Source organism: Corvus moneduloides, chromosome 27 (assembly GCF_009650955.1).
Source record: "Corvus moneduloides isolate bCorMon1 chromosome 27, bCorMon1.pri, whole genome shotgun sequence".
Taxonomy (NCBI): Eukaryota; Metazoa; Chordata; class Aves; order Passeriformes; family Corvidae; genus Corvus; species Corvus moneduloides.
This window is the reverse complement of record NC_045502.1, coordinates 4,370,848-4,635,608: the sequence shown is the minus strand read 5'-3', so window position 1 is coordinate 4,635,608 and position 264,761 is coordinate 4,370,848. Positions and strand designations below refer to the sequence as shown.

At 56.5% G+C, this 264,761-nt stretch overlaps 19 protein-coding genes and 2 long non-coding RNA genes across 52 annotated transcripts; 11 read left to right on the top strand and 10 right to left on the bottom strand.

Moving 5' to 3' along the window:
• The first annotated feature begins 32,290 nt into the window (after nt 1-32,290).
• On the top strand, nt 32,291-58,931 carry FGFR1 (fibroblast growth factor receptor 1). Of its 8 annotated transcripts, none has more exons than XM_032091887.1 (19): nt 32,291-32,517; nt 37,119-37,232; nt 38,512-38,719; nt 46,814-47,077; nt 47,783-47,866; nt 48,302-48,477; nt 49,661-49,784; nt 50,576-50,766; nt 52,329-52,473; nt 53,795-53,991; nt 54,530-54,675; nt 54,774-54,895; nt 55,005-55,115; nt 55,238-55,428; nt 55,574-55,696; nt 55,847-55,917; nt 56,173-56,310; nt 56,768-56,873; nt 56,960-58,931. In XM_032091887.1, exons 2-19 carry the CDS (start codon nt 37,191-37,193, stop codon nt 57,134-57,136), a joined length of 2,616 nt encoding a protein of 871 aa, XP_031947778.1. In that variant the 5' UTR covers nt 32,291-32,517; nt 37,119-37,190; the 3' UTR covers nt 57,137-58,931. The 8 variants fall into 8 exon arrangements, with proteins under 8 accessions (XP_031947778.1, XP_031947776.1, XP_031947777.1 ...); XM_032091885.1 differs by having other exon boundaries at nt 53,795-53,997; XM_032091886.1 differs by lacking the exon at nt 52,329-52,473 and adding an exon at nt 51,458-51,608.
• A 3,151-nt stretch (nt 58,932-62,082) lies between these two features.
• On the bottom strand, nt 62,083-68,290 carry LETM2 (leucine zipper and EF-hand containing transmembrane protein 2). 3 transcript variants are annotated; one of them, XR_004236808.1, is made up of 10 exons: nt 67,104-67,835; nt 66,835-66,978; nt 66,448-66,582; nt 65,863-66,066; nt 65,156-65,275; nt 64,660-64,770; nt 64,440-64,526; nt 63,656-63,730; nt 62,609-63,398; nt 62,083-62,334 (listed from the first exon to the last, which is right to left on the bottom strand). XR_004236808.1 is itself a non-coding variant. In XM_032092146.1 (10 exons), the coding sequence occupies exons 1-10, from the start codon at nt 67,899-67,901 to the stop codon at nt 63,348-63,350; spliced, it is 1,410 nt and encodes a 469-aa protein (XP_031948037.1). In that variant the 5' UTR covers nt 67,902-68,290; the 3' UTR covers nt 62,083-63,347. The 3 variants fall into 3 exon arrangements, 2 of the variants coding, with proteins under 2 accessions (XP_031948037.1, XP_031948036.1); XM_032092146.1 differs by adding an exon at nt 67,855-68,290 and having other exon boundaries at nt 62,083-63,398; nt 67,104-67,539; XM_032092145.1 differs by having other exon boundaries at nt 62,083-63,398.
• A 1,602-nt stretch (nt 68,291-69,892) lies between these two features.
• On the top strand, nt 69,893-103,741 carry NSD3 (nuclear receptor binding SET domain protein 3). Of its 4 annotated transcripts, XM_032092255.1 has the most exons (24): nt 69,894-70,060; nt 75,698-76,425; nt 79,352-79,420; nt 79,877-80,036; nt 80,449-80,603; nt 80,869-81,375; nt 82,155-82,281; nt 85,520-85,620; nt 88,004-88,049; nt 88,577-88,707; nt 89,254-89,382; nt 90,011-90,137; nt 90,530-90,727; nt 91,360-91,530; nt 94,056-94,205; nt 96,399-96,555; nt 97,113-97,315; nt 97,773-97,885; nt 98,336-98,605; nt 99,168-99,284; nt 99,383-99,524; nt 99,788-99,894; nt 100,210-100,414; nt 101,176-103,741. In XM_032092255.1, the coding sequence occupies exons 2-24, from the start codon at nt 75,742-75,744 to the stop codon at nt 101,415-101,417; spliced, it is 4,311 nt and encodes a 1,436-aa protein (XP_031948146.1). In that variant the 5' UTR covers nt 69,894-70,060; nt 75,698-75,741; the 3' UTR covers nt 101,418-103,741. The 4 variants fall into 4 exon arrangements, with proteins under 4 accessions (XP_031948147.1, XP_031948146.1, XP_031948148.1 ...); XM_032092256.1 differs by lacking the exon at nt 79,352-79,420 and having other exon boundaries at nt 69,893-70,060; XM_032092257.1 differs by lacking the exon at nt 94,056-94,205.
• PLPP5 (phospholipid phosphatase 5) lies at nt 101,888-111,353 on the top strand. Of its 2 annotated transcripts, none has more exons than XM_032092265.1 (7): nt 101,888-101,975; nt 107,047-107,155; nt 108,684-108,774; nt 108,885-108,948; nt 109,259-109,383; nt 110,235-110,405; nt 110,732-111,353. In XM_032092265.1, exons 2-7 carry the CDS (start codon nt 107,051-107,053, stop codon nt 110,899-110,901), a joined length of 726 nt encoding a protein of 241 aa, XP_031948156.1. In that variant the 5' UTR covers nt 101,888-101,975; nt 107,047-107,050; the 3' UTR covers nt 110,902-111,353. The 2 variants fall into 2 exon arrangements, with proteins under 2 accessions (XP_031948156.1, XP_031948155.1); XM_032092264.1 differs by lacking the exon at nt 101,888-101,975 and adding an exon at nt 106,633-106,972.
• A 521-nt stretch (nt 111,354-111,874) lies between these two features.
• Nucleotides 111,875-121,602, bottom strand: DDHD2 (DDHD domain containing 2). 4 transcript variants are annotated; one of them, XM_032092262.1, is made up of 17 exons: nt 121,404-121,602; nt 120,034-120,224; nt 119,375-119,464; nt 118,971-119,109; nt 117,919-118,008; nt 117,260-117,395; nt 116,495-116,703; nt 116,059-116,129; nt 115,822-115,941; nt 115,538-115,633; nt 115,330-115,449; nt 115,081-115,236; nt 114,900-115,002; nt 114,650-114,814; nt 114,098-114,260; nt 113,701-113,812; nt 111,875-113,430 (listed from the first exon to the last, which is right to left on the bottom strand). In XM_032092262.1, the coding sequence occupies exons 1-16, from the start codon at nt 121,585-121,587 to the stop codon at nt 113,722-113,724; spliced, it is 2,124 nt and encodes a 707-aa protein (XP_031948153.1). In that variant the 5' UTR covers nt 121,588-121,602; the 3' UTR covers nt 111,875-113,430; nt 113,701-113,721. The 4 variants fall into 4 exon arrangements, with proteins under 4 accessions (XP_031948153.1, XP_031948154.1, XP_031948150.1 ...); XM_032092263.1 differs by having other exon boundaries at nt 118,971-119,091; XM_032092259.1 differs by having other exon boundaries at nt 115,822-116,129.
• A 1,770-nt stretch (nt 121,603-123,372) lies between these two features.
• On the bottom strand, nt 123,373-144,201 carry ASH2L (ASH2 like, histone lysine methyltransferase complex subunit). 3 transcript variants are annotated; one of them, XR_004236793.1, is made up of 18 exons: nt 144,108-144,201; nt 143,802-143,871; nt 143,376-143,521; nt 143,028-143,116; nt 142,618-142,712; nt 142,435-142,530; nt 142,119-142,214; nt 141,833-141,908; nt 141,167-141,184; nt 139,745-139,838; nt 139,201-139,418; nt 138,837-139,004; nt 138,562-138,755; nt 138,119-138,211; nt 137,899-137,997; nt 137,536-137,595; nt 136,899-137,150; nt 123,373-123,384 (listed from the first exon to the last, which is right to left on the bottom strand). XR_004236793.1 is itself a non-coding variant. In XM_032091948.1 (17 exons), exons 2-17 carry the CDS (start codon nt 143,856-143,858, stop codon nt 137,043-137,045), a joined length of 1,707 nt encoding a protein of 568 aa, XP_031947839.1. In that variant the 5' UTR covers nt 143,859-143,871; nt 144,108-144,201; the 3' UTR covers nt 136,582-137,042. The 3 variants fall into 3 exon arrangements, 2 of the variants coding, with proteins under 2 accessions (XP_031947839.1, XP_031947840.1); XM_032091948.1 differs by lacking the exon at nt 123,373-123,384 and having other exon boundaries at nt 136,582-137,150; XM_032091949.1 differs by lacking the exons at nt 123,373-123,384; nt 141,167-141,184 and having other exon boundaries at nt 136,582-137,150; nt 144,108-144,200.
• BAG4 (BAG cochaperone 4) lies at nt 124,209-128,268 on the bottom strand. Of its 2 annotated transcripts, none has more exons than XM_032091950.1 (4): nt 128,188-128,268; nt 126,830-127,069; nt 125,952-126,200; nt 124,209-125,452 (listed from the first exon to the last, which is right to left on the bottom strand). In XM_032091950.1, exons 1-4 carry the CDS (start codon nt 128,260-128,262, stop codon nt 124,964-124,966), a joined length of 1,053 nt encoding a protein of 350 aa, XP_031947841.1. In that variant the 5' UTR covers nt 128,263-128,268; the 3' UTR covers nt 124,209-124,963. The 2 variants fall into 2 exon arrangements, with proteins under 2 accessions (XP_031947841.1, XP_031947842.1); XM_032091951.1 differs by lacking the exon at nt 128,188-128,268 and adding an exon at nt 127,683-128,111.
• Nucleotides 128,395-130,115, top strand: LSM1 (LSM1 homolog, mRNA degradation associated). The gene is made up of 4 exons (XM_032091956.1): nt 128,395-128,516; nt 128,770-128,838; nt 129,392-129,507; nt 129,639-130,115. The coding sequence occupies exons 1-4, from the start codon at nt 128,471-128,473 to the stop codon at nt 129,807-129,809; spliced, it is 402 nt and encodes a 133-aa protein (XP_031947847.1). The 5' UTR covers nt 128,395-128,470; the 3' UTR covers nt 129,810-130,115.
• Nucleotides 133,372-136,605, top strand: STAR (steroidogenic acute regulatory protein). Of its 2 annotated transcripts, XM_032091953.1 has the most exons (8): nt 133,372-133,431; nt 133,493-133,634; nt 134,121-134,234; nt 134,482-134,609; nt 134,690-134,848; nt 135,275-135,459; nt 135,655-135,748; nt 135,836-136,605. In XM_032091953.1, the coding sequence occupies exons 2-8, from the start codon at nt 133,571-133,573 to the stop codon at nt 135,941-135,943; spliced, it is 852 nt and encodes a 283-aa protein (XP_031947844.1). In that variant the 5' UTR covers nt 133,372-133,431; nt 133,493-133,570; the 3' UTR covers nt 135,944-136,605. The 2 variants fall into 2 exon arrangements, with proteins under 2 accessions (XP_031947844.1, XP_031947843.1); XM_032091952.1 differs by lacking the exon at nt 133,372-133,431 and having other exon boundaries at nt 133,459-133,634.
• An 828-nt stretch (nt 144,202-145,029) lies between the features above and the next one.
• Nucleotides 145,030-147,615, top strand: NODAL (nodal growth differentiation factor). The gene is made up of 3 exons (XM_032092116.1): nt 145,030-145,335; nt 145,868-146,640; nt 146,740-147,615. The coding sequence occupies exons 1-3, from the start codon at nt 145,089-145,091 to the stop codon at nt 146,890-146,892; spliced, it is 1,173 nt and encodes a 390-aa protein (XP_031948007.1). The 5' UTR covers nt 145,030-145,088; the 3' UTR covers nt 146,893-147,615.
• A 4,491-nt stretch (nt 147,616-152,106) lies between these two features.
• On the bottom strand, nt 152,107-156,689 carry EIF4EBP1 (eukaryotic translation initiation factor 4E binding protein 1). 2 transcript variants are annotated; one of them, XM_032092220.1, is made up of 3 exons: nt 156,471-156,689; nt 153,607-153,777; nt 152,107-152,460 (listed from the first exon to the last, which is right to left on the bottom strand). In XM_032092220.1, the coding sequence occupies exons 1-3, from the start codon at nt 156,616-156,618 to the stop codon at nt 152,429-152,431; spliced, it is 351 nt and encodes a 116-aa protein (XP_031948111.1). In that variant the 5' UTR covers nt 156,619-156,689; the 3' UTR covers nt 152,107-152,428. The 2 variants fall into 2 exon arrangements, with proteins under 2 accessions (XP_031948111.1, XP_031948110.1); XM_032092219.1 differs by having other exon boundaries at nt 152,107-152,463; nt 156,471-156,688.
• Nucleotides 156,690-164,175: 7,486 nt separating this feature from the next.
• On the top strand, nt 164,176-167,687 carry ADRB3 (adrenoceptor beta 3). 4 transcript variants are annotated; one of them, XR_004236830.1, is made up of 3 exons: nt 164,176-165,623; nt 166,524-166,707; nt 166,930-167,687. XR_004236830.1 is itself a non-coding variant. In XM_032092272.1 (2 exons), exons 1-2 carry the CDS (start codon nt 164,368-164,370, stop codon nt 166,561-166,563), a joined length of 1,296 nt encoding a protein of 431 aa, XP_031948163.1. In that variant the 5' UTR covers nt 164,176-164,367; the 3' UTR covers nt 166,564-167,687. The 4 variants fall into 4 exon arrangements, 2 of the variants coding, with proteins under 2 accessions (XP_031948163.1, XP_031948165.1); XR_004236831.1 differs by having other exon boundaries at nt 164,176-165,627; XM_032092272.1 differs by having other exon boundaries at nt 166,524-167,687.
• A 760-nt stretch (nt 167,688-168,447) lies between these two features.
• On the top strand, nt 168,448-169,873 carry LOC116435722 (nucleoplasmin-like). The gene is made up of 5 exons (XM_032092271.1): nt 168,448-168,511; nt 168,726-168,808; nt 168,891-169,010; nt 169,102-169,195; nt 169,505-169,873. Exons 1-5 carry the CDS (start codon nt 168,448-168,450, stop codon nt 169,588-169,590), a joined length of 447 nt encoding a protein of 148 aa, XP_031948162.1. The 3' UTR covers nt 169,591-169,873.
• Nucleotides 169,874-171,367: 1,494 nt separating this feature from the next.
• Nucleotides 171,368-184,354, top strand: RAB11FIP1 (RAB11 family interacting protein 1). 3 transcript variants are annotated; one of them, XM_032091790.1, is made up of 6 exons: nt 171,368-171,705; nt 174,620-175,062; nt 175,253-176,045; nt 176,993-179,275; nt 180,366-180,471; nt 181,361-184,354. In XM_032091790.1, the coding sequence occupies exons 1-6, from the start codon at nt 171,383-171,385 to the stop codon at nt 181,577-181,579; spliced, it is 4,167 nt and encodes a 1,388-aa protein (XP_031947681.1). In that variant the 5' UTR covers nt 171,368-171,382; the 3' UTR covers nt 181,580-184,354. The 3 variants fall into 3 exon arrangements, with proteins under 3 accessions (XP_031947681.1, XP_031947683.1, XP_031947682.1); XM_032091791.1 differs by lacking the exon at nt 171,368-171,705 and adding an exon at nt 172,076-173,923; XM_032091792.1 differs by lacking the exon at nt 176,993-179,275.
• A 676-nt stretch (nt 184,355-185,030) lies between these two features.
• Nucleotides 185,031-188,045, top strand: BRF2 (BRF2 RNA polymerase III transcription initiation factor subunit). Its single transcript, XM_032091789.1, has 4 exons — nt 185,031-185,210; nt 185,790-185,849; nt 186,132-186,453; nt 186,994-188,045. The coding sequence occupies exons 1-4, from the start codon at nt 185,057-185,059 to the stop codon at nt 187,778-187,780; spliced, it is 1,323 nt and encodes a 440-aa protein (XP_031947680.1). The 5' UTR covers nt 185,031-185,056; the 3' UTR covers nt 187,781-188,045.
• An 86-nt stretch (nt 188,046-188,131) lies between these two features.
• Nucleotides 188,132-206,730, bottom strand: ADGRA2 (adhesion G protein-coupled receptor A2). The gene is made up of 19 exons (XM_032091788.1): nt 206,510-206,730; nt 199,290-199,361; nt 196,314-196,385; nt 196,136-196,207; nt 195,912-195,983; nt 195,640-195,803; nt 195,359-195,572; nt 194,862-195,026; nt 194,107-194,308; nt 193,872-194,021; nt 193,580-193,741; nt 193,223-193,432; nt 192,953-193,154; nt 192,554-192,762; nt 192,292-192,419; nt 191,767-191,890; nt 191,515-191,660; nt 191,281-191,370; nt 188,132-191,027 (listed from the first exon to the last, which is right to left on the bottom strand). The coding sequence occupies exons 1-19, from the start codon at nt 206,728-206,730 to the stop codon at nt 189,827-189,829; spliced, it is 3,876 nt and encodes a 1,291-aa protein (XP_031947679.1). The 3' UTR covers nt 188,132-189,826.
• A 3,788-nt stretch (nt 206,731-210,518) lies between these two features.
• PLPBP (pyridoxal phosphate binding protein) lies at nt 210,519-215,409 on the bottom strand. Its single transcript, XM_032092289.1, has 8 exons — nt 215,294-215,409; nt 214,804-214,911; nt 214,323-214,358; nt 213,702-213,777; nt 213,187-213,321; nt 212,931-213,073; nt 212,363-212,461; nt 210,519-212,082 (listed from the first exon to the last, which is right to left on the bottom strand). The coding sequence occupies exons 1-8, from the start codon at nt 215,387-215,389 to the stop codon at nt 211,945-211,947; spliced, it is 831 nt and encodes a 276-aa protein (XP_031948180.1). The 5' UTR covers nt 215,390-215,409; the 3' UTR covers nt 210,519-211,944.
• A 996-nt stretch (nt 215,410-216,405) lies between these two features.
• ERLIN2 (ER lipid raft associated 2) lies at nt 216,406-226,896 on the bottom strand. Its single transcript, XM_032092288.1, has 11 exons — nt 226,751-226,896; nt 226,557-226,638; nt 226,245-226,291; nt 225,932-225,993; nt 225,203-225,328; nt 223,432-223,505; nt 222,990-223,048; nt 221,919-222,010; nt 221,528-221,617; nt 219,998-220,077; nt 216,406-218,990 (listed from the first exon to the last, which is right to left on the bottom strand). The coding sequence occupies exons 1-11, from the start codon at nt 226,855-226,857 to the stop codon at nt 218,781-218,783; spliced, it is 1,029 nt and encodes a 342-aa protein (XP_031948179.1). The 5' UTR covers nt 226,858-226,896; the 3' UTR covers nt 216,406-218,780.
• A 12,052-nt stretch (nt 226,897-238,948) lies between these two features.
• ZNF703 (zinc finger protein 703) lies at nt 238,949-241,297 on the bottom strand. Its single transcript, XM_032092287.1, has 2 exons — nt 241,070-241,297; nt 238,949-240,659 (listed from the first exon to the last, which is right to left on the bottom strand). The coding sequence occupies exons 1-2, from the start codon at nt 241,280-241,282 to the stop codon at nt 239,283-239,285; spliced, it is 1,590 nt and encodes a 529-aa protein (XP_031948178.1). The 5' UTR covers nt 241,283-241,297; the 3' UTR covers nt 238,949-239,282.
• LOC116435737 lies at nt 240,530-245,650 on the top strand. Of its 6 annotated transcripts, XR_004236839.1 has the most exons (3): nt 241,634-242,453; nt 242,781-242,886; nt 243,025-245,650. It is a non-coding gene; the product is annotated as an uncharacterized LOC116435737 (long non-coding RNA). The 6 variants fall into 6 exon arrangements; XR_004236838.1 differs by lacking the exons at nt 241,634-242,453; nt 242,781-242,886 and adding an exon at nt 240,530-240,618; XR_004236835.1 differs by lacking the exons at nt 241,634-242,453; nt 242,781-242,886 and adding an exon at nt 240,855-241,108.
• Nucleotides 245,651-253,919: 8,269 nt separating this feature from the next.
• Nucleotides 253,920-264,023, bottom strand: LOC116435724. Its single transcript, XR_004236832.1, has 3 exons — nt 262,572-264,023; nt 261,492-261,749; nt 253,920-254,842 (listed from the first exon to the last, which is right to left on the bottom strand). It is a non-coding gene; the product is annotated as an uncharacterized LOC116435724 (long non-coding RNA).
• Nucleotides 264,024-264,761: the final 738 nt, after the last annotated feature.

The following is a 264,761-nucleotide window of genomic DNA, read 5'->3' as shown; positions in this document are numbered from 1 at the left end:
GTGCCCCCCGCACCCGCCCGCTCCTGCAGAGGGAGCGCAAGGAGCGGGAATGAGCCACGGGCTCCGCGCAGCCATTTCGTCCTCGGGAAGCGTCAGCAGGGGTGTTGCTTTCCAAAGAGAAGAGAAAACTCTGCTTAGGCGGGGAACTTCGCCTCGCAAACAAAATGTGCCGTCTGTTCCCGCAGTCCCCGGCCAGACCCTGGTCCCTGCCCCGTGCCCTGCCCGGAATTACCTTCCCAGATACCCAGGACCCACGGCCTCTGTGCAGGGGGATCAAACCAGCTCTCTTCTCTCTTCATTCCCACCTCCCGCAAGAAGCAGGAGGACAGTGATTGGAAAGGACACTGCTGCACCTTCCATGGACAAGCAGGGTGGAGAGTGGCAGCCCAGGACCCCCCATTACTTCTGCCTTGTCTGGGGTGCTCCCTCTCTGCTCACCCTTCCCATCCACCCGTGGCTTTCTCTATCCAGAAGGGCCAAGGGCCGATGCCTCGAGCAGGCGGTAGAGGATCCGTCTTGCTGGGGTGGCTGTCGTGTCCCGCCTGCACCAGCACCCACACTCGGCCAGGCTCGGCTCTGCACACTGCCAGCCCCGCACACAGCCTGTGCCAACGCCCCAGGCCCCGTGCTCTCCCTAGGGTTTGGGGCAGGAGAGCATTCCCAGCTGCTGGAGCCTCGGAGGTCACTGCAGCAGTGGGGCAGCGGCACTCGCCTGCTCGTCTCATCACTGGCCTCCAGCTCCCATCTCCCAAGTGGCTCTTTCTTTTCAGCTGAAACTTCCTGCTGGCTTTCATTTTCATTCTTTACCTCTTCAGCAGTGCAGAAAATTGGCACTTAGCGTGCCCTGTGAGGCTGTGTGGTACCAGCTGAATTGACCCTGGTTGCATCACCCTGGCCACAGCTCAGTCAGTGAGCTCAGCCTTGGGCCACATTTATTTCCTGTCCCCTCTTTGTTTTCCTGCCATTTCCAGGGGTCCTGCTGGTGAGGGCTGTAGAGGAGCAGGGGTGGCCCAGGCTTCCCAGAGAGCTGTGGGAGGCCCCCACGGGTCCCCACCCAGGGAAATCTGGCTTTCTGCAGTTCTCCATCCTCCTTTCCTCCCTCATCCTCATGTCTTCCCCAGCTGGTCAGCAGGTTGCTCCAAACCCTGCACATCCCAACATCCCACCTTTGATGAGGCATGTGGCAGGGCCATGCTGCAGCTCTGGGAGCTTCCCCAAGCATTGCCAATCAGTCGGAAACCTGAGCCGCTGGTTGCAGCCCTGACCTTGACAGTTGTTTTCCAGGAGCTGGTCCCAGGCATTGCAGAGTGTGTCAGTCCAAACCAGAGCAGTGAGGACCAAGTGGCACACTGACCAAAAAGCTTATGATTAAACCAGACCTGTAGCAATCACCTAAACGTGGTCTCAGCTCAGCTCCAATTCTCTTATTGCATCCTTTGGGGCATAGATTGCTGCAGGAGAACCTGAAATAATTGGTATTCAGAGCATCATAAAACTCCTCGTTGTGGTTGACAATCCAGGCAGGACTGCATTATGGCAGATGTCTAGCAGGGGAATAAGATTTTCCAGGTGAATGAGGGAAATGCATATAACCATTGTTTTGGGATATTCCTGGGTGCTGCTGAGGAGGAGAGGCTGTTCACTGCTCCTCTGTCATGTGAGAGCAGGAGAGCGCTGCCACCAAGGCTGTGCCCAGCTGCCGCTCTGGCACGCAGCCGGCGGGACCCTCCTCACCCCACCGGGCTCTGGGGGACAGCAGGGCCACACCAGCAGCAGCAGGTCCCAGCAGATGTCCCTGCAGGCCCCGGTGGAGTTCCCTGCGTTTGGGTGCAGGTTCCCAGGGCAGGGCTAGGGCAGCACCTCTGACGCTGCACGCCTGGGATGCTCTATTAAAGAGGAGGGTTTCCTCCAATTGAATATCTCACCACTCAATTTGTGTTGGACCATGGAGTCCTTCCAACACTTGGAATACAATGCGTTAGTATCTGCTGCTCTGGAGTTTGTGTCCCGGCGGAGAGCCCAGCCAGCTGGGAGCACGCTGGGACCAGGCTCCAGTACAAAGAACAATGGGAAGGCTCAGCAAGGGTCTCTGGGGGCAAGATCCCCCCTTGGTGACGGCGCTGCATCTGGGGCTGCTCCCAGCTCTCTGATTCTCCACCAAGAGAGGATCACAGCTTCCAGACCCTCCTTTTAACTCTGCAGCTTGTCCCCTCACTCCCCTTTACTGCTCTTTCAGGCAGTGGGCTCTGCGTGCCAAATGGGATGCTGGGGAAGGCGCTGCTGCCTGGATGGGCTCCAGATGCAATGCAACTAATCCATTTTTATAGCTGGGAGCAGGTGTCTCGTGCATCACGAGCAGCTCTCTTAAAGACCACTCTTTTTATTTGGCCACAAGCACTGGAGGGATGCGAAGGCATCGGCCACCACTTGGTGCCTTCCAGCCCCAGAAATGCCCTGTGGGGCCACTGTCCTGCTGCACCACTGCAGTCTCACCCATGAGAGCAGGGAGGGCTCTGGGTGCCTGTTGGCACTCTCAGCCAGGGTCACAGGACTAAGGCCATGCCTGCACCTCACTCCTGGGCTTCAGAGCCACAGTGACCAGTCCTGGGGTTGTGCAGCCCCCCCCAGGGCTTCATGGACTGGCCTGCATGTGCATAAAATGAAGAAATTCCTTTTTGCTTGTACTTTCTCCCAGTTCCTGTGCTCACCTTCACTGCTCAAACAAGGATGTGGCCACACGTCCAGAGACTGCAAGCTCTGGGAGGAGCCAGTACCTGTGGGGAGGAAAAGAAAAAACATCCAGTGTTGGAGCCGGAGATAGGAAAGGCCAAAGGGTTTGTTTTCCATCCTCAGACCTCAGCAATGCAGCAAGTGGAGCTCAGTCGAGAAACCCCATCCAAACCCACAGCTCACGAAGCTGCTCTGGGCAAACACCACCTCAAAGGGCCCTCTGTCCTTGCCCATCCCATTCCCGCTCTGGAAGGGAGAAGTGACCCCATGCCAGGGCTGTAGGACTGGGGACCCTCAGCCGTGCCATAGCAGGACTGATGCGCAGCCCCAGCACTCACTGCGGTAACAACCCTGTCCCCAAAGCAGCCAGGAGCACCTGGAGGAGCTGCAGCCACAGATCCTCCAGCTTTGCTGAAGGCAACAGGTCCTGGAGGGCTCAGAGACCCCAGAAAAGAGCCCATGTCTGTGCAGGGCCCTGGCCAAGGAGCTTCACCGCAGCAGCTACTGACGCGCCTGGACTCGTTGGCCCTGCTGAGACAAAGAGCCATTGCTGAATTCAGCTGCCCTGGGTATTTTTTTCCCTCTTCGATGAATCACCTGCTAAAAATATTATAAATTGAGTCGCTGGCCAGACCTTTCACTTCTCTGGAAGCAAAAATATTTATTTTACTCAGGCAGTGCCTGTGTTTTAGCAGAACTTTATGATCAATTTTGGAGGAATGTGCCATGCTGTATATTCAAATTACAACTTCTTTTGGCTCGCAGTGTAAGCTTAAAATGTCTTGTTTAAGACGCAACTGTCAAGCTGCCAGAAAAATGCGTTTTCAGCTGCTTTCTTCCCCGAAGCACCAGTTTTGCCCAGTCGATGGTTATTGTCAACCCAGGTGTGTGCCTGTTCCAGGGCTTGGTGATAGAGGGGTGCAGGCTGGACTGGCTTAGACTGGGAGCTTCCACTTCTGTGGAAAAAACAGCACTTAGTTCCCAGCATCACCGCAAAGTCAGGTCACAGGGAGCTCCAGAGCTGCCTGACTGGTGGGGACAGATCTACTCCCACTGAACAAGGCTGCATTTTTGGGAACTGGAGCAGGACCTCTCCCTGGCCAGGCTCCAGGCTGGTGCAAACCTGGTGCAGATTGTCAGACAGGCCCTGGCGCAATGAGATCCATCACGGAAGCCCTTGGAGCCGAAGGAGCTTTGTCCTGGGAGCACCCTCCTCCTCTTCCTCCTTCTCCCGAGGTGTGCAGGGGAGTCACGTCGTAGTGCCGAGGCACAGGAGCCAGGGTGGCCACCAGCCACCGAGATCCCCGCCGGGACCACGCACCACCAGCTCCTGTTGCTCTTGCTCCCGTGCCAGGCGCACCTTCCCCATAAACTCTCATTTGAGTTTAGGAAGGAAATGAGGGAAATTTCTTTTTCTTGCTTCAGGGCAGAGAGAATAATGGGATCTTTATTTCCCAGTAATTAAGTTGATTTTTGTGTGGGTTTAATTTACACTCTCTTCCAGCCTCCCCTGCAAAGCGGGAATGTGGCTGTAGGTGGGCAGAGAACATCAGCACGACTGGGCACCAGGACCAGGTGCTTGTCAGGGCATCCCTAGGTGCAGGAGCTGGGGGCTCAGCACCAGTGGTTGGGATCCTCTTCATGCCAGTATCCCAATCCCGTGGATGGGAGCTCTCCCCACCACTTCTCTGAGATCTGCCAGCCCCCCGGGCACCTGCTCCGTGCCGCTGCCTTTGGCACTGCTGCTGCAGCCTCAGCCCAGCCAACAAGGCTGGGGAAACGTGTCCCGGCTCTTCCCTGCACCAGGCCGGATGCTTTCCTGGGCAAGGCATTCAAAGCCTTGCAGCCCCAGCAGAGATCCCCGGGAATGAGCTGGATCTCATCCCTTCAGCCCCACATGAGGAGCAGCTTCCCCGGGAGCAGGACAGGGAGATGAAGCAGAGCCCCAGGAGCAGCGTCTGGTCTCAGGGCGGTTTTGCCTGTGCCGGATGTCGCAGCCACATCGCAGCGCAGCACGTGTGGGACACGCTCAGCGCACCTGGCACAGCCTCGGAGGAGCTGGGCTGCGCTCATGGGGCACCAAGGCTCCCGGGAGCAGCCGCGGGTGCAACGCAGCAGCTCCTGCCTCCGAGGCGGGGCGGGGATCGGGGCACAGGAGCATCCTCAGCCCGACACCAGCAGAGCCAGGGCACAGCCAGACTGCAAAAGCAAGCAACACAGAAATACACACACCCACATGAAATTCTCAGCAAGCAGAGAAAGAGGGAAACAGTGTTTTCATCACCGACTTCAAGTACATAAATACGTTAAGCCAAAAGTGGCTGCTGCTGCGGGGGATGGCCCCAAGCGGCTGTGGGAGGACACGAGGGGTCCCCTCGCTGCCATACAACCTCCTGGCCCTCCCTCGCTGCAGGGCAGATGGCAGAGGAGAGGAAAGCCAAGCCAAGCCCAAATGAGAACCTGCTGTGTTTGCTCTGCGCTCCCCGGCTGCAGAGGGGGAGCAGCACCCCCTGCACCCAAACCCAGCCCCCTCACTGCGGAGGCAAAACCCACAGCAACACCTGCTGAACCCTTTCTTTCTCTTATCCTAAGTGCATGATAAGAATTCAGACATCTTAAAATCCCCCATCTTGTTATACAAGTCACAATACTAAATTTAATTTGTAATTAAATTTATATTTATATCAGGAATGAGTTTCCTTGTAAATGGTGAAGAAAACAGCAGCATTAATTAAAGTTACAGCTTTTTGTGTTCATTCCTCACTAGTTGTCTTTTTTTCGCTCTCCTCTTGTATATTTGATCTCTTCAAGGCTGAGGAAACGTTACCCACAGCTTTACAATAGCAACCGATTTACAGTGCCTGCTTAGTCACTGGGGAATTTCTTGGATTTTATGTTTTCTGAAAAAACAGAACCACCATTGGCTTGGTCAGTGTGTGGCTGGCAAATTCAGACTAAGACTTACCAATATTTTATGTTTGTGGTTGGAGGTAAAATTCCACTCATAACTTTTTGACAGTGCTCTGGCCTTTTGTACATATACAGGGCTCTGAGCACCCTGCTGGAGTTGAAGATGTCCCTGCCCATGGCAGGGGGTTGGACTAAATGAGTTTTAAAGGTCATTTCCAGCCCAAAATACCCTGTGATTCTGTGAATGCTCATTCAGGGCTGCTCCACATCCCTGCACAAGTGTCGCTCAGATGCAGATGAAGAGCCCGTCCTGCAGAACAGGCTCAGGAAGTTTCTGTCCTCGGCTGAAACCCCTTTGGTGTGGAAGAGCCTGGAACTTATTACAAATCGCTTAAGTAACTTTGGCTCACTCATGCTGATTAAATTGCTTCCCTGACTATTCCAGAGGCTCGAAACCACCAGCAGCTCCCAGGCTCACTGTGCAAAATTAATTAAAGCAGACGATAACTTGGCAAGGACAAAAAAAGAAAGTCTCATAGTAAGGAACAAACCCAGCGCGGGGGCGTCTGCTGGAGCACGTGCCTGTGGGCGCTGTTAGGTGTTTCGGATAGCCCCTCACACAGGGAGAGACCTCAGCTCACACGTAACACCGCGTTCAGCCCTCAGTGCTTTGCCAAATCTGGGCATAAAAATAAACTTGGAAGTTCAGTGCAGAATCACAGCACAAAGGCAGGGACCCCTCAGTTTCCATAGGAAGCAGAATTAATAGCTTGGCAGAAAGCGTGCGTTTCCATTTCTGTACAAGAATTTCCTCCGCCTCCTGCAGAAAAAAGTTGTGTAAGAAACACGGATTCAGACAGTTCTCCAGAACCTGGCAGTGGCTCCGAGGCATCCCAGGAGGTGCCTGCAGGACTTCCAGGTTTCCAACAAAAACCAAGCGGACCATCACTCCTCTCTTCCTTGAAAGCGCCAGCAAGGCAAGCACAGGGAGGCACCCGGCACCTTCCTCCCGGACCACGGGCTGCACAAGGGGACGTGGGCTGCGGGGTCTTTTCACATGCTCAGCTCATCCAGCGGAGGTCCCTTATAGCCCCCTGCAAGGAGGGGAGGGGGGTTCATGGTGCATGTGCCGTGCATTAAGCAAGAGCCCTGGCAGCAGGACAGAACCGAGCCTGAGCCCGACCTTCTCCCCCCTCCTCTTCCCCAGCGTTATCTGAAACCACAGCCTTGACTGGCTGCAGTTCTCATCCATCTGCAAAAGCACATTAAGGAGGGAGAGAAAGGTTGGCAGCTGACCACGAACCAAATCCCCAGAGAGGTCCTTACCTGACTCCAACCAGATGCTGTTTATCAGCCCAAGCATTCCCTACATGCCCGATGTGACGGAGACAGAAGAAATACAAGAAATGCTTGTTATGCTCAGGACTTCGGGGGGTTTTCATCCTCAGGCCGGATATACGAGTTCCAGGAGAGGAATATGCATCCCTGGAGTCCTGGACTGAATCTGGAATTCATATACTCTGTAAATGTACTTTATTTAATACAGGAATCAAGAAAGGGTTTGGAATTATTGCACTGGAGAGCTTGATTGCATAGTTACAGCTTGGAATTAAGGAATAACTGCAGATCTGTAGGGCAGGGCATCAGCCCCCTGCAAAGGGCAGGATGGTATGTTCTGGCTGCACAGTTCTGTCCCTGTTCTCCAGCCGCTGCCCTACACGTGTTGAAGCCTGAGAGGAGGTTCCAGTGGGGTCTGCTCTGGCCCTGCACGTATCCCGTCACAGATCTCCCTTGGGATTAAGCCAGCAAAGCCCATCAGACCAGGAAGAGGCACCAAAGTGACAGCGCAGGGTCCCTGAGCCCAAGGAAGCCTCTCAGAGCAGCTCAAGAGCCAGGGCCAGGCTGGGAGGTGGGAAGGATGAGCTGCCAAAGCCAGGGCAGCAGTAACATGGAACGTGGAACGTGGTAGCGATCCAGCCCAAGCGAAGACAGATGCGTTTGCTGGGAAAACGATGGCAGGACTCTGAGAGATGCCTGTGTCCATGTGCAAGCACACATCTGTAAGTTTATATAGATGTACGTGTGCCTTTTGTGTATTCCTGCGTGGCTTGAAGGATCTCGCTAATGTGTTTTTGCTGCACCAACGTGCTTTGTCTGACACCTGCAAGGTGCATCTGTCCCTGCAAGTGGCCTCCTCCCCATCTGTGTGCCACTGGCAGCTCTGCAGAGTGTGGTGCCAGCAGCTCGGGGCTGGTGGTGTCACAGGCCTGTGGAAATAAATGCTCAAAGCCCCAGTCCAGCCCTCAGAGCCTTGAGCTGGGCTGTTATAGTCACTAAGAGCTTTTATAGCCCGGAGGGACCTGACTGCTAATTAACCAGACAATTAATTAACAGCATTCGAAAACTAATCTGGTCACTCCCTACATATGTGTTCCTAACTATGAGACAGATTTTGCCCAGCGTCAGGACTAGAGAAGAACTGCCAGTGTTGCAGTGGTCAGACTGACATCTGAAGCACCTCTGGAGCAGCCCCAGAGCTGGGGTACACCCTGGGGGCTCTTCTCCCCCCAGCCTGGGTGTTAGAGTCTCCCCGGGTACTCATGCAGAGCTGTAGGCATTGAGCAGAGGGAGGGCACCCTGGGTGCCCCTCCTTTGCTTTCCCAAGCAGATCTGCAGGGAAGAACCATCTCCCCACGCAGCCCCGGGCCCTGCTTTGGGACCCTTGGGGATTATCAGTAAAAAGGCATTTTTTGGAAAGGCTGTGCCGTGAAATTTGGTATAGGGAAAGCCTCATGTCCCAGGAGATGCTGTGGCCAGCTGATCCCAGCAGACAGGCAGGGACAACCTATCAGGAAGGTGCTGAGGAAGTGGGTGAAGAACACTTTGCTGCATCAGTGTCTCCCGCTCCACCAGCTGCTGTGTAAATCACGTTGGCTTCAGAACCTGCTGGCAAAACATAAAGCAGTCTCCATGCTCCAGCCACCACAAGGGTATTAATCAGGCTAAAAATATAAAAACAACATGAAAAACACCATCTACGGGGTGTGCGGCATCAGACACTCGCTCCGGGAGCTTGGCCAAGTGCTCATATCTCGACTCTCATAAATACACCGCCAGGAAAATGCATTATCTCTGCAGTGCTCTTGGAGCAGTGAGATCTCAGAGCAAAACAGGCCATGGCACCTGCTGCATTTTAATGATTCTTCTTCATCACCTGTAGGGAATCTGAGATTTAAATAACTGTCCTGCAGTGCCCTGACCTTCCCAGCACAGCTCTGGCAAACTCAGCGCTGGCCTTGCCGGCATTGGCAGCATGAGGATCAGCAGTGCCAGCCAGTGAATTCACACAAATCCTGGCACTGCCAGGGGAGCACCAGGCATTGGGATGTGGGAGTGTGGCCTGACTGGGTGACAGACGTGCCCTGGTAAAAACCACAAAGGCTTCATCATGTTCAGGGAGCCCAAGGCACAGACTTGATGTAGAAAACATGCCCTTTGCATTGCTCTCCGTTGCCCATAAAGCCATAAACCTCTTTCAAATGCTCCATCCCCCTTACTTTTGGATGTCATTAAACTCTTTATTAATTTACTCCAAATGTCTTCGCTCATATTCCAGCACGGCTAACCCCATCAAAAGGAGACAGCACAGTGCTTAGGCAGCACTTCTGCTCTTCAAAGCCTGTTACTGAGATTAATTGCTTCTCTCGAGTCCTCTGTGAAGGAGGAACATGGGGATGGTTGTTATGAATGCTGGGTGTGAGGGGGGAAGCAAGGTCCAAGGTAAAAGCGGAGTTCCAAGGTGTCACAGCTTGGCTGGAGAGGATGGGCTGTGCAGGCTGCAGGGGAGGCCCCCAGGACTGTGGCTGGGCTCCACCTTAGATATTCCTGCAGCTCCTCGGGGGAAGGCAAAGCCCAGGTGGGCAGTGTGGTGCCACTGCAGAGCTGAGACCCGAGGTCCTGGCATCTCCCACCTCTGAGTATCTTCCCTCTGGCCGGAGCTGAGCGTGTCCTCAGGCTCCTCACTGCTCCTCCCTAATCGTTGCTGCCTGCCAAGAGCCTCTACAGGCAGAGGTCCCTCCTCCATCCCAATTTATCCTATGATGTCACCAATCCCAGTCCATCCTGACATCAGCAGTGACATCATGAGTCCTTCCCCACATCCCTGGTGTGGCAGCGGGGCTGGGCCGGGGAGGACACGCGGCACCAGCCGTACCCTGCCCCACAGCGCACCTCAAGGTCCCAGTCTCCGTGGCACTTAGGAGGGATTGGCAGACCTGGGGCAGCTGCTGCACAGCCTCCCAAAACGCTTCCTGTCAGCCGCACAAGCCGCCGCTCCCGCTGGTACCTCCAGCACGGAGGATCCTGCGGGCAGCACCGCGAGCCCGGTCAGCTGCGCTGGGGGAGCAGCGCTGCCCGCGCACTGGGGCCAGATGCGCGCCTCGCTGAGGCTGACACGGTACATCTGCTCTGGGTTTTGGTTTCCATCGTGGAGTTTACCACATCCCCCCCAGCCGGCTGGAGGCGAGGAGGCGAACATCTGGAAGCAATCGTGGCTGTCACGCTTCAAGGAGATACTGCACCGCAGAGAGGAGAACCCGATCCCTCGCCCCAGCAGCTCCTCCCGCCCTCAGCCCAGCAGATGAGCAGAGAACCAGCATCCCGCCACGAGCTGGATCCTGCCTGATCCTGAACCCCTCCCAGGAAGGGCAACACCCGGCACCAGCGTGTCACTGGGAAGAGGGATGGGGCTGAGCCCCACGGTGAGCTGCCAGCCCCGGCTGGAGACACCCCCAGCTCTGTACTGGAGCAGGAGGGACACTGGGTGGGGAAGCTCCGGAGGGACTCAGCTCTCTATTTTGGAGACAGGCTGAGAGTTGGGGTTTTTCAGCCTGGAGAAGAGAAGGTTGCAGGGAGATCTCAGAGCCCATTTCAGTACCACAGATGCCCAGAGAAGCTGTGGCTGCCCCATCTCTGGAAGTGTCCAAGGCCAGGTTGGACGGGGCTTGGAACAACCTGGGATAGTGGGAGGTGTCCCTGCCCATGGCAGGGGGGACATTGGATGGTCTTTAAGGTCCATCCCAAACCATTTCAGGATTCATTGATCTCCCCATTGTGCCCAGGCGGCTCCGTGAGCCCAGCACAGCCGTGCACACGTTTGTAAACACCCTGCCAGCCCAGCGAACCCCGCGCTGCGCTGGTTTCCTCTGTGCCGACCCCCTGGTGCTGGGAAGGAGGTGCTTTTCTATTTAACTGAGTGCCCCGTGTTTCCTGTAGCTCACCAGGGTTCGGGAGCACCATCACTGCAGAGCGTTTCTGGCAGGGAAGGAGCCCTTGTTCCTTTATGATATGGAATAGTTTCAGCATTAGTTATTCCAAAATCATTCTGGTTTATGAGCAACCTGACAATTCGGCAAAGGCAGGAGGCCTGGGTCTGTATCAGGCACTAATAAAACCTTGAGAAGAGCTGCAAGCCCAGTGCTGGCAGCTGCCGGGGGAGGAAGGGGGATTATTCGAGGGCACCTCTGCTCCTGCCTCCGCCCAGTGCGGGCAGCAGCAACTGTGTTTCCCCCTGCAGAAGGGGATAACTATCCCAGGCCACGCTCCTGGCAGCAGTGAGCTCCTTCTCATCCCACTCTCACCTCATCCATCTCCCAAAGCATGTGTGGGTACCATCCTGCAACTGTAGAAGAAGGAAAAAGAGGCAGGAGCCTCCTCAAAATGCCCAGCTGGGGCAGAGAAGCATCTAAATAGCAGCCAGTGCCACTACCCTGGCAGGCTCTAGACCAGTAAGAGTCCAGCATGAGGTCCCAGCCCTGTTCTTGAGAGCCCCCGGCACTGTCTGCAGCAGGGATGGACCATCCAGCTGCTGGGGTTGCTGGTCTGGAGCAGGAGGGTTTGGGAGGAGAAGATAAATAGATGTGGTACATAGGAACAACAAGTGCTTTGTGAAAGCCATGAAGAAATAACAAATGGATGAAAATAGAGGATCTGGTTTTGGAAGGCCTGGCACAAGATCTGACCCAGAAAGCCACCTGCAAACCTGGCCAGCACCAGGCCCTGTGCTTACATCCGCAGCTTTGCTCCAAAGGCTGCAGGCAAAGCGCTTGGATGGGCTGGGAAGCACCGCTCAGAGCTGCCCTTGCCCCAGGCAGCACCCAGGGGGTTGCTCCTGGCTGCAAGAGCCCAAGGTACTCCCAGGAAGAGCAAGGGTAGCTTGGAAAGGCTCGAGGAAAATGAGGTCTGTGGAAACAGGCTCTGTACTGTTTGCAGGCTGGATCCAGTTACAGGCCAGGTCAATAAAGGAACTGAATTTAGATTTTATGGCTGAAATAATTGCCACTGGCATGCCAAGGACTCTTTAGCAGGGCAGCAGGTGAGGCTGTGGCTGGGGTCTGCAGCCCCCTGGGCTGGACAGCACTTGCTGCTCTTTTGTTCCCTCCCTTCTGAGAGGGAAACTGGAGTCAGTGGCACAAGTGTGGGTGACCCAGGCAAGCCATGGCCACCAGTCCCTTGCCCACACAGCACCCAGCCTTCCTCTCACATCTCCTCCTCCTTGCTTTTGCTCTGAAAACATTCTTTGTCATGGAAAGTTCCACAGCCAGCAGATGTGGGGCTGGGACCAGGCACAGGGGCAGCAGTGTTCCCTCAGTTCAGGCCCTTTGCACCCCATTTCCTTTGCTCCCCGGTGCCGGGACATGGTGGGGACGAGCGTGTGCCCTGCGCTCACAGCGACCGTAGAAACAGGCAGGGCTCGTGCTGCAGCCAGGCACAGCAGCCAGCGTGTCCTCCCTGCAGATAGAGTGAGTGATTAATTAAAGAGAGAGGCTGCTGCCAACAGAGAGAATGGGGCTCAGGTGGTTAATTGAACTAAGGCTGCAAATCCAGCCAGAGAGTTTCTGCCTACGGTCATGCACACAACATCTGCTCTGTAAAGATTCAAGAGATAAAGGCATGAGAGGTGCGAGGATGTAGGAATTCCATGAGTGTCCCCATGGCAGCCCTTCTTTTGCCTGGCACCCTTCAGCCAAGGGACGCATGAGGCAAGGCCAGAACTCCACAGGGACATAGACACCCCTTGAAATTCTTCCTCCCCTATGGAAACCCAGCAATGCACTCTGATAACCATCACCTCGCTCAGCAGAGCCTGCAGCGCTGCCAAAGGGGGGGCTCTTCTCCCACCCCTGCATCAAGGTCACATTAAGATAATGCAAGTGCTGGGCAGAGCTGTTCAACCCAAAACTGACGGGAGGGAGGGCGTGTGTGACTCCCAGTGCCAGCTGCTGCAGCTCCCGCCTGCATCTTGGTGCTCACCCACACACCCGGCAAACATTGGTGGGACTGCGAGGAGAGGAGTGGCACCGGCAAGGTCGCTTCAGGGCTGGACCCCTCCTCTCCCTCCCCAAACATCTGTGCAGATGTTAACAGGCGTGGCATGGCTCGATTTTCGATATGAAAGGCAAAGGGTTAGAGTTGAGCTCTTGAGTAAGCGACACCGAGAAAGTCAAAGTTTAATTGGCATTCCTGCCTGGGATGAAAGCCCCCGGCTGCCGGTGCCGGCACGGGCTGAGCAGGGCCATTGGTCACGGGCCGTAAAGGCCACACACAGGCGGCACTGGGGCAGGGCTCCCCTACCCAGGGGAGTCTCAGCTCTCTCGCCTGGTGATGGGGACTGGCCTCACGTGCAGCCCAGAGTGCCCTGAGAGGAGGAGGTGCTGTGGTCCATGCCAGTGGATAGGGAGCACTGTCTTTATCTCTGACACTGCTGTGTAAAAATCACTAAAAACTCCTACAAAACACAAGCTTTTTGTGCCAATACAGTGAATCCCCCTGCTCTCCCTCTTTCCCTCCTGCTCTGCACCATGCATTCCCATCCGATCGCTACAATTTCCACTGCAGTTAACACTCCATTGCTGGCTCTGCTGGGACGCAGCTCCCTGCCCATGCTCGCTGTCCCCTCCTGCCCCTCTGCTTCTCTCCCAGCCTCCACCCCTGCCCAGGACCATGGCAACGGCCATGACGTCTCCTGCACCTCGAGGGTGATTCGATTACACGGGCTGAGAAAGTTCCTGTTGGAGCAGAAATGGATCTAATTATTGACGCTGACGGTGGCGTGGGCTCGAGGTGCCGGCGCGGAGAGGGCGGCCGGGCAGGATGCGCTCAGCCATGTCCACCAGCTCCGCTCTGAGCACAAGGTCAAGGACAGAGCTGAGAAAAATTCAGAGAGTCAAGGTCTGGGCTGCTTCTTCTCCATTCCCATGCTCTGTGGTCCAGCAAAGGCTCCCCGTGCCCCCGCTCCGGAGCAGCGAGTGGGAGCCGGCGCAGAGGGTGGCTGTGGGTGTGGGAGGATGAACCCCCACGCTGCAGCTCCTCTTTCAAAGAGCCTTGGATAAGGATTTTCATTCCCTTCTTCCTTCAATTTCAGTGAAACTGCAATTTTTAAGCAGAAGAAAAAAGCCTTGAGAAAACAATCTTTTGGCATGTTTTTAAAGCAAAAATCCCCTTTTTCTTGGAAAACAGGCCAAAGCCTAGCCCATATTCCTTGGAAATGGGCCTTGTTCTACTTGAAAAACATCCCAATTTTTTGATGGAAAATTGGAAAATAGATCAAGGTTGGCTCTAGGAGAATGTGGCGTCGCAGCAAAACTTTCCATGAAAATGATCTGGAGTCTGCACAAAGCAAAAACCCTTGAAAGTGGAATTTCACCCACCCAGCCCAGGACCATCCTGGCAGAGATACTGTGCCACCACTCGGACCATCCTGACAGGATGCTCCACTGGTGGGATTGTCTCAACAGGGATGCTGGACCCACAAAATCTGGAGCAGCTTCCATTACTGCTCCAAGCACATTGCTGTGGACTCGAGGAAATGCAGGTGCCCTCAACCACGGCTGTTTGTTTTCTCCAACCCAATATGAGAAGAGACTCTCCCCCCTCCCCCCGAATCTGCCCTGTAATGCGATTCTGGCAGGGCATGTTACCCAATAGGATTTCTATTAAAATGTGATTTCCTTCTGCTTATAATTTCATTTTAAGGCATTTGTGTAGAACATCGACCCCACAGGTAATATATGATCAGGAGAGCGAGATTAGAGAGCATGGATGATTTCTAATGGAGGCTGCAAGCAGACGTGAAACAATCAAGGCTGGGTACAACCGCCATCATTCACAGGTGCCTGATGTGGAGAAATACTTCATCGAGGGGTTATTGCCATTTAACACATCTTTCACTTCTTCCATCTCTCCTCAGTGAAGTGCCCAGCCGTCCTATCCATCTCCGGGCGGGATCTGTCAGCGCCGCTCCCACTCCTGTTGCGCTGGCAGCAGCGCGGTGCTGCCGCAGCCCCCACGCCGGCAGGAAGCAGAGATCTCCTTTATTTATCAGCGCTCGAGGTGTTCCATGGAAATGCAGTCAGGGACACAGCGGTGAGAAGACAGGCATGCTCACCTCCAGCCCCATCCATGTCCCCCAGAGCCCTCCAGACTAAACTCCTATTGCCCCCCCACTCCCTGCCTGCAGACACCTGGCGTGGGGGGCCAGGGCCGGCTGTGCTGGAGCTCAAACCCCTCCCCATTGCCTCAAACTCGTTTAAGAACAACCAAACTCAGAGGGCATGCTGAAATGCCGTTTTCCAGGGCTAAAGAGCAGGAAAAAGGCGGTTTCCCCCTTGTAGCAGTCTGGGAGTGGCGGCAGCCCCATCTCTGGCCCTGAGCAGACGATGCTCAGCCCAGCGATGCCACTTGGCATTCCTCCCACACCCGAGGAATAAACACCGCTTTGTTTTAACCCCGCTGGCTGCACAGACAAGAAGCACTCCGAGGCTTTCATAAGCTCATCTGCATAATAATGCTGGCGAATTCCTATCTGGAGTGATCGGAGTGTCAAAACCCGGGATCCAGCCGTGAATTATGGGGAAGAAGCGTCGCAGGGAAAATGACACCGGTGCGGGAGGGAGAGGAGCTGCCTGAGGGCTGCTCCCGGGCCACGCGCTTTTAAACAAATGTCTGAGCAAGAGGAGGGCGAGTGGAGAGCGAGGAGAAAATCTGGGGTGCTAGCAGGACGCAGATTGCTGCTGGAGCCTCGTCCCCTGAACCACGAGCAAATCCTTGTCTGCTGCACGGGTGGGAAGCTACGGCATCACCAGAGAGCCCTGGAGCCCCGTGCCGGGACGGGGCCGTGGTGCCACCAGTGCACCAACACTCGCTGCATTCGGGGGCTCGGGACCTCCCCACCCCACTGCGGGCCCGTGGGAATAGAGGCCGCACACCAGATGGGTGATTTCTAGGGAAATTCTGATTTATGGGCGGCAAAACCTGCTAACACCACCACTCTCCGACGAGGGAGCCGTGTTTTCTCTGGCATCTGTAGGAACAGGGGCTGCTTTGAGCCGAAGCCTTCCTGAGCCCTCCGGCTGTGAGGCTGGGCGGCGATAACTTATGCAAACACACGCTGTTAGCCGGCAGCTGAATTCAGCAGAAATCACGAACTCTGGCTTTGCAAGAAAAACAAAGCCGGTGAAATGAGGCCGGGCAAATGGAACAAAAGCCCCTTCCTAGCTTGGATGAGAGCAGGAAGACAGGCAGCGCTGCACAGGCTGCGGGGAGCGCACGAACCCGCCGGGAGATGGGGCTTGCCAGGAGCAGGGGCACCCAGCCGCGCTCTGCCAGGAGCTCCCGCACCCTGCCCCGCAGCCCTTCCCCTGCACAGCCCTTCCAAAGGGCTCCTTGGCAGGAGGGGGAGATCAAGCATGCGGTCATTGATTCATTCCAGTTATTTTAACAGATTACTGGAAAGCATAAAGAAGGCGGCCGGGCAGTGCTGGGCTCAGCTGGCAGAGCTGACGGCTCCGTCGCTGCCGAACGATCGCTCCCCGCGGACCCGTGCAGCCGCGAAGTCCCTGGCCGGTGGCAGCAGCTGGCCTCTCCACGCCAGCCCTCCACGCCGGGGAGGCATTTCTGTTCTGAGCAGGCTGCTGCATCCTCTGGCAGCATCCAGTTGTTGTTTGGGATTTTTTTCCTCCGCCCCCGCTGGGTTTCACAGACATTTTGCTGTGCAGGCGGAGCTCGGGAGGGGGTTCTGGGCAGGGCGATTCACCTGCAGCAAAACCCGAGAAGCTCCGGCAGCGGCGTCTGTGGGCCGGGGATGCTGGGAGAGGGGGCACCCGAGAACGAACCAGCCCTGCGGGTGCTCGCGTCCCCTCCAGCACCCCTGAGAGATGCCCTGGGGAGCGGAGAGGCTCCTGCAGAGCCGAGGCTGCGTGGCAGGGTGGCAGGGTGCTCCCGGACACCAGGATGAGCCCCCCCATGTGCCGGAGTCACTCGCAGCCTCGCACAGCCACCTTTTGTCGCCTTTCCATCCTACTACATATTTATCAGTCTCATTTGCATTGCCTTTGCATGAACCACCGGCCCGGTCGCTGCGAAGTGTCTCTCTTGAAGACAAGCTGAAGTATGCATCTCCATAATTCTGCCGGCATTTTGACTTCCCAGGACAGAGCCTTTGTTTTATGCTATTGCCAGCAAATTCCTGGTCGGGTGGTCTCAGGTTTCCAGTGAGCCATTAGCACACAGCCGTTCCCATCCAGAGCTCCAGAGAATTTCCCTGTTCCCTTCCAACTCCAAACAGCAGCAGCCCGGATCCTGTTGGGAATCCTGCATCTTATTTAGATGCCTGAACACAGTTGGGATGAAAACCTTTTTTAAAAACTCCCGGGCCAAGGCTCTGCAGGCTCTGCCACCACAGCTCAGGGCTGTGGTCATTCCTTACCCAGGCATTTTAACCAAAAAGCTCCTTTTCTGACTTCTCACAGCTCCACTGAGTGAGAGGAAATATACTTTTGATTCCAGACCCTAATTAGGCCTCAGGAAAGGAGGTAATGTGCTCTGTGTTCACCAAAGGGTCCCAGCATCAATCCCAGCTTTGGCAGGGTTCAGTCGTGGTTCCCAAGATGGTGCTGAGGAGGGAGGAGGGTCTGTCCCCCCGCAAGAGGCCCACTGATGTTTCCAGTGAGGATGGGGGGAAGACTCTCATCATGTAGGCAGAACAGGCAGGAGGTGGTTTATAAAAATTTTCCGTTTCTTGGTGTGAGGCAGCCATTTCTGTACCATATTCCCAAAATCATCGTCCTGGTGGGACAGAGCCCTGTGGGGCTGGAGCAGGCAGTGCAGGACCCTGGGATGAGGACACCAGGTCAGGGCAATTGATTTCACAGTCCTGGAAAAGCAAAAACCCCACAGCAACAATCTCATCGGATGTTCCTGCAAATACATCCGTGTCCATTAGCCTCCTTGGTGGGTCGGCTGCCTGGAATGCTGGCTGAGTGCTCCCGCCTGGATCGATGCTCCCTGGCTTTACAAACCCACTAATCACCCTGATTTATGGGTAACGTGTCTCGGCGGCACCTGGAGGCCTGTGCTTGTTCCGTGGGGAGGGTTTAAACCTTTCCTGATTTTTAGTACTTTTGGTGTGGAGAAACCTGTGGTTGCTGGCTGCCCCCAGCCCTACACTGCCCTCACAAAGTTTGCTGGAGCAGATTGCTGGGGGCTGGGGAGGCAGACGGCTGCCAGCTCCTGGGGAGCACACAAATTCTGTGAGTCAGGGCTGCCTCCAGCACCATGGCAGCTCTAAGGTGCAATATCTGTGCTGTAATTGCACCCTTGAGCCTGTTCTCTGCCCAGCAACTGGGCTGTTATCTGCAGGGTTTGGCTCATAGAAGCAAGTCTGGCTGCTCTGCACTGTCCTGGGGCTGAAGGATCTCAGAGCCAGCTCCCAGCTGAAAAACCCCTCCCTGCCTGTTCCAGGGAGCTGCAGCACAGGCAAGGGCCCCTTCAGCACCCAACAACATCCCCCCGCTGGGCAGTGGGAGTGGGAGCAGCATCACTGGGTGGATGCACTGGGGTGCTGAGCAGCATCTTCACAGAGTATCGGGAAGAATCTCCACGGGGTGCTGGGGAGCGTCTCCATGGGATGCTGCATCTCCACAGGGTGCTGCCTGCAGCCTGATGAGCCCAGGCAGGGCCCCATTCCAGAGCCGTGTTCTGTTCAGCTCATCAAAAGTGAGCTGAAGTGCCTCCCTGATTGCAGTGAGTAAGTGCCTCCGTGGGCAGCAAATGCCGGGCACTGGAGAGCTCTTCAATCATACTACGAAATAGATGGCACAGCCAGAGCCAGCAGCCAGGAGCACTCGGGGGTTGCCTGGGGACCAGCGCATGCTTTTTAGAGAGAGGATGATGGGGGGAGGAGGGAGAGGGAGCAGGAACTCCATCTCTGGGTATTGTGGGGGGCTGGAGGAGACCCATCAGCCAGGCTGAGGCACACTGACCTCATGGTGTTTCTGGTCCTCAAATCTGTGAATCCACGGACTTTAAGTGTTTTCAAAGAATTTCCTGTACTTAAGGAGAGAGCTGCTCTGGAGTGCTTCCCTGGATGCTTTACTCGTGTCCCGTAAATAATGCATTAGTTTGCACTTACATGAGTGAAAACAGCCCGGGTTTGTGTTACTGCTGGGGCTGCTGATCCAGCGGCTGCTCCCGCTGTGGCAGCTCCTGCAGACAGAGCACAGCATCCCCCCCCTCCCCTGGCTCCTTCCTCCCCACAAACTCCGCTCTTCATTCTTAATTTCCCTTTTGCTATTTAATGAGTTGGTAAGCACAGGGATGATGCCTGTCTCAGAGTGCCCTGTGCATTAGCCAGAGATGATCCCATTAGGAGCAGTCTAGCGAGCCTGGCTGGATACATCCCATCCTGTCCGGGGCTGTTGGCCAGCGCCGCAGAGTTGCAGAGTCCCATGGGACTCCCCGCCTTCTCCCAGGGGATGAAAGCTCTCCTGGAGCAGCGCAGGCAGCCCCACACCAAGGAGCGTGCTGGTTCATGCCAGCCCTTTCCTGGGATAGATCCACACATCCCTGCTCTGCCACGCTCCAAGCAGTTGTGCCAATGCTTTGCAAAACACAGAGAGCTTCACCTGGGAGATGCACAAGTTTCTAGAAGTGTGGGTCATGCTCCAGGGAAAAGAATATTTTCAGCTGTCTGCTGGTGAGACAAAGCAGAGAAGGGAAAACAGGTTCTGCTGTCGGAACCCACGACCTTCTCGTCCAGGGATCAGGACGTGGCAGCTCATCAGCTCCCAGCAGCCAGAGACACAGCAGGGAATGGGGTGTCACAGCGTCACTGTTCAATAATTCATCAGAAAAGGCCAAACAGAGGCAAGTGATGGGAGCAGCCCAGCGGTGGGAATATGTGAGCAGCCTCTGGAGTGCCGGGCTGCGGCGTGGTCCCCGCTCCGCAGCGAGCGCTGCTGGCAAGAGCTGCTTGGAAAACTTTGGGAGGCTTCGCTTCCAGTAACATGCCTGTTGATTTTCCCTCTGTCTCTCCTGCAACTTTTGTGGCATCATTTTCCCTTTATGTCCCTCTTTCCCTTTTCTATTTGCGACCAGGGTAGGAAGGAGAGCGGCAGGACCTCCTCCAGCACAGCTGCCACGCCCGGTGCCTCCCCGGAACCCTGGAGGATCCCAGGGGAGGCTGAGCCAGCCTTGCCCACCGCCCGGCTGCTGGGGGACATCCCTTGCCTCGCTCAGTGTTCGGGAGAGCCCTGAGCAGAGGCTGCACCCCGGGGTCGTGGGTGCGGATCCCCGCTGCCGGTGCCAGCCCCGCGAGTCGGGGCTGTGCCTCCGATCCACAGCCAAGTGACACTGCGCCCACAGCTCGCCATGGGGCGGGACTGGCAGGTTCCTGGTGCCCATCCTGCAGGTTAAATCTGTTCCCAGCCACAAATTAGACATGTCTGTTGAGTTCATCTTAAATTACAGTGCAGGGCGGCCCTTATAATTAGGAGCTTTGCTCTGGAAGCACATCCCTGCAGGAACGCCCTGCGCACGCTTCCTCCTCCCGGGGGACAATCAAGGCAGAGGGGCCCCATCCTGCCCATGGAGCCCCCAGAGGGTCCAGCTGCGGGCACTGGGGGGAGGGAAGTTGGCATCATGTGGTGCTGCCCTGCACCTCATGCCGGATTTCAGCCCAGTGCAGCTCCAGTTCCAGCTCTACAAGACTGGGACACAGGAGCGGCCAAACTGGGTTTTATCCCAAAGCCCAGACCTAAGCCCTCAGCTCCTCACGATGGGTCAGGCCATTGCAGGACTCCCATCAGAGGCACCATTTTGTGCCACGGGGAGGGCGGCAGGGCTGGGTCACCTCCGTGCCTCACAGCCCGCTGGAAGCTGCACAGCACAGCCAGTCTCTGCTCCAGCACCACTGCCTGGGCAGCTGTGCCAGGAATGGGTTTGGCTGCTTCCCTCTCCTGGAGCTGCCAGAGTCTGGAGCCAAGTGGCAGCTTCCCAGGTGCCCAGGCAGCTGCAGCATCTGCAGGGATGAACTTGGCACCGCTGGAGCCTTTGTCCTAACAAAGGAAAAAACAAAGCACCCAGTTTAAAAAAACCCAGCCTGGAGGAGGCCAGGAGCTGCTACCCAGGCCTGAGCTGAGTGCAAATGGGAGAGGGGTGGCAGATTGCTTCTGCACCAGTGGGTCCCATCACAGCAGCACGAGCAGTACAAAGTCACTGGGGTGTTCCCACACTGATCTAGCCTTTGGGTCAAAACAAACCCGGACAGAACATCTGCAGATTTTTTACTGAAACTTCACATTCTCTCTCACAGATAAAATTTCACTTTCTGGTTTGTTGTTTTTTAACCGGAATAACCTAAAACATTTCAGAAATGTGCTCTGTGGCCCAGCCCCAGATGCCTCCCAGCATCCTCACTCCAGCAGCCCTGGCCCCAGTCCCACTCCTCCCCACTGTGTCCCACCACGCCGGATGCAACTGCAGCCCACTGTGGCTGGAGAGTACCGGACATGTCCCTGGGCAGTCCCCTCCTGCCCACCTAATATTTTTGTGGTCTGGCAATTGAGAGCCAAACCTTTGCCCTCTTCCCACTGCCTCTGGTTTTGGCAGTGCTGCCAGAGACCCGCCGGATTCAGCACAGGGCTCCCAGGAGGGCAGGACATCCCTGTGGAGCCCGAGCTGCTCCATCACCTGTGTAGCACTGGGGCCCTTGGTGGCAGCACTGGTGTCACTGATTTAATTCCATCTCCCCAGTCCTTCCTGGCCCCTCTGCCAGTCCCGTGCTGGGCACTCCTCTTGTCCCTTCAGCCACCAACACTGCAGGTCCCTGCTCTTCCCAGGCCTGGGAGGAACCCCCATTCTCTGCATCTTTATTCGAACTGGGTTCCAACACCACCAGGCAGCAGCCAGGTGCCTCCAAGTTGTCACACCAGATGTAAACTTGGGCCATTGTCCCTCTAGAACATTTGTCACCTAAAATACCCATTGTGTTTTCCTGCACACTGCTTTAGTTTGTAATTGGTGCATATAAATATAAATATAAGTATAAATATATATATATACAGAAACACAGTGAGCAGGTCACTATTTACAGCCTGGGCAAGGAGGAGGACCAGAGCCAAGCCTGGCTTTTAGGAATGGGACACAGGTGCAAGCCGAGGACATGGCCCCAGCCTGCTGGCTGCATGCCAGGGCCATGGACCCATCGTCCTGGAGCGTACATGGGGCTTGGAGGAGTTTAGGTAACCACTGGCAGTGGGGTGGAGTGGCCAAGTCTGGCTCTCTGGAGCTGTGGGACCCCCTGCCCCAACTCCCCTCCCCTCCACATCCCATGGGATCCCCCTGAGGAGCAGAGAAGCACCCCCCAGCACTGAACTCAGCAATGCTCAGTGCTAGTAGGTGCTGGATGCCAGGACAAGAGTGCCACAGAGGCCCCTGTGCTGCTCTCACACCTAGGCACAAAGACAGGACAGTGCCAGACCCCTCTCCCCGCCAGCTGAGCTCCCTCCTCATTCGCCCCGGGAATTTGCGCAACAGAAGCCCCGGCTGTGCCCTGTGGGAAGCGGCGGAGCGAGCCCAGGGGCTCCGCTCCAGCCCAAGCACAAACCACCTCCTGCCAGCGCGGATGCCGTGGCTCCGGGGGTTTGTGCTTCCTCCCCACAAGGGATTGAGTCAGCCCTTCCTGAGGGCACCGGGAGCAGCAGCTCTGCCAGCACCTCCGTGTGAAGCCACCGAGCTTCCCTCCGGTCCCACGCGACCCCAGCATGCCCCAAGTGACCCTCGACACTGCATCAGCTGTCCCCGTGCAAGGGATCGAGGGGGTTTCCCGGCTGGTGGAGGCAGCGATGGGGACCCCCTGACCCCAGGAAGTCGAGGATCAGGACAAGGAGTGGCAGTGCTGAGTGCCACGGCCAGGGTCCCGAGCGGGCTGCAGCTGACGAGCCCTGCCCAGTGCTCCCAGTGCCGGGGATGTACCTGCCGTGGGCCCCACCCCGCCGCCTGCTCAGCCAACTGGCAGGTGACGATGCCGGGGCTTTGTCCCTGCCCTATGATATTGCCTGTGATTTATAGGTCATTTTACAGCAGCTGTAAAAAGGCTGTAAATTATAGGAGGGGCATAAATTAGCCACGGACCCCTTTACTGGCCATAAAGATCTAAAGCCCACCACAGCTGCCTTTGGAGCTGGCACCCCGGGACATTCCCGAGGACAGCCAGGGGTGTCTTCAGCCAGACCAGCGAGGCTGTGCCGACTTATTTAGCACAACTCAAATAAATGGGGCCTTTTATTCCAGCAGGGCCACAGAGCCGGAGCATGACAGGTGGGGAGGGGCCGGTGCAGTGGGGGCAGGCGGGGGCTCCCTGCCCAGTCCAGACCTTTCCCCCTTGTTTTGTTGGGGGGAGCAACCACTGCATCCCCCCAAGGGGGTCCTGGTGCTGGGACCCCCAGCCCAGCCTCAGGAGGGTTTGGTGGTCCAGCTTGGTGGCCGTATGCCAAGAGGCAGCAGCAGGACAGCGCATGGAGACGAAGCCTTCGGGTTTGCAGGTGGCTCTGTCTCCCTTCTGTCAGCACCAGGGTCCTTTCCCTCGTGCCCCGTGCCCCCCGTGCCGCGTGCCCCCTGTGTGGAGCCCTCCACATGCACCAAGCCCCCCGAATTCCTGCGCTGCCCGCCCTGTGCTGCCGGCAGTTGGTGCCCTGTTGTTCTCCGATGTGACCCTGGAGCACAAACAGCTTTGCAGCTCCTCGCCTGTTAATTACATTATGTCTAACGAGCAGGATCAGGCGGAAGGGATTAAATCTTGAATCTGCTGCTGCAGTCCTAGAGCATAGGACAGAAAAGCAGCTTTATCCGTTCAAAATGGGAGTCACTTTTCACACCGGCTCCAATCCCAGAGCTAATCTCCTTAGTTTGCCCAGTGCACTGACAGCTCCACACACAGGCAGGGCAGGCAGGATGCTTCTGGCCCCAGCCTCGAAGTCTTCCCTACTTTTTCCAGCCTCGGAGCTAGCTGGATGTGGTGTTGGGGCTCTGACACAGCAAGCAGGAGACTCTGCAAGCCCTGCCCCAGCACTTGGCATGCTCCAGGGACCCTTTCTGCGGCTTCTCTGGTCACCACAGGACAAAACAGCAGCTCTGGGGAATTTCTGGGAGTTGCCAGCAGCTCAGCATTTCCTGGGGCTGCAGCTGCTCAGTGCGTAGCAGGAGCATGGGAAGTGCTGGGTTGGGATGAAACTTGTCCCCAGGTATTGCAGGGAAAACTTCCAAGCACTGGAGTCCACACACACCGAGCACCTGTGGAACTCCTGGTCCCCAGGACCACCCAAAATCCCGTGTCTGGGCACAGGGAGAGCCCCAGGGCCAAGGAAGGACGGAGCAAGGCAGGGAGGGCCACAGAGCAGGCAATGCTGCAGCTTCATGCTGGGAACTGCCCAGCTGGAGGGTAAGGATTGTTTTGCTCAGCGCCTCTGTCAGCCAGAGCGAGCCCCTTGGGCGGGCACTGCCCTCGGGCTCCTGGGGGAGAGATTTGCATGATTACTCGGCATGAATTTGCCTTTGGTACCGAGCCAGGGGTCACCGTGTCTGAAGCTCGCGGCGCTGCCGGGACGGGGCTGCCGCGGGTCAGCGGCCGGGCTGACAGCCCCGGCAGCGGGGTCGCCGCTCGTGTCGCTCAGCCTGGGTGACAGGGCGCTTTGCATTCCAACAGGCTGGAGCATCACCTGCCTCCCCCACGGCTACACAAGCTTAGCCACTGAGCTCCCTGGGGAATTCATAGAGTCAAGGAATCATTTAGCTTGGAAAATACCCTTGGGATCATCAAGTCCCACTGCTAACCCCACACTGCCGAGCCATCACCCCCTGTCCCGTGCCAAATCCGACCCTGAAGCTGCCCAGCACACTCTCGCTGCAGTCACCTGACCTTGGGGTCTCTCAGGAACAACAGGGAAAACCTCTGCCCCCCGGCTGGGCATGGGGCTGGGCTCCACGACAGTGCCCGGACTTGGTGGCAGCTGGTCACATTCCCGGCATGGGGGCACGGCTGCTGGGAGGGTGACAGACACGGTGGCTGCCCCAGGCACTGCGGTCAGCTGGGGCTCAGCTCCGTGACACCGTCCCCAGTAGCTGCAGCACGGGGAGGGGTGGACGCAGCCACCGACCCCGGCCCAGAGCACAGCTGTGAGGCGGCAGCAGTAAATCTGGACTCGTTGCTGGAGACCCCAAGGAGAGCATCTGCAGCTTGTTTTCAGCATGAACTCCTGTAAAAAGGGCACCGTATCTATAAATCCATCACGGGGAAGCTTCCTGGAAACCCAGTTTGGCTTCTGTTCCTCTCATTCCCCATGCTCAGAGCCCCCAGGGCTGCAGCACAGAGGCTGGAAAAGGCTGGGAATGCTGAAGGGGCTTTGCATGTCCCATCTCTGAGTCCTGCAGTCACCTCTCAGCTCTCAGAGTGGGAACGGGAGCTCCCACCCTTTGGGCACCAAACCCCCTGCAACAGCTCCCTGAGAGCCAGGAAGCTCCACCAGGGCCATCCTCTGAGCCAGGTTGTGCTCCGTGTCCTCTAGCATCAGCTAAAACAGGTTTTAATGCAACCACAGCTCAGGAGCCAAAAGAAGGGTGAATAAAGTCAAACGTTGGCAGGTGGAAGTACCAGAGGATGCTCCTCCCCGGCAAATTAAGCCCAGATGAATTAATCAATGAGTCAAATTTTAAAAGCTTTTATGCACTTGTGCAGCTCTTGCTCTATATATACACCAGTCACCTGCTCCAGAACTGCTGGTCAGGATAAGACCCTGGGGAGAGCTGGTGGCTGAGTCACCTTTACCTAGAAGTGCCCTGCAGTCGTTCTGTTCCTGGCACTGAGTCCCACCCCCTGCCCACCTGGGGATGCTGCAGGGACCTGGGGGATGCAGGAGAAGATTGACTGTTTGAGAATAAGGGAAAGGGCAAGAGGATCCCAGCAGTCCCTAACAGCGAGAGGAGCCATTTACAATCTGGAGGGGTGAGAGAGTTTAGGGTCTGTCTGTGGTTTCCTTTGCCTTCCTCCTCCTCCTGTTTCCAGCATGTGGGAGGCATCTTCATCCGGCCTCGCCAGCAGCATTAGGCTCATGTGGGTTTGGCAGAGCAAGTGGGCACAGCTCTCTGCCCTGCTCTATAAATACAGTGGCTTCTCCAGGGCTGTCTAGACAGGAAACAGCCCGAGAACTGGGAGAAAACTCCTTGAGTTAAAGGGGACTGGGACTGTGCTGGAAGCCCAGGGAAAACTGGCTCCTTAAGTATCCAGATGTGCACAGGGAGCTCCTCTGGAAGGGGCTGTGGACATCAAGACTCAAAGATCTTAATAAGTCTTTTTCAATTTAATGAGTCCATGATGCAGTGAGGTCTTGGCCCTGTGTCCACCGGGCAGGAGCTGCTGCCTGCATCTCATTGCCTGCAGCTGCTGCAGCTCCTCCTGCCCTCTGTGTCGTGTCCTTCAGGGTGCAAGAACTTCCAAAACTCCTCCTTCTTCCCATGAATGGCAATTCAAAGGCACCTTGCTCCCAAATCCAGGGATCCAAGGCTCTGGATGAGGTGGAGGAAGATGGGGAGGCAGCACAGTTATGCCATGCAGCCACAACCACCCCTCTGTCCTGCTCTGGCCTCCCTTCCTCACAGCCTCTCTGCTTCCCATCCTTATGCCGAGCATTGCAGAGCAGCTCCAGGGATGGGATCCACTGGATCCCTCATTCATCAGAGCCTGGGAAGGGCACAAGGACCCAGCTGCTTTGGTCCCTCCTTCCAGGTGCTAAACCTGCTTGAGTTTGTTTTGCAGTGCTTTCACTTTATACTCTTGCAGGGGAAAGTCCTCATCCCGGTTGTTTTGTCCCCAGCTGTGGCTTTTTTCCCTGTAAATATCCAAGTAGCACTTGAAAGAAAAAAAACAGCTCCAGTTAGTGGGGGAGGAATCATGGCCCGTGGGTAATGACACATAACGACAGCCCTTCTCCCACTGCAAGGAGCTGCTGCTGGGCTTCCAAACGACAGCATGCACAAAATGCCATTAGCAGATTATCCAAGCGAAGAATCTTTGCAACAACAAGACGGTGAAATGCATCTGGCCTTGGGAAGAAGAGCTGCCAGCACCGTTCTCAGCCTGGCCCACAAAGGAATGGGAGAGGAAAATCCCATGTCTGCATAGATCTCTGCATCAGCCCAGGCTGTTCTTCCCCTGGCCACTCACAGGGATCCCACCAGTTCCAGGGACCAGTCCCCATGTCCCCGGTTCCCAGCAGGGAGAGGGACCATGTATGGGTGCTGCGGGCAGTGCTGGAGGGGTGCGATAAGGGGATGGAGTCCTCATCTGAGGAGAACCCCCAAGAGATTTGTCTTGTGCCTGTATCACTACAAATGCTGTAAATTACTGACATTTCTTATCTTATCCCTGTGAAGACAAGATAACAGCCTGAGGAGGTGGCTGTTGTTGCTCTGATGGACTTCGGCACCTTTATCTGCCCCTGGAGATCTTTTGGGGCCAGTCCAAAGATAGCAGGAGGATTTCTCAGGGTGGAGAGCCAAGGGAAGAGGATGGCCCTGCCCTGGCTCTAGACACAGTTGCTGTCCTGGGCAGCCACCGGGGTGTCCTGATGCCATCAGGGCAGCTGAGCAGCATCTGGCCACCAGAGAGCCTGTCCTTTCTCCAACTCACAGGCAGCAAGCCCAGGGATGCACTGCTCCATCCCCAGGTCTCTGAACCTGTTTGGGTGTGTGGGCACTTCCATGGAGCCTGAGAAGCCTCCGCATGTATCAAGCATCAGGGCAACTGATGGGAAGAGCTGGAGGTCCCCTGGGACAGCTTATTAAACATCCCAGCCCCACGAGCAAGCCAGGCTGGAACAGAATGACATTCATACAGCAGCTCAGCCTCAGTGCCAGAGGGGCAATGTCAAACAAACATAATTAATTTCCCTCTGCAAATCAATCGGGGGCAGAAGTCAAGCTCTCCTAGTACAGGAGATACACTGCAGTGGATAATCATCCTCAGCAACGAGGATGATCCCCGCAGCACTTCCAAGGGCACCTGCTCATCTCCCAGCAAATCAGAGCCTCCCCTTGGGCACAATCCCTTGTGCTCTCTTTGATGGATCGCCAGTGAGTAACTGCCTGCCTGCACTGCCCAGGGCAGTGAGCTGAGCCTGGCAGAACTCTTGGGCAGCAGGTTTCTGGGATGGATGGCTCAGTCCTTTACCTGGCAGCTCCAGCAGTGTGGGGAAGGCTTCATCTTTGTGCCAGGAGTGCCTGTGGGGATGCAGAGCCCTGAGCACCCTTCACCCCCATCTCCCCTCTCACTCTGCCTGGGGAGGAGGTGGGTGCCTGTCCTGGACAGACACCAGTCTGGGGACATGCTGCAGTGCTGGCTGCAAGCACCGCTGTGGAATTGCCTGCCCTGACTGCTGTCTGCAGACAATAAAATATCATGTGATGTCTTAATGAGCCCCTCGGCATGTGACAATTGCAGGGGAGCGGAGCTCCTGCCTGGCTGGAGGGGTTGGTCCCAAGGCTGGGGTCTCAGTGTGGGGACAGCAGGAGATGCCCTGTCCCAAGCAGAGGCTGCCAGGACTCTCAGCCCTGTGATGGGGCAGAGAGCTTTTATCAGCTGGATTTAAAATGAGATACCACACTAATGTCAAGGAAGTGGCAAAAGCAGCTGGGCTGGGTGCTTTGAAGGCAAGGTTGGGTGGCATTGGTGTTCTGCTGTCCCTGGCTGAGCTTGCTCGGTCAGCTCTGGCCCGGTCTCCTAAAACTATGACTGTGGGTGCCCCAAGCATGTCTGGTCCTGGAGCAGGTCCTCACCTCCATGAAGACGATGATAATTGGGCAGTTTGGCAGGCAGAGGCTCCTAAAAAATGTGTTTCCCAGAGGAGCAGCCAAGTAGTGGCAGGTGGGGGAGGTTATGGTGCTGAGATGAAACTGAGGAAAGAAAAAGCCAGTTTGGGTCAATACGTCTTGGCTGGACACTGAGAGGGGCTCGAGTTCTCTCCGAGGGGGCATCAGCAAACCCCATTCCTGCCTCCCACTGCCGAGCTGCTGGCCTTGGGGCAGCGTGCCAGGTCGCTCTCTGTGACTCAGATGTTCCAGATGATGGGAAGTGGTTTGCCAAGGCTGGGCAACACACCTGGAATCTCTGCAGGGTGCAGAGCAAACGCTGTGGCCTGGCTGTGAAGGGAGAGCGGGAAAAGACGACAGTTGTGTCCTGGGGACTAGGATGGAGGGTGACACAGGCACAGCCTGCCCTTGGTGCTGGGTCCCGTCTGGGGACAAACAAGGGTGTCCTGCCTGAGCCCCAGGGCCAGGCTGCGTCCCTGTGAACATGAGCGCACGCGTGTGCACACTGGGCTTTGCCCCGCAGGGCTGGTGCACGTCCCACACGCGTGTGCTCTGCCTGGCCAGGCTGGGAGCCGCCAGCCCTGCAGCTGCCTGCCAGGAGCCCGCACCCTGATGTGCTCCAGCCCTTTCAGGGAGAGATGGAGCTGACAAAGTCTTTGTCAGTCAGATCTGTCAGGGAAAGCTCTTTGTTCTTCAGCATTTGCTCTTGCCTCCCCCTCTCCAAACCTAAACTAGATGCATCTGCTTTTGTTTTCTAAATGCAGAATTAGGGACTGAAAGGAGCCCCTTTGTAGTGGGGAGGAGGGGAGAGCTGCAGATCTTTCACGGGGAAGGCAAGGTCAGGGGGGAGCTGCTCTATTGTGCAGGGCCTCTCCTCTGCAGGCTCAGCCCTTTCAGTGCCCCCTCTTCACAGTCCGGTTCCCACTGGAACCACTCTGGAGACGTGGGGAAACCAGCCCAGTAGGATGGGCTGCTCTCCCAGCTGTGGGGATGGATCAGCTTTGCCTGTGGTGGATTTTGCTGCTTCCGATGCCACAGCTGGGAGCCGGTATGTGGAGGCAGCAGATGAGGAGGAGGAGGAGGAGGAAGGCCGCCCCATGGCCTTGGGCTGGCAAGCAGAGGTGGGCAATCTGACAGCACTGAGTGTGCAGACGGGCACGCGTGGAGCTGCAGGGGCTACGTGTGTGTGACTCCATGCAGGGACACAGCCGAGATGGGCATTTCCCTGTGGGAGGACAGAGGTGGGTGCAGCCCCACAGGTCCAGCCCCTGTCTGTGCCCAGTCCAGTGTGCGGGACAAAGGGGGGCTTGCAGGAGGCTGTGCAAGCTGTGGGCCCTGAGAGCCATGTCCCAGGGAAGCTGCTCCCCAAATGCCTTTGTTCCTACTCAGGCAAGACAAAATCCTCAGCCAACACAAAACTCTCCAAGCTCCAGCCTCACAAGCCTCAAAATTGCTTCACCAATGCAAACGTGTTTGTGGAAGAGCCCTGCACATCACACGCTCCTGCCCTGGTCCAGGAGATGGGCAGGGGCCCAGCATGGGCTGCTGATGCCAAGGAACTGCCCCAGCCCCTGCACATCCCTGAAAGTGCCATCAGTGAGTGAGCTCTGGCTTGCTCCATGGTCTCTGCTGCTCCTCAGTTGCAGCCATGCCCCTTGCAGACCTCCATCTGTTCCAGGAGGTCATTCCTCTCCCTGTCCATCCTGAAGGACTTGCTCGTGCGCAACTGATGCCACCAGACCGTGACAGCTCACGGTCTCTTCTGAGCTGAGCCCCAACATGCTGCTGAGGCCAAGGATGCACCCAGATCCTTGAGCCTCCCGCGAGCAGGGGATAGTTTTCCCCATTTTCTGCCATTTCCAAGCACCTTTATTGATAAGGGCCTGAGAACTTGTGCCCTGTTGATGCAATCATGCAGAAAACCATGCCGAGGGACGAGCAGCCACAGAGGTGCTGCCTGTCCATCGTGAGGGGTTACCGTGTAGCCCTGTAAGGTCTATTTTGGGGCCAGCATAGAAAAGTCTGGCACAGAAGCCCAGTGGGAGCCATGGATAGCAGGGTCCAGCAGGTGCAGGTTTCCCAGCAGCCTTGGCACCTTCAGCCCAAAGCTCCTGGCTGTTGGGCAGTGAGGAAGGCTGGGCTGGGGATGGGTGACTGCACCCTAAATGTACACTGGGTGAGTTGTGCCTGTGTAGGGCTGGGGTCGGCTCTGCCATCATTGAAATGCCCACCATCTTCAGCTTGCTGGGAGAACATCCCAGCAGGTGTGTTACCTTTCCCCCTTCTCCCTGTCCATAAATCTGTCAAACCTGAAAAAGAAATACTCTGTAGGTCTTGGCATGGGGAGCTGAACGGTTGCCTGGAGCAGGAGGAGGCTGCTCCTGGGGATGGATGCCCAGCATTTGGTTCAAATCTAACGCCGGTGACTGACAGGGCTAATTCAGCCTGTCTTCTTCCCTCTTATAACTTAATCACTTACACATTGCCTCGGCAGGTCCTTCCCTGCCGACTGGAGATGTCTTCATCCTGGGATGCCCTGACTTGGACTCACGACTGCTCCCGTAGTGCTTCCTGCACAGAGGCTGAATGCTCTGCACCACCCACATTACCCTGAGCCAGTCCAGCTTTGGGGGAGCTCGTCTGAGTGCCCAAACTGGGGCTCTGTGAGCTGGGCTTCCATACTGGGGAGTACAGAAGTCAGGCTGGGCTCACTGGTGTGACAATGTCCCACTCCGCCCTTTGGCTTGGGGACTGAGTGTGACCCCAGCTGAGACAAAGCGAAAAGTGCATGTCAAGAGTTTTGAGAAGCTCTGTGTCAGAGCTGCCATGTTCCTGCTCCAAACCTCAGTGAAAACAGTTGGGAAGGGCAGGGACTGCAGCAGTGGTGGCTCCTGGGAAGGACTTGGGGCTGGTGACTTGGGCCCCTTTAAACATCTGCCCTGGGCCTTGCTGTGCAGAGGGGCCGGCTGGGGGCTCCAGGCTGCCCAGAGCTCTGCCCACTCTGCTGCCTGCATCCCACTGCCCGCATCCTGCTGCCTGCAGACCGGGTGTTGCACAGGGATAACAGGGTCCGGGCAGTCCCCTCGCCCCAGCCTGTACCCACGGGGCCTGAGGTTTCCCCAGTGCCAGCGAGAGCAACAGGGCAAGAGCGCAGAGGCGAGGGGAGCATCACGGCCAGCATCCCTGCGCTGCCCCCAGCGCAGCCTGCGCTGCCTTCGGGGCGACCACCGCCCGCAAAACCCCGGGGGGACGTCTGGAATCCCACTGCCGGGAGGCCACCAGGGTCTCCAGGGTGGGGGGGCGGTCCGGCTGTGACTACAAGCCCCATCAGGCCGCTGAGGAGGAGGAGGAGGGCGGAGGAAGGCGGAGGAGGAGTCGCGGCTGTCGGCGGGGCGGTGCGGGAGCGGCTTAGTTCGGCGGCGGCGGGCGCTCGGCGGGACGCGGCGGGCGGGCAGCGGCAGCGGCGGCGTCGGGGCGGCCGCGCCTTCGGGAGCGCGTCCGGCAGCGGCTCCGGGAGCGCCTCCCGCCGCCTCCGCCGGCCGGGCCGGACCGGGGCTGCCATGGGGCGGCCGCTGTGAGCGCGGCGGCGGCGGGGCTGCGCCTCTCGCCCCGGCCGGGGCTCCCCTCCATTGTTCCCGGGAGCGGCGGCACCGCGCCGCCGCCGCCGCCCGCGGGGCTCCGGTGAGTAACGGCCGCGGCTCTCCGCGGGGGGGGCGGCACCGGGACCGCGGGGCGTCGCTTTGTGCTCCGCGGGGCTGGCTCGGGGACTCGATCGGGGGGACGGGGCTCCGTCGCGGCCGAACCCCCCCAGATGCGCCTCGTTGCCCTGGCGGGGCGGCTCGACGGCGGCACCGGCGCGGGGGAGGCTCTGCTTTGAGGGACCTGGGGGTTTGCGGGCACCGGGGCCGTCCGGTGTGCGGGAGTCGGGGGCCCCGGGGCCGCTCCTGGAGTGCAGCCGCTCGGCGGGCAGCAGTTTCGGAAGGCGGCGGATCCGAACCCGTCCATCGGCCGAACCGAGACTGGAACACCCCCACAGTCCCGACCCCGAAACCCCTCTCGGCCGCGGGGGAGCCTGGCGGGAATCGGGGGCCGTTTTCCGAGTCGCTGCCTGGCCCCTTCTTCCCGAAAAGTACCTGAGCGGGAGCCTTGCGGCTTCCAGAAAAAGATGGAGAAGGAGCTGGATTTGGTTGCGTTTCAGTTTTGGGTTCCCGGGGCGGTCAGCGGGAATGGAGGCGCTGGAATATCGCCGTCCCAGAGCTGGTGCTTCCCTTTGTGTGTCCGGGCTGGTGGGGCTCCCGGAGCCGCCGCATCCCAGCGCTGTGCCGGGCTCTGGGAGCCGCTCGTCCGCCCACGGCGAACGTGCCGGGAGTGCGGTGAGACGGCGGCGACACCTGCGATGGCGGGTGACCGCCGGGCCGGTGCGGTGGCCCTCGGCACCGGGAGCGTTTGATTGCGGAGGGGTTTGGTTATGGTTTTTCTGAGTTCTGGGGCCGGGAGACATAGAGGTGGCCGCTGGCCTCGTGTGAGGACGGAGCAGAGCGTGTCCGTGTTCAGGTGACGCCGAGGAGCTGCCTCGCCGTTCCTCCTCTGCCCGGACTGCTGAGTTACTGCCCCGTGTCCTGGATCACAGCTGGTCGGGGCAGCTCCCTCCCCGGCAATGTTTAAACCCAAACAGTTCAGTGAACCCAGCGGCTCACGGGGAGGAACGGTCGGGCTTGGAGGCTGCCGGGTCCCGGCCAGAGGGAAACTGGGGCTGTGCACAGGCGGAGGAGGTGGTTTGCTCTGGCTGGAGCTCTCCGGGTGCCGACAAGCTGGATGCCAGCACAGAGGAGCGGGGCGCGGGGACGGCCCCCCCGCCCAGGGACGCCGCAGGAGCGTGGGCCCTGCAGCCCCCTGCTCTGGCTAGCAGCCATCTTCCCCACTCAGGAGCACTTCCTCCCTTAATCCCTGTGCTGGCTGGCATGCACTGCTGCCTTTTCCTTGTGTTGCTGCGAGAGGATTAAAATAAATCACCCCTGCCCCGGCAGGGCGCAGGCACGAGTGGTGCCGGGGTGAAGGCAGCCAGCGGGAGCATCGTCTGGGCTCTTCCGCACACGAGGTGCCTGCCCTGGCCGTGCAGGAAGGGTCACTTTCAGGTGTGAACTGGAGCTCCTTCTTTATTTACCCACCTAAAAACATAATCTGAGCCAGGAGCCGTATTGTCTCCAGCCCCAGGTGGAGCCCCCCAAGTCCAGGCTGCTGGAAGGGGCCACTTGCTGATGCTCATCCCATCCCAACAGTCCAGCTTTGTGCCCCTTTGGGGACCTTCTGCTTCTGGACATGATGGCAAATGTGTGTCCTTGCGCTCCCAGTGGCTCTCCTTGAAGGAGCGGAAAGCAGTGAAAACCCCATCCAGCTCCCTCCCAGGTTGGGTAATGGGTCTCTGCCCCTTCCAGAGGATGGCAGGCTGTGACCGTGTCCCAGTGTCCCTATCCTTGACCAGTCTTCTCCCAGAGCAGTCAGGGTACCAGCCCAGTATAGATTTTCAAGTACCAATGGTTGTTCTGTAGATCTGAAAATCAAGTCTTCAGGTAGAGAGGGATCCCTGAGCGTGAGGATGCTTCTAGAACTGAGATGGTTTTACAGAGATCTGTGGGTGAGGCTGGGCCTTCCCCTGTCCTTTCTGCCCCATGTCCCGGGCTCTCCCACCACTGGATGCCCGCCCACAGCTCGGTGCTGGAGACGCCCCTGGTAGCCCTAGGTCCTGGCGGCCAGCTGGGAAGGGTTAACATGCTCTGTAGGCTGCACAGTTGGATATTTATTTTTCCAAGCATGTGTCTGCTTTAAGCATTACAGTTTTTCCCTACAGTTCCATTTGCAATTGTGTTTGCTTTTTATTTCAGCAAATACTTGGTTCCTGACCTGAGCCACAGGTTGGGGCACGGAGCACTGGGCGAAGGAAAGGCTTCGGTCCTGTCGCCCACAGATTGTGCCTTTGGCGTGTCCTTCTTCCCCAAGGGCAGCTGGAAGGCTGCTTTTGTTGTACCTCAGAGGAAAAGGAGTCTTTTTTCATGTGTTTTGGAGCTGGGGGGCATCTATGCCAGGCAGGGTGGTCTGCTGGCAGTCACCACCTCCCCTCCTGAGGGACAGGGACTGTGCCTGGTTGGGCACAGTCCCCCACCTCAGGCTCCTGATGCTGTGCAGACCCTGGAGCTGAGCTCAGACTCTTCTCCCTGTTGGATTTGGCCTGTCCCTCTTCTTTTCCTGCCTGCTGTGTTCCCCACTGGCTGCTGGTGCCAAGGCAGCCCGGCTGCTCTGGCGTGGTGAGTGCCAAGGGCCATTTCTGCCCCAACAGGGAGGCAGAGGCCAAGGAGCCCCCAGCCCCACCAAGCCCATGGCAGCAGCCACCCCTCATCACATCCAGCAGCACAGGGATCAGATTGAGGCTCCCCTGCAGATGTCACAGGGCTCCAACCCTGGCTGGACACTCTGCTCCAGCACCAGCTCCTGTGTTTGGCACCTCAGATGCATTCCAGAGATGAGCCACAGGACAGGAAGGGGCTTCCCCACTCAGAACCACTCAGCTCAGAACCGTGGGGTCCATCTGCTGTCCGAGTGGGAAGGTCCCGTCTGTGCCACGTCCCTGGGACAGCTCAGCCCTGTGACTCAGGGGTGTGAGAGATGCGAGGAATGAAAGTGCAGCCCTCAGGGTCCCTGAGGACAGTGGGGGAACAGGTTGCACAAGACTCCTCATGGACACACTGGTGTGCAAAGGCAGTGTGAGAACATCTCTGTGGTCCACAGGGAGCATGTGCCCCCTGAGGGTGCACAGATGGGTGCAGGGTTGTCCATCACCACTCCAAAATAGCTCCGTGGGTGTAATGGCTGGTGGTAATTGCAGTTTTGGAGGCAGGTCTCTGAGGGGCACTTAGCCCTGGCTCCTCTCTAACTGCTTCCATTTTTAGTTGTTTGAGTCCACCCCAGAGCAGTAAATTGCAGTGTGCCGGGGCCGCGCGGAGTGGGGACAGTGCCCAGTGCCTGGCAGGAGCTGGAGACCCACCCTGCCCAAGCTGCCATCCTCCCGAGCAAATGGTTTCCTGTTGGGATTTATATAAAAGCTGTATAAACACGGAGAAGAGCCATGCTGTTGTTTGCACAGGTAGGAGCACTCTCCCCACTTCCTTTCCTCCTTCCCGTGTGGACACCAAGGAGTCATGAGGGCAGGTGTCTTGGGATTCCCCAGTCTCCCCTTTTCCCTTGGAAAGGAGGAAAAGGGTCTGTGCTACCTCTTCAGCATCTCTGAGCACTGTGATTCCCTTGGGTGCTGCTGAACCTGTCCAGGAGGAGCGGGCAGGATGTGTCCCGGTCCTGCTGCCCTCCAGCAAAGCCATGGCTGCTGTGCGCTCCCTCACTGCCCTGGGAAGCCAACCATCTCTGTGTGCTCCTGCTGGGTCCTGGCACACTTCCCTCTGTTCCTCCCTTCCTCCCAGTGACCCTCTCAGCCACGGGACAGCTCTGTGCTGCCGAGTGATCCCTACGCCATGGAAATATGCTGCTGTCAAGCCCCTGAATCAGCTGGAAGGCACCCGCTCCGAGGTGTATCTGGAGAAGGGCTCTGCTGTGCGCCAGCCAGCACTGACTCATTTTTCAGGAACTGGAGGCACTGGGCTCCCCTCCATCCCTCCATCCCTCCCCTCGGCGCGGGGCCGGCTCGGGAGGCCCACGCAGACGCTCCGCATTAGGGCATGTTCCGGGGAGCATGTGCTGTCGATAAACAAAGCCACTGAGAGACAGAAAATAATTTCCAGAAATACCAAAGACTTTTTTTTCCCCCGTCAAAGAATTCCACCTCCCCCTTCCAAACCCTGATAAATCCTGAACATTCGATAACTATTTCCTAGCACTACCCAGTGCCTGGGAGCGCTGGTGTTGGAGATAATGCCAATGTTTGCTGGGCACCCTTTTCCCTGCCCAACTCCTTCTGTCAATAGTTTGGGTCCCAAATATTCCTGTGCCAGCCAGAGCCAGAGCAGTTGGGCAGGAAGGAGGCAGCTGGAGCCCCCACAGCTACACCCCAGCTGGGCTTCCTTTGGGTGCAGAGGCTCTTTGGAGGATCTGAGCCCTTTGGGGCTTGTGGCTGCTCAGCCCATCCCTGGGGAAAAGGCAGCACTACGGGCACAGGGAGCGCAGGGTCTCGCTCTCTCACTAGAGCAGGAGAGGCAGAGGCCAGAACTCCGTAGTGCGTGGGGAGGATGAGTAGCGGTTTATTACTCACTACGATTATTACTCACTGTTTTTAACAGTGTGTACTTCAGCCTGACGCCTTTTGGCGAAAGGAAGCGCCTGTTCCCGCGGCAGGTTGGGAACGGCACCGCATGCGGCAGCGGGGAGCACACGTCCCCTGGGAGAGGAACCGGGTGAGCTCGGGATGCTCGGCAAGGGCTGTGGGGCCTGGAGGCACAGCTATACCCCGGGAGGTGCCTTGGGAAAGGGTTTGTGGGGTGGTGTTGTCCTGTCCGCATCCTGGTCCTTGTAATTCTCCCAGAGCTCCTGCTGCCAGCAGCGCCCTGGCCGGGGCTGTGCGGGTTGTGCAATGCTGGGCAGGATCTCATCGGCGAGCGCTCCGGCAGAGCCCGCGGGACCATTAGCCATGGCCAGTGTCGGGACCTCATCGCAGGCTGCTGCCGAGGTGCAGATGTGGTGCGGGGGTGGAGCACAGGGGCTTGTTCCCATCCACACGGCTCGGAGCAGTTGGCCGGGGGCGGCTGGGTTCGGGCTCCAGCGTCCTCCTGGAACGTGTCTTGGAAGAGCTCCATGCTCCTGGCATGGTGAGAAGGAGGGATGGTCAGAGGGAAGGAGGAATGAAGGCCATGGAGGGCACACCCCCACAGCACCCTGAGACAGGATCAGGCTCTGCTGGGCCTCCCTGTGCCAGAACCCAGCTCCAAAGCTGCTCTGCGTGGAGCAGTCCCCTGGAAAGGGATGGGGACCTGAGGGGATGGGTGGGCTGGAGAGCCCAGCGTGAGAGCTGGCAGGGACGAGAGCAAGTTGCAGAATTGGCCGTGGAAGCTGGGGGATTTCTCCCCAAACAGCCACTTCAAAAACAGCTGCTGATGGAAAGAGATCGGCCGCAGCTGGCTGACCCTCCGGCTCCTTTCCGTGGGGGTGGCTGCTATGTGCCCTATAGATCCTATAGGGAATGGAAGGGGCTGGAGTTTGCAGTGAGATCTGCTTTGCTGGGGTGGATGGTGGCACAGACAACATCTGATTTTGCTCTGGATAAGGGATTTCCCTCAGTGAAGCCATGGATCAGCAACACCTGACAAAGTGCAGGAGGAGGAGAGCAGGAATCTCCCTTTCTTTAACTGGCGTTAATGTTTCTCTCACCATTCGGGGAAATTTTGCTGCATTCGGTTCTGCTTCACCAGCAGTTTCACTCTTGACACATCAGCGCTTTTGCACAGGGAAACATAACCCTGCCAGTCAGTGCCAGGTCGTGTCAGGCGGCTGAGGGGTCTGTGGAGACCTGCCACTGCAGTCTGGGGACATCCCGTGACCCAGGGACATCCTGCTGTCGGGGCTGGATGCAGGAGGAACATCGCCTGTCATGGCAAGCACATCCCACCGTGCAGCTGTGCTGGATGGTGGGATGTGGGGGAGCTGGCCCTGCCCTGACTCTGCTTTCCTCCTTTACAGCTCATAGGGGCTGCCAGCCCTGTGGAGACCCCCCTGCGCCCGCCCGGGGCCAGCCTGGGGCCCCCATGGAGTGGGAGTTGCGGAGCCCAGTCGCCGAGCAGTAGCTGCAGCAGTGGGATGTTTACCTGGCGGTGCCTCATCCTTTGGGCTGTGCTGGTCGCAGCCGCGCTCTCCGCTGCCCGGCCGGCCCCCACCCTGCCCGACCAAGGTAAGAGGCACAGCCCGATGCAGCCGCACCGGGAGCCCCCGCTCCTCATCCTTTGTGTTCCTCTTGGGCGACATGAGCTGGTCTCCCTGCAGCAGAGGCAGAGGCTGGCGTGTGCTCCAGCCGTGGGGCCACCAGCACGTCCCCAGTGCCACCTGGGGTGTCACCGGGCTGCCTGAGAGCTGGTGCCTCTGGGGACATGGCACATGTTGTCCCAGAGTGGTTTGTGTGGGCACAGAAGTGGGTGTGTGGCTCCAGCAGTGCCTGGAGACATTTTAAACCTGGAGAAAAATTATGGCACGCCCCGACCTGTTGGTTTGGAGGAGGATACAGAGCCCTGGGGGCTGTGTCCCCCGCTGGGGTCACTCCATGTCATGGCTTTTGTGCCTCTGTGAAGATTTATAATCCGGGATGTGTGTGAGGCTGCTCCCACCCTGCCTGGCCCCACTGGGGTGATCCTGGGCTCAGCTGGTGGGGTCGAAGATTGGGGTGCAGGGTACTGGTTCAGCTTTTGTCGGCTGGCAGTGCTAAGAATGAATGCACCCTGCAGAAACCCTCGGGATGCTCCAGTGTTGCTCCCAGCTGGGAATGCCCAAGGTGGGGCTCAAAGCCGGGGCTGGCTCAGGTGATTTCTGCAGTCCAAATCTCTGCTCCACTGGGGCTGGGGAGTGCACAGCCCCTGACGAGGACATGCTCTCCCTCGTTATCGCTGCTGTCCCCCAGGAGTAGTGCAGGGCTGGTAGCAGTGGCCAGGGGTGCTCCTGCCTCAGCCTGGCTCAGCTCTGGAGTGTGGGGGCTCAGCAGATGGGCCAAGTGGGTCGCCTGGCCCTGGGCAGAGTTGGCCCTGGCGGAGAGCCCTGCTCCGGCGTGTCAGAGCCTCGGCCCTCGGCGAGGCAGAGAATAACCAGACCTGGCAGTGCTGCGCAGGACTTCGACTCGCTCCTTTTGGTTCTAATTACCCAAGAATGTCTGGTCTGTGGGCACTGCTTTGCTTTTTAAGACTCGCTCCCCCTTCCCCCTTCCTCCCAGCAGAACCCTGAGAGGCGGATTGCTGCTGTGGCCGGCATGGGCACGGTGGTGTGTGGTGCCCTGGGGTCCCCTGAGGGCTTGGGGTGGGAGCTGGCAGCCGGGAAGTGACCCCTGCTGCAGCCGCACCAGCCCCAGTGGGAGATGCCTGGGTGATGCCCTTGGGTCCCAGGGTTGGCACCTCTGGAGCAGCAGGTACCCTGGTCACAGGTCACACCCTGTGAGGTGACACCCCAGGAGACAGCTGGAGCCATGAGCGGTCCCAGGGGAGCTGCAGCTCCAGAGAGGAGCCTGGGCAGAGCTTCACTCACAGGGACCATTGCTGACATTTTTCCACTGGCATGCCTGCTCCCCGCATCTGTAAACAATGTGGTAGACAGTGGTAAACATGTTTTTCTCAGGAGATTGCTCTTCCTGGAAGAGGTTTCCTGGCAGTGTTTGGGGTAAGGATGGCTCTGTGCTGCTAGGAGAGCAGCACCTGCAGCCCCAGCCCCAGCTGTGGCACTGGGAAAGGTGTTGGGGTGTTCAGGCTGAGGGAAGCTGATTGAGCACAGGTGAATTTTGGGGTGCGTGAGGAGCCCTACAGGCCCTGGAGGGTTTGGGAGCAGCGTCAGGCGGTGGCAGTGGAGGAGGAGAGGTTGGAGAGGAGGGAGCTGGTTCCTCGCCAACCTCATGCCAGGGCTAACAATAACCTCTGGAAACATTTCCCGACACGGTTCTCACCAGGGCGGCCCAATTAGTGCCACAGCAGGAGCCCGGCTGGGGCAGAATCCGTCCCTTGGCTCAGGAGCCGACTGGTGGGAACACAATGTTCCCAGCAGGACGTGTGGGATGGGAAGAGCCAGTGCTGGGCCAGGACCTGCAGCCAGGGCTGAGCCACCAGCATCTCGCAGGGGCAGGCTCCGACCCCGCCCCAGGGGTTCTGGGGTCCCGTGGGCTGTGGATGGGGTTCAGCTCCCATGCCAAGGGCCATCGTGTCCTGGGGGCCAACATCTCTGTCCTTCCCCCATAGCACTGTGACACAGGAGCATCCCCCCATCACCCTGGGGGCAGCAGCGGCCGCACTCGGTCCCCTCCGTGGTGGAGGCAGCAGCTTTCCCGGACTTTGTTCTGGATGTTTATGGGGTTTCAGTTTACTCCCGGTTCTGAGGCAGCTAAGCTCCCTTCTCAGGGAGGAGTAATCCCCCGCGGCCGGTCAGCGGCCTGGCCTCATGTGGAGGGGGGTTCAGCTGTGGCCCCCCTCTCCTTGTGGTGTGGGAGGGAGTTTGGGAGCTCTGCTTCTCAGGGGCTCCCTCCCGGTACCAAAAAATCTGGAGCAAATAAAATATTAACGGGCACTTACTGCGTTTTATAGTTACCTAAATTTGGAGGTGGTGAAAAAACCCTGGTTAAGGGGAAAAGCCAAGAAATTTCCATGCGCAGCCTCTGTCCCTCCCTTGCACAAAGCTGCTCTTTGTCTCCAGGTTAAATAGAAACCTGCAGAAAATTGCCAAGGTTTTTTTCCCTCTCTCCTTGTCTGCCATTGTCCCAGCCGCTGCTCAGGCATCTCCTCACAGGGGGCTGCCGTGGCCCTGCAGGGGTTGCCGAGTGGCCGAGCAGATTTTTGTGGGGAGCCGTGTCCTGGGGGGGTTCCTGCCTTGGGCAGCTGGTTTTGGGGCACACCGAGCCCCAAAGCTGCCCCAGTGCAGCAGATACTTCCCCGGGGGGTGCATCTGCTCTCCAAAGCACAGGGGGTTTGGCTGCAGCCCTCTCCCCGTGGGGCAGGGGCCAATGGCTGCCCCATTTCCCAGGGCTGCTGGCTGCCCAGCTGGCCACAGGCTTAACCCCCCCCCCGGCCATCTGCGGGGCCAGCAGGGGCCCTGGCTCCCGGGGCTTTGTTGTCCCCGGCTCGTCCAGGGGGTCTTGCTCCACACCCTGCCGGAGCCAGAAGTCCGGGGCAGGCCATGGGCTCAGCCCGGGTAGCTTGGGGGAGCCCAGCATCCCCACAGGAGGCACCTTTGGCTTGTCCCTGCTTCTTCCCAGGGCACTGCTGACCCTCGGCTCTGTCCCTCTCCCCATTTCCCTGCTGTCCAGTCTCCCCTTGTTTTTGCAGCTCTGGGTGTCTCCCCCCCAGTGCCTTGGGGAGTCCCAGGGGATCCCATTTGAAGGTGCTGACTCCTTGCTGGAGCCCCAAGAGCAGCCCAGAGATTCCCTGCCAAGGCTGCAGCCTCCTGCGCTTCTGCTGTTGATGGCAGCAGCCCAGGACTGTTCCCGGAGCTGAGGGGGCCCAGCAGCACCCCCAGACCCCGGTGTTGCAGCCGCCCAGTCCCGGCTCCCCGAGGCATGGCTGTGTCCTCCAGGGCATCACGCCGCTGCCGTCCCCTCCCAGCCTGTGGGGCCAGCATTGTTCCGTCCTCCCGCCTTTCCACTCCGATGCTGTCACTCTGGCCCTTAATTGGGGAGGAAAAGAAGAAATATGAGTCTTTGGGAAAAGCAGCCGTGCTCTGCCAGAGCCTGGGCTGTGGAGCTGTCCCAGGGTGAGCGGAGCCACGCCGGGGGGAGCAGGAGGGTCCCCGAGTGTCTGCGGGCTGCCAGCTGTCGAGCCCCCCCTGTGCAACAGCCTGGGGCTGTGCAGGAGGGATGTGAGCAGAGGAACGGACACCCAGCTCCGGCGGTGAGCCAGGGCCAGGCAAAGCCAGCCAAAAACTGGATTGGGGTGTTCTCTTGTGACCCCCGTCTGTCTCATGCCTGGTGGGAGCTGGTGGAGAGGTGTCTGTGCCCCAAGCCACTGCCTCCAGGGCTCTGAGCCGCTGCGGAGCTCTGAGCATGGCCGGGGGGGCCCCGGGGAAAAGGGGTGGGTTTATCCTGACAGCTTTGCAAACTCCCCAACACGCCTGTTAATTAAGTGCTGCTTCATTTGCAGTGCAGGCTGGGAGAGCGGGAGGGCCTGGAGCGGGACATAAATCCCGCTCTCCCTGAGGAGGCGGCATCCGGGGAGCGGAGGGTGGGTGTGGAGAAGCCCGCGGCCCCCCGGGCTGGCTCGGACAGGAGGAGCTGGGGGTGCCCTGAGCAATCCGAGAGCCGCGTGTGCCTTGAGCCCGCGATGCTCATCTGTTGGCATCTCCGTGCTGCAGCCTTTCCCTGGAGCAGGGGATCCAGGGATCTGCACGGCTCTGGGAGCAACTGGGGTGCTGGGATGTTACCCTTCGGGACGTGCCCCCGGCACAGCCCGGGCTGGGGGCGCACGGCAGGGTGAGGAGCTTTTTAAATCAAAAAGAAGCCAATCCCCACGTCCCGGTGAGCGCTTCCTGTTGGGATTAGTGGGGCTGCCGGGCATGTGTGTGCTTTTTCTTCAGGAAATACCTTCGGAAAGCCCCGCTGGGGTCTCCAGGGCAACCGGCGCCTGCGGCTCGGCGCCCCCCGCCCGCATTGTCCCCGCGCCGCTTTGTTGGCCCCTTTATTGCCATCGTCACCATCGCCATGGCCAGCGCAGCCTGTGGCTTTCGCCGCTCAGAGGGTGCACCCCGGGCTCCCCGCTGTGTGTGCCCAGCCTGGGGGGCACAATGAACACGTGCAGCTCCTGTCCCCAGGGCTGCCCCATGTCCCTGTCCCTGCTGTCCCTGTCGGGGGCTAGCCCCGGGGGAGCCAGTGACAGTTATATGCCCTTGGTGACACTCTCCATCTGCCCAGTGCTCGCTGGGCTCGGCTCTGCTCTCGGTTCTGTTTCAAAGCTGGAATGAAGTAATAAACCCGCAGCGACTGTCCCGGCCATGGCACTGCACTGCTTCTGGGGGTGCTCACGGAGGCACCGTCAGCTGGGGCTGCCCCTCGCCTCTCTGGGGACCTTGGGGCTCCCCACGGGCATGAGCCCTCCTGTCCCCTGGGATGAGACAAGGCCTGTGGGACTGGTGTTGCTTTGCTCTCCTCGCTGTCACCCTGTTTGCTCAAAGGGGCTGTGACCGACCCCAGAGCTCCCAGCTGGAGTGAGGACTCCCACTAACCGACCTTTGTGCGGTGCCAGGAGCACCCAGAGCCTCGGGGATGAGAGCCAAGTGTTTGTCTGGCTGATGAACCTTTGGAGAGGCGGCCCATGTGGGCCTGGCTTGTGCCCATGGGGGGCAACTGGCCAGGGGCTCTGCCATGGGGGGTCTCCATGGGGCTGTGCTGTGGGGCCGTACCCAGTGCTGTGGTTTAGGTTACAGGAAAGCAGAACATGAGACACGGATGTATCAGGCTAATGAGTCCAGCAATCATTAACCAAAGTGGAGGCCACGCCAGTGCCACGGCTCACACCAGCAGCTCTCAGTGCCCCTGCTGCCATCCCGGTGCTCGGTGCCATCTGTGCCATCCCGGCAGCCATGGTGCTCTCTGCATGCCAGGGCCATGGCGCTGTTCAAGCGCCGCTCCCGCCGAGAGGCTGAGCAAACCTGGACATGCTCATTAGCCTGTGAATTCCTTCCCAGGCCGTTCCCACCATGCCGCGTTTTCCGCCTCATCCCAAGTGCCAGAGAAGTGCCGTGGGTGACCGAGAGCAGGGCCCTGCTGTGCCCTCTGCCTCCCCTCTCCGTCCATCACCTCGACACCTCCGTGCCTCCCAGTCATGCTGTTGATGCAAACCAGCCCTGGCTCTGTGGGGCTGGAGGAGGGGGCTGGAAGCCTTGAAAGGGGATCTGGCCCCATGCCCAGGGGTCTGAAAGAGCAGTGGGACTTGCACAGGGTACCCAAGGACCTGTGGCCATTGGGAAGGGACCCTCCTGAACCTGGATCACTGCTTCCTCAAGCCCTGGCTTAGGCTGGGGTCCCCCAAAATTTTCCCCCGTCCAAAGACCTTTTCCATGCCAGGCTGCCTCTGCACATTCCACAGGTGCAGCTGTGGGGTGCTGGTGGAGCTGGAGGTCAGGAGGAGCCACCACCCGGGTTTCCCTGCAGGGTTATTCCGTTCCATAGGGAATTTTGTTGGTGCGTGGGAAGGGGCAGAGCTGGGAGCCAGATAAGAGCAGATACGGCTGCAGCACTGGATTCCTGCTGGTTTGGGTTTTCATGGCTGTTTGTTGGCCACTGACCTTGCTCGGTGTGAGGAGGGAGCTGGGACAGGCAGGAGGATGTGGCCTTACCCAGACCCGGGGTGTTCAGACAGACAGGATGGGATGTCACTGCTGCTTTGTGAGCCTTCGGAGATGCCTGTGACTAATCACTTGAAACACAAATCAGAGCTGTGAGAAGTGCCCGTCCTGTGGGAGAAAATCAGGGGGAAACAGGGTTGCAAAGTAAGACCCTTCCCCACCACCAAAGGGACTCTCATTGGTCTTCCCCTTCCACATTAAAATGTTTTGTAACCTCTCACGGATGAACTGGAGCCCTGGCATTGGTATTACAGCAACTGAGGAAAGGGAATTCTTCCCCATCCCACTGTTTTCCTTCAAGTGCTGAGCAAAAGAAAGAGGAGAAACTCTGGAGCTGCTCGTGAATGTTTTTCCCATGAAGCTTCTCATCAGTCCAAGGCAAAGAGAAGAGGCCAGAAAGTGAAGTGCAGGTCACGGTGTGGTGAATCAGTTCTGGAGAGCCGAGGTTTTGTTTTTGGCCGTACGGAGTGGCTGTTGGGTGCAGGGAGGAGCAGGGAGGAGCGAGGCCTCACTGCCGGTCCTGGCCCTGCGCTGCCTGCACACCCTGGCTCCTCTACTGTTTTATGCCAGTAGAGACCCTGTGTCACTCACTCCACAGCCACTGGCCCAGGGCAAGCTGCCCTGTGGCTGTTCAGGGCACATGTGAAGAGCCGGGAGCAGAGGTTGTTCTTGTCTTGGGCACCCAGAAATCCTGAGGGGCTCAGCCCTCAAGCTACAGATCAGCTGAAGCTTGAATGTTTCCTGGCTGTTTCTGCTGCATTTGTTGGGATTTTCCAGCCCAGTCTCTTGCCCCTGAGAGCAGCATCTGCAGCAGTGCCCTGTGCCCCTTCATGCTGCTCCCTCAGCATCCTGATGGCATCCAGCTGGCCAAGAACAACTGGACACACATTACTGGGAGGAGACAGAGGTCAAGGGGTGCCTGAAGAGTTGGGCTCTGGAGCTGTGCCCGCCAACCCGTGGAGCTCAGTCTGGGATGACGATCACACTGCATCCACCCACGTCATCACAGGGAGCCTCAGCAGAGCTGTAGCAGCCTGAACCCTTCCTTGGGCTGTGGAATTGGAAGAGGTGATTTGAACCCCAGCATCTTCCCCAAGCCTGGGACCAGGACCCACCCATCATGGAGGGCGGTACTTGAGGACAGAGCCCTGGACACTTCAGGGCTGAGAGAGATGAGATCGTGTCACAGCAGGATGGAGAGAAAGGATCTTTGTGCTGCTCACACAAGTGTCACCTCGGGGAGCTGAGCTCCCCTGCCTGGGAGTGCTGTGGATGGGAACGTCATGGCCGGCACCTGTCTGGCCAGAGCTCCCTGGGCTGACCTGTCCTGCCTCGCTCCCTGCCTGCTGTCCTGCCTCAGCCCCCAGCCCCTGCCCTTTCATCCCTGCCCCGCCGTGCTCTAACCAGGGTGAGGGTCCTGGTGCCATGGGGGCCCTGGCCTGCTTTGCTGGCTGCCCGCTTGTGGTGGTAGGGATCCTGAGACCCCTGCAGTGTGGCAGAGCCATGCAGGGATTTGGGATGCTTCTGGGAGAGGCTGGATCCTGCCGTGCAGCGGCACTGCCTGAGTTGTCACAAGTTGCCTGATCCTCCCCCGTTAGGAAGCCTCTGCCCTGTCACGCTCCATAAGAGCCGAGAAGGGTGAGGGCTTTGGAGCTGCCCAGGCACTGAGCAGGTCCTGCTGTGGAGGGGAGCACTTGGTGCTGCTTGGGGTGCTCGCAGCCTCTGCCTCTGCCTCTCCTCTGCTCTGCTGCTGCCGCCAGCTCCATCCCCTGAGTGCTGGGGTCCCCGGTGCCACAGTGGGAACATTCCAGCAGCGGGAGCATCCCAGCAGTGGGAGCATCTCAGCAGCGCATGTTGCCTCATTAACCAGGCCGCAGCAGCAGCAGCAGCAGCAGCAGCATGGTTTTTCTTTGGTCTCTATTCCTTTTCTCCTTTTTTTTTCTCTTCTTCTCTCCCCTAACTCCTCCAGCTCTGCCCAAAGCAAAAATCGAAGTGGAGTCCTACTCAGCCCACCCCGGTGACCTCCTCCAGCTGCGCTGCCGGCTGCGGGATGATGTCCAGAGCATCAACTGGGTGCGCGATGGCGTCCAGCTGGCTGAGAACAACCGGACGCGCATCACCGGGGAGGAGGTAGAGGTCAGGGACGTGGTGCCCGAGGACTCGGGGCTCTATGCCTGCATGACCAACAGCCCCTCGGGCAGCGAGACCACCTACTTCTCCGTGAACATCTCAGGTTCGTAGCAGCCCCGGCTGTGCAGGGAAGGGGCAGCCGCGGGGCCGGGCTGTGAAGCGAGGAGCAGGCTGCCTCTGCGCGCCCCTGCACACCCCTGCACGCTCGCCAGCACACACTGGCCACACGCGGTGAGTTTGGGGCTGACCTGCAGCTTGCAGGTGCCCGGAGGAGTTTCCAGTGTGGTGCCGTGGCTTCCTGGCCGCTGCAGTGCAGGGAGAAGCAGCGGAGGTCATCTCACGTTTATCTGAGGGGGCAGGGGGCTGCAGGGCCGGCCCAGGAGGGGCACGTGCTGGGTGGGAGATGCGGTCTGCACTGGTGTTGATGGAGTGTGAGGCTGGGGAGGGAGGAACGCTCGAGGTGGGGACACGTCTGTGCTCGCGGGGTCTTGGCTGCCACCCCAGGGGTGTTGGTGGCACCAGATGTGGGGTGAGGAGCTCTGGTCACCTCTGACACCAAATCTCTTCACGATGTCCATGGCTGCAGGCACCGGGATGGTGGGCTCTGCTGGCCCTGGCTGTGCTGGGGACTGTGCAGAGTGTTCCCCGAGATCTCCATGCCCCTGCTGGGCACCAGCACCACCCTGCCCTCCTGCCTCACCAGGCACAGCCCCCGCCACCTCCCCACGACGCTCCGGTCCCTGTCAGCCCCGCTCACAAAGGTCCACTCACACACAGATGCTCAGCAGGGCCATCGCTTCTCTTGCAGACGCTCTCCCCTCTGCGGAGGATGATGATGATGAAGATGATTCCTCGTCGGAGGAGAAGGAGGCGGATAACACCAAGCCGAACCGTACGTGCGAGCTGGGTTTGCCCACGGCGCTGCCCTGTGGCGAGGCAACGGGAGGCTGGGCACACACGAGCATCGCCCAGGGGTGGGACAGGCAGCCCAGGGCACCCGGCGGTGGTGAGGGCGCAGTGGGGACAGCAGGTCTGGGTGCAGTGGGCGAAGCAGCTGGGTCAGAGCAGGGAGTGTGCTAGCACGGCTGCACTGGGGTCACTGCTGCTGGAGCCACGTAAGCCGAACATCCACGCCGCGAGGAAAGGGCTGCTGTGGCTCGTGGATAATGCCCTGTGTCCCAGGGCTCCCCTCCCTGCTGTAGCCAGGCTTGGCTGCTGGCATCTCCCCAAATTCCTGTCTCAGCCCTGCCCTGGGCATCCTTGGGGTTACTCCAGGAGCGGGAGGCTGCTGGGTTTGGCCGTGCTGAGCCCTCCCTCTGCTCCCCAGAGGCCATCGCTCCATACTGGACCTATCCCGAGAAGATGGAGAAGAAGCTCCACGCTGTCCCTGCTGCCAAAACAGTGAAATTCAAGTGTCCGTCGAGCGGGACGCCCAACCCCACCCTGCGCTGGCTGAAGAACGGCAAAGAGTTCAAGCCTGACCACCGCATCGGGGGGTACAAGGTACGGGGGCCGGGGCACTGGGGGAGCAGCCCCTGGCTCTGCGCACCTCGAGGGCTGGGGGCTCGTGGGGAGGGGGAGGACTGGGAAGGGGCTCTGCGGCTTAAGAGGCACCAAGCCCCCGTCCACACCACCCCGGCAGGGGCAGATGGGCCCCTCTGACATTCCTGTTTGGGAGTGGCCCTACAGCAGTGACCTGCTTCTGGGTCATGTTTGTACCAGCTCAGCCCTGGGGGAGGGGGCTCATGCTGAGGAGCCCGCCTGGCTCGGCCACCTCCCCCTAATCCCCTGCCGAGGACAGGGGTCTGGGCAGGGACAGGGGTCTGGGCATCCGCAGGAGCCCTGGGCTGGAGGAGCCCCTCCATGCCCAGCAGTGGTTGGTGGAGGCTGCACCAGCACCAGGGGTGCTCCAGCCCACATTTGGGGGCCACATTGTCTTCCTGAGCTGAGGAGGAGCTCAGTGCTGCTTCCCGAGCACCCACAGTGGAGCCAGGCTGCAGATGCTGCCTGTGTGGGATGGTGGCTCAGCTTTCCCTTCTCACAGCTCCAGTCCTGCAGTGGGGCTGCTGCTGCTGCAGACGAGGCCCATGGGAGGACCAGCATCCATGCCACAAGGAGCCACAGCTGGAGCCAGCAGTGACAGGGCTGGCTTTTGGAGAGCCTCCTGGTGCCCCGTGGCCAGAGGGGTCTGGGCAGTGCTCTGCCTGGCAGAGCCACTGAGACTCTCCCAGAGGGGATGTACTCGGTCAGCAGCACCCACAGAGTGTCCCGGGTGCAGGACACCCAGGCTGCACCTGCCCACGGGCCAGCACAGGGCCAGCTGGCCGTGGGGAGCAGTGGGGGTCCGAACCCCAGGGCCAGCCGGGGAAGCAGCTCTTGCAGGAGGAACAATGCTGGTCTGTTCCCTCCACACACGGGGGCCACCAGAGAGGGGTGTCCCCACACGCCAGGCGAGCCCATCGCGCTCGGCTCACAACATCTGCTTCTCGGCACAGTTGGCTCCGTGGCCAGGCTGTCCTGGGACAGCTGGGAGCAATTACGGCCCCTGTGTAGGGAAGGAGAAAGGTGACCTCAAAGGGAGATTTATGCCCTGCCCGTGCTGGGGGTTGAACCAGCTCCGGCATGAGCAGGACCTGGGGCTCGTGCGTGCTGCACGTAACCGGCTCTGTGCTCCGCCTGCCCCCAGGTCCGCCAGGCCACCTGGAGCATCATCATGGACTCGGTGGTGCCGTCCGATAAGGGCAACTACACCTGCATCGTGGAGAACAAGTACGGGAGCATCAACCACACCTACCAGCTGGATGTCGTGGGTGAGAAGCACAGGGCTGGGGGCTCACCCCACATCCTCGTCCCCACAAACCTTCCCCAGCAGGAACGGGTGCTGCACCCTGAAGAGACGGGTGGGTTGTGCTCCCAGGGAAGGGGCTCGCCCACCATCCCTGAGGCCACCTCCCACCCCCGTGGCCTCCCGCCCCGGTATGCACGTCTGCTCCACAGCGGGCAATGAGCCGGCCAGGCAGAAGGTTCACCCCACCCCGTTCTGGGGATTTTTAATTGTGGTGAAAATAATTTCATAGACCAGACAGAAACTTTTTCTAATCGCCTTATTAGCCATAATTCCCAGCTGGGAAGGCTGGTCTGAGCAGTTCCACATGTGGAGCTGCTCTAAATGCCAGTAAATGAACCATTAAAAATGTGATTTAATTTGATTACACTGAGCAAACTGAAGGGAACAGTCAGTGAGGTGAACAAAGGGGTTTGTTAATGCTGACTCACCACGGTGGCAGCCACTTTGTTAAGGGCTGGGGCCCTCCATAGGTTTGTTTGACCTCTGACCCCTCCCAATAGGTGCTGATGTCCCTGTCCCCACCCCGGGGTTTCACCTGTCCCCTCACTGGGGTTTCACCTGTCCCCCCATCCTGGATGTTCTCACCCCACTGCAGGCAGGCTCCTGGGGAAGGGGACACCAATGCTGCGCTGGGTGCACTGGTGTCCACCTCAGCCAGGGGTCCTGGGCATGGGGGGCTGCAGGGTGCACCCGAGGATGGGCAGCAGGGCACCCCAAACCCCATTGTAAGGTGCCCCACTCCTGGTCCCGCAGAGCGGTCCCCACACCGGCCCATCCTGCAGGCAGGGCTGCCCGCCAACAAGACAGTGGCCCTGGGCAGCAACGTGGAGTTTGTCTGCAAGGTGTACAGCGACCCTCAACCCCACATCCAGTGGCTGAAGCACATTGAGGTGAACGGCAGCAAGATTGGCCCCGACAACCTGCCCTACGTGCAGATCCTGAAGGTAAAGCCACATGCCAAGTGGCTCCAGCCACAGCCCCCGGCTTCCCTGTCCCTGGGGCAGGAGCAGGGCGATGGCAGCTGCATGGATGGGCCAGAGGAGTCACCTGGGCCTGGGGACCACCGGCCTTGGGGCAGCTGGAGCCCCAGAGCCATCACCAGCCGGCAGGGAGCAGGGAGCAGGGAGAGCTGTCCTGTGCTACGGCTGTGCTGGCTCTGTGGTCCCTTTGGAGCCCTAAGGGCACACAGCACAGGGCTGGGTGGGCTGTCCCGGGGAGCGAGCACGGCACTGGAGCTGGGAGCTGAGCCCTGGATCGTCCCAGTGAGAGCAGCCCGCTCTGCACCCCAGCAGTGCCGCTCAGCGGGCGGACTGGCCACCAGTCCAGCTGGTGTTCCTGCTGTGGCAGGGGGTCACACTGGGTGGCCTTTAAAGGTCCCTTCCAGCCCATTCTGTGACTCCATGCAGCCATCCCCAGCTGTGCCCCTGCCCGCTGGGACGCGGAGGGAGCAGGGTTACACCCCCATGCCTGCCTGTTCCTTCCTCCCATGACACCCCGTGTGCAGCAGCCCCATCCCTCCCACCCAGCTGTGGGTGTGGGGGCAGCAGCCCCTGCCCCCCAGAGCCGCTGCCGACCCTCCGGGCGCTGCTGTTGCTGAGCACATCCATGTGACTCCATGTTGTTGGTCTGTTCCAGCACTCGGGGATTAATAGCTCTGATGCGGAGGTGCTGACCCTGTATAATGTGACAGAGGCGGAGAGCGGGGAGTATGTTTGTAAGGTTTCCAATTATATTGGCGAGGCCAACCAGTCTGCGTGGCTCACTGTCACCAGGCCCCTGGCCACAGGTAATCGGAAGAATGCCTGGCGGTGGAAAACAAAACTCTGGGCTCTCTTGTTTCTGCTGTGTTTCTGGTGCAACAACCATGGAAAAATACCCAGTGGGGCCGGCTGGGCGCTGTGCTCTGTGTGTGTTCCAGTGTCTCTGCTGTGTGCTGATGTCTTTCTTGTGTCCCGCTGTCTCTCCTGTGTGCTGCCCTCCCCACTATGCAGACACCAGAGCTGCCCAGGTCCCTGCTGGGCCTGGCACCAGTGAACCCGGGTCTCTGAGGGTGCTGCTGTCAGGCCAGTCCAGGCACCACAGGCTGGCACAGTGCTGCGTCCCCTGTCTGTGCTGCCCTCCCGTCTCCGTCCTCCCGTCTCTGTCCTGTCTCTGTCCTCCCATCCCCATTCTCTCATCTCCGTCCTTCCGTCCCTGTCCTTGTGCCTCCCCACGTCCCCCGAGCCAGCCGGCCGGCTCTGCCTGGGCTGATTTCTCCATGCAGCCCATCGCCAGCATGTTCGGATGGGCAGGACACTCAGTGTGGTGAAGGGTTTTAACCAGCGTCTCCGTAGGTCCGCCGGGATGAGTGGTCATCCCGAGGGTCTCTCTAGCAGGTCTGCAGTGGTCTCTGTCTGCTCCCCGGGGGTCTGGCAAATGAGACTGGGCTCTCCCTCCTCTCTGGCCTCCTCCCAGAAGATCTCATGTCTTTTGCTTCTCCGTTTTTTGCTTCCATTTTTCCTTCCAGACGGCTGGTGTTAACACGACAGACAAAGAAATGGAAGTCCTTCACTTAAGGAATGTCTCATTTGAGGATGCTGGGGAGTATACATGTTTGGCGGGTAATTCTATTGGGATCTCCCATCACTCTGCATGGTTGACAGTTCTCGAAGGTATATACTTCTCTTCCTCTCCCTTTCCTCCTTCCTTTCCACTGTATGCATTGTGGTCTGGGAGAGAGCCCTTCCCGGCCCCTGCCCTGTCAGAGCGGGTCAGCATGGGTGCTGCGGGGCTGCTCTGCAGCTGGAGCAGGATGGGGCAGTGTCCCCCCACCCCTGTGCCCCCCTCCACCCCAGTTGGGGTCTGCCCCCCGCTCTCTCCCTGGCCCAGGCAATGCATACCCAGGGAACTTAACCAGGGCTTGCTCCCCTGGAGCAGGACGGTCCCGCACCCCCGGGCCAGGCCAGGCCAGTGCTGCGGGCTCAGAGGGGCACCAAGGGAGGTTTGGGGGTGCTGGCATCGCTGCCCTTCTGCCTGACAGGGCCTGGCCTTGCCCTGCAGTGCAGGACCGTCCAGGGGCTGTGTGTGCTTGCGCTGCGGGGACGGCTGCCCCGTCCCCATTGATGCTGCTCCTCGGTATCAATGCACGGACCAAAGCCTGATAACAGCTGTGGGAAAGTCTTTGGGGTGCTGCGTGGTCATTGCTTTCCAGCCAAAACTTTCCCAGTTATCAGCCACTGCTTTGTCAGCCAGGTGTGCTCAGAGGTGGGACAGGAATCTCCAGCTCCCTCTTACACCTCTCTCTGAGGCTCTGCTCTTTGGGGGCGTCAGGCTGGGGGTGCAGAAGGTGCAGTGGCAATAAATCCTGCCGGATTCCCCACAGACCGTGGCACATGGCTGCGGGCTCTGAGCTGTTTGTGGCTCCAGCACCACCTCAGCCACCAAAGCAGCGTCTGTGGGGTCCATCCTCTCTGCCGTCCCAGGCTCCCACAGCAGGTCACTGCCACTAGGGTGCCACTGGCTGCTCTGTTGCGAGCTCTCCCCAGTCATTTCCAGTAAGGCCTGGACTCCCACAGCCCTGGACACTGCCAGACACCCCCTCCCATCCCATGTGCACAGGGTGACCCCAGATCCTGAGGCACCTGCAGCTCCCAAACGTGGGCAGAGTAGCTGGGACAGAGACCTGTCCCCGGAGGTGCCCATGGTGTCCTGTCCCTGTGGGGTGACTCAGGCCCTGTCCGCCCACTTCCAGCCTGTCCCAATTGACCCCATCCCACCCTGGGCCTCCTGCAGATGTGATGCAGGAATTGCTTGGCCATGGGGATGATGAGCTGGGGGCTGCTTGCACTCCTTCCCTGCCAGGGTGGGTGGGCAGCCCCAAGTCCCTGGTGCACCAATGTCCGCACTGAGCTTGGGGAGGAGCCAGGGGCTCCCCCAGTGCCGCTCCCTGGAGCTGGTGGGTGCTAACAAAACACCCTGTTCACGCCGACCCAGCTATTGAAGACACCCCAACCATGATGACATCTCCCTTCTACCTGGAGATCATCATCTACTGCATCGGGGCCTTCCTTATCTCCTGCATGGTGGTGACCATCATCATCTACAAGCTGAAGAGCACCACCAAGAAGACAGACTTCAACAGCCAGCTGGCCGTGCACAAGCTGGCCAAGAGCATCCCCCTGCGCAGACAGGTAACAGAAAGTAGAGAGGGGGTTTGTTTGCACCTACTGCCCCTCCTGGAGCCCAGCCCTTCCCAGGGGATGTGGGGGAGGAGGAATGGGATGACCTGGGACCGTCTCACCCTGCTGCACATGCCACCCACTGCACCCCGTGCCCACCAGGGTGTGGCATGGGATGGGGACTGCCCGGGCTGTGCCTCCGATGGCAGCACAGTGATGGGGGGGGGGGGCTGCACAGCTCCTCCTCATCCCCCCTTGACGGGGCTCATGAGGAGAACCAGGAGGATTTACAACAGTTTAAGGTTTGAGCAGAGCGCGGTACCCACTGAGGAGATGGGAGAGCTCCCAGGCTGTGCACTTTGGGCTACAGCATGGTGGAGAGTCATTAAAAATTCCACCGAGGGGAGCAGCACTGACGAGCACACGGGCAGGGTGGGCAGGGGCCTGTGGGCAGGGGCGGGTGTGAGGGCTCCCATCACCATCTCCCCCCCGGGGGCAGCCAGCCGCGGGCCCGGGCACTGCGTGAAGGTAACCCACGGTCCCCCCGCAGGTGTCGGCCGACTCCAGCTCATCCATGAACTCGGGCGTGATGCTGGTGCGGCCCTCGCGCCTCTCCTCCAGCGGCACCCCCATGCTGGCCGGCGTCTCCGAGTACGAGCTCCCCGAGGACCCGCGCTGGGAGCTGCCCCGGGACAGGTGAGGTCCAGCCCTGCCCCAGTGGGAGCTGGGTGAGGATGGTGGTGCTGGTGCTGGGACCAACCTGCTGCCCCTGCATCGGGGTCTTCTCCCACCAGGCTGATCCTGGGCAAGCCTCTGGGAGAAGGGTGCTTTGGGCAGGTGGTGCTGGCAGAAGCCATTGGCCTTGACAAGGACAAGCCCAACCGTGTGACCAAGGTGGCGGTGAAGATGCTCAAGTGTAAGTGGCAGTGAGAAGGGTGGTCCTGGCATGATGCCACAGCCCTGGCTGGGGCCCGGGGTCTGCAACCCAGCCTGGCACCCCCTAACTGCTGCCTTCTCCACTTCAGCCGACGCCACGGAGAAGGACTTGTCTGACCTCATCTCTGAGATGGAGATGATGAAGATGATTGGCAAGCACAAGAACATCATCAACCTGCTGGGAGCCTGCACACAGGATGGTGAGGATGCGTGAGCAGGGAGGAGGTGTCCCCTCTGCCACCCCTCCAGCCGCTGTCCGCTGGGAGGGGCTGGCCTGGCACCCGACTCTGTGCTCCAGCCTCTCATCACAGCGTCCCCTCAGGACCCCTCTACGTGATCGTGGAATATGCCAGCAAGGGCAACCTACGGGAGTACCTGCAGGCGCGGCGGCCCCCGGGCATGGAGTACTGCTACAACCCCACCCGCGTCCCCGAGGAGCAGCTCTCCTTCAAGGACCTGGTCTCCTGTGCCTACCAGGTGGCACGGGGCATGGAGTACCTGGCCTCCAAGAAGGTGAGGAGCTCCCAGGAGGCTGTGGTGGGATGGGGCAGCTGGGCCTGGGGGATGCACCCTTCCCTCCCCACCCCACCCATCCCGTCGTGGGGAACCATGCAGTCAGTGGCTTGGGGGACCAGCTGACGGTCCCGTGCTCGGTCAGTGCATCCACAGGGACCTGGCAGCCAGGAATGTCCTGGTGACGGAGGACAACGTGATGAAGATCGCTGACTTTGGGCTGGCCCGTGACATCCACCACATCGATTACTACAAGAAGACAACAAATGTGAGTGGTGTGCGAGGGGCTTTGTGGGGTGGGGATGCCAGGGATGCTCCAGTCTGTGCTGGGAGTGCCACATGCGTGCAGGGCTTACCCCCGCCCCAGGCTCCCTCACAGCCTGGTGGCACGGAGCCAGTGTGGGGTTTTGTGTCTCAGGGTCGCCTGCCAGTGAAGTGGATGGCTCCTGAGGCTCTCTTTGACCGAATCTACACCCACCAGAGTGACGTGTGAGTAGCGCCTGCTGGGGAGATGCACGGATGGGATTGGTCTTGATTTAATGAAATTACAATTGGTGTCAGCCAACCAAACATTCTGAATCCAAATTGTATTTGGTGCTGGGACTCATTTATCCTGCAAAGTCAATTGAAGCCATGGATGGTTGTTCCTCCCAGCAAGCCAAGCTCTAACTGTACCCAAACTGGGGCCCAGCGGGGTGTCAGCCCCCTGGAGCTGGTGCCCCAGCATCCTCCCTGTGTTCCCAGGTGGTCCTTCGGGGTGCTGCTGTGGGAGATTTTCACGCTGGGTGGGTCACCCTACCCCGGCGTGCCCGTTGAGGAGCTCTTCAAGCTGCTGAAGGAAGGTCACAGGATGGACAAGCCCAGCAACTGCACCAACGAGCTGTGAGTGCAGTGCTAGGATGGGGAAGAGGGGCTTGAAGTCTCTGAGTGCCATTGCCTGGCCCAGATCATGGGCTGGGGCATGGAGGGTGATGGGCAGATGTTTGGAGTTACAGTCCCAGCAGTTCCCAGCCCTGCAAAACCATCAGTCCATCAGATTTGCAATAATCAGCATCTCCCTCCACTAACCCTTGACAGGAGGGAATCCCAGAGTGACCCCAGCACAGGGACCAGCCCAGACTGTGTCCGTCCTCCTCCCCAAACAGCCCTAGGTCATGAGGGCAGGCGGGAGAGTTTCCCTTCCTTCCACACAGGGGATTACCCTAAATCCCTGGAGCAGCATCTTCATTGGTCCCAGCCTGAGCACGGGGCCACATTCCTGGTGCTCCTCTGCTCCCATGGGTGGGGTTCCCCAGCTGCTTGCCCTGGGCTGAGCCCCTGCCTCCCCCTGCCCTCGCAGGTACATGATGATGAGGGATTGCTGGCACGCCGTCCCTTCCCAGAGACCCACCTTCAAGCAGCTGGTGGAGGACCTGGACCGGATCGTGGCCATGACCTCCAACCAGGTAGGAGAGGTGGCACCTGGGGGAGGTGCTCCTTGGGGGCTGCCCAGTCCCCTCCTGAGCCCATCCTTGGGATTTGTCCCTCTCAGGAGTACCTGGACCTCTCCATGCCGCTGGATCAGTATTCTCCCGGCTTCCCAGATACCCGCAGCTCCACCTGCTCCTCGGGAGAGGACTCTGTTTTTTCCCACGACCCGCTCCCGGATGAGCCGTGCCTTCCCAAGTTCCCCCCTCAGCACAGCAACGGTGGACTGAAGCGACACTGAGGGTGGCACTGCCCGGGGTGCCGTGCCATGCTGTGCCACACTGTGCCATGCCCGTGGACGCTGCCTGCACAGCCTGGTCATGCTGAGCTGTTGCAGAAAGGGTTCAGAGACATCCGTAGCATCTCACATAACCAAAACCACCCACCTCCTGCCAGCTTCTCCTGCCACCTCGTGTCAGCCCTCCACAGCCCAAAGGGTTCGGCTCCAGTGTTTTTATGGCGTTTCCTCCTTCCGTTTTTAAACCTCTTTTCCGTGAATTCTGTGCTTGAGTATTCCCACTTGGTTGAGCTGAAATCCTCTCCCGTGGGCAATGCACGGCCAAAGAGCCAGCTGGGCATCCCGGGATGGCACATCCTGGTAGGGTGCGGAGAGCCGGGCTGATCTGCAACTTGGAGAACTTGATAAGCCGGGAGCAGCACCCGGTTCCTGCGGCTGCACGACGGAGGAGCCTTGGTGTGCTGGGTGCCCTGGTGTGCCAGGAGCCCTGGTGTGCCAGGAGCCTTGGTGTGCTGGGTGCCCTGGTGTGCCAGGAGCCCTGGTGTGCCAGGAGCCTTGGTGTGCTGGGTGCCCTGGTGTGCCAGGAGCCTCACTGGTGTGCCAGGAGCCCTGGTGTGCTGGGTGCCCTGGTGTGCCGGGAGTCTTGGTGTGCCAGGAGCGTCAGTGTGCCCAGAGCCTCGCTGGTGTGGGGCTCCCTCTCTGCCCGGGATGCTCCGGGGCTGGTCCTGCAGCCCCGCAGTGCCAGTGGGCTTTGCTGAGCCGTGCCCAGCACAGCCAGGGCAGGAGCCACAGCAGGTGCAGCACCCAGCACTGCTCAGAGGCACCCGAACCCACCTGTGCTAAACCCAGAGTCCCGTGTACATAACGAAAAATATGTATAAATATGAATATATATTTACATGTCTTTTTAAAAAGGGTTGTTACCAGAGATATACCAGTTTGGTAGGAAGGTACTAGTGGCTGGTAGATATCAGTTGCTATAAAAAAAAAAAAATCATATATTTTGCTATTTTTGCTGTTTTTATTTTTTTAAATTATGTTCTAAACCTATTTCAGTTTAGGTCCCTCGATAAAAATTGCTGCTGCTGCTTCAGTTTTATATGGGGTTGTATTAAACAATAATAATAATGTGTCGATGCCTTTTGGGAATCCGTTGTCATTACGTGCCTGGCCTTGCCCTGGCCCCGCGTCCCCTCCGCTCCCTCCCGGGGCTCCGGCAGGGCTGGGGCCGGCCAGTGCCCGTGGCACCACGTTGATGTGCGGGGATGGGGCACCGCTGCGGGATGGGGACGGTGCCCTGGGGGAGAGGGCTGCCGCCCCTGCCCGGCCGCCATCCGCCTTTGGGGAGGAGCAGGGGGCCGCGGGTCCCGCTGGGCTGCGGGGCGGTGCCGCGTGCCTCCAGCCCGGCTCGGTCCAGCCCGGCTCGGTCCAGCCCGGCTCGGTCCAGCCCCGCTGTGCCCCGGCCGGGGGACGCGCCCCCCGTGCAGCCCCCGCTCCCCGGGCGATGCCTGCCAGTGCCTTACCGGAGGAGCAGCCTCATCCCAGCTCTGCCCGTCCGTGCTCCCCGGGCTGTCCCACTGCCTGAGTTCTGCTCCACCTGCACGGACGGGGCGCTTCCCTGGCCGGGGCAGGGGCCACCTGTAACCCCTCCCTCCCTGCCACTGGTGTCGCGACGCTGGAGCCAGGCCGCTGTTACTTGAAAAGTTTATTTTGCTTTTGTATGGAGAAATATTATTTGTTGTAAACTCTTCTGTAATGAATCTGGAATTCTTGTAATTATTAAAGACTTTAACCGCGACTTCGCCACCCACGGCCTGTCCCTGGAGGGGCAATGGGGATGGGGCTGTCGGGGCTCTGGGTGCTCAAGCTCATCCAAGCAGCAGTTTGGGAAGATGATGCTCAGGGAGCAGCCGGGATGGCAGCTGGTTCTGTGGGAATTCTGTTTTTCAGGGCTCCAGTATTCCCTGTAAATACGTTTTAGTACCCTGCACCCCACGGGGCCTGGGCAGTGGTGTGGGAGGTGGCTGACCGTGCCTGGAGGGAGAGGGGGTGAGAGGGGCTGCCAGCCCCTCCAGAGCCCTTAAATGGTTAAGCTGAGGCAGCTGAAGCAGCTGCAGCATCACCGGCCTCCCCGGCCTTTTTAAATGCATCTGCTTGTTGCTATTTCCCGGTGTAAATTAAATCGATCAGCTGCACTCTGCCCACCCCCTTTAAATTAAGTAGAGCTTTTAATCAAGTGATTTATGTTGAATTTGCAGCCCTGGATTAAACTCATAGCCCAGGCGGGGGGAGCAGGGCTGGGGGGCTCCATAAATCACTGCTCTCTCTGGGACCAGCTTGGCAAGGCACAGGGAGAGCTGGAGTTCGTGTTTACATCATCCCAAACTGCAGCTCTCACCGTCTCCTGCTCATTTCCTGGGGTTACCAGGAGGGCAATTAAATATGATAATAAGCAGAGCAGCTGCAGCAGAGCTGCTGGTGCTCACTGCCGGGCTGGGGAAGGGGCACGTGCAGCTGAGTGCCCACTGCATTCCATGGGGACGCGGGGACACAGGCATGGAGGGTCCCCGGGGTGCTGCCCTGGCTGGCGCCCAGCAGAAACCGTGCATGCTGATGGGACAGGGCTGCCTGAATGCGGGACCCCAGCAGGAAGATTCAGCTCCTCTCTACTCTTCCCGGTAAGGCGTCCTCTCCGTGTGGGCAATTCGAGAGATGGGCATACCCCAAAACTGGCCTTAGCACCCCATAGGCCCCACTCAGGGCTGTGGGGGACCTGCAGGACCAAAGCACCCCCCAGCTGGGCCCCTGCCCAGGGGGTGCCTGCAGCCCCTCCAGCACTGCCCGGCACCAGGGTCTCCGCTTAGGAGGGGGATGGGGATAGGGTCCCTCAGGAAATGGCTCCAGAGCAATGGAGGATCTAAAGGTGCTGCCCTCAGGAGCCCCCTGAGCGGGTGGGGTGTGTTGGGCATCCATGGCTGCCGAGTGCTTGGCCTAGACCACGTTTGGCTCTCACAGCATCCTTTGTCTTCTCTGCTCCTCGCCTTCTTCGTTCTCTCCTTTTAAAGCCCTCGGACTGTGCAGGGCTGGGACAATCTGTTGGCCCCAGCCCAGGACATGGCTGCTCTGCCAGCACTGAGCTGGGCTTTGTCCCACTGCCAGCCATGGCAGGAACCTCCTGTGCCATTCCACCTTGGCACAGGGTCCCACGGCTCAGAGCATGGCTCAGCAGATGCATGGGGAGCGATCCCCCCCAGCCTGGGGGCCATGGCTGCCCCTAGCCCCCTCAGCCGCCCTCCATCCCCCATGTCCCACCCAGCTGTGGGGTCAGTGGGACCCCAGCGTCCAGCTCCAGCCCGCCCTGGCCACCCACAGCTGAGTAGGGCCGCAGCTAGATGTGTGCAGCTGCAGCCGGGGCACGTGGCTTCCCCAAACCCTTGCTGTCGTGGGCCCTGCCCTGCATCATGTGGGCACCATGAGGACAAGCAGGATGGGCAATGTGTCGGGCAGTGGGATGGGACCATCCCTGGGGACACCTCGGGGACGTTGCCACCTGCACCCCATCCCCCTCCATGCAAGGTTTGACAATGCAGCCCTTGTCCTACATTACTTTAGGCCGGGATAAAGCTCCGTCTCCTTTGTTACACGTTTATAGCAGAGGCAGAAGGGCTGCAGGAATGTGGCGCTGGGATCCGGGAGCTGTAAATCCCAGCCTTTGTTGTGCTTGGGCCGCACTAAATCACTGCTTTTCCCTCTGAATACTAATCTCCTCCAAAAGTGCTGACCGGGGCATCTTTCCCCAGCAGCTTTCTGGGGAAGAGGCTGACGCAGGGCCCGGGGCTGGCGCTGGCACAGGAGACGGTCCCGACCAGCATCCAGCAGAAATCCCCGACTCCCGGCGCTGCCCGGCCCCGGCGCGGGGGGACGGACACGGGCGCCACAACCCCGGCTCCAGGCTGGAGCAGCGATAGCGGGAGGGTGCCCGGGGGAAGGATAAACAGCAGAGGAGCTGGTTCTCCAGGCTGAGGGGAGACTGGAAGGTGTTTGGCACCGGCGTGGCTGGAAAAGCTCTCCCCACGCCAAAGCACACACGGCCTTGGATCTCCGCAGCGTTTCATTTGCCCAATGCTGCAGAACAGAATCCCGTGATTTATGGGGCTCCACGGGGGTCGTTTCCTCCCCTCGCTCGGAAGGTCATGAAGCAGGATTGCTGCCTCTCCCCTCTGTGTGCTTGCAGGGTACAGCGGTCCTGGGGAGGTGCCTGGGGTCCCGACGTGCCAGGCAGAGGTGAGACTCGGGCACGTCCCCCCGAGAGCCCTGCAGCAGCAGTGACCCGCGAGGGCTGGGGGAGGAGGGGATTTTTGATCTGAAAATGGGTTTGTTCAGAGGTGTGTAAGCGGCCCGGGGTCGCCTCGGGTTCATCCCCCTCTGCCTGCTCCAGGGCCCGGCTGCCCCGGGAGGAGGGAGGCTTTGCCACAGCCTGTGCTCTTCAAGCTGAACACGGGGTTGGGGCGGGTGGTCACCGCGGGAAATCCAAGGAAAAGCGAGTCCCAGCTTCCAGATCTTTCTAAATTGAAAGCACAGGAAGCAAATGGACACCGCCTGAGCCCTCACACATACCAGGGTGACGTGGCCATGCTGGTGCATGGCTGGAGGACGGGGACGTCGGAGGCACCAGAGCCCACCCAGAGTTCGCCCACGGAAGGGCGGTGCCCAGGTGATGTCCAGGCTCCCCGCCAGCCCCTCTTCGCTCTCCATCTGTGAAACCTCTCAGCAGAGGAATGTGCTGCTCCCTCGGCAGCCGGCACAGGCTGGCTCTGCCTTCATCCCGCCCAGGACACCCGCCAGCCTCCTCCTCTCCCTCCGCCGGTTTTGGGAGTAGGAGCAGTCACAGACTGGAACACCAGGCAGGAGGAGACGCCTTCCCTCATCATCACGCCAAGAGGCAGCAGTGACTCCACAGCAGCAACGGTGTTGTTGTTTTATTGAAATAACGTTTGCTCCCATTTATTAAACACAGATCCAGCACTGCAGACGGGCTGGATGAACAAGGAGAGGTTCAGGTACAGAGCTGAGGACACAGGACACCTGACAGCTGGCTCTGTGGTGCTGTAGGCGCCTGAGGCCTCAGGTATAAAGTGCTGCTCACACCTGACCTTGGAGAACTGGCTTTCAGTCGAGTTGTTCTAAAGGCCATCTGACATCTGGAAGAGAGATTCCATTCCTACTTAGCACCAAATCTAATTTTACAGTAAGTATAAATATACATATTTAAAATCCATAATGTGAGTAATTTCTGAGCATTTACATAGGACAGAGTAAAAAATTTAACAAATGCTAAAAACAACTTTTCAGTATCCTCTGAGAATCTGGCAAAAACTGAGTCATCACTGGAGCATGTGAGGAGTCGCTTTGCCAAGTACGGAGAACACTTGGTGTGTATTCTGAGCCTGGTACGGATTAACCAAATCTCCATACCTAGGAAAGGTGTGCAGGTCCTGGGTTGCTCCCTCACATGACCCAGAGGGATCCTCGAAGTGCAAGTCTGCTTCTGTCACAGTGTGTGGCACCTGCACAGCACTCACTGGGGAAGCAAACACTCACAGGTGGAGGCAGTTCCTGTCACTGCTCCACTCCTGCCCAGCAAGGTCTAAAGTCCTTCTGATCAGTTCCACCACAGCACCAAGTGCTGCTCCCTCCTTCTTTCCCTGTGGTTGCCCTCCTCAGTAAAACTGTGGCCACATGGGTCGTTGTGGGCTGGTCACTGGTTAAACCACCCTAATCAGGACCAAGAGCCTGAGCTGTGACACTCAGGACAAGCTGCTGGCCCCTGGGTGTGTGGGGATGTTCCTGCAGAGGATTTCACACTGTGGAACAGGCTTTGCTGGACCCCCAGCCCAGCTTGTTCTGTGCACAGGCCATTCTGACATGAAAAGCTGCCTTTGCTAAGCACAAACACCTGCTCAGGAACAGCACAGACAGCAGCACCGTTATTAACGTATTTACACCGTAAGTTAAAAGTAGCAGGGCAAGGATCCAGTGCAAAAGAGAAGCTGGGACCATCCAGACAGCAGTGGCCTAGTTGCTAACAAGCTTGGGACAGAGAGGCCCATGAGGGCTACTGCCTCGTTGTGTAGAGCAGCCTCCTGGGAAATCCCTGTTCCATTTGCAGGAGGTGTGGAGACGGAAACTGCTCCCTCCCAGTGCTGGCTCCAGGTTAGGCTCCATTGGCACTGGCCTTGCTGCTCTGGGACGCTTCCATTTTGGTCTAGGGGCAAGAGAAAAAGGCAGATTTTAGGCAGTACAAATGTCTCTTGAAATTCTGAATCTTGTCTGAAGGTGCCTTCCCATGTCATCTGTGGTATTTCTGTATTGAAAAGCCCTCAGTGCAGTTCTCATCCAGTTTCTCCAGCTGCTCCCTGAACTCAGTGTTCACAGTGTCCTGTACTACAAACTTCCAGTTTAGCTTTAAGCTGTGTGAAGAACAATCTCTTTTGCGAAGTGTAAGAACTCTGACAAGCTCACCTCTTGTGGGGGAGGCTTCACTGACGCTTCTGAGAATGGCAATTTCTCTGTTGGTTGGGACACAAATTCTTCATTCTTTAAGGAAAAAGCAGCTGTAAGTCACAGAACCCTCTCAGAAAGGGCAAAACCCCACAGCCCCTTCTCCCTTCTGAGTCAGGCTGTTCCCCGCTCACTCTGTGAAAGCTGTGCTGGCATTTCCATTGTTTCCCCGGCACAATTTAACTATGTGGAAATATTTCTGGCAGTTGATACAATATTCTTTGATTCCTGCTGCTGCTTTTATCAGCTGGGACTAATCTAAGGAATTCACTGCAGCGTGATGCTGAGAACCATATGCTCTGGCTTTCTTACTCTAGATAACTGTGGCTCATTTTGTCCTGGACAACTGAGCCCAAGTTCAGTAGGAGGGCTAAAAACAAGTCCTCTTTAGCTGGCTTCTCTGAGCTAAATGTACCTGGGCTGAGGTCTGAAGCAATTCAGGTTGGGAGTCCTCCTTGGCTCACACGTACCATGCCAGTACCATGGTACTGAAGAACCAGCTGTTCCAGCAACAGGACCAGTTGTGCCACAGCAGATCCCTGCTCCCTTCCTTTGCCTCTTCAGTCAGAACATGCAACTGTGAGGCTCTTGGGGGGAAACATCTACACAGTGCAGGAACAGACACTGCTCGTGCTCTGTGCCATGGTGTCAAACACTGGTTTTGTCTAGCTTTGGAAAGGTTTGGTCACACTCAATTCCCAACGATTTCAGCACGTTTTCCTGCTTGCAGACTGCTATTTCTAACCTTTCTTCCCTGTACGACAGGGGCGGGATCCAGGAGGGTCTCCTGACCTTCAAGCACGGATGTCATCACTCCAGCAGCTTCACTTGTCTGCAGAAGAACACAGAGTCATAACTTCAGTCCACTTGTAGGATCAAAAAACAAGATTCCTGTCACAGTCATTCGTTTTTATAATGTATAATGGTTGAGCTATTAACCTAGAAGTTTTATTCAAACAACTCACCTTGTTCTGTGGAATGGGAACAGATTGGGGCTTTATGTCTATTAAGTACAAGGCACGGGAAAGCAGGAGGAGAGAAGAAGGAACGTTCTCCTTTAAATGCAGATCCAGCCACTGTTGGAAGAGAACAGAAGGGAAAGTTATTTCATATTGGCTCTATGTGGGTATTTATTAATACAACACTCTTTGTCCTTAAAGCAATCTTGAGTTTGGCTAATACAGTTTTAATTTACCAAAATGAGAAGAAATGGGTCTGACGAGTTTAGAATACACCCCACTTCACCTTGCTTCTAGCTGGCCCTGGTTCTATTTGGTTTTCTCTTCGGTCTGGGACACAATCTGGACCCTTCATGCCTTAGACCTCAGCTCTGCAGGTGAGGATCCAGCTTGAAACTTGTGCATGAATTCTGAGGAAGCTGTGCTTGCTGCACGTGACCACTGCCTGGAAACTGTCCTCCGAGGAACGTGGCCACACCAGCCCAGGCCGGGGCACACTCACCTGCCCGAGCTGCTCCTTCAGCTGCTCCTCAGAGAGCCCCAGTGACCGCATGCCTCTGGCCCTGCAGGCGCTCTGCAGCTCCGACACGCTCAGGCCACTGACCCCTTCCTTGGCAATCATCTGGAAAGAACAGCAACGTTCCCATGCAGGCACAGAGTAGCCAAGGCCCTACTGCACCTGAGCAGGCTTCTGCAGGTCCCCAGTCCAATCTCCTGTTCAGAATTCAATTTTCCATTTGTGCTTTGAGCCTCTTTAGGGGATGGGGATTTCACAGCCTCCAGACAACCTCTTCCACTGTTTATCCACTCACTGATTTTAATTTTTTTCTTACCAAGTTGAAATTCCCCTTGCTGCAACTTATGGCCATTACATGTTGTCCCTCCACTCTGCACGTATAAATCTGGTTCCATTTTCCAAATAACCCCATTGCACATTGAAACATCCCCTTTTTGTACGTTAGCATGACTCCAAAATGAAATGTTCTAGTGCCAATATCTGCAGTGCCACCTTCGTTGCAGCTCCCCAAAGACCACAAAGGCACAGGGAGATGAACTCTCATTCCATTTTCCTCTGGAATCTCTCATGGGGAGGATCTGACTCCCATCAATATTAAACTCCTGCCCTGTGGAGGGTTTGTGGGCAGGGACACAAGCCTCGTGCAGAACCTGCAAGCACCAAGCAGTTCCTCGGTGCTGTTTCAGACTCACCTCGTCATCGGCCTTGATGTTGCGCAGCCGGAGCAGCAGCTGGAAGCGGAGCAGGTTGTTGGTGCCGATGGGCTGCAGCTCCAGCAGCTTGCACAGAGCCACCAACTGCGGCCGTTCCAGGTGCTCCAGGGTCAGCTCGTCCTCAAAGAGCTTGGAGAAGCGGACGATCTCCTGCGTGCTGGGCCGGTGGCCGCTGTGACGGATCTAAACAAAGGGACAAACCCAAACCTGAGCAGGATCACTGCTTGGGAATCGCTCCCCCCCTTCCCCTTCCTCACACTGGAACTCCTGTCTCTGATGGAAACGGGACGATGCAGTTAAAAGTCAAATGGAAACCGTTACTGAGTGGCCACTGGAAGTTTCACAGGGTGAAACTTGCACCCTTGCAGGATGGGAATTCCTGTGAGCACAGCTCTGACAGTAGGGTCAGCAGGGAGGCACCCGGGGAACAGCACCTGACAGGGCAGCTCTGTGCTGTCAAACATCTGCACAATCCTGGTACAAATCCCGTGTTCTCTGCCCAAACCAGCAGCACTAAAGGTGTGTCGCTGCTGTGGCTGCCATCCCCAGCACAGCCCATCCTACCTCGTGCAGGTAAGAGGAGAATTGTTTCCCTTGTCCTGTGTCTGCTTTGTTCCTTTTGGCCATCTCTACAATGGTCTCCCGCAGGAACTTGGCTAACTCCAGCTTTGCATTTAACTTCTTCTTCTGCTTTTCTTCCTTCATTTGGGAAATACAAAATTATAAATTAGAAAATATAATGCAGGAAATGGAATTGCTGTGCACATTCCTTCCGATCCCTGTCCATAGCACAACCTTCCAACTCTCCCACTCAGCTCAGGAATAGGCTGGGAATGCCTCACGCATTGGGTGAGGCTGATCCTCACTTCCAGCAGCAGACAGGGAACAGCAGCTCTGCACAGATGTTCTGAGGAGCTGTGGACACTCCACAACCTCAGACAGGACACAAACCTTTTTTGACTCCGTCTCAAACGTCGAGGGCAGCATTTCAGGGAAGAGCTTCAGGAACACAGGTAAGAGAAACTCCATGAAGGGGACAATGACAAACACCAGGAAGGGAACCAGCCGGAAGAGATCTGCACAAGTTCTCAGCAACTGTACGGAGAAGAGCACAGTGGAGATTACCCAGAGATTATCACCCAGCCAGACACAAAAAATGTGTCCAAAGAAGGGGTTAAGCCTCTTACTGCATCACTTTATCCATGTGTTGTGGCACTTACCCTTCGCCTCTCCCTCCTGGTGAGCACCTGCCCGTGGAGCAGCCTCCACACCATCCTGGCAGCCACCTTGGTGTCAATCCAGAGCAGGTGGAATCCATCATAGTAATGCTTCAGCTCATCCACAACTTTTTGTCGCAAGGACTTTTTTCCTGCAGGAGCCTCTGCGATCTGTTTTGTCAGAATTTTAGCTCCCTGGGTTCCAGGATTTCGGTGGGGCGGGGATGCACCTGGGAGCTGCTGCCGTGGGCAGGTGGAAGTGTGCAAGGTGTGGGCAGGTGAGTGAGGCAGGGCAGCGCCCAGGCAGGCACGGCGTGGCCAGGGATGGCTTTTGGAGTCTCTTGAAGTCCAGGCTAACTGGGAATCCACCAGCTGGACAAGAGCAGTGGCTGGAGAGCACAGAGGGCTGGCGTGCGCCAGGAGCTGGGAGCCTCTGAAACTGGAGAGTTGTGTCAGTAAGAACAGTGCAGCGAGGCCAAAGTACCGAGGCATCGCACCCGAATAGACACTCTCAGCACTAAATCAACCTCGTGAAATTCATTTTGTGGCTGAGATTCTGATCCTTCAGCAACGGGTGAAATACTGAGAACTTCTCCCGTGCCAGTGACTCATCTCCTGGGGAAGAACCACCCAAGCCTCCGCAGCGTCTCCCGGAAGCCCTTTTACCAAGGAACGGGGTAAACCGAGCCGAAACAAGCCCCGAGAGGTTCCTCCCCACCCGCAGGCGGAGCAGGCGCGGGGGCTGCGGCCGTACCTGGCCCTGGCCGCGGCCAGGAGCGCGCTGCAGCCGCGGGCAGCCATGGCGCTGCGGAGCGGGGCCGCCGGCACCTCACCCCCGGCAGCGGCGGGGGGCGGCGGCGGCTCCGGGGGGCGGCGGGGGCGGCCGGGGCCCGGCCGGACCCATCCCCGACCCCGTGCCGGGCGCGGCCGGGCCGGACCGGGGGCTCCCACGGGTCCTCGGCTGAGCTGGTCGGGCTGCGCTGCCCTTCTCCGCTCCCTGTGCTCGGCCCAGTCCCGGTGATCTCGATCCCTGTCCCGGTCGCCCCAATCCCCTGACCGTGATCCCGATCCCGGTCCCGGAACCGACTCGCCGGCGGCCGCACTCCTCCCGCCCCTCCCACCCGTCCCGTCGTGCCCCGCGCGCGCCGCTCTGACCCGCCGCCGCTCTGTGGTATCTGAGCCGTGACGCCTTCGGGCCGCGCCGCGCCGCCTCGACATCAGCCAATCAGAAGTCAGAATCCCGGTCCTGCTGGAGTTCCGCCCAATGGGAGCAGAGTGGGGCGGGGCTTGACCCGAGGAGCCCTCGGGAAAAGCCACTGATTGGGTGCGAGAACGGTGGCGGCGCGCAGGCGGTGACGTCACGGGCCGGTGCGTGACGCCATCGCGAGACGGGGGCGTTGCGCATGACGTCATGCGGGTGGGAGGCGCTCGGGAGTGGCCCTGGGGGCCGTGAGGCCTCGGGGGAGCCGCAGCGGGGCCGCACGGGGCGCACCCACCGCTCCCCGCCACGGGGCTTTAAAGCGCACCCAGGCTCAGCCCCCACCATGGGCAGGGACACCTTCCGCTATCCCCGTCCAGCCTGGCTTTGGACACTTCCAGGGATGGGGCAGCCGCAGCCTCCCTGAGCAGCCTGTGCCAGGGCCTCCCCACCCTCACAGGGAAGAGTTTTTCCCAAGATTGCTCTGGCAGTGGAAGCCATTCCCGCTTGTCCTGTCGCTCCAGGCCCAGGTCAATAGTCTCTCTCCATACAATGCCCACATATAGCACAGAGCTCCTGTGAGCGGCTCTGTGTGTGACGGGACACAGCAGAGCAGAAACTCCTCTGTGTTCTGGGAACAGCTTTGCATGGAATGAGGTGTCAGAGGGGAGATTGAAGCCCTGACGTGTGAGACAAACACCCCAGTCCTGTGTGTCTGAGGAGCGGATGGAACACACTGACAGCCGGAGAAACATTCTCAGCAGATGACAGGTGACTTGATCCCTTGAAATCATTTCAAGGTCCCTTCCAACCCGAGCGATTCTGAAATTCCATGAAATACTACCTAGTTTTGAGAGACTAGGGGGAAAAAACCATTTTGTTGCCCCAGTGAAAAAAGGGTGTGGAACTCTTTGGCTAAGGGATGCCCAAACAGTATTTTTAAAAGTAGAAAATAAAATGGGGTAAGATGGGTGAATAAACGGACAGAGCTCCTGAGTCTGCTGCCAGAGCTCCCAATACAAAACTTGGATTTAAACACGTTTAGATTATGTCTCTAAAACAGTTTTTCCTGTGGGAATGAGGGGAGACAGTCGTGTTCCCGAGGAGACTGATCTATGGATATTCTGTGCTGTGCAAGGGCCTTTAGGAAGGTCCCTAAAGTGAGGAGCAGAATCACTTTTTAGATTTCCTTTACTACAGCTATTCCCAGACCATCCTCTTGTCTCTCTTGTCCGAGGAGCCCAGCAGTGGACGCAGACCCGGCCCACTCCTCTCTTCTGCCCGGGTCCCCTTGGGGGTCACCTCAACGCCACCCCCGACCGAACTACATCTCCCGTGGTGCCTCGCGGCGGGCACCGCCCGAGCGGCCAATGGGTGATGGCGGCGCGTGCGCGCGCGGCTGCGCAGTGCGGCGGCGGCGGCGGGGGGCGGGCGGAGGCGGAGGCGCTCGGCGGGGCCGCACCGGCACAGCCGCTCCAGCGCCGCCGCCGCCAGCGCCTCCCTCGGCCGCCGACCCGCCGGGCCCGCCGGGCCCCGCCAGCGCCTCCCTCGGCCGCGGCGGGCGCTGGGGGCGGGCGGCCTCCCCGGGGCGGAGCCGGCGCCAGCGGCGGGGGCGCGGAAATCGAGGCCGGGGCTCCGTCGCGGCCTTGCTGGTGCTGCGGGAGGAGGAGGTGGAGGCCCCGCGCCGCCCCCGCCGCCGCCGCCTTTGTCTGCGCGGGGCCGGGCGGACGCGGCGGGGCCGTGAGAATGGAACTGACTGAAGGTGAGCGCGGGGCCGCGGCGGCCCCGGGGTGGAGGGGCCGCGGCCGCCATGTTGCTGCGGGAGCTGCGGCGGCACCGGGGCGGCCGGGCCAGGCCGGGCCGGGCACACTCCGGGCAGGGCGGACCGCGGGTTCGGCCGCGCTCGGCGCCGTGACGCGGGACCCCCGGCCGGCTCCGCGCTCCCCGCTCCGGCCCCGCGGCTCTCACCGGGGCCGAGCCCCGACCTGCTGCGGGCGAGAAACTCGGGGTTTCACCCGAGCGGAGCCGTCGGTGTCACCGTGCCGCGGCCTCCCCAGCCCGAGGAAAAGGCTTTTATTGCGCGCGGGAAGAGCTGCGCATCAGCGAAGGGTTTGTTGTTGCTCCGATGTTATTTTTTTGCGGTACTGTTGCGTTGTGCTGCACTTTGTTGTGGTCTCGCAGTGCTTTCATTTCGCTGTCAATACACTCCGTCGTTTCAGTGCAATTTGTTGTTAAAAGTCTTAACGATAACATAGTTCTGTAGATACTAACTAGCCCAAAGGGCAATATTAAGTAGCCAGTAGTTACAGTTGAAGGAAAAATTGTATCGTGTTTTGATGACTGTTTAGGTCTTTCAGTGACCTTTTGCAGAGATGCACAGTGAATGCTTTGGTAGTTAGATTTTTTTTTTTTAATTAATTATTTTTATGAACTGCTTGAAAAGATTTTGTTCCAAAACCTGAGCACGTGCTTTATGAAGGTACAGGGTAAGAGTGGAGGATGGTGGTCAAAGACTGTATGTTTTGTTTAATACAAACGTATTTTGCATTTTCCAGTTTCGCGACTTTGCCTGAGCTTGAGGTGGTTCGTGTGACACACGTTGTGGTTCTTGCCCTGGTTGTGATACGTGACTGCCTGTCACGACGTTACTGTGTTTGGTATTGCCAGAGATCTGACTTCTGGCTTCATGTCGGGACCAGCCCATGACTTTTCCTGAAGATCCAAAGATTTTGCTCCATGTTTCCTGTTTGAATCCTGTGGCTCTCTAACCAAATGAGTCTCTGAGCTCTTTTTTCAGACAAAACCCTTTTCTCTGCTGTCCAAGTTGTTTCTTTCCACAGCACCGTGGGAAACTCCTTCCAAATGCCCTTATCAAACCCAGGTAGAGACGTGACTGTTTTTTCTGGCATTCAGGAACCAAACACAAAACACCTTTGCAAAGGTGCTCAGGGAAGCAGCCTCACCTCAATTCTTTAAAGTTTGTCAAGAGGCCTCTGATTCACCACTGCTGTCTGCCAAGAGGAACAGCTCAGTCCAGCTGGAGTCAGGAAAATCCACAGGCCGGGTTTCCTGTTAAAGACTCACATGCAGGTGAAAATTTGGAGTTGTCTTAACGTGTGCAAACAGAGCTTTGCCTGGGGGATTTTTTTTAAGGACATGAAGAGAAGAACGGGACAAAGCAGATTGTGCAGACTGAATGCAGGGATTAGTAGAAACAATTGTTTTATTTTATTTCAGTCTGCAGTTCGTACAGTTCTGATCTGCCTGGATGATGTTCCAGGTGAAAAAGGTGTCCCTCTGGGTCATGGGTAAAGTGACTAGAAACTGTGGGTGTGCTCAGCTCTGGAGAGGAGTGAGATGCAGGAGTGTGTGTGTGAACTGCAGGCTTAAGGTTTTGAGAGGTCAGGAATGATTGCATCACTTCAGACACCCGGCCTGTCAAGCCAGGCAGCTCTGTCTGTCTGTCTGTCTAACACCTGCAGTAGTGAAGAGCTACTGAGAGCAGTTGCTGCATTGGTTGGATACTTGAGGGGCCCAGCAGCAGTGCAGGTTGGATACTTCGGAACGAAACAGCACAGAAAATGGCAGTAAACATCTGTGGGGTAAGGAGGGGTTGGTAGGATGTGAGCAGAGCTTTGAATCTCTCTGATTTAGGTCTGTGTGGACAGGAACTGGGTTGGTATTTGTACATAAAGATGTCCTGGAACTTCTGCTTTTGAGCCTGTTGATAGAAAGCCCAGCTCAGGCTGACAAGGCAGTGACACCGTTCTGAGCACACACGGCTGACTCACAGCAGTGCTTCCAGCTCCCTTAGGGAGCCAGCAGGCCAGGTCCTGTCTCACAGCAAACACTTTCCATCCATAAACCACCTTACCTCTGACTGTGCTAACCCCATGTGGGGATTGTCAACAGAAAAAGGTGGAAAAAGGTTTTGTGAAACTTCTGTTTGAAATATGTGTATGCTGGACTTTTATCAGTAGCTCCTGTATCTCTCCCTGCTGTGGCCACAGCCAGCCTCAGCCAAACCTACAGAACTCCCTGGTTCGGAAGAAGAAAAGCTGTGATCACATGGGATTGGAATTGTGTGAGAATCTGAGGTCAGTTGTTATTTAGTCTAATGCAGCATGGAAGCAAGATTTGAGAACTTTAAGTCTTGTTTTCTGAGAGCAAAGTTGAAAAATACTCATGTTAAAACTGGCTTTAGATAACTGCAGTTGGTTGAACGTTGGTGAAAACGTGAACCTGGAGGATCCATAATCTGTGCAAAACCTTGCCCTCACTGAGCACTCACTCTTGGAGTGGAACTGATTTTTTGAGTTATGCTCAGTTGAGCTGAGAAGCTTGGGATGGGAACTGAAACAGTGTTCACTTAAGAAAGATTTCTACTAGGCTGACCTGCCTTATTCTGTATGGCTTGTATTTTTTCATTTACCTTTTCCTCTGGTACTTTGAATTGTGACTCTCCCATGGACAACAGGAAAATATTTGCTGAAGGTGTGTAGAGTCCCAGTGTTTTTAAATGGCCCTGTGTCCCTGTCTACCCTGGGAAAGGACTAGAACAGAATGGCGGACACTCACTTTTAAAGAGGAAACTCTTTCTCTCATTAGGAAATTCGCTTGCACTTTTGAAAGTGCTGATTTCAAGTTGTTTGCAGCCTGTGAAGTGCCCATTTCCTATAAACCTTGAAATGATGAAACTGTTTCTTTATCTGTTGATTGCCAGTGTTGTATCACTGTATCACAGTGTTGTGCAGGATCTGTTCTAGGTCATGTTTGGAATTAAAATTGTGCCGCTCACGGGAGGCTCACAGGGTGGGTTAATAGAGTAATCACTAGCATAGTGAGAAGAATTCATTCTGGAATACATTTCTGCAAGATCAGCTGGAAATCCCGTTGCCCTGTGGTTTGGGTGGTGTTGCTGTGCGGCAGGGATGGCTCTCTTCGGTGACAGTGGGGTGTTCTTCAGGGACGTACACAAAGTGATCCTTCCTTAGGCTTGGATGTTGAGATTCCTGTGTGCTTAGGATTCCTCGTTGTGTTCTGTTACTGTGGGTCACTGCAGGGCCTGTCCTCTCACTGTAAGCCTGCCCAGATGCCACTTCACTGGGCAGCATCTGGGGACTGATCCACTGATGCAGAATTTTGGGCAAGGAGGAGGGTGGGAAAGTCTGGGTGTGTTAACAGTGATGACAGTGAGAGACTGGGCAGGAAGGAGCTGGCAGTAATGTCAGTGCTGTGGGAGAGCAGAGAACAGCCTCAAGTACTTTGGGGCTGCTGAGAGCAGTTCTGTGGAGCCCTGACCCTGGTTCTCAGCCTGCACAGAATTACTGAGGCACGAATTTGGGATGGGGTGTCCCAGCTGTGCAGAACAGGCTGGCACCCAGGCTGAGTGACACAGGTGAGCTCCAGAACTAATTAAAACGAAAGAAATCATAACTATTCTTTCACTGGTAGCTCCTAAATCCAGTGTAAATGCAGTGCTTTGAAGTTCATTAATCCACACTTCTGTCATGTAACAAAACAAAGCACAATGGCAGCCACCACTGCAGAGCCTGCGGGAGCTGCATCGGCAGCTGGGACTGTGCCCTTCCAGCTGTGGATGTTCCTGAAGTGCTGCCACAGCTTCCCAAGAGTTCTTTTCAAGTATTCAGAAGAAAAAGAAGATTTAACCTGGTTTTAGTAAAAAATAAAGCCCAGCGTAGTGTGAGAATCTGCTGTTTGCTCTTCAGTTTGGCAGATGCAAAGTAACAATTTGGTGGTAAATAGTACAAACAGTCCCACTTCCTCTTCCCAGAACAGGGGTGGTTTGGGGTTTCTGATCTTGCTGTACAATCCCACGTGCTGCTCCTCAGATCTGTGCCCCCTGACAGTGGCAGGTGTGTTGGTTTGCTGGCTGATGTGCAGAGCTGTGGAGGAAGGGACGGTTTCATGGCCCCGAGGTTTGAAAGTTCCTGCAATGAGAAAATTCTGCTGCAGAGCCTTGTGCTGTTACTGCCCTGAATTGCTTAATTATGGTGACAAACGTGCCTGAGTCGATCTCACAGGGCAGTAAAAATAAGACAAACGTCAATTTAATCTGAGTGTGAAGGTCATCCAAAAGCATCACCCCAAACATCCAGCACAAATCCGATCAAGTTCTTGTTCCTGTTGGAACTTTGGTTACTTTTTGCAGTCTTGGAGGAGGGAAGTTCTCAGTGTTAGGAAAGCTCTTAGCTAAGGTATTGAGAAGCATTGCTTTGGGAGGGTAAGAATTTCATGTGGGCAGGGTTTAATTGAGGTTCCTATTCGAAGAAGTGTCTGTGGGATGCATTAATGTCATTTCAAACCCGGACCAAAAGGGCACAGTAACCCGCCTGCGTGCCCACACAGGCAGAACAAATACCATGGGGCCGTGTTTGCTTTGGAAGGGCTGAACTAACCTTGTGGGAAGCAAACTGGTGTTTCTTACCTGCAGGTCAGGTCACTGTGTGTTGCTTCTTGTTGAACATTGAGCTGCTTACGTGAATGGCAAAGCCTTCTCTGAGCCTGCTGTTCAGTTTTGGAAGTCTAACTCTGATTTAGTCTGGTTTTGATGTTTTAATATGCACTGGAAAGCTGAAGGTGTGTATGCCAGTGCTCAGCTGGAATCTCATTCAGTGAGTAACCTCAGGGTTTGGGGGTCTGTTGGTGCTGAGGCTCAGACCCATGCAGTGCTTAATATTAAAATAAGGTGTGAGGGGCAGGAGAATAACCCGGCTCACACAGCTGCTGAGAGCCAGTGCATGCCAGCTGTACTCTGCTTCTCAGGCGAGGGTGGAGGTTGGGAAGCCCCCTCTGAGGCTGCTGCAGGGCACTGGTTTCTCAGTGGCCAGGGTGGAATGACCCACTTGCTTTCATTGTGCTGTTGTTCAGAGCATCCCATGGCTCAGGGCCCTGCTCTCCTAAGGGCTGCTCATGTCTTGAATTTTGGCAAGAAGGTAGGGAGGCAGGAGGAGAGGTTTCTTGTTTGTTGTTCTTGTTGTTTGTTCTTCTGTGGTGTTCCTGGGTCATGCAGTTTACAGTGACTGTGTCAGGAGAACTTGGTATCTCTTATATGCTGCAGGGTGAAATGCTGTCCAGCTGTTTGGGGTTGGAGTAACCCTTCCTCCTGCATGACTAGGGCTTATAGTTCTTAAGCACTTGTAGGTGCTTGTGATATTTTTTGAAATGTCTTGGAAAGGAAGACATTTGCCATATGAAAGACACTTCAGTAGCCCTTTGTAAAGGCTCAGTAACACCAGTCTAAATCCAGGCGAGGGTGGCTGCTGAATAGAGAGGGGGAAATTGGTCTTGAGATCCCTTTTTTCCTCAACTGTTTAATTTGCTTAATTACTGTTTTTTAATTTACACTGACTTCTTATTTCCCTTCCCCTGCCTCTAGGCCCTATGAGAAAAAGGGAAAGCTAAGGATGCTGGAGCAGAACAATGGATTTCTCTTTCTCTTTCATGCAAGGGATCATGGGAAACACAATTCAGCAACCACCTCAACTCATTGACTCCGCCAACATCCGCCAAGAGGAGGCCTTTGATGGCAGCAGTGACATTGCTGAGGATGGGGGCCGGACGCCGTACGAGGCCGCGCTGCAGCAAGGCTTCCAGTACCCCACGCCCACGGCAGAGGAGCTGCCCCCCCTCACCAACGGGTATCCCCCGGCCATCAGCATGTACGAACCCCAAGCCAAATACCAGACGTACGCTCAGTATCCCAATGGATCGGCCAATGGCTTTGGAACAGTCAGGAACTTCAGTCCCCCGGAGTATTACCAAATGGAGAACTCTAACGCGAGGCCGCATGAAGTTCTGGAAAAACCTTCCCCTCCCCAGCCGCCACCTCCACCACCACCTTCAGCTCCACAAGTGGGGATTCCAAAGAAGACTGGCTCACCAGAGATCAAACTCAAAATAACCAAAACTATCCAGAACGGCAGGGAATTGTTTGAGTCCTCTCTGTGTGGGGACCTGTTGAATGAAGTCCAAGCGAGGGAGTACGCTAAGGCAAAACATGAAGGGAGGAAAGAGAAAAGGAAAAAAAGTAGCAAGCATGACTCTTCCCGATCGGAAGAGCGCAAGTCGCACAAAATTCCAAAATTAGAACCAGAGGAGCAAAATGTAAGTGGAATGGTAATTTCAGCCATCTGTACACCTGGTATTGTTGATGGAGAGCTTGTCCAGCAGGGTTTGTCCTTGTTCTGGCTGTGTGCGCTCTGAGTCACCAGGCTTTAGTTACTTGTCACAGCCTCAGGATGAGGTTGCCGGGAGCTGTGTCTGTAGGACAACACAATGCTGGTTAAAAGGCTCATATGAAAAATAAATTTTAGAAAGGGTCTTATTTATTACTGTTTTTTAAATATTATTTAGTGTTATAGCATGTTTAGAGTTTGCTGCACTCCGGCCAGTGTTGAAGATGGAACTTCTGGATAAAAGCTCACACGTTCCTAAAATTGCCTCTCAAAATAGTGCTGGATTGTTGAGTGGAAGGTCAGGTTACTTGGGATATTCAGCAGTGAAATATTTAATTGATCTTTGAAGGATATTTAAAATACTGTGATTTACAAAACCCAGGAGCTGTGTAGCATAGGTAGAACCAGTAAAAATGAGTATTCTAAATCAGCAGGGGAATGAGAAGTACCAGCTGACACAGCACATTTTGGAAAGATTTAGTATTGCTGTCTGTTCCCATTTATGTCAGATTTTGTATGATATTGTCCGTATCCAGAGGATGTACATCAGGTGGTGGTAACTGAGATTCCGGGAAGCAAAGACCCAGATTACGTTGCTGCCCCCTCATTCTTTTTCTTTCCGTTTCATAAGCCACTCCAGTACTTCTGTTTCCTTTTCTCATGCTTGTTACTGCCGCCTCTGTGGTGCTGGTTTCTGCCTCTCCCAGTTGAGAGAATGGGTGGCAGAGAGGCTGGTAAGTGCCAGGAATGGGGAAGTTGCTGTATCTGGCCAGGACAGAAATTGCCCAGTGCAGGCTGGGCTGGGCTGTTACAGAATGTAGCTGGGCTTCTTGTAAAGTCTGTGAAAGCCCTTGGTGCTTTCAGGGAGAAGATCCTGTCCTGCAGGGATCAGCTCTGATCTAGTAGAGTGGGTTCTGTGCCCCATGGAGGTGCTGTTGGAGCCCCTGTGAGGTGGCTGTAGGAGCTGCTGTGTCCTGCTGGCACTCCCTGAGCAGAGTCTCCCTTGCACTGTACCAACTTTCTGGCCTCTTCTCCAGACTCCATCACCCCCACATCAGGCTGTCAGTTTGTTTCCCCTCTTACCAGTGACTCCTGTTCTGCTCCTGAAGCTTCAGATCTGCCTGTCCCTCTGGCTCTGCTACCTGCTTACCACGAGAATGGAATCTTCTGTCTCTCACAGACTGAACTAAAACCTTGCATCTTGAATTCCAAGTTCCTAGTCGTATGTGTCATCCAAAGTTCACCAGAAATCTTGGTCTTGCTGTTGTCCTCCTTGTTGCTTCCATTTCCCTTTCTAAAGGTGGTGTTGCAATTAATGTTTTGTGTTACCCAGCCCTGTTTCAGACACGGCCTGCTCTGACAGGAGCAGGGTTTTGTGCTGGTGGTTTTCGGTATGAGTTTGCCAGGGCAGTCTCAGGTCCATCCTCCCATCGCTTTGCCTTCCTCTGCACAATTTCATCTTCATGTATGTTCATCATGTACGCTCTTGTCATCTTCAGTGTTAATGGTGTGAGACTTGTGACTTGGGATCGTCTTCATAGGAACAAACAACTTTTTGTACAACTATGCTTGTTTTATAGTTTTACACTCAACAAGGCTGCGGCAAGTCGGATGATCTGCTAGTTGTTCCTTGTTCTGGCACTGTAATCTCAGTGGGAATCCACTGACTATGAGGGTATGCCCATACTGGAGAGCCTGATTTGAAGTTGAAATGTTGTGAATACACGGATGAACGTCAAGCTCTGAATCCTTGTTTTAAGAATCAGCCTCTCTGCTCGGTAGTTATGTTCTGTGAGGAACTGGGAGTTTGCAGTGTGTGAACTCAGCTTGACTCTTCTGGCAGAGGGGAGGTTTCACTAACTCCCTGTAGTGAAGGAAAGGCAGGAATCAGTGCTGTGCTTCCTGCAGTACAGGGAGGAAGGATTTCTGCACAGCAGATAGCAATGTGATCAGTCTTAAATGGTGGTTATGTACACAGCTCCAAATGAGACACTGGGCCATGCCACCCCTGACCTGAGCTGCTCTGTCCCTTTCCTTGTGTCCCTGGCTCTCTGGAGCACACAGCATGGACTGATGTGGGGTCTGTGCTTGGAGTGGCCTGCAAATAATGGGGATTGTCTGCATTATTAGTTTCTCACTGCTTGTGTCTGACGGCTCCTTTTGCTGCTCTTTGAGTCCTTTGACTTCCGATTTCTCTGCTGCAGGAAAAGCAAGTGTGTGGGATCTGTCTCCTGAGATAGTTCCCAGCCAACCCTTATCTCAGCCCGTCCCCTCACACTGTCTGGCATGGCCACCCCACGTCAGTGTCAGCTTCTGGTTGGGGCTGATTCTGCTCTGTGTTCCAGACATGTTTGATCCTCCAAATATATTTGTCAACTCTGTGCAATTTAACATCGATTTTACAATGATCATGTTGTGTATTTAACATGATTTATGTACTGCTGTTCTTGCAGATAACTGGTGTACAGTGAGACTCACCGCATTACTATGGATAGCCTCACATGGGGTTCTCTGGTTTTTGGAAATTGTGTATTATTTTAGGTGGAAAGTTATTTGGATTCACTGTTTCTAAATGTATGTTCTTCTGTCACCTGTTACAGGAGAACGTAGTTATAGTCAGGTGCGATCGTAATGTAAATAGCGTAGGGGAAACCAGGTATTTCTTTATTGTGATGTTACTATGTTAATTGAGTACAAGGAGCAGTCATATTCCTGTTTTCTGGGTTCTTGGTTGCCTTTCTCTGTGAATTATTTTTTTCTGCCTGGTTTCACTATTATCTTCTGTTGTTTTACTGTCCCCTTACCTTGTTTGTGTTTGTTTTCCTTTTTTCCCTTCATTGTTACCCATTTCCTAGAGACCAAACGAGAGGCTTAGCACACTCTCTGAGAGACCAAGAGAAGACGCAGTGCTGGAGGAAGCCCCGGTTAGTACATACACCAATTAACACTTTTGGAACATACAGAATGTTACTATTTTTGGACTGTTTCTTCCATTGCTTCTTTTAATTTGTCTGATAAATCAGTTGTCATTTCTTTTAAACTCTTACTAATCATTACTGCATCAATGCATCTCTTATTGTACTGGATTTATTGCTTTATTTTATCCTAAAAGCATTATTTCTAATCAACTTAGGAAGCAGAATCGTTTTGGGGGGGTGACAGTTGCTCTTTTGCATCTTGGTTTGTCAGTGACGTTACGTAAATCCCAGCTGTGTGCAGCTCCTTTCTGTCATGTTTCTGAGAAATGTTTTTCTCATCTTGGATTATCAAACCTCAGGGATATCTGAGAGAACAACAACAACAAGTCCCTGTGGATGGTGTGTCATCTCCAAGTGCTCTAAATCCTCTCCTGTGGCTTTAATCTGGTGTTTCCTTTGCAGGTCCAGCAGCTCTTGCCATCCCTTCCAACGCAGGTCACCCACGACGTCAAGTTCCAGGTTGGGGATCTCGTTTGGTCCAAGGTGGGGACGTACCCGTGGTGGCCTTGCATGGTGTCGTGTGATCCACAGCTTGACGTGCATACCAAAATTAATACAAGAGGTGAGGGAGGAAGCTCTTTGCCAGAGTGTCAGGTGTCTGTAGATGTTCCTTTATTAAAAATATCTTAGTTCTGAACTGCCTTTGCGGGGTGAATTCTGCTGTGTGTGTGCTGAGCAGGACAGTCCTGGCTCGCACAGAACTAGTACCTGGTACGTGACCTCTGCAGGTGGGACTGTGGGAATGGGCTTGTGCACAGGTGTTTCTGCTTTTCTCAAGTCAGTGTGAGAGTGTTCGGTGCGGGCAGGGTGTACTGAGCTTCCATCTTAAACTGTTCTGGATCTGGCCTGTTGTATTTCTGCACTTGAGCCAGGTACCTCCACTTGCAGGAATGGAGCGTTGGGGAGGAGGAAAGCGTAAGCTGAACAGGCAGAGCAGTGTTGATACAACTGCTGACTGGTGTTCTCCCTTTCAGGTGCCCGGGAATACCACGTCCAGTTCTTCAGCAACCAGCCGGAGCGGGCCTGGGTGCACGAGAAGCGCGTTCGGGAGTACCAAGGGCACAAACAATATGAGCAGTTACTGGCTGAGGCAGCCAAGCAAGCCAGCAACCACTCCGAAAAACAGAAGGTACAGGGGCACTGGGGGGATCATCTCTGTAAGGGAGATGCTCTGAGGCTGGTCTAGAACTCTGCAGGGCTTTACCCTGAGAAGGACTGGCTGCATCTTGCTGGCAGGGAATTCAGTGTCCACATTCAGTGTCAAAAATACCCTGTAAATGGAGAGCAGACTTCAATCTGCTGCCTGAGAGATGTAGAGACCCTCAGGATTGTGTTTTAAGTGCTGTAGTGGCAAAATCTTCAGTGTCTTCAACTGCTTGTCTTTGTCCCTTAAGATTCGCAAGCCCCGGCCGCAGAGGGAGCGAGCCCAGTGGGACATTGGCATTGCCCACGCCGAGAAGGCGCTGAAAATGAGCCGGGAAGAGAGGATAGAACAGTACACCTTCATTTACGTAGACCAAGAGCCAGAGGAGGCTTTGGCCAAAGCCAAAAAGACTGCTGCTTCCAAATCGGAGGCCAAGAAGAACCGCCGGCCGAAGCCGGTGCCGAACGCGCAGCCGGAACACGCCAGCGTGGCGGCAGGGTCGTCACCTTCCAGCGCTGAGGCGCGGAGGCAGGGCCAGCGGAGGCAGTCCAGCGTGGAGGAGGAGGAGGCACCGCCCGTGAAAATCGCATGGAAAACAGCTGCAGCTAGGAAGTCCCTACCAGCTTCGATAACCATGCACAACTTGGATCTGCAAAAGTGTAACATGTCTCCAGTTGTTAAAATTGAACAGGTTTTTGCCCTTCAGAATGCTGCTGGGGATGGAAAACTCATCGATCAGTTTGTTTATTCCACCAAGGTACGTGCTTGGCACAGCGACCCCTCTTTTGCTCTTGAGTTATCCCGAGCCTGCCTTACTGGGGAGCTCGAACTGTGTCCACCAAGCTTTCACACCATCCATGTTCCTTTCATTGGAGAGATTAACAGACAGCTGTGACAACAGAACCTTTCAGTGCACTGAGCCCCACTTTCAGTGCAGCTCTGGCAGTAGCTGTTTTGCTAGTGGCAGAGCAGCTCCCTACAGGTGGCCATATTTTTGTTTGTAACACATTAAAAATATTAAAGCTGTTTTAACTTCGGCTTCCTAGTTGAAATAATCCAAAAATTCGTGATAAAATCAGTGGTTTTGTGGGAAACAGATGACAAAATTGTTAATAATGTACTAAAAAGTAATAACTACATTTTGTGTAACAGACTTTTAAATTGAGTTCTGCCTCTGAGCTTCCTTCAGGTGCACAGCAGCTTCCCACAGTCAGTGTAAGGAAAAGGCTTAGGACTATTTCTCAGCCTCCTTCTTCTGCCTCTCTACCTGGAGAGTGTTTATTTCATCCTAAGCCCTATAGAGAAGGTAATGTTTAGAAAAGTCACTGGAATTGTTTTTTCCTTGTGTGTAAGGGGAGATCGAGAGGGGTGGAAAGTTCTGCAGGGAAGTAACTCCGTAGTAGATTAATCCTGTTTATGTGTTGGGTTGGAGAGCATTGATTGTTTCTGTTCTGAGATTCAGGGGCAGGTTTATTACCTGGTAGCAACACACATTTATATCAGGGGAAGACAATCTTTTCCTTTTTTCTTTTTAAGGGAGTTGGTAACAAAACAGAAATAAGCATCAAAGGACAAGAGAAACTTAATTCTTCATCAGCTCAGAGAAGTGAAAAAGCAGTGGTGCAAAACGTGTCCTCTCCTGAGACAACTTCTGGGGCAGCAGGTAGGGAAACTGCACTCCTGGTCTGAACCTGAGCCCTCAGCATGAAAATTCAAATACCAAACCCAGCATTTTCTCATTACTTAAAAATTATTATTAACATCTTTCTGTTTACATAATAATTATAGTGAGCATGGCTAATGTTGCACATGCTGAGCCAACATACACAGCATGGCTGTGGGGTGGGATTGGTGGTTTGGCCTCTGCATCTTACAGCCTGAGCCAACATACTCGAGGGGTGATGTCCTGTGCAGAGCAGACAGCAAGCTGGTTTAGAAGACAACACAGTGGATGTGTGTTAGCAAGGTATTGCCATGGCTTTTGGCCCCAAATGTAAAATACAAGAACTGTCATGAAAGGAAAAGAGTCAGGAAGTGGCACATTTCAGTAGGGAATGTCTGATTCAGGATGGAAACTCCCTAGGCTTTGTTGTTGCGTTCTTGCATGGCCTGTTAAAGAACAGGGATTTTAAAAAAAACACTTTAACTAACTTCATCGACCAGGGGAGGTGGTGCTTGCCTTCTGAAGCTGTCTCAGGGGCCGCATCATAAAGCAGTGAGTTTTGAAGTATCAGGTCTGAGGGAAAAGAACCACTGAAGCAAATAATGGAACCTGGGCCTGAAATGGGAAAACCTTGAATGAGCTATTTGAATCTCATAATGTTGCCAGGCGTCACTTCTGCTTTAACTATCCATCTGTTTGATTATTTCTCCCTTTCCAAACATGAAATGAATGAGAACCAGAGTCAGAAATCTCAGTGGTCAGCATCCATGAGTCCTCTGCAAACGCATTTCAGGTTCTGTCCGTGTGCAGTGTTTAGGCAGGGTTATTTGATACGCTGGTTTATGGAGCGTGTTTGGGACTGCAGCACACAGGCCAGGTACTCCAGATTTCCTGGTGTGAATGAGGTTTCCCCTGCTGTTGGCAGTGGTGGTTCTTTCCAGCTGTGGTTGCTGTGGATACTTGAATTGCCTTGCAGCAGGAGAGGCCATCGCTGTTCTGCTTCCCTCACCTGGGGTCTAAAGGCTTCAGCTTCCCTATGGCTCCTCAAGACGTAGGGGGTGAGAATTCTGAGCCTCTCTTTTTTCGTTTTCTTAGGCTTTTTGGATACGTAACACTCCACCTGCTAACACCCTGTAAGTGCCTGAGCTTTCCTGCAGTGCACGCTCCAAACAGTCACTCTCAAAGCCATTTCCAAAGTCCAGTTATTGGTCCCCTCTTGTGGTACATAACTGCCAAGTCCTTTTTTCAAATGTAAGGTCACCGGAACTTCAGAATCCCTTTACGGTAAAGTATTTCCCAGGCTGAGCCTGGGAGTCCTTATTGATAACCTGCAGTTAGATTCACAGAATTCAGTAATGCCGGGAAGATAATTCTGTTTGAAATCTGCTACTGCAAGAGCAGCCCTGAGAATCCCTGGTGCCTCTGGTCTGCAGACACTGAACTAGGACTTATCTCCAGCAAGGTGGAGGGCTGGTCCAACATCTGTCCTGAAACTTTGGATGAAAATATGCCTGAAGATAGGATAGGAGCATTGTGAAGGTGATGGCTGGATCCTTGGAGAGCGGGAAGAGGAGAACTGCCTGTTGCAGTGATCAGTGTTGCCGTCAGCCAACATTAGGCACTCCAGTTCTGGAGTTCTCTGATCCAGGGCTTGATCTTATTTCCTTCAGCAGGGCAGCACAAGGAGAAAATCCATTCTTGGTTAAAGTAACTGTTGGTCACATCTGCTCAAATTTACCTGAAGCTGGTTCAGGGGATTTTGGTCACACAGCAAAGTGACAAAAGATGTTGCCCAGCTCTGATGTGGAGACCCACTGCAGCTGTGGGAGTCCCTCAAGGGATGGGGCCTATTGGAACCAGAAGTTACACGTGGATGGACATGATGGATGTTGACCTGAGTCATTAACTTCTAAATTATTAATAACTAACTGCTATTATTCATTAATTAATGTGCTGTAAAAGTTTTTTCCCTTGAAGAACAACAATTTTTTCCCCTCAGAAATCCAATTATTGTAACATGATAACTTTTCCAGCTGGATAGTTCAGTTACTGAGACACTCCTGAGCCATGCAGCCATGGGAAAAATGCTCATCCAATGGATCAAGAGGAATTTTAATTTTTTTCTCCAAAGTCCTTTGCAAGGCTGTGTTTCAGTCTGGTTCAAGCCTGTGTGTGTCTCTAGATACGTGATCTCCTGACAAGACCAGGCAGGTTTACAGCTCCTAACAGTACATCTGGCTGGCACAGTCAGCTCCCAAATGTTTGCAGTTTTGCTTGGAAGAAAACAAAGTATTTCACAGTTGTGTCTTCTTAGGTGAAACCTCCCAGACTGAAAACCCAGAATAATGCTTCCCAGCAGGTGTTTGTAAATCCTTGGGTGCCAGTTTCCTGTCAGCTCTGAGTGTGTGCTTGTTCCAACAGCTGCCCATGGTGTTGAGTATCGTGTCCATGGTTCTCGATATGCCTGTTTGGGAGGTGCTGGAGCACAGAAAGGTCTTTTGATTTTGCCAGCCTTAGTTGCCAAAAACCCAGTAGCTCCCTCTTCTTCTGTTGAAATGTCACAATATCCTTCATTAATCTGAGTTTGTTTTGTATGGTAATACTTTAAAAACTTGTTTTTCACATTCATTAATGACGATAACACATCATGGTTGATGCTTCTGTTTGCACTGAGGTTTTTCTTCACCTTGAAACCTTCAGGTGAGCATTGAGGTCTGGTGTGGCTGCAGGTGGTGCAGCGGGGGGCTGGCTGTAGTTGTGTGACAGAGGCCGTCACCCCACAGAGGGGGGCACAGAACTGGTGTTTTGGGGGAGATCCTGAAGCTGTGCTTTGCATCCGAAATTTCTAGTTTGTTTTTGTTCAAGGAGTTGGTTGTGGCTACCTTCCCAAAACACCAAAGATGGACTGTTTGGTTCAAAATTAACCAAGTGAAGACTGTGCCTGAGAGGTGTATTATGGATTGTGGAAATCTGTTTGCCCTAAGCTGAGGTCCAGCCTTTTGTTCCACTCTGTTCCTGGTGTCTGTTTTCTGAAGCTGATCTGTCTCTGGAATCAGAATGTGTGTCTGCAGCCACAGCACCAGCTGGTCAATAGCTTGGAACTGAATTTAAAAATAAAACATTCAAAAGAGGACAAAGTCTTGGTTTCATTCCTTTACCTGTTGGTTTGGTGTTGCACATCTTGGTGTTCCTCAGAAATACAAGGAATCATGTAATGGAAACCTTTTTCCTTCTTCAGGTTCTGTAGAAAAGAAGCAACAGAGAAGATCGATTCGAACCCGCTCCGAGTCTGAGAAATCCACCGAAGTTGTGCCAAAGAAGAAGATCAAAAAGGAGCAGGTTGGCTTCCTCCATGTAGAGAGTTAAAATATATCGTATTCATAAATGTTGTGGCTTATATTGGTGCCTTTTTATTTTTCTCCATTTTTCCCCATCGGGTTTCGGTTTGGACTATCCTCCATGAAATCCCCCTGTCAATGCCATTGCTGTGACTCTGCTACTGGCATCTTCTCAGTATCAGTCAGGCTATGGAAGTGGGAACGCAGTGATGGATGACTCCTAATGAACCTGCCATGTTTCCTTTGAGATTTCTGTTCTGAGCAAAATGGGTTTGTTTCAGTGATTTCTCTTGGATGGAATTGCCACCAGGTTCCTTCCTTTGGCTCTTGATTTAGCTGCTGGTTTGTGTTGAGGTTTTGTTTTTCAAATGAAGTTAGAGTGATTAATTTGACCACTTCTGAAAATGGACTTCAAGGATGATTTCACTTAAAGATGAATAGTCAGACTTTCATGTTGGCAGACATCAGCAAAACAGTTCTGGGATATACCATTTTTTCCTGAAATAGTTCTAACGTGTACAGGGCATTCCTTTAATCTGGATGTCAGATAGACAAATGTTGTTGCTTTAAAAAAAAATTAATGATAAGAAATTTCTGCATGGAAATGAGTAGCAGAGTGCAGTGGATGGACAGAAATATTAAAACCTGCATACACTTTTAACAAGTTTGTCAAAGTTGTTGGTTCTTCTCCTTGCATGGTTGATTTTTCCTTCAAGGGCCTCTGTCTGAAAGCTGAGAATTTTATATAAATGTTTCATAGTTTAGCTTTTCCCAATGAGAATTTTTAAAGAGGGACAGTCAGGATGAAGATTTATATGGGAAGGGGAAAAAATATTTTTATCTCTTTAATTTATTCTTTGCCCTTTGCGCTTTGTTTTGCACTTCCTTCACTTCAGAGACTGAAAGTGAACCCACTTCCTTTTTCTGGGTGTTTTTTCCTTATTTTTCCTTTGATGCTGCAGCATTTCTGCACTGCTGTGCAGCAGAGGGGTGCTCCAGCTCGAGGCAGTTTCTTGCTGAAACTTTAAAGCGTTTTAAATATTGGGTGTGTGACACCCGATGTGGTCCGTGGAGCCTCTTGGCATGAGGTGTTGCAGCCTCCCCTGTTCAAAAGAGTTATTTTATGTTTGTAAAGGTTTCTTAATTTAACAAAGGTATAAGAACCAACAAGATGAACTTCATGGATGCCAGGTGGCTTCATGTGCTTCTCTTACCTGGCTGACTCAGTCTGTGGACATTAATTAAAGTGCTTTTCTCAGGAGAAGTATCTGACGAGAGTGAAACCCAGGGGCACTGTAATGCTCAAAACCTTGAATGTATTAAGTTATATTTAAAAAAAAAAAATCTTACTAACTTCTTACAATTATGCAACAATATTTGTTACCCAAAGTCAAGTTTTCTTGATTCCCCAGTTAGTCTGCAACAACTTGGTATAAAATTATAACTGGAACGAGTACAATTAATGGGAAAAACAAAATGTTGATGCTACTGTTACAGTGACTAGTGGAGAAATAAAAGTGATTGTTTAGATTTTATATTTGTATTACAAAATGTATCCTATACAAATCCTTCTACTGTATGTTTTTACCTATTGTACAACAAAATAAAATATTTTTTAAAAAAATTATAGAATAATCCTTAAATATTTACTAAATGTGTTTCTCCATGCATATGTAACCCCATTGCAAAGAAATAACTTGTAATTCTTAACCTTAAAAACAGGATGTTAGGCAACAGCTTTCTTCTGTAAATATTACCCTGTCACCAAATTCCCACATCTTCCATGTATGTTGGCAGAACAGTTCCTAAACTTCTCCATAGGGTCAAGGACTGGAAGTGCTTTTGCAAGATTGTAAGCTTGTACCTTTGTCTGCTGAAGTGCCTGTGCCCTCGAGTTCCAGCTGTGTAGAGCCCTGCACCACGGCACCCGGGGGGGCCCGTGCAGAGCTCTAGACGGGGAGGAAGGGCTCCAGGAGCTCCAGGGAATGCTGCTGGGAGCACCCGAGTGGCCCCGCACTGTGTCTCACTAGCCCAGTGTCACCCCTGCCCAGGGGAACGTGTGCTCACACAGGTGTGGGGTTTGCACAGCATCAGGGGTGGCTGCCCAAAGGCCCCCGCTCCTGCCTGCTGGACACGGATGCAGCGCTCCCGTCACCTTCATGCCCACAGGGAGAGAGTGCAAGGACCCGGCTGGTGCCCCATGGCTGCCACGGCTCCGGGCACCAGCGTAGGCAGGAGTGAAGCCAGCGGGATGCGGAGGCTCGGGCTGAGGAGGGGATGGCAGCTCCCGCCCGAATTCTAACCCCTTGAACTGACCTGTTTGCTTTTTGGTACTAGGGAGAAACTTTCCTCTGGTGTTAACTGTGGATTTTCCTTTCAAACAGGTTGAAACGGTTCCACTGGCAGCAGTGAAGACGGGGTTGCAGAAAGGTGAGTGGCAGGTGAAAGTGAACTCAACTGAACTTGGTGGCTCATCACCCTTGGGCAGCAGCTTTGTTCCATGTGAGCCACAGTGTTGGTGCTCTGTGGGGCTAAGCTGGACTTGCCTGGGGACGGGCTGTGTTTGGGGTTCTGGTCCTTGTGCATTGCTGAGGCAAGGATGGTGTTTGTTCGTATGCTGTAAGCAGCTAAGTCCTTCTGGGCATTTCTTAAAAGTCTCTGCTTAGCCAAAGTTAAAGATGGATGATGACGAGGAAATCTCCTAAGGACTTATCCTCCCTTAGAGACAATTTATTACCTTCCTGCACTGTGTTGCCATGTTAAGAAGTTTGTCAAAAACTCTGCCTAAGCTGGTTTTCAGTTAATGAGTTTCAGGGAGAATTCAACTAGTAACAAAACTGCAAACTGAAAATTAAGGCAGATAATGTAATCCAGGCTCTCATCTTTCTTTCCTCTATTAATTTTAAGCAAAAAGTTGAGAACATATATTAAAGCTAATTTTAGCATGTTGTGTTAAGGTGCCAGTGAGATTTCAGACTCCTGTAAACCCTTAAAGAAGAGAAGTCGTGCCTCCACGGACATGGAACTGACCAGCTCAGCCTACAGGGACACGTCTGACTCTGATTCCAGAGGACTCAATGATTTACAGGTAAAGGTGTGTTGGTTCTCACAGGGACCTGATTAAGCTGTCAGTGTACAAGATGCTTTTCAGTTGATTATTGCTAAATATATGAACACTTTTCTACACATTTTGAGTCTTTTTATTGTCTGAAAACATAAAGTCCAGTCTTTTTCCTTCTAATCCCCTCCATGGGTTTGTTATGCAAATACAATGTTTACTTACAAATTTTCCTGCTACTTTGTCTGGCAAAGCATTGGTTTAGATCATGGTTTGCTCTGTGGAAGGTTTGAAATTTTTGGAGAATTGGGAAATGCTGCTGTATCTGGTGTAACTCCAAGGAGTGTCTGGAAAAGTAAGAGAGCTCCTTATGGTGTTTGGCTTGTGCAGGTGAAATATATCAAGAAGGCAGCACTTGTGTCATCCCAGTGAAGTTCAGCACCTTTCCAGGAGGACCTTTGTGTCTCTTGACCTACCAAATGGTCTTTTGATCAACAGTGACAGAAATACTTTTCCCAGTGTGGTTGTCCTTTGGAATTGTCTGGTTTGAGTGCCGTGGATTTTTCCTGTTTGTAGGGCAGTTTTGGGAAGCGTTCAGACAGCCCCTCAGCCACTGCCGACGCCGATGCCTCGGATGTGCAGTCGGTGGACTCCAGCCTGTCCAGGAGAGGAACTGGAACAAGTAAAAAAGACACTGTTTGTCAGGTAACTGGTGATACCTGAAGTGATGGATACTAAATATCTATCCCCTGTTTCTGTTAGTTCTCTTAATTCGACCTCTCAGATAAAATACTCAGTCTTTTAGGAGTTTTTATGCTCTGGAAATGATTCATGTTAAATGATTCCTAAGCCCTCCTGCAGGCCAAAAAGCTCAGCAGCTGGAAGGTGGTGTCTAATCTATACCTGCCAGCATCAGTAGAAAAATAAATGCCATTTTCTGCTCCATTTGAAGATTCCAGATGGTTGATCGGGATAGGGCAGAGTGAGAATTTTTCAGTATTTTGAAAAAAAAAAAAAATCCTGGAATCTTCTGGCCAGTTTCCTGGTTGACAGTAAAGGACCTGAAGAGCAAGAGCAGCTTGTTCCCTGAGAAATGGAGGAGTGCAGGTGGATGCTGTAGTGCCTTTCCTGGCTCTGTCCTGGCTCACACTGGTACCCCAGAGCAGGGTGTGGGGAGTGCTGGGGTTGTCTTCAGCCTGGAGACTTGCCAGGTTCAGTTCTCTTGCCTTACCCTAATTCTGAAGCAATTCCAGGCAGTTCCTCTTGTTACCACCTGGCAGTCACTGGCATTTTGGGGTGCCCTGTTCCCTGCTGAGCCCTCTGCCTATTGCAGATCTGCGAGAGCACTGGCGAGTCGCTGCTGGCCTGCGAGGGCGAGTGCTGCAGCGTGTTCCACTTGGAGTGTCTCGGCCTGAAGGCCATGCCTGAGGAAAAGTTCATCTGCACCGAGTGTAAGAATGGTGAGTGTGTTCCTGTGCCTGGAAAACTGGGAGGGATTTCCCCCTTTGCTCAGGAGCCACATTCTGGTCAGATGGTGCTTTCCAAGAGTTTGTGAGTAAGTTGGGGTTATTCCACTACTTTTTTAACCTCTGAGACTAAATTCTCATTTTCCATTTAGCAAGTGCCTCATAAGAAAAAAAGTAATGAACTGCTTAGGGTTTTACTTGGAATAAGAGATTTTTATGTGAGCAACAGCTCCAATGTTATTGTGGATCACAGTAACCAGCGTGCCTGTTGGATGGGAAGGATCCTGTATTGCTCGCAGTCTGTTGGCTTCAGAATTTGTTTGGACAATATCTGTATCTCAGAGTTGGCTTTTACGATCGGGATTCCTTATTCCTTCTTTTACAAGGAGAGCACACGTGCTTTTCCTGCAAGCTCCCTGGCAAAGATGTGAAGCGCTGCTCCGTCAGCACCTGCGGGAAGTTCTACCACGAGGCCTGTGTGCGCAAGTTTGCCACGGCCCTGTTCGAGTCCCGGGGCTTCCGCTGCCCGCAGCACTGCTGCACTGCCTGCTCCATGGACAAGGACATGCATAAAGCCAGCAAAGGTGAGGGCAGCTGCTCTGAGCAGGGAGGAGGCTCAACGGCATCATCACAGTAACAATTCATCCAGTTCCACTCTCTGTAACACACTACGCAGCAAGGAACGAGGGTTTCCTCCTCAGTGAGGTCGTCAACTGAAATATCTCATGGGTGGGAAGCAGCTGGCACCTTGACACTGTGCAGTGTACCTGGATCCACACACCTGGTCAGCTCTTGGTGCTGGGTTTAGTGGAAGCCAAGGGTTCGTAGTACGAGGCCAGGTTTTAAAGATAGTTTGTAATGGCCTTGTGAACAATTATTTTTCAAGGAAAAAGAAATGAAATTCTCTTTTAGAAATGAACCAAAATGTTTAAACCAAACAAATAGACTGTAGAATGGAAATTTTTCTTAACAATTTTAAAGTGAAAGTTAAGGGGTAATATTTGTGAAACTTTCCTTAGAAAAAAGATGTAGGTGTTTCTTTTCTTAACCCAGTACTGCCATTGGGATAGACCCAGCCTTGCCTTTGCCTCTGGGGAAGTCTGCCCTATCCTGACCCGAGCATTGGTTGTCCTCGATGGTCTTGGAGGTCTTTTCCAACCCAAATGATGCTGTGCCCCTGGGTGACGTGTGCCTTTCGCTGTGTTCTGTTGAGCAGGTCGCATGGCGAGATGTCTGCGCTGCCCCGTTGCCTATCACTCGGGAGACGGCTGCATCGCTGCAGGAAGCTTGTTTGTGTCATCCCACATCCTCATCTGTAGTAACCATTCCAAAAGGACTCACTCCTCATCTGCTGTAAATGTAGGCTTTTGTTTCGTTTGTGCAAGAGGTGAGACACTTGGTTTTTCCCTGTTTTGTAGTTCTGTTGTCACTCGTGCAGTTTAGTGATAAAAATAGTGTTTCATGAGGAACTCCTCCCTTAGGGCTTGCTGGGATTAAATGCTGCCTGGGATTTTTTATCTAGTTTAATTTAATTTAATTTTATTTTATTTTATTTTGGTCAGCAGTCCTCATGAGATTCCACTTGCTGTGTTGGTCCATAACATTTAATAGCCAGAAGCAGCAATAGGCACTCAGGCTGGCTTGTTCTGCCAGTAGGGAAAAACAGATCCCAATCCCCCAATTCCAGCCTTTGCATGCTGAGAATGGCTGCTGTGTTATTAATCACTGTATTAAGCAGACTTATATGGGGATTCTTCCACTACTACAAACTTAAAACTGTTTAAGTTTTAAGGCTAAAAGGTGGGATTTATTCATGAACTAGAAAAACTCAGTTTATAATTGCCATCACATTTGAGAACTTTGAAAGAAAACCTTTAGCGGTACTGTATGAGCAAGTTTCATGCTGGGCTTTTCCATATGTCAAAGTTCTCTTTTTTTTCTTTTTCTTTTTAACTTTTTTTTTTCCCCACTTGTTACTTTTATGGCTTGTCAGTCACCAGGGTTCTGCCAGAGAGCAGCTTAAAAAAATGTTGGTGCAGCAGCTGCTTTGGTCTCAAGATTCAAAAGTACCATTATTCTTAGGCATTGGAATAACATTAATATGTAGCTTCTGCAGAATCCCAGCAGTTTATACTGGATGTGTTCTCTTCAGCAGTTCTGTGAGTCACTAATAGGAAAATGAAAGTGAACTGGATCCTGAAGTTTTGTTTTCACTTGGTGTTCATTCAGGTGGAAGTTTAGTTTGCCTTGACTTGGCAAGAGCAGACTAATAATTACAGATCTCAGAATGGCAAGAAATGCGGAAGGAAATTTTCATGCTTTTTTTTTTCCATTTTACATTTCTTTAGTAATTCTCTTTATACCTGAATCTGGCTCCATCAGAGATGAAACTGCACGAGTCTGTATTTTCTCCTGGCAATCTAAATAACCTCTTGAGCCCTGGCAGATGGAATTCCCTGTCCTGCGTATTCCCCAGATCTTAATTAGGAGAACTTGAACAGTTACAAACCACTGCCACTGCTTGAATCCTCCGTGTCTTGGAGCAACTCTGGACTTGTTCATCTAGAACATTCTTGTGGGCCTTGTTTCTGCCAGGCCTGGCTGGAATCGGGAGCCAGAGTGCTGAGGACAGTACCTGGGGCTGGAGCACTGAGCACCTGCTCAGAAAGAAATGGGGAACTGAATGCTTTAGAAATCCTCGGGCACTTCTATGAGAATGGTTATTTAATTAGTGTTAGTCGCTATCAGAAGCAGAGACTTCATACTTAGATGCAGTTACTGAAGTGAGAAATGTAGATGGGAGACAATCTACAAAATATACAAACTTGCTTACAGTGAGGTACTTGAAATGTGAAATATTTAAAGGCTTCTTGTTCACCACCCTGCAGTACCCTCCAGTCAACCTGTTACAGTTCACCTGATTCCATGTGTAGGTTCCCTTGTTCTAGGCATCCTCCCAGGGATGTGTGTCCAGATGGGCTGACCTCAGTCTTCTTACAGCAGTGTTTTAGCACCATCCAAGAGCTTCTCTACAGCCCTCAGCTGTGTCCCTCAGGGAGAGAACTGGTGGCTCTCTTGGTAGCTCATCTTTCCTGTTTCTTTGGGGCTTAGTTGCTCTGCTCTTCCCATGAGTTACTGGCCAAGCGCTTCTGCTCCGCAGCTCTGGGCTCTCACCTGGGCTGCCTGGCTCTCTGGAGTAACAAGGAAAAGCTCTTCTTGGTGCAGGACAGAGAATTGCCAAGGCCTGGTTTGGAATGGAGTTATGTAGGGAACAGAGTTCTGGACTGTTCTGGAGCAGCCCTGGGAGGGCTGGGTGGGGCAGCTTTGCCACCATGGCCTAGGGCAGAACCTGCATCTGTGCTTCCCCCTTGGTGCCTTGCAGAACACTGACCCCTCCTTGCTTTCCAGCACAACTGTAGAGGCAAAACACTTCTGTAGGCAAGATCTCAGGGGTAGATTTGTAGTGAGTGGGACGGTGAGTTCTCATTCCCAGCCTCCGTTCTGTCTGTAGCCCCAGCTCAGAGCACGACCCTGCTGCAGTGACCATCACCCCGGGTCTGCAGAGGAGATTCCTTTTGCCCTGTGGGAAGGAGAGGGGATCCCACTGATTCAAACTTTTTTGCTTTTCTTGTGCTTGTCTATAAATGCACGAATGAAGGGTAAAAAGCCAATTGAAATTCCACTTAGAAGCAGCTTATTTCATTGCAAGATTTTCTAGATAAGTTTGAGTCTCTCCAGCACAACCTCTTTGTTAGCGCAGAAACTTTGTCAGACTTTCCTTTTTCTTCATTTTATCCTTTTTTCATTCCCACATAACGCATTAGAGGTGTTCATTGGGTTTATTTGATTTTTCCTTCACGGAATCATGGGTAGTTTCATTGCAACTCATCTCTTTCTGTTTGTTTCGTATAGGGCTGGTAGTGCAGGACCATTCAGACCCCCTGTTCAGTTCCTATGCCTATAAGTCCCACTACCTACTGAATGAGTCAAATCGTGCTGAGTTGATGAAATTACCTATGATTCCTCCTCCTTCGTCAGCTTCCAAAAAGAAATGTGAGAAAGGTAACCAAAATAGTTTCTTTCTCTTTAATTTACTTTCGCTTTTTCTATTTTTTCTCTCTAAATCAACGGAGAAATGTCTGCTTGTCCCCACACTGACTGCTTTCAGTGACCTTCACTCATGGTTATTGTGAGCCTGTGTTCGTGTTGTTGGCAATTTTTTTTTTTTTTTTTTTATATAAAAGGGCTTAAAATAATTGCTGTCACTAAATTCTCCTTGGAAGAGATTTGGTCACTCTCTACCTGGCCTGGGCTGTTCCAGGTTCGGGGAGCTGTTTGCACAGCAATGTGAAGAGGAAGCAGATGGATCTCGATATTGTTGCAGTTCAGTATTTACCTAGATGATGTAAAACCACTTCTTAAACTGATTTGAAGCAGAGGGGGATGTGCTGCTTCGGATCTTGTGCAGATCCTGAGAGAAGAGAGGGCGTTTGGGGCTGGACGAGGGTGGGTGCCGTGTCCTTCTGGAGGGTGCCAGAGGGGGAAGGCAGTGAGGTTTGGCCTCTGTGTGTCCCCACTAGTCCCTGGGCCTCGTGTCCCACCTCCACCACTGAGACAGCAGTGCCCCATCCCCATCCCCTCCCGTCGGGATGGGTCCTTGCCACAGCCGGGCTCTGACCCCGCAGGGACCCCACAGCTCCGGACAGGGGTCACTTCCTGCTGCCGAGGGGGGCTGAGCCTCCCCAGATCCCTCCTGGGGCGATTCCTGCTGTCTGTGTGCAATGCTCAGATGTAATGTTTCGTTCCCCACAGAAATTTGGTTCCCCAGGAGCGTTCAGAGCCGGTGCCCCATTGCCCAGCCCAAGTTAGGTCGCTTTGAGCGTTGTGACATCGATGGCTTGCAGTAGTCCTGTAATTCCTGAAAACAAGAATTATTTTGAGCCCTGTGCTTAGCTTGAGCCATATCTGCCTAATGCATCCCGAGAGGAATGTTGGGTTTTTTCTTGCTTAGCATTGACAGTTTTGTGTTTGATTTTGTTTGATTTTTGCATCTCTTGGCATTTTCTCATCTTGGATAATGTTTCAGTAATTTGTCTGTATTTCCTCTGAAATTACATTTGCAAAAAATACTTTAAAATTTCATTATGGGTTTGGGGAGCTCTGGAGGATCCATATGACTGTATTTTACTGGTTTTAGCAGAGGAAATACAGTGTTGGTCATGCAACTGGATTGTTTAAGGAATGCTCATTGTAACATGCAACAATCAATTAATGCAATGATATTCTGGGAAGTCTATAGGTGGACAAGATTTTCTGATAAAGGTTTGAAAAGAGATTATTCACACTTCTTTTGATACTGTGATTGAAAATTGGTTTGAATACCCTCAAGTCTCTCCCAGATTTTCCATCTGGGACACAAAATCTTGTTAATTTTTAAATATATATACACATATAAGAACATATATATATTTTATATACCTACATGTATAAAATATTACAGTATGTGTAATGTGTCAAGTCATCTTATATGAGCTGCTTTGCTGAGGGTGGCTTAGAGCTGTGCTGTGGCTCTCCACGTGTAATAGATTGTCCAAAATGTGAGCCAGCCAAAACAACTTTTGCCCAAATAAGTGTAAACTTCAGAAATTCATGTGAAGCCCAGTGCTGAGGTTCCCTCTGTGCACCAGGAATTGTTGGGATAGGGACAACTCATGTGTGTCTCATTCTGCTTTATGTACTGGGCTTATCCTGGTAAACTTTTTGTGGAATAAACACACTACGATTCTTTTTCCTGTCCTTGCAGCAGAAAAGTATTGATCAACCTATAGGCTGTGGGGTTGGTGCTCGCTAATGATTGCTGGGGATTCAGTCAGAGCAATGTTGATTGAAAAAGGATTCTTTAAAAATGCGGAGTTTTGTGGTTGCTTTGGCCATCACCAAAGAACTAAAAGCTGGCAGCACTGTTCCCAGCTGCAGTGCTTCCCTCGGGAATGGTGCTGCTCCTGCCAACTCACCTCGTGTTTAAGTCCTCAGCTGCTTTTTTGTCTGATGCAGTTAAGAGTCCCAACTTAGGTTAAGCACTGCACAGTCCTTTTTAACCAACATTGTTAAGTTTGACTTGATCCCTTTCTTTTGCCATTTTTCTGTGGGGCAGTGGGAATCTCGAGTGGATGATTTTAAATGAATGTTGATTGCTGTGCATGGGGGGAGCAAATCCTGGCTTCTACAAACCAAGGCGGGCTTCTTTGTTTCAAGGTGGCAAACTGTTGTGCTGTGAGTCCTGCCCAGCTTCCTTCCACCCCGAGTGTCTCAGCATAGAAATGCCTGAGGGATGCTGGAATTGCAATGACTGTAAAGCTGGCAAGAAGCTGCGGTACAAGCAGATCGTTTGGGTCAAGCTTGGGAATTACAGGCAAGTTCACCTTTTGGGGGTTTTAATGCTTTGGATGTTTTCGTGTACTCTGGAATTGCAGGAAGATAAAGCAGCTCAATCATCATGAACAAGAGTTAGAAATACAATAATTCCTCTGCTTGGTGTCAGGCACGGATGTCACCCTTGAAATGCAGCGCTCCTGCTTTTCCCAGGCAGTGCTGGGCTCTGGATTGCGCACACCTTTGCTCTGCAGAGGGTGATCACGATGTGGGAAAGGAGGGACTGGCTCAGAGCCCAGCTGTCCTTGCTGGTGTTTGCTTTAGTCAGCTGCAGCAATAAAGGTGTTCACAGGTGCTCCTAGAAACCCACTCTCAGGCCACGGATATTCTTAGAAGGCTTTTCCAAAATTTGGAGTGAGAGCTTTGCTCGTGTTTTACGTGGAGCTTCCCAGGTATTGCCAGCGGGAGCCTTGGCTGCGTGAGAAAGGAATTCATTTCCTTAAGAAAGGAAAACTGGCTTTTATTTCTCAATCCCATTAGGGAAACTGGGAAGCTCTGGTTTAGGGAACTTATATTCTTTTTTCTCCTACTCTGCAGGTGGTGGCCAGCAGAGATCTGCAATCCCAGGTCTGTGCCTCTCAACATACAGGGCCTCAAACATGATATCGGGGACTTCCCAGTATTTTTCTTTGGTTCACATGACTACTATTGGGTACACCAGGGCAGAGTTTTCCCTTATGTTGAAGGAGATAAAAGCTTTGCTGAGGGGCAAACTAGTATTAACAAGACCTTCAAGAAAGGTAAAATCAAACAAAGTTTATAGTGGTTTATGACAAAAATTCCACGTGTTTGTGTCTCCATCACCACTTAACCTGCATGGGAATATTATGTGACTAGTGTTCTGTGTTCACGTGAACTCCAAGCATTGTGTTGATCCCTTGACTGCAGATAAAAATGTGTTTAAGTGCCTACTCATTGTGTGTTGTTGTGGGCCAGTTCAGTGCTTCCACAAACGGGGGAAATGTTAAGATTGGGCTCTGCTGCATGGGATCATTGTTCAGTATCTTGGTACCTGCTGAAAGTACCTGATGATAAATTCATGATAAATTGCATAACTGATTTTTAGCTTGTCTGTTTGATAATAGAGTTCTGTTCCTAGCCTTAAGAAAAATAAATTTAAATAGATACATGTACATGTACATGTTTGGTTAGCAGCAGCTGGGGCTGATTGCTTTCTGTTCTGAATTCTTTGCACAGCACTTGAAGAAGCAGCAAAGCGTTTCCAGGAACTGAAAGCACAAAGAGAAAGCAAAGAGGCATTGGAAATTGAAAGGAATTCAAGGAAACCTCCACCCTATAAACACATTAAAGTGAGTTGGCCTCTTTCTTTTTTATTTTCATTCTATGTATGAGGAAGTTGCCCTGTGCATGAGTAAGGATGCCTAGAGAAGGTGTGACTGCCCAGTCCCTGGCAGTGTTCAAGGATGGGTTGGATGGGGATTGGAGCAACCTGGTCTAGTGGAAGGTTGTCCCTGCCCATGGAAGGGGTTGGGACTGGATGGTCTTTAAGGTCCCTTCCAACCCAAGCTGTTTTGTGATTGTAAGTTATGTACTTACACCAAGGTTTTCAACAATGGAAGCTTAAAGAAATTCATGCAAATCATTTTGCTGGTCTTCTCACGAATCTCTTGTTCTATTGTATAGTACAGTAAAACACAGGATAAAATAATATTTTTTGGTTTTGCCTTTTCATGTCAGTTGTTGACTCTGTGTTCCCGGTGCATTGTCTTCATCCTTTGTTCTCCCCCTTTGTTCCCCAGTCCAACAAGGTTATCGGGAAGGTTCAGATCCAGGTGGCCGACCTGTCCGAGATTCCCCGGTGTAACTGCAAGCCGTCGGACGAGAACCCGTGCGGGCTGGAGTCGGAGTGCCTCAACAGGATGCTGCAGTACGAGTGCCACCCCCAGGTGTGCCCAGCCGGGGAGCGCTGCCAGAACCAATGCTTCACCAAGAGGCTCTACCCCGACGCCGAGATCATCAAAACGGAGCGCCGCGGGTGGGGCCTCAGGACCAAAAGGAGCATTAAAAAGGTAGAGGGACCCAGGACAAGGCTGTGACAGCCGTCAGGGTGGGTCTAGGTGAAAACAGAATTGCACTCTGTACCTCCAGTGAATGAATTGTGTTTTAACCCCTCAGCAGCTGCCTGGCTGCTCAGAGCAATGCCCAATGGTGACTCCTGTATTGAGGTGTTGGTCACGTCCCAGCTCTTCTGGTTTTCCTTAGAAAACACTATTGGCCTGGAGGACTGCTTTTAAACATGGGGTTTAGCCATTAATTTTATTAAATTTCAAATTGTCACTTTGTCCTCTTTGAAAGAAAGCAGGAAAATTGAAAGGGTTTTACAGACTTGACAGCTGTCTTGTGTATTGAATGCAGGAACAGGGCTGCCTTTTATTCTGCGTGGGTTTATTGCTTGGACAGCAAGTATGTGGTGCAGGTATTCACATTGTGCCTACTAGACCAGTAAAGTGTAACACTTTTTGTGATGATTAGAGCCTTTTTTATAAGAAATGCTTTTTTCTGTGCTGCTTCCCTTTATCATCATGATTAGCATGCATAGATTCCTTATGCTTGTTCTCCTTTCCTTTGCAGGGTGAATTTGTGAATGAATATGTTGGGGAGCTGATTGACGAGGAGGAGTGCCGGCTGCGGATCAAACGTGCTCACGAGAACAGTGTCACCAATTTTTATATGCTAACTGTAACCAAGGTGAATATTATGTCCTGTTTGATAGCAAATGTCACTGATCACCAGGAAACCTCTTTGCTTTGTAAGTACTAAACACATCTTTGTCTTTTTCCTTGAAGGACCGAATAATAGATGCTGGCCCAAAGGGGAACTACTCTCGTTTTATGAACCATAGTTGTAATCCAAACTGTGAAACACAGAAGTGGACAGTGAATGGTGACATTAGAGTTGGACTGTTTGCTCTTTGTGACATTCCTGCAGGTAAAAGGATGGCACTATTTGGCATGTTTGCTTTTGTCTTGCAATGGCCAAGATCCTCACTTGGAATCACTTTTTTTTGTCTTTGAAGTTATTAATACCAGTGAAGTGTTTAGGAACTTTGTCATTCACTGGAGTGGAGATGATACTTAAGGTTCCAGTTTTAGCAGGGGTCTTATGGTAACAAATGCTGGTGAAGTGTCATTGTCACAGGCCTGTCTTCCCTCAGTGTCCATCTGGGTGAATTGTTTTTCTTTAAATTTTAGGAATGGAGTTAACGTTCAATTACAATCTGGATTGCCTGGGCAATGGCAGGACTGAGTGTCACTGCGGAGCAGAAAACTGCAGCGGCTTCCTGGGTGTGCGTCCGAAGGTACATGGATGAAACTGAAGCTTCTCCTCCCAAATCCAGAAATTTTGTAGGGCAAAGAGGGGTTTGATTTATTTCCCTCTTTATCCTATCTAATACCTTTTACCCTTGAAAGTCTCTAAAAGATTTGATAAGAGTGCCCTGCCATGCTGTTGTATCTGGTGGGAAACACCTGAAGGAGCATTTCTGGCTTTTAGAGCTTAAAAACTATTTTAAATGGATCTCATTTAAGAAAAGTTCATGCAAATAATAACCCAAAATTGATTTTAGTGCCAGGGCTTTATAAGTGACTCTGTGTTGTGATTTTCTCCTTCTTAGACAGCATTTGCAACAGCAAATGAAGAGAAGGTGAAAAATGCAAAATTAAAGCAGAAGAAACGGAAAATAAAAACGGAACAGAAGCAGATGCATGAAGATAACTGTTTCCAGTGTGGAGATGGGGGAGAGCTGGTCATGTGTGATAAGAAGGACTGTCCCAAAGCATACCACCTCCTATGCCTTAACCTGACTCAACCACCTTTTGGTAAGAGCAGTCACATGGCTCCTCCTGCTCAACTTTTCCTTCCTGCTGTAAGATAGCGTTGGAGCTGAAATGCAGCATGCATGTACATAGAATACAGTGTTCATTTACATTAAATGCATTAAATGCAATGTTCATTTGCACTAAGTGCACCAAATTTGCTTTTGCAATACCACTCACTTTTAGCAGTATATCATGTGGCTGTTGCTAAACAGAACCAGTGGGCAGAGGCTTTGTCATAGTTTTTAATGTTATTCTTGTTCCTCTCCTTGAATCAAACTTCCTCTTACTTTGATTGAAACATGAGCATCATCTTGGTATCCTAGCACAAGTCAGATGACAGTTCAAACTGGCAAAGCCAGCAGAACTTGTAGGGCTGACCTGAAGCTTCCTTTGGAGGTACCCTCTGAGGAGCACAGTGTCCAGGGCAATGTGAGATGCTCAGAAATCAGGAAAAGGTGGGAAAAAAACTCAGTCTTGCTAGGACATTCAGTGCCTTGATGCCCAAAGGGGTAGATCTGACCATTTTAGGCTCTGATTTTGTGTGCAGTAATGTTCTGGGCCAAGAGAGGCCTAAAAAAATGCAGAACAGAACTGTGTTCAGTCAGATTCTTGTACATGAGAAGCAGAAGTAAGCGCTGATTTTTCTGAACTTTCTTTGCATTCATCTGAGCAATTCCAACACGGAGTGAGGGTTAAAGGCTGGTGCTGTCTCCGAAGTGCACTAATTCCAGCTTCCTTTCTCTCTCTCCTCCCATCCTCAGGAAAGTGGGAATGTCCATGGCATCAGTGCGACATCTGTAGCAATCCTGCCGTTTCCTTCTGTGAGTTTTGCCCCCATTCCTTCTGTAAGGATCACGAGAAGGGAGCCCTGGTGCCGTCGGCGCTGGACAGCCACCTCTGCTGCTCCGCACACGACCCCAAATCTCCCGTGGCACCCGAGTACTGGAGCAAGATCAAGTGCAAATTGGAAGCACAGAATGCTGTGGAAGAGGCAAAGGAGTGAATTTGGTTAAAAACAAACGCGGGAGGGGAGAAGAGGGGCAGCAGGCGATGAACTCAGAGAGATTGTGATGCCACACTCGGCTTTGTCCTCGGAACTGTCGCGTGTGAGCTGGAACGGGACCATTGACCCGAGTGAGAAGGACCAGGCAGTGGTGTTTGGTTTTTATTGTTTGGTCTTTCTTTTACCCTTGAATGTGCTACAGCAGCTCTTACTGTTGGAAACCAGGAACATCTTGGCCTTTGAAGAAAACCGTAAACCTTTTGACAGTGAAAAGAATATTCTGTTTAAAATAATGTTCTTTGAGTGTAGAAAGCAAAGCATAGCCACATATTTATTTATTTAATTTTGAAAGGGTGTTGAAGATCTGGCTTTGATCAGTCAACGTGTCTTTAAAAACAAAACAGCGAAGCCAACGTAACTTTTGTGTCTAGTTTATGGAAAGAGCAAAGCTTCTCTCCTCTGTAACACTGAGATGCCAAACAGACAGGTGTGGGTGTCAGACCAGGTGACTCTGAAATGCCTCTGTTCCAGTACTTATTGTTAAAGGCATTGGAGAAGGTAGGTTGTCTCTCATGTTTACTTACAAATATTTTTGTGAAGCTTTTCCTGTGAGAAATCAGGTGTGTGACTTCTGGGGAGTGCTCGTAGCACAAGGTCTGGTAGTGGGGAAGAAATGGTGGTTCCTTGCTCCAGAGTTGTCTTGGGTGTTTGCACACAGGTGGAAATTCAGAGTTTAATTGCACAGTGGTCATTTCTTTATCCCACCTATTCTGGAAGCCCTTCCCAGGCAGGTGAGGCTCCCAGCCTCAGTCAGAGCTGAAGTCAGTCCTGCCAGTGAGGTCATCTGCCACATCTGTGCTGGTTTGGTGGCAGTTACTGAGTGTGATTCTTCAGTCCTGCCTTCTCAGGCTCCCCTTGGCTTCAGGGAGACTTGGGCACATGAGGGACCTGACCCGTGTGTGTTGGTTTTGATGGGATGTTAAGATTTTTTTGTTGAGAGAGATCTTCTGACTTTAATCTTCATTGTCAATGGAGCTGAGGAGCATCTCAGCACTTCCTCAATGAACAGGGTATTTTGTGTCTGGGTAAGGGGCCATATCCCAGCAGCCAGCTGAAGCCTCAGGAGATGGTTCTCTCTTGGATTTCCTCTGTTAATCAGAGAGACAAACTCCTTCAGTGAGACTTTCGAAGTGGCTTAGGTTGGCTCTTGCTCCAGACTTTCTTTAGAAAACCTATCCCCCATTCTTTTGTGCAAGGAGCCATGGGGCACTGGTGTCCCCAGGCTGGAACTAGTTTTGGTGACTCTTCCCCCCCCAGCCCACGATCTCACCAAGCACTGTGTGTCCCCCCCGGCTCTGGTACAGCGAGTACTTCTGACTTGTGTGCTGATAATAGCTACTCCCTGCCAGCCTTTGCTCGTGGGTACTGAAAATAATCAAGTGTTGCTGGCATCTGGCTGAATTGAAAAATTAAGAACCTTGTCTCTGTAAAACTGCTTACACAAACCTACGGGAACACGGAGACTTCTCAGATCAAGAAAATAGGCTGAAAAGGTCTATGTGGAATTTAGAGCGTGTCTTGCCTCTGCCTGGTGTCCTTCTCATCCTCAAATTTATGTACAGGGGGAGGTTTTTGTGTGTGTGCAATGATAGAGTGATAGATACACTACAGCTGCTGTGCCGTGGACTCGGCCCAGAGCCCCTGCCCACACCTCCCTGGGGTGACAGAACCCACAGGTGTTGGGGCAGTGCTGGGGCAGCAGCTCTTGGGATTCCTAAAGCACTTCCTGCTGTGGGCCGTGCTCCAGTGAGGGTCCGACACTAACCCTGCTGGAAAGCACTGCTGGATTTTGGTATTTTTAAAGAAAAAAAAAATTACAAAAAGGATTTTATTTTTCTTAAGGTTTTGTGTGAGAAATGTCTCTTTTTAAGCTCTTATTGAGGATGTTTAACCTTCTCAGAAATTCCAAACACAGCTCTTGCTACCACATCTGTAGGGCCTGAGGTGTTCACTTTACATGATTTATTAGGCTGGATAATGTTCAGTGATTTTCTCTTGGGAAGTCAAAGCATTCTGATATTGCAGATATCAGCTGATATATTTTATATATATATATATATATATCAGATATGTTGATATCGTGCTGCTGTGTGAGTGCACTGGCCTGCTCCTTTCATTCCGTGTCCGTGGTGACCTGCTGAGCAGAGGGACGTGGTGTGGCAGCACCAGGACACCTTGGGAGCATTGGATGGGAGCCACGGCTGTCAGTGGCCACCTGGGCTGTGCCACAGTGCTGTGCCAGGGCACAGGACACAGGGAGGGCACAGAAGGCTTAGAACTTCTCAAACGCTGTGATGGAGGCTGCTGCTCCTCCTGTGCCACTCAATGTCTTGGTTCACTTTGTGTTCAAACTTCTTAGAGATGTTTTTTTTCCACCAAAAAAAAGATTCATAGCAGCCAACAGCTGGGCTTGGACTCAGAAGGCAAAACAGGAGGTGGTTTGTGAGGTTGTTCAGTTTGTGAACAAAATCTGAACTGAAGAGAAGGTAAATCTTTCAAAAAGCTTTAACATTGTTAGATGAGGAAAAGCCGGTTCAGAGGATCTTGGTGGCTGGAGGGGCTGTTCTGAGTGCCAGACTCAGATGTTAAAATGCACATTTTAATCATGTCTTTGTAAAGTGAGTAACCAGAATGTAGTTTCTTAGTGCCGTTCCTTTGTAAGGAAAAGATTCTGCAGCTGTTCTGATGGATTGGCTTCAGTAGGGCGGGAGGCAGCTGGTGAATTGATTTGTGTGGGCTCCAAAACAAGGAATCTTGGATAGTTTGGTCATTTCATGCTGAAACCTAGAGGAAATCCACAGAGCTGGTGATTTTGGTGGAGAACTGCAGTGTGCTGTCCCAGCACATTGTTGTTCCTTCATGGGAACACACCAGCACATTTTCCCCTTACTGTTGTGTTAAATTTTTGGGGTGGCCCCACACTTCTGGTGACCTGCTGCCTCCAGTTCTGGCACCTGGGCAGTGCCTGAGCTGGCCTGCCCAGGGAACAGGGTTTGTGGTTTACTGGAACTTTTCCTCTGCAGCTGCACCTGAGCACAGTGCAGGCATCCTGCAGCCCGTGGCCAGATGAGTCTAGACGCAAGAATTCCATGATTCTGTGATTCCAGTGGTACGGAGGCTGGTTCCACCATTCCTGAACACATGGTGCAAGCATTAGCTGCTGTAGCTGTCAGGTTATTGTATAGACTTGTCCTGTCCATAGACTGTTGAAGGCATTTGCAGCTCAGGAAGGCGATTTTGTGGGCAAATCACCTTCTCTGGTCACCACATGGTCTTGAAGAATCAGTTCAAATGGAGTAATAGGGCCGGAATGTGGATTTTTGGCCTTTCTTCTAAAAAAAACCCTTCTCCCTTCTTTTATCTTAATTTCAGGATAGAATGGGAAAGACACAATTACTAGACATAATTATCAATGAGCATAAAATCTGTATATATTGAAACTTTACAGAATTATGTGGGTGGGGAGGGGGGAGGGTGGGATGGGGGTGTCCGATGCTGGTACGGAGAAGTCACTTTAACATGGAAACCTCTGCCTCATTGAATTCAGGGTTTAATGTACTTGAAGCTCTGCGGTTCCTTTTACAGCTTTTTTATTTATACATAATTTTTTGTATACTGCATTGAAAATGTCCTTGACTTCCCCCAAGTTCCTTCCTGCTCCCGCTGTACAGTGGATCCATGGCAAACGGGAGGGTTTGGAAGCAGCCGTCTCGGAGGTGTGTGTTCACCAGGTGTCGCGTGGGAGACGGCGACCTTGGAGCAATGCTGTCCCTTTGCTTCCCATTCCCATCAGCTTTCCCCACCATTTCTCTTTGTGTAGCAAAAACATTTGCACTTATGATACACTCCTACACGTTGGATGTAGTCCCAGTGTTGTTCTGAGGGGAAAAAGGAGAAAGAAACAAAAGGCAAAACAGGAAGAAAAGAAAAGCTGTTCCCTGTGATACTGTATTTCTGAGTGAGCAGCTCAGGTCTGTGTTCCCCTGGGAGGGGTCTTGCTGCTCCAGAGTGGGAGGTAGGGAGCTGGAACTGTGCTTTGTGTAGGGGATTTCTGTGATTAATGTGAATAAAAAAGGGAAAACATGTATGAATTTGCCAAAGCCATTCACCACTCCCTGTTCCCCGGGGCTGTGCCCTCCCTGTGCCACCGCCAGCTCCAGGGGCAGGTGGCTGCCTGGGGTCCCTCGGGAGATCCCAGCTGTGTGGGGTCTGTGGGAACCCCGCACCTTGCAGTTCTCTCTCGCTTTTGGGTCATAAACAGACTGGATGAACCCCTACGCTCCCTATTCCCAGGTGGATCTGTATCTCATTTCTGGTGTCACTTTTCCTTTTCCAACAAGCCAACGGCGTTGCCGCAGCCCCCGGGGGGATCATGTCCCGTTTGAGCCGGGGGCTTGGGGGGGTTGGGAGTTTGCATTCCGAGTGCTGTGAGGACCCCAACCCGTTTGTCTCCACACGAGTGATGTTGCACAACACAGATCCCCGCGGATCCGTCTCCATCCCCACGTGCTCTGTAAGATGGACCTTTGTAGAGTCGTTATTTCTGTAGACTTTGTTTATCTGTAACAAACTTTGTAGATTCTGTGAAATGTTATTTTAACGAAATCACTCGAGTCTTTAATAGCAAAGCATCGATATTCACCGAAGTCGGTATCGAAGAGTTTTTGGACGCTGACGCAGCCCTGGCACTAACGAGGAGTGTCTGATTCCACGGGGCATTACTGTATCATGACTTGATGTTGCCGCATAGACTTTGAGATATCCAATATTTTGGGGGGTTTGTGTTGGCCTCTGTCCTCTTGCATAGTGTGAAGCCTGTAAAGCTGGTTCCCTGTACATAGATAGCTCCTGTCCTCTAGGTAGAGCGTATTGAGACTTGCCTGTAATATTTTAGCTTCTTACTGACTGTGTGTGATGGTAGAACATATAATTTTTGTACATTCTATTTACTGAGATGTTGCCTTTTTTTTTTATTTTATTTTACAAATACTCTGGAATTCAGATGTGGGATTTTTTGGTTTTGGTTTGTTTTTTTGGTTTGTTTGTTTGGGGGTTTTTTGTTTGGTTTTTTGTTTGTTTGGTTTTTTTTTTGTTTTTGTTTTTTGTTTGTTTGATGGGGGGGGTGTTTGGTTTTTGGGGGGTTTGTGTGGTTTTTTGGGGTTTTTTTTGTTGTTTTGTTTTTGTTGTTTGTTTTTTTGGCTTTTCCGTGAGGATTCCTTTGGAAAGGTTTTTAATGACATTCCACTGATCTGAAATTTTTGCTTGAGGTTGACTTCAATAAATCGTTCTGAATGTTCCAATGATGAGATGAGTCAGTTCCGTCTCGGGGCGGGGCGGGGGGATAACGGGACTCCGGCTGCGGGTCCCTCCTCCGGGCCGGGCGCGGAGGCTGCGCTCGCCCCGCCCCGGCGGCTCCGCGGGCGGGCAGTGGCCATGCGGCGAGCGGAGCTGGCGGCCGAGAGCGCGCTGCGGGCGCTGCTCCTCGCCACCTTCGGGTGGGTGCGGGACCCCCGCCCGCCGCCCTCCCCGCCCCCGCCCCGGGGCTCATTCGCTTGTCTTGTTGTTCCAGGATCATGGAGTTCCTGCCGCCCTTCCAGCGCGTGGTGCAGCCCGAGGAGATGTGGCTCTACAAAAACCCCTACGTTGAAGCGGACCATGTTCCCACAGTGCTCATGTTTGTAAGTTCAGTGGGTTCGTGGAGTGCTTTGGGTCGGAAGGCACCTTAAAAGATCATTTCGTCCCTCCCACTATGGGGGATGCCCGCCCCCCTTCCACCAGACCAAGCCCTACGCAACCTGGCTGTGACCAGTTCCAGGGATGGGGCATCCACAGCTTCTCTGGGCAGCCTGTGCCAGTGTTTCCCGCATTTCCTTTGACTTATTCTCAAATTACAAGCTCTCCTTTTAAAGCAGAGCTGCTGGCTAAAGGCTTGCACTGCAGTACCTGCAGCTCCTGGTGCACGTCGCTGGAAGTGCTGGATATTGTATCCATGTGGATAAACAGCTGAAGGGAGGGGCTGTGAGGATGGAGCCAGGCTCTGCTCAATGGGGCAAGAGGCACAAGCTGGAACATGGGGATTTCCGCCTCAACTTTCCTATGTGGGTGATTGAGCACTGACATGGGCTGCCCAGACAGTGGGAGTTCTCCTTACCTGGAGATACTCAAAATCCATCTGGACACAATCCTGGGTGATGTGCTCTGAGGACCCTGAGCAGAGGGGTTGGACTTGATGGTCCCCGGTGGTCCCCATCCTGTGAGATTAGTACCAACTAGGCCAAACTTACAGTGATTTTTGTCGTATTTTGAGGCTTTACCATGCAGGGTTGCCTTTGGGATTTGAAGTTCGTAAACTAGTGGGGACTTTGTACTGTTGTCCATAATCCATTCCACGTCTAAGTTATCAGGCACATAGAAGATAGCATAGCTCTCTCTATCAGGGAATGTTTTCCTTGCAAGCAGCTATTTTTAGCAGAGATTTATTACGATTTTATTGTCAAATGTTTTCCCAAGGGCTTCAGGCTTGGTTAGAAGAGTGACTAACTCTGTGTTGGATTTCCAGGAGACAGCAATGTGCCAGAGGGATTGACTTCCTCTGTCACAGGTGTGAGGTGAGGGGCTGTGGCTCTTGATTTGGCAAATGACAGGTGGGATTTTCTGCAAGAGGTGGCCACTAAGCATTAAGGATAAAACCTCGGGATAGCATTTGGAACAGACAGTGTAAAGCAGGACGTGTGCCAGAGTTCAGGTGGGAACAGACTCCATGGGAGCCGTGGTGTGGATGTCCCAGGATGAAATCCCCCAGGGCTGAGATGGGGATGATGATAACTGGTTGCTCTGAATCAGCAGCTCCTGTGGTTTTGCTGACAGGCGCGGGTGCTGCTGACAGAGTGCTAATGCTGGGGCTTGCAGGGAGGGGAGAGCTGAGGTGTCGTGGCTGGGGACACCCCCAATAACCAGCCAGAGCAGCACTCTGTGCTAGAAGAGCAGTCTGAGAGCCGAAGGATATGCTGGGCTGATCAGGGCCTGCTGCAAATCCAGCTGGTGGGGATTGTGTTCTGTTGGAACTGCAGTGGTTGGAGAGGACAAATCGCTGCTTGGCTTTGAGGAAGGGAAGTGTACTTGGAGTTCTGGAGTAAATGCTGCTGTGTTCTGGTGAGAATTTAAACCTCCTTCACTGACACCTAAAATTCTCCCTGTTTTGTGCAGTTCATCGCATTTCTGTCTCCCTTGTTGCTCATCATCCTGGCGAGGCTGTTCATGAGCGCCGACCGCGAGGACACGCGGGAAGCCTGCCTTGGTGAGCTCCTCCTTGTCCCAGAGAAAGGCAGCTTGAGCCCTGCCCATGCCTGAATGTGCTGCACTTTCAGGTGGGGATGATGCTGATGTGACCCTTTTGCTCTCTCCCAGCTGCCAGCCTTGCTCTTGCCTTGAATGGGGTTTTTACAAATGCCCTGAAGCTCGTTGTGGGGAGGTGAGGACTGGCTGGTTCCCAACTGCGCCGTGCGGGGAGGGCAGGGGAGGCAGGTCTGCAATAGCCAGATCAGGGCCGGGAGCTGAACTTGGACGTGCCCAGCCTGGAAAGAATGTGGTTTTTTCTAGCTGTAAAGACAATTCAGTATTAGAAAAAACACTGGAGAGCTGCTGTTTCTGTCCATTATTCAGATGGGCTCATTTGGGCCCACACTGCAGAGAATCGCATTGGCAAGGGCAGCTCCGTGCTGCTCCGTGGGTGCTGGGCGTGCCCACGCCTGGGGGCCCTGAGCTTCACTTCCCTGTCCCAGGCCGCGGCCCGACTTCTTTTACCGCTGCTTCCCGGACGGCCAAGCCAACGCGGAGCTGGTGTGCACAGGGGACGCCCGCAGAGTGACAGAGGGGCGGAAAAGCTTCCCCAGCGGACACGCTTCCTGTGAGTTTTCCACGTCTCCTTCCTGCTGCAGCCCTGATCAGCAGCTGTGGGGAGCAGGACCCATGGCGGGGGAGGGAGCTTGGATTTGCTTTCCCACACCCCACAGCTTTGGCTGCATTTGTTGACCTGGTCGGGGGACTCAGGTTTCCCTCTGCAAAGCAGTGGGGTGAGAAATGCGGTCCAATGCTGTCTGTAACGCCGGGAGGAGGGATGTGTGCCAGGTACCAGCTCCTAGGATCCATCACTCCCAGATGATCCCTCACTCCCAGCCGGTACTTCCCTCGGCTCACAGGTGTTGAAACTGTTCGACGACTTTGGCAGGGGAAGACATTGCAGACAACCAATGTGATTGATAAAGCAAGCTCCGTTTATCAGCAATCCAGAGGCACTTATATCGTATACCAGCTTGTTAACTCTTTATTGGCTTAAACCTATCAAAGCGCATTTTTGCTTCTACATAATTAGACTACATTGGCAAGCTTCTACTAGTTATGTTATGATTAAAGAATTCAGAGTTCACCCTCCCTTCTCATGGTCAGTACATCTTATCTGCACAGCTGCACATCCTCAAAACTCCCTTTTTGTTCTCAGGCTTCTTTCTTACACAGGTGCTTTCTCATGGAGACAGTTTCTCACACTAACCTTTGCTTGCAGGCCTTTTGCTTGTACAGTTCTTTTATTGATCCCATAATTCTATCAATGACCCATGGCCCTGATCCTCTAACCATTCTTCAACACACAGGGACAGGACAGATGCCTCTCACAGCCCTTCCACTGCAGCAGCAGAGGGTGAGGGTCTGGCTGCAAAGCCTGGAGATGTTCTGAGCCAACACTGTTCTATCCTCTTCCAGTTGCCTTCGCTGGTCTTGCCTTCTCAGCCTTCTACCTGGCGGGGAAGCTGCACACCTTCGTCCCAGGCCGGGGGGGCCGAGCCCTGCGCTTCTGTGCCTTCCTCCTCCCGCTCTTCCTGGCCACCCTCATCGCCGTGTCCCGCACATGCGACTACAAGCACCACTGGGAAGGTGGGTCAGCGTCTGCCAGTGCGCCTGGACGGGGCTCAGCAGGTGCCTGAGTGGGCACTCCAGGCAGGGAGGGCTGTGGTGCCACAGAGGTTCAGAGCCCCCAACAGCAATTTGGGTTTTATGGTTTTTTTTTTTTTTTAACTCCTCCAGTGGCAATTTTGGTGCCACCTGCAGGGAACTGATGCCTTTCTGAAATACATGCCAAGCTTGGGTTTACAGCCAAGTCAGGTTATGGATCCAGCAGAAAAGCTGCTGCTGCTGGGGAATTCCATCACGAGGCTTGCGAGGGTGAAGGGCCGTTAACTTCCCTCTGCTCTCGCCCACAGATGTGTTGGTTGGCTCAGCGATGGGCTTGGCGCTCGCGTACCTGTGCTACAGGCAGTACTACCCTCCCCTGGCAGACCCCACGTGCCACAAACCATCTCTGGCCAAGCCCAAACCGCTGCCGGTGCATGAGGAGAAGCCTCCAGCTCCCAGCTTCCACCTGAACATATAGAGATGGGCTCTGTCCTGCCTGGCCCCTGGATGCCTTTGGGGAGGCTGCTCATGAGAAGTGGCTCTGATGAGGATGAACCCCTGGGTAGGTGTTCCCTGCAGAGCCGGTGAGTTTCCTGCCCAGGCCCTTGTGTTGCTTCAGTTAATTGGATTTTGTAGGCCACCCCCTCTTCAGGCCCACTGTGAGGCGAGGGAGGCACTCAGGGCGGAAAGACAATTGCAGTACGAAGGTCCTGAACAAGAGCTGGGAAAATGTGACAACCCAGTGTGCCCAGTCTGTGGGAATTCTTGTGTCCAGCCCAGGAAGCACCATTGGTCACCTCCCTGCAATCCAGCTGAGCTGTCCCAGCCCTTCTCCTGAGAAATGAAGTGCAGGACCTGCCAGCTTTGAGTTTTTTCTAATTTCCCAAATAAAGTTTAATTTTTGTACTGAGCTGTGGTACTCAAACTTTACTTCGAGGCTTGGGTTGTTGCTTTATAAGCCATTTCCTCAGGTGTCTGAAGGGGTTTCTGGTGGGTGCTCGTTTTGTATCTTTCCTTGCAGCTTTAGTATAGTTTTAAGGAGATGACAGCAGAAAATGAAATGGTGTCTGAGGGCATCCCTGCACCTCTGTGAGAGCATCCTGCACAGGTGCTCGTTTCCCTGCCCATGGTCTGTCTCTCAGACAAGGAAGGGCAGAGTGCTGCCGAGATCCAGGGCTGGCAGGAGCTCTGTGAGCAGCTGTTTGTCACTGGTCCCTTCACACACAGGTGTAGTTTCATCGGGTGTGTGTGTACATGCAAACAGCACAGGTGAGGCTGCAGCAGAGCAAGGCAGGTGCGTCAGTAATGAAACACCAGCCCATCAGCTGCAGTTGGAACCCTCAATGGCTCTGCAGCTTCAACAGAATTACAGAAATAGCTTCACTTTCCCCTAAAACGGCTCATGGAATTCTCCAGCCCTTCCCTCTTCCCCCAGACATGCACACACCACAGTCATCTACTTATTTATTTTGGCTTTTACTGGAAAAGACATTAAATAACATTTAAAATGTATTTAACTTCTTTTTTTTTAACAAAGTGCATAACTTAAAAAGCTGATCGTTAGTGTCCCACGTTAAAACTGTCCCTTCTCCTACTCCTGTAGGAGACTTTAGCCAGCAGTAGTTCAGGTGCCAACTGAGCAGCTTGGCTGTTCCTGCAGTCAGGTAAAGAACAGCTTCTGTTCCTTGGAAGGGGAGGAGGGATGGAGGCTGCAAACAAAACCCTTCCAGTAGTGCAAATAACAGACAATGGAGGAAAAACAAACCAACAGGCTGTGGGGGAAAAAGGCTCCTTACCCCATGCAGGGTAAAAGTCAGCGGGAAGGAAAGTGGTTTGGCTTTTCCAAAGGCTGCACAGCAACACCTCACACAGCACTGGAGCCCCAGCCCAGGCACTGAGCCAGCCTGGGGGCTTCGGTGGCCAGGGAAGGATCACAGAGGCTCTCTAGCCCTGTCCCCCTCAGAACAGAGCTCCAAGGCAGCTGCAGACTGAGCTGCCTACAGAGCTGGTGTCATTCCTGCAGTGTCCAGGCCCTACTGGATCTGGGCTCCACCTTTGCTGGCTGCATTTTGTATATTTAAAGCTAAAAACAAGGACGGGAGTGCGGCGGGCGCAAGATCTCCGTCACCACCTGAGAGCCCCGCGGGATGGCAGCGCTGCTCCGTGCCCCTGCAGGGCACAGAGGGCTCACGCTGCCCTGACACTGCCAGGAGCAGCTGCTGGTCCCCAGGCTGGCTGGAGCTGGAGGTGAAGCTTTCCTCGGAGCAGGTACAGCTGGGCACTGGCTTGGTCAGTGCCGTGGGGAGGCCCTTGGTCTGCCAGCGCGGGCTGGGTGAGGGTGCCGAGACGTCACTACCAACACACCAGAGCAGGAAGGAGCACAAACATGCCACTCTCACGAGGTGCTTTATGGGGCAGCCCTGCCTGGCATGGCCCAGGGCTGCACAAACATGCAGCAGCAGTGCAGGGACATGAAGGTGGCTGGTGGACAGACCCTGCTGGCTCAGCAGCAGCCTGTGCCCTGGGCTTTGCCTCCCAGGCCTGCAGTGCTGGCGTGGGTGTTTGTGTCAGCAGTCAGCAATCTCCCTTGCTCCAAGGCTGCTGTAGCTCTTTCCATGCTCTGTATTTAAGGCTTTTTCTCCTCAAGGTCCCAGGCTGTGAGTGTCCTCACCGAGCCAGGCGCAGGGTCAGGCCCTCGGTGGGTTCTGAGCCTGGACAGCTCATCTGCTGCAGTGCTGGAGGAGCTGGGGTGGGGACTCGCAGGGTGGAGGGTTAAAAGTACACGTTGCCACAGGAGTCACTGTACAGGTGTTGTGTGTGTTTGAGCAGAAGTGGTTTTCCCTTGACAGTTTCCCCTCTAGCCCTACCCAAAATGGAGAAAAATCCATCCTTATCTCCAGGTAGCAGCAAGTACTTGGGAAGCAGCATGCAGGACACGGCAGCAGAGGAGAGAGGAAGGCAGAGAAGAGATCTGGACTTTCCGGGTGAGTACTCAGTGGAACTGGACCTAAGAAAGCAAAAGGAGAAGACAGGAATTCTGGCTGCAGTGAGGCAGCCAGAATCCACCCAGCACAGCCTCCTGGACCCTCCTTGGTTCTCTCCTCATGCCTGATTGTGTCCAGGGAAGAGGAAAGAAACCAGAGGTGCTGAGAGGCCAAAGAAAAAGGCTGGCAAAAGCTCCCTGCCTTAGCTAATGGATATTACTCCCTCAAACAAACCAGATCTCCTCTGAGGTGTCCTAGGAAATCCAGAAGGGGTTTAGGCAAAGGTGACTCACAGCCAGAACAGCACAGGTTGGTCACTGGCTTCCTGGTAAAGGTTGATCCAGTGTGATGCCTTGTGTCTGGTAGATCTCCTTCAGAACCAGCAGAACGGTGTCTTCTGACTCCCTGGAGGAGGACATGGGCATCAGAAGGGAAGGCTTCCCTGCACTCTATCAGCACATCTGTGATGGCTGGAGTAGATGCAGTGCTCTGCAGATGCAGGCAGCACAAGGCAAGGAGAACCACAAGTCTCCTTCCTCTGTCCCTGCCCAGCCTCCGTGTCATGGACAGGAGAAGATCTTGTTCCCTTGATCAGTTACGGCTTTTCTTACTACACTGGCTGTGAAACTGATGTCATTCTGCTTCCACCACATGCAAATTTGAAGCCCTGAGCATTACACAGACACTTACCAATAGCAGAGATGCCCCTGGAGTGCAAACAAGTATTCGTTGAAGCTCTCTATTGGCTTCTCCTGCAGCACGTAGTCGATGCGGTTCCCTCCATTCAGCCTCCCCACGTTGATGAGGGGGGTCTCTTCCTTCACTGCTGTGGGGGGCTCCTCTGGCTTTGTGTCTGGAGAGAGGAAGAGCAGCGTGGTTCAGGCACAGGGCACCAGCAACCATGACAGTACAACAGCAGGGCCAGGCCCTCCTTTCACACCTCTGTGGCTCACACAGGGAAGGGGCAGCTGAAGTGCTCGGAAACAGCAGTGCAAGGAGCAGCCAGAGGAGGAGGACAGGCTTAAAACGTGGTGTGGTGTGCTGAGACCCCCCAGAAAATCCCTTCATCAGATGCTAAAAGGCCACAGCATTTGGGGGGAGCCAGGTGCATCCACAGCCTGAAGGCGATCCCTTTGCTGGGCACGGATGATGGGCAGTGTGGCTGCAGGAATCCAGGCAAGCTGCTTCATTGGCAGCTCCTAAGGCTGCATCCTTGGCTCCCCCCTGCCCCCCACCACTGACCTGGTTGCTTCTCTGTGCCAGCCTCTGCCTCTGCTTCGGCCTCGGTGCTCCCTGCCTCCAGGGCCGGCACCGGGGCGCGGGTGAAGGACTGCCAGGCCACGCGCAGTGACCCCAGCAGGTTGTTCTTCAGGTCCACGCTCATGCGTGTCAGCCCTTCCTTCAGTTCTGCAAGGCAGGAGGGGGGTGGGTGTGGGGCTGGGGGCTGCAGCAGCGGCCCCAGGCCGGGGGACAGGGGCTGCCTGTGCCGTACCGAGGTGCATCCTCTTCCTGCCCTTGTGGTGGGGCAGCAGCATCGGCTCGAACTCCAGGTCCGGGACGATCATGGGCTCGATCCGGTACGCCACGGGGTCAAACTGCACAGAAGAGGGGGACAGTGGCAGGGCTCGTGCTCCACGTGTCTCACGCAGGACAGCTCTGGTTCTTATACCTACGGGGTGGAAGATGTTGAAGAAGCCTTTGCAGGTGGGCAGGCTGTAGTTTGGGTCGATGCGCTTCACTCCTCGCACTGTGAGAAACATCCCAATGGGAGAGCCAAAGGCAAAGAAGATGGTGGGCTTGTAGTTCAGCTGGGGGTAGTTTGCTGAGACCTGGGAGAGGGGGATGTTCAGATTTGTTCACGAGACAATCTCTGTGCTGGTATTACGAGGGCTTCGTGGGTGCAGCCAGAGCTCAGCTGTTACCTGTCCTAAGCCAATGTCCCGGTATTGGCAATTCCTGCCATCCTCCGTGCTGTCCCCATGCTGGGACCCCCCTGCCTCGGCTCCGCGTTTGCTGTGCCCGGGAGCTGCTGAGCTCTGATCCTGCAGCAGCACAAAGGGGTCCTTGTGTCAGAGGGATGGAATGGGATGAGATGTGATAGGATGAGCACAAGCCATGCAGAAAACAAACCTTCATCTCTGTCTTGGAGCTGAGGTAATGGAGTATTTTCATTCTTGGCCCTAAGGGAATTCCCATTTCTTTAAGGTTTGTCTCTGTGCACAAGAACTGGAAAATAAGCAAGGCTGGTGTTAGTTCAGGAGCAAAGGTGTGGTGAGGTGTCTGTTCTATGGGACTGTTCCTCCTCAGAGATGTTTCACGTGTGACTCAGTACCAGAAGATGTGCACTGGTGGGATGGTGGGGAAGAAAAGCAAAGAAGAGCCACAAGAGCCAGTAAAACAGGGGAACTTCTCACCAGTGCTTGCCTGTCCATTTTCTCCTTCTCAAAAACATCACAATACTCAGACAGCTCCAGCTTCCTCAGGATTTCTTTTACTTCCTCAATACCCCCTGTGCTTGAGGTTGTCCTGGACCCCTGTGAACAGATCCAGAAGGGATTGTGCTTTCTGCTCACCAGTTTGCTCCTGTGCATATTGGGTTCTCTCCCCCATCCCCACGCAGCTGCAGGAGTGAGGTCAGTGGCCTCCATTACCTGTGCACAGTGCTTGTCCTCCTCAGGATCAGCCTTCTGGTTCGTCAGGAGATCAAACAAAATGAGTGACCCTAGAAACCAGGCATGGGCAGAGCATCAGCAGCCGGAGGGGAAGAGCCCGAGCCACCTCCTTTTTGGGATGGAAGCCCTGCACCCTGAACTTTTTCACAGGCAGACAGTGACAGGACAAGGGACAATGGCTTTAAACTGACAGAGGACAGGCTACATTAGATGTCAGGAAGAAATTATTTTACTCAGTGGTGAAGCAGTAGCACAGGCTGCCCAGCAAAGCTGTGGCTGCCACACCCCTGGAAGTTGGGATGGGGCTTGGAGCAACCTGGTCTTAGTGGAAGGTGTCCCTTCCAACCCAAAGCATTCTGTGGCTGTTCCCTCCCTGCTCCCCTGGCGCTCGCAGGAGCCGCGGGTGAGCCCTTACCCAGGCTGTGCCCCGCGATGGACACCCCGCCCTTGAACTGCGGGTTCCTCTGCAGGAAGAGCTGGTGCAGGCGGTTCATCTCCGAGGCCACTGTGTCCACGATGGTCTGGCAATAGGTGGAGCTGTTGTAGAAGAACACGTCCAGGATGGTGTCATTGATGAAGTGACGCAGGCGGTTGATGCTGGGCAGCGTGATCCGCTCCAGGTCACTGCGGGGGAAAGGGGAGAGGGGGCTGCAGCTGAGGAAGCCACGGAACCCCACCATGTTTCTATAGCAAAATAGAAGTTCAGAGCAGGACTGACGCTGTCCCCAAGGGTGTACATCGTAATCCAGACCCTCGGCTTATGCCCAGACCAAAGGCAAAGCACAGCCTGTGCTCTTATATTCCAAGAATGAAGAGCCTGCCCTTTCTTCCCCAGGAGCCTGGCCTGCTTTCTGTCCTTCCTGGGGCACTGCAGAGCAGTGCTGCAGTGCAGGAACTGGGTACTCAGTTCTCAGAGGCCTTTAGCAAGGTTTGGGCGTCCACGGCCCCTCCCCAGATCAGCCATGGAAAGGCAGAAGCCTCTGCTCTCTGGATGCTGATCGGAGCAGGCGCCTGCTGTGTGCTACAGAATGGCAGTGGGAAGTGCTCTGGGGGTCCCTGTCTCACCTGCTCACCCCTACCCTAAAAGCTCACAGCTTTCCCTTTGCTTTTCAGACAGAAAAAGTGGAGTTTCCAGGGGAGGAGGCTGCCTGTGCACTTTGCCATCCCTGCAGACACTTACACATCCACGCCAGTGGAGTGGAGGGAGCTGTGCCAGTTCACGGGCAGGAACTCCACCCGGCCAACCTGCTGCTGCTCCTGGGCCTTCTTGAAGTGTGCTTGCAGCATGCTTAGCGAGACATTCCTGAAATCGTTCACTGGAAAAGAGAAGAGCTCTTATGGAGATCCACCGGGCTCTGGGGCCAGCTCGTGGCACCAACAACACTTAATACCACGAAAGATCATTAGAAGGAAATCCCACTGGGGTCTTTAATCTGCTGCTGCTGCTGCTCCCCTAAGTCCCTGAATCTTTAACTAGAGATCAGGGGAGGCTCCAAGTCCTGCCACGTGTGTTTACTGGATTTCACTGCCCCATCTGTGCCTCCTTCACATGGGCAGGGCTTTAGTCTGGCAGTCAGGATAAGGCACATTTAGAAATCTATAAAAAATAACTCTGTTGTGAAGCAAAAGGGATGAACAGCAGCTGCCTAAACCTTTTCAGAAGGAGGGATTTGGTGGGTTAGTGAGCGTTCCATTCACACTCCCCACAGTCAGCAGGTTTGGCCGTGCAGCCGGCCAGTGCGTGGGGATGGTTTGATGCACCGTGACAGCGTTTCCCGTCGCCCAGGACGAGGTTTCTCCCGGCAGGAGCGCCCCTGGGCTCCCAGCTCTCGCACCTACCACACTGCACGATGCTGCGGAAGCGGATGTCGCAGGCGGGGCCGATCCCGTGCACCACGAACACCAGGTGGTCGATCTGCAGTGGCTCTCCTGAGGAGGGGAGAGGGGCTCAGGGCTGCGGAGACGGCGCCTAGCAGGGAATCGGCCTGCTGGAAGCACCGCTGTGCGGGACTGGAGCCTCCCACCCTCACCTCAGCCCATGAAAACCCTTACTGGTGCCTGGATTTGCACCTCAGGGGTGGTGGGGTTTCTTGGTCCTGCTAAATTCAGCCGCCTGCCCTGGAATGGATCTGGACCAATGGGACAGTAGAGGAAGGCGCAGTGGCTCGTCCCCACTCTGCCACCACCCTCACTCACTGCTCCGGGCAGTTCACCCTTGTCCAGCCATGGGGAACGTTCAGCACAGAGAAGCACAGGGCCAGGAGGTCTCAGTCCAGCTGCCCAGCCCACCCTGACGAGCCACCCCAGCCCCACGGAGCTGCACCTCCCATGTAGGCCCCAGGTGGAGTCAGGGCTTGTTCTCTACTTCCCACACACCTTAGTTTGCATACGTGCCTTCCTGAGGGCAGGCACACATGGAAAATGGAGTAACTGCCTGACCTCCCCACAGGGACAAGTCCTGAGGCCTGACTGGGGGCTCAGGGCAGCTGGGAGGGGACAGAGCTGACACTTGGCTGCATCGATGGGGAGAGCATGTGCTCCAGAGAGCCACCAGCATGTAGGTAAGTGATAAACCGCTGTGTCCCTACCAGGGAAAGAAACTCTCCTCCTGTGCAAACAGACATCGAGACCTCGGGGGTAGTTTCAGGCACTGCAGAGCTCCCAACAGCTCTGTCTCTGTACAGGAGCTGGAAGCTCACCACCCTCCCCTGGATCTGCAGCTCGCTGGGGCTGGGGAGGTCTCTGAAACTATTTGGATCCTTTTGGCACAAAATCTTTTGATGTGCACTTCACTTAAAGGATCAGGGGAGCTTCTGCCAGTCTTTCTGAGCGAACAGGTTGGAAAACACTCCACAGGGTTTTGGACGGGTGGAAGGGAGAAGCAAGCTCACCACTGGGGATCTCGACAGCGATGTTCTCCACTCCTCTCTTCACAGTCCGGGGCCGACCTTGTTCCGTGGGGGTGGAGACCCAGTCGTCGGAGCTGGCGACGGGATGGTAGTGAACCATCAGCTTGGGAACAAGGAGAGCCTGTCAGTGACCCGAGAGCAGAGACAGCTCTGGCTACAGCAGCTGCCGGGTGACACGGGGTGGTACCAGACTGTGCTGCCCTTTGCCCAAAGGGGTGTTGAAAAGAAATGTGAAGCTGGTGGCAGACAGAGAGCCATTGCCCTCGCCTCTGGTACAGGCAAGTGAGTGCAATGCCATTGGGACAAACCCATTTGAAGGGAACAGCACAAAGAGACCCAAGGGGATGTCCTCACTGGTCACCACAGAAATCACCAGGCCTGCTCACCTTTGGGTTGTGCAGGATAATGACTTCTCTGTTGGGGGACTCCAGCTTCTTCTTCCACTCATCCAGGGTCACGGCAACCATGTAAGCTTCCTACAGAAGAGAACACCCTCTGTGAGTCAGCTGGAAGTATGCCCATGAATGTTCAACCTTCTGGGACATTCCCCACCCAGTTTTCAGAATCTTTTATCAACACTTTGTAAAAGAAGCAGAGAAATCAGCTGGAGGAGCAGCAGGGTCATCCCAGGATCACCTGCTGAGAGTGTTTAAGAACTCGCCGCTTTGACAGCAGCAGCATCAGACTTCCCCATCAACTTTGAACTGTGGTTTTGGTACATCAGAATAGAATTATTGCAAAGATGTGTATTTTTATACATCTGTCTACATATCTCTACATTTGCATCTTCCCAAAGGAAATCCTGGCACTTTAAGGTGCCGTGGAAGGATGCACTGAGGCCGGACGAGGGCAGGGGAAGGGGAGGCCATGGCAGTGCTCACAGCTACATCAATCAGCCGCAGGAATGCCGTGCCAAAGCCTCTTTGGAGTTCACGTCCTCAGGCCTGACTGCGGTGCCAGTGGCCTTGTATGGGGTTTGGGACATCAGAGACAGTGTGTGACAAGGAGCAGCTGGGATGGAAACCAATGGGAAAGGTGTGTTTACCTCCAGTTCCTTGCTGAAGGACTCTGAGTAGGGAATAAACTTATTGTCCTTGTCTCCTTTGTAAAACCAGGTGCAGCGACGCACTTCAGACGCCTCCTCCTCCCAGTACACGGCAACGCGCTGCCGCGTCCGCAGGTGCACGTCGTACCTGCCTCCTGACGTCGGGACAACCACGTCATCCCGGTCTTTCCCTGTGGGAACCGAGGCCTGGAATTAATCATGAGAGGCGTGGAATGGCAAGTTCCCAGAGGCATGAGGCTGGATCATTCCCTTGGGCAGCACAGCGGAGCAGGTCAGAGCCACGGCAGCAGATGCCAACGTCCTCTGCTCCCAAGTTCAGGGAGCGGTGTCGGGGTATCCTGGGCGAGATGCCCCAAGTCAGACTTCCCCCAGAGGCAGAAGGTAAGATGAAAACATTACACGACACTGTCCTTCTCTCTAGTTCAGGCACATGTTTACATGTCCTTTTCCTGCCTCGCCTGCAGGGTAAAAGAGAATCTGTGGCCCTGGGAAGTGCGTTGTGTAACCGTGGGGGTGCACCAGGGTCCCTGTCCCTAAGCCATTCCTCTTCGAAACAGAGGACTCTCTACAGACCCCAACACAGACCTCAAATTCTGTGAATTTCGCTGCCTTTTGGGTCTGCCTGCGGGCTGGGCTGGTGGCACAGCACCCCGTGCCAGGCAGGGCCAGGCAGCAGCACTGGGGATGGGCAGTGCAGCCTCTAATCCAAAACTTCCTGGGCGAGGGAGGATGGGAGCCAACCCTTGGGCAATCGGAGCTCTGCCTGTGGCAGCAGCAGGTGGCACAGATGGTGACATTTGGCACACCAGGGCTTCAGCACAGGGCTCGGAGCTGACCCCCAAACCTTGCTACCATAGGAGGGACAGCCCCATGCCACGGTGAATGTCCCACTGGAATTCCTGCCATCCTGCTGGCATTCTCCCCGCCTCACCAGAGGATGCTTCGCAGTATGATTATATATAATTTAGAGCAGTATCAGTTGAATGGGGTCAAACCATTTGATGCATCCAAACAGCTCAGTTATTGGGAGCAGGCGCGTGGCCAAAAAAAGTCTCAATTTAAAATTCCTTGAGGGAGAATCTAGCATGCCAGGTGGAAGCCATGGATGTGTCCGGGGAATTTTTCCCTGGTACCCAGACAGCGCTTCCCCCAAGCACACACCTGATGCTCACCCGTCACCCTCACCAGGCCCATCCCTTACGGTGATTTAAGAGCAAGGACGCGGGATGTAAAAGCAAAGGGCGACGGACGAACAGCGGCGGTGGGAGCTGGGGGCCGGCGGTGCCGTGGGACCCCCGCCCGCGGCGGCCGCGCTCTGCCCGCGCTCCCCCCGGCGCATCCCGCCCCACCTGCGCCGTGCGCCTCCTCCAGCCGCTCCGAGTCCTGCGCGCTGAACGGGACCCAGCGCTCCCGCGTGTCCGTGACCTTGCAGTAGAACCAGTGCGGCACCACGGCCTCGTACCGCCCGCCGGGCTCCGGCTCCGGGGGCTCGGCGGGGGCCGGGGGCGGCCGCGGCGGCTCCTGCGCCGCCATGGGGCCGCTGCGGGGGGAGCGCGCCCACCCCGGGAGCGCCGGTTCCGCCGCCACCGGGGGCTCCGCGGGTCGCGCCCTGCGCCGCGGGGACCCAACCCCGGCCCCGAGCGGCTCCGGCCCCGAGCGGCTCCGGCCCCGCCGCCCCGGCGGCTGCTGCAGCGCAGGCCCCGCTCCGGCCCCGGCCCCGGCGCCCGCCCAGCCCGGGGCGGTGCTGCCCGCGGCCCGCCCCTGCCGTCAGCGCGGGGAGGAGCGGGGACTGCCCGCAATCCCTGCCCGCAATCCCTGCCCGCAATCCCTGCCCCCAGTCCCTGCCCGCAGTCCCTGCCTGTAGCTCTTGCCTGCGGCCCCTGCCCGTGATCCCTGCCCGCTACCTTTGCCCTCAGCCCTGCCCTGCAGCCCCGCAATCGCTGCCCCTGCCTGCAGCTCCTGCCCGCGATCCTTGCCCATGACCTTTGCCTATGATCCCTGCCCGTGTTCCCTGCCCATGATCCCTGCCTGTGACCCCTGCCCGTGTTCCCTGCCCATGATCCCTGCCTGTGACCCCTGCCCGTGTTCCCTGCCCATGATCCCTGCCTGTGATCCCTGCCCGTGTTCCCTGCCCATGATCCCTGCCTGTGATCCCTGCCCGTGTTCCCTGCCTATGATCCCTGCCTGTGATCCCTGCCCGTGTTCCCTGCCCCTGTTCCCTGCCTGTGATCCCTGCCCGTGTTCCCTGCCCCTGTTCCCTGCCTGTGACCCCTGCCCGTGTTCCCTGCCCATGATCCCTGCCTGTGACCCCTGCCCGTGTTCCCTGCCCATGATCCCTGCCTGTGATCCCTGCCCGTGTTCCCTGCCCATGATCCCTGCCTGTGATCCCTGCCCGTGTTCCCTGCCTATGATCCCTGCCTGTGATCCCTGCCCGTGTTCCCTGCCCCTGTTCCCTGCCTGTGATCCCTGCCCGTGTTCCCTGCCCATGATCCCTGCCTGTGACCCCTGCCCGTGTTCCCTGCCCATGATCCCTGCCCCTGTTCCCTGCCTGTGATCCCTGCCCGTGTTCCCTGCCCCCGGCCGCTGGCAGCAGCCCGGGTGGGTCGTTGTGGCCCCGAGCTGGATGCGGGGCACTGGGGTGCAGGGAAACACCACCCAGCTGCCTCCTGCCTGCGGCAGGAACAAACACTCAAGCATGGGGTGATTGCAGCAGAAACCACGAGGTGCTGATTTAATGTTTGTTTTTCAGTCCCTTTAGCCTCTGTGGTGATTGAGAAACCCTCTGCTGAGGGCGAGCGCTGCTGGAGAAGCAATGGGCCACCCCAGAGTAAGCGTTTGGTTTCTGTAGAGATGAGTCCAGCGATAAACAGAGAGAGACTTTCTAATTTGGGGTTTGTGATGTGGGTGGATGCTGCAAGATAAACCAGTTGCCAGGAGCTGCTCTGCCATTGCTCACTGCTGCCACAGCAGGGGCTGGTGAGGAAAACTGAAGGGTCAGGAGTGCTAAAATCCCCAGTTCTGCGGCTGGAGAGCAAATGCCTGCGAACCTTGTCTGTGCAGAGCCCGCACCAGTCGGTGCTGACACAGCTCCTGCCCGTGTCAGAATGTCTCCATTCGGATCATCCGGCTGAGCCATGACCCACTTTGGTCCTGTGTGAAGGAGGCAGAGGCAGCAGGTAGGGATGCGGTTACAGCAGTTTCCTGCAGGCTGAGGTGTGGGACGTGTGCCCTGCTCCCTGATCCCAGCTCGGCTCAGCTTTGGGGGAAACACACAAAACCCACCCAGTGATTCCAGAACATCACACGCAGCCATGCCGTCCCACAGAACTGCTCAGATCCCCATGCCCTGCAATGATAACCTGACATTTCAGCCCATTTCTCCATGTTCTCTCGTGTGCTTTTCTCTAGGGATTTACATAACCCTCTGCCAAGGAGGTAGGGACAGGAAATATTGTTCAGGAATGTGTTACCTGGATGGGCTCAGCTGATCGGGGAAGAGGTGGCACTCAGGGGCTGGGCCACTGCTTCACCAGCACAGTGACAGGGCAGCACTCTGGATACTGTGAATTACTTTGATCTCCCAGTACAGCCAGCGATGCCCAGGAGGGAGATTCCAGGCTGGAAGCATGGAGTAGCTCGGCCTGGCTGCCTCCTGCCCGACACAAAATGAAACAGCAGCTGAGCCTTTCCCTGTCCCAGGACATCCAGCTCCCTCCTGCCTCACCTCGGACGTGGCCAGCTGTGCAGGCCGACCACATGTGATCATGGACACACCCAGCAAGCTCCAAAGGTCAGTCCTGTGCCCACAGCCCTGTCTGGGAATGTGGGATCTGCTGGGTGCCTCCAGGGCCTCGACTGGCTGTCAGTGAACAGAGCGCATGGTCAGGGCACTCCCAGCCTCAAGCATCTTAAATCCCTTCCAGACCCCTTCCACAACTCAGCCACTGGCCCTAGAGCCACAGCTAGAGGCTCCTGGAGCACCTGCACTGCCTGGGAGGCAACGGGGCACCCTGGCACCCCAAACCAGCCTTCTCGGATGTTCCATTCACCCCTGACCTCAGCACTGGCACAGCTGTATTGGAGCTTTGGTCTGAGTTACAAAACCTTCACCACCACTTCTCTTTAAAGAAAAAAGAGACTTTGAGACTTCTCAATTACAAAATAACATTTAAAACTTGTCAGAGTTTATTAAGTGTCACACATAGCAGTGAGTTGAACAGGGGATTTTGACCCAAGTGACCTGGAAATCACTTCCAAGCATTCTGCATCTGTTCTTTCCTCGACTTGCACTTCTCCTTTCCAGTGGCAGAACTGGGATTTCCAGTCTGTTCCCATGCCCACAGGGACACCCCACACTGGCTCTGCACCACAGAAGAGGAACAGCATGACGTGAGATGTGCCAGCACAGTCCCTACCTCCAGCACTTCAGTGTTACTCCTTGAGTGCACTAAACCCAAACAACCCCCATGAGGACACACGGGGTTTATGGCAAGGGAGCTGAAGCTGAAAATACAGGCAGTGAGGACAAGCCCAAAGTCTTGGTTGATGGCTGCACATTGCAGCACATCTGACAAGTGTTTAAAGACTGACTGTGGCTGTAAGAGGCACCCAGAGATTGGGCCTAGTCTGGGGAACTCTGTACATAACCCCACAGGGCTCCATCCTTGGCCCAGTTCTCTTCAACATCTTCATTAAATACTGTTCCTGCTTCAAACCTCTCTCAATTTGTCCTTTGCTGAGTTGTTTGTCAGGGCTGGGCTTCTGGGGTGGCTTTTTGGTGGGTTTGATTTAACTCAGGGCTTATTGCTATTCCATTGTCAATAGTGCGTAGCAGAAAGAGCTGAGATTTAAGAGAACTGAAACTCTTTGGAACCTCAACAACAGGCTGTGTGTTGTGGCTCATGTACTTTCACAATCCCTTTCTTTCCAGTTTTTCCAGTATGGCCTGAATTCTGTGGACGGACTCTTTCCTGGCCTGCCGGACACTGTCCTGGCCCCCAGTCTCAATGGAATCCAGCTCCAGCAGCAGCTTGGTCAACATCTCCTCCAGGAGCCGGTAGGATTTATCTGTCTTTTTCCCTACAAATTCATCCACCTCTTCCTCCAGCTGTTCAGCCTCCCCCATCACGTGGAGGATCCTCTGAATCTCCGGCTGGATGGCTGCAGGATTTGTGGAAGGCTGCTCAGCAGGTTTGAAGCCCAGCTCCCGGCTCCCGGCCACGGGCTTCCGTGGAGCGAGGTCATAGAGCTGGGGCTGGGCACTGTACTGCACCCGGGGCTGGGACGGCGCGGGCTTGGCCATCCTGTGCTCGTTCACTGTCCCCGAGTGCCGGTGGTTGACATCAGAATAGTAACTGTGTTGGTTTGGGCTTTGCTCAGATCTGTCGTAGACAGAGTCCTGCAGTCAGAGGGAGAAAACATCTCTAAGTGCATTTCCCTTAAACCCAGAGGTTTGCGCTCTCATCCTGCACCAACAGAGGACAGGGCTGGGGACAGGGACCTGTGCTCTGGTCCCCAGCTGTCAGAAAGCAACATCCCAGCAAGGGGCACCTGGCCAGAGGAGGAGTGTGAGCCCCTGAGCATTCTTTACCCAAGAACAGGGGAGATGCTGAACAGATTTCAGCACGGTCCTGTTTGGATAGACCAGAGGATCCTTCTCCACAGGCAGCACATTCCAGAGCTGCTCCCAAGGATCAGCAGCCCCATCCCCAAGTCCCCCCATCAGGGCTGCTACTGCCCGGGAACCAAAAATGTGGAGAGTCACTTAATTCCTGATCCAACCCAGAGAAAGCCTGTCTGACCCATTTCAAGACCTGCCCCAGGGCATCTTGTCCTTCCAGTACTTTATGGAATCACAGCCATGGATTTTAGTCTTCTGTATGCAAACAGGACCTCACCTGCCCCTGTGACTCCCAGGTGGGAGGGTGGGAAGGAGCCCCGCTGCCAGTCCAGGACGGGTGTGAATCGGAGGCGTAGAAGCTGCCGTGCCCCGAGGCCGCGGGCCAGGCGTAACGTGGCTGCACCCCATAGACAGAGGGGGGGCCCCAGGCGTCCTCCGGGGCTCTGGGCTGTGGCACAGGGCCCTGCCCCGTGACCCCTGCACTGCTGTCTCCGTATGGATACTGCGGGATCGGCATTCCCGGGGTCTGCAAGGACAGGGGGAACAGGCATTACAACTGGGGTCACTCCCAGCACTGCTCCCTCAGACAGCCCTGGGAACTGGAGGGGGCAGCCAGCGGGGTCGGGCTCTGCTCCCAGGGAACAGGGACAGGACAAGAGGAAATGGCCTCAAGCTGTGCCAGGGGAGGCTCAGGTTGGACATCAGGAGGAACTTCTCCATGGAAAGGGTTGTAAAGCATTGGTACGTAACACCCAGGGAGGTGATGGAGTCCCCATCCCTGGAGGTGTCCAAGGAACAACTGGATGTGGCACTCAGTGCTCTGGTCTGGGTGACAAGGTGGGGATCAGTCACAGGTTGGACTCTATGATCCTGGAGATCTTTTCCAACCTCAGCAATTCTGGGATTCTGTGAAGCAGCTGCAGCTCAGGCTGGCTGCCCAATTTCTGCTTTCCTAGCCCAAAAGCTCAGGGTGTCCAGAGAACAGGGTGACCACCAGTTTTTGTAAGAGTAAGACCAGGCAGGACAAGATGCTCAAGAGCCACAGGGATCCCCAGCTCCACCAGAGCAGGCCCCGCCGCTTGCCCCTGCCACAGCCCCAAGACCCAACATCCCAGGAACCGCACGCTCCGACCCAGGGCTGAGAGTGTCCCTTACCTGTGGCGGGGAGTAGCCGGGGACCTGCTGCCTGCGGAGCGCGGATCCCTCGCTGGGACACTCCGGGGGGACGTAGCTCCAGGCGGGAGCGGGCGACGGGGGCCGGTAGAGGCCCGTGGGCTCCGTGGCGTAGGGGCTCCGTGGGGGCCCCGAGCAGTAGAAGCCCCGTGCCTGCGGCAGGCTGGCGTAATGCGGGTATGGGGGGCTGTAGGCTCCGTTGGCGTAGGGAGAATCCATTGCCTGGGGACAAGGGAAGAGCACAGGGAAGGTAATGGGACATGGGCACAGGCAGAGCTGCTCCGGGAATGAGGACTGGCCCTCCCTGCAGCATTTAACCAGGGGGTTCCTTTGCTCTCAGCTGATCTGCCCCAGTTTTAGGCCTTCCAGGTCTAACCTGGCTGTACCAGGTCTAACACCGAGCTTAACCAGGTCTCACTCAGCCGAGCTGGGCTCAGGGAGAGTTGTGCAGCCCCTCACAGTGAGCAGCTCCTGCAGGATTCAATGCCAGCACTGCATCACCGACCGGAGGAAGGGAAACACTCCAGAAAGTTCATCTCCCTACTCATTCTCGCACAGACACGACGCAAACAGACCAGCTCTGCCCGCCAGTGTTCAGCTCCTTGAGCTGCAGGTCCTGTGCGTCTGTGTATGGAAAGTCTGCACATCCAGGATCCGCCTGAGGATTTACCTGGATCCATCCCATAATTAACGTGTACGGAACGCGAATTTCCACCTAACTGCAGAGGGGATAATGAAGCACAGGATTTCAGGAGCTCAGGGAATGACTCCCTGTAGCTTCGGGCAAAGCAGTATTTTGTCCCTGAGCTGCTTCACGGAGCGCAGGCTGTACAACCTGTGTGCCGGGATCCATGGAAGAGCCGGATCAGCCCCGACAACATCCCGGAGGATAAACCCAGCCACAGCCGTGGCCGGAGAGCAGACCCTGCTTTGGCAGGGCAAAGCCTCTCCCGTCACACCGAATTTGAACAGTAGCCCGAGACGCAGGTGCGACAAACGCCGCCGGTGAGGGATCCGGCAATGCCCAGCCGCGGGACCGGGGCCCTCCCGCTCCCCAAACCGCTCCGGGACCGCTGCATTCCCGGGATCTCTGCACTAACACACGTGCCCCAGAAACGTCCCCGTGAGCCGGCTCCGCAGGCAGCGCTTCCCCGCGGGCGGCGGTCCGCGAGCGGAGCCACGAGAACCCGGCGGGGCGTGGGAGGCTCCGGACAGGGGTCGGGGCTGGCGCGCCCGTTACCGGAGCAGGGCCAGGCTGAGCAGTCCCCGCCCGTCCCGCGGGGCCGTGCCCGCCCGCCCCCGTTCCCTGCGCGGCCCCGCTCCCTGCGCGGCCCCGTTACCTGCGCGGCCGCCGCGGGCGGGCGCGGGGACCCTGCGGGGCGAGGCGGGCCCGGCCCGGCCGCGCGGGGCTCCATGGCCGCCGCCAGCGCCCCGCCCCCGCCCGCTCGGCGCCCAATCGGCGGCCGCCCCCTGCCGGCGCCGGCCAATCGGCGGTGGCCCCGCGCGCACGGCTGGCGCCGCTTAAAAGGGCAGCGGCGGGTGGGCCCCGCCCGGCGCGGGCGGTTCCGGGGCGGCGGCGGCACCGGCGCATGGCGGCGCTTCCGCTGCGGGCGCGGCGGCACCATGAACTACATGCCCGGCACGGCCAGCCTCATCCAGGACATCGACAGTGAGTGCGGCCGGGCCGCCGCTCCAGCAGCGGCCCGTCCCCTCCGTGCCGTGTCGGTGCCGCCCCGCCGCGGGGTCTGGGCTCCCGCTCCCCCTGGCTCCTGCCCCGCGGTTCCCCGTGGGACGCCCGGACCCCTCTTCCCGTAGGGAGCCGCCCCCCCCCGTGGGCTCCGGCCCGGCGTGCTGCTGCCCCGGGCGGGGGTCCCGGAGCCCCCGCGGGCCGTGGCCGACCCCCCGCTCTCCTCTCCCCGCAGAGAAGCACCTGGTGCTGCTGCGGGACGGCCGGACGCTCATCGGGTACCTGCGCAGCATCGACCAGTTCGGTACGGCCGCGCCGGGGCCTGCGGGCAGCTGGGCAGGGGGGGAGGAGGGACCCGCGGTGTGTTTTTCGAGTGGGTTCGTGCTGTGGGTTAAACATCTGCCCGTGTGTCGCATCCCCCTGGACTTGGTGCTTCACGGAGGTTTCTCCCGCACCGGGGACCTTCCCCTCCCGCGATTGCATCCAGCGCTGATGCTCTGGCGTCGCTTTTTGAGCAGAAACAGCCCGGTGATGTTCATCCTCCTTGCCCAGAACTTGCAGCACCAACATCGCCATCCTCTCCTCTGCTCGCGTCGGCACGGGGGGCTCGGGTGGGCTCAGCGCGGGGGTCTGAGCTCACTGCCTGCCCTGCCCGGGGGGAGCTGAGGGCAGGAGCTGCTGAGGTGCAGAGAGCTGGGGACAGCGTCGGCGCCTTCAGTGACCCGGCTCGGAGCACCCACCGAGTGATGGGACCAGCGCTGTCCCTGCTCTGGGGCTCTGCCTGGTGGGACAGGACACTGTTCAGCCGGAATTCACACTGGAACATCGCTGGTTTTCCGTCTCTCTCTTTGCTGCAGCGAACTTGGTGTTGCACCAGACTGTGGAGCGCATCCACGTGGGCAAGAAGTATGGGGACATCCCTCGGGGCATCTTCGTGGTGAGGGGCGAGAATGTGGTGCTGCTGGGGGAAATCGTAAGTGCACAGCTCCCGCTGCACTCTGGGCCTGCGCCGGGGTGTTTGTGGTTTGTCTGCCTGTCTGCTGTGACAGGTGCCCTGCGGTCCGGGGATGCTGTGCAGAGCTGAACCGGTCGTTTCTCCTGCAGGACCTGGAGAAGGAGAGTGACACACCTCTGCAGCAGGTGTCCATCGAGGAGATCCTGGAGGAGCAGCGGGTGGAGCAGCAGGCCAAGCAGGAGTCGGAGAAGCTGAAGGTGCAGGCGCTGAAGGAGCGGGGCCTCTCCGTCCCGCGGGCGGACACGCTGGATGAGTACTGAAGCTGCTGCCCCTTTCCTGCAAGGAGCGAGGGCTGCTCCATGATCCGCCTGGGCAGGGACAGATTTCCCTGGAAAGGCGGGTTTTATTTTCAGATTGTATTTCTGTGGTGCTGGTAACTGTACACAAATCATGCCTTTAGTCTCCTTGTGGAGAAGGAGACAAGAAGGGCCCGGTGCACTGGGCGTGCAAGCGTTAGTGTTTGGGAGGCAAATCACTGCTCCTTGGGTTTGTTTGCTTTTTCCTCCTCACATGACTCTGGGTGAGAGTTTTCCTTGACGTGTAAATAAATCCTTGATCCTGACATCGATGGTTTTCCAGTATTCTGGTCCTGACAGTTCCCCTCTCTCAGGATGAGCACCCCTCAGGCCACCTCTTGTGCCCTCTGTGTGCTGTGCAGGGAGAGCTGGGACCCTTGGTCCTGCCACAGGCTGGGCTCACTCTGAGGGAATGCTGGAGCCTGTGGCAAGATCCTCTCTGGGCCGGGGAGCAGAACCTGGGTACCCCCTGTACCCCAACACAGACTACCTGTACCCCCCAGCCAGGCTGTGCCACTCCCCTGCAGCTGAACCCACTCGTTACCTGCTGATAAAGAGCTGCTGCAGCTGGGGCTCCACGGAGCCTGCACCTCCTCACCTCGGTGCTCAGGGGGAGCTGGTGCAGCCGTGTGTGTCAGGTTGGAGAGTTCTGTGCCCCCTGTGTGTCCTGGCACTTCCGTAGGGAGGAGAGTCCTTGGCATCAGGGCTGGCTTTGGGCAGATGCCAGGCTCCAGGAGCCTCCTGGGTGTGGGCAGGGAAGGGCAAAGCTTGGCAGGGACAATCCCTGCGGAACCTCAGGCCACTCTCCTGGGCAGTGGGGGAGTTCTCTGGGGGAAGAGTCCGTGCTGAGGGGACAGAGGACAAGCCCAGTTCTGCTTGCTGGGGCTGAGCACAGCTGTCCTGGAGAGCTGACAGCTGCTGTGGCCAGCGCCAGCCCCCTCTCACTGGCCCAGGGACCACTTGCTTTGGGGGGAAATATTTCTGCCCCGTTGGGGTTGTGGGTGTTGTGGGTTTGGGGGTAGCAAAGGTTTAAATAAGAAAACACAATTTCTTGTTCTAACAAAATTTAATAAAAAGCATTTATGAAGCTGGCTCCTGTGGCTAGAAAATCTGTGGCGGGAGGGGATGGCTCTTCGGGGGTATTTTTGCTGTCCCTGTTTGTTTGGGGGTGTTTTGGGGTAAAGGGCGAGCAGGGCAGCAATGCCTGTGGTGGCTGGGGGGAGGCAAGGGGCTGCCCAGCCCCGGTGGTGGGGTCCCAGCCCTCCAGCCCGGGGCTTTGGGGGGTGTAAGGAGCTGGTGGGGATCAAGACAGGGACCTATTCTTGCTGCACTTGAGCCCATTCTCACGGCGTCGGTGTGTGACCTCTGTGGGCACCGGGGGCTGTGGTTCGTCTGCGCTCTCCAAATAGCAACACGGGCAGCCTTGGGATGGGGGGCACACCCCCGGCCGTGCTGCAGCAGGAGGGACAGGGTCACCCCGACAGAGCCTCCCCTGCTCCTGTCACTGCAGTGGGAAACGGGCTGGAAGAGGGGAATGTTCTCGAAGGTGTCTCGGCTGGGCAGGGTGGGGGGCTCAGGGCAGCCTCGGGATTCTTGGGTCCCTCAGCCTTCAGGTCCTGGTGAATTTCCAGTGCCTTTGCTTAGCATCATTTTGGTTTTGTGCATTTTGCGCATTTGTGCATGTTGGTACTTCAAGCCCTGTTGTTTTTTAGGTGAAAAGCTGCAAATGGAGCTGTGTGGTGACTTTGTGCAGGGGCCTGGGGGGTGTCTCAGGGGGCTGTGGGGGCTGGGGTGTCCCAGTTAACCAGATCCCCATGAGGGTTCTGGGTGCCTTTTTGGGGTCTGTGTCCTGCTCTGGGGACTGGTCACCTGGAACATTTCCTCATGTGCTGTGGCACAGTGTTACTGTGCCTGTGCTCCCTCCTGAGGGGCACTGATGGGGGGGGGGGTCGTGCCCCTCCAGCCCCCCCAGCCTGGAGCCAGAGGGGCAGCTCTGCGTGGGGTGTTTTGGTTCTTCTCACAAACAACTGTGTGTCCTTGTGCTGAGGCCTTGTGCTGGGAGCGGCTGCTCCGTCTGGGATAACAGTCCTGGATGCCTCGCAGCCGGGGCTCTCCGGTCCCTGGAGCTGTGTCCCCCTCGCTGGCAGGGCAGGGGGGCTGTGGGGGCTGGGGGCAGTGCACAATATTGGGGTGTCTCTGGTGTCCCTGAGCACCCAGAGCTGTCAGTGCTCCGAGTGTGCTTGGCTGGAGCTCTGGGCTGGATGCTCCTGGCTGTGACTTGGGGATTTCAAACCCTCCTGGGTTTCCCTCCGCACCTGAGAGGAGGTGGAAGCAGGTGGGTGAAGCCTGGAGATGGGAAGAGCTGTGGCATGACCTGGGAAACACACTTGAGGGAGCTCAGCTGCAAAAAGGATTTCCCAGTAAAGTTTCCCAGTTTTGGAAAGGGACAATGCAGCTCCTGGCTTCCTCCCGGTCCCTGCAGCACCTCCAACTAATCCCACATCGCTGTCCTGAGCAGGAGGTGTTTTCTGGCACACAATGGAGAATGGCAGCCCTGACGATGGAGAAGAACATCCTGGGGAGCAGCAGCACCATTCTGGATGGCAGGTGGGACCCAAATCATCTCGGGAAAGCTGGGGACAGGCAGGGGAAGACATAGGGCTCCCCGGGCCGGCTGCCGGCGCAGTGAGGGGGTGACCTCCCCCTGGGCCAAGCTGTTGAAATAGGGGGGAGGAAGGTCAGGCTGCCTGCAGGAGGGTGCAGAGGCTGACGTCAAAGGAAGCAGCTGTAATTCACGGGTTCCTGGGAGTGCTGGGCTCCGGGCCGTAATTCATCCCAGAAATGTCATTTCAGCCTTGAGCGTTATCGCTGCTCCGCTGTGTCCCACTGCTCCCAGCCCTGGGGAGGATAACAGGGCCTGGGGAATAGGGGGGCTGCCTGAGGCTGCCCTCACTTCCAGTCCCAGGCTCAGCAGCTCAATGTATTTAATATTCAGCATTCTATGGGCTGTCCTGGTTCTTGTGCAGTGTTTGCAGAGGCTCAGCCTGACTCGTTACTCCACAATGGTTGTGCTGTGAGATGGTCTCATCCATCATTATCCCTTATTATCCATTATTATCCATTTTTACCCATCAAAGGTTGAACTCGATGACCTTGGAGGTCTTTTCCATCCTCAATGGTTGTGTGATCTGTGATTATCTGTTTTCTGTCACAGCTGATGACCCATGCCATGGGCCCCAGGTCCGTGTGCTGCGGGGCCTGTCCATGGCAAGGCACAGCAGGAACTGGTCAGGGGAGCTCTGCCTCCCTCCTGCCCCTCGGGGCTGCAGGTGGCCGGACCGTGGCCGGGCTGTCGCCGCTGCCCTGTCCCAGCACGCTCCCAGCCCCGTGCGCACGGCGCTGACCCGCAGCCCCGGCAGATGCGTGGGGAGCCGGCTCTGGCCTTGGCCCGCGGGGCCCAGCCTGGCGTGACGGCTCTTATCTCCCGGCTGACGGGGCAGAATCCTTCAGCCCCACGTACTTAAGGCCGTGCACGGCGGGGCCGGGCAGAGCAGCACTCGGCAGAGACGGACAGACACCGCGGCCACCACCGCAGCCACCACCGCGGCCACCACCGCAGCCACCACCGCAGCCACCACCGCAGCCACCACCGCAGCCACACCGCGGCCACCACCGCAGCCACACCGCAGCCAGCGTCCAGCCCACGGCTCCGACCCTGCGTGGAGATGCTGCCAGCCACGTCCAAGCTCTGCGCCGCCATCTCCTACCGCCACCTGCGCAACATGACCGGTGAGTCCGGCTCCAGGCCGGGGCAGCCCCTGCCCGGCTGGGCCTCGGGGATTCTCTCCCCGCTCTGTACCATGTTGGGGTTTGTGATTTACTGTCCCTGCAACCCTTTTTTGCCACCAGACCTGTCACTGGGGCCTGAGGGGCTGGCTCATGTCCCTGTGACCAGCTCTGGGTGACGCTCCCTCTGGCTGTGAGGGTTTTGTTCCTCTGTGATCCATTTCCATGCTCTTTCCTGGGCAACTGCACGATGCTCCTCAGTATTTTTACTGCTGCGTGGCTTGGAGCTGGAGCCAAGCTCGGGATTGTTTAGGACAATCTCTGCCAGGGCAATGCAACAGCAACCAGCTACTCCTTGTCCCTGTAGGGGCTCCGAGATGGTGACAAGAAGGGACTTTTCCATGTTGTGTGTTTAAACTGGGGACAAGCCCACGGCAAGGCCCCAGCAGTGCGGTGCCAGCGGGTGACACGCTCTCTTCTCTCCCTCAGGTCTGAGGAGACAAGCTGCCGTGGCCATCAGCCAGGAGCTGAGCAGACTCGCCTGCCGCAGCCCAGGACCCAGCACCTGGATCCATCAGGTGCGCAGGAGAAGCTCCTTGCTCAGTAAGTGACACCTAAGGGGGGCTGTTCCTTCCTGCTGTGAGGAGACCGTCACAGGCTGGGGCTCCAGAGAGCAGCTGGGGAAAGATCTGCTTGAGGGTGGGCTGTGCTTCTGCTGAACCAAAGGCAGAGTGGGAACTGGGTTTAATCCCCATTCCCTGGGCACAGAGAAGGGCATTTGGTGTAGATAAAGCTCATCTCGCACAACGCTGTTCTTGCACTCAACCCTGCCTTTGTCTGGTGCTGGCAGGCTCAAGGCTGGAGGAGAAACCCTTCAGCGAGATGGAAATGTCTTACATCAAGCAAGGAGAGGAAGCCCTGCAGAAATCCCTCAGAATCCTCGAGGACCAGGACGACTGGAAGACAGAGACGGTGGCGGTGGGTGCTCTGCCCTGTGGTGCTGCCCTGCAGCCCTCCTGTGAGCAGCTCTGGTGGTAATTCTGCCATCTCCTCTCCAGGGTAATGGAGATAAAGTGCTGAGCAAGGTGCTGCCGGACGTGGGGAAGGTGTTCCGGCTGGAGGTGGTGGTGGACCAGCCTCTGGACACGGTGTACAGAGAGCTGGTGGACAACATGGAGCAGATGGGAGACTGGAACCCCAACGTCAAAGAAGTCAGGGTAGGAAATGTGTGTCAGACATGTCACAGCCTGTGTTTTGTCCATTTTCCTGCTGCAGATGTAGAGGGGTTTTGCAGTATCTGTGTTGCTGCTGCAGCAGAGGCGAGTCTGGAGCAGCTTCTGTGTGACTAATTCTGCAGGAAAGGCGCTTTCCTGCAAGGAGCAGCCAGTTCTGCTGTAAATTGGGGCTGATCTGAAGAAATAGCCCCAAGGTACAAGGAAGCAGAGAAGCAGTAAGGGAATAGATTTTCACCCAGGAACTGAAAACAGTTCTGCACCTGGGGGCGAGCAAGTATTTGGAATTATTGTCACTGTAAATACCAAGATTTTGTCAAACCCCGTATCTGAACACCTGGTAACCAAAGGCAGCTTTCAGCTGTGCTTGCAGTAAACACTTCAAATGGAAGTTTTAATTCTAAACTGCAGGTTCTGGAGAAGATTGGGAAGGACACGGTGATCACCCATGAGAAGGCGGCCGCGACCCCCGGGAACATTGTTGGGCCCCGGGACTTCGTGAGCGTCCGGTGCTCCAAGAGACGCGGCTCCACCTGTGTCCTGGCTGGAATGTCCACGACCTACGGGCCGATGCCCGAGCAGGAGGGGTTCATCAGGTAACTCCTGCTCAGTCTGTTCACGGGCGTGCAGGGAGGGACATCCCCACAGGGCAGGAGGGATTTACTGTGGGCTCAGAGTCGCTGGGTTTGTGTGGGCAGCAGGAGCTGCTGTGGGAACCCCAAATCCCAAAGTGTGTTTTTGAGGCTGAAAGTCCAAGGCTGGGTCTGACCTGGGCCTCTCTCCCATCCCAGGGCTGAGAACGGTCCCACCTGCATGGTCCTGCGCCCACTGCCCGGCAGCCCCTCCCAGACCCGGCTCACCTGGCTGCTCAGCATCGACCTCAAGGTACCCGGGGCTGGGAGGGCTCTGGGGGGAGCCAGGGGCTGTGGGGGAGGCAGATTCTGCTCACAGGCCCTGTCTGCTCCTCTCCAGGGGTGGCTGCCCAAGACCATCATCAACCAGGTCCTGTCCCAGACACAGGTGGACTTCGCCAAACACCTCCGGCAGCGCCTGGCCCGGCCAGTGCCTGTGACCTGCTGACCACGACCTGCTGACCACCCAGTGCAGGGCTTTGTTCAGGGGCAAAGTAGGGAATCTTTTCGCTTCAATTAGCCAAGGCCTTTAATAGCAGACTCCACTAATTAATACATAGTTACAATCAATAAATATAAAGGTTTATTTGTTGAAGCTCATTGTGTAAGTGCAGGAACAAAAATTTAATTCCTGCAGTTGCTTAACTGAGCACATGCTGGCCCAGTCAGCCAACCCCACCCTCCCTAATTACTTTCAGTGAATAAATAAAGCTTTAATTAGTGCTGTCTACAGTTAAAGGTCTCGGCTAATTAGTTATTAAGGAGACAGATGACTGGGAAGTTACATCCTCAGTGAGGCAAACATAGGCCTGACTGAATGTCAAATTTTACTCTCCCAAAATTCAAACACAGCACTTACTTAACCAACAATTTTGTTTCCTCTCCCCCTCAAAGCAGTTCTAATTTATTTTTTCCTGTACGAACACATAAGAAGTGTCAAATTATTTATTCACCCAAAGCTCTGCACTGATGATTATTAGCAGGAGGCCCCATGTAACTCCTGTGCACAGATCTTCAGCTCAAAAGATCTCCAAGTGTAGCTACTTTGAGTTTAAATGTCACTTGTAACAATTTACAAGACAAGAATAAAAAGAAGAGTTAAAGCCTTTATTTTTAAACTGGTTTCCAGTCTGTGGGGAAAAAAAATACAGTTTGGACAGAAGCCCAAATTTCAGTCTTACATGCAGCCGTCTTGTTCTGACAGAGCCGTCCTGGCTGGGAGCTGTTGGTCACCATCAGCCAAACACACCTGAGCTCAGGGGTCACTGTACCTACACCTGGCAGGTCCAGCTGCACCCTGACCTGTCACAGCCCAGGAGAAGGTTCAACACCCCCTTCTCCAGCGAGTGACAGTCTAATGGTCCTGGGGGCTCCAAGAGAGGCCCCAAACTAGCACAAAACACCCCACAGTGGCAGGGGAGAGGGGTGTGAACACACACACAACACCTGCCAGCCAGGGCTGCATCCGCCTCAGCCTGTTGGGTCCTTGGCTGATCACTGAGAGAGAGATGGATGTTCCTCTGCAGTAACTCCACGGTGTTGGGGGTTTATGGCTCCCAGGGCGGGCTCCTCCTGCCATCCACCTCTGTCTCCACGTGGTACAGGACATCAGCCAGCGTGTGCTCCACCACGGCCCCCCAGCCCATGTCACTCATCTGCAGAGGGAAGCACAGTTAGCTCCACTCCTGGACAAAGAGTGACCACACATCCCAGGGCTCTTTCCCTCCTCACAACAGTAGTGGGGGGGGAAATTCCAAGTGTTTCCTTAAACAACAATTCAGCCCCCTTACTGACAAACGAGGCCAACACAGGCAACAGTCTGTCAAAAGGAACGAGATTACAGCACCTATTATTTAATTAAAATTTAATGATTTATTGAGATATCTGTCCTTACATATTTTTAAACACAATCCTTTTGGCTACACTATCCAGGTACTGAGACTGAAGGACAGGTACAGGTGTGGTATGAATCACACCAAAACATCTTTGATTTAAACAACAAGGCTCTCAAATGGGGGGGGAAGCTTCAGTTTTACTTACAGGATGGTAAGTGATGTCTCTCGGTGGATACTTGAAATATGGCCCAAAGTTTATAGAAACCTGTGGAACATGCATTTTCATTACATCTAAAAAGCCAGGAAAATTTCTTTAGTCCTCCGTCCTTGTCCCTTCCTACTCCTGAGCCTAACCACACCTTGTGCAAGCCCACAGGAACAAACACTGCTGATGTTCCTACAGCAATTTGATAATCCCATTACACATATGAACAGCAACGTTGTTCCAGAGCCACTAAAATAATTCCCATCTTTCCTTTTCACTTGGCACACTCCCAGAGTGCCCACACTTTGTGCATTACTGAAATTGATGTATCTAGGAATTCTCTTTCAAAGACTCCTCACTTACCGTGCAGCCTTTGTACAAAGAAATAGCAGGAAAATAAACCCCCTCAAAGATGTCCTTAAAGGCAACTCCTTGGCTGACACCATTCTTGAAGAATATGATCTGAAAAACGAAGGGTTTTCCCACTGATGGTGGCTGTCAGGATACAGCAGCCCTGACAAGATTAATCTCTGCTCCCTTTCACTCGAGCCAGGCACATGCTGAAGTGATAGCAACAACTCACCTGACTTCCAGGGGCTTGCTTTAGGCTCTTCTCTGCTTTGTCCACAAAATCCTTCTCTTCAAAGTACAAGTAGCTTTTGAATTTGATCAAAGCCTGAAATAGCAGCAAATGACGTCAGAAACAAGCCTGAAAAGCTGTTACCTGTCACCTGCCCTGCTCAGGGACAGGTGTGCCTGGTGTCAGAGTACCTGTGAGGAGCGATTCCTACAGCTCAAAGGCTAGAGAGCCAGGAGGGGAAGGTGAAAGGAGATGTGGGCAATCTCATCCAGGAGGATTTTGCTTTCTTGAGACCAACACTTTGGACCTCTCCCCTATGAACCACGGAGGTACCCAGAGGCAGGGTGGGAAGGATGCACGGACAGGGGTGCGAGTGAGGCCACAGCAACTCGTTTTCCAGTTCTCCACCTGCCAATGCTTAATCCAACAGTGAACTCGCACCTCACCTTGTCTTTGTAGGTGTCAGGCAGGGATTTGGCTGTCTCAGTATCCTCTGGAAGGCTGATGTAAAATCCCAGGACATCGCCCTGTCCGTAGCCAGAGGAATAGTGTTTCCCTATGGACTGGTGAAACTTGGTTCCCTTTTTGCTGCGCCAGGAGTAACTGAACTTGTCGTATCCCAGAGGGGCCTGGAGGTTCCCTGCGGAGACAAACGCTTCGTCATGAACACACGGAGTGTAGCAGGAGCACCTGCTAAGAAATATTTTGTAAAATTATTTACCCAAGGGCTGTGACCAGCCTAATCTGGCAGCTGTGTCTGGAGGCATCTCATCCATGGAGATTTCAAAGTACCAGGCTCCTTTCCGCACGCCGTGTGAGGCTCTCACCATGGAATAGCCCTTCTCGCCAATAACAGTCAGTCTGTCGTCAGAGATCTTCAGCTGGGGAGCTGCAGGGGAGCACACGAGCACTTATTTGTGGTTTCTAACGTGGTGATGTCAAAAGGCAAGTGACCACGCAGAGGTGGATTTAACCTCTGCACCTCTGAGAGCAGCGGCACCTGGAACATTACTGACTGGTAACAAGAGCTTGCCCAGATGCCTCTGCAAGGAAACACCACCTGGACAGATTCACGAGCTCTGTACCTCGGTCATGCAGGGCCAGGAGCACTCGTTCATACAGGCAGGCTCTGTACAGATCCCCAGGAATGGGTTTTCCTGCCCAACAGTCCAGCTCCAGCTTTTCTGGGTCGGGTGCGTGGGGGTCGGGCTCGGCCAGAATGTAGCGATACCCGTCCTTGTTGAAGGGGTGCTCCAGAGGGTACCCGTGGGGGGGCAGGCGCTGAGCCGAAAACAACGGGTCACTGAAACACAGAAACTCCACGCTGGCATCTCCCAGGTGCTGTCACAGGTCACCCCAGGACAGCCCTGCAGAGCTGTCCCTGTACTCAGGGGCTGCACACCCGTGCCTGTGTGAAACGAGCACACACTTATCCACTGCAAATCATTTACAGCCTGTGGCTCATCAGTGACATCACAGGGCTCTGGAGTGACCCCAAACACCCACCCAGGGCAGAGGCAGCTGGGAGGCAGCTTAAAGTACCACAAGTGCCACTGTCCCTGACTGCTGGCCATCCCTGCGTCCACCCCTGTGCCCATCCCTGCACCCTCATGGCACCTCTGCTCTCACCTCCGTGTTTTCTTGGCTGTTCCTGTGGTCCCTCCGTCCTGCTGCTTGCGCTTGGCTCCTCGGCCCTTCCCGCTGCCCCCAGCAGCCATTCCCCCTGGACACACAAACCAGGCACAGTAAGGAGCTGCTCGGCAGCGCCCGCACGCACGGAATCTCCAGGGAGAAAGGGGCAGAGCAGCCAAACCAAAATCAGCTCGTGGGCTCAGGTGCCTTTGTCCACAGTTAATGTGAACCAGGCTTCACTGCCAACGAGCACAGCAAAATCCACAACTTTCATTTGCCAGCTGGCTTCTGGTCAGCTTTTGAGGTGTCTAAACTTGGAGTAGAAGCTAAAGGAGATTGAGCAGCAAAACAAGCTCAACCTGAGCTTTTCAGGTGAGAATTAAGAATCTTTTCTGTCATCAGAAGATTTACAGGCAACAGCAATGGGATCCATTTCAGGGGCATTATTATTATTATTATTATTATTATTCATGGAGATTCCAGTTACAGCTCAAATCTATTTCTGCAGAAGCAGCAGAAACCCACCCTACAGCACAGCCACCAACCCAGTGACCCTGTGCTGGAGGAACACTGACACCAACCAGCAATAAGCACTTAATGTTCAGTTTCCATCTACAAAATAAAATACACCTAAGTTGAGGAAAAATGAAAAGCAAGGTGTTTCTCTTCAGTACTACTAAAGCCAGCTCCATGATTGAAAAGCAAATCAGTCTGAACTCAGCAATCAGTTATAAAACTGTAGTACAGGAAAAGCTACATGTCAAATTTAATCAAACTAATATCGGTATGTTTTAATAAATTAAATCATACATGCAGTTTATCATCCTGCTATTTCCAAAGGTATTGCTGCTGATTTGTAAGGAAAATGATGGAAATTTCATGTACTGTAGATAAACACCTTCATGAACCGCATTCGTGTGGTAACTAAAAATCCAGTCAGCTCTTCCATTACCAGCATTCCCTTACAGTGTAAGGGATCCAAACCATCCAGGGAATACCATATTCTGCACAAACATGACCTGATCCAGCTGCACTCACTAATTTCAGTGCAGACAAACATTCAGGCTCTCCGGTTTGTCAACAGTTACTTGCCCAAACCATTGCACTGTAAATCTCAGACCAATTATTCAAGCATTAAAACTACATCAGGTCAACTGATGCAAAATAAAAAATAAACATAAGTGTAAAATAAATAAATAAAACCTGTAAACCAGTCAAGTAGGGCAGAATATGGCAATTAAAAGCTTCTAACTACCAAAGATTAAAGAATGGAATTGCTGGTTTGTATTGAAGTCCAACTGCAATCACATCAGGGCACACTTTCATTTTTGATTGACTTCGGCTTCTAAGAGAATCGAGCAAAAAAAGCTTTGCAAACAGCAATACTTAAGTTTTAGAAGCTGAAAGGTAAATATTCACCTCCCAGAGAGGCTCCACCTGCAAGAACAGAAGTGGCACCACATGTTTGTCAGTCTCCCAGAAATTAAATAGAAAAAAACCAGTGCATGACATGGAAACAACACACCTCAGATATCTATAACCTGCTTTAAAAAGCCCCAAATAACTCCTGTCTGTACTACTGGGATGTGCTTAATAAAGATTATTAATATATAAACCCATTAGCAGTTCATTTACTGCAGCAAGGTTGCCCTGAGTACTCTCATCAAGATGAGAAAGCTGACAGCACAGAAGTCATCCACAGAAAGGAACAGCAAAACACAAGCAGTGAACACAGGGAATTAAACATACACATATATATTTATACTTCCTCCAGCTACTTTCAACTCTTAGAGGGAGAGCAACAGGAAATCTGAATAACTCAAGGAGATAAATTAAAACCACTCTAGGAGAAAAGTGACAAGCTCAGCTTTCAGTGAACATCTCGATTTATCTGGTCACCGCAAAGAAACGGCTGAACCTTCCCAAGAAGCAGAGTTAATCTTTCCATAAAAATGCACAGTGAGACTGTTCTGAGCACAAGCATAAGCTCAGTTCACACGACAGTTTAACTGCACAGATGCCCAGAGGACTGGGAAATGCATCTTAGTCCCAAATACCCAAAGCCCTCCCGAGTAAAGAACTTGCCATTTAAGCTTCCACTTGTGGACACGGCGTTGTTCTGTTTCTGGTTGTCATAGGCTGGACCAATATTGGCAAGATCCTGCAAGAGATTAAATAATCTGCTGTACAGACTTGGTCAAAGGGACCACTCCGAGCCTGGGCAGGGCACTCCAGGTGCTGGAGCTCCCACCCACTGCTGGCACAACACAGGCTCGTGGCAGAGATCTGCCCACTGACTGAGCAGAAAGGTACCAGGACCCCCCACCCCTCCTCTCAGCTCCCCGCCTTCCTCCTGTCTCTCATTACATACCTGGTCTAGAAGCCCAAACTTGGGGTAATCTTCCTCTGGGTCTTTACTGCCTGGGTCTGGATGCTCTTTCACCAGGAACACGTCTCTCTCTTTACACTAAAGCAAAGCAGTTTTAGTTACACAGGGTAATATCGTAACAAATTCATTAACAAGTGTTTAAACCCCAGTAGTTCCTACTAATACGTTAGGTACATCAGCTGCCTAAGAAGCACCAGCATCTTCACCCTGTAGCTCCAAGCCCAGCCCTCAGCACACACCGACATCAGAAAACCAAAATTTGCAGGAATTCTTTCACAGATTTACCCTCAATTCTTACCATGGTTTTGACAATATTATTGGGCCAAGTCATTTTTCCAGGCCTCTGCCGTGTTGTCATACACTCCCAGTATTTATCAATAAAAGGGATAATATCCTGTAAGAACAGAAAACATTTGTGTGAGCTGCTCCTCACTGACACCAGCCCTGACGTGAGCCCGTGGCAGTTCCGCAACAGCCAAACCTTATCCTTGGAGAACATCGTTTTGGGGTGCTCATCTTGCGTCCTCGACTGCCACGTGAGGTTGGCCAGAGCACTAAGGCACATTTCCTTGAGATCTGAGAAACAAAACACCCCAGGGCTACAATTACACTTGGTGGGAAGATCAGACACCCATGTACACAGTGATCACCCCAAGTAACTGCAAAACCTCCCAAACTCTGTGCTGACCCAGGCCTTGCTGAACCATTTACACTACTTTCATAAATCAGTAGCAAAACATTTTTAGAAGAAGTCACACATGGGTATTAATATTGGATTTCGGGTCATATTCCAAAAGCCTCAGCAGAGCCCACCCACCGACTTCAGACAAAACCAAACCTCCAGGTTAACCTTGCACAAAACATCTCCCAATGTCCTTTTCCCAAACTCACTCGCTTGTTTCCTCAGGAAGTAGGTGTTCCCACTGTGGTGGCACACGTTGCAGTGGAAGCTGTAGTTGGTCATGAAGGGCAGACAAGACCTGCGAAAAAGCAGCTGCGTTAAGAAACTAATTATTCCAAGTTAAAACCCAATTATTCCTTCCCCTCCTAAAACCACAAACATCTTAGAGGCTCAGTGGTATTTCATGGGAGTGCTTTTATCACAGACAAAGCTTTATTTACACAACACACCAGTTCCCAAGTGTTCAAGGACATAGACAGGGCCTTGGTCCTTGGGAACTCAGACTCCAAACACTCCACTTTTGCCACCAAAGCCCTGTGCTGGCCCAGCTCACATACGTGGTGTCGATGCCGAAGGTGTCAGCTGTGAACCACTTGGTGCAGATCCCACACTGCAGCTCGATCTCGCCAAGCTGCCGCACGTTATCCTCGTCCCCCGAGCCCCCCTGGACATCCATGGCTTCAGCGCCGTCCCCGGCAGCATCCTGGAACCAGAGCCAGGAATCAAACAACGCCCAGGGCAGACAGCACAGGGGCTTTGGGCAGGAATCTGCCACGACAGGAGTTTAGAGGGAATAAATCCATTCCCCTAATCCACGGCCGCACTGCGAGCAGGCTGGAGCTGTTTTGTGCACTCAGTTCGTGAGGATGAGCCACGCGGGTGAAGATTTAACTTCCAAAACAACCCTTTAAGGAACCAATGCTGGCGCTAGGGGATGCTGCCCTTCGGGCCAAGCCAGCCCCCTCCGTGCCCACAGCACCTACCAGGGGCTCCTTCCCGTTGGCCGACTCGGTCTCCAGGGCCGCGCTGACATCGACCATGGCGGCGTCCCCCCTGCCGGGGCAGAGCGGTCAGAGCGGAGCGCCCACCCCCGACCCCGCACCGCGGGGCACAGCCCGGACCCGGGGCCTGGCCCCCGGTGTCGCTCGGGCCGCAGGACCCCCCCGACACCCCCGGGGAGGGCCGGGACCCCCATCCCCGTTCCCATGGCAACGAGGCCAGGTCCCGCGGAGCCCTTACGGTACGGGGGAGTACGGGGGTCCCTCGGGCCCGCCCAGGGAGGGACATACCCGGTCTCGGCGTCGGTGGCGGGCGGCTCTGGCGGGGCCGGGGGCTCCGGGGCCGGGGGAGGCTCCGGGGGGGGCTCGGCGCCCTCGGCCGCCGCTGCCGCCGCCATGTTCCCCGCCACCCCGCTCCCGCGAGAGGCGCGCGCGGCTCTCGCGAGACTCAGCGCTTGAAAGGGCGGCGGGCCCGGGGCGCCCCAGCGCGGCCGAGCGGCGCCCCCTGCCGACGGCCGCCGGGAGCCGTGACGTCACCGTGCACGGCCGTGACGTCACCCAGCCACTGTCTGGGCGCGAGGTGCGGGGCTGAGAGCGGGGAAATAAACCGGGAGCAGCCCCCAGGTTCCCGGTGCCCCGCGGGAGGACTGAGCACGTTTCCCCCCGGAAAGGACGAGTGTCGCCTCTCCGGGAGGGTGGCGAGGGGTAGGACCCCCGTTGGTACCCCCACTCCGGAGAGATTGGGGCTCACGGGTGCCCCAGGTGCTGCTCCCTTCTCCAAGGAGCAGGGCAGGATGGACTGGGGTGGGGATGTGCCTGCGTCACTCGTCCCCAGGGGTCCCGGGCCGCGTCCTCGCACAGCGCGGGGGTGACCGCCCCCCACCCCCAGCCACAGGGACGGAGGGAGAGGGGGACGGTGGTCGGGACGAGCCCAGGAGGGACGGAAGGAGAGAGGGACGGGGAGAAAGAGAAGAACTGGAGGAATGCAGGGATGAGGCAGGGATGGATGGAAGGATGGATGAGGCTGGAGGCAGCGGGGGAAGGATGGGGAGAAGGAGAGAGGGAGAAAGAGTACGGCGAGGGACGAGGGAGATGGAAACGGGGAGGGATGGCCGGGAGGTAGATGGGGTGGAGGGGAGGGAGGATAGAGATAGGGACGGAGGGACGGGGAGAAGAGGGGAGGGGGCTGTCGGGGAGGGGGGTGCCGGGCCGCCCGGGGCGGCGCTCGGGGCCGCTGTACAAATAGGGCGGCCGCGGGTGGCCCGGGCAGACATGCGGGTCCCGCTCCGCTCCGCGCTCGCGCTCTGCGCCCTCGCCCTGCTCCGCCTGGGCTGCGCACCGACCCGGGCGCTCACCTGGGCACCGACCGGAGCATCCACCCGGGCGCTCACCTGGGCACCGACCCGCGCCCCGGCCCGCGCCCCGCCGCGCTGCCCCCCGCTGATGCTGCAGCTGCTCCGCGCCCCTCCCGCCCCGCTCCGCGCCGCCGCCGCCGCCGCTCTCAGCCTCTCCCCACACGGTGAGTGGGGCCGCGGTCCCGGGCATCCCTATCCTGGGACCGGCACCGTCCCCGGGACTCGCAGTGTCCCCGAGCATCCCTGTCCTGGGACCCACACTGTTTCCCGCACTGTTTCCAGGACCGGCGCCGCTCCCGGGCATCTCTGTCGTGGGACCGGCACTGTCCCTGGGTCCCTTACGGTTCCCGGGCAACCCTGTCCCCGCGATCAGCACCGTCCCTCTTCCCGGGACTGCCACTGTCCCCGAGCCTCCCTGTCCTGGGACCAGCACCATCCCCGGGACCTGCACCGTCCCCATGCATGCCTGTCCAGGGATCCCCGCTGTCCCGAGCATCCCCGTTCCCAGGACCAGCCCCGTTCCCAGGACCAGCCCTGCCTGAGGCTCTCGCTGGCTCTCAGGTGGATCCAGCAGCTTTCTCCCGCCCCTCGGGTTCCCACCGCAGGGCTGGTTCCCTGGCAGTACGCGAGGGCACCGTCCCCCCCAGCTCTGGCACCCCTGGCACCATGTCCCCTCACCCTGCCCTTGGCTTTCAGGTTCCCTGCAGAACGGCTCCCGCTGGGCGCTCTCCTTCGACATGTCCTCCCTCTCCAGAAGCCAGGAGGTGAGTCTGGCTCAGCTCCGCGTCCGCCTGCCTGGCCCCTCCCGTGCCCACAACGTCTCCCTGGATATCTACCACAGCCAGCGGCACAGGTGCCGGGGAGATGGGACCTGTGCCCACCAGCTCTTCCTGGGCACCGTGGCTGGCAGCCCCTCTGCCACCCAGGCCTCCTGGAAAGTCTTTGAGGTCACCAACCTGCTCCGGTCCTGGCTCCACCAAGCTGTGGTTGCTGAGCACCACAGTCCCACGGGAAGGGGGCAGTGGGAGGTGAGAGGGTCGGCTGCCCCGGCCACCACTGCCCCGAGGGACACCGGCCACGGGGACCCAGTCCTGCCCCAGGATGTGGCAGATAGAGTCTTGCTGCTCGTCTTCTCCAAAGACAAGTCTCCAGGAGACCACAGCCTCATCAGGACCGCGGAGACCTCCAAGTACATCATGCGTGACAGCTCGCAGGGCGCGGGGACGCGCCGGCACCGCAGGAACAGGATGGAGAAGCAGAGGATCAAAGTGAGCGACGCTGCCGCGGCCACCGCGCGGGAGCAGGGCAGGGCCCTGTGCAGGCGGGTGGACATGGTGGTGGACTTCGAGCAGACGGGCTGGGGCAGCTGGATTGTCTACCCCAAGAAGTACAACGCCTACCGCTGCGAAGGGCTGTGCCCCTCGCCCGTGGATGAGACCTTCAAGCCCACCAACCACGCGTACATACAGGTAAGAGGGGGTGGCTGCCCCTGCATGCCCCGTGCCCCCCACACCCCCAGGCCCTGCCCGCAGCAGGGGGATGTTCTGCCCTTCCCGTGTCTCCCACAGAGTTTGCTGCAGCTCTACAAGCCCAACCAGGTGCCGTGTCCTGCCTGCTCCCCGGTCAAGATGAGTCCCCTCTCCATGCTCTACTACGAGAGGGGCGAGATCGTTGTCCGTCACCACGAGGACATGATCATCGAGGAGTGTGGCTGCAACTGAGGCCACCTCGTAGCCTGTACGAAGGTGCACATCTCTGCCCAAAAGTGCCCAAAGGACCACGACCGCTGCACAGACCAGGGCATCTCTGAAGCCCACACACCCGTGGGTTGGCAAACCCCTGGCTAGACCTGGGGAGGAGTGAGGTGCCCGGCAGTTCTGCAGCACTGCGTGGCCACAGTGCCTGGCAGGATCCAGGCTCCGTGTGGAAAAGGCCACCAGCCACCTCCCTGTGGCCCCAGGGGCAGCTCTGCTGTGGTGGGTGCCCCGCGCTGTGTTCACCAGGGAGCTGCGGCGCTGGCGGCCGCTGTGTCTGGGACAGAAGCAGGAGCTGAGGAGCAGGAGCAGGACTGGAGCGCAGCAGCATCGCTCCCTGCCACGACACGGCCCAGGCAATGCCGCTTTTCCCAGCCACAGGAATCACCAGTGGCCACAGGTTCTGAGGACCCTGCAGCTGCAGTGTCTGGCCATGCTGAGCATCCACACCACTGGGATTGTCAATCTCCCCGGGGGTTTAGGCATTTCTCCTAAGAATTCTATTATATTTCTATTAAAACAATCAGATTTCTATTACAACTCAGACAAGTGAGTGTATTACCCAATGTCCAGAGCCCCAGCTGGCAGATCTAGGTGGGCAGCTGTTACAAACAAGTAACCACAGCTCTACTCAAGCCTTTTCCTCCCCTTGCTGGATGAGGTGGTAGCGAAAAGGTCACACAAAAGCTGTACAATTCATCAATAAATTATATATATGATAAAATTGCCCGTTGGATTCTGCTGATTTTTGCTGCTAATGGTCTGCCAGGGTGTCTCCCCTTCTCTGTGTTCCATCTGTTGCATCCAGAGCTTCTCCCTGCTCTGGCTGCAGCCTGCTCCGAGAGCAGGTGGGCTCTGGCTGCTCCTGAAACTACCAGAGCAGTGGGGTCCCTCCGACAGTGCAAAAGATGCTCGAAAGCTCCAAAGCTCACGTGAGATAAGGACGAAGCTGTTCCCACCCTGATGAGGGGTTGCTCAAGAGCAAGGGAGGCACCTGCAGGCGTGGAAGGGGAGGCTAAAGGGATTTTCCTCCTTTTTCACCCCTCGGAGATAAGGGAAGGGCTGTGCCCTGTCAGAACAGTGAATTCCAAGCCAACTCCTCTGGGTCACCCATCCGGAGGAGTGATGGGGGCGATGCCCGGGGTCTCGAGTGCCCCGGGGTGACCGTGCCCTCCCTCACGGCAGCGCTGGGGAGGGGCTGCTCCTCCTGCATCAGTCCCCGCGTTTGACCGAGCTGTCCCCGCTGCAGCCCCGGCCGTGGGTCTGGGATCCCCCAGGTTCACAGCTGCCCCCACGGATGGGGACACGACACACGCGTGGGGACCCACTGGTGGCCCCCACGCAGCAGAGGGGACGGGCTGAACCTCAAGCGTCGGGGCTGGCGGCGGGTGGCCCCGGTGGCTGCGCAGGACTGGACAGGGGCCACCTCCACCCCGCCCCTCCTGGGACCAGCGGCCCCGACTCCACATCCCAGGCCAGCCTGATTATCCCCAATCCACATCCCGGCCGGCGGGTAAACAAAGCGTGTCTGGTGTTCCCCCGCCCCAGCAGCCCCTCCCCGGGGCCGCTTACATATTCCAACAGCTTTCACACTGGGACCATCCCGTCATTAGAGGGTCATTTGCAGGAGCTGTCAAGGGTGGGCCGGGGGCGCGGGGCTGACCCCCGGCAGGAGGCAAAGGCAAGCAGGAACCTGCACATTTGTGCTCTGCGTGATGTAAAATTACATTATTTTGCCTCTTTCTCCACAGTTTTGCTACTCCTGCTCAAAAACGGTTCCAAAGCAGGAGGATTCACTCCCCCAGCGCCCACGCTGGACCCCCTGCCCCCCAGCCCCGGCAGGATGCTGTATCTCTGCCATCTCTGCCCCTCCGTCACGCCTGCCTGGAATCCAGCAGCGGGTTCAAAAGTTGTGGCGGGGCAGGGGGAGGCAACAGCCGTTCCCTGGGAAGAGCAGGGTGGAAAAATAAAGGCTGAGATTCCAGGGCTGTAAGGAAAACATCAAAGTGTGGACAATGACAATAAAGTCGGGTTTAGGCAAGGATCTGCTGGTGAGCCGGGCTCTGCCAGGCACGGGCTGTGAGGGGGAACCTGAGCTGAGCAGGGAGAGCTCTGGCCCTGCTCCTGCCCCAATCCACATCGGCTGGGGGACAGAGGGAGCCCAGACACGCAGGACGATAAAGTGGGGGGACAGCCCCAGTCCTGCCACGGGGTCCTGCCCGCGACCCCTCAGCACCCCAGGGCTGGGGGAGAGCTGGCAGGGAAGGGGAAGGGCTGGCTTGGCGGGGGGACAGCAGCCACAGATTACTTTGGACACACAAAAAGGAAAGAGCGAGAACAAACAGACCGAGGGGTCTTATCACAGGCCCAGGGTGATGTTTGTACAAATGGTGCATTAAAGCACGAGCTGGGTCGGGCAGGTGGTGTTCGTCCCGTGACTGGGACACAGAGCAGGACACAGGGACACGGAGTAGGACACAGGGATGTGGGGTAGGACACAGGGACACCGGCTGTGCTGCTGTGCCTGCTTGAGACAAAAAGGGGCTGGGATGGGAAATGCAACGACAAAGCCAACTTGTCCCTGGACCTCCCCGGAGCATCCCAGCTGTGCCTCAGCCACCCACGACTGCCTCCTTCCCTCCCTCCCTCCCACTGTGCACAACTGGGCTCAGCCCGTGGAAAAAGCAGCTCCTCGGTCTGGGAGCGCAAGTGTGGGGTGAGGAACAGACCCTGGTGAAGCAGGGATCTGCCCTGGAATGCTGAGCTGCTCCTCACAAGGCTCAGGCAAGCTTGGAGAGCTGCAAATATGAATGCAGGCAGGAGATGGATCTAAAACTGTCTGGCTGAAGGATGCAGCAGCTGGGGATGTGAGGGAGGGAGGGAGGGAGTGAAGGACCAGAGCAATGGGATGCTGAGACCACTTGGTCCCACACCACGAAAGGTTTAAGGAATGGGCTTAGGACAAATTGCATCAGAGCAGATGTCCACGGGTGTCACATCACCTCATCACATCCACTGCTTTGGTCACGGTTCTCTCTGCCCCCCACAACTGCCCTGATGTGCCCATGGCCCCAGGGCCCTGCACCGAGAACCCAGCAGGAGCTCTGACCATTTCGGCCGGACCCTTGGTCACACCTGGCCAGGTGTTTCACAGGGTGTCCTCCCTCCCTCCGAATTATCAGCCACGAATCGCTGTCGGAGGCACCTGGTGCTTTGATGTTCCCCAGATCTGCATAAGCAGCAGATACCGATGCAAAGCTGCCAAAGCTGCCGGGGCATAGACAAAGCACTTAACACCTCCAGCACGTGTTACCTCTCCTACAGGTGGGAGGGAATGGCGCTTAGGAGCATTACCTGCAATACCTGACACCCCCAAAAACCAGGCAGCCACTTTCGTACCGGCACCAAATCTCAACGCCACAAGACTCCTGCTCCTGCAACAGCCATGGCAGGTCGAGGCTGAAATCGGCTCTTTTCTACCCCAAACTGCCTGAATGTGCAGCCCTCAGCTTGGGATGGCACCTCCGGGCGGTCCCAGGGCCACCAGCACCGTGTCTCCCACCGAAACCACAGTCCCGGGTGACAGAGTGGGACACTGCCCAGACACACAGCTCAGGGGACGGCGACACCCAACGCTGCCGAGAGAGGTCCCTGTCCAGGAAACCTGCCCACCGAGGGTTCCATCGATCCAACCCTTCCCTGCCGAGAGAGGTCCCTGTCCAGGAAACCTGCCCACCGAGGGTTCCATCGATCCAACCCTTCCCTGCCGAGAGAGGTCCCTGTCCAGGAAACCTGCTCACCGAGGGTTCCCTCGATCCAACCCTTCCCACTGTAAACCCACGCTGGAGCGAGAATTCCGGACAGAGCAGGAGAACGAGCCCCAGCACAAGCACCCGGATTCAGTCCCTGCACACCCTCCCCAGCCTGTCACGGCTATTTCAGTCTCCCCCGAAGGAGGGGAGCTTTGGGGAAATTGCCATCAACATGGGAAGTTTTCCTAAACCAAAAACTGATGCTGCCCCTGCGGAAATTGCAGCTGGGGGTTGCTGTGCCAGCAGTGACCGGAGCAGGAGGGCTCTGAGGACATGAGGAGCTGGACTGCAGCTGCACCACAGCCCAGCAGTGCCATTTTTAATCAAAACCACCAATTTAACACAGAAAAAGGTCTGTCCCAGCTACAGCAGCTCCTCTCTAAACCCTCATCAGAACGTAACTGGTGCAGCTGAGACTGATAAAGTCACACCTGAGGGCAATAAATTTGGATTTGCTCCCATTAAGGTTTCAGAGAAACCCTTAAATCTTATCCTAGAGAAATGCATGTTTATCTGCAGCAATTGCTTTGTTCTGTTACTCATTATTGAGGGTTTGCATATCATAATGTCACCACTGAGCTTCATTAGCAGGTATTTAAATGCTATCTACCAAACCTGATTTGCACAGACGCTCCTTGTGGTTTAGGAAGTCTGAAGTTCAGGCTGTGCCCCGGATTCTCTTCCTTTGAGGTTGCCCCCACCCCTCAGCAGTAGCACAGCAATGTGTCTTACAGACTGTCCAGACCGCATTTATCAAACCTCACTGAGGCTAAAAATGAAGATATTTGCTCTGGGGACCCAATCTGAACATTCCCACAGCAAAATTAACTTTATTGGTTGAAAACGCCCCTCTCGAACCCTGACAGACTTTGTTTCTAACCTCCCTGTGAAACCCTCTTCCCCAAAGCTCTTCTCCCTGCCCACCACACGATGGAAAAGAGAAATGAGGGTAAAGCAGCATGGAAATTTCAGCATGTATCACAAACCTAGGCAAACACATGCCAGGAAGAAGGAATTGCAGCAGAGAAGCTGGAGGCTCCTTCCTTTCCCCAGCTCAGAGTCAGGGACCCTCCAAGTGCCTCCAGCTGAACTGATCCCAAATATTCCCACCTGCAGCCTGAGCCCGGCCCCCTGCCAGGCAGGCAAGAGAACGCACCTTGTGACAGAGCCTTCTGGAAACACTCAGGGGACAGTTTCTGTCACAGATCTGGCAGACCAAAACTTGCCCCAGGGACCAGGTGGGACACAGGGGTGTTCAGCCCAGCCCCAGCAGCACAGGGGGTACCTGATGGTGAGGCACAGAAGCACCTGACCCATTTTAATGCCTCAGGTCAGCAGCTTCTTGATGGAATAAGGGACAGAAGCCACATTTATTGCATTCATCTCCACACGAGGAGACTCCACATGATTTTTTATTTCTCCCTTATATTGCATTTCTGTAACTGTTACAGTATTAAAATGATTAACAAAAGCATAAAACTGGAACCAAAACCAAGGGGTGAGAGTGTCTCCTCCAGCATTCCGAGACCCGGCCCCTGGAACAGGACACGCTCTGCTCTCCCGAGGGAATCATCTGCCTTTCCCAGGAGCAGGAAGGCACTCAAGGCATGGGCTGCTGTAAGCCTGGCTGGTGGGAATCCTCAAGACAACTCCTGGTGCTTCACTGGATCAGCACTCTCTGGGCAGGTGCGTTAGATGTCCATGTCGAACTGCTCTTCCTCACCTGCTGGGAGGGACAAAAGCACAGGTGAGTCCTCAGAGTTCCACATTAAATACCAAAGATTTTAGTGAAGGAGCGACTGGCAGCTGGCTGTGCTTCAGAAATGGGGTCGTTTGGGCTTAAAATCGGCATTCAGGCATCAGGGTTGGTGTGAAAACCATCTTGTGAAGCTCTGGTAAAGGTGTCAGCTCTGGGGGATCCACCAAAGCAGAGGGAGAGAAAATGCCCTTTAAATAATTTATTGTTAACCTGGATTTCCTCATAACAAGGAATGTAGAGAACCACCATGAGGACAGTCGCTGGGACAACCCAGACAGGCACATTTCACACTCATCATCCCAAGAGCTGCTCCCACAGCTGGACAGGAACCAGCGAGGGCAGCCAGGAGCTGTTCCCGAGGACAGGGATTCTCTGGAAGCCACAACCCAGCACCCAGCCTGCATGTCAGGGTGCCAGGGAGCCCAGTGAGCCACTTCAGGTCACAACAGTGTGTCAGGCACAAGGCAATCCTGACTCTAGAAAGATTTTACTTGGAGTGAGCACAGAACAAGAGCCTTCAGATCTTTATTTTTAGAGAGAAGATAAATACTTGCACTTGGTGGGTTCTGGTTGCTTCAAGAAATAACCTCAAATAACTTTAAAACAATTCTTCAAGGGCAACATTGGCTTGTGTTGCTGCAGCAGGGCCTCAGTGAAGTGTCCCTGTCACAAAATGGGGTCAGAAACAGGCAGGAGGAATTTACAACTCAGGCTGATATTAAAAACCCAAGTAAATCCTGCTCTGAATTGTAACCTGAAACTCCAAGCAGCTGCAGCACTGCCCAGCACAGGGAGAGGCAGCAGCAGCTGCCCCTCTGCTCTCCACAGGGCTCCTAATCCAACAGCAGCTTCCCAAATGCTGAATTAATGGGAATTATATCAAACTACACCTAATAACTGCAAAAGTCACATTGCTGGGGCCCCCAGCAGGATCAAACAACTACGAGAACCTTGTTACCCTGTGACACCGAGCCCACTCTGACTTTCCAAGAAGTCATTGGAGAATTGACCACAGTTCACGGGAATCTCCTGGCTCCACTCCAGCTCTGGAATTTCTAGGAACCAGCAGCGCACCTCACGGGTTGTTGGGGTTTTGCTGCCTGTGCTTACCTGCGCTCACTTTCTCCTCACAGTTTTGGACATGGTGGTTTTCAAGCTTCAACTCCTCCACGTTCGGGCTGGTAACGCCTGGAATGTCCGGAAGGTCAGAGGGGGGTGTTTTGGCAACCGGAGAATTGCGGCATTCCATTAAGAACTTACGGTCATAAATAATCCTGGTACCTGGGGGGGGACAGGAACATGGTCAGGTGTCCCTGCCCAGGGCAGGGTGGGGAACTGGATGATCTTTAAGGTCCCTTGCAATCCAAACCACTCAGGGATTCTCGGGTATCTAAGCGATAGCTGTGATGTAGTGCTTCACTGCTCAGTCTGCATCACCTCACCCCAAAGCCAGGTACATTGTCACCATTTCTGCCACTAAAGGTGAGGCATCAGGTACCCAAACGCTGCCAGCTACTGCCCAGAGCAACACAGGACTCCAAACCCCAGGCAGGGGCTGGAAGCAGCAGATCCAGCCCCTTCCACCTTGCTCAAGGTCACACCAGCCCACAAAGCAAACAGAAAACTGAATTTATTTTCCACTCACGACCAGAACCCACATCCCACCTGAACCTGCAGGTGAATACACACCAGGGGACAGGACGTGGCAGGGCCGTGTCCCTCTGAGCGCTGCCCAGCGGGAATTCCTGCACGGACATGTCCCTTGGCAGAGCAGCAGCTACACACACCTTGCTCAAGGCTTACACAGATTGCTAATGCTCCAAGGGTTAACCAGGAACCACCCAGCTCCAGCCTACCACATCGAGCCTCTGGGCATGGATTTCTAGGAACACCACGGAACACCCTGTTCCTTATAAAGGAATTTCATGGAAAAAGCTCAAAAACCACAGGCAGAAAAGGGATCCCTCCAAACAGCCCACAGCCTTAACCCAGGAAGTGCTGGAAAACAGTGTTTGCTTCCCAAAACAGTGTTTGCACACCCCTCTGGATCAGGTAGGTCCTGCTCTGCTCCTGTTCCAGCCAGAGGGAAAGGAACTTGTCCTTGTGCCCTCCCCAAAAGCGTTAACTACAGTACACACATGTGGGCAAACAGCTCCCGTCACCATCTGTCCTGGAACAATCAACTCCCTTTGGTTTGAACACTATAAATATAAAATAAATACATAAAACAACATGTCCGGGTGTTGTGTTCCAACCAAGTTCTGCCAGAGAGTTCTCAAAACACTGAAAAACTTTTCACTGATGATTCTGAACTTGAGTTGTTTCAGGAGGAGGATCCAACCCAACAGTCAGCTGGCTGGGAGAGGGGTGTTAAATTCCTGGGAAGCTCAGGGAGCAGGACTAGGACAGGGATTCCTGGAACTGCTGCTCATGTACCAGCACTGGGAGCACGGAGCTTCCACGTTCCTCCAACAGCCTCATGCCCAGAGCTCCCGAAAGCAAAGGGCCTGTGGACAGCTGGAGCAGGACACCCTGGGCAGGACACCCAGCCTGGGCTGCCCCAGGCACAAAGAGGCTCCTTCACACGCCCAAAGCCACGTTCCCAGCAGCTCCCCGGTGCTGCCAGGGAGGCCAGGGTGTATTTAGCAGGAAAACCCACCCACCACGGGATGCTCGGCTCCCTGAGAGCACCACAAGTCAGACACGCAGCCCTGCGTGTCTGTCCTCCAGCAGCGGGGTGATGCCGCAGCAGGGCCGGGCAGCACACGCTGTCCCCAAATGGGCCGGGACAGCCCTGAGCGCTGCCAGGTGGGCACACCCCGGCCACAAACACGGTCCAGCCTCTCCTCTCGCTGCCGACACTCGGCAGCTCCCCGGGGAACAAGAGCTGACAGCCCCGGAGGGCTCATTACTGCGCGCCGCTAATTGCTCATTTCTGCTGTGCTACCCAAGCTGGGGAAGTCTCCCACACCCCAACACAATCCCTGCAGCGATCTCCTGCTTTCAGAGGGAACACATGGCCAAAACAACCCCAAACTTCAGCTTTTCTGCACACACAAACCCCGGTGAGTCAGTCAGCAGTGTCACTTCCCCTTCTCTCCGAATTTTAACCCCTGGAATCCTGTGGTAGATCCGAGGGACCAACAAAACCTCCATCCCCTCCCACAGTTTGTTCTTTTGGCTGAACTTCAGGCACGGCTTCATCATTCCTGCTGCTCACATCCACCTGGGCAGGGAGGCAGTGACCTGCATTCTACAGGGTGTGGAAAAAAAATCACCCCAAGCCCCGGCTCAGGGGCACCAGAGGCAGCTGGAATTCCCCACACTGACCCTGTGCCAGGTGCCATCACCTGGAACCGCGGCCACTTCTCTCGGGGCCAAACTGCCAAAATTAAACACCCAAGGAGGAGATGGGGACACAAAACCTCTCTGATGGAGGAGCCCTTAGCATAATCGGTTTGTTACTCTTACTTGAAGATGAAATCCCCACAGATTCCTCTCCCGGCAGCTTCCTGAGGCTGCACAGGACGTCGCAGCAGACAAAGAGGGAACAAGCCCACGGCCTGTTTGCAGCAGCGGAGCGCTGTGCCTCCAGAATTTGGAGCAATTTGGGATTAGAAATAAAGAAAAAGGCCCCAGGGTTTGCTGACTGCCAAAGAAAACAGCAAATATTAGAGATTAGAATTAATCAGTAACCACGGGGAGGCCGAGGCTGTTCCCTGCGAGGCTCCCGAGGCGCTGCCGTGTTTCCCCAGCACGGACACCTGGGCAGGTGCTGTCCTGCTGCCCCAGCCCCCCCAAACCTCCGCTGCGTCCCGGGACAAAGCGGGGACTCCCCGTTCTCCTGCCGGGACAGAAGGGGAGCGCTCCCCCCTCCGCTCCAACCGCTCCCCCAGGTGAGACCTCCCCGCTCTCCCCCCACAAGGGCCCGCCCAGTCCCCCCTCGCAGGGACCCCGCCCGGCCCGGCGCTCACCGCCCGGCGTGGTCCCGAACACGGTGCCCCCCGGCGTGGTGCTGTAGTCGCCGGGCGGCAGCGGGGCCCCGTCGGGCAGGGCGAGGCATTTGCCGGGGCCCGGGATGTCGCGACTGGGCGTCTGCCCCTGGCAGCAGCGGCCCGACATGACGGGAGCGGGACCGGGAGCGGGACCGGCGCTGCCGCCGCCCGCCCGCCGCTTCCGGGCAGCGCCACGCCCCTTCCGGCGGGCGGGGCGGGCCCGGGAGGGGGCGGGGCTATGCAAAGCAGGCAGGGCGGGGTTTCGCGTTAAGTGGGCGGGGCCTGGGCGGGGCCTGGGCGGGACCCCCGAAGGGACCCCGGGTCCCCTTTTTGTGCTCCGTTGCCCCCGGGGCACCCTCGGGCCGTGCCCCCCCATTCCAGGGTCGCGCTTCCCGTGCCGCGGGCCCTTCGCCACGCGGGGAGCCCACAGAGCCCTCGGGGGTGCTGGCAGCGCTGCCCCTTCGTGCCCTCCCCTGCCCACGCGGGGTGGCCGCCCTGGGAGGTCCGGGTGGTCCCCGTGGGAACGCTGCAGGGACAGATGTCCGCCCGGCTGGGTGGCAGAGCCCCATCCCAAATGGCTTTGCCTCCCCCGAGGAGCCGGGAACAAATGCGGGAGGAGCCGGGGGGCCACACACGGGTCCGGCGTCCCCCACGCCGTGTGCCCGGGGATGCTCCGGTGGGGCTGCCGGGCCTGGAGCTGTGGAAAAATAGGGTTTGTCTTAATACCTTATAAAAGAAAAGTTTTAAAGAGAGGCTGAATTGTGGTGGGAGGGGCGCAGGGTCGGCTGGGCGGGACCCCTGGGCTGGGCATGGGGGAGGCTGGGGAACCCAGGGATGAAACCCGGGCATGAAACCCCTCAGAGCATCCTTGGGACCACCCTGCTCACGAGTACCCTCTAGAAGAAGCCCTTCATCCCTTCCCTGGTCCCCCCAGCCGTGGCCACAGGGCTCTGCTGACCCTCACCGGACACCGGTCCGGTGCTGACATCTGCTGACGGCCGGGATGCCGGGAGCCAGGCTGGATTCCAGCACGGATGACGGCACAGACACCAGCAGATGCCAGCAGCATTTCGGCAGCGCTCCGCCTGTGTTGCAGCACGGCGGGGTCACCGAGGCTGTGGCAGTGCCTGTCCCTGGGCCGGGGCCTGAGGCTGCTCTCCTGCTCCGGGCGGTGGTGGGACACAGCCAGCCCCGTCCTGCCCAAACCAACAGCCCGGCTCCGACAGATGGAGCTCGGCAGCCACGCACTGCTCCGAACCGTGGCCAGGGCCAGCCTCATCCCTGCGGAGCCACGGTCCCGCTCCGGGGTGCTGGGGGTCCCCAGGGCATCTCTGAGCATTTCCTATGGGGCAGCATTTCGGTGTCCAGGGCAGTGGTCTCCTGCCAGGTTGGGGTATGGACAGGGGTGTTTCTGCCCCCCAGGGTCCTGTGGGACTCCAGGCACGCTGTGGTACCCCTCGGGAGCCCAGGCAGGCTGTGGTGCCTGGCAGGCAGCCCTCGCCCTGTGCCAGCTGCTGAATAGATTACTGGGCACTGGGGCAGGAAAACAACATTTCCGGCATGAAATGACATCAGCAGTGACCCCCAACCCAGCGAGGCAGCCGCTGCCATTTCCTCCTCCTCCTTCTGCTGGAGAATGGACCGTTATGGGGTCAAGGACTGGGGGAAGGTCAGGGTTTAAGGGCACATCCTGGCTAGGGCAGAGCAGGGCCGGCCCTACCACGGTGTCACCATCGCAGTGCCTGCTGGAGTTCGGTGCTCCCGGCAGCACACAGGGAACAGGATTCTCCTGCCCAGCTCCAACTGCCCGGGAGCTGCTGCAGGCAGGGAAGAGGCGTTGGGTGTTCTCCTGCTACCAGCACCCTCCGATTACAGCATGTTCCTCTCCAGGGCATTTTATCTGCCCATTCCATGGGCAGCTCCCAGGGCTGGATAGCCCTTCGTCATCTTCATGTGACACGAGGTTATCGCATTATTGCCTTCTAAATCGGGAGCAGAAGTGCCTCTCCGAGGTGTCCGTCTCTCCACCAGCACTGTCTTTGCTTCTGACCTGCTTTGAATCACTGGTAGCTGAGCCGGGGTGGCTTTTGGTGAAGGACTCACTCCCCTGGCAGGGTCCTGGGGAAGAAAACGTGTTTTATAAGTCATGAAATGCCCCTGTCCCTGGTGTGAGAGCAGCCCCGGGGGATGGCAGCAGGGGCAGCTCCTGCCTGGCCCTGCCATCACCGGCCCCACCAATCCCGACTGAGCTGTGATTACAGGAGGGTTTGCTGAGACAGGAAAAAGGTAACCCGAGGGAAGGATAAACTCCTGCCTGGTGGGCAGTGGGGGGCTGGCAGCTTTCATCTTGCCCCATCCATCACCTCCTGTCCGTGTGGCTCCCACGTGGGAAGGCTCATCCCCAGCCCTCTCTGCACCCCACCCCTCCCATGGAGGCCTGGGGACCCACTCCAGCCCCATGAAGGACGGGATGATGATGGACCCCATCCCAGTGAGGATGTCCCGGTGCCGCGGCATTTCCACCCCATCCGTCTGTGTTTACATTCCCCTCCGATCGCGGCGGGCGATAAGGACAAACCCGGACAAAGCCACATCCCCGCTGCCCGCCCAAGGGCTGTTTGTGCAGATAAAAGTTGCCCCATAAACAAGCCCATCCTGCCTTTGGGAAGGCCATCTCCGCTGGCCCCAGCCCTCGGCAGGAAACCCTGACTGGGACGCCCCTGGCATTGCCGGGGGTGCTCAGCACCCCAAAACGCAACCCTGGGATGTGCTCTTTGGGTCCTGCTCTTGACACCTGCTAGCAACAGCCTCTGTGGCATGGGATTCACCGTGGCACCCATACCCAGAGCCGGAGGGGGAGTGTTTGACTTCCTCTTCCTCTTTCTCCTCCTCCTCGTTGTTGTTGGTTTTCCTCCCTGCAAACATTGGGCTGGAAGCAAACACAGCTTGGTGTCAGCCCCAGGAGGGGCCCAGGGATGGGTGCTGTTGGGCAGTGGGGGCACAGCCGGGAGCTTTGGCAGAGGGTGCCCGGGCATGCAGGGGGCAGAGGAGGGGCAGGGGGAGGCAGCGGGCGGCCCGGTGTCCGTGGTGGGGGGGCTGGCAGGGGGCTCCACGCGGGGCTGCTGGCACTCACTCCCTCATCCCTGCCAGCTTCCCCAAAGCAGCTTCTCTCCCCAAAGCAGGGCTGGACCCTCTCCCTCCCACCTCGCTTTGGGGCAGAGCTGGGAATCCCACGGGCAGGGTGCTCCTCTCTCCCTCCGAAAGCCCTGCCTGAAAGCTCGGCTCTCCCTGAGGTCATTTCTGTTGTTGACGTTTTTTCTCGACACTTCCCACACTTTTTGTGAAATCTGGACCCGTGTTATTGCAAACTTCTCCCTCCTTCCCTCACCCCAGTTTGCTTTAGCAACAGCTGAAGGAAAACCAGAAACAATGGGAAAGGAGCTGTGAAAACATCTGTAAAATGTTTGTAGGTCGTGATGGCAGCATGAGGACTCTCCTTTCTCTGGGTACTTGCAGCTGGAGGGAGATGGGACCTGTCAGAAATGAAACCATGGTGCAAGGCGTGATAAAAATGTCAGAAATTGGGAATAACTGCCTGCAGGCACCGCCCTGCTGCTGCTGCTGCTGTAGGAGGCTTTCTTCTCAACAACACCGGAAAGAAAACAGCTTTACTATGATTTATCTTTTAATTTGAAAACATAATTGCGCAGGGATCTGGGGGGCAGGAGCAGGACCTGGGGTTGCCTTAGCGCAGCCTTTGTCACTGGCTGGGTTTCAGGATCTCGATGCCCCTTTCCCTCATTCTCTCACTGCTGCCGTGGCCTCGGGAAGAGTTGCAGCCCCGGGGTGACGAGTGGCTGTGCCTGGTCTCGGACTGCCTGCTCTGGGCACGGCAGGATGGCCCCGGAGCCAGATCCGTGCCTCCATCTCCTCTCCTCGGAAGCGATGCCGGTGGCCATAAGCTGCATTCTCCGTGGCGGGTTTCCCACCCCTCCAGCCCCCATCTGTTCACCCCAGGGTGCCCCAGGCGAGGACAGGGGTCCCACCAGCCCTGCCCGGCCTCTGAAGGACCCCACGGCTCCTTCTGCCGAGCTATGTGTCCGTAGGGCAAAACCCTGTGGGAACGGGCTGATAAACAGGGAGCAGAGTGACCTCAGCCCCGGCTGGGCCGGCTCCGACCTCCCGGGTGCCCGCGCTGCCTCTTTCATCACCACCGAGGCAGGAGCTCCCAGGAGCTTCGCCTGGAAAACAGGATGTGAGTGTTTGAGACGTGGGAGCTTGGAGCTCCTCGGGATCCAGGGCTCACCCCGGGCTGAGATGGCAGCGCCGGGGTGGCACAGGGATCTTCCCCTGGGTGATGGGGAAGCTGTGCTGGGACAGCAGCCGGCTCAGGGGAGCTACTGGACGTGCAACAGGGGGTAAAGCACCCCCGACGCACAGCACAGACCCTGCCTGAACCCCGTGAATGTGGATACACGCTGCCCGTGGGATATTTGCCATGGGATATTGAGCATGCCTTGGGTAACCCACACGCTAAAAACAGCAGCTTGTATTAGAGTCCGTGAAACAGCACGTTTTTAGTGCCTTTTATTATTCTGACACAGAGATTTTTCACTTCCTGCCCAAGCCCTGGCTGACAGTGCTGCAGCTCCCAGAGCCGTGCCCGCCTGTGCCGGGGGAGGAGGGTTTATATGGAGACCAGAGTTTATGTGGAGCTTCCTGCAGGCTTCCTGGGACAGGCAGTACCCAGGGGTTAAAGCTTCATCACAGCCTGTTTATGTGCTGATGAGGAAATGTGGTGACAGAGAATCCCAAACAACTTCAAAGCAAGATTTGTGGATCTGATATGGAAACTATTCTGAAAGTCCAGGGGAGTCTATCGCTTCTGTGGACACACAGCCAGAGCAGGACCCATTCCCAAAGCCCAGCCTGGCCCTGTGCCCATCCCAGCGAGTCCAGAGCTCCCTCCCTGGGGAGGGAATTTGGGGTAAAATGGTTCTCCTTGGGCATCTCCTTCTTAGGCAGAGGGAAGAGCATCCCATGGTCCTCATCCATGTCCTGTGCTATCCCCAGGTGTCCTCCCTTGCGATGGACAGGTGAAACCCCTTGAGGGCTCGTGGGCAGTTTTGGTACCATCACCTGCTGCACTGGGGCTGGTTTTGGACCCTCTGCTCGAAGCTGAAGCAGAGGGGAGAGGGGGACGCTGGTGTGGCCACGGGCAGTGACAGCACTGTGACTCCACCGTGTGATGGGTTTATCTCATGTCCTGTACCGGCGAGTATGTGGCCACGTGCCAGGGAGGGAGCGAGCTCCCAGCTATAAAAAGCTTTTGTTTTATCCATAGCTGCTACTTGAGCTCTCACCCCTCACTCTCTGTGACCAAGCAGAGCCCGTGTGCCCTCAGATGTGTCTGGGATCAGCTCAGGCATCTGTTTCCTCTCTCCGAACACATCTGTGGGCACCAGGAACTTCATGTGCTGCCCAGCAAGGAGGTGCCAGTTCCCATCTGCATCCCAGCTCTCCCCAAGTAGGGATCTCCCCTAATTCATCCCAATTCTCTATGTGTAAAGAAGTAGTTTTAAATACCCATTGTTTATTCTGTAGCAACAGCCAGAGGAGCTGCTCTGATCCATGGCATAAACATATTTTCCCAGAGTTTTCTAAGCAACACTTGACCCATTGGCTTCCTGTGGCGTTTTGCCTGGGCTGGCTCTGCCTCCCCCACTGCCAGTGGCTGTGCAGGTAGAGCTGGGCCAGCAGTCCTGGCCCGTGGCTGTGGTGGGAAAGGGAAGAGGATGCTTCCCCTGGTGGCAGCCCGGGGCTGGATGGTCTCCATCCCTGTGGGGGCTTGGATCAAGGCTCTGGAGCAGCAGGGATGGGGGTCAGGGCTGGATGAGACCCAGCATCTCTGCTTCAGCTTTTCCAGCTGTAAAACTGGGACAAAGATACGGAGCCATGTTACTTCTCCTGCGGTGATGAAAGGCCTGGGACTCTCCCTTCCTCTCCCCAGTCCTGTCTGCTCCCTGGGAATGGGGCAGGGCTTTGAGCCCTCCTGTCCGGGAGTGGTGCTGATTTGAGTTCCAGAGAGAAGACACCAGGATGGGGCTGGATGCCTGCTTGGCCCCTCGGGAGTGCCTGGCTGTCTGTCCTGCCGTGGGCAGTGTGCCTGTCCGTGGCTCGGAATGCAGGGGGAGCTCCCTCCAGGGCCCAAAAAGGCCATGAGGGACTGTCTGCAGGAAAACAGGCTGTAAAATGCCTAGGGAGGGTCTTGCAGCCCCTCTGGTGTCTGGGAGCCAGCACAGAGCCCAGCTCTGCAGGGCAGGTGGGGCTGCAAGGGAAGTGGAGGCAAGGATGGGAAGTGGAGGCAAGGATGGGAAGTGGAGGCAAGGATGGGAAGCAGAGGTGAGGATGGAAAGCGGAGGGAAGGACGGGAAGCCAGCAGCCCCTGGTCACTCAGGAGGGTAGGGGCAGAGCTGGGCATCCTGCCCCATGCCCAGCCTTTGGCAACTCCACACAGCCAAGCCCAAAGCCCTCATTATCCAGGGACCTCCCCTCAGATCTTTACTTTCAGACACAAATCCAGCTCCATGTGCCCTCTGGAGCTGGGGGTGCAGCCACACTGGACAGACGACAGCCTCCCTGCACGTGCTGTGCCTGTGCCATGTGCCATTCCGGGGCCAGGACAAACTGCCCTGTGAACAGCAATTCCCTGCTTGGACCCAGCCAGCAGCAAATGCCGGGGCGGGGAGCTGAGTGAGATTGGATCAAGCCCTTGGCTGAGGGCTTACAAAATCCAAAACAGCCTTGTAAAGATCAAGCTCATAAAACCAGGACTCTGCTTTCATAGCTCATGAATGGGAAGAAATGCCAACCAGATCATTTTTACACATATTTTTTCCGTCTTTGTCAACATTCTCCCATTTGGCTGAAACTTCAAACTGCCACATTTGGAGACTGTCTGTCTTAGAAGTTCCAGTATTTGTATAAATAACTGATAGGGAAAGATGATCCACTCTGGAGTCTGCCCAGGGGCCCTGGGAACAGTGATGGGCTGTGGAGCCCTCCAGAGATTGGGTGGTTCCCCAGTGCCAAGGGAGAGGGGCAGGAAGTGCGGGTGGGGGTCTCCAAACACCAGCACCCACCCAAATTCAGGAGGGGGAGCAAGAAAGGTCTCCCCTATTCACTGGGAAGGAGGTTCAGGCAATAAATATGGAAGTGAAATGGTGACTGTGGCCCTGGGTGTCATCTTTGGAAGCGGGGTGTCGCCTTGCCAGCCCTGTGCTGATGTTGGGGCAGGGGGATGACAGGGGTGTCACTGTCCCCACCAGGGACAGTCTGTCCTGCCCAGGGAGAGTCTGAGCACAGCGAGGGGTGCACGGAGAGGGACACATGGGGACGGGCACGGTGAGGGTGGCACAAAGGGGTGAGGGTCCACAGGGAAGGACCAGGGGACAGTGCGGGAATGGTGTGCACGGCAGGGTGCAGGGTGCGTGGAGAACAGGGACAGGTGTGTGGGACTGGGGACACGGAGAGGGGCTGGAGGGCACAGTGAGGGGATGGAGAGCACGGAAAAGGGCGGGAGGGCACGGCGAGGGGCGCACGGCGAGGGGCGCACGGCGAGGGGCTGAGGCGTCCGGCGGGGATGCCGAGGGGAGCGGGGCGGGCCGGAGCAGCGCGTCCGGGGGAGGAGGTGCCACCGCCCGCTCCCCTTCCCTCGCCCTCCGGAGCGGGCAGCCCGGGGCCGCCCCGCGCCTTTAAAGGCTCCTCCTCCGGCGCGGAGGGGACCCGGCCCCGCCGGTCCGCCCCAAGGGCTGCGCCGGGAGCGCGGCGGGGAGCGCACGGCGGGCGCGGGGCCGGCGCCCCCAGCCCGGCCGAGATGAGCCCCCTCCCCGCGGGCAACGGCAGCGCCTGGGGGGGTTCCGGGAACTGCAGCGGGGCCGGCAGCCTGGGCCGGCAGTGGCTGCTGGGGACCGCCATCAGCCTCACTGTCCTGGTCATCGTGGCCGGTAACTTGCTGGTGATCGTGGCCATCGCCAAGACGCCGCGGCTGCAGACCATGACCAACGTCTTCATCACCTCGCTGGCGTGCGCCGACCTCATCATGGGCTTGCTGGTGGTGCCACCAGGGGCCACCATCCTGCTGAGCGGCCACTGGCCCTACGGCACGATGGTGTGCGAGCTGTGGACCTCGCTGGACGTGCTGTGTGTCACGGCCAGCATCGAGACGCTGTGTGCCATCGCCGTGGATCGCTACCTCGCCATCACCTTCCCGCTGCAGTACGAGGCGCTGGTGACCAAGGGCCGGGCACGGGCTGTGGTGTGCCTGGTGTGGGCCATCTCTGCCTTCATCTCCTTCCTGCCCATCATGAACCACTGGTGGCGGGACGGGGCAGACGAGCAGGCGGCGCGCTGCTACGACGACCCGCGCTGCTGCGACTTTGTCACCAACATGACCTACGCCATCATCTCCTCCACCATCTCCTTCTACGTGCCCCTGCTCGTCATGATCTTCGTCTATGTCCGAGTCTTTGCCGTGGCTACGCGGCACGTCCAGCTCATCGGCAAGGACAAGGTGAGGTTCCTGCAGGAGCCCCCCAGCCCCACGTCCAGGAGCAGCCGGCGCAGGCGGCCCTCCCGTCTGCTGGCCATCAAGGAGCACAAGGCACTCAAGACCCTGGGCATCATCATGGGCATCTTCACCCTCTGCTGGCTGCCCTTCTTTGTGGCCAACATCATCAAGGTCTTCTGCCGGTCACTGGTGCCAGACCAGCTCTTTCTCTTCCTCAACTGGCTGGGCTACATCAACTCAGCCTTCAACCCCATCATCTACTGCCGCAGCCCCGACTTCAGGAGCGCCTTCCGCAAGCTGCTGTGCTGCCCACGCCGTGCCGACCGCCGGCTCCACGCCGTCTCACAGGACCTGCAGCGCTGTCCCTGTGCCTTCAGCCCTCAGGGGGGCCCTGCAGAGGACAGCAAGGCGGCCCCCGGGCGCCCCGGGGAGGACGGCGAGGCTCGGGGCAGCGGCAGCAGAACAGAGACTCCTCTGCCCCAGGGCAGTGGCCACCGGCAGCGGCCCCTGGGCGAGTCCCGGCTGCAGGGCGCGCAGCCCGCACTGTGCTCACAGCCTGATGAGTAGGTACCTGTAGGCATTTGCTCGGGAGGGGCTAGGGGGGTCCAGCCCTTTGGGGTGTGCGTGGGGGGGGGGGTGTCAGTGGTGGGACGGTGCTCTGACAGCGGAGTTCAGAGCTGGGGGAGCAGGCAGACTCCGAGGTGCATGGCAGAGGCTCTGGGGTGTGGGACTGGGAACCACCGCCCTCTTCCTTTATGTTCCCCTAAAACTCTGGCCCCTCCACTGGGCTGCAAAATTGGGGTCGCAACCAGTCCCACTCCAGCCCGCCAGGACCGGGTCTGCTGTTCCTGGGTAAAGGAAACACGGGTGGTGAAGCAAACCAGCTGAGCAGGAATGTGTCCCAAAGCCTGGGATTCCCCCTTCTCCTGCCGGTCCCACTTTGTGCTGCTAAAGAAGGAAAACGCGGGGACCCCTCCGGAGCGAGGCACTGCGGCTGCCGTCACCAGTCCGGGCTCAGCAGGTTGCTTTGCCCTCCAGCGGTGTAAATCTGGGAATGGAATTAATTTCATCCTGCTCCGTCCCGTGATGGGAAATGCACTCCCGGAGCTGGCAGCCCACAGGGTGCAGGGGGCTGGCAGGGGTGGCAGGGGACGCCCATGCTGTGGCTCTGCCCTGCCGGCACCCTGACACCGATTTACACCTCCAAATTGTAGGGTGGGCTTTTTCCACACTGAGGTTTTTTTATTAGTATGACAAAATTGGAGTTACTCTGGTTACTGTGGGTTTTAACCGCGTTTCCCTCCTGACGGCTGAGAGGAGGAGAGGTTTCCTGCCAGACTGCGCGGGCAGCCAGATAGAGGTGCCAGAGGTATTCCCTGTGAAGGCTTCACCCGTGCTGGGAACACGGGGCGGTGAATGGTGGGAGGATCTGGCCTCTCACCCCCTGTGCTCCCCTCTTTCAGGTTTGCTGGCGGAGAGACGCCCGCGGGTCCGTCCGACTGACTGGGAGCAGCCGAGAGCTGGGAGGAGAGTGTTTCCCGGCCGGGTCATCATCCCTCCGGCCTCTCCTCTGCCCGCGCTGGCCGCCGCCTTCCCCGGGGACCACAGCCCGTGGCCAGCCCCAGGCTGCTGCCCGGGTTCGGGCACGTGAGTCCGGTGTCAGCCCGGCTACAGCTGCCGACACCTCCCCGCTGCCCCGAGAGCTTTAACCCTACTTGGGCTGCTGCCTCGGTGGCTCACTGGAGCTCCACACCTTGTGCATGGTGCTCCTGGATCCCTTCTGTGCCTGCAGGGGTGGTGGCTGCGGGTCCCTGTCCCCAGCTGAGCCTGCTGGGTGACACTGTGTCACCTCCCACCCTCTTCTTGCAGGGCCAGGGTTGGAGAAGCAGCACCAGGGGTGCCGGTGCTGGCAGGACCCTCCAGTGCACACACTGACCCAGAGAGGAGGAGGATCTCCCTTGGGAACGCTGGTGGTTTTGGGACAGCACCAGCTCCTTCGTGCCGTTGGTGCTGGAGACCTGGAGCTGGGGAAAAGCTCTGGAGCTGCTCGCCAAGGGGCAGCACAGCCTCAGGGATGTGCGGACAGGGAACAAACTCCCATCTGGGGTGTTCCTGGCTGGCAGTGGGATGTGGAGACTGCCAGCTCTGTTTTCTTGAAGGACGAAGGACCCTGTCGTCCCAGGCTTGGCCAGTTTTGGACCGTCTGTTGAGAAGGAGAGAAGAGCCTCCTGCACGCTCAAGCCCTTCCCAGGATTTCCATCCCTGCCCCAGCTGCTGCATTCCAGGGGTGGGTGCAATTCCAGGAGCTGCAGTGATGCCTTCAGCAAAGGAAAAGCTCAGAGGAATGAGGGGAGCTCCGAGCCCGGAGGACTTCCAAAGCCAGGGAATTACGGTCTTGTCAGATCTCTGGCAGTTTCTCCCTCTCGTTTGGGACAGATGTCTGTGTCCGTGCCGCTCGGGGACGGGAGGTAGATTCTCATCTCACACATGTGCAGACATGCTCTGCCCACACCGCGCTGCCACGCAGCACCTTTGGGCCTAAGTTGGTGTCAGTATGTGCAGTGACTGTACAGTTTTTGTCCTGGTTTTTGTCCCTCCTGCCGTGTGAAATAAACCTCCGAATCTCTGTGGTGCCTCCAAATCTGTCCCGAGCAGAGGGTGCTGCTCCATGTGCTGTTCCTGGGTGCCTGCCTGAGGTTCGGGGGGTCCATCCCCCCTCCCGGGGCTGTGGCTACCGGAGAAAAGCCGGGCGCTGGGTGTGCCTTGGTGCTAGCCCCTAAGCCCTGCCACATGTTCCCACACCCCAAAAGGGCAGGCTGAACTGTCAGAGGTGCCAAGTGCCACCTTCTGGTGCAGGGGAATCCCAGCTGCTGCACAGGAACAGGACCTGGGATGCTGCAGGGTCTGCCCTGCTGGGATCCTTCCTTAGTGTTTTGCTTTTAACACCCCGCAGTGATGAAATAACTAAATAAAGAGAGAAAATGCAGCTCGGAGAGTGTTCCCAATTCAGAGCCTCAGATCCCTGTCCAGTGACACTCGGGGGGCTCGTCCCCGATCCCAGCAGCTAATGAGTAACTTCCCAAGCAGTGGAGGGTAGGGTGGGGCTGGCCCAGGGAACAGGGGTCCCAGGGACCGGTGGTCTCACTGCCAGGGCTGGTGACCTCGTCTCTAATCAAGCTAAAGTGTGCTCAGGTGGGCTGTAGGTGCTGCTGGGGGTGTGAGGGGGTGGTGGGTGCTTTGATGCCACCTCCACCCCCCCACACCTGCAGTGCATTCCCAACCTGCACCTCCCGGGACCCCTCTTTCCTTTATTAGCAGTCGGTGAGAGGGCAGGGGCTTGTTGCTCGGTGGGTGCTGCTGTCTCTGGTGTTGGATTTGCTGCGGAGGATGAACAGCTCGTTTGATTTCTCCCGGTCACTGTCAGAGGATCGGCCCGTGGCTGCGCTGTGGGGTACGGAGCTGTGAGCCCCAGGACGAGACCTGGTGGGAGTGAGCTGGGCATGGTGGCTCCGCTCTGCGGGCAGCCAGGCTGGGTGCGCCTGCCCCTTTCGCACTGAGTACGCACCCAGGAAAGCCGCCCTTGTGTTTTGGGGTGGGGGGAGGACCTTTCTTTGCTTTTGGGAGGGGGCAGCTTGTGCGTGCACAGATCCCGCCGTGTTTCCCAGGCTGCCAGCTGGGCACAGGCTCCCGGAGCTGCGTGGTGAAGGAGGATGACGACTTCTTGGATCACCTGGTGCTGCTGAGAACGGTGAGAGCCGAGCCCCGCCCGGGGACCTGCTGGCGCTCGGGCCGGCGGCTCCCTGCCATGGGCTCTCTGCTCGGCCCTGCAGATCTGCCTGGGAGCTGACGCCAGGGACGAGCTGCATGTGGTGGCTGTGGATTCCAAAAACGCCTCCGGGGAGCACAAGCCGGTGCCCATCGCGGCGCTGCGGAGCTCGCTGCTCCCCATGGTAAGGGCAGCCCCACTCACAGCCCCTGCCCAGGGGTGACGGCGTCATCTCAGGCTGGGGCCGCGGGTCTCTGAGCTCCGGCTCTTTGCAGATCAGCCTCAAAGGCCTGGAGCTCGTCCCTCCCGTCACCTTCGTGCTCCAGTGTGGAGCTGGGCCAGTCTATCTCAGCGGGCAGCTCGTCACCCGTGAGTGTCATCAAGCTGTGGGCTCTGGGATCACTCGGGGGTGCTCCGGGGTCCCCCAGCATCTCTGCTGGTAGCTCGTGCTCGCTGCTTTGCCCCGGGGATGGAGGGAGGGCTGCTCGGGGGGGATCAGCGCCTGTTTGCAGTTGCAGGCTGGACAGGTCAGTGCCGGCTCCTGGTCTGCTGCCATGGAGTGGGAGGGTGGCAGTGTTCCCACTCCCGGTGTGGGGTGGGATTTGCAGCCGGGGGGCTTCACCCCCTCTTGGCGGGCCAGGGCCACCCCTGCTGCAGCCCTGCCTCTCCTCTCCCCAGTGGAAGATGATGCCATGTCTGAAACCCACGAGGAAGAGCTCTTGGAGGAAGATGTGGGTGATGAGGACGATGATGGAGCTTCATAGGACAGGGGCAGCCTGGAGAAGACTTTGGCTCTGGAGTGGAGCTGGTGTGGTGGTGGGAGCAGCCTGTGCTGGGAGCTGCCAATGCCCTGTGCCAAGGGCGGTGGATCCTCGCAAAGGGACACAAACTGCCCGGGTTTGGGTGTCACCCCTTGTCTCCTCTCTGCTTGTGCCTCCCCCTGCTCGGGCTGGTCCCCTCAGCTCCCCCAGGCACAGCTCAGCCTCTCCTGCCTTTTTGTGCAGGCAAATTCCAATTAATAAATGCAGGAATGCCCTTTTGTGCATAAGTGACCAATTATTTGATGCATGAGCACCCCATCAGCTCCCCCACAAGCACCCAATTCATCCCGTGAGGGTTAAACAGCACAGACTTGAGCACTCAGTCAGTGAGCACAGGTGTGAGGGCCCCAGTGAGGTCCTCGGGTGCCTGGTTGAGGCCCTGTTATCTGAGGGGCAAAGAAAAGGCAGGAGGAAGCATTTCCTTAACTACCTTTTAATTATTTATGTCTTCTGCTGTCTCCGCACCTATACCATGATAAATAACATAATAACTGTGTTAATGGCAACAACTTAAAATAAGTAAAACTTCCCTCAGTTGAGGTGGGATCTGAGGATGTAGCTTGGGAGGAGGTTCCGGCAAATGGGAATTAATTTATTTGGTGTGGGGGGTTGTTTCTCTGCTGATGCTGGGCTGCTGAAGTCCCTCCTGGAGCAGAAAAAAGAGCGGGTCTGGCTGGTTGTGTGGTTTGCATTCAGCAGCAAATGTTTGACCAAAAGGCCTTTATTCCAAGTCTGTCTCCGAGTGCCGCCTCTGAGGTGGGTGTGCATACCCCTTGCAGACACCGGGGTGAAGCAGACAGGGTGTGGAAGTTGGTCTAAAAACCCAATTGATGCAAATTTGGATTGTGGAGCTTTTAGGGAGCTGTTGGGATGTGTGGTGAAAGCGTGGCTGCATCAGCTCACCTAGGGGCTTCCAGCACACGTCAACCCCCTCGGCCTCACAGTCTCTGTACACCCCACAGACTGTACCCCCACACCTGGACGTGCACCTGTCTGCTCTCACAGGCACCTGTGCAGCCTGGAATGCCCGCACACAGCCCTGCACCAAACCACACACAGCTGTACCTACACCTGTACACACCTGTGCACATCTGTACTCACCTGCATGTGCATGTACACCTGTGCATGCACATCTGTACTCACCTGCATGCGCATGTACACCTGTGCACACATGTATACACCCTCACGCACACCTGTGCATGCATGTATACACCCTCATGCACACCTGTGCACACATGTATACACCCTCACACACACCTGTACTTACCTGTACACCTGTGCACACATGTATACACCCTCACGCACACCTGTGCATGCATGTATACACCCTCATGCACACCTGCACACCTGTGCACACAGGTATACACCCTCACACACCTGTACACACATGTATACACCCTCACAGACACCTGTACTTACCTGTACACCTGTGCACACATGTATACACCCTCGCACACACCTGTACACGCATGTATACACCCTCATGCACACCTGCACACCTGTGCACACATGTATACACCCTCGCACACACGTGTACTTACCTGTGCACACATGTATACCCCCTCATGCACACCTGCACACACCTGTGCGCCCGGGCCCCGCCCGCCGCAGGCCGCGCCCTCCCCGCGCTCTCGCGAGAGGGGCGGGCCGGTGCCTCCCCGGTGCCTCCCCGGTGCCTGCCCGGTGCCGCCGCCGTTCCCGGCGCGCTCCCGGCGCCGCCGCTGCCCTCGCTGCCATGGCGGCCGCGGGCTGGGCGCCCACCCACGCGCGGGTGACGGTGCTGCGGGCGCGGGGGCTCCGCGCCAAGGCGGCGGCGGGCGGCAGCGACGCGTACGCGGTGATGGCGCTGGGCCGCGACAAGTTCCGCACGTCGGTGGCCGAGCGGTGCCGGGGGGAGCCGCTGTGGCGGGAGGAGGCCACGTTCGAGCTGCCGGCGCGCCCCGCCGCGCTGCGCCTCACGGTGCTGCACCGCGCCCTGGCCGGCGCCGACAAGTTCCTGGGCCGCGCCGAGGTGGATCTGGCGGCGCTGCGGGACGACGGCGACCGGCGGCACACGAGGTGCGACCGGGGGGGACCCTCAGTGTGCGGTGGGGACCGGGGAGAGGTTTGGGGGGAAACCTGAGCGCCCCACCGGCACCAGGGAGAGGGATGCGAGGGCTTCTGTGTCCCACGGGAGCTGGGGAGAAGGATGGAGTGGGTCCTACGGAGGCTGGAGAGGAGGTTTTGGGGGGGGGGGGGGGGGTCTCTCAGCCCCACGAGGGCCAGGAAGAGGTTTGGAGGGGACCTGTGCACCCCTCGGAGGTCAGGGAGAGTGATGAGGGGGCTTCTGTGCCCCACGGGGGCTGGGGAGGAAGCTGAGAGGGGGCTCTGTGCTCTTCAAGGGTCTGAAGTTGTGTGAGGAGCCCCAGTTCCCCACGGGCTGTCCCTATTCCTCATGGAAACCTCTGTGTGCCACAGGCATGTGTGGATCTGGTGGGAGACCCCTGTGCCCCCATGGGAATCTGTGTGTCCCTCAGACTGGGGGTCACCCTGTGCCCCAGAGGAGTGGGGGGGTCGTGGTGGGGATTCTTGTTCCCCACAGGGACCCCTGAAGCCCCGTAAGTGCCCACGGGGTGACCCCTCGGGGCAGGGTCCCTCCTGGTGTGGGTGAGCCCCCATAGCTGGGGGCCCGGAGAAAGCTTTTCCAGCCAGTCCTGCCTGGTCCTTGGGTTTGACTTTTAAATGTTTCCGTGTGAGTGCTGACACCGTACAGAGAAAACAGCCAGCCTGACCCCCGAAACCTGCTGTCCTCGGAATGCCGCCTCCTTCCAGCAGGGAATGAGCCTGGGCTCCGCCAGCCGTTTATTTATTTTCCTTAATAAATGCTTAGCACGTGTCAGGGGGATAATTCCGTGTTCCATGGACTGACCCCGCTGCTGTCAGCAGGACTCGGAGCCGGGACGTTCCTGCCCAGCACCAGCTCTGTGTCACACTCGCTGCTTTGAACATAAACACTGGGGCGGTGAAACCCGGGGGTGGTTCCCGGGGGTTTTACTGGGAGTCAGCAGCCTTGTAATGTGCTGGTGACTCACCTTCCTCCTCTGGCTCACCTGAGCACCGGGATGGAGCCGCTTGTCAAGGCTTAATTAGGCCGTGGGTTCATTAAGGCTGTGTCAGACACTGCTGTGTTTACACTGCGGAGCCCCTTGGTCAGCAGAGCTCAGGGCCCGTGCCTCAGGCTCCCGAGCTCGTTCCTTTGTGTCTGGGCAAAGGAAAATTGAGGGGGAGAAAAAATGAAAACACAGCTTTGGTACTCCTGGGGAAATTTCTCATATTTTCAGTTGTTTCCAGCCCTTGATTTCCAGTTTGAAGCCTGTTTTGTTCTTGCTGCCATGGTGATGTGTAGCCATAAAGGATTAGTTTTATTTGGCAGATAGATGCACGTTGATTGACAGGTGCTCGCTAACACAATAAATGCCATTAATGAGATTTTTTGTGGACTGGGGGGTTGTCAGTCCATGATTGCCTTCCAGCCGCCCCCAGGGGTGCCGTGTTCAGCCGGGACTGAGCTGCCTTTGCTGAACACGTTGTTTGCCCGTGGCTCCCAGGGCACACGGGATCAATTGTGGCACCGAAGCCCTGCGAGCACAGGATGCTCCTGGAAATCACGGGTTGGGAACAAAAGTGCCCAGTGCTGGCTCGTGTTAAAGGGGTTGTGATTGCCAGGCTGCTGCAGCTTCAGGGACCGGGCAAAGCCTCAGTCTCCTGATAAAACCCCTTCCCTGGGTGTCTTCTAACTCCAGGTCAGAGTGTCTGACTGTAGCTCAAGCGTTCATTGAGAATCCCAGAATGGACCTTTAAGCTCATCTTGTTCCACCCCCTGCCCCAGGCAGGGACAACTTCCACCAGACCCATTGCTCCGAACTTGCCCTTGAACATTTTGAGGGACAGGACAGGCGCAGCTTCTCCAGGATCAGCACCCTCACAGGGAAGACATTTCCATCTGAAGTGTCTGTAGCAGATTCCTGAATCCATCTCCTTCAGTTATCCCCATTAGTTTTGAATTTCCTCTGGAGCAAATTGCCTTTTCCTGTTCTCATTTGTTGCTCTCAGTACATCCTTGGAGGTTGAAGCACAAATTTGATGGCAAGGGCGCATTTGCATGCTCTGTTTGCTTCCTTTATTTTCCCGTTGCAGCTGGTGAGGAGGAAGAAACCAGCAGTCTCCAGGCAGCCTTTCCTATGGGTTCTGTGGAGTCGGGAATTCTGCAGTTCCATCAACAAACAAAACCATACTGGTGTGCAGTGCTGATAATTCTCTTTGGTGGCTCAAATGTGGTTTGAATGTCACTGAGTGGTGGTTGAGGGCATGTGGGTGGTGGGATTGTGGTTTGGGATGCCCTGGGCACGCCTCACACAGAGCTTGACATTCTGGAGCCGTGTTTGGGGAGGGAGAGGGCTCTGTCTGAGCAATGCCCTTCCTGGTGCGTGCCAGTCACGAGCCTGGAGGGGTGAGTGGAAATCCCCCGCAGTCTGTAAGGCTTGGGTTGGCTCTCTGGTGCTGATTACGGGTTCCTTGGCTTAAGAGGCATTAAGGAGCTGGAATGAAAGGTATGAGGGCGTGGGACCGTGTGCAGCTCCGAGGCTGCTGCTCTCGCTCCCACTTCAAAGCCGTGGCCTCTGCGAGTGTCAGGAGGAGAGATGAAAGGGCAGAGGAGAGTGGCTGAGCTGAAATACAGGAATTCCATGTCGTGTTTCTGTTTTTTCTCCTTTTTTTTAACCCTTCCTGATCTGGGTTTTAAATCAAATCTTACAAATAACTTTCTGTTTACGATAAGGAATGTTTTCCTTGGCACCTGGGGCTGTGACCATGACGTCGTCATAAGATTAAAGGTGTTCTTTCCCTACACTGTGGGCTGATTTGATTTTTCAGCCATAAGCACCCTCTGTGCTCTCAATTACTGGTGGTAAAAGAAACCTCCTTGTTGCTGCAGGTGGTACAAGCTTCGCTCCAAACCGGGGAAGAAGGAAAAAGAGAGAGGGGAGATCGAGGTGGATATCCAGTTTATGAGGAGCAACATGACAGCCAGCATGTTTGATCTGTCCATGAAGGACAAGCCCCGCTCTCCCTTTGGGAAGCTCAAAGACAAGCTCAAGGGCAAGAGGAGCAGCGGCCTCTCGGACACGGCGTCGGCGATCGTCCCCAGCACAACCCACTCCCCCGCTGACAGCGAGGATGAGGCCGTCGAGAAGGAGAAGAAGAAATCCAAGTTCAAAGCGCTGTTCTCCAAGCCCGGCCTGCAGAAGACGTCCCTGTCGCAGTCGCTGTCGGTGCTGCCCACGCAGCAGCCCGTCACCCCGAGGGTTCGGCTGCGGCCCAGCGACTTCCAGCCGCAGTGGGACGAGGAGGAGTCCGAGACCTCTCCGACCTCAGAACGTGAGTATTGGCACTCGCTGGGCACAGAGCCTTCCTCCAAAGGGTCGTTCACACTTTCCACAGCACTCGTTAAATTCTTCTTTCTGAACAAATTTGTAGGAAGTCCCTCCTGGTACTGAGGCTGTCAGTAGTGTCAGGGAAAAGGTTGTTCTTGCATCTTGAATTTCTCCCTGGGTTTTTTTGTTTCCAGGATCCTTTGAAAATGCCCTGGAAGAGAGGCCAGCTCCTTCTCCTCTGTTCAAATCTCGTAAACCAGCGTTTTTGGACAGTAGGCAGCTCACCCAAGGAACCACTAACCACACCAAAAAGGATGGGCTCTCTTTGTTCAGCGGCCTTAAATCCAAAAGCGATCCCGTCTCCAAGTCCAGTCTGTGCATCAATGGCAGTCACGTTTATATGGAAGAGACCACGACAAAGGACAAGACTCCAGCCTCCTCCCCCTCTCCTCACAACCTCAGGAGGAAGCAGCTCTTTGCCTCAGAGGAGAACCTGTCCTCCAGGTCCACTAAATCACCTGAAGAGATGGGAAGAACCTCTCCTGGTCAGGCTTTCTCTGGGTCCACATCCTTGGAGACCTTCAAATCCATGACTTTGCCATCATACAAACTGCTCAGCAGCGAGGAGCACCTGGACACCAGCGTTCCACTGAGCGTCGAGGCTGTTAGAGAGACCAAAAAACCAGACCACAAAAAGTCTGCCTTGCTGTCCCTGGTCACTGGGAAGAAGGAAACGCTGAAGCCCAGCGATGCTGAGATTATTCCCGACAGGACCCTGCAGAGTGAGGAAAACACAATTCCAGAGGAGAAGAGTGAAGAGGAGGCCAAATGCCCCGAACCCCCAGCAGATGGGGGAGGAGGGAGCCCGTCAGGAGACGCTCACCATGGGGAGGACGCCGTCACAACCAAGCAGCTGCTCAGCCCTCGTGAGGAGGAACGGAAACCCGAGAAAGCTGCGCCAGCCAAGACCAAAGCTGTGAAACCCAGGTGAGTCCCAGCTGCTGCCAGGGGGCAGGAGGGGCAGTGGTGGTGGCAGGTGGCAGCGGGCTGTGTCCTGCCACACCTGAGCTCAGGTGCTGCTCTGTGCATACCTGCAGGTTTTACGCTGGCGTTGGGCGCTTTGATAGCAAATAACAACTCCCAGGTTCTTTCTCAATGTGAAAAAAAGATGGATATGGGGAGCTCCTTGTAAGTGATGCTGAAATAGTGGTTCTCTAGTGCAGGCACCTGTGCAGGTACTGTAGGGTGATTTTTCTTGCTGGATCTCTTGCACAAACTAACTCTGTCTGAGCTGTGTGACTGCAGCCTCCCCAGGGTCTGAAATGCCCGTTCTAACATCTCTGCTTTCCTCTTCTCTACTTGGCTGTGGTCTTCCAGAGGGTAGCCTTGGAGCCCTTGGAACCCTTCTGCTTTTGGCATCGTTCACAGCAGCACAAAGGGATTTTGTGTGGATTTGTACACAAGGCTTTTTCGGAAATTCTGCTCCTTTTTCCTTCATACACACATATATATAAATTGTGTTTGGAGTTTTATATATATATATATATATATATATATATATAGGTGTGCCCTTCTAATAAGGCTGTATTTTGTGTATGTCCCTAACTCCTCATTTTCAGTGCTTCTCAAGTTTAAATTTCTTGCCTGTGCAGTGTTTTCCGTACTAACAAACCTGCTTGGGGTGCAAAGAGACGGTGCTTAAAGCAGCAAAACCAAGCTCTGCAGCAGAAGAGTTCTGACATAAGTCCAGTGCTTGGTAAAGATGCAGTTCAGGATATAAAGTCTCGCAGACAGGGGGACCTCTCTCTGAGGTCTCTTTAAAGTATGGTTCATCTCCAGTGGCAGAGCTGATGGAGGCTGGTGCTGAAGCTTGTCTGTTCCTGCCTCGTGTTGCATCTGCAAGTGACATCCGAGTTTTTTGTCCCTTTTTGCAGACTGGGCCTGTCTCCAGAGGAGGAACCCAAAGCCACACTTCCTACTCTTGCACCTGACCCTCTCCCTGCTTTTCTCTCTGTGCACCATATCAGCAGTGCAAATAATCCTTTTATTTCTAAAGTGGGGCAGACAGTCCAAGTGCCAGACTCTAAAAACATCACCAGTTCTCCTGCCTCTCTCGCTGCTCCTGCTTTTGCTGCAGAGTTTTGGAATGACAAGAACCCCTTTACTCCTGAGTGGGACAGGGCATCCAGAGCCCTGGATCCCAACAGCATCACCCGTTTCCCTTCATCCCATCATCCTGCAGCGTCTGTTCCCAAAGCTCCTCGTCCTGGGCCAGTCTCTGCTAGGGGCAATAATCCTTTTGCTGCTGACTGGGGGCAAGGTCCCGAGGGCTCTGACACAGAGGCTTCCCGGGGTCTCTCTGGCCCACCCACACCTTCTGTCCCCTCTGGCTGTCATTTCAATGACAATAATCCCTTCGTGTCCAAGCGTGGGGGACAGCCAGTGCCAGGTTCCCAGGCTGTTGCTGGTTCTTCCTCTTCCTGCCTTCCTGGTGGTGAGGACTGTTCCTCTGCAGGACGCCCTGGTCCTGGTGCTTCAGGGGGCTCTTCGGATGTGGCTTTAACCAGGGATGTCACAGCTGTGCCAGACCCTCTTGGCACCTTGTCTGACCCCCCTGCTGGCCCCCCTGGGCTGGCTCCAGAGCTGCACTGTGATTCTCCCCAGCTTCAGCCTGAGGATTCTTTGGAAAGCAGTGAGCCAGGCAATGCGAAATCTAAGTCCTTTGTCCTTGGTGGATGGCAGGGTGTTACATCAGGTGATGCAGGTTTGGGTGGGCAGGAAGGGGGAGAGCAGCACTCGGGTTCCAGTGGAAGGTTACGGACGGGTTCAGGGGCAGCAGGAGAGGGAGCAGGGTTTGGGGGTGAGCTGGGAGCAGGGGATTACCCATCGACAGAGCTCTCTGGTGACAGCACACATCCCACCTGGAGCAGGGATGGAACAGCTGTGGAGGTCACTGGTGTAAACACGGAGCCCTGCACGAGGGGTGACAAAGGTTTTGTGTCTCTCTCCAAGTCCAGTGACAGCCTCATGCCAGAGGCTGACCAGGCACCGTCCCCCGAGAGCGAGCTCAGGGAGAAGCAGGAGAGCTGTGGTGGAGAGCGATGGGTGGAATGTGTGCCCATGGTAGAGCCCCAGGCAACTCCACTTGCTGGAAATGAGTCACTTTCTCCAGTCAAACCAACCCAGAGAGCCTGCCCGGTGTCCTCTCGGGACTCGGGTACAGGAGGGGCTGGCAGCAAGATCCTTGTCCCACCAAGGCCAGCCCCACGGCTCGCTGCACTGCTGAGGAAATGCCCACCCATTTCCCAGGCTGAGCTAAGGGGTGATGTCCCTGCTTCAGGTGATGGTGTGAAATCCACACCAGGGCTTCTGTTACTGGGTGATGAAGCCTCAGCTGCTCGTGGGTGCCTCCCTCAAAGCGGCTCCTTGGAGACTGTCACCCCTCCAGTGACACCCAGAGGTAACAGCAGTGACAGGCCTTTAAAACAGGAAGGTGATGACAATTTATCTGTCAGTCTCACAAATCTCAAGTCTGCCATTCCTGTTCCCGGAGACCGGGGCTCGAGACTGGCCAATCTTCCAGCGATCCCAGAGGGAGGCTCTGATGACGAGCTGCTGGGGGACTGTCAGGAGGGCTGTGGGGTCACTGCAGGTGGTAAAGGTGCTTTACAGACTGGAGAGCAGCCCCGAGGTCTGACGCCTTTGCACGGAGAACAAAGAGAGCTCTCTGATAGCTCTGCTGCAGCCCTGGTGATCCCGGCTGCTCTGGGAGGAGGAGGAACTGTTCCTGGTGCCTGTAAGCCAGGGAGTTCAGCCGTGCTGCCTGCTGGAGTGGGTGCTCCCAGGGTCTGTGTCCAGGGAGCTGACTCAGGCTTAGGTGTGACGTCTCATTCCAGGGAGTGCAGTGGTCATTTTGAGAAACAAGAGCTGGAAAGGAGTGCAGGTGTTGAGGAGCGTGCAGAGTGTGACTTCTCTGAGCCTTCTGCTTCCTCTTCCTCCCTGTCAAGTCCTTGCCAGCCCTACTCTTCCTCTCATTCCCTTCTCTCTGACACCCCAAATCGTAGAGCAGAGTCTCCGAAAAAGCCAGCAGCCGAGGGCTTCGCAGATAAAGCGGGAAATTCGGGCAAGAAGAAACTTCTCCAGGCACGGGTTTCACCCTCTGAAACGTTCCCTAACCAAACCCCATGGGGTGGTGAAACCGTGTCTCCCAAGCACAGGTGAGACCATGTGGGGATCCCAGCAGGTACCTCTGTGCAGGGGTGAGCTTTGCTTTGCTTTGTGGGTGCAGATCTGTCTCTGCAGCTGCTGGATCTGACCGGGATCAGACAGCCCTGACTTCCTTCGGGGCCTGGATTTGTCAGGGCCTGGGTCCTGTCCCCCAGTGCGGGGTTGCTGCTGGCTCCAGGAGGATCTGTGCAGCTCCTCAGGGTGCTGAGCGGAGTGGGTGCTCATCAGAGCTCTTAGGGGAGCCATTAGGGAAAGGGCAGGTGGAATAGAGTCATGAATACCAGTTGGGAAAATGGACTGGGATTGAGCTGTTTGTCAGACACGGGAGAATGGTCACCCTGATAAATGGGGCTGCTTCATTTCCTGGCTGAGTTGGGCTCCTCAGCGTGATCACCACAAGTGATGCAGCTCAGGCTGCTCCTGAAGATGCAGCTCCTGCTGTGTGGGAGTGCTGCCACTGACCTTTCAGCCCTTGAGACTTCACCTGCACAACTCTGCCTGGGATCTAGGACACCTCTGGGCCAGTGTTTGCTGAAACAGAAGTAAAATTTTCTTCCTGTGTTAAAATTGGTGTTGTAAGTCCTGCTCAGGCAAGTAACGACAGCACTTCTTCGCAGCTCGTGGTGTCAGTTCAGACTGGAAAAGGCCTAATGCTTGTCTTGGGATAGCAGAAGTATTTGATCTGTTGTAAGACCACAAATATGTTCTGATTAGGAAAGTCGGGCTGAAATACCAGTGCCTGAGGGATCAGAGTAGCTGCCCTGTGCTCTGTCTGCTCGTGTAGCCCGACGCGGCTTTTCTTCCATGACACACACAGGATGTATTTCCCTTCCTGCTGCTGCTTTATCTCCAATGCCTTAAGTCAATAAAGATAGTAGAGAACTGGAAAATACTTACAAAACCCCTGTGGCTTAGAAATACCTTGTCTTCCTGAAGCTGAATCTCTTTTCTCTCAGGAGATAGAGCAGGGAGGGAATCTCCCCCAATTTCTTGCTGTATTTGTTTTAGTGTAAAGATCTGTGTCATGCTGGTGTTACGTGTCCTGCATAAACAACAGAAACATTTCTTTTCCTGTTGCAGACTCCATCCCGTGAAGCCAATGAATGCCATGGCAAACAAGCCTCAGAGTAAGAACCTGAATGTCATCAGCACCATGAATGAAAAGCTGCTGGAAATGAGTGTGAAGGTATGGAGGGAAGTGGCACTTCCACTGCCTAAGCTTTGATTTAATTGAAGAGTTCGTGTATTCCGGATAGCTGGGACATGAACTTTCTTTTGGTCAGCTCCCAAGTGTGGGGACAGTCCTTAAATGCTCATTTTCTTGCAGACTGGTCTCTAATAGAGTTGGTGCTGGTGTTTTGTGGAGGAGGTTCTCAGGCACAGCCACTTCCTCGGAGTGTAGTCGTGCAGTTGGGACCAGCACTGGGACTGAGAGGAGCTTTCAGCATAATCCTGGCCTCAGAGGAGACCTCCAGGCTTGAGGCATAGCTTACCTGCCACGTTGATCTGAATGGCTGGGAGCATCCCCTGGTCAGCAGGGAAAATCCCGGGTCCCCTTATTGTCCCTTGGGGTTTTTTTGGGGAAATAGAGAAGTTAGAACTGAAATAATGGCAGTGCCTCCTTCTGGTGTGAGGGGAGAGGATGTGAGTTAAGGGATTCAAACTGACACGCTGCTGTTTCAGGGGAGTTGAAAACTTGCAGTGGGTGTCGTGGTGCTCTGGTTCCACCTAAACTGTGTGATGCACCACAGGAGCCTCTTGTGCTCACACTCCCTGCCTGGGCAGTGTTCTGGGAGCTGCAGGAATCAGCGGAAATTGCCCAGTACCTCTCAAGTTCCTTAAGGGTTAAAAACAGACTTTTCAAAGAAATAGGAGGAAACACCAAAGGCCTGGGTGGGTGTTTCTTGCTGTTTAACCTTAATTTGGCTTTACCAGTCTGTATTTAAGCAGCTGGTTTAAGCTTTAGGAGGTTTGTTGAAGCAGCAGCTATCACAGTGCTGCTCTGTGTGTTCTGTTGCTGCTTTGGAATGCCCTGTGTCTGCACTGACCCTGCTTTCCCTCCCTCCCTCCCCAAGAAATACGATCCCTCAGACCCTGCCTATGCGTATGCTCAGCTGACACACGATGAGCTGATCCAGCTGGTGCTGAAACAGAAGGATACCATTACCAGGAAGGACCTCCAAGTGCGGGAGCTCGAGGACTACATCGACAACCTGCTTGTCAGAGTCATGGAAGAAACCCCAAACATCCTCCGTGTTTCCATGTCTGGGAACAAAAAGGCTGGGAAGATGTGAAGGGTCTCGGGATGTCGGTGAACAAGGACTGAATTCCCACCAGAGGAGTGTGAGGAGCTGGTGTGGAGCAGGCGGTACCGGTTGTGCTGCCCACAGAAAATGACCTTTTTCCTGTTTCTGCCTTGAGCAACTCTCAGATTGATTAATAGTTCCATCAGGTGTTGTAATGAAGTTGCCTTATCATATTTATTTTTTGTTTTCTTCCCATTATTTGGGAAGATCAGGCATTAATCCAAAGGCTGGTTGTGATGTGAAGGAGGAGGGTTTTTGATGTGTTTTGCTTCCCAGCAAGGCGCTGATGATCCTTTAGGAAGATGTTTTTAACTGGTTTTGTTTTGTAGCAGCTTTGATAGATCAGTTACTTTTCTTTCCACATCTGAAGTTGTAGTGCAATATAAATCCTTGTACAGTAGAGCTTGAGGATTTGATTGCTTCTAAAGTAATAATTAACTACACTGGAGAAGTCCAAAGATGTCCCAGCTTCAGACCTGGGCTGTAATTTAAAAGGAATTAATGCCCTGAATGTTGACCATAAGTTGACCAAATCTCAGTTCATCTCATCAAGTGGATATTCCCAAGAGTTCTCCAAGGGCAAGTTTACAGGTTTTTTGGAGTAGGAGACGTTGAGGTTCACGGTACGTTTCTACCATAGAAATGGCATCAATGAATTTGGGCCAAAGGTACATTTTAAATCAGAAGTTGTTCTCTTGGTGTCTTAAAATTTCTGCTTTGGAGGTCGTTCAGAGGAGGCAAAGGCCCCCTGGCTCTGCTCGGTGCTCTGCAGCAGGCCTGGGTCTCACATCTTGTGCCGTGTGGGAGTTCTGTGACCGTTTCCCTTTTACATTGAATTCATTAAATATAAACCCCTTGGATTTTGGAGCTGGGGCTCACCTTGAATGCCCTCCAAAGGTGATCAGTCTTGCAGTGCTTTTTTCTGTCATTCCTTGCACAGCCCAGAGAGGGGAGGGAGCGCTGGGGCTCCCATCTGCTCTGGCTCCTTGGGGCTGGCTGCTCACAGTGGGAGGAAAACCTCGTGTAGCTGAGGGGTGCTGGTGTTGCTGGAGAATCGATACCTTTGGTAGGGTCTCAGTGGATTCAGGGATTTCTCCTCCCCATCCCGTCAGACAGCGGGAACAGCTCTTTGCTGGTGAGCAGCCACCACGGCTTCCCCCGCTGAAAACTACATGGGGCTTTGTTTTGGTGAGCTCTTGGCAAAGATCTAAAAAAAAATCAGATGCCTTTTTGCACCTCTGGGATTTACCAGGGTAGGGAGAGTCCATAAAAGGCTTAGAAGGAAGTTGGAATACCAACAGAGTGGAAGCAAAGGACCAAAGCTTCATGAGGACCAAAGCTTAAAGCTTTCCAGCCTGAGTTCTGTGGAAATAAACACTCTACCTTTGGAAGTTTTATTGGGTCACTTCTGGCTCAGGGGTGAGTTCCAACTCAGTTTTCCTACAGCAAAGCACTTTATGGAGGGACTGGAGCAGCTGGATGGACTCTCACCCTGTGAGCAGTCTGCTTACAATTGTCATAAACCACTGGAAGCGACTGGAGACCTCAATACTGTATTTTTGTAGCAAAGAGCAGTTTAATATATTTTCACGGAGATGTAAACATTTATTAGAAAAATCAAAAAAATGCTGTTAATGACATTTTTATTCCTGTAAACTGACCTGCTACCAAAGTCCAGAGCTTTTCTGGCAGAGCTGTCCCTCAGGGGCAGGCTGACCTCAAACAAGCCTTAGGAGTTGAGAGTCTTCCAAGACTTCAGGTACTTCTATCTCATTTTAGTGTTATTTGAGCAGTGGAGGCATTCTCTCTTTTCTCCTGTCCCCTCTGCTCTGAACAAAGGGTCCAAAACGCAGGCGGCCCTGGTGGTGGTGGTGAAATCCTGAGTGGTGCTGCTTGGCCTTGCTGAAACTGCTGCTGCTGCTTCTTGTGCCTTCCCGAGTGAGGAAGATGAAGGATTGATTTGTTTCCTCCTTGTGCCTCGGGGGATCTCTGGACAGAGGGTCCTGTACCTCACTGATAAATTTGTATTTTAGACTTTATTCCGCAGCTTTCCGATGTTCTGGGTCAGAGAGGAAACCCCGTTGTGCCCTGGAACAGCGACTCAGCGGGTGAGAAACCCACACTGGTGTTACTGGTCACTGTAACTGGGCACAGGGGAGCAGGACTGGGCTCGCTCTAGGACAGTCCGGGTCCGACGGCTGCTGGCGGCACCTCGGGGTGTGCGACGCTTTTGGAGCCTGGGTCTCACGGAACTGGCCTCGTGTGCATCGCCACTGCACAGAACCAAAGCAATAACGTGTGCTTGTAGCAGAGATGAAGCCTTAAAACCTCTAACACCCTCCCCTGGCAGCCTTTTTCTGCCAGCTCTAGCCGTGTCTGTTGGGATGGACCCCGAGCTGTGCAAGGCTCTTGTCCTGGGGTTGTTCTCTCCAGTGGCTGCAGCTGTGGAGCCTCTTCCCGAGCAGACCCAGTGCTGGGGGGGCCACAGGGGGGTCACAGTCCTTGACTTCCCCAGCTCCAAAAGCATTGCACAACCCTCATACCTCGTTTTTATTGGCAATACTTGTTAAAGCCTTCCTTCAGTGTGGGGGGACTGCCATTTTACATCCTCAAGGGCCTTAAGAATCAAATATATTGTTTTATTATTGAAGGATCTGAGTGCATGTTCCCTGTTTGTACTCTCTGCTTTTAGCCCAGGTACTGTTTGTTTTTAAACACCTTTTGGTTTTACGGAACACTAAAATAAAAATACCTTAAATCCAGTGTTCTGATCACTGTGTCTTTGTTCTGAAATAGTTTCAAAAGGGCCTCGTCCCCTCCTTGTGACCAGCTCCGCTCATCCTCCAGCTATTTTGGGGCTGGTTTCATCCCTGCAGCGACCCATGCAGGAACTTCCTGGTGAGCACCTCGCAGGGTGGGGAAACCTGACGGACGGGCTCGTCCGCATCTGCAGAATCGAGAGTTTCTGTAAAGCACAAACAGTGACCGTGTGAAACATTCTCGGCCCGCAGCGAAGTGACCCCGGCGCTGGTCCCTGATGGCAACACTGGCCTCAGATTGCGGGGATGATGGAAGGAGGAGGAGGAGGCGGAGGAGGCAATCAGCCTTCCGCAGGCGGGGCCACTCCGCCTCCAGCCTGCCTTGGCTGCAGGAGCCCTGAGCGCGCGCCCTGATCCTCCGCGGCGACAGGCGCCGGGGGCCCCCGAGCCGGGCTGACGTGCGGTTCCCCGCCGAGGAGGACGCGCTGTCCCCTCGGTGCCGCCGCCCTCCGCAGGCCCCGGGGCCTCCTGCCCGGCGGAACTCGCGGGGGCGGAACGCAGCGAGCGCGGGCGGCGCCTCGGCCGGGCGGGCGACGGGAGGCACCGCGGGCTGTGCCGCTATTGGTGGGCTGGGGCCGGGCGGCGCCGCTATTGGCTGTTGGTGGTGCGCCCGCCCCGGTGCTCCCCCGGCGCGGCGGCGGCGGCGATGGCGGCGCGGGGCCGGTGCCCCGAATGCGGGTCGGCGGCGCTGGTGGAGGACGCGCACTACGCGCAGCAGCAGCTGGTCTGCGCCGCCTGCGGCTGCGTTCTGGCCGAGGGGCTCCTCACCACCACCTACACCGAGGAGGAGCATCTGCGGGGTGCGGCACTGGAACCGGGAGCGTCCGGGCGCGGGGTGGTGCAGAACCGACCGTGCGAAGCGCGTTTGGGCCTCTCTGAGTCGGTCCGGGAAGCGAAGCGCTTTCCTGAGCTGTGTCTCGGTGCGCGGGGCTCTCCCGGTGCCCGCTGGGCACTGTCGGGTCAGAGAGGCCGCTTCCTCTCCCTCCGTCCCCCCGAACACCATCAGGGTTTTCCATCATGGGGCACACCCGCAGCACTTCCCTGCCAGGGTTTAGGCTTGGAGCCGGTGATGAACTTTTAATTTAAAGTGTGGAATCGCTTATTATTAAAAGAAATTATTACCATCTCATTTAAACCTCTTAGAAGAGCTTTAAGTGCAGTGGAGCAGCCCCGAGGCCATTGCCTGGCTCTGTCTGTAGAGAAGGCATGGCTCGGAGGAGATCCCACAGGTCAGTGTTGCCTGTGCTGCTCTCACTCAGGGCCCTCAAACAATTCTGATTGTTGGAATCCGGTTCTGTGGGCATCTGGTTGCCGCAGAGCCGAACGACTCTGTCCCCTGGATTCCCTGCAAGACTGACTGATCCAACCCTGTTTTCCAGAGGTGGCCTATTCCCAGAGCACTGGCCAGAAGGAGCAGCTGAGCCGCTGCCTGCAGCGAGGTAAGAGCAATTCCTCCACACCCCGATCCTCCTGGCTGCTGCTCCAATTTGTTTCTAATGGTAAAAAAGTGTTAAAAACCCTTCGGAGCTGGCGGCAGAGCGGGGGAAGGGCAGTCGGTGCTGCATCCAGCCGGTGCCTCCCCTGCCCTGAGGGCCTGGGAGGTGTTTTAGTGCCATCTGTGGGGCTGCTTGTGCCCGTGCCGGGGCTGGGTGAACGCTGCCTGCTGCAGTTCTGAGGAGAAATTGCTTGATCCGATATCTGAGGGCAGCGTCTTCCCGCAGGGATCCGGCGGGTCCAGGACCTCTGCAAAGTCCTGCAGCTCCCAGCAGTGTTTGAGGAAACGGCCGTGTCCTACTTCCAGAGGGCTCTGCAGTTCCCCGCCTTCCACCTGGTCAGCCTGGAGAAGAAGGAGCTGCTGGGGGGCTGCTGCGTGTTCGTGACGTGCCGCCAGCACAACTGGCCCCTGACCATGGGCACCATCTGCTCCCTCCTGTACGCGAAGCAGGACCTGTTCGCCAGCGTCTACCTGAGCCTGCAGAAGGAGCTGGGGCTCTCCGTGCCCGCCCTGAGCCTGGCAGACCTGGTGACAACGCACCTGAACAGGTGATGGGGCCCCTTCCAACCATTTCGCAGCCCTTGTTTGTCTTGGGTGGGTGGAGAGGCCGAAATGTGGCTGTGGGCAGGGCTGAGGTGTGACACAGATGTGTGTGCTCAAGCTGGGCTGCCTTTTGTCCCTCCCTTGTCACACCTGGGCTGTCATCCTCATCCTTCCCCGTTCTCCTCAGTTTGGAGAGGGCAGAGAGATGCTCAGGGAGGCACCATGAATCACAGAATCCCAGAGTCACTGAAGTTGGAAAAGATCTCTGAGGCCATCGAGTCCAACCCGTGCCCGATGCCCACCTTGTCACCCAGCCCAGAGCACTGAGTGCCATGTCCAGGCCTTCCTTGGACACCTCTAGGAATGGGCACTCCAACACCTCCCTGACAGCAATTCCAATGTCTGAGAAGCCTTTCCATAAAGAAATTCCTCCTGATGTCCATGAGCAGCAGCCCGTGGCAGGAGCAGGGTGTGTTTGTCCCAAAGGCCCCCCTGGAGCCTGGTGTCCCAGGTTTCCCCTGACCGTGGCCTCTTTGCTCCCGCAGCTTCCGGCTGTTCCAGCCCGCGGCCAACGTCCCTGCGCCATTCCTGGAGGACAAGGAGAAGCTGTTGGCCCGGACCATGGGCATTGTGGAGCTGGCCAGCGAGACGTGGCTGGTCACCGGCCGGCACCCCGTGCCCATCGTCACGGCCGCAGTGTTCCTGGCGTGGCAGTCGCTGCGGCCCGGCCCGCGCCTCTCCTGCCCCTTGGCGCGGTTCTGCCGCCTGGCAGGGGTGGATCTGCCCCCGCCAGCCCACCTCAGGCTGAAGGAGCTGCTGGAGATCCTGCTGGGAATGGCCTCCCAGCTCTCCTGGCTGCGCGGCTTCACCTTGGACAAGAAAATGGTGGTGAAGCACATTGGGGACCTGCTGCAGCACCGGGTGTTCCTGCTGAAAAACGCCTTCAGCCAGCAGGACGGGGAGGAGCAGCACGACACAGCCCCGGGCCACGGCTCCCCAGGCCAGGACTCCGTGGGCCAGGGCTCCCTGGATAAGAACTCCCCGGATAAGGACTCCCCAGGCCAGGATTCCCCAGGCCAGGGCTCTCCCAGCTCTCCTCCGGTGGCACAGAAAGGCTGTCCCGTGGCAGGGAAACGCCAGCGTGGGGGCACCCTGAGGCCCCTGCTCCCACCCTGCCTCATCCACCCGAGGAAGAGACTGCGTCCGGCAGCTCCGAGCGCTCCGGACTCGGCTGCCACGGGCGACGAGCCCATCTCGGACACTGAGATCGAGCAGTACCTGCGGAGCCCCGAGGAGATCCGGGCCTTCAGGAAGGCCAAGGCCTGGCTGTGAGGGTGGCCATGGCCCAGAGGATGGTGCTGCCAGGGAGAGTTTTGGGACCAAAAGTGTGAAGCCCACCAGGGACAGAGTGAGTGTGCTGCAGTGACAGTCACCCAGGGAATGAGGCCGTGGGGAGGGAGCAGGCTGGGTCCTCCTCAATATGCTGGACCAAAATGGAGCTTTTTATGGAGTGACTGCTTCAGGTCATGTTACATTTCTGTTATAAATAAATAAAGGTGCAGGTGCCAGGTTTTCCAGGGCAGGCACGAACTTCTCATTCTTCAGCAGAATGACTTTGTGAGGGTCAAAAAACTGCAGGCCAGGCTGTATTTGAACATGAAGTCTGAGAGAAATAACAGCAGATCTTGGCAGATTGGCATATCTTTAATATATTAAACAAAACATATCTGCTAGAAACATTCTATTCATATAAAAATGCAAAAAGACCCCCTTAAAGGCATTTCTTTGGCATATTTCCCTTCCCTCCCCCCGGATATTGCAGGAAGCTCTGTTGATATGTCATTCGCTTGTAAACAGACAAAACAAAGTGTAATTAAGAATACAAAGCTTTTTCTCTAATACTGTCACAATGCAGCAAGCGATAGAACCATGGCGCATCAGCCAGGCTGGGGAGGCTGCAGGAGCCACAGCAAGGGTTTGAACTGTGTTAAATACCAGGGACAATGAAATATTTAAACATTTAATTGGGCAGAGAAGCCGAGGCAGGCAGGCAGTGGCATGTTAAGCCCAGGGGTGCCCCAGCCCTGTGGGGTGAGTGGTTCCCAGGGGAGACCGATCCCCACTAAGTGCTTTTTCCTCCCCCCCTCGTGGCCCTGCCAGCCCCACGACCCCTTGGAGGTAGCTACATAATTAAACTCATTTGCATGGAGGGGAAACTGAAGCAGAGGAGGCACCAGGCTCCCACCTTCCTCCTGTGCTTTGCTGCAGCCTCTCTGCGGCCTGGCTGCTTTACCTGTGTGCTGGGAAAAAGGAGAGACTTGTTTTTCAGTGGGAACAATAAGTGCTTATCCAGGTTCCAGCCCTTTGCACCATGGGAACTGTCCGAGGAAGGTCCCCAATTCCTTGGCATCATTCTCCTGCATTCCCAGGAATGGTCCCTGCTCCCCAGAATGGTCTCTGCCTTCTTAAGAGCAAGCCTAGGTCTTTTCTGAGCTTGAGCCCCTGGATTAAGGACACAGAGCTGCTCTGGGTCTCTCCCACATCTTGGTTCTTTGGTGCTTTGGCACAGAGGGTCAGTCCTGGCTCCAGCAGCAGCACAGCTCTGCCAGCCCACCCCACTGCATGGCTTGAGCCTCTGAGGGCCTGGGAGCATTTTCTGGCTGTGATTTTAGTGTCTGGAGCCTTTTCTGGCCATTATTTTAGTGTCTGGCATTAAAGCAGTGCAGACAATCGCCTCACCTTGGAGCTGAGGCTCCTCTTACCTTGTGCTTGGCTTTTCGATATGGCTTCAGCACCGCCCAACCCCCAGTGCTGACACGCAGGTAGGAACATTCCAGAGGGAGCAGCTGCTCTCCAGAAGCAGTTTGCTCAGGCTGGGGCTGCGGTGCCTGGACGTAAAGGGCACTTGGAGTGGTCCCTCAGCGGGAATATTGCAGTCGTGGCACGAGTGGGCCCTGGCCCAGCGCCCGCTCCCAGGGCACAGGGGCGGGAGCGGGGCCCTCGCGTCACTTACGGCTCTGTCTATACATATATACATTCAATAATATAGCTTTGAAAAATAGACGTTTCCTCTGTATAATATAAAATAGCATTTAGGATCAATCTCAAGTGACATGCAGGAGTGATTAAAGCACGGCTGCAATTCTGGCTGCTGACGGGCAAGGATTGCCTGGAGCCGCCGGCACCGCGGCGGGAAGCTCGGAGCCTCCTCGGGGAGATGGATCGCGCTGTGCCCGGGGGAGCCGGAGCCGCCGGCCGTGCCGCCCACCCCTGCTAGTGCATGTGGTGATTCCCGCAGCGGTGCCACCGCCATGGCCCGAGCAGCTCCGGCCGCGGCTCCCGCAGGAAAACGCTGCGGCCGTTGGTCCTTCCCCACCTTCACACGGTGGTTTCGCTCTTCCACAGGCCTGTCTTCATGCCGGCCACGCTGTCGGCGCTGGCCAGGTTGATGTCGTACTTGCTGCCCTTGAGGCCGCCGTTGTGGCTGCCCACGTTGAGGGGGTACGAGCGGCGCTTCGCCTCCCTCTCGGCGCTGCCGCCCGGCCGCAGGTTGTCCCGGCTGCCGCTCCTCCGGCGAGCCTCGGCGAAGTCGGGCACCCGCCGCCCGCCGTCGCTGCCCTCCGAGGGGCTGGGCACCGCCTCCCCATCCTGCGCCGCCCGCGGCCCCGCGCGGCCGCCGCTGGCCGGGCTGGTCCTGCCGCTGGGGTAGCTCTCGGAGTGGCTGTTGTGGAGGCTCCCGCTCTCGCTGGACGGGTGGTCCGAGGGGCCCCGCAGCATTTTCAAGCGGTGATGCTTCCCGTCCCGGCACGGCTTAGTTCTGCCCCGGTGGCTCCTGCGGCCGTGGAGGTTGCTGGTGTGCCTGACGGACTTCCCGTCGGCAGGGTCCGGCTCCGGGCAGGGCGCCGGGCGAGCGTCCGCCTGGCTCTGGGCTACCTGCAGGTTGGTGAGCTTGCAGCGGCCTCCGGCAGAGCCGGCGCTGCTGGGCGAGGAGGAGGAGGAGGCGCCGGAGCGAGCGGCGTCTGGGTCGCAGCCGATGAAGACCTGCGAGCCGTCCTCTGGCCCCAGCCCGGGGTGGACGTAGGCCTGCATGGGCAGCGCGTTCCGGTACGACGGGCAGCAGGAGAACCAGGAGCTGAGCACGTCCCGGCGCCGCAGGCAGTGATGGACGAAGATGAAGAGCCCCAGCGCCACGGCGGTGACGCCGTAGAGGCAGCTGAAGACGATGTTCAGGTACCAGCGCTGGGACACGGCCATGGCGCCGAACGTCCACAGGGCCACGTACAGAGCGTGGGTGGCCACCAGTGCCCAGAACTGCACCCGCAGAGAGTAGACACCGTCCCCCTCGGGGCAGGGCGGCCCCGAGTGCAGCGTCACCGAGATGGACCCAGAGTCTGTCAGGAGGTCGCTGGTCCCCCCCAGCCGTGGCGGTGGTTCCAGCGGCTCTGGGATGTCTTTCCGGTGTGAGGGTCGGCACTGGAGGCTGAGCCCGGCACAGAGGAAATAAATCCAGGTGACGAGCAGGATGAAAGCCACGGGGACGTAGAAAGCGCCCAGGCTGGGCCGCCACACCAGCCAGCAGCTGTGCGGGAGGAGAGGGGCTCTGAGGGGTCGTGGTGTGGAGCTGCTTGGCACCCCTGCCCTGATGGCACGGGCTCTGTGGAGCCATGCTCGCTGTCTGGATGATTTTTTCCCAGTATACGGGTAACTCTCGGGAAAAACCTCACCGACCTTTTCCCAAACTTCTCCAGATTCCCAGTGCCACCAGTTCCCCTGCCCCAGCAGAGGGAGGCCACCCATGTGGGAGGAATGAAGGATCAAGCAGCGGCACTTACTAGGGGTTGTTGTCATGGTAGTTTTGGATGTTGACAGCTGCTGTGATCCCACAGATGATGAGGGGGATCCCGCCAGCGATCAGGTAGAACCTGGGGGGGGGGGGTGGAGAAGTGTCACTGCACACCTGGAGCCCGTGGGAGAGTGCAGGATGGGCTTGTCCAGAAGAGCAAGTCCCACCCCAGCCCCTGGAGATCCCCCCCCGGGGCCGGAGCAAGGGCAAGGGGAGTCCATACCGCAGCATGGGTCTGGGGGCTGCCTGGGACGTGTCCCCGTCCGGCTGCTGCGGCGCCTTCCAGGTCACCTCCTTGTAGAGCACTCGGGCTTTCACTGCCATCCAGAGCAGCGTGGAGAGGGACGAGTAGTGCAAGATGATGCCGACCTGCGGGAGGAGGCTTCGGTTGGGGAGGGGATGCTGCAGACATGGCCGTGCCCCCCAGTCCCTGTCCCACAGGACCCCGCGGTGCTGGGCTCTGCCCGGTACCCACGGCCTGGCACACGGCCCGGTAGCCGGTGAGGGTGATGCCTCCTGCGAAGACGGCGGCCGTCATGGCGATGTGGAAGCAGAGGTTAAGCAGCATGTGCCAGCCCTTCCGCGGGATGAGGATGGTGCTGGAAGAGCAAGAGGCACAGTGGGCACCTATGAGCTCCAGCCCGACCCCGGGAGAGCCACGGCTCCCTTCGGCACAAATCCTGCATCTGGGGGGATGCACCAACAGCCTGTCCCTGGCCATGGAGCGTGGCTGGAGGAGGAGATGTACAGGTGCGTGCCTGCACATGGGCGAAGGACCAGGACCCAGGGCACCTGGGGCAGTGCCACTTGCCGGGCAGCACATTCCTGGAGGGTCATCGCCTGAGAACCCATGTCCTAAAGGGCCGTGTCACTGGATGGCCATCCCTGCACACCTTCTCCTGGCTGTTGGCACCTCGGGAGCTCCTCCCGCTGCCCAAAGAGATACCCACCCCAGCACAGCCCGCAGACCCCCACCACAGGCACCGAGATGCTCCCTCACCCGTGGTGGACGATGTAGGTGATGATGGTGGTGAAGAGGCAGAGCAGCAGCACGGCCGTGCAGGTGTACATGGCCGGGTGCAGCACTTCGGCAGCACTTTGTGCCTCGCTGGGGAACCCACTGAGCTCCTGCACAGCACAGCACAGCCCGTCAGACCCCACAGCACCCTCCCTGTGCCCCTGACCCACCCCACCACCCTCCTGCAGCTCCCCCACTCCCCACCGCAGCAACACTCCCACCCTGCTGCTCGCCAGGCACCTACCATGAGCACGGCCACGTTGCTGAGGTGCCGGCAGTGCAGGGAGGTGACATTGGGCTCGCGGGCGGCCAGCTGGCACCCCTCGGCGCTCCAGCCCCCCATGCCTCCCAGCACCTCGAAGTTCCAGTACGCAGCCACGGGGTCCGTGCCCTCCCCGGGGTGTCGCAGGGACACAGCCACTGGCTCTGACAGGTTCCCCACTCCACAGCCATCTGCAGCCACAGAGAAACCTGGTCAGCAGGACAAGTGACGCCCCCAGAGGGGCTGGGCACAGGGGACCCTCCACATCCCACAGGCACACTGCCATCTCCCCATGAGGACCCCGGGGATGCCGCTGCACTGCGGGGGCACCAGCACAATGCCCCAGGGAGCCCCAGAGGGCACCCCCCATGCCGCCCTTACAGGTTCCAGCGTAGATGACGGGGGTGGCCACGCTGCGGCGTTTGCCATCGTCGGCCAGGCGGGAGGAGTTCCCGGTGCTGCAGAAGAGTTTCCCGTTGCGGAAGACCAGCAGCTGGAGCTTGCAGTCGGCCCCCGGCATGGCTGGGACTGGGCTGGCGAAGAGGCTGGGGGGCAGCTGGATGGAGGCCAGGGCGATGCTGTTCTGCGGGTGCACAGTCATTGGTGAGCAGGGGCCAACCCCCAGCCCCCCAACCCCCGGCATTCCTGTACCTTGATGTGGAAGCTGGTCAGGGAGACGTTGGGTCGCCCCGTGGTGCAGCGGAGCCTGAGCTGCTGGTCGGGCATGGGCTCGGCCCCCGGCTCGGCCGACGGGGGACGTCCTGGGGGGACCCCCTCCCGCCGCTGGAATGCCACGCAGCTCAGCCCCACGTAGCTCTCGGGCTTTACCACGTAAGCCTCGAAGGCGATGTTGCGAGAGTTCTGCCAGGCACAGCACCGTGGGGTGGTCATCAGCCCTGGCACGGGCAGAGACCCCCCTGGCATTGCCAGAGACCCCACACCAGCATCCCACCCATTCCTCCCTCTGCATCCTCCCCGTACCCAGCCCCACCCCATGTTCCCCCTCACCACTGCCATGTGCTGGGAGTTGCTGCCCAGTGTGTGGGCTGCGATCCTCTCCAGGGAGCGCACGATGCTGGAGCAGGCCTTCTCCTCCTTCTGAGACATCCACAGGATGTGGTCGTCCACCAGCATGATGTTGCTGGCCATCTCCACAATCACGTCTGTCAGCTGGGGACAGCAAGCGGCTCTGCAAAGAGCTACCGCCGTCCCCCGTGGAAATCTCCCAATTCATGCTTTTCCACCCCAAAAGCACCAGGCTGCACTGGGGCAAGCAGGGGACACCCGCAGTGCTCATTACCTGCTTGATCTGGTCCACGTAGCCAATAAACTTCTCTATCATCTGGGCCACATAGAGAACATCAACCATGTCTGAGAAGTTGGCTGCCTCGGCCGTGTAGACGCGGAGCTGGTGGGCCAGGGTCAGGGCGTTGGAGGCGTTGATGGGCATCTGCGGGGCGGCACGGCCACGGCGGGGCCACGGTCACCGGCTGTGCCCCCTCCGGCCCAGCCGAGCCCCCGGGCCCCCCACTCACCAGCACAAAGGTGTAGAGCACTCGGGTGATGTCGTTGGTGTAGAGGCAGTGGGAGTAGTCGCCCTCCTCCCAGCGCCCGGTGCGGTCGCAGCGCCGCCACGCCTGCTTCTCGCCCGCCGAGCCCGCGCCCGCCGGCCCCGCGGCGAACGGGTGCTGCAGGCAGGGCTGATAGGCCGTGATCCCTGCCAGGGTGCGGGGCCACCTGCGGGCACCAGCGCACAGTGACCGCGGGGCACCCGCCACCAGCAGCCCCGCCCCGAGCCTGCTCCCCCCGTGCGGCCCCTGCGCAGCGCCACCCGCACCCCCTCCGCAAGCCGCCGCCGCCGCCGGGCTCTGGGGACGCTCGTGTGATGCTCCCCCAAAAGCCCCCATTCTCTCCAATCCCGAATCCCACTCGGCTCCGGCAGCGCAGGGGGAAGCAGCGGGCGGGGGGGGGCGGGTACCGCTAATTTAAGCCACATTGACTGTGCCAGTAATTTCTATTCCGTAAGGGCCCCGCCGGGGTTACGGCGGGCGCCCGGAGCCTTTCGTCTCGTGCCAGAGAAATTCCAACACCTCTGCTGCTGGAGCCAGGCTGCGCCGCCGGCACGGGAAGCCCTTCAAAAGCGCCCGCGCTCCCCGCGGCCGATAATCGCTACCAGACGCGCGGTCACCTGCGGCGAGGAGAGGCCCCCGCACGCACCGCTCGCTGTCCATGCGGCACCGGCCACGGGTGTCCCCCCCCGCCACAGCACTTGCGCCACCGCGGTCCCCACCTGAAGTCCCCGCGGTTGTTGGTGACCCGCTCAGCAGGGCAGTAGGATGCGGAGGTCTCCAGCACCACGATCTCCACCTTCTTGCTGACGTTACCCTGGGAGGTGGAGACGGCGCATTCCCACTCGCCGTTGGCGGAGACGTGGATGTTGGAGAGGATGAGCTCGCTGCGGGCAGAGGAGACGGGCTGGCGCGGCGGGGCTACCCCACGGTGATCACCCAAGCTTGGGGGCGTGGGGACACACGCCATGAAGCACCGCAGGTACCCACACTCGGCAGCCCACCCACGGCACTTGGTACCGACAAACCTGTGAGCCCTGTGCCCACGAGTGTCCGTCCCTGTCCCCATCCCCATGTGGTCTCTATTGCCATCCCCATCTCATTTTCATCCCTGTCCCCATCTCATCCCCATCCCATCCCAATCTCTGTCCCCATCTCTATCCCAATTCCATCTCCATCCCAATCTCATTCCCATCCCATTCCCATCCCTATCCCTTACCTGGTGATGAAGGTGCAGTCATGGATGAGGCTCTCCTCCACGATGATGCCCGTCTGCTCATCCTCCTCCACGGGCTCGCGGTTGTGGAACCACCGGATCTGGGTGCTGTTGTCCAGGTACGTGGCCGTGCACTGGAAGGGCAGCCGGTCGCCCTGGAAAACCACCTGGCGCAGCGACGGGATGAGGTGGTGGGTGTGCAGCTCCGGGGCTCCCGCTGCAGGGGACACAGGTGAGCCCGCGCCGCCGCCGCCGCCGCCGCCCCCGCCCCGGCCCCGGCTCACCGCAGCGGAGCTGCCCGTCCCGCGCCCCGCGCAGGGCGATGCCGCGCAGCTGCCGGGGGAACGCGCACGCCGTCCGCTCCGAGATCTGCGCCAGGCGCTCACGGGCCCAGGGCAGCACCCAGCGCAGGTTGCAGTCGCACGTCAGGTACTCGGTGGCAAAGTCCCTGCAAGGGATGGTGTCACGGGGCACCTGCAGGGCTGGGGCACCCACCAGCCCTGAGACCCCCGGCAGGGGCCTCCCTGAGCGCTGAAATCCCAGGGCACCAACTCACACAACTTTAAGGGAGGGGAGCTCGTCAAAAACACCGGGCGGGAGGCTGGAGAAGATGTTTCCGGACATGTTCCTGTGGGACAAGAGAGAAAGATGGCATGGAGGGGGCCAGGGAGCTGCTGGGAGAGGGGACACCTCCCAGGCCCCTTGTTGTGCCCACACACCCCCTCACTGTCAGGAGACAGGGGACAGGGCTGGCCAGGATGTCCCCAGGGAGCTACTTACAGTCGGAGGAGGTTGGGGAGCCCCTGGAAGACGCTGGCACTCAGGCAGCCGATGCGGTTGTTGGAGAGGTCCCTGCAAGGCGAGTGAAGGGGCCATCAGGGCTGGCACTGCCCCACTGTCCCCGTTGTCGTCCCCAGGGCCAGCCCGGTGTGGTCCGAGGGGCTGCACCGGCACTTACAGCCGCTTCAGCTCGGGGAGGCCGAGGAAGGCACCGGGCTGAACTGTGCTGATCAGGTTGTTCTTCAGGTCCCTGTGGGGAGACAGACACAGATCTTGGGGTGCGCTGTGGGGAGCCCCGTCCCCAGGAGACGCAGCACGGGGAGGCCGAGGCCACGAGCACACTCGTTCCACCCCCAGCCCCCGTCTCCTTCCTTGCCCCCCCCCCCCCCCCCCCCCCCCCCCCCCCAGGTACTGCCAACCCCCTGCGAGGGCCTCATTAACACTTTTCCATCCCATTTCTCTCTCGTTATCTCTCCGAGGGATGCAGGGAAGGCGCGAGGCTCCCCGCTGCTCCCGGGGGGATGCCAGCCCCTCGGCACACCCTGGGTGCCCTGCGGAGCACCGAGGGTCCCTGCACGCTGGCACTGGCTGCTGGCATTGGCCCCGCATTGCTTCCAGAACAGCGGTATCCCGGCGGGTTATCTCCTGTTGCGGGATAAGAGCAGGGCTCTGCGGCCCTCGGGAAGCTCGTTTGAGCAATTAGCCTGATCAGGGGCTCGCCTGGCACAGCCGCGCGGGGTGGCTGCCGACAGAACCGGGAGCGCTGGTGGCATCGGCCACTCTGTCCAGCCCCTGGGACCCGAGGCAACTTCTGCTGAGCACCGGCGCTGTCCGGGAGAGGAAATGGGATCCATATGGATCCGTGTTTATTTATAGCAGTCTCCACGGGCTCGTCGCTGGGTCTCCCGCTGCTCTGCCTGCGGCCCTCGGGACACCCCGTGAACCACAGCCCCGCTGGAGGGCCACAAACCAGTGCCCAGGATGGGGAGCGGAGCAGCCTCTTCCAGCAGGCCCGGGGTGCGGGGGGGAGTCCCGCCGGAGAGGCGAGAGGGGCCCCTCAGGGAGAGGAAACGCAGCCGGCATCATCCCGGCCCTTCCCGGCTGATGCAACGGCCCTGCCCACGCCTGCCTTTCCCAGCGTTCCTGACGGACAAACGCAGGTCCTGGCAGCGGCCGGCGGTGCAGGCAGGCGTGCGGGCAGGTGTGCACAGGTGAGCGCCGGTGCTGAAGGAACAGCTCCGCTCACCTGCACCGCCCCCGCCAGCACCCGCCGCACCGACGGCAGTCCCGCTGCCGACATCCACCCCACACACACCCGTCCCGCAAACCCCGCCTGTTTGCGCCAGGAGAGACCATCGGCACCAGCCCCCTGCCCCTCTGCGTGTCCCAAGGACTCCCACGCCCCAGAACACCCCCAGCACACCCTGCCAGCCAAAACGCATCCACTGACAAAACTTGCGGCCCCTGGCTCAGGTCTGGGGGGGTCTGGGTGCTGCAGGGACCACCAGCCGTGGATGGGACCCACCGGGGACCGTGCTGGGGCCCAGGGGTTTGCAGCCAGCCCGGCGCTTGGCCAGGGGCAGCCTTCCTCACTCAAGCACTTCCTCCCGCGGGCCACGGCCGGGGCTGCTGCTGATTTCCGATAAGGCTCCTCTCTTTCTCTGCTCTGCGCATTTGCCTTTGCATTTCCTCCCGTCCCGAGCCCCCTCCTCCCCCAGCCCCGGCGGGGTGAGCTGCAGGCGTGAGAGCCAGCAGTGGCTCAGTGCCACGTGTGCATGGGGACACCCCGCCACCACACGTGCATGGAGACCCCAATGACCACGAGTGCACTGAGATCCCCACTGCAGCAAACCAAGGACCTGAGCCATCCTGATTCACCGCCCAGAGCACGCCTGGCTGCACCCGCTGCAGCCCAGCAGACAGACAGACAGATGGACTGAGTCCATCCTTGTCCCTGCTGTCACCCACCGAGCCTCCTCGCATCTCCCCGGGGCCGTTCCCAAGAGGGGCCCTGCTAATGAGCGCTCGCGGCCGCCGCCGCATACCGTCCCCACTCAGACTCATTAATCTCATTACGCCGCTACAAATCACTGGAGATGCCAAGCCCGAGGGGAGGTGGTCCTTGGGGGCACCGCTGACATCCAGGGAATGGGTTCTCCCCATTATGCTGGGACTCCAAAGCACCCACGGTGGGTAGCCAGGGTGGGTGGGGGCCTTGCCAGCCCCAGGATGAGAAGCGCGGGGCCCCGCAGCCCCCACGGTGTCCCCGCCATGCCAGCACGGGCTCCCCATGGGGCACGTCTGTGCTGCGGCCCCAAACCGACCCGATGAAAACAATTATGGCTCCTGTCGAGGGCAATCAGGCGCGGCACAGTGCAATGTGGCCGGCCGGGGTGGGGGAATGCTGCCCACCCCCCCCCCAGGCCTCCTCTGACCCCGTGGTGAGCAGGAGGTGACCTGGGGCGGTTGCTCTCCCAGGACATGGCGACCTTTAGGGGCACACGGGGGCTGCAGATCCATGGCCCTCCCCAGCTGTGGCCCCCGGCTGCGCCACGACTCGTCCCCTGTGTCCCATGATCCCTCCATGAGGGTGCAGTGCCCGGAGCAGGAGGTGACCCCACACCTCGACCCGTGCTGGGGAGGACTCAGCTGTGTGGGATGGTGTCCCTAAGGTGACTGCTTTTCACTCACCCCAAAAACAGTCCCGTGGGGATTTCCACGGGAGCCCACACAGCGCAGGAATGCGCGAGACCCTCGCAGGGCCATGGCAGGGAACAAAACACCCTCAGTGCCGGTCCCTGTGCCTGCATACCTACATATCAAACCCATATGGGGGCCATAAATCTCCCCTCCTCACAGCTCCCTCCATAGAGATGCCTTTCATGGAGAGATAAGAAAGTTGACTTTGTTCGGGGGGACAATGTCGCTTTTCATACCGGCCCTCACAGAGCGCGGCCCCCCCGGTGCCTCCCGCCCCACGGCAGCTCCCGGGGTCCCTGCGATGCCCGTGGGTGCCAGTGGCAAATTCTGCGCTGTGGTGCTGGTCCTGTTGCAGCACATCAGGAGCCGAAAGTGAGTGATGGTGCTGCCATCCACCGTGGAAGCCCTGTCTGCATCCCACTGCCCTCTACCCTCCTGCCCGACCCTCACTCACAGCTTCTCCAGAGCCCGCAGCCCGAAGAAAGAGCCGTTCTCCAGCACCGTGATCTTGTTGTTGCTCAGCAGCCTGTGGGAAGAGCAGAGGGAGAGGGGCAGCCCCGTTACCTGACCTGTCACAGACCCCCAGCCATGCCCTGGTGACCCAGGAGGGGAGTAAGGACAGGCAGACCCCCACAAGACGCCACTGCCCCGGCGGTGCCACTGCGGTGGTGGCTGTGGAGAACTCCAGGGACAGGCTTGCGTGGCCAGGTGGGAGCATGGAATGCAATGGCCGAGTTGGGACGCAGAAGCTGTGCTGGGATGCTCTGCATGGTCTCCATGCCATGGACCACCTGGACTGACTGCCACGGGATCCCCGTGCTGGCTCCTGGGGCATCACCTTGGTGCAAGGAATTACACGTGCAGGAGATGACCCCCGCCCCAGCACCAAGAGGACACCCCAAGCACCTGCAGCCAGGAGGGGGCCGCCTGCTCCTGATGGTCATGGCATTGTGGCTATCCCAGCAAGGACATTTTATCCCAAAATGAACAGCTTTGCTGGCCAAAGGGCCCCTTGTGGGGTGATGGGAGAGGACGGAGGGCGCCAGCACCCGACGATTCAGCCAGGAGCTCATTAAAGCTCATCAGTGCAATTAGCAGAGCCAGACCCAGCTCCCGGGGACCAGCGTTGGCTCCCCGGAGCTCCCGTACGGCCCCGTGGGCACCGGCGACGCCAGCGCCGGCAAAGCGACCCGGAGACGGAGCGGGGGCAGGCGGCAGCCGGGCCGGGAGGGCATCCTGGAGCCCTGGCCGGGGGGAGCCGCGGGAAAAAAGGGCTCATTGAGGGCCGGGCCGGGGCTGTTTACACACGGGCGGGCTCGGCGGCCGGGCTGAATGGCCGCTGTGTGCTGCAGCCCGGCCCCTCCGGACGCGCTGCCCGCGGAGCCGCCGCCGCGCTCGGTTCGGGGCAGGACCGCGACCGGGACGTGCAGCCCCCCGCAGGCCGGGTGGGAGGGAAGGGCCGGGGTCTGGCAGCGCAGCCCCCGCATCCTGTGCTAATGAGGAGCCGCCACCGGGCACCGGCGCGCCCGCGGGGCCCTCGACCCGGCCGGCGGGGAGCGGAAACGTCCGGCGGCCCCGACAGCTGCAAATTGCTTCCACACGCCGGCGGCCGGAGCTGCCACGGCCAGGGCCATGTCTGACCCTCTCCTCCCTGCCGGGAGCATTCTTTGCCAAGGCTCGGCTCTCCCCAGCAGCGAGCACCGGTGCCGGCTCAGCCCAGGACCCTTCCCAGAGCAGGGGACAGCTTCCAGAGATGTTTCCATCGCTCCTGGCAAAGCCCCAGCAGCCCATGGCGCGCCCCAGTTCCCCGTCACGGCCGTCGGTGGGGGCTGTTGCTCAAGGCCGTGCGGGCCCCAAGGGCTCCAGGAGGTTTTCATTCCAGCGGCAGGAGATTTCACAACCCACAGCACGGGCTGTGCGGGGAGATGCAGCTGTGGCTCCAGCGTGGTGGCAGAGCCGGCAGGGCCGGAGCACCAGACCTGCACCGCACTGGGAACGCGGCCCTCGGCTGACCCCCGGGGACGGTCGCTCTCCTCACAGACCCCCGGCACCATCCGCACCTCTGCCCTAGCACCACAGCTCCAGCCTTAAAAGGCAACGCTCCTGGCTTCCAGCAGGAGCGGCTGCCCCCGTGATCTGCAGCCAGCGACACCGTCCCCGGGGGTACCCCGGCCGAGGGCAAAGCCACCCCTGGAGCCCCTCCAGAAAAAGGCTGGGACCCCGCACGGTTCAGGGCACCCTGAGCTGTGGGTGCTGCCCAGGTCTGTCCTTTCTCAAGGAGAAGAGATCCTTGACTAAAAGGAGGGGTTGGCACAAAAAGGCTGTGCTGACAGTGACAGTTTGCCCAAAACTTTTCTTCCTGGCAGAATTCTTCCTGGGTAGGGATCCTGGCTCTTTTCTTCCCTGTCCCACAGAAGCCATCTGGGTCGCACTCCCCAGTTACAACCCACATCCTCCAACACGGGTTTGTTTTGTTTTCTCTAGTTTCATGGATATTATGTTCCAAATTGTTTTCTATTTGGGTTTTTGGGGGTTTTTTTTGGTTTGTTTTTTTTTTTTTTCTTTTTTTCCCCAGGAAGTTCTCATCAAGCTTCACGGCACTTTCCATTCCCACATGTCCACAGGCAGCAGAACCGTGTGTGGGTCCTTGGCACTGTCCCTTTGCAGGATATTAACTGAGAACCCCCAAAATACAATGGGATCAGTGTGCCCACGAGGTCACCCCAGCCCAGCACACGGGGGTCATGGGCCAGCAGCCCCTGACCCACACTGGGAGCCCAGCTGTCGGCATGTGGGGATGGACCCGGAGCCCCCCACTGCATTTCAAACTCCGAGAGCTGTCCCTGGGAGGAGGGATCAGCCGGGGGGAAGGGGATGGAGGGCTGTAAGCCAAGCTACTGCCCCCAGCTCACCGAGGCCAAGCAGCTGTCGGTGGGCTGGGAGATCCGGGCAGGGGTTGCAGTGGCTTCCCATATGCTCACCGAGCCCCGGGGGTGCAGAGGGGACCCAGTGCCCTCACATCCCACCCATCAGCAGGCTTGGCAGGCCATGGAAACAGAGCTGTGGCCTTTGGAGCTGTTACTCAGCTCCAGCCCCAGGCTGGGACCCCTCAGCTCAGCAAGAGAACCCCCAGTCCAGGCTTGGAGCGATGTGCCTGGAGGGAGGGCTGGGGATCCCTCTCACCAACCCAGCTGTCTCCATGCCACTCCAGAATCCTCCCGCCTGGAACGGCACCTCCATCCTGCCCGGTGCCCTGAGACCCTCCGGCCGCACGGAGCGTGGGTGGGCGGGGGGCTCCTGCCGGGGACAGCCCCGCCACGGGGACAATAATCGGCTAATTGAGCGGTGGCTGGAAAAGTCCCTCTGGACAATGCGGGGATTAAGGACTGGAGCATGAAGTCAAACGGAAACGATGGGGGATGCGTGGTGGGGATGGCAGGGGGAGCCCCAAGGAACACCCTCCCATCCCGGGGGATCTAGGCCTGGAAGGGGTGCAGCATCCGTGCTCCAGGACTGTGGGGGCTTGGAGCCCGCGAGGCTGCCGGCAGGGAGATACAGTTCCCTTCTTCTTCTTCTTCTTCTCCTCTTTTTTCATCTCAAAAAGAGGAGCCAAAAGTGAAAAAAACAAGATTGTTTTTTCAAGCGTGCTGGAATCCACTTGGATAAATAACAGCTCCAGAAACTGGGCTGCTGAAACAATAAACTTCCTCTGGACCCAACCAAAAAAGGACGCGGGGAGACGGTGGCTCCCCAGCCTGGGCAGGGCAGGCAGCGGCGCGGGGGTTCCTGGGGGGGCCGCGGTGGGGGTGGGGGCCCGGCCCGGCTCTGCTCTCCAAGTGCATTAATTCAAAGCATATGCCCGGAGCAGATACGGCACAGGCTGCGCCCCGAGCATGGCTGGCTGCTCTGCACAGGGATTTCGGGAAGAGAAAAGAGGGGCCCCGGGGCTGGCGAGAGGTGCTGAAGGCTCTGGCAATGAGAAAGGTTCTGGAGGTGGCAGTATCACAGGGGGGGCACGCAGCAACCCAGAGGGACCCCACAGAATCCCAGCGGGACTATGCAGCGTCCCAGAGGGACCCACAACATCCCAGGGGGGAACCCACATTCCAGGAAGGACCCCACAGTTCCCAGAAAGAACCTTGCGTTCTGAGGGGAACCCTACAGCGTCCCAGAGGGGACCCCACAGCATCCCGGAGGGGACCTCGCATCTTCCAACCCAATGGGGCTGGAGAACCAAAGACCTGGCAGGGATCCCCCCTCCCTGCTTTGTTTGGGTGCTCAGGGGCTCTTCCCCTCCCTGCGCCATGCCTGGGCGTTTCCTCCAGCCTCACGTCACGCCGGGCTATTTCGGATGGTGAAAATTATTGTTCCAAGCCTCGGCTTTTGTTAGCACAGGAAAAATAAGCCCCGGAGAGAGGGCAAAGCCTCCAGAGCTGGCCTGGGCCGGGATGCTCCGACTCACCAGGCAGCACCACGACCTGCAGCCCCTGGAAAACCCAAACCTGATGGAGCTGCAGCCCAATAAACAACAAATAAAAAGCTGAAGAAGGCTTGAGAAAGGAACCATCTGCAGGGCCCAGGATAGAGCGGCCTTGGAGCGGGGAGTTCAAGTAGAACTGGAAATTGGTCATAAGTCAAAGCCCTCTATTCCCTGCAGACAATCTGTAATTTCAGTGCAATCAAGCTGTGCACATAAATGAGGCCTGTGCTGGGATTCCACATCTGGAAGAGGTTTGGGCTCCCGCCCGTGTGACAGCGGGGCTGGCCGAGGCTCTCCAGCTCTCGTTAGGGATATGGCGCTTTTTCCATCAGGCGATTAGCACAGGGGTCAGCTGGGGGGGGATTAAAGCCTTGTTAATCCCTGTCTGCAGCACCCCAGCACCTCACAGCCACGCTGGAGGGACAGCCCCGAGAGGTGCCAAATCCCCTGGTCCTAACTGGAGCAGGATGTGGGGCTGGGGGCCACACTGCGCCCCAGGCTGCACTGGTGCCAGTCCTGCCAAAACAGCCAGGCCACCTCTCCAGGGCCACGAGTCAGAGCGGGGTGAGAACCCTGTGCACCAAGGCTGGCACCCCTCCTTCCTCCCTGCAGGGAGCTGGGCACAGGAATTAACCTGGGTGTGAACTGGGGCGGGTGTTGGAGGGCACACACTGTGTAACGCCTGCTGGGGCTGCAGGGGGTTGTGAGCATCACCCCCTCCCCACACCCACAGCCATCGCTGGAGATCCCTGCGAGGGCCCAAGGGAAGAGCAAGGAGACACAGCTCCGCTCAGCAGACACTCCCCATCAGACACCAACGTGTCCCCGGGACTCTGGGACCATGGCCGAGCCCAGCAGTGGCTGCAGGGCAGGTCCTGGGGCCACAGGCATCCCTCATCCCTTGTCCTTTGTCCCTCATCCCTGCTCTGCCTGTCCGTGGGCTGCGGTGCCAGCGCGCATTTCTCAGGCGTGGGGGGTAAATGTGCAGCAGCTGCCGCGGAGGCAGCGCAGGATTCCTCAGCACAGGCCTAATAATTAAAGATAAATAAAGCGAGAGTGTGGGAAAAAGCCAAATGAGAGGCGGGATGAGGGAACCACAGGGTGACAGAGCTCCAGCCACTGAAGCTTCTCTGGCCACCTGCCTGTCCCCAGCCACCGCCTGGACAGCTGGACCTGCGGCCGAGCCAGGGTCCCTCCCGCGCTGGCGGCTGCTGGGAAGAGCCTCCCCGGTGCACAGCACTCAGGCACGCCCGATTCCAGGCTGGACCGGATGAGCGCTGGAACACGGCTCTGCTTTGAAGCGTTACTGCCCCAAACACATTTCCTGCAGCACAGGCAACAGCAGTGCCGAGCACCCGGGGGGACAGAGGGGACCTGAGCACGCCGGGGCACAGACAGGACCTGGCACCCCGGGGCACGTGTAGGAGCCCTGCTCAGACCCAGCTCACCCGCAGAATTCAAGATTCGGCTGTCCCCAGCAGGACGTCCCCAAGGCACGTGCAGCCCTTGCCACATTCCCGGGCCCCTCCACTCCCTGCTCGCACCCCAGTGGCTCCAGGAGGCGCTCCCAAAGTCGGAGCCTCTGGTTTTGATTGTTCCATCTGGAAAGGGTTTGGAATAAATCATGTTTACTGCGCGAGAGCAGAGCCAGGGTCACCGCATATTTGTAGGTTTCTGCCTACGCCTGTAGGTTTCATGTCACGTTTTAGTGGGATCGTGTAATGCCCTAATGCTTCTGCACGGTCATCCCGGCCCCTCCGAGGGGGCCCTCGGCACAGTCCCCACTGGGAACAGCTGGGGAGGGCACCGGAGCAGGCATGGGATGGGATGCTTTTCCCAAATGCAAACTGACAAAGGACTAAACATCCCTGCGAGCGTTTGCGCGGGGCTGACATACGAGGAAGGGCCATATGAGGAAAGACACGAAGAGCAAAGCTCACGAGTGTGATGGAGAGCCCAGCTGTCACCTGCCTGAGGCCCCCCAGTGTCCCCCACCGAGGGAAGCCCAGGACACCCCTCAGTGCTGCTGTTCTGGGACAATTTATGCTTTTAATGTGACCGTTGCACTCAGACCCTGCTCACGGCACCATCCTGTAGCCCCGGCGTGCTCCATGCCTGCACTCCTCACGGGGATGCTGGTGCCAGCGGTGTCACCTTCGCTGCCACCATCACCCCAAACCAGAGCAGCGGCAACACGCCCCAGCGGGTTCGAGGATGTGAGAGCAGACAGGACGAGGCAGCCCCCAACCCCAATCCTCTGCAGCGTCCAACCAAACCCACCCGAGGAGGGGAAGGTGGGAGCCACGACCATGGGCAGGCTGGCAGGGGCAGGAAGCACAGCCACCCCGACGGGACAACACTCCGGGTGAAAGCGACGTTCCCCCCGGCTGCAGCGCTGCCAGCCCAGTCTTCAATCCAGATTTTAATTCAAACATCTCCTCTGGAGTTATAAATAAACCCTGCAGCGAGCAGCGCGCGGCTGCCAGCTCCAGCCGAACTCCAACCCCCTGCACGGGGGCCGCGAGGAAGAGGAGCCTTCACGGATCAAGCAGCAGCTTTAGACCCTTTGCACAAACCCCGAACCCATTAACCGCTCCTGAGCGCTGCTCAGTAAATATTTCCAGGGACAACAGTCACTTTCAAACAAAAACAGGCTTCCCAGCACTCAGAAACGCTGCGGAGGGAAGCAGGAGAAGGAGCCCGTTTCCTGGATTTCCAGCTCACGTCCACACCAGCCCCGCGCTGCCGCCGCGCCGTAGGGACAGCGGGGTCCCCTCGGAGTCCAGCGCCACAACACCCCTATAACGCGATTTGAGCCACGTTACGCAGCACCGAGCGACGCTTCCGCTGGTGCAGAGCAGCTTATTGAGAGAAAAAAGTAACTTCGTCGCGCTCCCGACCCCACGGGGCTTCACCCCCAGTCTCCGTGTCCCCGGTCCCCGTGTCCCCGCCAGCATCTGCCCGCCACGGGGCGACCCGGGGATCCCCCGCCGCGCAGCTCCAGCACGGAAAGGGCTCAGCGCGATCCACGCGTGGGTTCTCGTCCCGCTCAGGGGGCCCCGGGGCAGCAGCGCCCGGCCGGGGCGGCGCGGGGCAATGCCGGGCCGGAGGGAGATGCCCGGGGAGACGCCGGGGACTGGGGGATGCCCGGGGCCGGGTGCGATGCCCCTGACGGTGCCGGTCGCGGTACTCACAGCGTGACGGTGCCCTCGGGCAGCAGGCGCGGCTCGGGCGGCACGGGGAGCCCCCCGCCGCTGCAGACCACCCTCCGCCGGGGCGCGCCGGGGCCGCCGCCCGCCTTGGCCCGCTCGGCCGCGCACTTGCAGCCCAGGCTGAGCGCGGGGCAGCTCCGCGCGCCGGCCCCGGGGCCGCTCAGTGCCGCCGCCAGCAGCACCAGCGCCGCCGCCCGCCGCATGGCCCCGGCCCCGGGCCACGGCTACGGGCTCCGGCTCCGCGCCCGCCGCCGCCCCGCTCCCCGGGGCGGCTCCGGCGGCGCCGCCTCCCCCGCTCGCCGCGCTCCGCCGCCGGCCCTGGCACCTCCCCCGGCCCGCCCCGGCCCGCCCCGGCCCCGCCGAGGGCAGCGGCTCGGCCCCCCCGACGGCACCGGCGTGGAGGAGCGGGGGAGACCCACAAGGAGCAGAGCGGGACTGCCGCGGGCAGGGGCCGGAGCCCCGTGGGGTCCCCACGGACCAGAGCTGGGGATCTGCGCTCCCCCCGGAGGGCTCCGGCTGCTCCCCACCCCGGGGCCGAGCTGGAGCCCTGCGTGGGTCAGAGCCCACGCGGTCCACGCGGACAGCCTGCGGTGCCTCGCTGTGACATCCCGGCCGTGACAAGCACAGGGTGCCGTGTCCACAGTGGGGACACACACGCGGGCCCAGCAGATCCTCTGCATACGGGAGTTCTGCGGTCTCCCGCTGCTCCCCGGGACCCCGCGCCGCGGAGGAACTCCCTGCAGAAACTCACACAGTTCACTCCCAGCCTCTGCTCTGCAGTGAGCACTCGTCCCCCTCGGCTTCCCTGTTTGCTTCACTGCTTTTCACACTAAGTTCAATATTTTTCTTCCCGCTCCCCCCTCCCACGTCCCCGCTCCCTCTCGTCTGCCCGGGGCTCGGCTTCTCCGAGGCCACGGCTCGCTGCAGCGTCAAATCAAAAGGGATCAAAAGCCGGCAATGAAGTCTGTGGGACTTCGTACCAGGGAGAGGACAAAAAGGGTCATGGAAGGACAACAAGACCTCGCTGGGAGTGCGGTTTCTCTCCAGGACCAATAGTTCCTGGAGGGGAAAAGAAATTTACTCCTCTCTCCAAATAAATGCAACTCGCCGTGGCAGTGGGCACCGGGGAGCAGAGATGCTGCTCAGCTCGCACTCCAGGCCGCTCCCACGTGTGCTCTTGGTTGGGAGCATAAGAGCCTGGTGCCCTCAGAGCTCCGAGCCCGGGCACCCGCTGCCTCCACCCAGGCAGGGACAAGGACTGTGTCCCCAAGGGCTCTTCCATGGCCAGTCACACCCCCACAGACCTTCCACCTTGGCACGGGGGGTCAGCTGCAGGACCCCAGAGCCCTGGAGACCGGCATCATCCTCGAGTAAAAGAGACAATGAGGTGTCCCACATATTTCCGTCTTTTTACCTCCCCCCTCCCCTTTTTCCACTGAGCAGAATTTTCCCTTTCCGGATCTGTACCCACCGGTCCCGTTGCTTGTGGGGCCGCCCCCGTCCCCCCACACTGTGGAACAGTGCTGCCCCAGGAGCGAGTCCCAGCCCATGACACTCCTGGCTCAAGGAGCCTCTGCAGAAGGGTCTCAGGGACAGGGTGGGATTGTCCTGTGCAGGGCCGAGAGTTGGGCTCAATGATCCTTGTGGGTCGCTTCCAACTCAAAATATTCTCTGATTCTCTGCTGGTCCCAGATCCTGCAGCTGAAGCTGGAAGAGGAACAGGAAACTGCTTGTGTCCAGTATCCGCTCTGAGATCCTGTGAGCATCAGCACAGCACGGAACCCTCCCAAACCCCCGCGTGGTGAGTGGGGCCTCCCGCTTCCAGCACTGCAGAGCAAGAGTGGCTTCCCTCCTTCTGGAGGGGATGAGCCTCCAGCTGGAGCCTGCTGCTCTCCCTGGGCATTCCCACAAGGGAGAAGAGACTCCTTGTCTCAGGCGCTCACAACAGCACCACACAGGGACACCCCAAAATGCATCAGGGTACAGGGCTCAGCCACCTCCTTTCACTGGATGAACCCTAAATTAAGAAATCCTCATCTCCAGGAGCTCCAGTACCAGCACTGGAGTTGCATCCATGACACGCTGAAGCAATCAAACTGCTGTGCCTGCTCTTCAGAATTTTGGTCTCTAAATTCCCTCCAAGAACAGTGAGAACTTTGTCCAAATCAGGATGTGTGGAATACCCTGCTCCAGCCCTGCTTGGAGAAGAGGAGCTCAAGCAACACTTTCCACATGCTTTGAGCCCGATGGAGTTCAGGTTCTTTCAACTGCTTCCAAGCCCCTCTCCATGCTTTTCCAGCCCTGACCCCTCCTGATGCCTCTGGCCCAGGAGACAAAGCAACCCGTTTGAAACTCCATCACCACAGTGCTGGATGCCAAATCCCTGTGTCCCTCCCTCCCACTCAAAGGTAAAAAACCTCCTTAACTACTGCAGGCGCAGGGAAAGACAACAAGCACGAGACTCTCTCAATTCCTTTCACTGGGATCCAATAAAAACCTTGGCAGTGGCCGTCCTTCCTGCCGGAAAGCCGATATCCCAGAAATAAACACACTTTCCACTTTGAAGGGCTGTAGTGGGATCCGCCTCGGCCGAGCTGCTCTGGGTGTCCCGGGCTCCCACCTGCCCGCAGCACCCGGGAGCTGACCCACAGCTCCTGATCTTTGCTGCTTTGGCACTGGTGCTTCGCCGAGGATGAGGATGACCCATTTCCCAGGAGCCAGAGAAGAAGGAGCAGCAGCAGATCACCCTGTCCAACATCATCAACGGGTTTACTCCTCTTAGAGGCAGCCAAGTCTGCCCATGGATGCGCTCCAAGCCCCCAGGAAGTTTTTCACCATAGTGCATGCGAAGTCCTGAGGCTCTGGGGGCTCATCCTGGTCAGCCCACATCCAAGGGCCAGTGTGGAAACAAGGGTGACCTCAGGGGACTGCTGGGAATCCTGGGGCCATGCCTTTGCTCCAGAGGGAACGACGCCTGCGCCATCGGCCACCGGACCGTCTGCCGGACGCCGTCCTCCAAGGCAAATATTGACAGTGACAGTGGCGGGCGGGGGGAGCCCGAGCGCTGCTGCTCCCAGCCTGGCCCGGGGCTTTGATGGATGTAAACCAAGCCGGGGGCGCGGGGGGCTGAGGCTCCGCGCGGTTCATTAAGAGGCCGGGGAGTCTTTCATCTGCGGCCCGTTGGCTCCACTCCAGCGACCAACAGCTCCCATCTGCCGGGTGACCTCTGCGGACGGAGCGGGTGGTCTGCGCCCCACGCCCCCGGACAGGTGTCCGGTGTCACTGACGCCGCATTCCCGCACCCTCCCGCCTCAGGCTCCAGGTGGGTGCCTCGGGAGGTGCCTGTGGGCAGTGCCCTCTGCTCCGGCCTCGGGGAGGCTCGGACACGTGGGAAGCCTAGCAAACCTTCTGGACATGATGAGAAAAGTCAGTTGGAAGCTCCATGGGAAGGAGAAGCAGCTGCAGGGGAAGGAGCAGAAGCTCTCGCAGATCCCCCCTCCTCTCCAGAGCCTTGTCACAGCCCAGCTCGGGCTGTCCCCAGCACAGCACCTGGGCTGCTCCCCGATGGCCACCTGGACCAGCCCGGCGGGACGAGAGAGGTGTCCTGTGGCAAAGTGCATCCCCAGGGCCACCGAGACCCCTGCCCTGCCGCAGCCCCGCGCACGGAGGCCGCCAGAGCCGCGGGAGCCCCGAAGGTTTCGGCAGGCGCTGTGCACCTGAGCCAGGTGCGCTCCAGGCGATTTTGGGACCCGTGACCCGGCAGCGCCACCCAGAGGCTCCTCCGGGGACAGCTCGCGACACACGACATCCCGCCCAGCGCGGCAGCGACTTCCCGACCTTCCCGATCAAAACCCGCTTCACTTTCTTTGCCAGCTCCGTCTCAGTTGCCTTTCAACCACCCTCCTCCCTCCGCCCCAGCTCCAACAGCGGCTCCAGGTTGGGGAAACAGCTCCAGGGGCAGCTCGGGGCATTTATTCACCACGCTGGAACATAAAAATAACATCTTTAATAGCTTTAGAGTTGGCACAGATGGCATTAAAACTCATCACTGTTTATTACTAGACTATGGAACCACACACGGTGCAGCGTGAGGAGGGCGGCTCCGACCCCACGTCGCTTCTAAGCCACGGAGCTACGACAGGTTGGTGTTGGAGTTGACTCTTTTCATTTACATTCAGCTTTTATAGAGTGAAACCAACAGCGAGATTTAACCACACGCACACAGAGCAAAGCCTGGGGAGGATGTTCCTGCTGGCAGCCGAGCTCTCCTCCTCTTAGCAGATACAAAGCCCAAAAATCAGCTGTAACACAGGTTGTGAGACTGGCCAAACAACACAGGACGACGCAGGAGCTTCTGCTCACACCTGAAGGAAAGTTACTGCAGTGACAGTCCCATTTCCCTCTTCCAAGTGCAGGAAAGGATGTTAGAGGACACAGCCCAGCAGCTCTCAGTGGCCAAACAATTTTTTTTCAGGAACCCAGAATGCAGTGGGACAATAATACTTCCTTTTCTGAAGTATTTTCCCAAGGAAATCTCCCTGCTGCCCTGCGCCAAGCATTATCCTCACATAGGTGTAGAGGGGATGGCACAGGCACCAAACCATCAGGGACTCACCTTGGAAAGCAGCAGCAAGCTGGTGGCAAAGCAGAGGCCTGGCAGAAAACCCCCATTCTGACCAAAAAACAGCATCAAAACTATTAGGCAGCAACAGAGGAGGGGAAAGGAAGGGAAGAGGGAAAGCATCCCAGATCTGGGCAGCCACAGAGCCATGGGAAAAGTTAGTGTCAGCCTGAAAAGGACAAAACTGAGCCGAAAAGACACTCCCACACTGGTGATGTGCAGCCAAAACATCACACCATGGACCCACAGTGGCAGCTGAGCTCCTCACAGTCCCCTGTGCCTGTCAGTCACCCCCTTGCCATGGCCACGGCCTCTCCCGTGTCACAGCACAGCCCTACCTCAGCTCCTACATAACCACCCCACGTGCAAAACTTGTATTTGGGGAAACATTTACAGGTTTCTGGCAAGATCACAACGTGTTCAATGAAGTTTTTAGTCCTTAGTGAAAACACCAGCACTGCTGCAGTGACACCTACCTTGCTCAGCAGCAGCTCCAGCCTGACAAACACTTGTTTGTCCAACCCAGTTACCCCAAAGTCTCTGTCCTTGATGACCCTGAGGAACCAAGACACCACAGCCACTTCCAACCCTCAATTTCCTTGTCATTTGTTGGTTATAAAGATTTCCAGTTTCTAAGGGTACTCTACAATCACAATGATTTGAGGCATTTCTGGCCTCTGTTCCGAGGAATTCCCTCTCACCACCAGGATCGGGTGCTGACACGGAGGGAGGTAAAATGCATAGTGAGGTCTCCCGCAGCGAGGTCTCTCCTCTGGTGAGGCCACTTGTTTTCCCTTTAGTGCCCCTGCACTGTCACGGCCTCTGTTTGGCCTTTACTTCCAGCAGGGGCCTTGCCCCCGATGGCTTTGTTGGAATAATCCCGCTCTCCAAAAATAGTGCTCCCAATCCTGACGTTTGTAGAGCCAACCTCTATCTGGAAGAGACAGAGAGGAGGAGGTCAGGGCAGGGCTGCCACCGCCCCATGGCCTAGCCTGGACGCCCACCACACCACAGGATGGTTCCCCACAGACCCATCACCCACAGCTACACCCAGGGGTTGGTTTGATCCCAGGAATCTCCCCCAGGACCGGGAGAGCTGCACTGGGATCTCCATCCAAGGGGAAGCCTTAGAGGCCTGTTTGGGTGGCACCTGGGCTGGAATTTGGGGTGCAGGCATGTTTGTTCCCTGAGGGAAGGGGCAGGAATGCACTTACTGCGTGCTGGAAGTCCGTGGACATGCCCATGCTCAGCTCCACCTTCTCCACGGGCAGATTGAGCTTCTCACACACCTCCTGCCGCAGGGACAGCAGCACCTGCAGCGCACGAGGGGACAGGACAGGGTCACACACCTGGACAGCCACGCCAGCTCCCTTCCAGGGTGACACAGATCCCGATTCCTGCCCGTCCCTGAAGCGTCCTTCACACGGGATGTGCAATTCCCACACTTCCCACAGAAGCACCGGAACAGCATCTGGAGATTTCCCAGATTTCCTGACAACACAGAGGAGGCTGAACTCTCACCTGGACCAGGGGCTCCAGGACAGCAACTGCTGCACAGGTAGCCCTGCCAACATCCTGGCTGCAGCTTCAGAGGAGGGATGGGAGAAATACTCTGCAGAAAGAAGCCTCACACCTGCACTGACACTGGTACTGAGGGCTCTGTGCTATCCTGCACAAGGTGTTCCTACCTCCCTACAGCTTGACTTGGACTGGTTTGACTGGGACAGACAAACTGTAACAGGAAACCAGCCCACAGTGACATTTTCTATGAGAAAATCTTACCTGAAAGTCAGGATTTGGCCCCTTACTGAGGTCATGCCCGATGCTGCCAATGGTCATCAGCCCCACAAATTCCAGGCTGGGGCACTTGTTGATGACATGCTCCACGGCAGCTGTGGTGTCTCCGGGGGGAAGGCCATGCTTGCCTGGAAAAAACCAGGGAGATCTGTGCCCAGCTCTGCCAGAGAAACGCTTTCAGCCCGTCCTGGTCAAGTTCCCTGTCAAGCCAGCAGGACAAATGTCACAAAGAGCCACTTACTGTCCTCCCCACTGGTGTTAACTTGCACCATGACCTTCAGCTTCTGGGATGACCCTTTTTTCTGCCACGAGCTGTTGACTCTGTCTGCCAGTTTCACAGAATCCACCGTTTCCAACATGAACAGGTTTGGGACAGCTGGGGAGAAAACACAGGCTGAGAGAGCTCTGCTGGCATGGGATTGTTTGTACCAACAGCAGGCATTTGTGAGTTCACGGTTATTGTTTCAGAGAATCACGGAATATCCTGAGCTGGAAGGGACTCCCAGGGATGATTGAGTCCAACCCCTGGCCCAGCACAGACACCCCAACAATCCCAGCCTGGACATCCCTGGCAGCGCTGTCCCGACACTCCTGGAGCTCCGGCAGCCTCGGGGCCATGCCCATTCCCCGGGCAGCCTGGGCAGCTCCTGACCACCCTCTGGGGGAAGAACCTTTTCCTGATATCCACCCTAACCCTCCCCTGACACATCTGAACTCTGGAAGACCATTGCCCACATAAAATCAACCAGGATTTACCGATCAGCTTGTTGACATTGTTCTTCTGCAGGTGGCCAATAAAATGCCACTTGATGTCTGGACAAGACGACAGAATCTGAAAGCAGAGAGAACACTCAGGTTGGAACAGCAATTCCCTCTTCCCCCATACAACACTTCAGTCTTAGCTTGCCCACAACCAAATACCAGACGCCCAATTTCTTTGTTTGTTGACCCTGAAAGACTCAGCTTGTGGTTGTGCTGCACAGCCTGGAGAGGGATGGGGCTGTGGCTGCAGGGAATGCTGTCCATGGGAACAGTGAAGGCAAAGCTCTTTTGCAACAGTCATTAAATAATATTTTCTCCAAACTGAGTGTTAACGTTTCTTTTTCAGCAAGGGCTGTGCTTCTCCTAAAGAGAGCACAAAAGGCAAAGCACTGTGTAGACAAACCATGACTAAGGCTCATGTATTCCCAGACTCCTCTGGAGCCAGCAAGGCAGGAGGGGGAAGGGGGCAGAGGCAGTGAGCCAGGAATAACCCACCATTTATCTGCAAAGATAAGGATCCAACCAAATCCCTAACAAACCCCAGGACTTTGACTGAACAGCTCTTAGGACACAGCTATACATGGAGAGAAAACACAAAGGGAACTGTGTGCTTACTCTGGAGTCTGAAGCCTTTTCCAGCAGCTCCTGAACCTGGGAGAATGAAGGAGAACTCCGTTAAACCCACAGCAGGCATTGGATTGGTGTCCTTGGGATGTGTGTTCCTGGGGCCAACCTGAGCCTCAAAAACACGGGGCCAGGGAATAATGCTGTCACCCACAGAGCCACCTAAACCGGGCTGCCCCGAGCCCGCCCCGAGCCACCAGGAGGAATTTCTTCGCAGAAAGGGTCATTAAACACGGGAAGGGGCTGCCCAGGGAGGTGTTGGAGCGTCCATCCCTGGAGGTGTCCGAGGAAAGACTGGCTGTGGCACTCAGTGCTCTGGGCTGGGTGACAACGTGGGGATCGGGCACGGGTTGCGCTCCATGACCTTGGAGGGCTTTTCCACCTGGAATGATGCTGGGATTCCATGCCCTCAACAGGGGGCCCTTTCCCAGCCCTGCTGACCCTCTCCCAGCCCCTCAGACCCCCGACTCACGTAGTTCTCCCCGAAGCTGCGCTGCCCGTGGCTGTAGGCCTCCATCACCATCTCCGCCGGCTTGGTCTTGCTGACGGCCACGAGCCGCGGCTGCACGGCCGGGAGCCCCTGCGGGAGCACGGCGGGGTGAGCACGGGGACCCCGGGCCCAGCTCCGGGCACCCCCGGCCGGGGCCGCTGAGGGGAGGACGAAGGGGGCCCGGCCCTATTGGGGGAGCGCCGGGACGAGCAGAAGGGAGGCCTGTCGCGATAGTGGGGTGCTGGCTCCTTTGCTGGGGGTTTCAAACACCCAGATCCGTGGTGTGCTCGTCCCTGGGGCACTGAGGGTCTGTTCCCACGGTGGGACCTGTCCCGGTCGCACCGCGGGTCTGTCCCCACGGTCACCGGTAACCTGTCCCCAAGGCGCGGGCCCGTCCCTACGGTGATGGAGGCCCTGTCGCCATGGCAGCGACCCGCGGACCTCCCCGGGTTGCCCCCCGTGCCCTCCTCACCTGCGGCCGCCGCGCCGCCGCTTGCTGCACCTGCTCGGTGACGGCGCGGAGCGCCGGGCCCAGCCCGTCCCCGGCGGCCATGCCCGCTCTCCACATCCCCGCCCGCCCGCGGCCGCTTCCGCCACACACCCGCCCCGCCCCCGCCCCGCCGCCAATCAGATCGCTCCGCCGGCCGCCGCCGGCCAATGGGAGGGGCGGGGGCGCCATATTGGGAAGGTCGCCGGCGCCATGGCGGCCCCGGGGGACAGCGAGGCCCGGCCGGGGCTCCCCCGGGGCTCCCCCGGGGCTCCCCCGGGGCTCCGCGTTCTGGCCACAAATCCAAATCACGGCCTGAGTAACGGGCGCGAGCGCTGCCACCCATCCCGCCCCACTGTTCCAGTCCCGGCCACCCTCCACCCTCCAAAATTAGGTTCTTATCCCTGCATGAGGAGCAGCCTCCCAAGGGTGTGAATTTCAATTATTTCGGGGAGAAAAAAGCGTTATAAAAACAAGGCAGGGACCGTGCTTGTCCTGCAGGCCCAGTCTGAGGGCGGGCAGTGCTGGGGAGCGCTTGGAGCGCGGCCACAGAGCCCGAGAGCAGCTGGAGGGGCCGGGACAATGCCCGGCTTCATCGCGGCCACTGACGGGGGAAGAACGGGAAACTGCCAGCTGGAACCCATTAACCCAAATATTTGTCTTAATGTGCAGAACTTCACTGTCCCTCTGCAGATTCAGTGTTTACACAGCTGGGTAAAAACACCCAGAAGGTTCCTGCCCTTTGTCTGGTAAAACACGACAAGGATTTTCTGCAAACTTTACCAAATCCGAGGTGTTTGCCGCTCCAGTCTTGTTCCTGTGTTTTTCACTCATTCCTTAGCAAAGCAGGGGTTGACAGACACGGGATTCCTTGGACATGGACACCTCTGACCTTTCTTCTTCCACTTTCCTCCTCCTCCTCCTCCTCACTGGAAAGGGGGAACCGTCCCGTGCAGGGGCACAGCACCGACCCCCAGCACCCCACCGCTCCCCATGCCCACCGGCGGCCTCCACGTCCCCTCGCTGGAAAATCCTCCCCTGCAAATACATCTACACGTGATACTAAAGTTCATCCTGATATTAAAATTGGAAGATTCTAAAATTGAAGGCCATTTTATTGCCATAGCAAATACCAAAATAAAAAGGCTTTGAATTCAGTACATAAGATCAAAGACTGCATTTCCATGCTCCCCACAGCCATTCCCAGGTATCAGCAGTGCCACAAACCTCTGTTCCCTTTGCTGTAGAGTGGGTTTAAAGTTCAGATATTCATCTCAAGATTAGAGAAACAGGACAATTTGCCTGTTAAAGAGACAGAGGGAATAAAGGTTTATATGGAGAGACAGATCCACTCCGGAAAATTCAGGACATTTTACAGAGTGGAGAAACCTGAATGAAGACACAACAACAGATTTTGGCTTGTGAAGACTGATACACTCTCAACTTTGCTTCTGCACTCTTAGTACAATTTAACTAAATTACACTAATACTTTAGCAGTCAGGGTTTTAATTAAAACAAAAATCATTAAGAGCTCTTTATCCCAAGCTATTGTCTTGCTATGAAATCACACACAAAAAAAAGCCTTTATAATACCACTTTGGCTTAGTTGCATCCTTCCATTAGTGAAAAATACTTGCGTAAAAGGAGGTGTTAGTTGCTGATGGAAACCTTGAGCACGAACGTAGAACAATCTCAAATGAGCTCATCCTCATTGCTGAACTTCTGCTATTCCCTGTTACAATCTCCCTGCACAGACCAATTTATGAGTCAGGAATATCACAGCCTCCCTGGGGATGCTGTTGTTGACTACTGTGGGTCTGATGGAGGTCTGGAGATGGGACTTCCCTTAGCTCCTATTTTCCAAGAAATACAAAGAGGAGGGGACTTTTCTCCAGCAGAAACCGATGCTTAATTTCTATTTTGCATTTTCAAGCATCAACAGGGAAGAGAAAACTGCTGTAAAAACCCTGGAACCAGGAGCTGAGATTCATCTGAGCTCTCTTAGTGTAACACAGATTGATGAAGATTTAAACGCTGAAGAGTGAGACCAGGGGTAGGGGGGAGCAAGAATTCGGGGCAGGAGCCTGTAAATGCACCAGGCTGGTCTCTGACAACGAGCACTGCCATCACCTCAGATGAGGATATTGGCCTCAAATTTTATCAGCAATTAAGCACCAGGCTCTGCTGCCAAATGCAGATGGATTAGGTAGGAAAAAAAAAAAAATGTTCTCTCTAGGCATGAATTTTTATCTTCAAATTTTGCATGTGTGGAAAACAAAACCCTGTTTCCTCCTTGCATCTGGGATGTGAGGAACTGGTCAGCTCTCTGGAGGGGAAGGTCTGGTACATTGTTCTGAGAGAAAAAGGGGAATCCATCTTTGGGTAGTTCAGGAAGAGCTGCTTTTCTCTGCCCCGTGACCTTTCAGAATCACAGTTTGTCCTTGGCCAGTACAAAACCTTCCTTCCACAAGGTCCATTCAGACCCAATCCCACAGGAGCTCAGTTCTGCTCGTTTCAGCTCACCTGAAGGTCCTTTTTCTAGTCAGACACTGTAAACACCGAGATCCAGTTGCTCCTGCAGAGCAGGTAACGAGCTGAAAAACCATCAGGTCACTCCAGCAGCTCCTCCCCAGCACGGCCTTTTGTAAAGTCAGGGTCCCTGAGACAAAAATTCTTTCCTCCCTGGTTTTCTATGACTGTGACAACTTCCACGCCTGTGGCCTCATTCCACTGAAAATCCCACCCAGCTCTGCACTCCAGGACGCTGCCCACGCCCTCCCCCAGCAGCTGAACTGCTGGGAAAACTCTCCTGTGCCCCACAGAAACATGAAAAACAGAAAACAAAGCCGTGTTAGGACATAGAAAATGAAGAGTTTGGGTCACTCCCTGCGTGACTTGTGGTCTAAGGCTTCGATCCCCCCGGTGAGTGGGAACCTGCAGGATTCCAGCTGAGCCTCTGTCCCTCGTAGGGTCACCTCACATGGGCTCGGCAGCCACCTGCCACTGGCCCCAGCCTCGAGCAGCCACTTGTAGTGTACAAAATCTAGCACCTTATTTTCAAAGGGGACTGAAATAAAGTACTTGGAGTTTTCAATAAGAAAAAAACCCAAAACAAGTTGTAGCAGCAATTCCCCTCCCTCCAAACCCTCAACATTTCTTTACCTGCAACAGCTATGAACCACCTCAATCCCAAATCAGGTTCCCATCCAGCTGATAGCCCTGACAGCCTCTCCCAAATCCTTGGTCTGTGTGACCAAGAGCTGGGGAGGTGCAGCTACAGAACATACCTGGAGCTTAGAAATTACCAGAAAACCCACCCCATAAATACCAAAGTCCTTGTGTCTAATTGTCATACAAAAGATTGAAAGGATTAAATCTGATTCATCTCTTTCAGCACAGGAAAGGGGGAAAACAAAAAGGAATTTCCCAGTTCATGATGTTTTGATATAAAACGAATAGAAATCTTTCTTTTCAGTTGATGTTATGAAGTAGTTTTGTGTCCTCGCTGGTTCCTGCCCCGTCCTCATCTTGGATTCCCTCTGCCAGTCCCTCTGCAGATTTTCTCTGGCTCCCTGCAGAGTCCATGAACATGTTGGGAATATCTTTGCCAAAGTAGATCTTGCTGTTGGCTGCGATTGCCTTGTACTTCATCAGCTGCAAGTACTCGGGAGTTAACTTGAGCTGCACAGAGAGAAAACGGGTCACAACAGCTCAGATACGGGAAAAGGAGATTCCTGCCATGAGCACATGAGGCACATACTTTCCACAAGCACAGCAGGCATGGCCAGCCCTCCACAGGGAAAACACAGAGTGCCCAGAGCCAGGCTGAGTGCAGCTCTAAATCCCAGTGACTAAATGGCAAAATGAAAAGTGATGGGAGCAGCTGGGGAAAACGCTCAATCCAAACGTGATGGAGATGCTCAAGAGCACATCACTCACTGCAGCCCTTGCAACGAGAACTACTGAGGAGGGAAATATCCCTGGCTGTTTTCCAGGGAGCAGATCCACGAGCGTGTCTGGGTGAGAGGAGCTCATTCGTTCAGGATAACGACATTGTCACAGAGAGGACAGAACAACTGGCACAAAACCTGTGTACAAACACCCCAGCCCTCTGGCCCTTCTCACAGACCACCACAGAACTGAAACTCTTCCTGCTGGAGTGTCCTGGGAACTTGCTCACCTGGCAATTCTATCCATGCCATTTTTCTGTTTCCAGGTTGGACTTTTTGTTGTTTTTACTTTTGCAGTACTGAGGCTCTTCCAGGGTGTCTGAGACCAGCTCCATTTGTTCTTTCCCTGCACTGTGGTTTATTCTACCCCTGCCTGTCACCCCGGAGATCTCCCTGTTCTGACTGCCTGCCAACTTGAGACTGGAATGAAACCACATTTCTCATCACAACAGCGTGAAAGGGCAACACTGAAACTGATATTCCATCTACGGAGAGCCACGGCCCGTGAGCACCTGGCAGAGCAGAGACTTCACATACCCTGACACTGATCTGTCCAGAGAACAAAAGGAACTTGCAAATAAGGATCTAATTGTTTCAGTCAGATAAAAGCTTTGCTGAGAGGAGATGGCCTCCGTTGTGCTTTTTGACTTAAACAATGATCGCTGCCTGCTCTTGTGCTGAGCATTCCCCCACAGCCCGGGGCCCTGCTCTGAGGCACCACAAAGGAAAGCACAGTACCTTGTTGGCCTCGGCCACCTTCATAGCAGTGTAACACTCAGCATCAGCTCTCGCCTTCTCTCGTGCAAGAAATGCAGCATCTGGAAGCAAACACATGCTCTGAGTCACATTTTTATTTCCAGCCACGTTAGCACCGTTTGCAGCTGGAAACTCTTCAGAAAGGGGCCAGTGCCACATCTAAACTGCACGGGGTGCAACAAGGGGAAGAGGGAACAAAATGGGAAACCCAGAAATGGGAGCTCAATTTACAGCTAAATGGCTGCAGGACGAGAGCATTAATAAGTGAATTGCATCTGCAACTGCAGAGCTCAAAGAATTTCTCACACATCAGGGTTTGATTATCCCCATCACGTGGGCCAAGCTCAGCCTTTCTTCTCGAGCCAGGGCTGACTCTCGTGCTGAAACGCAGCAACTGCTCTCCTGCAGACGTGGGATTTACCCACAGCCTTTGCCCAGGACTCCAGGAACAGCCTGAGCAGCCCAGCACTCTCTGCAGATGAGGTCTGTGCCTGTGGATATGATTCCCAGATGGGATTTGGTCTGGGATACGCAGATGAAGGTTCTGGCACGCAGAGCAGGGGATTTTAACCTCTACAGGCTCTGCCCCTTGGACAGATGCTGGAGAGCTTTTCTCTGCTCTGTCAACAATTGCTCAAAGGCTCTGATTCTGTGGATACTGAAATTCCTGACTCCTGGCAGAGACACTTAAGGAAAGCAATGCTTCCCGTTTCTGTACTGCACTCCTTTTCCCCCTCGGACTCTGTATCCGTCCAGTGATAACGATGGGTACCAGTGAGTGTAATCCTGCCCCTCTCCTGACATTCCTCCCGAGGCATGGAGCCACACGATTGCAGCACTCAGTCTGGGTTGGAGAGCTGCATAGCTGCATAAACCATTTGTTTACTTCCCCTAGCAGGGAGTCCTGTGAGCTGCTGCACTTAAAGATCATGTAAACAGCTGGATGGTCTGGCCCACAGCTTCCTCTCTTTGGGCTAAAAGGAGAGGCTGGGCCCAGTCACAGACACCAGGAAAAAAGAGAGAGGCAGGAATCCTCTGCCAGCACAGACCCAGACTGATGGGCTGACAGAGTTATAGGAAATAAACCCCACTGTATTTCTGCAAAGAACTTCTTCCTGGGAAGCTGCTGATCTGTAAAACTCTTAATTGGCTCCTCAGTGGCTTCTGCAAAGCTTGGCAGGGCCTATAATGAATGTAAGGGGAAAAAAGGCCTTGCCACTTCTGAGCTGGAATTGCAGAGCCCTCTCCACGCCCTGGAGTCTCCTTGGCAAAGCATCGTATCAGATGGGTGAGGGAACACCTCCTTGAGTTCAAACTCCTACAAAGATCACCTTGAGAAAGGGAGTTTCAAGAAGCACAGCTGTCAAAGAAATTCCCGTTCTTGCCTCTGGTCAGGAACTTCACCCCTGGGAGCATCAGCCTGGACTGAAGAACACAGCCAACACACACTTCAAGAGCTCCCTGGTGAACTGCTTCAGGAGTTACTTACTGGAAAGCTCACCCCCCACTCACCTTCAATCTCTGAAATTCGCTTCTCTGTTTCCTTTTCCATCACTTTCTGTCCATAAGTTATTTCAGCAACTTGTGCAATCTTTTCTGCCTCTGAAATGAAAACAAGAACACACCCACACTGTCATCACACATCTTCCTAACGCCAGAAGCAGCCTCACCCTGGAAAATCCTCACTCATCACCTACTTCAGGTGGAAATAAATGGTAGGAAGAATTTCCAGCCTGCAGAAAACAAAGCTGGAACCCACCTGAAACACTCCTGAGCTTCTCAGGGAGTTTCAGATCAGAGAAGGTCCCAAAGCGAACCAGTGCACCCCTTCCCCCTCTCTGGAGCCTGGGGTCTCTTTGCTGCCTGTCCCCCCCGTTCCCTCTCCCAGCCCACCCATACAGACCGATCAGGGCTTTCTTCCTCTCTGTCTCTGCCTCCTTCTCCACCACCTTCTGCTTCTGTGCCGCGATCAGCAGCTTTGTCTTCTCGCTCTCCCTGGGGAGCAAGAGAAACCAGTTAAAAACAGGGGCTCACTGGTGTGGGATTCACAGCACATCCCCAGCACGAGCTGCTGGCTCTCCCCTCCTTCCAGCACGTGTCCAGGGCAGGTGGGATCAGCAGTGTGAGGGCAGGTACCTGCACAGAGCGTCTTGCCTAAACCAAAGCATTCTTTCCTCCCCTCCATAGCAGGAAGATTTTCCAGTGAGTCCCTGTGACACACTCCCTGCAGGCTGCCCTATTGCCTTTTCTATCTTAATGGTTTTTATTTACATTAATGAGTTTTTAAAGAGTGAACATAAATAAAAAACTCTGCCCCTGCTCCCAGCCAGGGAAGAGACACTGGAACTGAGTCTCTCTCAACACGTCCTGCTGTATTTATGGCAACAGAACACAGGCTGATTTGGGACCCCCTGCCATGACCACGCCACACAGGATTTACCACAAGCCCAAAGGTGACATGCAATGCCAGGGAAGCAGAATGGATGAGAGGGATCCCATCCTGGCCGGCACAGAGTGCTGGCAGCGTGCTCAGGGAGCACGGGCGTGTCTGACTGACCAAGTGCAGGAGAAGGCAGCTGGCTCAGGGCGTTGCAAAGGGATCAGCATGTCAAGTGCTGCCAAAGAAAGTTATTTCAAAGCTTTGCGAGTCTTCAGCCTGTTGAATCAACAGTTTCTCCATCCCAGTCAAACAACAGGATTAGTGCTGAAATCCGTCCCTCTGCCAGTCACCCACAGCTCCAGGAGGGCTCTGGAACACAGGGCCAGTGCCCAGGGGAAGGAGCCCCAGGGCAAAGCATTCCTGTGCTCAAGGGCTCCAAGTGAGGGCCCTGCCAGCCCAGCCAGGGCTCAGTGCTGCTCCTCGGCAGCCCCTTCCCGAGGGGCAGCATGAGGCCAGGAGCCAAGGGCACCCCAATCCCCAGATCCCAAGGTAATCTGCCCTTCTGGATCCTTCTGGGAACACAAAGCCACTTACATGAGCTCATAATTCCTCCGGATTGTTTCAGGGATGTTTGGCTTTGTAACTCGAACTGCCTGGAGAGAGGGAGACAGAAGAGGACATGGGCCAACAGCCAAGTGGCCCCTGGGACTGCAGGGGTGGCACTTGGGGCACGCTCTGCCACCAGAGCTGCACAAACTGTGACCAGGCCCAAAATCCACAGAGAAACAGCACTGAAGGATCTCCTGACATGATAGAGATTGTAACCTGGGCAAACCAGCACCCAGAATAACTTCAGGAGAAACTCAACACATCAAAACTGAGAGGAGACAGGAAGGACACTGTTCCCACTCCTCAGGTTCAATGAAATCTGTGCTGCAAAGCAATTTCCTAAACAAATCTCAGTTTCTTGTTTCCTTTTAGCCCTTTCCCCTCTTCACAATCTGCACCTTCAATATCTCAATCAAATCCTGATTACCTGTATAATTAATCCAGGGGCCATCGTGGTTAGGTCTTGCTGCAAGGCCAGTTTAAGGTTTTCATCAATTTGATCTGATTGGGGGAAAAAGAAAAGGGAATGAAACATCCCCCAGGGCAGTTTGCTGTCAGCACCCAGAGTGAGCTGGGAGGGCTCACATTTCTTATCCCTGGAAAGTACAAATGGGAGTTGGATGTAGAAGTGCTGGCCTGACCCCGAGGCAGGTTCCCAGCTCTCCCAGCAACAACCCTTGGGACGCACCACAGGAACATGGCAGGCATGAAAGGAAACCCTCCAGTTTCCCCAAACCTGCGGTTTGGAATCTTCCTGAATCTTTACAACAAGGAGTCTGTGCTCTAACCCCCTTCCCCACTGAACTTCCCAACTGGATCCTGAAGTAACGTGGTAAATCCTGACCGACTCTGGCCTGCACCTGTGCCAGGAGGACAAAAAGGAAATGGAAAGGCAGGAATGGGAAATGGCAGCATCAGTTACTTTAACAGGCTGCAAAAATCATCAGTAATGTCTCTCTGGCTCAGGGAGTCCCAGAACTCCAGCGTAGCTGAGGATTTCAAAGGGATACGCAACCTAAAACCCTGCTCTGATGAAAGCTCCAAGGAGGGCAGCGCTTCCAGCTGGGGCCTGCTGGGAAGTGCAGAGGGAAAATCAAACTGTAATGGCCTTAAGAGGGATCACATCACACTCCTGGATTGTTTACTTTGGTCCCAGTTTCCTATCTGGAACTCAGGCTCCTAATGAAGTCCAGCCAGGAGTTTGTGAAGCAGCTGTTATCAGTTCCCTGCACCTGCTGGCAGATGTGGGGGCAGAGGGTGACGTGAGGCTGCTTAAAGGGGCTGTGCCCCACTGCAGAGCCTGAGCCAGACCCAGGCAGCTCAGAGCAGGAGTTCCAGGGGAGTTTGTGCAAGTTCCTTCTGTGCAGAGCGGGTGCTTTCAGCAGCTGCCGACATCTGGAGTCTCCATTGGCCAGGAACCCGTCCAGCACCAGCAGGGACTGGGAACCGGGGGGGGTCCGAGCCCCAGGCCTGCAGCCTGTGTGGGAAGGGGAAGCCAGGCTCCTTGGAAAGCCCAGGCTGAACAGAGAGCAGGAGTCTGCTCTCTCAGGCACAAATCCTGTCCCAAACCATTCCCAGCAGCTCTGCGCCCACAGCCAGCACTGCCGAGTGCTGAAAGGCTGCAAGGATTTCCTGTCAGTCCAGAGCCAGAAACAAAACACTCAGCATTGGCAGCCACTGCACGAATTCTACCAAGAAACCCCAGCTTCTCCTCAGCCTCTCCTGCTGTGTGTCTCCCTGTGCTGCCCGGTTTCCTGTTGGGAAGGTCAGCAGGCTCCTGCCAACACTCCTGGTTTATGGGCACCACAGCCACGGGCACAGCCCAGAGCTCATGGAACCCTCTGGCCAGGGAGTGCTTGCTCAGGCTTTCTGTAACAGCAAAGAGCCACAGCCTGGCTCTTCCATCTGGATTAGAGAATCCTGTGACTGATTCAATCACACAGAGAATGCCACAGAATTCCTGCTCCCTTCCCTACAGGGAGGCTACTGGCAGGGCTGGGGCTGGAGTTTATTGTTACAACATATTGAAGCACTCAGCTCCAAAAGATAACACGGATAAACGATGGCAGCTGGATACCAACCCCGCCTCTGAGCAGAGCAAACACGGGATTAATGGATAAAAGCCCACCAGCTGCGGGTTCTGCACCAACAGCCCACGGGGAGAACCCTCAGAACCACCAGTCCCAGGGGCAGCTCACCAAACAGCTCGATGTAAACCTCCTGCAGCGTGTGGACACTGCAGAACTGGTTCAGCTCGTGGTGGATCTTGTTGAAGATGAGGGCCTTGTCGTAGTCGGCCGTGTAGTTCTTCACGATGTCGTAAACTGGCAGAGGAGAGAGAGGGGATGGAGGAGGGAGGGAAGGGAAGCGGGGAAAGGAGGCTGAGCACTCTCAGGGAAAACCTTGAGGGGCTGTGAAATGCCCTCAAACCCTCTGCTCAGGGCAGGTTTATTTACTGCTGACATTTTGCGACGCCTCCACCAATATCTGTCCTCTGCTCTGTCAATAGAAGGGTTTGAAGCACCCTCAGGCTGTGCTGGGTCTGCACACACACACACACACAGAGCTCCCTGCCGAGCCAGGCACTCCCACATTAAACACCCAAGGATTTGGGAAAAGGCTGCACAGGTCGTTCTCCCTGGGCTCCAGGAGCCTGTGCTCACAGCCCCCTTGGCTCCCCCTGCACACCCCGTTACTCCAACCCGATGCTGCACAAAGCTTGGGGGAGCTGGGTTAATGCAGATCAGAAAGGCAAGAAACAATAAACACCCCAAATTCTCGGGAGAGCGAGGTCAGAGGTGACACCCGGAGCTCAGGGCACACCTGTGGTACAGCCTGGCTCCAACCAAACACAGCCACAACCTCTTCACCTCCTGTTCCTGCAGCACAGCCCCCGGGGAGTGTCCGGGGCAGGACTGGTGACTCACCCGCGCTCTGGATGAGGAAATTCACCACCTCGATCCTGTCGAAATAAATCATCACTCCTCCACTGCAAAGCGAGAAAAACAAAAAGTTACGTTTGCTGGAGGCTGAGTTTGCTCCTGTGGGATGAGTGTGGGATCCACCCCAGCCTGCTCAGCACCGTCCCAGACCCCCCCGCCCGGGGTGGGCTCCCTGTCCTGGGGAGGCCCTGCAGAGCCTCCCAGTGACCCCAGTTTGGGGGCTGCAGAGAAGTTCAGTCTCTGAGGAGCTTCCAGCTGGGATGAAGGGCTGTAGGGGGGTAAGAGCTGAACATCTCACCTGGTGCCACACGGGACATTTTTCACCTCGTCCGTCTGCAGCGTGGTCTGGAGGAGATCGAAGGAAAGAGGCTTAAGAGAGGGATTTTCCCGGCACAAATCCTGCAGCCCACGGGGCTCTGACACAGCCACGTCCCCCCGGGGCCCTCCAAAGCAGGAGCTGCACCCGCCTCGCTCAGTCCCTCGTTCGAGGCTCAGCGGGACCGGCCCGAGAGCCGCCCGTCCCCGGTACCGGGCACGGCCGCCCCCAGCCCCGTGGGACCAGCCGGGCTCCCCCGGTGCCCGCCCCGCCCGGGCCCGGGCCCAGCAGCACCTGCACTGACTTGTAGGACGTGATGAAGGGCAGCATGAGGTGGAAGCCGGGCCCGCTGGTGGAGGTCAGCAACGCGCCGCCGCTGCGGAGGGAACGAGAGGGGGAGAGGGGGGGAGAGAGAGAGAGAGAGAGAGAGAGAACCGTGAGCGGCGGCTGGCCGGGGCCCGGCTCTCTCCCCGCAGGGCCCGTCTCACCGATAGTAGACGCCGATGTGCCCCTCGTCGATCTTGTGCACGGCCGACAGGAGCGCGGCGGCCGCGACGCCGAGGGCGAGGGCGGCGATGGCACCGAGCTGGGCCATGCCCGGCACCGGCGGCGGCACCGGCGGCGGCACCGGCGGCGCGCCACTGACGTCATCACAGCGCGACCGCGCCGCCGCCGCCAGAGGGCGATGGAGGAGCGGGGGATGTGGCGCTGGAGGTCGCGGGTTCGAGACCCTCTCGCTCCCGCAGCGCGACCCCCGCAGGGGTTTGGGGGTGCGGGGCCCCCCAGAGCCCGCTCCCCGTGCAGGCGGGGGGGACAGAGCGGGACGGCGGCGTGGAGGGGTGTGCCGCACCCACGGAGTCACAGATCGTAGAATGTTAAGCGTCGGAAGGGACATCGAGACTCATCCCGTTCCATCCACGGGCGGGGACATTTCCCAGCAGGACCACAGAGGATCCTCAGCTGGAAAGGGCCCACGGGATCATCCAGTCCAGCTCCTGGCCCAGCACAGACACCCTAACAATCCCCCCGTGTCCCTGAGAGCATTGTCCAAACGCTCCTGGAGATCTGACTCCCAATGTCCAGCCTAAATTTCCCCTCTTTCAATTCTTTCTGTCACGCACAAAGGGTTCTCCCCTCTCTGACCGCCCCGGCATCGCCCCACGCCCCCCGCATGGAACCCCCCGTTCCCTGTCCGGACCTTGTTCGGGCAATTGCAGGAAACGGGATGGGCCAGGAACCATGGAATCATCCAGCTCTGTAATCGTGGAAACGGACCTAAAAACCATGTGAGAGATGTATAAAAGGTCAATAAAGGAGAATGATTTGATCTTTACTCGTGATAGATCTCCGAGGTTATATATAACAACCCTGTCAGGAGGGTTCAGCGCCATTTAGGAATAAGGAATGAAATATCCATGATATTTGTCAATCCAAATTTTACAGCTCTTAAATAAGTGCAAAAGGGCGCCAGAGATGAAAAACACCCTGTAGTTGGTGTTTTTTTAAAGGCGTTTGCCCAGATTTAGGGCCTTGATAAAATGTATTAAATCTTTAAAGGTTTTAATGAATCTAGTATGTGTTTCATAAATCACAAGCCTCTGCTCAGCCCCTCTCAGTTTAATAAGGGTAAACTAGGAAATTGCTCTGAGCTGGAGCAAAATGCATCCATGGAATATTGAAAAGTAATAGATTTTTAAATGTGGGGTGTTCTGGCTTGCAGGAGAGGTTTTGCTTCATAACACCGGCACTATATCACTGCCCTGAACGGGAAACCAGCTGTGGCCACGTGTTTAACAGCATCAAGATGTGAACCAGCACAAAGGTAAATATTATTTGTAATAATCCTAAAAAAACCTAAAAGCCAAAAAAAATCATTACTGCTGGACCCGAGGCCAGGAACATTCAGTGGTGTCTGTGCCGCGGCGCTCGGGATTTTAACAGGGCTTTTTGTAGGAATAAATGGTTTATTGCACCCAGTTCTCTCCAGCACTTGAAGACTTCTTCATCCCTACCTCATCCCTCTGCCCCTGTCAAAATATTCTGTGGGGTTTTCTGCAGAGTTAAGTGAGACAATTTGAGGGTCTCTGGGTGCTTGTGGCTCCGGACTCGTGGGGATGGAGCCGGGATGGGACCTGGGCAGGCCCTGGGTCGGGATGCGGGCAGAGATGGGGCTGCTGTGGGCAGGGCCAGGACAGGCACGGGCAGCCCCGGGTGGGACGTGCCCCACTCGGTCCCTGCGGTGCGGGGAGGGTCCGGTGGGGCCGGAGCGCGGCGCGGTGTAAAGTCTGTCTGCCCTCATTAGCTGTCACAAGTAACAATGCCGGGCTGGCAATAAAGGCAATTCCGAGGCTGTTGGCCATTAATCACTGCCTGACAGCTGGGAATAGGGCTGGAAAAACTCTGTCCCCGCCGCTCCTGCTTTGGCGTTTAAGGTTACCTCTGCAGCTGCAGCGGTGGGGCGGAAAGCTCTGCTCACCAGTCCTGCCCCAGCCCCACTCCCGTCTCCATCTCTGTTTCTATCCTGTCCCCATCCCCATCCCCATCCCCAATTCTGCCTCCATCTCCATTTCCACACCATTCCTATCCCCATCCCATCCTTGTTCACATCCCCATCCCATGCCATCCCATGCCATCCCATGCCATCCCATCCCGTCCCATCCCGTCCCATCCCAGCTGTTCCCTAGCTGAAACCTAAAGGAGCAGTGGAGCCCAGGAAGGGCTCCTGGAAGGAGCTGGGAGGGTTCAGGGTGCTTGGCTGGGCCCTTTCCTGCTCTGCTCTGGCTCTGGAAGAGAAGGGAAGGGGGTGGGAGAGGGGCTGTGTGGGGAGAACACTTCCCGAATCCCGTCCATCGGACGTTATTTGCCGATTACGGGGCAGAATTGTGTTCGAGTCTGTCCGGGCTCGTTCCGTGTCAGCTCTAACAATACAGCACTTGGCAGTCCAGGCAGTTGTGTGGCGTTGGCCATTAATCATCCCCTGACAGTCCGGAGCTGGAAGGGAGGGAACCGCTCACATGTGGTCACGGTGCCCCCTCCCCATGGCCGGCGGGGCAGGGGGGGCTTCCTCTGCCTTGGGCCCACCCAAACCCACTGCGGGCTATGAGCTGAGAGTCCTCAATCCACGTCCCTTTGGGAGGGCTGTGTGGGGCAGGCGGAGAGTGGGGAGACATTCCCGCCTTTGCCATGGGGCAACCAAGCTCCCAGGGAACAGCCCTGCTGGGAGAGGCTCTTGGGAAAAGCCTTTAAGCACATGGCATTCCCAGTGTTTTCCTCTCCATCCCCAGCCTCTCGCTCCATGAGCCCCTGATCAGGAGCTGGGGTTTGTCCTGGGGGAGGTGATCCCGGTGGGAGCCAACTCTTGGCACAGGAGGGGAGCTCTCCCCGAGGCTTCTCTCCGCGCCCCTCGTCGTCCCGCAGGCGCCAGTCCCGTGGCTGGGTGCCAGCGTGCCAGGTCATCCCCCAGTAAAGAAAGGAGCAATGTGTTTCCAGCCCCCCGATGCTGTTTTCTAAAGGGGAATGATTAATGGTGCTTGGAAACCACAATTCATCCCGGGAAAGAAAGTAGATTTACCCGAAACATGCGTGAGAATTAGTGCTGGGATCGGCTCCTAGGGCAGAGGGGGGGAAGCTAATGGCAAACAGAGCCCGTCTGTGTGCAGGGGGAGAGAATACCCCGCCAAAAACATGGGCTGGAGGAGCTGGGATGGAGCTGGGACAGGAGGAGGAGAGTGGCCCTCAGAGCCAGGTCCCCCCCCCATCTGGAAACCTCGGTCGCTCCTTCCCTGACCCGCAGTGAGATGGTCACGACGGAGAACGGAATTCCCCTCCCATGTGTGTCCCAACAGCACAGCAAAGGATGGACAGTGCTGATGAGACCAAAATTCATCATTCCTGAGAGTCCAAGAGATACCTGGGAGAAGCAGGAGTTGCACCAGAACCCACGAAGCTCCGGCCTGGAAACACCAAATGTTTCAAAAACGTCTGTTTTAGGCTCAGGGAATGATCTCACCTTGCTCCTGCTGGTGGCGTCCACTGGGGTAACTGGGATGGGCTGGGGTGCAGCACAGCAGCACGGAGCCATCCAGGTGCTTCATCCCTGGGGAGCAGGAAACCTCAGAGAAGGGAAGAACACAGTTTTCCTCCGTGAGGGTGAGAGGGAGGCAGCCGTGGCAGCCCCGGCCTGGAGCACAGTCCTGCTGGGATGTGGGAGCTGCAGCCTCATCCTGCTGAGCTGGGGAAACAAGGCAGGGGCTGGCGGGTTAGGAAGTTCATGGAAAAGGTTTTCAGGCACAAATCCTGACCTGGATCCAAGCTGCCCTGCTCTTCTCTGGCCAGGAGAGCAGCAAGGGAGGGGAAAGGGCTCCCTTGAAAGGAAGCAGGGACAGGTGACATGAATTTATCACCCGATTCCAGAGATAACCCCAAGATCCTTGCCTTTATCTCAGCCCTGGATCAAGGCAGCAGCCGGCCCCACGCAGGTCCCATCCCATCAGCAGCGTGGAGGAGCTCGGACAGGGCTCCAGGAGAGAGATTTATTTGTGGGATTCCGGGAAGGGTTGGGGAAACCTCAGCGAGGTGCTGAAGCCCAGGTCAGGAGTCATCCCTGGTTCAGGGATATATTTAGAGCGGGATAATGTAAGCGACAGGAGGGAAAAAAATAAAAAGTCCGTGGAGGAGGTGCAGATCCGTCCCCTTGGCTGGGAGTTACTGGATGATCTGAGCCAGGGAACAGATAGTTGGATTTCCCTTATTTCTCCCTTCAAATAAATCACAACTCCAGAGGCCTTTAAACTCTGCAACATGATCTGTTCCAATAAGGAAGGGAATGAAAGGCTACGTCTCTCTGGAAGCCTTCAGAGCCATAAATCTCCTATGTACAAACACAGACCAGATTTCCAAGTGCATTTATTTTATTGTATTGTTTTAACAGAAAAATCAAACTGCAATAAACTCTGTCCCTCATTAGCTGTCTCCATATCCAGGCCAAATGCTGCTAACGAATAAAATCAGGACAAAGGAATGTGGATATGGGTCCAAGGCCTGGCCGGGCGCTGACCCCCCGAAAGGCACTTCCCTCTGAGCCTCACGGAGGTGTGGGATGAGGGGAGCCAAGGGGGTGGCTCCTGCACTGCCCATTGCTGCAGATTTGCTGGGGGTTGTCACCCCAAATCCAGCATCCCTGCCATGACCTGGCATCCCTGCCACAGACCTGGCATCCCTCCCTGGCTCCCACCACAGCAGCTGGAGTTTAGTTTAGGGGTTTCCTGCTTCAGTGTGTTGTGGTCCCTGATGTGCACCCCAAGCAAGGCACCACAGAGCAGTGGGAACGCGAGGCAGTTTGGGGGTGCTCCCCAGGCTCCGTGAGACTCCCCCAGCTGCCCACGTGAAGAGGCTGCAGAATTAGGGCTGAACTCATTAAGCGCCGGGTCAAACCCCAAACTGGTGATTGGGGCAGTTCTGGAGTTGTTGGTCATTAATCATCTGCTGACAGTCCCGAAGGGTCCGGCGGCTCTGGGGGGGGGGGGGGGGGGTTGGAGAGCTCAGGGACAGGGACGTGGCTGGTGGTGTGGACGGCGCGGTCCCCAGTGACCCCCACGGAGCATCCAGCACCCCCAAACCCGCCCCACGGAGGGAGCAGGGCTGTCACATCCCAAGCACAGGAGGTGCAGCGACTTGGTCTGATCCAGGGAAAACGCAGAAATCAGTCCCAAGCAGGCCAGGAAGGAACAAGGAGCCTGTCTGCAGGATTTACGGCGCTGAGCCGGACAGCCCAGAGCAGCGCCCGCGCCGCGCGGGTCCCGCCTCAGCCCACGGAGAAATTCCTGACTTATTGAATCACATTTGTCATCCCTAAATACATATGCAGGCCCGTGTTTCTGAATCCATAAACATCTTTAACTAACTCCGCTCAGCGAGGCCTCTTTCAGCAGTAATTTATATTTAACTTTTTCCATATGCAGGGCCTGTCGCGTTGGTGTCATTTCCGGGAAAACCAGGGGGGCTCGGGGGGAGCCGGGGGCGCGGGGGGCGCGGGGGGAGCGCAGCGTGTCTTGGCCCGCTGGAGCAGCCCAGCTGCTGGCACAGCGCGAGAAATCCACCCGGCAGAGCCAGTGCTCATTAATCATTTGAACTACTAAACTGCCAGCTCCTTTCAAGATCTTTCAAGAAGTGTTTTCACCCAAAATAGAGTTGAAAACGCGCCGGGCCCTACTTTCAGAGTCTCATCCATCTGGCCATTATGGGGAGTGTCAGGCGGCTCTGACAGACAAGGCTGCTCTGTTCGAGGGGCCCCGGCCCCACAACCTGTCATATCGCGGGGCTGATGGCATCTGACAGCTCCATTTGTACCTCCCCGGGAGATGAAAGGGCTGCTCCCGGCGGCGGGAGAAGGGCACGGGAAGAGGGTGAGCAGGGGCACCCCGGGCTGCCAGCAGTGTCCCTGGCACCGCGCTGGCTCCACGGGGAGAACGCCCCTCTCCCCAGGAGCCCATCGCTGCCCCGGGGTGTGATCAAAGGCCAGGGGTCTGTGCCCATTGCCCACCCCTGGCTGTGGTGCTGAGCTCTCCCTGTGCCCTGCTGGCACAGAGAACCCAGAGCTGCCAGCCCTGCCCTGGCCTCCATGTCCCCCAAAACTCACCTGGAGCATGCGGGTGCTGTGCGCACCCCCAGTGCTCAGAGCCAGACCCCAAACCCAGCACGACAGACCCAGCGCCCTGAGAGCTTCCCCCGTGGCCAGGAGAGCTCAGGGTCTGCCACACACCAGGATATCCCAAAAGCAGGTGAGCGGCTGCCGAATCCTGGTGCTCCCTTTGGAGTGTTCCCTAGGTAGGAACCCCTCAGTGCTGCAGGGTTTCTGAGCCAGTGCAGCAACTTGGAAAAGTTTGGGAATTATGGAGGCAGCAGCGGGGACAGAGCGCATCTCTGCAGCCAGAGGAGCAGACATGGTGCACACCCAGCCAGCCCCTCTGTCCCAGTTGATCCCAAAACAAAACACAAGCAGAGACTGTGGGAACCCCAGAAGGAATGAAGGGCTCTTGGCTCCACTTCCATTTTTGCCCAGAACACGGCTCTTCTCACCTCCAAGGAGGACTGTCCTTCTCCAGCCTGTTGGATGTTACCAGGACTGTGCAGGGAACGGGAACAAAACCCCACAAAGGCAACACTGCTCCAGCAGAAACAAGGAGTCACTTTTATGGGAGCTCTGCCCAGAGGACCAAGAGCTCCTGGCCTTGCTGCCGTCCTCGGTGATGAGCAGCCCCATCCTTCTCATCCAGAGAGAAAAATACAGCAAATCTTTTGGGTGCTTCACTCTCCCCTGTCCTCCCTCCAGGAAGTGCAGAGAAGATGGTGAGGGTTCAGCAAGAAACATCCAGAACATCTTTGACAGTCCCCATCTCTCTCCTGTCCTTCACTCTCGGAGCCCCCCAGCCACCCCTCCTGTAGGAGCTGCTCAAGGAGAGGTGGCGCTGGGACCTCAGGCTCCCACTGGTCCCTTTTTCTTTGGTACAGCAGCATCTCCCTGTCCCACAGATGCACCAGTGGAGATGCAGGGGCTGCTGTGGTGGGCACCAGCACAGCCCCAAGTGCTGCTGGGAGCCACCCTTTGCAGATGTGGGGGACACAAAAAAGGCCATTTCGGTTCTCTGTTCCACTGAGGTGTCTGCAGGAGAGGTCTGTCAAGCCCCCAAAGCCACCAGATGCCCGGGATGCTGCGTGTCCTTTCTCCGCTCCCAAATTTTGCCAGGCCAGGAGGGATGATCCGTGAATTCTGGGACCACAAGGTGTTGGAAGAGGTCACGTTGCACCCTGCCCAGTATCAGGTGTCCTGTCCAGCTCTGCTCAGCCCGTGGGTGTCAGCATTCCGTTGTCACTTTTGGCAAAGGCACCTCCCCTGTGGGTCCATCCTCGTGCAGGTCACATCCTCCTGTCCTGTCTCCTGCACCACGCTGGAAGGTGGGATGAAACCATGGCAAAGCTGCTCCCGGAGATTTCCATAAACACCTTTAGAAAACACAACGGTCTGTGTCAATCTCTTACTGGGACTCGAGCTACAGGACCACGCTCTGTGCACGGAGCTGTCAGCTGAGCGCCTTCCCCTGCGCTCCCCGGCGAGGTCCAGCTGAAATGTTGGTGTGTAAGGGATCAGCATTCTCCAGTTATTCATCACAATGAACAGAGCGGTAACTGAACCGGGCCCCGCAGCACGAGCGGGATCCCTCCCACACCGCGGTGTCAACCTGTGCGAGCGGCTGTGCCCTGCAGGGAACGGCCGTGCCCAGAGCGGGGCCAGCCTCAGGACCAGAGCTTTGTCACCCTGTGCTGGATCGTCACGCTGATCAGACACTGCAGAAGAGGGAAACCATGGCCACGGGTCACACTGGGAACTTCCCATGGGGTCATTGGTGACCAGCCAAGGCTGGGTGTCCTGGTGTGGCAAAGAAGACGCCAGCGTATCGCTGCTGGAAGCTGGAACCGGAGCTGCTGGAGGATTTGTATCACACGTCGATTCATAGCCAGGGCAGAGGCGGCAGCAGCTCTTCAGTTGTTATCCAGACCCAGAGGAAAGTCCACTCCTATCCATGGTACTCCTGGCCACTGCGGTGCCCGGGTGCTTGCCCACGCTCTTCCGGCTTTGGCGCCTTGAGGTCTTTGCCCTTCTCCACTCACCTCGCCCAGGTCCTCTTGTCACTTATGCTGTCCCACTGCTTGGAGTGGCTGGAGGCGAACACCAGGCCAGGGGCTGCGCTCACGGTGCCAACCCAGGGGCAGCTCCACACCCTGGTGCTGCCCCGGCCGCTCCACGTCACCGCCGGCTGCTCCAGCTGCTCCCTTCCTGCAGGGCTCCAGCACACAGCCCTGGCACAGCACCTCCGCTGCCATCTCCAAGCACGGCTCTGTCCCTCCGGGTCTGCTTTCAGCTTGTGCAGCACGAAGCGTGTCCCAAAGCAAACCCCTGACCCCAGACTGGGCACAGGGATGCTGGTGGGGGGACAGGAGGTGTCCACGCCACTCTGGCTTTGAGGACAAACAGAGCTCGTGTTCTCCGTGGCATCCACCAGTGCTCACGTGGAAAGAAAAGCTGCTTTATGCAGCTGAGGAACTTCTCATCCACCCACCATGGCTCTGCTCTGGCCCATGCCTCTGCATCCCGACCTGACCCCTTGGCAGGCTCCAGCCCTCGAGGACGCTGTGCTCCGCTCTGGACTCTGAAACGCCTTGTACGTCTGCGGGCAGCCACCTCTGCATCACCTAAAAGACATCGGGGATTTTTGTGCAGGAGAGGAAGGAAAACAACAAGAAAAAATAGGGCCTGGCTCTTTCATTCACGTATTTATTGGGCGGACAGCATGGCTGTGGTCAGCTGGGCTTCGGGCTTTACAGACGGGGATATTTATAAGGCACGCGGAGTGGCTCGGCGTGTGCGTCCAAGTCATTCCTTCCCCGGCACAGGGTATAATGTTGCCTTTGTTCGGCTGCCTCCGGCACAGCAGAGCGTGCCGTGCCGCTCGGCCGGGCCCCTCGCCGTGCTCCGACAGTCCCGGCGCAGCCCCGCTCCTTCCACACACACCACGGCCCCGGCAACTGCCACGATAAATCAATAGGAAAGGAGAGGCTGCCAGTTAGACTAAACAAGTGCATTTGCAAGGATTGCTAACCCTCATTAATCACTCTGACAGTCCTAAAAACACATTTCCCCTTTAATGACTGTATTTGGATAATCAGAGCTTTTTCCTCGCGGCGCGGGGTGAGTGACGGTGGGCGCGACTTCGGCGAGCACCGGCACCGGGGTCACCGGCGAGTCAAGCGCTGCAGGTCCCCGGCAGCTCGGGGCGAGCTGGAGAAGGTGCTGCTGTGCCATGGGGAAAGGAGCCACCAGCACAGCCCCAACACTGCTGTCCCCATGTCTGACACCCACCGCTGTCCTCCCAGCCCCAGCTGGATTTGAAAAGGTCTTTTTCTGTCTCTCCGTGTTCCCTTTAGGTGACTTTTGCCTCCTGGAGAGGTTTGAAACCTCGCACATTTTTCTGTATAAATGATGCAACACATTAATGCAGAGCACATTATGAAAATGGTAATTCAAACCCATACAACTCTAAATTAAGCCATACATTATCCGACCCACTCAGCCATATATTTTGCAGAAAGACAGGATTGAATCAAATCAAACCGAAACTGTGGAGTGCAGGTTGTTAGACAGAATGATTAATAAAGTGCATCCCAGTACTCTTATTATAAAATGAATTCCGCAATAACCTGGGCATACATTACACAGGGAGTTATTTAATATATTGGCAATGCAACTGTTCCCCAGCAGCTCCAGCCCAAGTGCTGCCGCTATCAGATGATACTCGCAGTGTTTACACGGTCTGGCCCCGCTGCTGCAGTCCTTAGGGAAGGGAAAAATATTCCTCAGGGAGCCTCCTGCACGGCAGGATGCATCCAAGCAGCATCCAGCCCTACCGTGGGTGAAGGGAAGGTGCATGGGCTCGTTTTTGGAGCGGGGACCATCCTGGTGCAGGGAGGGTTTGGGGGAGAGGGGGATGGAGCTTCGCCGTAAGGAGGGATGCACCCGGCAGCTCTGGGAGAAGGCTCTGGCAGGACGAGGGCTGTGCAGCCCCCTGCCCAGGCTGCTCCATGGCTGGGACATGGCACAGCCCCGGCAGCCCTGACAGCCCTGGGTGTGCTGATTTTGGCACTGGGCTACCGTGCCTCGAGGTTCTGCGGCATCGCCCTCCCACCCCGCGACACGAGGTGCCCGGCCGTGGCCGGAGACTCGCGCGGTGCGACAAAATTCCAGTGCAAGAACCTGTGACAGGCCTGGCATCACAAAGGCACAGCTGAAGAGCCAAGATTTATGATGGGGACTGGCAGTGCCCGAGCGAGGCCGACACCGAGCAGCATCACGGGTGGGAGTGGGCGCCACGTCCAGGGAGAAGCAATGCTCCCGAGGGACGGGGGGTCTGGATGCCTCCCATGCCACCCGAGGGAACACACTGGAGCTGCTCTGCCCACCGCCCCTGGCACCCTGCTCCACGGCCTGCATCAGCTGCCAAAGGGCTCAGCACCCAGCAGGAGACACTGGAGTGGCTGCACCAGCCTGGGCCTGGCACCCCCTTCCTGCTGTGCCCACGGGACAGAGCAAACACCCGCAGCAAAGTCCCCCTGCTCCAACGCCAGTCCTGCAAACCCCAGGCCCTCATCCAGCAAACATCCCACCTGGAAGGAGCAACACCACCACGGGCACAACCGGACCCCAGCTGCATCCACACAGGGCAAGGGGCAGCCACAAACCCCCGAAACCAGCCTCCCCCAGCCTTGGGGAGCTCGGAACGGAGCCAAACTGGCTCCTGGACCACCAACCTCTCCCACTGCCAGAGGGCCCTCCCACCGGCCGCACGCCCGCAGCCACGCTCGAGGCACAAGCAGGGAAATAAAAATCCCTTCGGTAAAAGTAGTCCCTGTTCTCAGCACATTATTTCTCAGCTCAAAGGACACAAAGGAATTTAAACACGGGGCAGAAAGCAATATCGAGAAGGCAATTAACAGGGATTAATTGCGTGACTCACTGAAATGCAACAGGAGCAAGGCAGAAAAATACAAATGGTGTGGGGCAATGGGGCATGCAGGGTTTCAAAGGGGAGCAGGGACTTGGCCAAGGGTCCCACTGCTGGAGGAAAAGCACTTTCCTTAGGGCATGGAGCGGGCAGAGCCCCCTGCCCGGCTGAGCCCCCAACATGGCGGGGATGGAGCCAGACGGTGTCAGAGCCATTCATCACCCTCCTCTCCCGGCACAAAGATCGAATGGGAGCAGACAGGACCCCCCAGCTCCTCGCCACCCTCACACCGAGGTCTGGGACCCTGCTTCTACTGCAATTCCACCCCTAAAACAGCACCCCCAGGAAGGGGTGACCACCCGCTCCCCGCAGCTCCCCGGGGGCACCGGGGCTCCCGCTCTCATCCCGCTCAAACGCCTTCTCGAACCTTCCCTCCGCCGCCACGCGTGGGAACACCGTGGGTACGGACACGCGGGGAGGGGGACGGGGGCGCGGAGCCCGCAGGGCCCCGCCAGGACCGCACCCGGGGCTCCGGTGCCGGTCCCGCGGGGCTCCGGTGCCGGTCCCGCGGGGCTCCGGTGCCGGTCCCGCCGCCGCCGCCGCCGCCGCTAGATGGTGCTGGGACCCCGCGGCCCCCGCCGGACCCCCGGGCAGGGACGAGACCAGACCAGAGCGTGGGTACAACCAAGAGCCGTTTATTAACAAAATCAGACTTACCGGGGCTCGTCCGCCCGCCCGGGGCCGCCGGTCCTGCCGCTGCGCCCGCCGCTCCTCCGGGCCCCCCCGGGATGGGGGGGACACGCGGGGTCCTGCAGCCCACGGCGGGGCACGGCCGCGGGGGGAGCACGGCCGGGGGTGACCATCACCCGGCTGGCGTCCGCAGCCCCCGGGCTCCGGACACAGCGCAAAAAAAAAAGAAAATAAAAAAAACCAACAACAACAAAAGCCAACAAAAAAAGAAAAAAGGAATTAAAAAAAAAAGAAACAAAAATTTTAAAAGGGAAAAAAAAATTAAAACCCCAAAAATTAAAAATAAGAAAAAAATTACAAAAAAAATTTACATCTGCGAGTTACAAACGCAGAGAACAGAATCCCAGAGCGATAAACGCAGAGGGGGAGGAGGAAAATGCCTTTTTTTTTTTTTTTTTTTTGCTTTTCCATGTGTGGCAGGAGTCATGCAAGAATTTCTCATGGGGGAAATTAAGAAGGGGAAGGAAAAAAAATTCAAAAGAAACAGAAGGGGAAAATCAAAGCCCCACACCTGCAAAGTAAAGAGGGATTTTTTTTTTTCTTTTTTTCGAGTTTTTTTTTTTTTTGGACACAGACTTTTGCATACCATTGATTCATTGGTGTATAATGCACTTATATTCCCAGCTTTAAGCTAACATACAGTAATAAATACAGAGTCCAAGGAGGGCGCGGGGGGCTGGGGCTCGGGGGCTGAGCCGGGCCGGGGCCGCGGTGGCTACTGATATCCCAGTGCGGAAGCTGACGTGAGTCTTTGGCCGTAGAGCGCGTACGGGGAGTAGTAAGGTCCGGCGGCCGGCAAGGAGGGCACGGGCAGGGCGCCGGCCGTGGGCAAGTGGCTCTTGCCATAGGGGTGGTACCTGTTTAGTCCCAAAGTGTGTGGGCTCCTCAAGGAGAGCGAGGCCGGTAACGTGTTGGGGCTCCCGGGGGCGGCGGGCGGGAGGTGGAGGTGGCAGGAGGCCGCGGAGCCCAGCCCGGAGGTAGGGTAACCCGCCAAGAGTTTCTCGGCCCCCGGCAGGGCCGTGTGGGTCCGTAGGTGGGTGAGCAGCTCCTCCGAGGTGGCAAACCTCTTGTCGCAGGGTCCGCTGGCAGACACCCAGTTGCATATGTGGGGCAGGGGGTCGTTCTGCAGCATGAAGCCGTAGGTGTAGAGGGGGTGGCCGGGCAGGCTGGGGGTGCCGCTGGAGGAGAGCGTGGTGTGCACCGAGTGCAGGGGGTGCGTGGGGTACACCAAGGGGTATCCGCTCTTGAGGCTGCCAGGGTCGTGCACGCAGCTGGAGCAGTTGCTGGAGCCCAGGTGCGAGGCGCTGTGGTAGCTCAGGCAATACGGGTCCCGGCATAATCCCTGCATGAAGGAGGGCGGCGAGGCCCCGGTGAGCGGGCTGGAGCTGGGCGGTTTGCCCGGCAGCCCCAGCGCCCCCGGCAGCTGGCTGCTCACCAGCCCCGGCTTGGTGGGGTCCAGCCCGGGCACGAACTGGGACGGGTAGCCGGCGTATGCACCGACGATGGAGCCGTGGTAGCCGATGCTGGAGGGCGGCAGGGGGAAGACGGAGTGGCCCGGCTTGTAGGGCGAGACGGGGGCCACATGGCCGGCGGGCGGCAGGGCGGGGGGCTCCGACTTGCGGCCCGAGGGGGGCTCGCCGTGCGCCCCGGGCTCCACCGCCCCGCGCCCCAGCGCCCCGCCCGTCCCCTCGGGGCTGGGCTTGCCCCCCTCGGGCTCTTTCTTCTCCTCGGCGCCCTTGGGGTCGGGGTGCTGCGGCGAGGCCCCGCGGGAGCCGCCGGGCGAGGCGGCGGCGTGCGGGGGGAACGGCGGGCACGCGGCGCTGGGCACCCGAAAGCCGGCCTTGTCCGCGCCGCCCTCCTTGCGCGGCTCCCCGCCGCCCTTCGAGTAGGGCTTGAAGCTCGACTTGTCCTCGGCGGGCACGTCCCCGCTGCCCGGCGGCTTCAGCGCGGCGGGGCGGGCGGAGGGCTCCTTCTCGGCGGCGGGCGCGGCGGCGGCCACGGCGTTCAGCTTGGAGGAGGGCGGCGGGTCGGGCTTCCCGATCTGCGAGCAGGTCTGGGCCAGCAGCGCCAGCGGGCTCTTCTTGGCGTCCAGCTGCGGGCGGAGCGGAGCCGGTCAGGGGGGACCCCGACGGCGCCCCCGCACCGGCCTCCCCCCACCCCCGAAACCCCGGGGCCGGGCCCGGCGCCGAGCCAGGGCGCGGGGATGGGGGGGACGGGGCGGGGGACGCGCCCGGCCGCGGAGAAGAGGGACGGGGTGGGGTGGGGGGAGCGGGGCTGCGGCGGCAGCAGGGGAGGGAAGGAACGGGGTGGGGGGAGCGGGGACGCCAGGCAGGGCAGAGCCCGGCCGGGAGAACCGGGAGAGCCGGCCGAGAATGCTGGGAGCACCGGGCTGGGAAGAGCCCGGCCGCGAGAACCGGGAGAGCCGGGCTGGGAAGAGCCCGGCCGGGAGGACCGGGAGCGCGGGTCCGGTCCGAGTCGCGGTCGGGGGCGGCGGGCACTGACCTCGATGGGGCTGACGGGCGTGGAGGAGAGCGGCTGGAGGTACTCGGGGTGCAGGAGGTGGCCGCCGTGGGCGCTGAGCATCTTCAGGACGCGGATGGGCAGCCGGCGGGCCTGACGCAGCGGGTCGGCGGGGGGCGGCCGGGGCGACGGGGCGGCCGCGGCTCCGCGGCTCGGCGGGGTCCTCGGCCGGGGCCCGCCGGGAGCGCCGCTCATTTGGGGCGGGGGAAAGGGGGGGGTGCCCGGGCTCCGCGGGGCCGGGCCGGGCCGGGCGGGCGGCGGAGCGGCGGCGGCGGCGGCCCCGGCGAGACGAAGCCCTTCCCCGGCCCCACCGACACGTCAAATAGCCCCGATGGCGGCCGCGCTCCGAGGGGGCCGGCGCCGCGCACCAATCCGCGCCCGGCCGGGCCCCCGGGGCGGGGAGAGCCGCCGGTGGGGGGGGCGAGCCGCCGCCGCTCCGCCGCCACCGCCCCGCGCCGCCGCGCGGGGGAGAACCGCGGCACCGGCCCGAGCGCGGCGGCGGCTGGCGCGGCGCGGAGGGCACGGCACGGCACGGCACGGCACGGCATGATGCCGCTTGGCACGGCTCGGCACGGCATGGCGCTGCTGGCGCGGCTTGGATGGCATGGCTTGCGTGACATGGCATGGCATGGCATGGCATGATATGGCATGACACTGGTGGCACAGCTTGGCATAGCTTGGCTGGAACGCCTTAGCAGGGCACAGCATGGCACTGCTAACGCACCTTGGCACGGCTGACACGAGATGGCACAGCTTGGATGGCACGGCACTGCTTAGCACGCCTCAGCATGGCATGGCTCAGCTGACATGGCACTGCTGGCACAGCTTAGGATGGCATGGCATGCCCAGCCTGGCTGATCATGGCATGGCTCAGCTGGCACACCATGGCATGGCACTGCTGCCCTGGCATGGCTGAGATAAGATCAGCCTGGCACAGCTTGGCATGGCACAGCTCAGCACCCCTGTGCCAGTGGCTCCTGCACCCAAACCTGCGCCCAGTGCCTGTGCCCTGCCACCGCCCTGCCCCAGCAGCCAGCTGGGCCTTAACTCAGAGCTCTCACAAAGTGACAATTCCCTTGTGAACCTACAACTCCTTTTTTCTGGGCATTTTCTCCTTTCTTTGGTTTGCTGAGTCTTAAAAGTCTTCAGGTGCCAGTGCAGGCTGCTGTATAACTAATTAACTTCCAACAATTAACTTCCTATTTCTAGTTACCTTTTCCAGACATTCTTGAATTAATTTCACAAACCCCTGGGGCTTCAGTTTTGGGGGGGGGCTGAAAACCAACCAAGCTCAGCCAGGCTCTATCCATGAGGAGCCAAGGCACATGGATAAATCCTGGAGCTTTACCCAAGCGACGTCGTGCATGTGAGCCTCTGGGGTCCGGGTGGGGCGAGTGCTGCTTCCCTAGCTCTCCTGGGCTTCAGGTGGGAGCTGGTGGGAGAATGGGGGCTTGGGGGGAGATGTGCAATGGGATGGGGGTGGGGGAATGAGGAGAAAATCGTGAGGGCCAGGATGGAATGAGAACTGAGGACCTTTGGCCTGAAGAAAGGCAATGTGGGGCTGGGTGCCCACTCTGGCCCCATCTCTGCCCTCCCTGGGTTTGTGTTTCAGGTCCCTCCTGCCTACCCAGCGAGGGAGAGGTGAAAGGGGGAGAGGCAGACACCTCTAATTAATCATATTAACCCCTGACAGATGCTTTATGTTCCAACAATGTTGCTATTATTAAGTTTATGTGCCCACCCCTCTCCGAGCCCGCTGCTCTGGGTTCTGGGAAAAAAGGCTTTGCTGGATTTCCCTGGTGAGTGCTGGCATTGCCTAGCGCAGCCCCACATCCAGTCCCGCTTGTCCAACCACTATCAATCACACCCAGGGTCAGGCCTGTCAATTTCCCCTCTTTGTGAAGCTTTTTTCTTCTCTTTTTTTCACTCTCCCAAAGCTGACCGCAAGATTGATTCAATCCGGACAGCGGGATGTAAGCGGAGAGGCGCTGCCGTTCAAAGGAGCCATTCAAGGAAGGAGGAAAAGGAGGAAACAGAAAAAAAGGCTTTCCTCAAAGTCACTCGAGTTGTTCGCCAACAACAACACGGCCTTAACAGAGCAACCCAAAATCAGGTGGGACGAGTGCGTAAGAGCAGCGGCGATGCCGCCGGAGCGGAGCGAGGGCACGGAGCAGCGATGCCCCCGGGGCTGTTTGTCCTTCCCCAAACCTCGGGTCATGCCCAAGGCCTGATCCAGCCCCGGTGCTGGCACACAGAGACCATTTCTGGGTCAGCTTGTGCTTGCTGGATTAAAGCTTCATCAGAGGGATGTCATGGGTAATGGTGAATCTTGCTTCATGCTGGTGCCCTTCCTGGAGCCCGTTGGATCCTCTGCTCTAAAATCCATGAGGATTTATTTAAGGAGAGCAGTAACCAGAGGGGAGAAAGTTAAACTTCCCTGTTCCATGTCCAGTTCTGCTCCATGATGAGCCCCTCTCTGCTCAGAGATTGCACAAGTTCAAATAAAAGCAGCAAGACCCTTGCCCAGCAAAAATAACACCAGCACCAAAGGAAAAGCAAAATATTTGGAAGAGAAGCAAAGCTGAAGAATCCTCGGGGAGCACTTGCACCAATGACTGATGATGTTTTTGTCCCTAAGCAGGACTTGCCCCACCTGGGCTGCCATGAAGGAGGTTAGATTTTGCCAAGGACGAGTTCCTGTGCAGAGCCCTAATGAAGCCCAGGGACTCCGACGTCTTTGTGACCTGTGAAGTGAGGCTGGGGAAGAGGGAAGTGAGTTTTTCTTTAAGTTCAAGATGTTCCAGTAACTTGGGATGAGTCTGAGCAGGGAGTTTGCTGTCCCATGGCACTGGCATCCTGAGTGCCAGGGGGTGCAGAGCAGGCAGGACGGAGAGAGGCCTCCAAGGGCTGCAACCTGCACGGAAGATTGTGGTGGGATAAGATAAGACATGAATTTAAATCGCTGTAACTCTCCTCTGCTGTGCTTTGACTCCGGAATAAATCTCTCCTGTTTCATTGCTGCGGGACACAGTTTAAGGGAAAACAGGATAAGTGGAGCTGGGGGTTGTGTGGGGTACGGGGGGCCAGGCACCATCTCCCACCTCTGCAGGGCGCTGAGGGGACATCTGCCGTGAGGGACCGGGCAGAGGGACAGCCTGTGCTCGGTGGGTCCCCGGACGGGTCCCACGGGGGTTCCAGTCAGTGTGGGGGGAGCTGGGGGATGGCTCCAGCCCCCACTGCAGGATGAGGATCCAGGGCACATCCTAACTCTGAGCCTTTCTCTGCGCCTCGGTGCCTGTTGTACACCTGCTGCTTCCCAGGTAAATCCTCCCTCGCCCACCCCGCAGCCCCTCCAGCTGCTCCCTGGAAGCAAAACCTTCGGAGTCAGCGTTTTCCCTGCCCTGCTCCATCCCAGAGTCCCTCCACTCCCCACGCAGCACCAGCCCAGGCCTTGCTTTTAGCTGCAGAACAAGTGCATAAAAATGATCTTATTTATTACAGGAGACATGTTTTAAAACAACTGACAAAATTGCAAGATGTAAAACGACAAGCAAGTGCTTTTTCTTTTTTAAGCCCGTATAGACTCCTGGCAATGATAAAAATAGTGTTTTCTTTTTTAAAGTTGGAATTAATCTTTCTTTCCAAAGCAATCATGTAGCAGGAAAAGCAGGAAGACACTTGGATATTAACTGATCCTGGCTGGTGATGGTTAGTTATGGAATGGCCGGGACTCGCTTCCCTCCGCAGAGCCATTAACGCTGCAAACATTAAAGCAAAAAAAGGTGAAGGGTTTTTTCCCCTCCCCTGTTCCCTTGATGTGTGACTAACAGCTGCTTTTCTGTGTGACAAATCAGTGGGGTCTTCCTGTTGTTGATGTAATGAAGCTGTTTCCTGGTGGGAAATTCTACGGGATAAATTGCAGAAGGGGGAGGAGAACATCCCACACTCACCAAAGAGCTTTGGAGGGAGGGAGGGAGGGAGGGAGCTCGGGTGGTCAGGGCTGGCCCGGGGTCACAGTCACTTAACTGAGGCTTTTTAGGGGGTTTTGCCTGTTTGTCTCCAAGTTTCCGGCCGTGCCATCAGAGTGAGGGTTCGCACAGCCACAGAATGTAGCCAGGATAGTTTGGGGTGTTCTCCCTGCTGACCCCCATGGTAACCCCATGCTGGGGCTGCAGAGAGCTGTGCCAAGCAGCCAAGCTCCCGTGCCTCAGTTTCCCCATCTCCAAAGGGGGAGGGGGGGTGATGGTGACCCCCCAGTCTCCATCACTGTCAGCACTGGCACCCCCCAAAATCGCTGTGGGGATGCCAGTGTTTCCCTGTGCTGGCACTTTGGGGGATCAGCCTCAGTGGGTTCATTGAGTCTTCAGACACCCACAAAAAAATTCACCTTCACCCCCAGTTTCCTTTTTTTCTTTGCCAGTATTAGTTAATTAAACTATGCAAATTAAACCAACTTAATTTCTGTAACACCAGGGCCAGAGCCTCAAACCATTCAGTGCAGCTCATCTGGCACGTACGTCACAGAAAATGTTTGGAGCAACTCTAATAAAAATGAAAAAGGCTGTAAATCAAGTTTAATTTATTCATTTTCTGTATGGTATGAAAGCATGCCAAAATCAGATTATTTATGAGCCCTTCATAACAATAGGCATTTTTATTGGTTGCAAATGACAAAAGGGGTTCTCAGAGGGATTTTTTTCTTCTTTTAAATTTTTTGAATGCCTTTTCAGAAACATTTATTTTTTTGGACTCTATGATCTCAAAGAAAAATATTTAATCATTGATACAGTAAAAATAATTTATATTTTGATACTGAAAAACACATCCGTCTTTAAAACATAAATAGACAGAGCTAATCCAGCCCAAAGGCTCAGGAGAATGCTACCCCACAGGTTAGAGGAAAAGGCTGTGATTTATACCCACATCCTTAAATTTCCCATTAAGAACATAATCCCCTATAAGTCTTTCACAAAATGTCTGAGCCACTTGGGTTTGCTTTTGCTTTTCCAGACCCTTTGGTGGGTCGGGGGCTGTGCACCTGCTCTGTCACACGCCTGTGCCCACGCACGCACCTCCAGGTGACTTTCTCTGCCCATCCAGGGTAACCCACAAATCTCGGTGTGTAACGGAGTCCCTGCGAGGAGACCGAGCAGGTGGGGCAGGTAACACACCCCGACACCAAAAATTGCCCACAAACCAGCTCTGGGTTGGTTCTGCCTCTACTTTCCAGCTCATTTCTACCATCTCTGTCCATTGAGTGGCACAGCTGGACCCAGAGGTGAGTTTGGTGATGGGCATGGGCTGCACACCAGGGCAGGTACTCACTGACCACCTGGACCGGCCTGGGATGCTCCTGTGGGTGTCCCAGTGGTTCCCTCTGAGGCTGGACCTTGCTGGCTCTGGGGACAGGGAAAAAGTGCTGTGAGCACACCCAACCCCCCAGACCTGTGTGACAACCAGAGGGCCATGTCCCTCCTCTTCTTTAGGAGGGGAATTACCCAGAGCAACCCCAAAGGCCCAGGAGCCAAGGGAGAGGTGGAGGAAGGGCACCCCAGGGACGAGGTGGGTGCCAGGGACAGCATCTCCCTGGTGGGGACAGTGCTGGAGACAGCACGGGGGGAAGCCCTGTCCCTGGGTGCCCTCCTGCCTGCGACATCCTGGGCATCGTGGCCACAGCCACCTGGCAGCAGGAGGAGGCAGGGGCACCCCAAAACTCTTGTGAGGGAAACAAAAGCCTGTCTGGGTTGTGCTCGGGGCTCGGCTTTGCCGGAGGGCTCTGGGTGAGGAGAGGCACCCTCTCCTGCAGGAATTGGAGCTTTCTCTGCGCCAGCCTGGCCCAGCCTGAGAATAAAAAACCACCGAGAAGAGAAAAGAGGGAACCCCCTCCCCGGGAGAATTAGCATCCAGGATCTGTCAGTCACCGGGAGCTTTTGGTAAAAGGGGCCCCTTGTCAACCTCTGCCTTTGATGTGACTGGGACGGAGGTGCTCAATTAAAAGCCTATCAGTCTGTAAGTAAATCAACGCCTATCAGGCTTGTCACATCAAACAAACGATTATTGCACGAACCCGCCCACCCCATTAATCTGGCTGTTCCTTCTTGACAGCTCGGGGTCAGGGCACTGTAAATCCTGCACTGGATTGCAGCCACCTGGAGCAGGATTAAAGCAGCCCCGCAGCATGTGCTGCTGCACCCAATTACTCCCCGGCTGCGGGAGGCTGCGCTCGGGGGCACCCGTGGGTGTGGGGTGGCCGGCGCGGGGCTGGGGTCCCCACCCGAGCTCAGTTTTGCAAGGTCACGGCCGGTGTCCCCGTGGTTTGGTGGCACCGTGTGGCCCCCGTGGCACAGGTTGGGTTGTGTTGGTTCTGGGGATGCTCGGCTGTGGGGAAGGGAGAGCTCAGCACTCGGTTTAGGGGTGCTCAGCACCGGGAGTTGCCAGCACCGAGATAACACGGGAGCAGCTCCGAGGGCTCCTGGCTGCTCTGGGAAGTTGTTGTCCCCAAGGATGGTGGCACACAGCCCCTCAATCACACCTTGGGAGTGGGCAGTCGCACCGGGCTGGTCCAAACCCTGACATGCTCTGGGCAGGTCACATTTCCACCCATGACCCGAGCAGGGACTGACCTTGGGGAGCCTCTGGGTAACTCTCAAAGTGAAAGGAACCAACAGGTTGAGCTTTCAGATGCTCCTTGGGTCTGGATTAGCAGCAGCAGTCCCGGGGACACTGGGTCTTCCCATTGGGTCCCTGAAGGTGAAGACAGCTGGGGGGCTCCAGCCCTCCCCCGCTGGGTGCACCCTGTCCTGGCACCGGGGCTGCGGGGCGCCGGGCTGGGCTGGAGGGAGGAGGGCGCTGGAGCCGGCGCTGGGTGGGAGGCGGCCGGGCCCTCCTCCGAGAACAAGCGGGGCTATTCAAGGGCAGGCAGAAGCCAAACTTGCCAGAAAAGCCTCAGAGCTGCGGTGGGAGCAGCCCCGGGGCAGCCAGAGCTTGTGATTCCTGCACACAGGCAGAGGATTTTCATAAAGGAAAAGCCAAGTCTTGGATCACATGAGGGCTGTGCCATGTGGGAGTAGAGCGAGCCCTGGGCAGGCTGCGGGCTGGGATTTGGGAAAGGGTTCGGTGCTCCTGTCCCACCGAGGGCTCTGCTGGCCCCATGTGCTGGCATTGCCCCAGTGGGGACGGGATCTGTCCTCTGCGGCTGTGGGGGGCACAGGGGCAGCCCTGCCCAGGTGGTCCCAGACCAGGAGCATCCCCATGGTGAGCGGTGGCCGGAGGCTGCAGGAGGCTGTGCAGGAGGGAGGGACTGTGCTCCCCTTCTGCCCAGGCCTATTATTAGCATTTTCCCTCTCCCGCTGAGCCTGGCGCCTCGTAATGCAGCTCTGGCTCGCTCTCTCGGCGGGAGCTGTGAGCCGGGGCTGCCCTCCCGTGCCAAGGACAGATGCCGGCCCTGAGGGCTCCGGGAGCTCACCCTGCAGCGGTGGGCTGCGTTTTGGGGGTGCCATGGGGGCAGCATCCCCAAGGCTGCCCTCCCTGCCCCTGTGTCCCCATTTACGGGGTCGGGGGTGTCTCTGAGGGGGTGCAATCCTGGCACCCCTAAAAGCAGCACACTCAGCACTGGAGGAGGAGAGGGGCTTTATGTGTCTCAGCAAAGAAATGGAGGCTGCTGCGGCCATCGTCCATCGCTGCCTCCACCCGCGCGCCGAGGGGGCAGCTGGGACAATGGGCCAGTGCCAGCAGAGGTGACACCACATAGGAGACAGTGTCACCGTGCCACGTTTGAGACGGTGACACCAATCTTTGCCGATAAGTGGTGTCACCTCGGCAGGGAGAGCCATCACCCCTCACCCGTTCCGCGCACCCACCCGGCGCCCTCGGCTCTCCCAGCACGTCAAGCAACACCCGCTCTCCCCGAGAGATAAACCCCACCGTGTCCCCTGTGTCCCTGCCATGCCCTGCTGGCTCTGCCTGGCCCCAGCCCTGCGGTGGGAGATGCTTGAGCTGGTGGGGAGGGAAGAAAGGAAATTCCCCCCTCTGTCACCCACTGTCCCATCCCAGTGTGGGGAGAAGTGCCGGGGTGCACGGCCGGGGGGATCGGGCCCTGAGGAGTTTATCTCCCACACATGATCAATGCTGAGTTTAAGTAAGGTTTATTGGTATCTGTAATTTAACATGACATATTTCTAACACGAATTACTCTGAGATCATCGTGTGCATAAAATATGACAGGAATCTTTTAAGTGCAAGCATAGTTCTCAGTTAATTTAATAACTGAGATGGAAAGTGGAATAGCATTAAATTTAATATTTTACATAATGCTCCTACACTTCCTTCACTTGCTGCTGGCATCATTTGTTTTCCCTTCTTCCTCATTTACAGCCCACTCAGCCCGAATTGTCCTGGAGCCCGGCCAGGGAGGGAGGTGCTGACCCCTCGAAGGGCCACAGTGAGCCCCCAGGGCAGCCAGGGCTGCTCGCACCTCTCCCCCATCCCGTGGAAAGGTGCTGGGATGCTCTGCGTGCCCCCTCCCCTTGGCCCCCCACGGGTGGGGTTGCTGTGGCTGCTCCCTGGGTACCTGGGTCGTGGCACCTCCTGAAACCCCCAGACGCGAAGCACCCACGGTCAGACCAGCCCTGAGAAGCCCAGGGACACCCTTCCCGGGGCAGCAGCCCATGCTCCACGCCAGGTTTTTTGCTGGCCGTGGGATTTGGGAGCCCGTGCACTGCAGAAGGGATCGATACAGCTCTTAGCCGTGTCCCTTCCTATTGAGCCTCAGCGGTGATTTAAGGGGCTCCGGTGACACGGCGCTGCCGCCGCGGACAAGGTGTTAACACCGATCCGGAGGGGCAGGGGCTGCGAGGGGGCTGGCAGGATCCCACCCTCCAGCCCTGTCTGCTCTGGTTCAGAGGGTCCCCAAGGCCGCGATGAAAGCAGCGATGCTGGAGGGATTAGCCGGGGAGGAGAGGCCGGAGCTGCTGGGAGCAGCCGGCTCTTTATCGGAGAGTAGCAGAGCCTGACAGCGCTGTAACTCTCTCCTCCTAAGGAGATGAGCTTGCAATAAAGCAAGGAGCACATTAGAGGTAACGAGACAAAATGGCAGGGTTTGGAAAGCCCGGCAAAGCAATAATCCAGGCTGGAACAGAGAGAGCACTCAGCTCACCTCTGCTCCTGGAAACGCTGCCAGAGCAGTTCTTTACTGTGACTTGGAAAGTCTCGGCCGCGGGTTTCAACACCTCGCGCTCACACCACATCATGCAAAAGTTAATTCTACTTTCAGGCTGATGTCAACATTCCCCTTTATTGCCACGGCGAAATGTGAAGACTACATTAATTTGCATTTGCTGTGTGCAAGTAATGTGTTCCAGATAATCACAGTAACTCCTCTAAGGTATAGACGAGAATTTCCTGGATAATGTGCTGGATGGAAAAAGCCGATGGGGTCCAGGAGAAGGAAACGCCGTTGTGTGTTTTTGTAACTCCACCTGGAAGCAGCACAGCCCCGAAATGCAGGCTGCAGCCCCTGGCTGGACCAGCTCCCCTCGCTGTGGAGAGGGTGATTCGGGGGCCTGGGCACCCACTTGCTGTGGAAACATCTCCCAGGGCTCTGTGGGGTGTAAGGAGCGACCATGGAATGCCACGGGAAGGGAGATTCTCCTCCCAGACAACTTCTAACACCAGGCAGCCACTTCTCCATGTAACAAACAACCCATTGCCAGCTGGAGGTCAAAGAAAAATACTGCTTTGAGCAATGTGCTGGAAACATGGGTGCTCCTGTCTGGGATGGTAACGACCCTTTGTCCGTGGAGCTGGGAAATAAATGGAGCCCCAGGTGCCCTCGCAGGAGCTGCTTTGTGCCCCACAGTAAATAACTGGGCTGAGCTCAGAGGATCCTCCTGCACCTGAGCGCTCTGTCTGGGATGCAGCAGCCCAGGGAATGGATTTTCCATCTTCCCTGAGGAATGGCACGCCCCAGCCGATGGCAATGACCACACATCACAGCCAAAGGCTTCCAAAGGCTCTGCAAACCGACAGCCGGGCTCCAGGAATCTCATCTCGAAGGTGCTGCGAGGAGAGCCAGGGCCTCGGCCAGGCTGCCCGGGGCTTGGGGTTCAGTGCTGGGGCTGTGGAATGGGACAGGGGACCCTCCCAGGTGGGATCCATCCTGTATCCCATCCCCACCGCTGCACTGGCCACCCGCCTGGCATTAAACTGTGTGCCGGGATGCGGCGATGGCATGTGGGAGCGATGAATTCATTTCCATTTATGATCTGTTATGATGATACCCCTGAAGGATAAAAGTCTATACATAATAATCTCCCTCTTCAGCTTTGTTAACAACTTCAATTAACAGGGAGCTGTGTAATGCTTCATCAGCCGCTCGGATTACAGATGAAATTAAGCCATCATATTTATGAACTACGCAGTGAGTTCGAGGAGGACTCCACATATTTTACATTTAATAACTTGCCCTCTCATTTTATTTATAACGTTAATAATGATTTGGTGGCTGCTTTGGGGGGAAACAGCAATGACAGAGCGAGGTGGCCGGGCGGGAGGGAAGCTCTGCTGGGCTCTCCGGAGCCCAGCCATGCCCCTCCCGCCTCTGTTCCCTCCCCTTTGATTTTCCGTTAAATCCCCCTCTGCACACAGCGACTTCTCCATGGAATTGCTTTCCACTCAGCACTTTTAAAGCTGGGATGAGGATTAATGATTGAGTTCTGCACCCACCAGCCAGAGCATTGGCAGCCGGCACATGCCAGCGGGCCCTGGGTCCGGGGTGTCCCCAGGTTTGGGGGCGTTCCGGAGGTTCTGATGCCCGAAGGAGGATGGATGCTTCCCATGAAGGGACGGTGTTTTGCCAGGGGAAAAACCAGAAATATCCGTCCTTAAAGTGGGGAGGGGCAGTGGGAGCTGTGGGAGAGCTTCTCCTGCACATCCCACCTTCCCATCCTCCCCATCCTCTAAGGAGGGACTGGGGCCTGCAGTTGGGTTTGGGGTCGGTTCCCTGCCAGGGACACCCATTGTCACCACCCTCTCTGACTGACCAGGCTGGGAGCACGGTGCATCCTCCCCGGCCCTGTCTGGAGCCCTGGCACAGCCAGGCTGAGCGAAGTTAATTAATTTGAGCAGAGACTGAAGCCCCAAAGATGGGGAGCAGCACGTTGAAAGATGATGGCTGGCAAAAATCATTAGAAGCATCTTTCAACGATCTATACACCGTTATCGATCCTGTTATAGATCATGTTCCTTTCCCCTTTTTTGCAGGATCTTCTGGATCGATACAGCAAGTGCATTGAGACTGTAGCAACACATTTAAAACCTTATAAAAGGTTATTTAGTTGCTAACAGTGCAGCAGTTTCTGCAAAGCCTGCCAAAAGGTTACAGCTTTTTGGGCATCATAAATTACAGACGACAGGGGAAAAAAAGTAAGTGCGGTTTTCTTTATTGTCTGGGTGATGGATGGGCTCCTGAACAAGACACAAAATACATCATATCACCTTTAATGGGACCACATTTCTGTAGCCATAACTCACAATTTTAAAATAGAAAATGGTGAAATATGGCGTTGTATATTCCACTCCTGACATATTTATGAGTCCTTCCCTTCTTATAAATACAGTGATTGCTATTTCAAAGCAGCACGTCAGGTATGAGCAGAGCACAAACAGCTGGAGCGAGTGAAAAAATATGGCCAGAGTTGGACATTTTCAAAAACTCTCTCTAGCAGCAGTAAATTTACAATGTTTGCACTAACTGTTATTAAAACCAAATCCATATCTTGGCAACAGAACTCCAGCTGGAGTGACGGTGCCGCTGACAGCCGGGGCGAGCCCGGGGGCTGCTCCTGGGGAAGCATCAAAAGGCACTGGGAGGGCCAGGGGCTCCCGTGGGGCAGCACCAGGGCCGGTGCGGTGCTCCCGGGACCGGCAGAGCCCAGGGACCAAACCTGTGATGGGTGTGGAGTCCTGGAACTGAGCCTCACCCTGGCACCAAACAGCACCGAGAGGTGGGGAAGGGAGGATGGAGCTGGGGATGGAGCTGGGGATGGAGCTGGGGATGGAACTGGGGATGGAGCTGGGGATGGAGCTGGGGATGGAGCTGAGGATGGAGCTGGTGATGGAGCTGGGGATGGAGCTGGGGATGGAGCTGGGGATGGAGGTGAGGATGGAACTGGGGATGGAGGTGAGGATGGAACCGGGGATGGAGCTGGGGATGGAGCTGGGGATGGAACTGGGGATGGAGCTGGTGATGGAACTGGGGATGGAGCTGGTGATGGAGCTGGTGATGGAGCTGGGGATGGAGCTGGGGATGGAGCTGGGGATGGAGCTGGGGATGGAGCTGGGGATGGAGATGGGGATGGAGATGGGGATGGAGCTGGGGATGGAGGTGAGGATGGAGGTGAGGATGGAACTGGGGATGGAGGTGAGGATGGAACTGGGGATGGAGGTGAGGATGGAACCGGGGATGGAGCTGGGGATGGAGCTGGGGATGGAACTGGGGATGGAGCTGAGGATGGAACTGGGGATGGAGCTGGGGATGGAGCTGGGGATGGAGCTCAGGATGGAGCTGAGGATGGAACTGGGGATGGAGATGGGGATGGAGCTGGGGATGGAACTGGGGATGGAGCTCAGGATGGTGCTGGGAATGGAACCAGGGATGGAGCTGGGGATGGAACTGGGGATGGAGCTGGGGATGGAACCAGGGATGAAGCTGGTGATGGAACTGGGGATGGAGCTGGGGATGGAGCTGAGGATGGAGCTGAGGATGGAGCTGAGGATGGAGCTGGGAATGGAACTGGGGATGGAACTGGGAATGGAGCTGGGGATGGAACTGGGGATGGAACTGGGGATGGAACTGGGGATGGAATGGGGGATGGAGCTGAGCATGGCGCTGAGGATGGAGCTGAGCATGGCGCTGAGGATGGAGCTGAGGATGGCGCTGAGGATGGAGCTGAGGACGGTGCTGAGGGTGGAGCTCAGCATGGCGCTGAGGGTGGAGCACCGTCATTCCCGTGTCAGCTGCACCCCGCGAGCACCACGCTCCAGCCCCGGCCACCCTCGGTTTATCCTTCAGTTTGATGTGGCTCCAACCCACGGCTCCGCTCCGCGGCCGCTCCCGGGTCATTATTTCCATTCACTCGGCGAGAGGCTTTCACCAGCAAATACCTCTCGAAGAACTAATCCTGCCAAGGGCCCTCCTGAGCACCCCTCACCCCTGGGAGCAGGGGGAACTCCCCGGCCTCATTTAGGCACACAAAAGACCTCTAATTAGCTTTTTGTTTCGTCCGATTATGCCTGTAAGTTTTGACCTTTCAAAGTGATTAGCTTTCGAAGTGAACTCATTTGCATAACATCGGTTTCCAAACTACACCTACAATCTGGGATCAGACTTTTTGTTGTTGCTGTTCACTCCTTTTTTCTTTTTCTTCTTTTCTAACAGCAGCCAGGCTCTGGTTTTGGACCCTGGATGAGGCTCTGCTCCTGCCCTTTGGTATCTCCAGCGCTCCAGGCTCTGGCGCACCCAGTTTTAGGGCATACGGGATTTCTGCAGTCCTTTCCCAAAGCTCCGGCTCTGCCATTGCTGGAAAATCGCATCGGCCTGGAAAATGCTCACCTGCATCCTGCTGTCACCACCAACCGACCCCAGCTCCTTGGGACCTCCAGGGAAATCCTGGAGTCCTTCCAGCTGGACTCCAAGCTCTCTGTCCAGCCATCCTGGCCCAGCTGCGCCACAGTCACGGCCAAGGTCACCCGCAGAGCCTGGGGGAACAAAGGGCTTTAATACGTTCTTTGTGGCAGCTAAATTCAAAACTCTTTATCACCACAAACATTCCTTTATCTGGGCAAAGCCCTCCAGAGGCGCATTTTATTACCCTGGGTTATTAAACAAAAACTTTCCGATAATGAGGCGAGTTGATCTCCGCGGTCGCCTTCGGGGGACGGGGGAGCCCCCACCCAGCGCTGCCGCGGTTATCAGCCCCGGGGCCGCGCTGCCTCTATCTCTGCCCGTGATTATCCTGCCCCCTGCGAGGCTTCGCATCTCCCCGGCCCGCCAGTAACAGAGGAGAAATCTTTGCTTTGGGCGAGTCTTCTTGGCGAGCATCTTCTGGCACAACAGCTCAGGGCTCGGGGGGCTTCAGGGGGTCCAAAGGTTTTGGAGATAACAGCCCCCCTCTCCTTTCCTCCCCTCGGAGAGGAGGGCCAAGGGCTCAGTGCAGCACGAACACCAAGGAAATGCTGACTTTGCTCTGGAAGAAACACTCGTATGGTCAGAGGCTGAGCTGTGCCCACTCTCCCCAGCCAGACCTGGATCCTGTGACCCCTCAAACCCACCCACAACCTCCTGCCCAGGCAGCAGCTTTTGGCCTGAACCCCCCCGGCCCTCCCATCCCTGTGGGACACAGACACTGCTCCATCCCTGGCACAGCAGCTCCCTTCCCCCTCCTTTCCCCCCCTCCCCAAAGCAGGTCTGTAATGTTTTGTTCCCTGCACACAGACGAGGAGCTCTGTGCTGGCTGCTTGGCTTTATAACATCCCTGTTTCCTGCCCTGGCTTTATTACATCTGTTCTTTGGGGTATGGGGTTATAAATTGGGCATGTGATGACGTGTAATCACTAACTGCAAAGCCAATACATTTTCACTGCAACAGCAGCAAGACAAATAAAGGTGAGCGGGGGAGGCTGGCGAGGCTCTGACAAAGGGAGATACACGGCCCTGAGAACTTAAAAACCTGACTGAGGATCCAGCGTTACCCTAATCGAGCTGGTTTCCTTTCTGGGGCAATGTCCCTGCTTTTGGGAAGGGTTTTGGCTTTCATTATGAAGCCCAGCTGCACCTCCAGCTCTCTTTTGGGGTGCCTGGGGCCTGGCACTGGCTGTGCTCCCCCAGCAGCACATTCCTCGGGGGTTTCCTGGGCAGAGCCAAAGCCAAACCAAGGCAGTTTCACACTGGGATCAGCCCAGCTGATGTGAGTTGGATATTAGGAAAAATTTCTTCATGGAAAGGGTGGTTAGCACTGGAACAGGCTGCGGAAGGCAGTGGTGGTGTCACCATCCCTGGGAGCGTTCAAAAAACGTGTGGGTGTGGCACCTGGGGACAGGGATTAGTGGTGAAGGTGGCAGTGTGACGTTAGCGGCTGGACTTGATGATCTTAGAGAGCTTTTCCAACATGAATGAATCCATGATTCTGTGATCTCCGGAGGGCACAGCCCTGCCTGCTGCAATAGGGGCACTCTGGCATCCTCACTCACCAACTCTGCCAGGAAGGACCTGGCACATCCCTGCTCCTGGCACAGCAGGACCCTCCAGCCCCTCGCCCCACGTCCAGATCAGCTGCTCCAGGAGCTTCACCCAGGGAGGTTTCTCCAGTGCCCGGGGCTGGAGGGCGGCTTAAACCAACTCAGACTCAACCTGGTTTTTGATCTGCAATTCCAAGGTGCCTCGTGTCCACCCAGGCAGAGTTTCCATGGCTCAGGAGCTTGGCAGTGCCTCTCTGCCCTGCTCCCACTGAGGCCAGGCCCGAGTCAGCGCAGGGCGAGAGCTGAAGCCAGCCCTGGCCTTGTGCAGGGTGAGCTGAAACCGGCCCAGGACTGCTGTCCTGAGCAGCAATCATCACTTGTGCAACTGTGCAAATGTGGCTGGCGAAGATGGGACAGGTGATAAATGGGAGGGAGTCACCCAGCTGCAGCTTAAGATGTGCCTGTATGCTGCCGTACCGGTTTATCATGATAAATGTCATCGCAAAATCAATTCTCTGTGTACTTTTGGGAATTACAACTATCATTCTGGTGTGATTTATTTCCTGTATAACACGGACAAGGGCTCTTTGTTCATCATTTTGAAAGTTCATTTAAAATTGCTTTGAGTTCTTGGTTTTTGCGCCGTGACACGGCCGATGGGTGTCTGCTCTCCTGTGAAATATGGGCCTAGGCAGGAGGAGGCTGGGCTGGGAGCTCTGCCCCTCCTTGTCCTGCTCCTGTGGCCGTGGGAGTCATGGAAAGCCCTGGTAGAAAGTAATGTCACTGGGGGCATCTCTGGGGACAGAGGAGAGGATGGCTGGTGATTGCCCCAGTGCTGGGCTGGGATTCTTTTATCCCGGCACAGCGCGCTGGGCCAACCTTCCCTTCTTTTCCATGCCACCCACCAAACCTGTTTGTCCTGCCGTGCTGCTGGGGAGCCAAGAAACTTCCCAAGCTCTGAGCACAGAGCGTCCCATCTCCTCCTTGTGCCGGCCTTTGTGCCGGGGTTCGTGCTGGTGCTGGCAGGAGCTGGCACACCGCCCTGCTGGGTGTCCTTCCCACCCTAAACCTGTCTCCTCTTGCTGCTGGAGCTGCAGGGATGAGGGCTGGAGGTCCCAGAGGATGCAGGGATGGGGGCTTGTTGGGCTGGGGGCAGTGGGGTTGGAGGTGGCAGGACAGCAGCTGCCAGTGCCAGGGAAGAGCAACTGCAAACCATCCAAGCTCAGGTTGTTTATCCACGAGTGCAGAGGCCGAGCAGGGAACTGATGGCTCCTATAAACACATGGGGTAAACAACAGGCATGGGATGAGCTGTTTAAGTTAAAGGACAGTGCTGGCACAAGGACGAAGGGGATAAATTAGCCATGAAGAAGATTTAGGCTGGAAATGACAAGAAAGCTGAAGATCATAAGGAGAGAGAGGTTCTGGAAGAGCCTCCAGAGCAAGGGCATGGAGGGGTGAAGCTTCCAGTGCTTCCAGGATGGGGCCCAGTCCCTTTCTCGGTGGGTGACCTGCACTCCTGCAGCTGCTGCTCTCCTTCTCCCCGACCACCTGGCCAAGGGGCTCTCGCTGCCTCCAAAGATTGATACTCCCACTGCCTTCACCCCGTGGTACTTCAGAGAAGCTCAGGAAAACCATCACTGCATAAATCTCCCAGTTCAAACCTCTCCGGCATTAATCATTTGTCTTTAAAGCCCAGAACTCAGCCCTGGGATTATCACCTTTGGAGGAAAACAGCTCCCTAGGATATCCAGGAGGGGTGCGTGAGGAAGGGATCCCTATTTCTGCCCCAAAATACATCCCCCAAACCCTTGGGAAACTGGAACTCAGCTTTGGAGGCTGCATGAGGCCTGATGCAGCCCTGTCCCCTGTCACCCTGGGGTACCCGGCGGCGTTGCTGGCCCCAGCCCCGCGCTGCAGACGTGTTTTTATGGTTGTTTGTACCAGGTGTGCGCTGCGGCGGCGCGGGGGCGGAACCGCAAGGAGGAGGAAATGTGCTCGGTGGTTTTGCCTTACAGATTTGAGCCGAAACCTCCAATAAATCACAGGAGCAGCTGACAGGGAGCAGAGGTTGCGGCGGGGGGAACGCCGGGGCACAGCAGCTTCCCCGCAGGCGGGACCCCGCTCGGTGGGGGTGATGTGGGGACCCCACAGCCGTCCCGTCGTGAATGCCCGCGGTGGAGGCTTCTCCTGCCATCAGGAGCTCCCAGTGGAGCGAGGAGGGAAGGAGAGGAGCTGAGTCACAGTGTCCTTCTCGTGTGCCAGACCCCACCAGCAGCAGGGCCCGAGGGGTGTCCGGCTGCCCTGCGCACACCTGGGCCCCTCCAGCGCCTGTCCCTGTTCCCCAGCCAGGCTCTCCCAGCTCCCTTCTGGTTTTCATTACCCTCCTCCAAGCCCAGCACCAAGAGCCTAATTTGGAATAACAGGCGAGTGAGTGCGAAGGGGAAAAACCCTGCACTTGCTCTGTTCCTGAGCTAATCCCCTGACAAATTCTGCAGCCCCGGCTGTGGTCTGGTTCCAGAGACGCCCCTGATTGAAATGGAAATACTCCCCGCTCCTCTCCCTTAAAGGAGAAGCTTCCCTCTGTTTATAAACCCTTCCAGAGGGGGTTTTACGATTCTCTTTTACTGGCTGGCCTGCCCGAGGAATGTGGCAGCCTCAATAGCTGCAGGAAACATCTCTGCCCATAAACCCCCCCAGTCAGAGCCACGAGCTGACATTGTCATGAAACGAAAATATTCCTGACGCTTATCAGGGGCCCACATCAAAGGAGCTCCGGCCGTAAATCTCCCGGGGCTGTGCCATGGAGCCCAAATAAAAGCAGCTCCCTGGGCAGCTGAGGGTCCCCGCGGGCAGGGCAGGGGGCTCAGGCTGGGGTCACCTTCCTGCACAGACCAGCGATTGGAGAAGGCAATTGGAGAAGGCCTCTGGGTGTGGGGAGAGCCCCGAGCTCGTTTCTTGGGACAGTTTTGCAGTAGAACTTGGAAATGTTTTTGGGGTGCTTTGCCTCCTCCTGCCCCTCTGCCGGACCTCGCTCACCAAGACACAGATGGACCTGGGCATTTCATCCCGGGGCAGAACGTTACTGGTTCGGTGCTTGGCACACATGGGGAGACAAATCCCACCAATCCAGGCTGCCTCCAAGCTCCCAGGATTCAGAAGCGACAGGAGACGTCCCAGCTCTTCCCAGCACACTCTGCCCCCAAAATGCTCATTATTTCAACCTGAACCAGGGTAAAATCAAACATAAAAAATAAATAAAATATCAGGCATGAGTGTGTGTGGGTGGAGAAAGCCCTGTGGGAAGCTGGAATGGTGGGAGAGCTGAAATGCCACTTCCCAGGCAGCGGGAGTGGCACCCGGGATGGGGAGCAGAGTGTGCCCAACCGCTGGCTCGGGGTGACCCTGCTGTCCCCAGGCCCGGGCAGGCTGACAGAACATTATGCAGCTCGCCTATCTTTTGTTGCCAGTCGGAGCCAGGAGTATTCCTGCAGATCGTTTAGATTCAGGTAAATCAGCGTTTTCCAGTCCCAGGGGGATATTTCCCACTGGTTGGGCTGCGGGGTCACCTCCAGGAGCTTTCAGCAGGGTATCGGTTGCTCCGTAAAGTCCTTGAGTGATGGATACTTCGTCTCACAGGTAAGTTGTTCCAAAAGTTAATTATCTCCCTGGTTGCTCACTTGGGACTGTAATCACGCTCTGCTGAGCTGCTGCCCTCACCAACAATTACAGAAGTGCCCAAAGGGGAAGTTTCTATCTCGCCCTCAGCCTCGTCATGCCCTGATGGCAGCAGATTTACAGCCTCCGAGGCGCCCAGGAGCCCCGGCTGGGCACTGCTGCTGTCGCTGCAGCTCTCTCAGGGCTGGACCATCCCAGGGCTGCCCCGAAGCTGCTCCCGGTGCAGGAGCAGAGTTCTCTGTATGTGGCCTCTCCTCCCCCCCCTGAAGCAGGGCCACGGAGTCGAAGCCTTGATGAACAAAATTTAAATGCAGCAGCTCTGAGAGAGCCAGACACTAATGTGACATCTCTCACCAGCACTTGCCATTCCCTCCCTTCCACGGCTTTGATGTTAACTTCTTACAAGCTCGGAGACGGCTGGAGGATCGGCTTGGGGAATCGTGCATGTTAATAGGGACAGGCGACAGGGAGGCACGAGGTTCCTCTCTCCCCACAAACACAAGGGGAAAAGGCAGGCTGCCTCCCCTGGGCCGCCCTCTTCTCTCCTGGATGCCTTGTCCAGGTGTTTTGGGATGATGATGTGAACCTTTGGCCCAGTGCACCACACTGCGCCAGCACAAGTGGGTTATTCCTGGGTCAGGAGTCCTTGACAAGGGCTGAAACCAGTTTGGCCACAATTTTAACACGTGGCTCCTGCCTCTCTTCTCCTCCTATTTCCAAACTAGGTTAGTTTCCCCTTGGCTATCAAGGGAGTGTTGGAGATGCTCAGGCAGGTTTGATATTTAGTGCTGCACCTGTGTTGGATGGGCCTTAATTATTTATAGCTTTCCTATCCTGTTTTCTCAAGTCAGTTGGGAAGAGGTGACAGGTGAAGACTTCTTGCAGCAGATGCTTATGAGGCGGGTGAGGTGCCTGCCGCTCAGATGAGAAGAAAAGAAAGTGTCTTCAGCAGGAGAGAAATGACAAAGCTACATAGGAGCTGCCTCATTTAGTAGTCAAGAAGGAGGAAAAAAACCCTCCTTAGGTCTCCAGAAAAGAAACACATTCCTGCTCAAGAGATGGATGTGGTGGGGAGCAGAACCCTCCCCTCTTTGTTCAGGGGATGTGCCGGAGGTACCGAGGGCAGGGCTGTGCTGTGACCCTGCCCCTCCCGAGGGCTTGCCCCACTTTGCTTGGCGGGCCCTGGCAATGCCAAAAAACCCTGGGGCATCCAAACCCATGGATGTACCTCACCCTCCATCGGCTGGGCTTGGCTGGAGGCTGTTGCACACAATGCTGGGGCGAGCTCAGCTTTGGCGGCTTTGAGGTCGGTGAGATCTTGCCATGAAACCCATTTCCCCGTCTGTGAGAGCATCGAGGTGGGGGGGAGTGGGGCTGCCCTGCTCTGCACCACCTCTCTGCACCCTTGGACAGAGTCCCGAGTGTCTCCACGGCCCCTCTGTGCTCCTGAACACACACACAGGATTGTCACCCGTGCTCGTGCCTCCCGTTACCTGCTGCTTCCTCACACCTGAGGGAGAGGTTCCTTGAGCTCAAGCACCTGGTACCTCCTGCTCTCTGGTGACAGAGGACTTAATCTCGAGTGACAGCCAGACTGCTCCTCTTCAGGGCCGCATTTGTCACCGTCGCCCCGACTCGTCCCCGGGCTCAGCAGTTGTGCAGTGAAGGGCTGGGGCAGGAGGAGAGCGGAGCTGGAGCCCGGCAGATGCTGCTGCTGTGTCTCCAGGACACGCTGCGGATGAAGATTCTCACTGAAATGTGATAATTGTGCCACCATTAATACAGTTTGTGCTTCCCCACGAGGACGGGAGGGCAAGAGGGCCGGGCTGCCCCGCGAGGCTCAGTGAGGGCCGGGGCAGTGAGGGGGCTCCGCTCTGCCAGCAGTTCTGAGTCCTGCTCCCAGCCCATCCTGCCACTGCAGATGTCAAGTTGATTATTTTAACCACATTGGATCCCTGTTAATTAATATGAATTAACCACCCTAATATTCCTGGGCAAACAAGCTATTAGGTGCAGGGAGGAGAGGAAAACCACCTTTAAACCATCACTAATCGATCCCTGCCAGATCTGGGGCTTCATGACGGCCTGTGCAGCCCAGCCCGAGCATGGGCACCCCCTCCTCACTGCCGCGCTCGTGTGGGGCTGGGCGGTGCTGAACTCCTGGCACCTCCTGGTTGCCGCCGGTTCCAGGTATGACACACACACAAAGGTACCTTTTTATAGTTAGGAAATTATAGGTGCCATGACTTCAAAGGCTTTTGCAACAAGAGCTTTCCCTTTGATAAGTGACAGCATCATTAATGGTGATTTATTACCCGGGCTATTTCACAAACAGAAATAACCAGTTTCTTTTCATTTGGCTTGGTGGGTTTTTTTGCTCTGGGCTACCCAGACATACAAGGTGGCTGGTAACAGCTGTTTTACTGCTGGTAAGACATCTCATTTATTAACTTGTCATCATGTGTCATAAAGTTTAGCAAAATGCGAGATGATTGTGTACTTAAGCTGGGTAATTACCCCATTATTAAAGCTGCCTTCTTTATTTATTTGCTCTTCTGGTGGTTTGTTCCTACCTTTGCTCTACATGGTGCCTTAGTCACAGGGCACGGAGATGCGCTGCCTTGTAATTATCCATGTGCTGACTTCCACTCTCGGAGACATGAAAGGTGTCTCTGCCAGGTGCCACTGGCTCGCCGGTGATGGGGGCCAGGCTGCTGCACCACTGGCTGGTGTCTGGAGAGCTGGGATGGTGCTTGGAGCGGTGTCCTGGGGTGCGTCCAGCCCGGTCCTGACACCAGCAATCCCTGTCTGATTTAGCGGCAGGAACGGGAACATTGCACACGCTGAAGGTATCCCAAGATCTCTTCTCCAGGGGAGGAAGCACTGAGGCAGTGCAGGGTCCCGACCTGGCCGGTGGGATGGCTGCACAAGCACTGCTGTCGTAGCCATGCTCTAATTAAACTCCCCGAGCGTCACCGCCAGCGCCCAGACACGGCAGATCCACACCTTGATGGAGGAGCTGCCTAGACAGAGGAGAAACCACGGTTAGCACAGAGATGCTAATTGCCTTGGGAACTCCCAGAACTCAGGTGCGCGTCTCCCAGGAATGTCTGGGACCCTGCCCAGACACGTCCGTGCCCTCCCCGGGGAGGGTGGGGCTCTGCGGGCACCAGCCCGGACAGCGGCACCGCGTTCCCAGACAAATGGAGACGCTCCGGCCTCGCTTCCTGCCCTGCTCCAGCAGCCTGCCCGTGCTCTGCTGACGCCGAGCCACCGGATAAATCCGGTTAACAAACATTTTGGAAGAGGTTAAACCCCTGGATCCGCTCAATACCCGGCCATTATCCGGGCATACAGGAGCTGCACCGCAGGAGCTGCGGCGGCGGCTCAGTCCGGCGGCTGCTGTGCCCCAGCCCTGCGGCAGAGCACCGGCAGGTCTGCCAGGGACGATGCCAAACCCACCCTGGGCAATGCCAGAGGGCTGGCTGCTCCGTTGGGATTCCTTCTTCCCGACCTCTTCTCCCAAATCCAGCCTTGTGGTGGAGCACAGCTCTTGCCATCCTTCCTGGAGAGGGAATGAGGCAACACCAGGTGCTGCTGGACCCTGGAGCTGCCGCTGGGCCCTGGAGCTGCCCTGCACTGGCCGCTCTCCCACAGCCCCATGTGCTTGGGCAGTGAGAGAGGATTTTGCAGTGCCACAAGGGATTTTTGGTGTCTTGTTCTTTCACGGGCAACTGGCATCTCCCTCAGCAGGTCCCCGTGGGACAGGCTCCATGTTCAGCGTCTCTGTTTTCCTTTTACATTCTCCAAGGTCAGCCAATATTAAACCAGAGAGAAATAATTACCAAAAAGAATTAAAAAATATTCCCTACTACCCCACACGTTTCTTCCTGGCGCTGCTGTGAATATTGATCAGGGAATTTCATCCATAAATCCGTCTCTCACATGGTAAGAGGTTTTATGTTGTAATTAACAAGTGGCTGTTGCACAGCAGTCACAAAGAGGTGAAAATTCCATTTCCAGCACTGCCCAGGGTGCAGTGAGGGGCTTTTTTCCATCCTGGATGCAAGAATTTTGTTTAGGCCCATCCCCCCTTGGTGCACCTCATTCCGTGGGGTCAGGACCCACATGGAAAGGAAGGGAAAAGCTGGTGGGATCAGAGAGAATAAACCCCACCCTGTGCCTCGGGCTGACTCCCACACATCTGTGCACGGGGCTGGATACCTGCTCCGAGGGATTGGGAGGTTTGGAAACACGGAGGCTTCACAGGAGAGAACTGCCCCGGAGCAGGAGAGGCACAGAGGATGAAATGGAACAGTTCAGCTTCATCCAGGGGTTTTGCACTGGCAGAGCTCAGGGAATGGCAGTGGGAACGACAAAAACCCAGCGCTGCTGAAACCCGCAGCGGCCCAGCAGTGAATCTCCCCATTTCCATTTATTAAAATAGCGTTTTTATTACAAAGAGATGTTAAAAGTGAAAATGGACGAAATCCATTTTACATCCCCCATTGATTTCCTGGGATATTTACAACCGCAGAGATATCGATCTCCCCGAAGTGCCGGATGTGCTCGCTCCTCACCTGTGACACTTGCAGCGATCGAGGATTTTTGGCAAACAAACCACCAAAACCTGCGATGTGAATTGATCCAGAAAGGCTGGGGGAAGTGCCAGTGCTGTCTCCACCACCCACCCTGGCTGCCATCCCGGCTTTTGGCCCTTTGCTCCCACTGGGAATCGCGGCTGTCAGCCCTGGGTGGGGAGG

Excerpts from the sequence above, each read along its gene's own strand:
- FGFR1 (XM_032091884.1), top strand. The coding sequence starts at position 37,191 with ATGCGGCAGCGGGGAGCACACGTCCCCTGGGAGAGGAACCGG. Across the intron at positions 49,785-50,575 it reads CTACCAGCTGGATGTCGTGG|AGCGGTCCCCACACCGGCCC; the intron begins GTGAGAAGCACA and ends CTGGTCCCGCAG. Across the intron at positions 54,896-55,004 it reads GGCGGTGAAGATGCTCAAGT|CCGACGCCACGGAGAAGGAC; the intron begins GTAAGTGGCAGT and ends TCTCCACTTCAG.
- LETM2 (XM_032092145.1), bottom strand. The coding sequence starts at position 67,592 with ATGCCTCGGTACTTTGGCCTCGCTGCACTGTTCTTACTGACACAACTC. Across the intron at positions 64,771-65,155 it reads TGAAGGAGCAGCTCGGGCAG|TGGCTGGATCTGCATTTAAA; the intron begins GTGAGTGTGCCC and ends CTCTTCCAACAG. Across the intron at positions 63,399-63,655 it reads TGAAGCCTCCCCCACAAGAG|ACCAAAATGGAAGCGTCCCA; the intron begins GTGAGCTTGTCA and ends TCTTGCCCCTAG.
- NSD3 (XM_032092255.1), top strand. The coding sequence starts at position 75,742 with ATGGATTTCTCTTTCTCTTTCATGCAAGGGATCATGGGAAACACAATT. Across the intron at positions 80,604-80,868 it reads ACCACTCCGAAAAACAGAAG|ATTCGCAAGCCCCGGCCGCA; the intron begins GTACAGGGGCAC and ends TTGTCCCTTAAG. Across the intron at positions 99,285-99,382 it reads ATATGCTAACTGTAACCAAG|GACCGAATAATAGATGCTGG; the intron begins GTGAATATTATG and ends TTTTCCTTGAAG.
- PLPP5 (XM_032092264.1), top strand. The coding sequence starts at position 106,785 with ATGAGTCAGTTCCGTCTCGGGGCGGGGCGGGGGGATAACGGGACTCCG. Across the intron at positions 109,384-110,234 it reads CCCCAGCGGACACGCTTCCT|TTGCCTTCGCTGGTCTTGCC; the intron begins GTGAGTTTTCCA and ends ATCCTCTTCCAG. Across the intron at positions 110,406-110,731 it reads CTACAAGCACCACTGGGAAG|ATGTGTTGGTTGGCTCAGCG; the intron begins GTGGGTCAGCGT and ends TCTCGCCCACAG.
- DDHD2 (XM_032092259.1), bottom strand. The coding sequence starts at position 121,587 with ATGGCGGCGCAGGAGCCGCCGCGGCCGCCCCCGGCCCCCGCCGAGCCC. Across the intron at positions 117,396-117,918 it reads CCGCAGCATCGTGCAGTGTG|TGAACGATTTCAGGAATGTC; the intron begins GTAGGTGCGAGA and ends TCTCTTTTCCAG. Across the intron at positions 115,003-115,080 it reads TCTTCAACATCTTCCACCCC|TTTGACCCCGTGGCGTACCG; the intron begins GTAGGTATAAGA and ends TCTTCTGTGCAG.
- BAG4 (XM_032091950.1), bottom strand. The coding sequence starts at position 128,262 with ATGGAGCCCCGCGCGGCCGGGCCGGGCCCGCCTCGCCCCGCAGGGTCC. Across the intron at positions 127,070-128,187 it reads CGCCCGCGGCGGCCGCGCAG|GCAATGGATTCTCCCTACGC; the intron begins GTAACGGGGCCG and ends CCTTGTCCCCAG. Across the intron at positions 125,453-125,951 it reads CCTGGGAGTCACAGGGGCAG|GACTCTGTCTACGACAGATC; the intron begins GTGAGGTCCTGT and ends CTCTGACTGCAG.
- LSM1 (XM_032091956.1), top strand. The coding sequence starts at position 128,471 with ATGAACTACATGCCCGGCACGGCCAGCCTCATCCAGGACATCGACA. Across the intron at positions 128,839-129,391 it reads GCGCAGCATCGACCAGTTCG|CGAACTTGGTGTTGCACCAG; the intron begins GTACGGCCGCGC and ends TCTTTGCTGCAG. Across the intron at positions 129,508-129,638 it reads TGGTGCTGCTGGGGGAAATC|GACCTGGAGAAGGAGAGTGA; the intron begins GTAAGTGCACAG and ends TTTCTCCTGCAG.
- STAR (XM_032091953.1), top strand. The coding sequence starts at position 133,571 with ATGCTGCCAGCCACGTCCAAGCTCTGCGCCGCCATCTCCTACCGCCAC. Across the intron at positions 134,235-134,481 it reads CAGGAGAAGCTCCTTGCTCA|GCTCAAGGCTGGAGGAGAAA; the intron begins GTAAGTGACACC and ends TGGTGCTGGCAG. Across the intron at positions 135,749-135,835 it reads TGCTCAGCATCGACCTCAAG|GGGTGGCTGCCCAAGACCAT; the intron begins GTACCCGGGGCT and ends GCTCCTCTCCAG.
- ASH2L (XM_032091948.1), bottom strand. The coding sequence starts at position 143,858 with ATGGTCGATGTCAGCGCGGCCCTGGAGACCGAGTCGGCCAACGGGAAG. Across the intron at positions 143,117-143,375 it reads ACCTTCGGCATCGACACCAC|GTCTTGTCTGCCCTTCATGA; the intron begins GTATGTGAGCTG and ends GCTTTTTCGCAG. Across the intron at positions 141,909-142,118 it reads AGTTTGGGCTTCTAGACCAG|GATCTTGCCAATATTGGTCC; the intron begins GTATGTAATGAG and ends AATCTCTTGCAG.
- NODAL (XM_032092116.1), top strand. The coding sequence starts at position 145,089 with ATGCGGGTCCCGCTCCGCTCCGCGCTCGCGCTCTGCGCCCTCGCCCTG. Across the intron at positions 145,336-145,867 it reads TCTCAGCCTCTCCCCACACG|GTTCCCTGCAGAACGGCTCC; the intron begins GTGAGTGGGGCC and ends CTTGGCTTTCAG. Across the intron at positions 146,641-146,739 it reads CCAACCACGCGTACATACAG|AGTTTGCTGCAGCTCTACAA; the intron begins GTAAGAGGGGGT and ends TGTCTCCCACAG.
- EIF4EBP1 (XM_032092219.1), bottom strand. The coding sequence starts at position 156,618 with ATGTCGGGCCGCTGCTGCCAGGGGCAGACGCCCAGTCGCGACATCCCG. Across the intron at positions 153,778-156,470 it reads GTTCGGGACCACGCCGGGCG|GTACCAGGATTATTTATGAC; the intron begins GTGAGCGCCGGG and ends GTCCCCCCCCAG. Across the intron at positions 152,464-153,606 it reads TGAGGAGAAAGTGAGCGCAG|CAGGTGAGGAAGAGCAGTTC; the intron begins GTAAGCACAGGC and ends TGTCCCTCCCAG.
- ADRB3 (XM_032092272.1), top strand. The coding sequence starts at position 164,368 with ATGAGCCCCCTCCCCGCGGGCAACGGCAGCGCCTGGGGGGGTTCCGGG. Across the intron at positions 165,624-166,523 it reads CTGTGCTCACAGCCTGATGA|GTTTGCTGGCGGAGAGACGC; the intron begins GTAGGTACCTGT and ends CCCCTCTTTCAG.
- LOC116435722 (XM_032092271.1), top strand. The coding sequence starts at position 168,448 with ATGAACAGCTCGTTTGATTTCTCCCGGTCACTGTCAGAGGATCGGCCC. Across the intron at positions 168,512-168,725 it reads GCCCGTGGCTGCGCTGTGGG|GCTGCCAGCTGGGCACAGGC; the intron begins GTACGGAGCTGT and ends CGTGTTTCCCAG. Across the intron at positions 168,809-168,890 it reads ACCTGGTGCTGCTGAGAACG|ATCTGCCTGGGAGCTGACGC; the intron begins GTGAGAGCCGAG and ends TCGGCCCTGCAG.
- RAB11FIP1 (XM_032091790.1), top strand. The coding sequence starts at position 171,383 with ATGGCGGCCGCGGGCTGGGCGCCCACCCACGCGCGGGTGACGGTGCTG. Across the intron at positions 175,063-175,252 it reads GACCTCTCCGACCTCAGAAC|GATCCTTTGAAAATGCCCTG; the intron begins GTGAGTATTGGC and ends TTTTGTTTCCAG. Across the intron at positions 176,046-176,992 it reads ACCAAAGCTGTGAAACCCAG|ACTGGGCCTGTCTCCAGAGG; the intron begins GTGAGTCCCAGC and ends CCCTTTTTGCAG.
- BRF2 (XM_032091789.1), top strand. The coding sequence starts at position 185,057 with ATGGCGGCGCGGGGCCGGTGCCCCGAATGCGGGTCGGCGGCGCTGGTG. Across the intron at positions 185,850-186,131 it reads GAGCCGCTGCCTGCAGCGAG|GGATCCGGCGGGTCCAGGAC; the intron begins GTAAGAGCAATT and ends GTCTTCCCGCAG. Across the intron at positions 186,454-186,993 it reads GTGACAACGCACCTGAACAG|CTTCCGGCTGTTCCAGCCCG; the intron begins GTGATGGGGCCC and ends TTGCTCCCGCAG.
- ADGRA2 (XM_032091788.1), bottom strand. The coding sequence starts at position 206,730 with ATGCGGCGGGCGGCGGCGCTGGTGCTGCTGGCGGCGGCACTGAGCGGC. Across the intron at positions 196,208-196,313 it reads CTCCCCGAGCTGAAGCGGCT|GGACCTCTCCAACAACCGCA; the intron begins GTAAGTGCCGGT and ends CTCGCCTTGCAG. Across the intron at positions 195,027-195,358 it reads GACTGCACCTTCATCACCAG|CGAGCTCATCCTCTCCAACA; the intron begins GTAAGGGATAGG and ends CTCTGCCCGCAG.
- PLPBP (XM_032092289.1), bottom strand. The coding sequence starts at position 215,389 with ATGTGGAGAGCGGGCATGGCCGCCGGGGACGGGCTGGGCCCGGCGCTC. Across the intron at positions 214,359-214,803 it reads GCAGCTTCGGGGAGAACTAC|GTTCAGGAGCTGCTGGAAAA; the intron begins GTGAGTCGGGGG and ends TCATTCTCCCAG. Across the intron at positions 212,083-212,362 it reads CCACGGACTTCCAGCACGCA|ATAGAGGTTGGCTCTACAAA; the intron begins GTAAGTGCATTC and ends TGTCTCTTCCAG.
- ERLIN2 (XM_032092288.1), bottom strand. The coding sequence starts at position 226,857 with ATGGCCCAGCTCGGTGCCATCGCCGCCCTCGCCCTCGGCGTCGCGGCC. Across the intron at positions 225,329-225,931 it reads TTTCCTCATCCAGAGCGCGG|TTTACGACATCGTGAAGAAC; the intron begins GTGAGTCACCAG and ends CTCCTCTGCCAG. Across the intron at positions 218,991-219,997 it reads AGGTGGCCGAGGCCAACAAG|CTCAAGTTAACTCCCGAGTA; the intron begins GTACTGTGCTTT and ends CTCTCTGTGCAG.
- ZNF703 (XM_032092287.1), bottom strand. The coding sequence starts at position 241,282 with ATGAGCGGCGCTCCCGGCGGGCCCCGGCCGAGGACCCCGCCGAGCCGC. Across the intron at positions 240,660-241,069 it reads CGCCCGTCAGCCCCATCGAG|CTGGACGCCAAGAAGAGCCC; the intron begins GTCAGTGCCCGC and ends CTCCGCCCGCAG.